This window comes from Schistocerca serialis, chromosome 3 (genome assembly GCF_023864345.2).
Source record: "Schistocerca serialis cubense isolate TAMUIC-IGC-003099 chromosome 3, iqSchSeri2.2, whole genome shotgun sequence".
Classification (NCBI taxonomy): Eukaryota; Metazoa; Arthropoda; class Insecta; order Orthoptera; family Acrididae; genus Schistocerca; species Schistocerca serialis.
The window spans coordinates 805,812,655-806,101,012 of NC_064640.1; the positions used below are offsets into that span (position 1 = coordinate 805,812,655).

Genomic DNA, 288,358 nt, shown 5'->3' on the forward strand with positions numbered 1-288,358 from the left:
TGGAACATCAAACTTTTTAATGCAGTTGTACTTAAATAAGCTGTATTCATACGAAATGTTGAATGAGACTCAGTACCAGAAAGTATGCAAATAAATACTATACATAAGTAAACTACTAACCAAAATGACTATGTGGCGTAGAATACTCATATTTGCTTCGGAATGATAAGTATTACATATAAACATGGTCGAAATAAACTTTCACGACTCGCGAATAATTGTGAAATTGGAAAGCAGGAAGGCTCTAACCTCTGCTAAGCGTTTTCACCTCCTAATCGTGAGTACATACATACATAAATACATGCAGGTGCGATGTTATACATCTAACTACATTACATACAAAACAAATATAATCTGCAGAAGGCCTACAATATGCATACAGTTATTTACCTGGGCGACCGATAACCAATCCAGTTTTCTTCCATATTTCTTCTTTAAACAAAATGTCGCTGTATTTTTTGCAGCTCATGTCATACAACTGCACATTTTGGCGAACAAGTTCGATTAACTTCTCGTCGTTCATGTTTATATAAAAACATTTTATAACTACAAACTCAGTAGATATTTTCGATGTGGAGAACACTGCTAGCAGAATCAAACTCGTGCCATGCGAGCAGCAGCAGAACAGAGAGAAAAGTAACAGCCAATCGTAAGCAGTTCGCCAACCACGTGACCCCCACCGTCAACGTCAAACTATTCTTTCGAAGTATACCGGCCGGCGGGCAAACTGACGTTGACGTGACGTTGCCCACCGTGTGAACCTCACCATTTGAAAGTATTGGACGAATATTTTGACGTCACGTGACCCGCGTTCACGTTGACGTGACGCTGCCACCGTGTGAATCGAGCCTTAGACAATTTAGAGATAACGGTGATGTAGCGAGACATCCAATACCTGGAAGACCAGGAGTCTATACAGGGAAACTAGATGAACAATTGGCCAAGGCGCCCTGAATGTTCCTTTGTCGCTCATCAAGGAACTAAGGAGAGCTTCACATTTCCTGGGCTCGTCGAGAACTGCTTGTAAAAGATTAAAGGATCATGGAATGAGGTGCCCTCGTGTGCTTATCAAAGAACCGTTGTCAAACGAACAAGCCATGGATAGCCTAGCAATTGCGAGTTCCTAGGAAGATGTCGATTGGAGGAAAGTCATTTTCTGCGACGAGTGCACAACTGAGTCGACGAGCAGAGGTCCTGCTCTTGTTTATCGCACAGATGGGCAACGATATGACTTCCGCTTCGTGGCCACAAGCTCCAGAAGCGGACACATGAGTATGAAATGTTGGGGCTGGATGTCTTACATGGGTGCAGGAGCTTTACAACATATCCAAGGCAAGTTCAATTCAGCATGCTATGAAAATTTCCTTGAAAATGTTATCATCCCTGCAGCTCGACTTTGGTACCCCTTGAAGACGTCTCACTTACCATCATAATCATCCATCACACACTAGCATTAGTATTCAGAACTGGCATCAAAGGAATGAGAACATTATTCAGTGCCCTCCGTGGCCACCAAAGTCACTTGATCGCAGTCCTATAGAACATTGTGAGCTCAACTTAAGAAGACTTTGAGGGACAATTGGCCAGACCCTCCTCCTGGAACTGTGAACGCCCCTTGCGATTTGGCTGATTCTTCATGGGAGAGAACTGCCATGAATCAGGACTTTTTCCATTGACTTGTCAATTCTATGCCTCGAAAGATCCAAGCTGATACTGGCACTGGGTTGGAGTTGACATCCGATATGCATGTTTTGTTGACAGCAGAGCTGGGAATCTTGGTGGTCATGGTAGTACCTCAACATCACACGCACAGTTAATAGAGACAGCTGCTACATGTGAATAAGCATTTTCCTGTTGAAAAGTGGCACCACAATAGATTCGCATGAGAGGTAACAAATGAGGATGCAGGACGTCCGTGACACAGTGTTGTTGCCATCAGCGTTCCCTCAGTTACTACCACCCATGAGCTGGAGTCATACCTGATGACTCCTTACACAATAACACTACGAGTAACACTGCTGTCTCCCCAAAACCCAAAGCACTGGAAGAATGCGACCCCTCCCCAGGTCACCGCCATACTTGCTGACGATGACAATCCAGATAGCGCACAACTGTGATTCATCGCTGAACACAATGCGATGCAAGTTACCAGCAGTCCATACTTCCCATTCACGATAGCATTCCCAATTCTGCCAATTGTGCTGTGGTGTTAACGACAGCCTATGCATGGATCTGGATGCTGTTAGTCTCTGACCAATGGTGTAGGATGGCACAGGATGCTGTAGGGTTTGTTCTCGGTTTACAGACGCTACTTTGAATGGGTTACAATGTGCTTGGTGCGCAGTACAGCGATCCTCCCTTGCGGAAGTCAGATGTGGCTGACGGAACCTTGACGGTGTGTGCCTGTCCTCACGTTCTACGCAGTCCAACACTGGGCCACTGTGGCATCCCAATATTGGCAGATACCGCAACTGGTAAGGATCTGTTTTCGGATGTATAATGAACACGTTAGACGCTCTACGCCTTTCAAAGATGTTCTTTAACGCTCTTCAAATGTAACAGCACTTATGTGGAAGTGAAGATGTAATTTTTTACAAAGAAATTCATTTAAATAACATGTAGAAGACAGATGTGAATAAAAGTATTTTAGAAAAAGTAGTTATTGAGTGTAAACCATCAGTAAGCTAATAAGGGAGAAGATTTTAACTCAAAGTAGTTCACATGTCTGTGAAATCTTAAGGGACTTAACTGCTAAGGTCATCAGTCTCTAAGCTTACACACTACTTAACCTAAATTATCCTAGGACAAACACACACACCCATGCCCGAGGGAGGACTCGAACCTCCGCCGGGACCAGCCGCACAGTCCATGACTGCAGCGCCTGAGACCGCTCGGCTAATCCCGCGCGGCCTCGAAGTAGTATTAGTACTGAGCATTTACGGACGTGTACGACATAGATTGGCAAAGAATGATGCTGAAAATTTGTTTAGATTTGTTGTTGCTATATGCTACTATTTCATATCCCATGTCGAATGGGCCAAGCGGGGTAGCCGCGTGGTCTCAGGCGTCCTGTCACAGTTCGCGCGGTTCCCCCCGTCGGAGGTTCGAGTCCTCCGTCGGGCATGGGTGTGTGTGTTGTCCTTAGCGTAAGTTAGATTAAGTACTAGTGTGTAAGCCTATGGCCGATGACCTCAGCAGTTTCATCCCAAAGGACCTTACCACAAATTCCAATTCTATGTCAAATGGGCCTAGTGATTTGACCGAAGTTTCTCGGATCAAACAATCTGCGTTCTTTAAGCTTTATGGCTTATTTACATAAATTTGAATTTTCTGATGATTAATTCTAAAACATATGCGTTTACCAGCAGCAATATAGTAGGCTAGTAATGCGCCATTATATATTTCCTAACTGATACGTTATTCGAATATACACACCCTGACGAAAAGGTGGAGTACCCAGAAGGGGAGGAGGAAAGAAATAGAACTTCGCGGGTTGAGAGGGTATCTGATGTTATTTCAGTGATTACAAAATCGTGTCACATATACAAATAACTTGGCAGTATGAGCGCACTTGTCAGCATGACATTGTACCCCTTCTGGCCTGGATGTATGCACTGATTCGATTGGGAAGGGTGTTATAAGCCCATTATGTACTCTCCTGAGGTAAGATGGCCAACAATTGTCCTAAATCGAGGACTAGGAGATTAGTGTTTAAGTCACTAAAGATGGAGCACAAGCTCGGATTAGGGAAGTATAGAGAAGGAACCATCCTGGAATTTGCCTTAAGCGATTTAGGGAAATCACGGAAAATCTAAATCAAGATGCCAGGACGTGGGTTTGAAGCGTCGTCCTCATGAATGCGAGTCCAGAGTGCTAACCTCTGCGCTACCCAGCTCGGTAACTGTCGTATATGGTCCTTGATATCCTGGATATTAGGACTGGAAGGGAGTTGACGTCCGAGCGGGTCTCTCACGTTTCATCAGGGACATATCTGGGGATGTTGTTGGCCACATGAGTACCTCAACATGATGCAGACAGTTCATAGAGAGACGTGCGACATGTGGACAGGCATTGTCCTTTTGAAAAATAGCATAACAGTATTATCGCATGAGAAGTAATACATGAGGACGCAGGATGTCTGTGACCTACCGTTGTGCCGCCAGAGAGCCCTCAATCAGTACCAGACGCGACCTGAAGTCATACCCAATTGTTCCCCACATGACGCCAGCAGCAACACCGCTACGTCTTTCCAAAGTATTTGAAGAAAGGGAACTTTCCCTAGGTCTCTGACACACTGACATATTCATCGACGATGGTCATCCAAGATAGTGCAATAACGCGATTCAGCGACGAACATAATGCATCGCCACTCGTCGAAAGTCTATGCTTCTCGGTTACGGCAGCACTCCAAAGGCAGCGGAGTGTGCTGTGGTAATGGCAGTCTACGCTAGGCCTAGTCAGATTGTTGCCAGTTTCTATCCGATGGTGAGAGCAGACACAGAATGTTGCAAGAAGTCCATTACTTGTTCTCGAATCGCAGGTGCAGATGTGAACGGATTACAACGTGAACGGCGATCCTTCCTTGTGGTGGTCAATCAGAACGTTTACGAGTATGCCTGCCTGCCCTCACGCCCCTATCTACTCCAGCACTGAGACACTGTCATGTCCGAATGCCTTACAAATCTGGGTATGGCATGCTTCCACCAGCTAGCCAACGACTGCGGGGCCCCATTCAAACTTTGTCAGGTGCTGATAAGACTGTATCACACGAGTATGCAGCAGCTTCGTGTCCTCCGCAGTTATCACTGAACATCTGGTGCTGTTCGCGCCTGTTGTATACCCTACCAGGTCTGGTAACAACATTAAACACGAACAGTACTAACATACTCTGGTGGCCTTTCTACCTGTCACAGACAATTGTAAATCTAATCATTCACATCCCTGCCGATGGTGTGTACGTGTACGAAGTTACACTAACATCCGACCATGTCTGCTTGGTACTTCAGTTTTTTGTCAAACAGTGTAACTGAAGCTTCATAACTTAGTAAGGTAGTTTAGGACGTCACTGGACATCGAAATAATGTGCAAAAATTGGTACTCGCAATTATTTCTGCGATCAACCAGACATCTTTTCTGTCAGTTTCCCGAAACCATTTCTGGGTATTATTCACCATAATATTTATGTCAGCCCTTTAGGTCTCTAGTTCTATGCACTACTCAAGCTGCCTTGTTGAAATCTATTGAAATCTATCTTTGGACAGGAAGTCTAACAAGGGGAAGGCCTCAGACACGGCCAACCGATTCGGCTCAAATTTGGCAGTTCGCTTGTGTCCAACCTAAAACGAAGGAATCTAAGGTATTTTGGGTCAATACCCCCGCGTTTTTGAGAAAATCGCCCCTAAACGTTATGACGAGCAATCGACTCAAAACCGGCGGGATCGATGGTTAATTGTAAATAGAGCGTTTTTCATCATCAGGTATTGGGTCCGAAAACGCATACTTTTCCAGAAATCGAGGTAAGAAACTTTTACAACTGCCGCTTCTGTACCCACATGGTAAAGGCTTTTCGCCGACAGCACCGATAGTCGCCGGCACGGTAGCTCAGCGTGTTCGGTCAGAGGGTTAGCTGCCCTCTGTAATAAAAAAACTGAGTCAACGGCTCAACACTGAACTTGAACGGGTGTCATGGGACATCTGCACAGAACAAATGAATCGAACAAAACGAGAACAATAAAAAAATACCGCAACGGCCAAGATAATAGTCTGGGATTCGGAGAACCCGGGTTTGAATCTCTTTTCGTTTATATTTTTCCATATCTCAATTGATAGGGATAGGAGGTTTAATAAGGTAAGTAAATCAATAAGGAATGATAATACTAAGGTAAGCAAATAAATTTCTCGAACGCCGAGAAACAGAACTGCCTGCTTCCGGTAGTGCATTGATACTGCATCTCTCTTGCAACCATCGTCGGTAACTTCTCGCTTTCAATCGTCTGTGACAGGCTCCCAACTATATATTACAGCGCTAGTCGAAGGGTGTACATCCTCCATTATTCAGATTATGCACCTGAAAGATATGACACAACAAACAATAACTAGTTACTACGGCATAAACAGACGAGCTAATTACTACAAAGAACATGCAGTACTCGTCATATGTTACTTACGGAAGAACACTGTATTCATTCACAAAACGTATTTCATTCGGCGCATTAACGATGGAAAAATCACTACCAGGTGCACAACTACGATATTACAAGAGGCGATCGGGACAACATAACTCTCGCCGCGTGCATTCTGTCCCGTGCCTCGCTGTAAACAAGCGTCGCGCGGTTGATTATCTGTGATCCCTCGTGAGGAATTCGCAGCACTCTTACTCGGAGTTGTCTTCATGTGACAAGGCTTAAAAGTTTAATACTTTACTAACTCACGGCGTTTGGGAAATTAGTTTGCCTACCTTATTATTATCATTCCGTATTGATTTACTTACGTTATTAAGCCTCCTGTTCCTATCAACTGAGATATGGAAAAATACACACGAAAAGAATAACATCCGCTAGGTTTCTTCGAGATTACAACCCGGGTTTTCGATTCCCAGCCAGTTACCTTGGCCGCTGCGCTATCGGCAGTATCGGCGGAAAACGCTTACCATGCGGGTACAGAAATGCCAGTTGTAAAAGTTTCTTTCCTCGATTTCTGGAAAAGTTTGCATTTGCAGGCCCCATACCTGATGATGTAAAATGCTCTATTTACAATTATCTATCCATCCCTTCAATTTTGGGTCGATTGCTCGTCATAAGTTTTAGGGGCGATTTTCTCAAAATTGCGGGGGTGTTGACCCAAAATAGCTTAGAGTCCTTCGTTTTAGGCTGTACACAAGCGACCTGCCAAATTTGAGCCGAATCGGTTGGCCGTGTCTGAGGCCATCCCCTTGTAAGACAGATTTGGCTCAAATGGTTCAAATGACTCTGAGCACTACGGAACTTAACATCTGAGGTCATCAGTCCCCTAGAACTTAGAACTACTTAAACCTAACTAACCTAAGGACATCACACACATCCATGCCCGAGGCAGGATTCGAACCTGCGACTGTAGCGGTCGCGTGGTTCAAGACTGAAGCGCCTAGAACCGCTGGGCCGCAACGGCCGGCCTAAGATAGATTTCTCGTGTGTTAGTCACTACACAGGCTGCTCAAAGGTTTCATTATAAAATACACAATTTCGCAAGAAAGTGAGTTTCAACTATTTTCAGTAAATGCAGGGGACTTCCAATACTTGTTCGACATCGTAAAATTATCACTCACTATCAGCATGTGACTCGAGTATTCCTCAGTATGGAGCCTAGAAAGTCTCTTTAAATGATTGTACGCCTGGAACTGTCCGTACAGTTGAAACTGCTGCTGTTAGTGAATTCAGGTCTATCTTAACCAGGTTCTGAGCGAACACTGCAAAGGCAACTGCATGCAGTGGACATTTGGAGTCGTATATCTTGCAAAAGGAATTCTCTCACCGTGGCACGTAAAGCTGCCATTTTCAGTAGGCCAAACAACACAAAATGAACGTTGTCTGAGTGAAGGGGTTTTGTTTAGTTCGACAAGTCACGTGTTTGCCCCTTATCAAAACATACAGGGTGTTACAAAAAGGTACGGCCGAACTTTCAGGAAACATTCCTCACACACAAAGAAAGAAAATATGTTATGTGGACATGTGTCCGGAAACGTTTACTTTCCATGTTAGGGCTCATTTTATTACTTCTCTTCAAATCACATTAATCATGGAACGGAAACACACAGCAACAGAACGTACCAGCGTGACTTCAAACACTTTGTTACAGGAAATGTTCAAAATGTCCTCCGTTAGCGAGGATACGTGCATCCACCCTCCGTCGCATGGAATCCCTGATGCGCTGATGCAGCCCTGGAGAATGGCTTATTGTATCACAGCCATCCACAATACGAGCACGAAGAGTCTCTACATTTGGTACCGGGGCTGCGTAGACAAGAGCTTTCAAATGCCCCCATAAATGAAAGTCAAGAGGGTTGAGGTCAGGAGAGCGTAGAGGCCATGGAATTGGTCCGCCTCTACCAATCCATCGGTCACCGAATCTGTTGTTGAGAAGCGTACGAACACTTCGACTGAAATTTGCAGTAGCTCCATTTTGCATGGACCACATGTTGTGTCGTACTTGTAAAGGCACATGTTCTAGCAGCACAGGTAGAGTATCCCGTATGAAATCATGATAACGTGCTCCATTGAGCGTAGGTGGAAGAACATGGGGCCCAATCAAGACATCACCAACAATGCCTGCCCAAACGTTCACAGAAAATCTGTGTTGATGACGTGATTGCGCAATTGCGTGCGGATTCTCGTCAGCCCACGCATGTTGGTTGTGAAAATTTACAATTTGATCACGTTGAAATGAAGCCTCATCCGTAAAGAGAACATTTGCACTGAAATGAGGACTGACACATTGTTGGATGAACCATTCGCAGAAGTGTACCCGTGGAGGCCAATCAGCTGCTGATAGTGCCTGCACACGCTGTACATGGTACGGGAACAAATGGTTCTCCCGTAGCACTCTTCTTACAGTGACGTGGTCAACGTTACCTTGTACAGCAGCAACTTCTCTGACGCTGACATTAGGGTTATCGTCAACTGCACGAAGAATTGCCTCGTCCATTGCAGGTGTCCTCGTCGTTCTAGGTCTTCCCCAGTCGCGAGTCATAGGCTGGAATGTTCCGTGCTCCCTAAGACGGCGATCAATTGCTTCGAACGTCTTCCTGTCGGGACACCTTAGTTCTGGAAATCTGTCTCGATATAAACGTACCGCGCCACGGCTATTGCCCCGTGCTAATCCATACATCAAAGGGGCATCTGCCAACTCCGCATTTGTAAACATTGCACTGACTGCAAAACCACGTTCGTGGTGAACACTAACCTGTTGATGCTACATACTGATGTGCTTGATGCTAGTACTGTAGAGCAATGAGTCGCATGTCAACACAAGCACCGAAGTCAACATTACCTTCCTTCAATTGGGCCAACTGGCGGTGAATCGAGGAAGTACAGTACATACTGACGAAACTAAAATAAGCTCTAACATGGAAATTAAGCGTTTCCGGACACATGTCCACATAACATCTTTTCTTTATTTGTGTGTGAGGAATGTTTCCTGAAAGTTTGGCCGTACCTTTTTGTAACACCCTGTATAAGGCGCCGAGTGCTCCCATTGCCCAATAAGGCGTTTAATCCACAGTGACTGGAAGGTATCGTTCGGTCCAGAGGTGGTTCTCCCGTTTCTGGTGGTGTTTTTCGTAATCATTCAACTTATCGTGAACACGAAAGAAGATTTTTATTTCTACAAGAAGCGTTCAACAAATAATACACCACCTTCTTTCTCTGCCAGTTTCGGTTGCAAAATGCGGAATCTGTTGTGGGACATCGTGGAATATTCCCACTTGAGCCCCAATAATTTCATTAAGTTCCGGTAAGTGGCGATGCTATACGTAGCCTTTAAAATAGCGTTTGTGACCGAGGTGCGTTCCAAGCAGAGAGCTGTCATTCACTTTCTTTTGGTGGAAAATCAGAGCGTCGCAAATATTCATAGGTGCTTGCAGAATGTCTACGGAGACCTTGCAGTGAACAAAAGCAGAGTGAGTCGTTGGGCAAGGCGCCTTTCATCATCGCAACAAGGTCTCGCAAATCTGTCCGATCACCCGTGTGCCGGCTGGCCACATACAGCTGTGACTACTGCAATGTTGGAACGTGCGGACACTCATTCGCAGGGATGGACGGATCACAAACATATTGCTGCACAACTGGACGTCTCTGTTGGTAGTGCTGACACACTCGTCCATCAGTTATGGTACTCAAAGGTGTGTACCCGCTTGGTTCCTCGCTGCCTAATAGAAAACCATGAACAGTAACGAAGGATTGTGGCAATTTTTTTGTCGAACATCATCACAGGCGATTAAACATGGGTTCATCACTTCGAACCGGAAACAAGACAGTAATCTGTGGAGTGGTCCCACGCCACGTTTATTCCGAAGAAAAAGCTCAAGGCTGCACCCTCAGCCGGTAAAGTCATGGCGGCGGTCTTCGGAGACTCTGAAGAGGTTAAGGTGTTTTATGTCCTCTCTCATGGTGCAACGATCAACTGTGAAGTGTATTGGGCTACCCTCAGAAAACTGAAGAAACGACTCCAGCGTGTTCGTAGCAACCGAAATGCAAAAGAACTTCTTCTCCATGACAACGCAAGGTCTCACACAAGTCTTCGCAGAAGAGAGAAGCTCACAACACTTCTTTGGACTGTTCTTCCTCATCCACCCTACAGCCCAGATCTCGCACCTACCGACTTTCATCGTTTTGGCCTAATCAAGTATGCACTTCACGTAAAGCAGCAGGTGGTTGATGGGAGGTTATTGATGGAGCAGAACGTTGGCTCCGACGGCGACGAGTAAACTGGTACCATGCGGACATGCAGGCCTTCCCAGTAAGGTGGCGTAAGGCCGTCGCATTGAACGGAGTTGATGTTGCAAAATAGTGTTTTGTAGCGAAAAGAATACAGAATGATACGGTGTACTGGAATCCAGAATAAAACCAACCAAGAACAATGTGTTGCATTACTTATTCAACGACTCTTGTACATTCTCGACGACAAAAATGTTTCCCTTTCTCCTACAAATTCATGATGTGTACACTGTGGAGATTCTCATCTTCCATGATGACAACTGCCTTGTTCACAGATCTGTACACATACGAGTACGTTCCTGGTTTGATAGACACTCAGGCACACAACTGCATCTCGACTGGCTCAGTAAATCACCCACTTTTAGTCCCATAGAGAGTGGCTGTTGCTACTTGGGCTGCGTGTGAATCGTAACAGTCAATTTCCCCGCAATTTCGCGGCTCTACGGGATCTGATCATCAGTTAGTGGCTTCAGCTGGATGTGGCATACCTGAAGAAACTTGTGGACTCTCGTCCTTGCGAACTGAGGCCTTTATAGGGACTAGAAGAGGTGTTACACGTCATTAGCGTAATGTCTTCTGGGAGTAATGTTTTTTTGCCCAGTGTGTCTAGTTATGATTGTGATTATACAAGGTTGAGAAGCATGTCCATAGTTGATAATGTGTCGAAGTAAGGGTCGGGTTCGGTATTTAGTACTGAAACGCAACAGCAAAGGCAGGCCGGAGTGGCCGTGCGGTTCTAGGCGCTACAGTCTGGAACCGAGCGTCCGCTACGGTCGCAGGTTCGAATCCTGCCTCGGGCATGGATGTGTGTGATGTCCTTAGGTTAGTTAGGTTTAATTAGTTCTAAGTTCTAGGCGACTGATGACCTCAGAAGTTAAGTCGCATAGTGCTCAGAGCCATTTGAACCATTTTTCGAGCAACAGCAAAGGAAATATTTATTGCTAGATTATCAAGAATTTTTTCCTCTTGTTTTCATACGGTGCAGATTGTGTCCTTGGTTCTGATCATCAGTGATGAAAATTGGAACCAAGTTTTGAGAATAATTAAGGAATAAGTCCGTTTTAAACTGCTGTATGAGAACAATAGCAGCGGTACCACAGCAGCAGAGTGAGTCATAGCTTCCCAGACCTTGGGCAAATATAACTTTTTATGTCTACTTCCCAAATAAAGCGGTTAGTTCAAACAGCTCAAACGTTACTACTCAGAACTAAAATTTATGATTATATAAAAATTATTTCAAGCATCATTTTGAGTCTTACAGCAACAGCTTTTTTCCTAGTACTTTCTTTCAGCTGTAAAGAGACATGTAAACGACATTGTACTATAATTAGACACGAAAGGAGCTTTTTCTGTGATTTCGTCAGTCCTACAGGATCATTCGTAGCTTGTCGTGATATAGTGGGTAGGATGCAGATCGTCGTTTGTCTATGAATTACATGACCATTCCTCCTTCAGGTTTACGGCGGTTTATTGTTGAGCATCACTGTCATCCCCTCGAATGTGTATGTAATACTACAAGAAGACAATAAGATGACAATTTTTTTCTAGTGAACATTTACGACGAAGCTGCAACTACGACTGCGAGCTGAAAAGTAGAGCCTCCGAATTCTTTATGTGAAAACTCTTAAAGCTTTTTAAATAAAACAAATGTCATTGACATGCTAGATCTTTATTCTTCATGTCTACATATCTGCAGTCCTCCGCCGCTAGAAACCTAATTTTAGCGTGTAACATGGCGGTGTGCAACGTAACTGCGTCGGCAGGTGAGAAATTGCGTGCTGTAATTGAGTTTCGAATTCAAAGAGCTCGTTCACAAATGGAATATCCTCTTCTTCAGCATGATAATGCCAAAACATACACGAGCGCTGCGACATCTGCAAGCCGACTCTTTGGATTCACTGTCATCGATCATCCTCCATACTTGGTTCCACCCGATTTTCATCTGTTTCCAGAGCTTAAAGAGCAGCTTAGAGAACTACACTTTGATAGTGACGAAGTGATGCAAGCAGATGTGAGGTGGTAGTTCCGTCAAAAAGTCAAACATTCTACAGTGATGCTATCAACAAACTCGTCTCTCGTTGGGAGAAATATGTTAGTCTCCAGGGTGAGTATGTTGAGAAATTGATATGAAGACACGAGGGAGAAAGATGCAGAATGTTAGTAACATTTTAGTTTTTCGCATAAAAACTCTGAGGAACAGCTTTCCAGTACGTCGCATATGTCTCCTAAATCTAGGAACACTTGATTATTCCAGACGGTTGAAGTAAACGTGTGGTATCTTCGGTTAATGCTAGTTTTTAACACAATATATGAAATAATCATAATTAAAATTTAAAGCTATCCTGAACATGAAGATTCGTGTATACGCTGCTGTGTTTTCAAATGCATGGTCCTGGCATGATGCGTGCAAGCCTCCCTGTGCCTGGGGAATGGATATACGTTGTCACGGACGTATATAAAGGGGGGGGGGGGTCCAGGGGGTCCGGACCCTCCCCCCTTTCCTTAGTTTACACAAAAAACGCCAATATTAGAAGAATACTCGCTTTTGAAACTCCGTGCCACAAAATAGTTGCGCACTGCGCTTGGTTGACGTAGTGACAAGCCATGGAGGAATGAGGCTGCAAAAAATAGCTGTGCCCTGTGGCGGGGTGTCTACCCCCACCCTCACTCTGTGTGCAACGGAAGTGAGTGCAGTCTTGCCAACCGTAGCGGAATTCCGCTACACGTATTGGAGTTTTTTGGCCTTCGTAGCGTAGCGGCGAAATTCAGGAATTGTTAAAAATGTGGCGGAATTCAACTTTCTTTGGTGAAATGTAAAATCCTCGTAAATTTTCACTGCCAAGTACAAAACATGTAATAAATGCACGGGAATGCAGATACCGAACAGTCTTTCTCCATGATGACAGACATTAAAACTAGAAGATTTATTAAGCTACTCGCAGAAACGTTAAGTGACTTGTTGAAAGTATGACTAGACATCCAAAACAAGAACCGTTATTGATCATTATTATATTTCGTACACGGTTACGGAGGAACATTTGGGTAAGTTTGAAAAACGTATCAATTATTATCTGAGAACTGAAGGTGATCAAAATATTGCTGCATCAACAAATTCATACATTTCACTGTGATTTTAATAAACATTGAAACGTTTCACACACACACAATGCTAAAAAAAAACCTTGTAAATTAATTTCTTACGCCTTAGCCAGTTCAGATTCCATATAAAGAGGAAAATTACCTGTCGCATTAAACTACAGTTACTATATTAACAGAAACTATTTGAATGAAGCACGATATTCAGGTCCATCACTAGACACTATCGTGCTAGCTGTCGCTGATCGCTAAATGCCCCAGCTGGAAAGATATGGAATATATTTGTTTATAGCTTATTTATTTAGCCTGTTTATCGTCAGGAATTTCAGTGATAAACTGACTAGCTTGGATTACTTGACCAAACTGTGCTATGAGATAAAATCGTTAAGACAAGAATGACAATGCAGAATAATTTGATTTCATTGTCGCCTGTTTCTCTATTCTCAATGAACGTTAACTTAAAATCCGACAGCATTCTGGCAATAATAACTTTTCAAAACTCAATTCCAGTGTGATAGTGTTGGACCCCCCCTCCCCCACTCCCCATGCAAAAGCTGTAGGTATGTTCATGTGCGTTGTTAACTTAGAATACAAGCTGCGGTGCAATTTGGCTTTATTCACATGCTAAAATTATAGTAGAGGTGAAAGTTTTGTTATCTGCCAGAAGGTATCCTTCTTCCGAAAGGTGTCGAGCTTCAAACCTTTGCATAAGCAGTCTGACATTTACTCACGCACTTTTCTTTATACAGTCAATTACAGAAGAAACTTTTTTAAAGAATACAGTTTTCTTGCGACAATGTAAAATGACACAACCTTGTTTCATTAATACTTGCATTACGTTGTTCAGTAACTAAAAACTTTGGAAGAGTTCTGCCTTTCCAACGCCAAGTTCTATGACTTTCATGTTAAGCTTATCTACTGTTACCACACAACGGAAGCTCTGCAGAGCTTAAGCGTATCCGATTATTGGCAACGCTATCAGTGATAAGAAAATACCTTGATAAAAATCTACACGGCAACTGACGCACTTCGCCGTCCTTAAACATGTGTTCAGTGATTCACTCCGACGCGATAAGCGTTCCACCGTCTTCTGCATCACCATATATAGAGAAGTAGTTTCCTCCTGCCGGTCTTTCAGTCCCACTTTACGTTCGTCAGAAAGCATTCTGCCTCTCCTACAGATTGGTGTCTCTGCTGGAATGATTTAAGCTATCCTGATTTTGGGTACCTCCGTGTCGCAGTTAGAGCAATTCCCATCCGGTTGTACTAATCCAGATATTCCATAGTTTCTCTAAATGACTTCGGACGGATTCAGGATGGTTGCTTCAACCACTTCAAAAGTAATGCCATCTGTGGTTGAGTTAGTGATGCGTCTCGATGCCCAAAGTGTGCCACACTTGGTTCAGTGCTATTCTAATAGGGTACTGCTCAGCTGGCAACAGAAGTGCTGACAGATGTATGTACCATCAGAAACATTTCTGTGGCCAGTTTACAGGGGATGTTCTCCCCTGGCTGACTACTTACAACTACACTTCTGGAAATGGAAAAAAGAACACATTGACACCGGTGTGTCAGACCCACCATACTTGCTCCGGACACTGCGAGAGGGCTGTACAAGCAATGATCACACGCACGGCACAGCGGACACACCAGGAACCGCGGTGTTGGCCGTCGAATGGCGCTAGCTGCGCAGCATTTGTGCACCGCCGCCGTCAGTGTCAGCCAGTGGTCGTATGCGTGTTTGGCGCCGTGCAGGTGAGCGCCACAATCAGGACTGCATACGACCGAGGCACACAGGGCCAACACCCGGCATCATGGTGTGGGGAGCGATCGTGGCATACGGAGCTCCATCGCAGTCTTTTAACACTGGTAGCATGCCGCGACAGCGTGGACGTGAACCGTATGTGCAGTTGACGGACTTTGAGCGAGGGCGTATAGTGGGCATGCGGGAGGCCGGGTGGACGTACCGCCGAATTGCTCAACACGTGGGGCGTGAGGTCTCCACAGTACATCGATGTTGTCGCCAGTGGTCGGCGGAAGGTGCACGTGCCCGTCGACCTGGGACCGGACCGCAGCGACGCACGGATGCACGCCAAGACCGTAGGATCCTACGCAGTGCCGTAGGGGACCGCACCGCCACTTCCCAGCAAATTAGGGACACTGTTGCTCCTGGGGTATCGGCGAGGACCATTCGCAACCGTCTCCATGAAGCTGGGCTACGGTCCCGCACACCGTTAGGCCGTCTTCCGCTCACGCCCCAACATCGTGCAGCCCGCCTCCAGTGGTGTCGCGACAGGCGTGAATGGAGGGACGAATGGAGACGTGTCGTCTTCAGCGATGAGAGTCGCTTCTGCCTTGGTGCCAATGATGGTCGTATGCGTGTTTGGCGCCGTGCAGGTGAGCGCCACAATCAGGACTGCATACGACCGAGGCACACAGGGCCAACACCCGGCATCATGGTGTGGGGAGCGATCTCCTACACTGGCCGTACACCACTGGTGATCGTCGAGGGGACACTGAATAGTGCACGGTACATCCAAACCGTCATCGAACCCATCGTTCTACCATTCCTAGACCGGCAAGGGAACTTGCTGTTCCAACAGGACAATGCACGTCCGCATGTATCCCGTGCCACCCAACGTGCTCTAGAAGGTGTAAGTCAACTACCCTGGCCAGCAAGATCTCCGGATCTGTCCCCCATTGAGCATGTTTGGGACTGGATGAAGCGTCGTCTCACGCGGTCTGCACGTCCAGCACGAACGCTGGTCCAACTGAGGCGCCAGGTGGAAATGGCATGGCAAGTCGTTCCACAGGACTACATCCAGCATCTCTACGATCGTCTCTATGGGAGAATAGCAGCCTGCATTGCTGCGAAAGGTGGATATACACTGTACTAGTGCCGAGATTGTGCATGCTCTGTTGCCTGTGTCTATGTGCCTGTGGTTCTGTCAGTGTGATCATGTGATGTATCTGACCCCAGGAATGTGTCAATAAAGTTTCCCCTTCCTGGGACAATGAATTCACGGTGTTCTTATTTCAATTTCCAGGATTGTATAAAGGCGAGAAACTCCCGTATTCACATAGAGACTCCATTATAATACGCTGGTGCATAAGTTCGTAGAGTTTTTCCATAAGTTTAATAGACACAACAGATACACATAACAGAGACTTTAGTCATCAATAATACGAGTATACCGGGTGATCAAAAAGTCAGTATAAATTTGAAAACTGAATAAATCACGGAATAATGTAGATAGAGAGGTACAAATTGACATACATGCTTGGAATTACATGGGGTTTTATTAGAACCAAAAAAATACAAAAGTTCAAAAAATGTCCGAAAGATGGGGCTTCATCTGATCAGAATAGCAATAATTGGCAAACAAAGTAAGACAAAGCAAAGATGATGTTCTTTACAGGAAATGCTCAATATGTCCACCATCATTTCTCAACAATAGCTGTAGTCGAGGAATAATGTCGTGAACAGCACTGTAAAGCATGTCCGGAGTTATGGTGAGGCATTGGCGTCGGATGTTCAAATGGTTCAAATGGCTCTGAGCACTATGGGACTTAACAGCTGTGGTCATCAGTCCCCTAGAACTTAGAACTACTTAAACCTAACTAACCTAAGGACATCACACACATCCATGCCCGAGGCAGGATTCGAACCTGCGACCGTAGCAGTCGCTCGGTTCCGGACTGCGGGCCTAAAACCACGAGACCACCGCGGCCGGCGTCGGGTGTAGTCTTCCAGCATCCCTAGAGATGTCGGTCGATCACAATACAGTTGCGACTTCAGGTAATCCCAAAGCCAATAATCGCACGGACTGAGGTCTGGGGACCTGGGAGGCCAAGCATGACGAAAGTGGCGGCTGAGCACACGATAATCACCAAACCACGCGCGCAGATCTTTCACGCGTCTAGCAATATAGCGTGGTTCTAATAAAACCCCATGTCATTCCAAGCTTGGGTGTCAATTTTTACCTCTCTATCTACATTATTCCGTGGTTTATTAAGTTTTCAAATTTATACTGACTTTTTGATCACCCGGTATTTTCCGTCACTAATTACACAGTATGCCAACGCTGTGGTAACATTTCGATTCCGCGACTGTAGAAATCACATGGTTTCGAGGCGAAGAACTCATCGAGCCATGTTCGGTGCACATTTTCATGCGAAAAGGAAGTTCCTTGAAGGTTGTTCGATAGAGAACGGAAAAGGTGAAAATCTGAGGGCGCAAGATCAGATGAATAAGATGGGTGCGTAATGACTTCCCAGCCCAACTCCTGTCTAGTGTTTCTTGCTGGCCTAGCAGAATGTAGACGGACGTTATCGCGGAGCAGCATCACTTCGCGCAGTCTTCCTGGTCTTTTTTCTTGGAGTGCATCTGCAACACGTCTCAGTTGTTGACAATAAATGTCAGCAGCGATATTTGCACCTTGGGGAAGCAGTTTGCAGTACACCACACAGTCGCTCGCTGTTCCACCAGATGTATAACATTATCTTTTGTGGATGCACACAGGGAATTGCTGCTTTGTTTGGGCTCAAACACTCCCTTTTTTTCCCCTTATGTTAGCTTAAAGACGTCATTTCCCGTCACCAACGACGATACAGGATAGGAACCGTCGAGGCCTTTCACTAGCCAACTGATGACGATCAAGCGGAGATGCACGCTGATTTCTGCGATTTTGATTTAGATCATGCGGTACCCATATAACTCATTTTTGAATCTCACCCTCTGCATGAAAATTTCACACGATGGGAGAATGATCACAGTTCATCACACTTGCCAGTTTACGATTACACTCACGTCGATTATTGTGAATTAATTAAACGATCTTCATCAAAGGTCGTCGGTCTTCCTGAATGTGGAGAGCCGCTAATGTCAAAACGATTCTCCTTGAAACGAGAAAACCATTTTCTTGCCTTGTTCCGTCCAATAGTATTATATCCATACACTGCTGGCTGCCTCTACTGCTGCCACCCCTCCACTGAATTCAAACAGAAGAATATGTGGCAAATATTCCGATTTCTCCCATTGGCACTCCATTTTCGAGCGTCCACAGGTCCACTCACTAACTCCAAATGACAAAATATAAACTGGAACAGCAACAGTGAACTACAAATAACAAATGACAATCGATAAATGCAACCAGAATACCAACATGTAAAACAAAAACGCTGAGAATTTATACCCCAACTTAACAGATGTACCGTCTGGCTGAGGCGAAACTGTCCGAAGATTCCGAAATTCCTTCAGCAACGTCGTGGAGCATCTTCTTTCCCATCCTTCTCCTTTAATTTGCACCCCTTCTGAAAAAAACCTCGATGTTGTGGAGATGGTAAACTCTAACCTTATTTTTCCGTATGTGTGTTCCAGCCGTTTATATTGAGCACTATGTGTAGATGGAACTGGATGCTAATATCCGAAACAGCTTGCCTTATTTATCAAAGTTTTCAGAAAGTGCGCTGCTATGTCAATTGTAGGTCGCTGTGAACGTGAAGATATAGCTCTGCGTGAATAACTTAGTATTCTTTGCAAGCTTTGGACGGACGAGGACGTCGAGCAACGGCAGGATATCGGCCTTTTACATCTCCGTCATGAAACTCAAGTTCTCTTGAACGTTGTTGAACCTTTTGCACTGCTTCCAGAGCATGACGCCAGATTGCGAACGATGATCTCGCTTTCTTTAGCACTCTCTTGTAGTCAAAATATTTTTACAGCTGTAGTAATAGTTACTGGCTGTGACTAATTGAAGTTGCTTTCTTTACGTCTCTTCTCTTCTTGATTTTAGATGAAATTTAAAACTTAATTGCAAAGCACGTAATCATAAAGAAATTGGTAGATCTTGTATTATCACTTTTTGGGACGTTTACCTTCGTTACGGTGCTTGAAGCTGTATTCAGCCAATACGAGTCGAGAGGCTGTTCTAACCACAAGTAAAGATCTATTGTTTTGGGCCTCGTGTTGTTAACATGTATGGCACAGGATACTGTATGAAATAGGGCCTCCAGTCGAATTTCCACGGGAAGTGCTACCAGACACTTTGAATTATAGTGGCTACAAGTAGTGCTTTGATGCACTTTCAAGCAATCGTTTCACAACTGAAATGGTCGAACTGCTAGCTTTTATTGCTGGTGGTCGTATACGGCAGCCTTCTAAGCTCTCACCGTCTTCCGTTTACCGAACACCGTCGATGACTCACTACGATTACTCACTACGAAGTCTCACTACGATGACTCACTACGAAGTCTGCCGCTAAGCACTGTGAGCTCGCGCGATGATAAAGATTACATCACATGGATACACATATGTGTTTAAAATGTGGAGCGGTGGACATAATGCAGTGGGAATTCAGCACACTGTTGACAAACAGACTTGGGCGTGCCCGACAGGGTGACCGGGGGTGGGTGTGGGGGACAGGGGGTTAGTATTGGAAGGGGCGTGGGGGCGTGTGAACAGCTGCCCTCCAGCCTCCCTCCCACCCTAGTGAAAGAAATGATCTTCACAAACCGAACTCAAACCTTCTTCTGCCACACAGACAGCAGAGAGACGTAACAGTTCAGTATCCGACCTCCCAGTTCAGACGATACGGTTGCTGATAGGTTCAAAGAAAACTTGAGTTTGATTTCAAACACGTACCCGACTCATACGATAATAGTTGGTGGTCACTTTAAATTACCCTCGATATGTTGGCGAAAATACATGTTTAATTCCGGTTCTAGGCGCTTCAGTCCGGAGCCGCGCTGTTGCTACGGTCGCAGGTTCGAATCCAGCCTCGGGCATGGGTGTATGTGATGTCCTTAGGTTAGTTAGGTTTAAATAGTTCTAAGTTCTATGGGACTGATGACCACAGCAGTTGAGTCCCATAGTGCTCAGAGCCATTTGAACCATTTTTTAATTCCGGAGGTACGCATAAAATATCATCAGAAATTGTGCTAAACGCATTCTCTGAAAATTATTTCGAGCAGTTAGTTCATGAGCCCACGCGAATAGTAAACGGTTGTGAAAACACACTTGACCTCTTGGCAACAAATAATCCTGAGTTAATAACGGACATCAAAACCGATTCAGGGATTAGTGAACACAAGGTTGTCGTAGCGAGATTGAATATTGTAATCCCCAAATCCTCGAAAAATAAGCGAAAAATATACCTATTCAAAAAATTAGATAAAAATTCACTTGACGCAAAATCCCCAAGATTGGCGATTTTTTACAGAAGCTAGAAATTTAGCGCGGACTTCAATGCGACCTGCCTGTAACAGATTCCACAACGAAACTTTGTCTCGAAACCTGGCAGAAAATTCAAAGAGATTCTGGTCATATGTGAAATATGTTAGCGCCAAGAAACAATCAATGCCTTTTCTGCACTATGTCAATGAATATACTATAGAAGACAATGCTGTCAAAGCAGGGTTACTAAACACAGCCTTGCGAAATGCCTTCACAAAAGAAGACGAAGTAAATATTCCAGAATTCGAATCGAGAACAGATACCAACATGAATAACGTAGAAATAAATATCCTCGGAGTAGTGAAGCAACTCAATTCACTTAATAAAAGCAAGTCTTCTGGTCCAGACTGTATACCAATTAGGTTCCTTTCGGAGTATGCTGATGCATTAGCTCCATACTTAACAATCATATACAACCGTTCGCTCGACGAAAGATCCGTACCCAAAGACTGGAAAGTTGCACAGGTCACACCAATATGCAAGAAAAGTAGTAGGTGTAATCCACTAAATTACAGGCCCACATCGTTAACGTCGATATGCAGCAGGATTTTAGAACATATATTGTGTTCGAACATTATGAATTACCTCGAAGAAAACGGTCTATTGACACACAGTCAACATGGGTTTAGAAAACATCGTTCCTGTGAAACACAACTAGCTCTTTATTCACATCAAGTGCTGAGTGCTACTGAAAGGGATTTCAGATCGATTTCCTATTTCTTGATTTCCGGAAGGCTTTTGACACTGTACCACACAAGCGGCTCGTAGTGAAATTGCGTGCTTATGGAATATCGTTTCAATTGTGTGACTGGATTTGTGATTTCCTGTCAGAGAGGTCACAGCTCGTTGTAACTGACGAAAAGTCATCGAGTAAAACAGAAGTGATTTCTGGCGTTCCCCAAGGTAGTGTTACAGGAAGACAATCTGAGCAGCCGTCTTCGATTGTTTGCAGATGACGCTGTCGTTTATCAACTAATAAAGTCATCAGAAGATCAAAACAAACTGCAAAACGATTTAGAAGAAATATCTGAATGGTGCGAAAAGCGACAGTGGACCCTAAATAACTAAAAGTGTAAGGTCATCCACATGAGTGCTAAAAGGAACTCTTTAAACTTCAGTTACACGATATATCAGTCTAATCTAAAAGCCGTAAATTCAACTAGATACCTAGGTATTACAATTACGAACAACTTAAATTGGAAGGAACACATAGAAAATGTTGCGGGGAAGGCTAACCAAAGACGGCGTTTTATTGGCAGGGCACTTAGAAAATGTAACAGACCTACTAAGGAGACTGCCTACACTACGCTTGACCGTCCTCTTTTAGAATACTGCTGCACGGTGTGGGATCCTTACCAGATAGGACTAGCGGAGTACATCGAAAAAGTTCAAAGAAAGGCAGCACGTTTTGTATTATGGCGATATGGGAGAAAGTGTCATAGAAATGATACAGGATTTGGGCTGGAAATCATGAAAAGAAAGGCGTTTTTCGTTGCGACGGAGTCTTCTCACGAAATTCCAATCACTAACTTTCTCCTACAAATGCGAAAATATTTTGTTGACACCGACCTACATAGGGAGGAACGATCACCACGATAAAATAAGGGAAATCAGAGCTCCTACGGAAAGATACAGGTGTTCATTCTTTCCGTGCGCTATACGATATTGCAGTAATAGAGAATTTTGAAGGTGGTTCGATGAACCCTCTGCCAGGCACTTAAATGCTATTTACAGAATATCCACCCAGCTGTAGATGTAGATGTATCAGACTGAAGAAATACAGTACATGTAATGCATACTGACTAGTAGCATGTGTATTCAGATTCATTTGTCGCGAAATCTCAAAACTACGAGAGTATACTGAAAAGCAATGCCTCCGAATTTGTATGCCAAAACTCTTAAGGCTTTTTCAATGAAACTAACGTTATTAAATTTCTGCATATTTCCCCTTCATGCCTTCATGTCCATTTCTCAACGTAATCACCCTGGAGACGAGCACATTTCTCCCAGTGAGAGACCAGTTTGTTGATATCGTCACTGTAGAATGTTTGACTTTGTTGAGGGAACCACTGCCTCACCTCTGCACGTATCGCTTCATAACTATCAAAGTGAAATCAGCGAAAGTGTCCTTTAATTTCTGGAAATAGACGGACATCAGATGGGGCCAAGTCAGGACTCTATGGAGGATGATCGATGATACTGAACCCAAGCCGTCGAATTGTTGCAGATGTCGCAGTGCTCGTCTGTGGTCTGGCATTGTCAGTTGAGGGAGAGGGTGATGGATGTGTGGACAAACTCTTCGAATTCATGCTTTCAGTTTTCTGAGAATCTCGCAGTACGTTGCAGAATTTATGATGGTGTGTTCAGGCATGAACTACAAATGCAACACACCTTGGAAATCCCTGAACGCATTGACCATGAGTTTACTTACTGATGGCATGGCCTTGAAGGTTTTGGCGTTGGCCATCCATTATTGCAGGTGCTCTCTTGTTTTCGGTATCAAAATGGTGAACCCAGCTTTCATATTCTGTCACAATGTTGTCAAGGAATCCATCACACTCGCGCTAAAAACGCAAAAGAAATTGTTGTCAGATATCTGTTTCACCTCAGGAATGAGTATTCTAGTCACCAACAGTGTACACTGTTTTCTGTACCACAGATCTGCAATGATGGCTTCTACACTCTCTCGTGATATGCCACTCTCATCTGAGAGCTGTGTCTGTGTTATCTGACGATTTTCTCTGACAAGAGTCCAACAATCCAATTCTGATGAGTCTCGTTGGTTGTCATACATGGTCGTCCACTCCCAGAGTAGTAGGGCAAAGTTAGAGTCACCGCACTCTGCATTGTTCCCAAATTTATTCAAGATGGCGGTGATAGATGTGGCAACGTTGCAACGACCTCATCGCGGGAAGTTCAAATGTTGACAGGAAAATAGGTTAGATGGGCTACCTAAAACCGCTCCCCTCCCTTCTCCCCTAATTCTCCCCTCTCCTCTTCTTCTCCCCTCCCCTTCTCTATCTGCCTATCTGGGAATTGGTGGGAAAAGGACTCAGTGTGTGCTGGGCTGCCAGACAGAATGTATATAAGATTTTATTTTGTGTGCATTGTTTATTTAAGCAATTTGAAGTGTCATAGACAGTAGCTCCATCCAGTGTGTTCACCATAAGGTCTGGAGTCCAACTGACCTAATTCACAGCACCACCACCAGAGTGCGCTGTCCTCCCTCCACTCTCCCCTCCCACGACATAATCCATGATGCTGTTCCTAAGTTTCTTCACTCCTTTATATTTCAGTTTCATCTTTCCTTCTTCAACTAATCGAAAATCCCAATTAGTAATTAGTTTAGAATATCTAACTGGTGTCCACATGCTTAGCTGGGTGGTAACATGCTTGCCTCCCATGCAAGCGGGCCTGTGTTCGATTCCCAGCCAGGTTGGAGATCTTTTCTGCTTGTCGTCCAGCATATCACAACTCGACAATTGGCTCTACAATTGTGGGTACAGTTGATGAGACTCTAAGTCTTGCCGTCAAAAGATAGCTATGCCTACAGGACAAGAGCTTTTACCAGCTGGGAATACATGTTCTTCCTCTATGTTGGCATTTGGCCATAGGACATGGTGGAGACTACATAGAAAAATAGAAAATGGGCAAGACAAGTTGAAATATATTGTCACCAAATTCTGAGTCTGTACAGTATGTTCTGAGAAAAAAATGTGAGACATTACTTATTGAACAACCCTCATATTATCTATGAAATGCATAACAACAGTGGAAATGAAAAATTGTACTGTAAAAGAATTAAAATATAAAGCAAAAGAACTAGGAATTAAAGAATATTATAAAATGGGAAAGAAAAAGGTATTGCATTTATGAATTATAATTTCGAACATTTACCTTTTACGAATTATGTAAACTGTATATGACAACGAAACTTCCTGACAGATTAAATCTGTGAGCTGGAACAAGAATCGAGGGACGTTTGCCTTTCACGGGAAAGTGCTCTACCATTTGAGCTAACCTAGCATGTCTCATGACCCATTATCACAGCTTCAATTCTGTCAGTACCTTGTCTCCTACCTTCCAAACTTCAGCTCAGATGGTAGAGAACTTGTCTGCGAAACACAAAAGCCCTGAGTTCTAGTCTCGGGCCGACATACAGTTTTAATTTGCCAGGAATTTTCATATCAGCACACACTCCAATTCTGTATTCGTCAACAACTGAAACATATAAAATTGAAAATGTTGAGTATATTAAAAATTATATCAATTTGGTGAATCTGGATGGAAATATATATCAGGACATTATGAATTATCTGTAGATTTTATGACAGTATTTCTAGATGAATTAGTATGGAAAACTATATTAATACTGGAATGGAGTTTGCCTGAAGATTTTATTATAGAATTTCGATATAACCTAGATTGGGATATTTTGTCAAGATACAAAACATCATCTGAAAATTATATGAGAGAATTTCAAGACAGCTTACATTGGATAGCAGTATATATAGTCAAAAGTTGCCTGATGATTTTATTAGTTAATTTCAAGATAAATTAAACTGGTATGAAATACCAAGTGAACAGATATTATCTGAAGATTTTATAATAGAATTCAAGATAAATTAAATTGAGAGTATATTTTAGCAAAATCTATCTGAATCATACATACAAAAAAAACTTAAGTGAATGAAATAACAGAACAGCCTGAGGATAATGATTTTTCTATATGTTTAGGTAATGAAAATCATCAACTTGTGAAAAGAAAGTGTAATCATATTTTCCATAAAGAGCGTATTTATGAATGGTTAAAAGAAAAAGTTATTTGCCCATTGTGTATGAAGTTATTAAAAATATAATTAGACGCAGTTAATTTTGATGAACAGTAATTGTACCATTATTCGATTGTTCTTGAGTGTCATCATTTAGAATATTGAAATAATTGTGTCAACAAATAATTCTTAGTGTGTCTTTCATTCCTTGATATAAATTTACTGAATTAGGATTGAAATTAAGTCATAACATTTCTTCACAGTTTGAATGTCTATCTTCAGTTCTATAGAATTGTTTTCAAAATTATTTTAGTTGTGTTCTAATTATATAATAAGTATATTCACAATAAGTATATTCACAATCATTAATAAATTTCATCAATTATTAATTACAAATGGAGGGTATATTATTTTGTCAGTAGTGAGTATGAAAAGGTGATGATATGAATTCACAATTAATAACTAACTGGTTAAAATTTTTATTGGAAGATTTACAGAAAATAGATCAGATATAGCAAAGATCAAGTCGTGACAAATTTACAAACATTACCATTAATTTAGGGATATCCAAAGTCAATAACTAGTACAGAATTATGTAAGAACTTTTTATTAAGTGGTGTAGACAACACAGGTTCAGGTAGACCATTTTCGTTCTTTAATGAACTTTTCTACATGGAATTAGATGACTGTAATTTTACGTATAAAAAACCAGGACTTAAAACTAGAGAATATCCAGAGTTAACTACCAGAATGAGTTCTTCATTCAGATACATTTATGGATTGTTGTAATTTTTCAAGGACAATACTTTTTCTGAGTATAATGGATTGACAAAAAAGTAGTTAGAGCTGGTACAGTTGATTTATCTTTATTTGGTATTAAATGTTCAATATTAGTGGTTGGGATACTAAATATATTAAAAGATACATTAGAAATATCAGGAAATCTTAGTTTTTCACAAATCTAATAAAATTTTTATACACTCCTGGAAATGGAAAAAAGAACACATTGACACCGGTGTGTCAGACCCACCATACTTGCTCCGGACACTGCGAGAGGGCTGTACAAGCAATGATCACACGCACGGCACAGCGGACACACCAGGAACCGCGGTGTTGGCCGTCGAATGGCGCTAGCTGCGCAGCATTTGTGCACCGCCGCCGTCAGTGTCAGCCAGTTTGCCGTGGCATACGGAGCTCCATCGCAGTCTTTAACACTGGTAGCATGCCGCGACAGCGTGGACGTGAACCGTATATGCAGTTGACGGACTTTGAGCGAGGGCGTATAGTGGGCATGCGGGAGGCTGGGTGGACGTACCGCCGAATTGCTCAACGCGTGGGGCGTGAGGTCTCCACAGTACATCGATGTTGTCGCCAGTGGTCGGCGGCAGGTGCACGTGCCCGTCGACCTGGGACCGGACCGCAGCGACGCACGGATGCACGCCAAGACCGTAGGATCCTACGCAGTGCCGTAGGGGACCGCACCGCCGCTTCCCAGCAAATTAGGGACACTGTTGCTCCTGGGGTATCGGCGAGGACCATTCGCAACCGTCTCCATGAAGCTGGGTTACGGTCCCGCACACCGTTAGGCCGTCTTCCGCTCACGCCCCAACATCGTGCAGCCCGCCTCCAGTGGTGTCGCGACAGGCGTGAATGGAGGGACGAATGGAGACGTGTCGTCTTCAGCGATGAGAGTCGCTTCTGCCTTGGTGCCAATGATGGTCGTATGCGTGTTTGGCGCCGTGCAGGTGAGCTCCACAATCAAGACTGCATACGACCGAGGCACACAGGGCCAACACCCGGCATCATGGTGTGGGGAGCGATCTCCTACACTGGCCGTACACCACTGGTGATCGTCGAGGGGACACTGAATAGTGCACGGTACATCCAAACCGTCATCGAACCCATCGTTCTACCATTCCTAGACCGGCAAGGGAACTTGCTGTTCCAACAGGACAATGCACGTCCGCATGTATCCCGTGCCACCCAACGTGCTCTAGAAGGTGTAAGTCAACTACCCTGGCCAGCAAGATCTCCGGATCTGTCCCCCATTGAGCATGTTTGGGACTGGATGAAGCGTCGTCTCACGCGGTCTGCACGTCCAGCACGAACGCTGGTCCAACTGAGGCGCCAGGTGGAAATGGCATGGCAAGTCGTTCCACAGGACTACATCCAGCATCTCTACGATCGTCTCTATGGGAGAATAGCAGCCTGCATTGCTGCGAAAGGTGGATATACACTGTACTAGTGCCGACATTGTGCATGCTCTGTTGCCTGTGTCTATGTGCCTGTGGTTCTGTCAGTGTGATCATGTGATGTATGTGACCCCAGGAATGTGTCAATAAAGTTTCCCCTTCCTGAGACAATGAATTCACGGTGTTCTTATTTCAATTTCCAGGAGTGTATATAAATGGAGCAGGTTCAACAACAACCAGAGCAGTCCTGCATCAAACCAAAATTTTTAATTACTGTAACACTGAGAAGTCAATTCATTATTTTACTTCACAGAAATATACAAAAAATGGATACAGAACAATGTGTATAGAATGTGTGAATGAATCTGTGTAAATAATTAGAACCGTAAACGAATTTCTTTTGCATGTGGAAAAAATGTACAATGAATTCAAAGTTAAGAACATTTGCAATTGTCATTATCGATGAATGATTATGAAAAACACAGAATCAATATAAAAAAATATACAGCTTGTCAAGAGATTAAAACGTTAGATTGTTTCTGCGTCAATCCATCACATAATGATACATGAAAAAATGTACTTTGGAATATATGAAAAATAAAACAGGAGAAATATTTCGCATTTAATATTTAAATATCTATTAAATAAGGATTCTTACTTATTCCGTCTCCCTTACTCCACCTCTCACTTCTTTGCTACTGGAGTTAATTTTATTTGGCTTGTGGTTTTATTTACTTAGATATGATTATATATGTGTAGCAGCAAGTAAGTTGGTACATGGTAACTAGTAACTTTGCTTTATGATATTAAAGTTAGGATTTGCAATGTTCAGACTGATATAAAAATGAAACTGAGAGCTGATGGGAGTACACAAAATTATATGTAACAAGCTGCTATGGTTCTGATTCAATGTTATTACACTGTCTTTACTTGGTAATTCTTTCTTCATAACAGCAAGTAACTTTGAGTAATGTTGAATAAATATTACACTCTGGCTGTATGAGTCACACTAGCACACATATATTAATTTCAGACTTGGAGTGGGAGAGGGAATAAACACTTTTATCATACATGTGGCACACCATGGATCAAATTATTGCTTTTCCACATCTGCTCTGGATAATCATGTAGGGAACATTCACTTGCTACTGTAACATAATCAAGAAAGAAAGAAAACTGTATCTGAACTCACTACCTTGCATCGTATTCCCAGAAGTCAGTAATGAAATTCAAATGATCGTTACAGCACTGAATGTTGTTTACGTTATGCAGTGGATTTTTGAATACTGTTAATTAGAACAGGAGCATGGCTAGCTGGCGTTCTCTTAATCTCAGGGAAAAAAGGTAAAATATTGCTTTAGTTTCACAGAGCAGACCTTGCCACAAAATGTGAAAGTGATAAAGTCATAACACAGTTGTTCGTTATATTTTTTGCGGCCACATAGAACATGTCGCACAGCACCTTTCTAAATCAAACTGAGAAATGCACTGAATAATATGGTATAGTCTGCCGGCATTGCTGGAAGCTGTAAGAAAATGTTAAATATTATTATGTTGCCTCGCTTTACTGGCGAGGCGACTGTAATGCCTGAAATAAATATTTTTTAAATGTGCTGTGTCTGCAGCCATTGCCCTCGCAGATTGGTACAGCGGTTTCCGCTAAATTAAATGCTGAAAATGCCTAAATTATTTTCGGGATGAATGGCTGGCAACTTTACAAATTATTTTAAAAACATATTTGCTTAAACTCTATATATTCAAACAAAAATGCATTAATTTTACACACCTTTTTACAACAACTCGCCTAATGGTGGATCTCAAGCTTCATGAACAAAAGACTCACGGCTAGCATACACATTTGCTTAACATGCAAGTGTTATGCATAACGAAACCCAAAGAGAACAGAGAGATTATTACAATACTTTTTACTATTTATACATATACTGAATTGTCCTTTTTGTCTAAGGCACAGATCATAATCACTAATTCATTTAACAAGATAATAATATGTCAAGGATTTAAATTTAAAAAATGCATAAAACGTCAAATAATTATGAATGTTCTCCATACACACATAATACATTCGTGAAATGTTTACACAGTCTTGCTTTATTGTTTCACTGGGTAATGTTTATTTGTGTTTAAATTATTTCTCTTTCACCATGTGCGTGGCACTATATCGATACATGTTAACTGGTCTTACACACACGGAAAAAATTCTGTCACACGGTTTTTATGACGACTGGCCAAGAGACACTACATAGTGTTCGAATTCTGAAAGTTACCTTTTACATATGTAATAAATTTGATTTTCTACAAATAAGAGGGCCAAATGCAGAAATTCACCATTGTTCAACCTCATGACTATTGGAAAATAAATAATTTACGAGGTAATTAAATAATTTTGTAAGTAAATAATGTTGATCTAATTAGATTTGTTAATGGACATCATCTACCTTGAGATGGAAGTGTTAGGAAACAGTTACCTTATTGCAAAATTGGAAGAGGTGATGAAATTTTTCAAAATAATGAAACTAAACCATTGAAAGAAATATTTCCATTTCCTAATGACATGTTTGTGCCATAAAAAGCTAGAACTAACGATGAAAAATTTAAAAAGCTAGAACTAACGATGAAAAATTATTTCCTTTCTTTATACTGATTTATTTGAGAAGCCAAGAGACAGAAGAACAGTTCATGATTATCTGGTTGATAATGCATTTGCAAACAGATTGCAAACTATAAATTTTGAAAATAATATATACTCAGTTAAACCTAATCATTGATTGACAGTAGTGAAACCGAAAATTATGATAATTGTAAAAGACAAGCAACTTTTAAACTTTTTTGTGAATACCAAATGCATACATTTAGAAATATTATGGACTTTAATTTCCATACAGAAAACCATATAATCGCATATGAGAAAGAGTTAATTTAAATATAAGAATTTTCAATGAAATATTTTACCAAGAATATCTCATTTTCAAGTACTAGGATCAGGATAGACATTCAAGAGAATTATTGGTTTACAGCTAGGAATTAAAAGATATGTTCCATTGAGAGATCATTTTACAGTGAATTATCCTACAAAATAAACAATAAAAAGGGTGTATTAATGTATAAAATAAAGTGCAAAAATGTTTTCTGTGGGCTATAAAATCTGCGTTATAACCTGTAGATAAAAATTGAGAAATAGATACAAAATATAAAAATGTTAGTTTTCATCTCGATCAGAAACTCGAAAATTTTGAATTTCCTTTAGTGGCTGATAATATTCCAAACATCAAGGGTAGAATTAATGTATCTATTAACTTTTATTCATTTGGTGAAAAATAGCAAGTGTATTCATTTAAAATAACCAAATGTATGAGAGAGAAACATGCAAATCTTCTTTAGCTTAACATGCAAATCTTCTTTAGCTCCTGGATGGAATTAATTCACATTACTGTTATATAAAAAAAATTATCTAGTTTAGAGTCAAAGTAGTAAACATGAAGAAGTAAAATTAATTTTTGGTTTATGGGTACTCAACCACTAGTAAAAAAATTAGATAATCCCAAATCAATCTGTTTAGTTAACATACCATTAAAAGTATAAATGCCAAAGAAAGGTCCATATTATCATTTTATAAATTGTCAATATACACAAAAGTTAAATTTGTTATTTATACTGATTCTGAATGTTTGTTATTAAAATGAAATATACATATACAATGAAATACCAAAACATGAAACAAGTGGATTCTGATATTATATTAAGTATATAAATGTTATTTATAGAGAGCCAAACAGTCATAAGAAATTTATTGACTGTATAAAGCAAGAAGTAGAATAAAGAGGAGGAATTTATACTGAAACTAAAGAAATGAGAGCAATCAGGATATTCAAGATCGGAAAAGTGTATGTTGTGTGAATGTTATTATTTACAGAAAAACAAAAAGGTTCATCCTCATGATCATTTCACTGGAAAATTTATAAATGCATGATGTAATAATCGTATGTACACTTAAAACAACCTAATTTTGTACGAATTTATTTCCATAATTTATGTGGATATTATTCACATCTATTAGTAAAAGAACTTGGTTTTTATAAAAAAGAAAAAGATTTATTTAGTAAATAATGACGGTAGATGCATTAGTCTGACAAAAAGTTCGACAGAAGGTTTGAAAATTAGGTATATTGATACATTGAAATTTATGTCTTTATTATTTGACAGACATTCATCAAATCTGAAAAAGGATCAAATGAAAAATATTAAAAATGTTTTTCTCAGTAGAGTTGTTCAATCTAGTGATCAGAAAAGGTGTATATCAATATGATTATATGGATTCTTGGAAAACATTTGAAGACACACACCTATCCAGCAAAGGAATAAATTTACAGTAAAGTGAATGCCTCCAAAACAAGTGTTGAAAATTATAAACATGCAGAATTAGCTTAGGAGAAATTTAATATTAAAAATCTTGGTGAATATCATGATCTATACCTTAAAAATGATATATTGTTATTGGCTGATGTATTTGAAAATTTTAGAAAAACTTCTATTAAACTTTATGATCTTGATCCTTCTTTGTATGTTACTGAACCTGGTTTACCTTAGGATTCTATGTTCAAAATGACTAAACAAGCACTTGATTTATTGCTTGATTATGATCTGATTTTCATGGTTGAGCAGGGGATAAGAGGAGGAATATCACAGAGTTGTAAAATATACAACAAAGCAAATAATAAATATATTAGAGATTATGATGTTAAAAAGACATCGAATTGTTTAGCATATTACGATGCAAATAATTTATATGGTTATGCTATGAGTCAATATTTACCATATGGTGGATGTGAGTGGGATGAACCGAATAATTTTGACTGTACAAAAATAAGTGAAATGTCAGATACTGCTAAAACAGAATATATTATTGTAGTAAATTTTGAGTATCCAAAAGAATTACATGATTTAAAGAAATAATAACCATTAGCTCCTGAAAATAAAATTGTACTAGGTACTAAAGTAAGCAAGTTGTTGACTACTCTGAATGTTCATTATAGAAATCATAAACAGTATCTGTCTCTGGGGGTGAAAACAACAAAAATATGTAGAATCCTAAAATTCAATCAATCAGATTGGTTGAAGAAGTATACAGATTTAAATATGGATGTGAGACATAAAGTCGAAAATGATTTTGAAAGAGATTTCTATAAATTAATGAATGATTCAGTGTTTGGAAAAAGTCAGCAAACATAAGAAACAGAGAGGATATAAAATTAGTGTCAATTAGAGAAAATGTGACAAACTTATAGCTAAATCAAACTTTAACTGAAGAACTATATTTAATGAAAATCTTGTTGCTGTTCATATGAATGAAACAAAAACTGCGTTCAATAAACCCATCTATCTTGGTATGAGTATACTTGATTCTTCTACAGAACTGATCTACGATTTCACAATAGAATAATGAAACCAAAATATGGATAAGATATTGAATTGTGTTGTAAAGATACAGACAGTTACATTCACCACATTAAACTGAAGATTTTTATAAAGATATGAAATACATGACTGATTACTTTGATACAAGTGATTGTCCAACGGATAATATTTGGGAAATCCACAATTAATGAGTAAGTTTCAGGATAAACGAAAGATGGATGTAATGGAAAAGAAATTTTTGCAGTTTAACAGCAAACCCATATGCTTATAAAGATGGTGAAAAAATAATTAAAATCTAAAGGATTTACGAACTGTATTATTAAAAACAGAATAAGCTTAAAAGATTATAAAGGTAGTTTGTTTGATAACAGAGAACAGTACTGAAAAATTAATGTGATTTGCAGCGACAGGCATGAAATCTATACAGCTGAAGTAAACAAGAAAGCATTGAGTCAACATGATGATAAAAAAAGTTTTGTAAAATGAAGTAGATACGTTACCATACAGACATTACAAATCACAAAAAAATTAATAAAAGCCTTTCTATTTAAATGGAGACTCTAATCAAGAAGCCCAACACTGTAAGTGCCCCAAAAGAAATAAAAAATGTGTGTGTTTGAGATAAATGTTTTATGTAATAATACTGGATGTGAATATTGAAATAATAGATTTGGAGAAAAAATTTGTAAGGATCTTCATAATGAGTTTCAGTTTACCAGAAAGAAATAAAATGAAATGAGCATATGGCATTGTTGGCCAACTATTGTGTGAATAACCAAATCCTAACCATTTAACTTATTCTTTATCTCCTTTCTTTCTCAAAACTTTTTCAACATGAGGTACATCAGGATATTTTGTTTTCTGTAATTCATACTCATAACAATCTCTTTTTACTTTATCACCATTAAATCATTTAATTTATATGTTAATGGATTTCAATAAATAACAGATGCAATTTAAAATATTTCTGTTGGCCAATTAGCTGTATATCGTTTTTCAAAAATTTCTTTCAGTTTACTGATTCTAAATTTATTCTCTTTTTAAGTTTAATTTTGCCTTTAGCTAGAACAATAGTAGGTTTATAATTCTTCTAATTAACCTCTATTGTTTTCTTTTTTATAGTTGAATGTTTTGTGTTATAGTACTCATCAACTAATTTCGAAACTAGATCAATCTATTTATAGTTTTCTTCGAAGTCAAATTTTTTCCACTTATTTTCTTTAAGTGTTCTAGTAAATATTTTAACAACAAATGCTTTTAATTCAGTGAAAGTTGAATAATGATTAATCATACTAATTATATTTCTGCATTAATTCTTCGAAATGTTTATTTTAAAATTATTTGCAATTAACAGTATATAAATTTTTTGGATTTCTATATCTAAATTTTCTTTCAACACTATCAACTACATTCTTATCTACTTTATCTTCAACTAAAATAGCCAAAGGAAATTTTCAAAAAAACATAAACAACAGTTAGTAAATATTTACATCCTTTATTTTTTTTAAATTCCTTTCAAATTCTCTGAATCCATTGGAACTACATGAGCTTGCTATAAATCATCTATACTGAGGTAAATTACATTTCTTCTTTTAAAATTTTTTCATTGGTTTATGTAGCTGATTTATAATTCCTTCATGAATATTTAGACATTCACCTACGAAATTTAACAAACTAGCTCTTTTTAGTTTTACATGCTGTGCAAAAACCTTCGATTCTTTGTCTTCCATTTTTAGATTTTACTTCATAAGGATTATGTGTCACAGTAAACACAAAACGAAAAATGAGCAAAGAAAATCTCTGCCTCCACAAAACTCTTTGGGGAAAACAACAGCCACACTCTTTCATTCGTTCATTTGTGTTATTCCAACTTTTACATTATAGTAATTTTTATTTCCAGTTATTTCTTCACAATGAATAACTGTCAATCTGCAATTAACTGTCCAATATTATTCATCCGAATATGTTCTATTGGTTTTTCTGTATATTTCTTTATTAAACTTTTACCTTTTCTTTCTGGTGAGCGTATTTATGAATAATCGAAAGAATCTATAGTTGTCCTTCTTAAGTTTGGTAAATTCTCATAAAAATCTTTCATCAGATATTTGTAGTTATTACTTTCACTCAATTTTATTTTATTTGGGTTATTATTAGAATATAATACTCCTGAATGACATAATAGATTTGAATAATTAGTTAAACAACAACATTTAATTTTTCACCCATATCATCCATATTAACTTGGTTTTCAGTTAAAATATTCATTAATCCATCAGTTCCTTCATGCGTCTTCTTGCCAATAATTGATTTATCTCCGTTGAACTGCACTGATAAATTACCAACATATAGCAATAGGTTTTAATCCAAAAACTTTGTCTGCACTGTGATTCACATACTTTAACATTATTTCACCAGCATTTATTCTCTTAACATCACTATCCATTATTTTAACACTACCTGTCTTCTTTTTACTTCTACTCTCTTCTTCATTTTTACTCCAAACATACTATCTTTCTGATTCACTTAATGTATAATCACATTTTCCACTTTCATAAGATATAATTTCTGGCATATCTCCAAAGTCTTCTGTATGATGATGCTAGGGAATCATTTGTTTTTCGACTTCTCAGTTTTCTTCAATAGCTTTCAGAATAATATTACCTAATCCTTCGATTCTTTGTTTTACTAGTTCAATATCATCAACAACTGGTTGGGATTGTTTTTTATGTTTTCATATTCTGTTCTCGGTGGTTTTTTCCAAAGCTTGTATTGTTCCTTCATTTCATCAACTTTCTTTCTATTTTGTTTAGCTTTTTTAACAACTTCTGGATCGTATTTTACAAACATTTGTTACAGATGATAAACATTAATTAAATATATTAATATTTAATGTTTACATTCAATGTTCTTCTTTTATGTATGTGTTATGTTATGTTTAAAGTTCTTGTTCACTGTTTAAGTTGTGCTTAACCTTCTTGTTTAACGTTTATGAAAGATATTCTATCTCTGAATGTACCTTCATTTAATTTTCTAGTCATGTTACCATAAAAAATCCAAATTCATTATTCCAACATATACGACACATTTCTTTAAAATTATCAAATTTTAAATCACCTCCAACAAGCACATTATAATATGATTTAAATTTGTATTATCTTGTCTCAAATTATTAAACAAATTAAGATTTAAATAAATTTTTATTAGTAAAAATGGTTTGTCTTTTTCAGTTAAGTGATAAATCATTAGTTCTTAAAAAGAGAGTAAACCTGGTGTGAAAATGTATATGGGTATAAAGGATAGTACTTTAAATATGCTTGGATTTAGTGAACAAACTGCTGAAGCCAATAAAAAGACTGTTAGTAACTATCTTCCTAAAATTATTACATTTAAATTAATTTACATAAATGTAAAGTTAGCTGATGAAATTTTTGTTAAACATACTGGTTATTTTCATCAAGAAACTAGTGTTATTGCTTCATTCAAGCCCAATGCAGGATTTGATAGACCAATCATTGATAAACCACATTATTCTAAAGATATTCCTGTTTTTGAGCCTATTAAAATTTAGAAATTACTTTAACTGAAAAAACGACAATCTGACTGATTTTAATGCAGCTTGTGTAACAGTTGTTTAAAAAATATCTTAATAGATTTTATCCTTAATAAATTGTGAACAAAATCGAGAGTTATTATTTCAGTTCATTCCCTTTGAATGAGAAAAGTATAAATAATTTAAGTGCACCCAACAAGGATACAGAGATTGAAATAAATATTGGTGATGGATGGCTTCACCCAAATCATGCACAATTATAGGTGAACTTTAGAATTGTTGTAGCTAATCGTGATAGATGAGAATCAGATTGTCCAACATATGATAGAAATCCCAATAAAAAATTAAGCGATAATTACGTGTTAAACTGTTTGGTTTTGTGATGATAAAGAAAGGAAATAATATTTTATTTAGAATCGAAGGTCCTTTTATTTCATCAATAGCTATTTTATATTTGACTTTAGGTATTACTGATAAAATAAGCTTGGAAGGACATAATGGAAAAATGTGGAGTAACAAAAACGAAGTACTTTATCCATTTAGACTACTTGGTGGACTTTTTAAGGATTATAACGAAATTGTGTGGGAAGGAGATTTAACTGTAATTTTTGCACATTCTCCTAGTTCTGGAGATGCAATTCTTAGAGTGTTAGATAAAAATAATGCTGGAGTTGAAATTAAAGATACACAACTTAAGGAAGGAAAAATTGTAGTAGAATCGATGGAAATGCGGTTACCAATTGTTAAATAAAAACCAAATTACGAGTCAGAACAAAAATCCAAAAATTCCGATATCTTTTTACGAACTACAAACTGTAGAACTTGCAGGATTGAGTGTTAAGAAAAGTTTTGAACTTGGTATCACAACTTGTTATAACTTTGGAGAATTTGATGTGACATATTTCGTTTTTGTTACATTTCAGCCAAATCGTAAAAGTGAACAGTTACTCGTCTGTTCATTATTCGACCATGTTAATCTAGAAATTATAGAATTAAAAATGGAAAAAACGAAATTTTTCCACATGAGATGTAGAATATTAATGCTTCAAACAGTTTTCTTAAAGAATACGATGCATTTCTCGATTTTAAACGAGTTGCACTACACAGATCAGACATTGGCATAACTCCACATAATTTCATGACGAACTATTCTATCTATGTGGTTAACATGACTCGTAGAAAGAATATAGTAACTCCACAGAAAATGACTATGAGACTTTGCGCAACTCCTAATCAAAAAAAATCCTTCAGATACTTTATCGAATGTAACAATGTATGGTAAGAAAAGCTTAACTTATGATGCGCAGCACAGAATACTTATTGAAAATTTGTAATTATTAAATGAATAAAAAATTAGAAAAAGTTACAGAAGTGTTAACTTCATGTTTACATTTCATTTTGAAATATTTTCTGGAAGGTGGAGGAAATAAAAACTGGAAAAATTTAGTATGTCAGTTAGAAGATGATATTTCGGATAGCTCTTGATATGTAAGTTATGTTAGCATTTGTATTTTCAAAATCGGTTAGTATTTTGGGTGAGAATGTTTTTTCCCACTCATGCATGCAAACAGCATAGGTCTTGCCTCCATAAGTCCTCGCAGGCAACTGACAAATCTGAAAATTGCAGCTTCTGTTCAGCCAGCAGCATTTAGCCTCTAGAGAAGATAATACCAACCTACAGCAACTGTTTCATCAGTGCTAGTACCAGAGGCAATGAGATAGCGCTGCCTGCTGCCAGTACATTGGTTTTTTGCTGTTTGATCTGTCTCACTTACACATTCTACCTGAGTCATTCATTAAGCAGTTCATAACTTCCTACAGACAGCGCGCTGGAGCAGTCTCCATTTACAACATTATGGGAATATACTTCGATTTTAACATATAATATTCTTTTTAAATCTTATTTTGATTGTTGTAAAGGAACATTACATATTATTTACATTTCATTTCTTGAAATAAAATATGTACATGTGAAAAAATTTATTTACATCGAAAATAAATTGATGAAAATAGCATTTTTAGAATTTACTTCGTCATTTAGATTCAGACTATATGTACAAACTGCAATCAAATACATTTGCTCCCAGAGTGTCCCATGCCAGGACTGGATTGACCACCCAAGCAATGGGGACCATCGATCATCAAGTCACTGCTGTCTGAGCTCTGTCCCTCAATTAAAGATGACGGGACCAGACACAAGAAGGAAAGCTACCTTGACTTTGAGTTGGACTTCAAAAAATCCCAGATGGTGAAATGAAACATAGAGAGTAACATCAAGAAAAAACCCTCCGGGTTTCCTTCAGATGGCGCTGAAGGTTTTTGTATTTAACGAATTTTTTATTTAAATTAATTCTAATTGCCCAGTTAAATATTAAATACACTGATTTGTGACATGAGTATAATTTTAATATGAATTATTCTTTGGAAGAATGAATTATTTTTTGTGAGAATGAATTAAATTTTTTATTACACAGACCTTTTATAAAAAAATATTAAATTTATTTTCTTACATTCACCTTTTGCGACAAAAAATAATTATTTTATAAATAGTGAATGTGATAAGAAGAAATATTCATTTTTCGTAATTTGCTAAGTAATTTAATATAAAACATAGTTTTTTTAATTAAAATGAGTGAGCTAAATCTGAAAAATTAAATTATAGTAGGATATTTGTGTAGGTTCTAGGTAACTTGGGTTGGTCCTCGCCTGAGACAGGACTGAGCCAAGTGAGCTAGAAACTACACTAATATCCTACTAAAAATGAAGATTTATGCCACATACTCCCTTCTCTGCCGCATCTTGGGCGTAAATCGGGCCTTCAGTTTCATGACTACAGTGATTCTAAGTTAGTGTCAGGTGTTTCTGAGGTACTGCAACCCCCTTGTATAGATCTGCTTGACAGATGTCCTGGGTATGGAGTTAGTGGCAACATGACTGCTGCTATGGGTTTGTCTGTTTCCTTATCAGAGGAATTATCCATTACTAATGATACTATCATTTTATAAGACTGATGTGAGCGTAGTAGAATTTCTGAACTGTGATCAGATGTGAAAAGTTGGTGCTATACACGTCTGGAAGGTTATATTGTGCATGTATTACAAACACTCTATGTTTTAAGGAAGTAGTTTGATCACTTTACGAATAGTCACCATAGTTTATCGTAGCGAAACTTGCAGGGGGAAATGTATGACATGCACTTGAAATGAAATACGGTTCTTACATCGGAATATTGACAATGTTGCATTCCACATCACTAATAGGTCGGAAACCACCTTGCTTTAACATCATAGCATGTTTTAGGTGCATTAACAGAGTGCATGTGCTTACATTCTACGATCATTTTCTCTCTCTTGGTACTGACCCCAAACGCGAGAACAGTTATTTAGGACTGATAGCGCAGTTGATTTACGTAAAATGCTTCAAACTCCATCTGCCTGGAGCTCCATCATGCACAAAACCACACGTTTTCTTCTTCTTAATGGTCTGTTATATCATCACAACACTTTCATATCTACTATACACCAATATGGGGTGCTAACCTCTCTGACATGCGCTCATCTGGAGAGATTTTGTGCAGTTGGATGGATGCTATGAGTAACAGTGATGCAGAACAGTAGTTGAAAACCTGGCTTGCTGTGTTCCTCCACCAGACGTGGAATGGTCGGCTGCAAATTTTAATCGGTGACAGTGTTGCAGGGAACTCTGGTCAAAGACAATGCAAAGAGATCTTTCAATCCCTAACAATATCCTAAGAAAGTGAAAATGCTCTGTGACTCCCATCCATATAGGAAAGATGGGCAATCGTAATCGTAAATTACGCACTATAATCGAAGTGCTAGAAATATGTAGATCGCTGTCTGCTATACTTAGTGTGTATTAATGAGAATTAAAAATGAATTGATGCACTGCACAGTCATCTATCTACATTCGCAATCTAGTATATGGTACTCGCAAAGTAGTGTAAGTGTGGTTTGGTGATGATACAGAAATTGGGAAGCAAGCTGGCGTGTCACTGGTAGGAGTTGAAATTACGGAAAAACTGCTAAAATTGATCGCACTATCAACTGTGATGCTTATTACAGTACATCGACTGTGTTTTATCCATCTCATCCGTCTACTGGTACGCTTCTCATTATCACATAATGATTGACTGACATGGCTTGCTTCAGATGGAGAAAGAGTCTTGGTTGAGGGGAAACACCTTGCAGGGGTGGCTAGCACCGAAACAGTGATAAAAAAATGGCTCTGAGCACTATGGGACTTAGCTTCTGAGGTCATCAGTCCCCTAGAACCTAGAAGTACTTAAACCTAACTAACCTAAGGACATCACACACATCTTTGCCCGAGGCAGGATTCGAACCTGCGGCTGTAGCCGTCGAGCGATTCCAGACTGCAGTGCCTAGAACCGCTCGGCCACCTCGGCCGGCGAAACAGTGATCGCGTACATGACTGTAATATCAGTAATCAATTGAAATGGAACACCTAGCCATCAGTTATCTCATCACTGTGAAATATGGGTTTAAATGTAGAGGCCATTAATCGCCTTCAAACAGGTGTTTGGAAATGCACCACAACGCCGCAGACTCTTCCAGTTTCCTTGTGTTGTGACTCTCTTTTACTTAAACTCACTCTCTGTGTGTAGTGGGGACAACAGCATAATTTGCTCCATGTTATATCCAGCTTTCAGTCAGAACCAATGGATCGAAATGTGTTAATGTCCGTTTAGAACGTGATGCAGACCTCGAAGTCGTTAAGGAAAAAACCAAATGTATGGCAAATGCTGCTTGGACGTGTTATAGCAGGAAAAAAAGACCATGTATCAAACAACAACACAGGGATCCTCTCGCTCTTGCGACTGATAGTCTGGCATATGGTCCTCCTACAGAACAGGCGATGACAGTTTACACTGGTCTGTGCAGCGACTGTGTGGATTTAATGGCGGCCAGCGCACATGCTCGATGCCAGCACACGGATGGTATTTGTTTTCGTATATATATTGGGAGACAGGGTCGCGGTAAAATCTTATCGAGTTCTCTGCCAGATGACGTTAGTAGGTTTTTTTTTTGTTTTTTGAGCTTTTTTGTTCTCTGCTGGATGGTACAAAATAACGATGGTAGAGAGAATGTTTCGGCAAAAGACGTGAATGCACCCTGAGGAACACAGATCTGCTTCAGACTGCAGTACCTGTATGCAGCTTGGAGACACACCACACTGCAGTAACATAATCCTCGTTATTCTCCCAGTCCTCGTACTGTCTTTTTCTACTACCTCATGCTACAGGAGAAAGCAACGTTTGGCGTTGGCCTTACACATTCTAAATAGCTACAACAACATGTTACCATTTCCACCAAGTGATCAAAATATGGTCCTGTCACATTAACTCAGCTGACCCTGTTTCTGCACAGGTTGCAGAAGGTGGGACATATAGTGCTCTCCGACATCTACCCAGTTCCGACTTAAATTGGATCAACCACATGCACAAAGATGCAGGGACTGAGGAACAGTTGCAAGATGCGTAGGGACTGTCTAAAAAAGCCACATTGGGGTTTTACTGTAGCAGATAGCTTCGAAAACGATGACTCACTTAGTGATACGAGAGTGCCACGAATATGATTCACTAGTGGGTGTAATCATTAAAAGACGTCTCCATAGGATCCAATGCCAGTATGTGGTTGAATGGAAAAACTTGATTGCAAATCGCAGACAGCATTTGTACCAGAAAGCGTAACACTATAGATCTGAAAAGCCAGTGTATTGGACATAGGATTTTGTACATTTATTACGACCATAACTTATCGTTGCATTTTTTAAAAAGTGATTCGTCGCATAGCACACCATCTAGTATATGTGATCAATCTCAATCATCATACTCCCTCGCCTATAACCAAGTGGATGTATTGCAGAACCTCTGACAGGGCATCGGTATACTGGAGGAATATATAGTGGTGGCATGAGGGAGTTGCAAATACAGGTTTCATACCACGTTCCTTAGCCGAATCACTTTCTAAATTCACCGATTTAGTTACGAGCTTACATCGCCGGCGACGTTCACTCCAGGCTTTCGGTCTGTTAATACACATTCTATATTCAACGTCGCGTTAAGTACAGTGATAAAATATATGTGGGTGGTTTCCTTGGACGATTCTGTGAGGGAGGCGGGAGCGTGCGTTGCGGCGGTAGCCTGTAACTGGAACGACTGAAATTTCGGGTTTACAGCGTATTCAGAAAAAATTGACAGCTTTGCATAAAACACTAAGATTAAAAATAAAACTATGACATCCACAGTGCCTGAATGATGATGTCAGCATTACTTTCCTGGGTGTTATTTATTACTTTGAGACAAACAACCCTGGCAACTGGACTTTACAGGAGTGCTTCAGTACATTTCATTACAACGAGTAAATCATTATGTTGGCACCAGCAACCGCTGCATGGAGTCCACGTAGCATCTGCAGAAAAATAGCACATGCTTGAGTGACGTTATTTAATGTCCCTGGCAGGGACCATGTAGAACTGAGCGAGACTGCTATTAACAGCGACTGTAACTGGTACACACTGTTTGAACTGGGAATAAAACTCTTGAGTGACTTCCACTAGAAGTCAAAGTGCACCTAACTGGCATTTAAGTTGTACTTTCAACCCAATTATGGCAGCAGTGTCTCATGGCATGGACGTGACAAACAAGGCACTGTAAATGTTGAGGTGTGATTCTGATCGATCACTACCTAACCCATTTCAAACAACATAACATCCTCAAAACAAGAATACGTCTACTACCTGCCTGACTGGTGCCCCGTTAGCAAATGTTTTTCGCCATACCCATATTTTTCTGTTATAATGTGCCATGATTTTGTCTGTCAAGGCAATCTTTTCCCATGCTTCAAGTTCCCAATGGTGCCTGTCATACAAGGCGTGCAGTGGTAACATTTTTGTCAGTACTTTCTTTACTACTCATCAAGGAGGTTGCTGCTTTGGATGGAATAGGTGTTCACTAGTAATTGTGGTCTAGCATTGAATTGGTGTGTAATTTGGGGCATTGTGGTCTGTATATCCGGTGTTAGGAGTAGGAACTGAAAGACATAGGACACTACATTGTTGCTATATCTCCCTCAAGGTCAATGTCAATTCCCCTCCTGCCTGCCCCATCTCCCCCATCCATATGCACTTCCCTTCCCTAACTACTCTAGGCCACTTGGCTTATTGGTGGGGAAATGGCATGGAATGTAAGAGCCATTGCGTTATTGGTGAAGCATGTTGGTATAGTCTGTATAGTTGCTATATTTCGCTCAAGATCAAAGATTCATGACATCGTAATCCAAGATGACGATCCAAGATGGCGGCCTCTCTAATGTTACAATCCACACTGATAGATACAAGATGGCAATTCAAGATTATGGCGTCTATCACATCACAATCCAAGATGGCGTACTTGGAATGTTTCTCAATTAATCAATTTCAGAATGTTATTCTTCATCAGTATGTGTCATGGGACCACCAGCAGGTCGACATACATCGATGTGGAAATGGCACCAAACCTATATTTTGAAGATATAGTGGATGTTCAAAATGTTCCCCGACCTATGAAGGTGGTGTTATCTGACAAGGAGTGGGAAGAACTATACAGCAATTTGAACCATGTCAAGGAGGAATGCGGCTGCACTGAACCACCTCAAAATATCGACTTCAGGACCATCACTGCACTCATGCCACATTGAAGTTATCATCTCAATACAAAGGGCAGTGTGTACATCTAAAATTTGTAGGTGTTGTGAACTACCAGTTTGTACGATGCCATAAGATCATGATGGATTTTCATCAGAATCCTGCATTACAATATTGCCAAGCATATGATACAAGATACAATTCTTGCAATTGAGGAGTTGGACACGTGTACAGGGGCCTCTATGTCTTTTAAACCTACATCTGCTAAATTTACTCCCAGCAGAAATTAGCCAAATTTATAGCTTACAAAATAGATTTTTTGATAAATATTGATGTATGACTATGTTTTAACAGTGTACAGAAATATATAATAAAATAATATTTCTTACAAGATCGTAATATGTTTCACTTCAACCCCTCATATCTATTTTTATTTAATAATTCTAAAAGTTTATAAAGATGAAATAATTGTAGTACAGTCAATAAGGTAACTGATTCTTAATCAGAGGTTTATATGAAAGAAGAGTGGTCTCATTACTATCTTCCCCTAGTTGTCTCAGCTATTATGACTGAGGATTATGATAAGGCTTTTATTTGTATGAAAAATATAAATCATGGGCAAAAATTATTTTATTTGTTCCTTTTTGCAACGCACACAGTGCAGTTTAATACAAGGAAGCCTATCAATTTGATACCCTGTAATGCTTATAAAAATGTTCATGCTTAGAAATAAGCACATCACTATGAAGCATTTAATGAAACTTGTAAAACCTGTATGAATATCACATTGAAAGGGTAGCAATTGTTTAGAAAGTAAATAATTTTCAGTTGCATTGAAATTATAACTCCTTTCAAGTTTTTTACATATTTCAAAAATTAGATTAGACATGTCCTTAGATTTAAGAGACTCAAATAAGTTATAAATATTAACATTCTCTTTCTTGTCACATCTATAGCCTTCCAGCTGCAGCATTTTGACCCATTCAGGGTAAATTTGTTCCAAAATAATGAGGATCATAGGGTATAGTAGATTTGTTGAAAACATCAATGTCTTGCAGTGATCGTTCTCCTGTTGCAGTGATTGAACAGATAAGTTTAGGACTTGTAGCATACATTATTTTCCACCATCTAAAATTATCAACTAATACTGTAAGTTCATCAGATGTGGTGTCAAGTATTATAACATATCTCATTTTCAGCAATGTCTTCTGGGACATCAGGAATGATAGTGGTGAAATGGCTGTAGATCCCACTGTATTCTTCTTTTACACCTGAAGCAGATATACGAGCAGCGATGATACAGCTGTATATTTTGTGCTTTAAAGTGAGATTCACTGTTGCATATGATATTTATTAAAATAGCTGGCAAAGCGTTTTCCCAGTTACATAATAACTCCAAAATAGTGAACATGTCGAAACGTATAGTAGCACTATTCCCATTCTTACCACAGCAGCAACAAAAAAACCTCTCATGTAGATATCAGTGATGATGACAGTAGGATGTGACATATCTGCATGTGTGACTCATCTTTGGCTGTTTTGTGCAGATGAGTCATACAAAGCTATCATACCCACCTGTGGTGAAGATAATTGTGTTTAATTCAACATACAGTTTAAATGTCAGTGACAGGAATAGTATTAGTGTGGGAATAATGTCAGTTGATGTGTTCTACCCAGTGGTGGCTCTCGAAAATTCTTGACATAGTGATGTGAAAGTGACATTATCATTGGATGAGTGGAATTGTCCATGTGATACTTCAATGCGAATTGCTACAACGTTCAGCTGAAGTATACAATTCACTCAGCAGTATTAGGATATCATACAACCCCTACAGGAGACTTCCCACTGAAGGTTAAACTTTAAATTGAAAAATTTAATGGATGCCATGTTACATACTGTAGACAAGTGCTCATTTGGCAGCCATATGTGTACAGCTTCTATGAGAAAATGTGGACCAACTTGATGGTGTTAATACACCACACTTTACGTTCTCCAGAAGAAACTGTCGCTCAGTATTATGACACATGGTGTCCATCCTGTCACAAGGGCGTTGCAGTAACTGACTGGTTATGCACTATTACTAATAACTAAAAGACGAAGAAGAATGGCAAACTTCTAGCGAAAATAAATGTCCATCATTTTGCAGCAAAATGAATTTTTTTATGGGACTGCTAAGACAAACATATGAAATTCGCTTTGGCCCGTATATGTATTTTCTAAAACATTATTTCAACCCAAATACTACATATTACAGGATATATCACTGCTTGGCGTTGATAGTGTAACATACACAACATTCAGCAAAAGGAGCAGTATCCTGTCGCCACAAAAAGCAAAGCCAAACACTATATTTATATTAGAAAATATTGCTGTGAAAAACCAGGATCAAATGAAGAAACATTTCTGTTTCGGTCGTCATATGGAGGTACAGGTCTTTCATTTGAGTCAAACATACTCTAGGATTCCAAAGCAATCGGTGAGGGATAACGCAAACATTATTATCGCTTTCAGACAAAGCAGTTCGAACTTAAAACATGCCAGGGGAGATCTTGACAGGTTAAGGAGGGAGAAGGGTAAAGAGAGGTGGGAAGTGGCAACAGGCAACAGGAGGAACTGGCCTAGAACTTTGTCTGACAGCTTCATGGTGAATGTGAAAAATAGATTTAACCTGTTGCTTCAGTTAGAAGGTGGTGAGCCTCAATCAGTTGCAGGTGTAGACAGGGCACAAGAAACTTTCAGCAGCAAATTGAAAAGTAAGAGTGTAAGGAAATCAGTAAAGAGAAAGAAAGTGTTGTTGTTAGGTAGTTCCCATGGAAGAGGTGTTGGCCAACTTTTGCAGGATGAACTAGGATCAGAATACCAGGTCACTAATTTTTTTAAACCTAGTGCTGGTCTGGAGCAGGTGACAGAGGATTTAGGATCACTTTGCAAAGATTTCACTAAGGAAGACACCATGGTTATAGTGGGTGGGGCAGGTAAGAGTATTGACAGAGATCCTGGGTACTGTATAGAGTGTGACCTGGCGAAGATTGCATCAGCATCGTAGCATACTAGTGTTGAGTTTGTATCTGTTCTTGGGCGTCATGACCGACCTCATTTGAATTCTTCTGTCAAGAGAGTTAATTTGGAGCTGGAACAGCTGCCTATGTCGGGTGCAGGGTCACACATTGGTGTGGTTCCTGTTGATTCTCTCAGTAGGTGGGATTATACTAGGCATGGCCTTCACCTCAACAGGAAGGGGAAGGGTAAATTGGCTGGGGCAATAGCAGGAAAGTTAAAGGGGGGAGTCACTGTCATGAGTGGTAAAATACCAGTGGTTATAAGGTTCAGAAAATACCCTTTTTTAGGGTAGGGAGAACAGAAAGACAGCAAATTTTAAGAGAGGTTAGAACTGAGACAAACCTTAAGTTTGAGAAAGAAATCAAAAAACATAATTCCAGCTTATTACATCAGCATAAACAGCTACTGGTTAAGAATTTTCAACAGTCAGCAGATATTATAACTCTACCAAATTTTAACTCAGTCAATGTGAAACGTCAGCTATCTTTATTGCATCAAAATATTCGAGGACTGAGAAATAAAATTAATGAATTAACTATCTGCATAGATGAATTAGAGTCTTCAAACCCAGCTGACATAATCTGCCTCTCTGCACATCATGTGACCACTGGTATAGAACTTTTAAGTGTTACAGGGTTTAGGTTAGCATCTCACTTTTGTAGATCAGAAATGGAGAAAGGAGGAGTTGCCACATTCATTAGGAACTGTCATAAATTTAAGAACATAGACATTCATAAATTTTGCCTAGAACAGCATATGGAAGCATGTGCAACAGAATTAGAATTTCACAAAAAATCCTTCATAATATCAAGTGTATATCGAGCACCTGCAGGTAACTTTAATCTGTTTGTAAACCACCTTGAAGCTGTACTGGCCCATTTAACAACCAAAAACAAAGAAATAGTGGTTGCTGGTGATTTCAATGTAGATTTCCTTAAAGACTCTCCCAATAAGAACTTATTTGAGTTAGTAACACTATCATTCAACTTAATTTCCACTGTAAAGTTCCCCACTAGGGTAGCCTCTTGCTCACAAACAGTCATTGATAATATCTTTATAGAAAAGTCCAATGAACAAAATTATATTACAAAACCAATAGTCAATGGGCTCTCAGACCATGACATGCAGTTCCTTCTGTTAAATGTTAATACTGAACAGGATATAAAATCTGTTAAATCTGAGCTCAAGAGGGTAATCAATAAGCCAAAATTTTGCAAAAACAGACATAATGTCTTATGGGATAACAGCAATCAGTGATTTTATAATGTTACTTTAAATCCGTCTTGATTGCAATTTTTTTTTATTATTCATATGACCGGTTTCGGTTCATTTAGAACCATCTTCAGATCTGATATTTAAGTTACAGGAGTAACCCGTCCAATTCAGCAACTTTCACATGCTACGTCACACATGCTATGTGACGTAGCATGTGAAAGTTGCTGAATTGGACGGGTTACTCCTGTAACTTAAATATCAGATCTGAAGATGGTTCTGAATGAACCGAAACCGGTCATATGAATGATAAAAAATTTGCAATCAAGACGGATTTAAAGTAATATAATAAGCCAAAAATTGATTATTTTAGGACACTCCTCAGAGACATTCACTGGACTGATGTTTACAGTTCCCATGGCATAAATGAAAAATATAACACTTTTGCTAATAAAGTGCTTACCTTATTCGAACACTTCTTTCCCCCAAAACTTACCAAGGTTAGAGCAAAGTCTACAAAAAAGCCATGGATTACTCGAGGAATAGGGGTATCTTGTAAAACAAAAAGAAAACTGTATCTATCAATCTGAAACAGTTCTGATGTTGATGCTATAGCACATTACAAGAAATACTGCAAAATATTAAAGAATGTAATACAGATGTCAAAGCAAATATATTACAAGGAAAAGATAGTCATATCAGATAACAAAATAAAGACAATATGGGATATAGTGAAGGAGGAAACCGGTAGAACCAGACATGAAGAGGAACGAATAGCATTAAGAGTAAATGATACATTGGTGACAGATGTGTATAGTGTTGCAGAACTTTTTAATAAACATTTTATAACTGTTACTGAAAAGATGGGGTTGTCAGGTTCGGTAGATGCTGCTATGGGATACCTCAGACCAGAAATTCCAAGCAACTTCCATAACATGAATTTGACCTTCACTACCCCAACAGAAATAATGTCCATCATAAAATCTTTAAAATCAAAAACATCTAGTGGGTATGATGAAATATCAACAAAGTTAATTATAGAATGTGATTCTGAGCTAAGTAACATATTAAGCTATCTGTGTAACCAGTCATTTATCCGTGGAATATTTCCTGAATGGCTGAAATATGCTGAAGTTAAGCCACTGTTTAAGAAGGGAGATAAAGAAATAGCATCAAATTTCCGTCCAGTTTCACTGTTGCCAGCATTCTCAAAAATTTTCGAAAAAGTAATGTACAGTCGGCTTTATAACCATCTTATCTCAAATAACATACTGTCAAAGTCACAGTTTGGATTTCTAAAAGGTTCTGATATTGAGAAGGCTATCTGCACTTACAGTGAAAATGTGCTTAATTCATTAGACAAAAAATTGCAGGCAACTGGTATATTTTGTGATCTGTCAAAGGCATTTGACTGTGTAAATCACAATATCCTTTTACGTAAATTAGAGTATTATAGTGTAACAGGAAATCCTGCAAAATGGTTCAAATCTTATATCTCTGGCAGGAAACAAAGGTTTTTATTAAGAAAGAGACATGTATCAAGCTATCAGGCATCATCCAACTGGGAACTAATTACATGTGGGGTCCCACAAGGTTCCATTTTGTGGCCCTTACTTCATCTTGTGTATATCAATGACCTTTCATCAGTAACATTACCAGATGCCAAGTTCATTTTGTTTGCCGATGATACAAGCATTGCAATAAATAGCAAATGAAGTGTAGTCTTAGAAAGATCAGCTAATAAAATATTTGTGGACATTAATCACTGGTTCCTAGCCAGTTCTTTGTCACTAAACTTTGAAACACTGCATGCAGTTCCGAACTTGTAAGGGGTGTCCCACAAGAATATGTCTAACAAACGATGAGAAGAAGATAGAAGAAGTGGACAGTGTTAAATTCTTGGGATTACAGCTTGATAATAAATTCAACTGGGAGGAGCACACCACAGAACTGCTGAAGCGTCTTAACATATCTCTGTTTGCAATGCGAATTTTGTCAGACATAGGGGATATAAAAATGAAAAAGCTTGCATACTATGCTTACTTTCATTCCATAATGTCATATAGGATTATTTTCTGGGGTAATTCATCAAGCCAAGCTAAAGTTTTCCAGCCACAAAAACGTGCAGTAAGAGTTATATGTGGTGTGAACTCAAGAACATCCTGCAGAAGCCTGTTTAGGGAACTAGGGATACTAACTACTGCTTCCCAATATATTTATTCCTTAATGAAATTGTCATTAAAAATATATCACTTTTTCAAACCAACAGCTCAATTCATGGAATCAGTACTAGAAATAAGAATAATCTTCGCAAGGATTTAAAGTCACTTAGTCTTGTACAAAAAGGTGTGCATTATTCAGTAACACACAGTTTCAATAACTTGCCAGCAGCCATAAAAAGCTTAACAACGAATGAAATTCAGTTTAAGAGAAGCCTAAGGGATTTATTGGTGGCCAACTCCTTCTACTCCATTGATGAATTTCTCTGTAAAACGAACTGATTTGTATATATATATATATATATATATATATATATATATATATATATATATATACAATATAACTTCTGCGCAATTGCAGTGCAGTAATGTGTTCATTGTAAATGTGTGTGCGTGTGTGTGTGTGTGTGTGTGTGTGTGTGTGTGTGTGTGTGTGTGTGTGTGGAGTACAATCTAACTTCTGCACCATTTCAGTGCAGTAATGTGTCCACTGTAAATAAGTATTATAGTAGTTGTATTACAAGTTTATTACCTCATAAATAAATAAAAAAACTTTTTTATTTTAAATTCAGTGCCTTAGTACTTGTAAAATGACTTTCATATAGTGTTCATTAAAAAATGGCGATCATTCCACTTGGGACCTGTGGAATGGTACATTAGCTTATTTGTTTTAGTTGTAAATATTTGTCATGTATTGTTTGTTTTCTGCCATGTTCCACATCCTGGAGGACCTCCTCACTACAGATCAATTGGTAAAAAGTAAATCTAATCTAATCTAATCTTCTGCATATATATCTTCATGGATACGCCGTAAGCCTCTGTACAGTGTATGGTGAAGGGTTTGCTGTACCAATACTACTCAATTCCCTGTCTCCATATGAGCCCTAATTTCTCTTATTTTATGTGCTTGTAACTTATGTCAAATGTACATTAGGTGCAGTAGGAACGTTCTACAGTCACCTTAAAATGCCAGTCTCTAAATTTTCTCATTAGCATTCCTCAGAAAGAACGTTACCATCCTTCCAGCGATTCCCATTTGAATTCTTGTACTATCTCTGCAAGAGTTGCATGTTGATCGAGCCTACAGATAACAAATCTAGCAGCTCGCCTCTCAATTGCTTCGATGTCTCCCTTTAATCTGACCTATTGGACGTCCCAAACACTCGATCAGTACTCAAGACGGTGGCGCTAGTGTTCCATATGCGGTTTCTTTCGCAGATGAACCATACTTTCCTAAAAATCTCCCAATAAACCGAAGTTGACCACCATATTCCCCAGTACAATCTTCACATGCATGTTCCATTTCACAGCACTCTTCAACGTTACAGCTAGATATTTAATTGGTCTGGCAGTGTCAAGTAGTACATTACTATTGCTATGTTCAAACATTATGGGATTGTTTTTCGTACTCATCTATTTTAACTAACTTTTTCTACATTTTGAGCTAGCTGCTGTTCATCACACTGAGTAGAATTTTTTTTGTAAGTCATCCTGTATCCTCCTACAGACTCTCAACTGTGACATCTTTCCCTAAACCACAGTATCATCAGCAAACAGCCACAGATTGCTGCTCACCCTGTCCATCAGATCATGTATGTACACAGAGAATAAGAGCGCTCCTATCAAAAATCCCTGAGGCACTCGCCATCGAGAATATCTTACTAGAACCTAATAAATAAGAAGTCTTCGAGTGAGTCACGTATTTGGGAACCTATTCCATCTGTTCGTACCTTCGTTAACAGTTTGCAGTGAGGCATTGAGTGAAATACTCTCCAGCGATCTAGGAATATGGGGTATGTCTGTTGCTCTTCATCCATGGTTTGCAATATAACATGTGAGAAAAGGGCAAGCTGAGTTTTGTACAAACGATGCTTTCTAAAATTGTGCTGAATTGGGCACAGGACTGTATCAAGGAAATGTATTGTATACTAACTGAGAATACAGCAAACTGATGTTAAGGATAATGGTCTGTAATTTCTCAGGCCACTTCTTTTATCCTTCTTATATACATGAGTCATCTGCACATTTTTTCATTCGTTTGGGACTTTGTGCTGGGCGAGAGATTCACGATAATGAAGCACATTAGGAACTGACATGACATTCAATGAATTTATAACCATATATTGAGATAACTGGAATCACACATAGTACAGGTTTTTTTGTTATTGATATAAAAATTTAATGACTGGAGCTATAAACGAAATTTTGAGGTTTTCCTTTTAAAAGATAATGCACCAGTATGTAACTGTGTCGGTTAACTCCATACCATGGGCAAATATGGTCATGTGGCGCCTTTTCAGAGGCAAATGTAAGTGAGCTTCAGAACTGAATTACTGAGTATTCTTGTAGATGTGTGCAAACCTATTCAGTATGTTGCTACACAACATGAAACGAGCATTAGTAAACTATGGAACACAACAGAAGAATTTCATATATTACTGTATTGGGTGATGGACCTTGAAACTACACTTGCATCTATTTAGAAAGATAAGGTTAAAAGGTAATTACATCATTGTTCATTACACTATGGAAAATTTTTGTATGCTTCTCATGCATTCATTCCTAGAACGTGATGCACAGACCAAACAGCCACTGACGCGAAAATGGATTCTATCAACGAAAGCGTTAAACGTCAAATTAGAAAAAGTGCAATGAAAACGTTAAAAACCGTTCTACAGAAATAGAAATACTTACTAGAAATGTTAAGACAAATCCTGAACGAGCTGATCAGCATATTAACACATATTATGATAAGTCTGAGCAACTGTTAAATGTAAGATCCGAGAGCACGTGGAAGACAATCAATATGCTAGCTGCAAGGATTGTTGTACTTGAAAAAGATACGAAAATACTCTGTGCTGAAGATGTCCACAAAGGTATCGAGGATGTAAATACCTGAGAAGAAAACATTGGTAAAAGTATCTGAGGTATAAATGATCAAGAAGAAAGCATCAGCAAAACCATCCAGGATATGAATCCTCTGGAAGAAAGAATGAGCAAAGGTATAAGTGATATAAATGTTTGATAAAAAGCTTTACTAAAAGTGTCAGGATATAAATGCTCAAGAAGCATCAGTAAAGTATCAAGGATATAACTGCTTGAGAAGAGAGCACTAACAAGTGTAATAGAAACATGAAAGCTGGGAATCAAGGCAATATAACAGACGTTTTAGGTTAATCGATAGGTTAACATTAAATGCTTGTGAAAATGTAAAAAATCTCCCATGCAGCAAATATGAGAGAATATAAGCTGAATACTATTTCAGATTCTGTTTAATATGAAACAGCACATCAACAAATTGCAAGGTTATCAAGGTGCAGAAGGCAATTCTACATAAATTTTGACTGTTAAGTTTACAACAGTTGGAGCGAGATGATTCTCTTCCAGAAACCCTTAAGCCTGTTGCTGATACTCTCAATTAACATTTTCAAATGAGCAAGAAGCCAGATGCAGGCAAAGGAAAAGTAGCTATTGCTGACATCATTAATCGTTACAACACTAAATTAATAAAATATATGGAGTCAACAGGGGAAAGCCAAACATGTTGTGTACACAACCTATAATTACAACTGAGCATGCAATACATTTGGGATAGAGAATCTGAAAGAGAAGCTGGTTTACTGAATCTAATATTCGTAAAAACATCAAACCTCAACAAGTATCAACCAGAAGATTTAGAAAATATACTCAGCGATTTTGTATCACTGATGTTTATTTCAAAGACAATCGGTTAAGAACAAAAACTCTAAGAGCATCATTTGTCTCTGCAATACACACACACACACACAGAGATATATATATATATATATATATATATATATATATATATATATATATATATATATATCAAACAGCTGCATTACTGAGTAATTATGAGACAGTAGCTCAAGAACTCCACAAAGCTGCATGCAAAAAACTTACCTCAAATACATGTTATAATAGAAGTGGGGCGGGGCAGGTTAGAAATTCTGCGTAATACGTTTGATCACTATTTGTCGTCATACTGTGCACTACACAAGATCCACCTGCTTCAGTACGGCGTCTGATCACCATTCCGTTTCTCTGCGTACAGAGATATTGTTCAGATAGCGTTAAAAGCAGCGTTGAACAAAAACACCATCAGTACCTACGTTTGCAAAGTCCGCATAAACTCTGATAGCAAACTAGCCAGTAAAATCTTATAACAATTTTCGGGTGGAGGGTAATTGCTTCATCTCTTTAGAAAGATGTCAAAATTCTGCAACAAGTTCTTTTATTTCTTTAGGTTCAAAATAAAACTAGCCATCAGTCCATATTTAATTAACGAATAATATCACTGTCTACAGCTCACAGTTTAGACAACCCAGTACACACAAAAGACAGCCAGGAATGTACTTAAGTCCAACCCGAATTATCATGCGATTTACAGTCATTACTCTGCTGCAATATACGAGTTTCACATTCGGACCTTTTCCAGTGGATATCTAACAAAGAAATTGCTCGCCAAATATTCCATAGACGAATATGAAGCATGCCACACGGAATTTTACAAAGGCCGGAAGTTCACAAGCGGTTCTCTTTCCAACAAAACAATCCATAAACTTCCAAACTTCACAAAACTGTCCGTAAATGCAACTACTATTACGGACACACAGTCTGGACGCAAGAAGCCAATTATTTCTTCATTTTACACATAATACAGACGGAAGCATTCAACATGACCTGCACGTCCAATATCTGACTAGCGACTGACTCACTGTCGATCCTTCCAGGACCTATAACTACTTGCAATGCGCGGGAAATGCTTAACTCTGATTCGTTGTTCAAAATGACCAACCAATCAAAGCAATCCTTCGAGATCATTTTCGCGCTAAAACTATTTTACGCCATTCAACATTCATAGATGCATTTATGTCGCTTCATCATGCAAATAATAATAAAATGTTTAACAAAACCACACAAAAAGAAAAATAATTTTGAAATAACTTTAGAAAACTATTACTCTGCAAATGGCTATTCTGGTTGCCTTCTTACAAAAGCACGTACCCTTGGGCATACGTCATTAGCACCGTGTGGAAAGTACATTTTTCATTGCAACTTGCGTAACACTTTCCCATGACATAGTTACATAATGTTTAACATGAGGTAATATTGAATTTTTTCGTATGTCCCACATACACACTCTCCCCCATTCTCATTTACTCATACAACAACACATTAAATAAATACTGATCTTTACTGAATTTTGTATTACAAAAATGAAAAATAGTTAACATTTTTAATTATGAAAATTCAAACAATTTGCCCTAACATTTTGGGAACTTCAGCAGTGATTCCAAATGATATTAAAGACAAACTGTTATGAATCCTAACTGATTTTAACCTTACAAATGTCGGTTTGGGATGTATTAGGTAATTTTCCCTAACTCTGAAAGTATGCCAGCTATAAAGTTGAGATTCTTACACAATCTTCTTTTTAATAACAAAGGGCAGTATATTGACTTTTAACTAAATTGGATGATATTTAATATAGTTTATTTAGATTCTTAGGGGCTTGAATATTCTGTCTCTCGAATTGATACAGGTACCGCTTCCCACGGCTAGGCTAACGACAGGTGTGAATGAGTCACACTAAGATACAAGTGGCTGTTTCTATCACTGCCAATGGCTCCAAAGCTGCGAGTTGTACTGCAAAGTAGTGCAATAAATGTTATTGCGTATTGACTCATGACATTACACACCTCATAAGAACCTAAAATTTCTCTTGAGAATGTTTTATGGTTATTATGGCCATAAATGTTATTTAAGAATGATTTCGATATCTACACCGACACTGTCAAATCTAAATTGTTCTTTCTAAAATCTATGTTAAAATGAAATCTTTCTCGAATAAAAAGCTTTGGCTTGATGTCATACAGTAAATTCTTATACAAATAATTTTCAATTCTTTTCTTCCACAATCCAATGCTACAACATTTTCTCTCAATTTAAATTTACAAAATGTTTGTATAAGAGAATTTTTACATAAGTTCTTGAAACAACAACCTCTTTTCTAATCAAACTTTTATATTTTCCACATAATATTTAACCAAAAACAAGAATTCTATTTCGTTGCTTAAGTAGCATCCAAAAACTTTACTGAAATATAATCCAGGCACGACAAATCGTGTCCTTTCCTAAACCATACATTGCAATGGGGGGTCGTCTCCAAATTTAGCACTGTCCTGACAGGAAATTGGGGTTTCGAATACTTTCACAGATGAAGCAAATAGGTACAGATCACAAACACTTACACCTGGAACACATAAGGGCTTGTCACTAGGGTACAGCATCTGGCTTTGTCTCAACATCAGATTCTCTCTCACTCCCATATGCGGTTCTGTCACCTTTTCCGTACCTGCAATATACAGCATGTCCAAGTGTCCATCCTTAGCATTTACATCCTAACATAACATACACATTACTTCCTAATAAATCATGTTTCTCAAAGCTTGACTTTCAGATTCAAAATTAAAAATTTCTTCAAAGAAATTTTTCAAAACTTTTTTAAAAATTTTCCAAACTTTACTGTAGTAACTTTTTCTTTATATTTAGTATTAATTAACTCAGTGAAAAATGAATTAACTATTTCCCTCAAAAAAAGTCAACAGTACCTAAAATTGGTACTACTACTGAAATCTTTTTTTCCAAACTCTGTTTTAATCATCACGCAAGTTACTGTTACAAATATTTCTGATTCAACAATTTGCACTTTCTTTGTTATCCTTCTTTCAGAAAATTTACTGCTTGACTTTACACAAGTAAGCTATTATATACTAGGAAAATATAAATCATTAAATATATTGAATATAAATTTCTGCCACCATCTGCAGCTCTGAAAAACATCATTATACATTATGTAAGGAAATACAAAACTATTGAACACTGCAAACTATTCAGGCAACTTTCTGTAGTTCTGCGACTCCTCCTATATACATTATATACAAAAAGTACAAAACCATTATATCAAATTACTGAAAATTACTCATGCCCACTTCAGTTGTTCTGTAACACATCTTGTACACAATATTCAAAGAAAATACACATTATTGAAACTACTAAATTCCACTTAAGTCATCCTCTCTGTGGACTTCAAAACACCTCATATACCATTTCATTTACTCATTATGCAGGCAATCTTCTCTTGCCTTGAACACATTTCTTACAACAATGTCTCTACATATCGCAGACTTCAGAAAATTAATCACATTTGTGTATGCTTTACCATCTCATTTTCATTTCTCTCTCATTCCAATTAATGTTTCAGTCATCTACTGGAACACTAGGTTTCTCCTGCCTCTCTATTCTTTGTATAGCACTATGTACACTATTTACTGATAGGAATGAAGGAAAGATGATAGCAGAAGTACTGAATGATGAAGAGGAAGGTTGACAACACGAAAAGAAAAGGAAACAGTAGCCCGCATCTCGTGGTCGTGCGGTAGAGTTCTCGCTTCCCACGCTTGGGTTCCCAGGTTCGATTCCCGGCGGGGTCAGGGATTTTCTCTGCCTCGTGATGGCTGGGTGTTGTGTGATGTCCTTAGGTTAGTTAGGTTTAAGTAGTTCTAAGTTCTAGGGGACTGATGACCATAGATGTTAAGTCCCATAGTGCTCAGAGCCAATTGAACCAAAGGAAACAGTACTGCCAAAAACTCTGAACGCCTGGTGTTCGTTAAACACATGACAACGCAAAGAATGTGTGTCCCCTGAGGTTTCTTAGTTCCTGCTGTTTAATTGCTGTTCCATTAAGTATCTTTTCCGGTCTGGTATGTTTTTTCTTCCCAACCACTTGAATGATTTTATATCAACATAATGACTCTCTCCTATCCCAGAAGGACCTGCCTCATTCGCTTCTACATTATCATCTATCTCTTCAGTGTTTACCATGGTCCTGCAATAACGTATAGGCAGATCTTTGACAATAACTCCTTTTTCTCCAACAAAGGGAATGGATACAATTTCCCCCCCGTACATTTATTATCGCCTTAATTTTTCCAAAGTCTAATATTCCCTTGTATTTATGTAAGAAATCGGCCCATACCAATATTTCAACACTAAGTCCATTAATAATCAAAAAATTTAATTCTATTTGTACTCCACTTACTATGATTGGTAACAATATTTCCTATTTAATCACCTTCCTGCTTTTCCCAGTGGCGACCACAATTTTCAGCCCACTCACGGACATCATCACTATTTGCTTATATTTAGGGAGAGCATTCACAAAATTCTGCGACACTGCACAAACTTGAGAATCAGTATCTATTAAACAAGGACATTTTTCTTTAAACACAGTGACTTCAATGATAGGTTGTCCAACATATTCCCTTCTGATTACACACTCAGGCTCCTCTAATAAATCATCCACTACTTCACGTATGTCAGACCCTACCCTTTCCATGGAAAGTACACTTAACTGGATCCCCTTTTGTTTCATTAATCGTGGCGGCCTTTACTGTCCTGTCCACTATAGATAAATCGAAATATCTCTCTAACTTTTCACCCTCTGTACTCAATTTTGTTTCTGCAACCCCATCCGAGGTATTGCCAGAATTATTTAAATCATCTCCTTCTTCTTACTCTTCCAACTCTTCTTCCTCATTCTCGATAATCGCTTGATTCAACCTATTCACATCCTCCTCCTGTATTTTCATAGTTTTCATTCCACCATCTATAGGTAGCCTGTTGTTTGTTTCACAGTGCTGATTCACCCTAAACTCCTGAACTTAGTCTTCACTTTCTGTATTTAATTCTTTCTTAATATGGTTCCTGCGATCATTATTTGAGCTTTACCTTTCACAAAAAACTACTGAATTTACTGAATAACCAAATTGTTTTACAGTGTCATTCTCCTCTACCCTTCTATTTTCTATTCTGCTACACCTATGCTGTTTAGTAGATTGCTTCTTTACAAAGGGCATCGCTAGCGGGTTTAATCTGTATGGTTTCAGTCTGCAAATTCTAGAGTCATTACAGACTGCTAACAGTTTTCCTCCTGTGTGACGTCATTACTTCTGACATTTCTATCACCTGTCAGGCCACACCTACCCGTTATGTCATCAGACTGCAGATGACGGCAATCAAAATATTGTACTCTGTCACTGAAACTATTTCCAGCAGAACCACCTCTCCCCCAATATCTGCCTCTATAACTGTTCACATGCTGTATGCCTATTCTGTTTACATTAACTTCGGCTCTGTTGTCGATTGGTCTAGTGGGAGGCCTTAAATCTCTCCTAGTATTTCTTCCTCTTTTAAAATATTTTCAGCTCTTTCCAAATAATGCACAAACTGGTCATTGTAGTCCCTGGGTGCAGAAATTATCTTATTTTGCCAATACAATGGCAATTTATTTTCAATTCCCATAATAATTTCCTCTGTTTCTACTTTGGCATTCAAATAGGACAATACAAATCTTTTTATGCTATCTCTCTTGGGATCGTCTTTTCCCCCTGCCCAGAATTTATTTAAAGTCTCCATTTGCTTTCTGTTTCCCCAACACTCATTGAAAAAGGCCTGTTTGAACTCCACTAATCTGTCGTATTTATCTGAGGCCAAGTTTCCCGAAATTCTTGCTTCTCCCATCAAATTTGAAGTAATGAATCCTATCTTCTGCTTATCACTCCATACTTTTAGCGAAACCACATCAAAATCACTCCAAATTTCCTTTGGATGAACAATTTTAGTAGGATCAAATCTCAAAAATTGGCGATGTGTTACATAAGCAATTTAGATGATTCTACTACACCATTAGTTACTACACAGCCACTATGGTTGTTAACATTTCGCTCCACTTGTGTTAGTCTACCCTCATGCTCTCAAAATTGCTCATTCACACTGGTACTGAATTGCTGGGTATGGCAGCTTGCATACCAAACTTTGCACACACACATCTTTTCCTTCTTTGATTTTGTTTGCTAGTACAGTGTGACTTTCCTCACAATGCTTTTGTACATTATGGACCTGTTCATTATCTTTGTCTAATTCCAAATGTAACGGTTGCTTTGACTGTTAGTTGCCCTCAGCAACTTGCTCAACCTGTGCAGTTAGTTCACTTTTCACTGTCACAATAGCAATATTACACTCTTGTCTGACCTGATTAATGTCACTTTTAACATTGTTACTGAACAAAGTCAGCTCATTTTTCCAAGAATCTCTCAAATTCAACATTTTATCCTCCATTTTAGCTTCCATTCCCACTGACAAGCTATTAGAAAACCTAATCAACTTCAGTGTGTAACTCATTTATTTCCAAACCAAATTTATTCATACTAGTATCAATGTTAGTACCCATTTTATTTATTTTATCATCAATATCATCACTTAATGACGTTTTAATGTCACTACCCATTTCCTTCATATTAACATTCATCTGATTCATATTATTTAGAATATTTACTAACATACCTGAAACACTACCTCTTGGTTCACAAGCCACTGATACTGGTTCCCATTTCGTTTTAGGAATAGCTACAGGCATATAGTTAACATCGGCTTCCACTGTACTTAGTCCATTATCTGCCCAATAGTTATACGACACTGGCACAGATAAACCACTGTCCACTGTCTGTGATACTTCAAAACTGAAATTACCTATCACTGACTCATCTTCATAATTTACATTACCTAAATCTACCTTCAGTTTCGTATCTGCTATTTCCTGATTGTTTTCAGCCATTCTGCAAAGTTTCTTGGCACACACACACACAAAACTTTAAATAAAACACTATTTATCTTTGGCCTCATCCAGTTGACTGCATGGCAAGATGAAACTGCAGGTCCGTCCACCAAGCTCTGCCTAGGTTGAACCAGTATACGGACCATCGCTTCCGCCATGACTACCAACAGCTCCAGATGCCAGAGCACTGCAGCAGAAATGCCGTCTCTTATAGTTGAGCGGTCACTGATGTAGTCTGCCACCTAGTTCCACTAACTGCCGATTCTTGATGAAAGTTCATTTACACACGTGTCTATTGTCCTATAGTTCCTTTTTACACACACATGTGATTACTTCCCAAGTTCACTTAACACTGTTGCTTTTATAAAGTTCCTACACATCAGAACTTTCCCAGCCGATAAAGCACCAATTGCACTGGGGTGGGTTAGAAATGCGTAGTAACACGGGGTGTGACAATAAAGTAATGAGACTGATTTTTTTGCAAGATGTGGCAACCCTGCAGGCTAGCGTAGGCACAATATCTTTGACCTTGGTCTATAAGCTGCTTCTAGTCCAAGCGGCATATCGATCCATCTGCTCAGTCGTATGTCGTGCTGTAATAAGTTAACATGTGCTTGTGTCTCTCGTCACGGAAATGGAACTGCATAACATTGCGCAACGGAATGCCATTTCTTTTGGCGTTAAATTGGGTGAAAACGCGACGACAATTTACTGTAAGCTTCAGAAGGCATTTGGAGAGGAGGCTATGTCAAGAGCTCAAGTTTTTCGTTGGCATAAAATGTTTAGTTAAGGCAGAACGAATGTTGAAGATGAAGACCGCAGTGGACGAAATGCATGCTTGTGTGCTTCTTTGATTCCAAGGGAATTGTTCATAAAGAGTGGGTGCCTCCTGGACAAACAGTTAACCAATATTACTACAAAGAAGTTTTAGAAATACTTCATAAAAGAGTTCTTCATGCCCGTGCCAACATTGCTGATAATTGGATTCTGCATCACGATAATGCGCCATCCCATACTGCTCTGTCAGTATAGCAATTTTTAACCTCAAAATAAATTTCAGTACTACCACAACCACCTCATTCACCAGATATCGCTCCATGTGACTTTTTCTATTTCCAAGAGTCAAAACGGCGGTCAAGGGACACCATTTTCAAAAACACAAGATGTCAAAAAAGCTGTGACCAGGGTCTTGGAGGATATTACGGAAGATGAGTTCCAGAAATGTTACCATCAATGGCAGAAGCCCTGGAAAAAGTGTGTGCAATCAGAAAGGAACTACTTTGAAGGAGATGACACTAAACTTGACTAAAGCGGTAAGCAACATTTTTGTTCACATCGGTCTTATTACTTTATTGTCCCACCTCGTATGTTTGATCACTCTCTCTCATCGTACTGTGCACTACACAAGTTCCACCTACGTCAGTACGGCGTCTGATCACCAGTCCATTTCTCTGGATACGGAGATATTGTTCCGATGGCGTTAAAAGGAGCATTGAAGAAAAACACCATCAGTACTTACGTTTGCAAAGTCCGCATAAACTCTGATAGCAAACTAGCCAGTAAAATCTTATAACAATTTTCGGGTGGAGGGTAATTGCTTCATCTCTTTAGAAAGATGTCAAAATTCTGCAACAAGTTCTTTTATTTCTTTAGGTTCAAAATAAAACTAGCCATCAGCCCACATTTAATTAACGAATAATATCACTGTCCTCAGCTCACAGTTTAGACAACCCAGTACACACATAAGGCAACCAGGAATGTACTTAAGTCCAACCCGAATTATCATGCGATTTACAGTCATTACTCTGCTGCAATATACGAGTTTCACATTCGGACCTTTTCCAGTGGATATCTAACAAAGAAATTGCTCGCCAAATATTCCATAGACGAATATGAAGCATGCCACACGGAATTTTACAAAGGCCGTAAGTTCACAAGCGGTTCTCTTTCCAACAAAACAATCCAAAAACTTCCAAACTTCACAAAACTGTCCGTAAATGCAACTACTATTACGGACACACAGTCTGGACGCAAGAAGCCAATTATTTCTTCATTTTACACATAATACAGACGGAAGCATTCAACATGACCTGCACGTTCAATAGCTGACTAGCGACTGACTCACTGTCGTTCCTTCCAGGACCTATAACTACTTGCAAAGAGCGGGAAATGCTTAACTCTGATTCGTTGTTCAAAATGACCAACCAATCAAAACAATCCTTCGAGATCATTTTCGTGCTAAAACTGTCTTACGCCAATCAACATTCATAGATGCATTTACGTCACTTTGTCATGCAAATAATAATAAAATGTTTAACAAAACCAAATGAAAAGAAAAATAATTTTGAAATAACTTTAGAAAACTGTTACTCTGCAAATGGCTATTCTGGTTGCCTTCTTACAAAAGCACGTACCCTTGGGCATACGTCATTAGCACCGTGCGGAAAGTACATTTTTCATTGCAACTTGCTTAACACTTTCCCATGACATAGTTACATAATGTTTAACATGAGGTAATATTGAATTTTTTCGTATGTCCCACATACACACTCTCCCCCATTCTCATTTACTCATACAACAACACATTAAATAAATACTGATCTTTACTGAATTTTGTATTACAAAAATGAAAAATAGTTAACATTTTTAATTATGAAAATTCAAACAATTTGCCCTAACATTTTGGGAACTTCAGCAGTGATTCCAAATGATATTAAAGACAAACTGTTATGAATCCTAACTGACTTTAACCTTACAAATGTCGGTTTGGGATGTATTAGGTAATTTTCCCTAACTCTGAAAGTATGCCAGCTATAAAGTTGAGATTCTTACACAATCTTCTTTTTAATAACAAAGGGCAGTATATTGACTTTTAACTAAATTGGATGATATTTAATATAGTTTATTTAGATTCTTAGGGGCTTGAATATTCTGTCTCTCGAATTGACACAGGTACCGCCTCCCATGGCTATGCTTGCGACAGGTGTGAATGAGTCACGCTAAAATACAAGTGGCTGTTTCTATCACTGCCAACAGCTCCAAAGCTATGAGCTGTACTGCAAAGTAGTGCAGTTAATGATATTGCATATTGACTCACGACGTTGCAGAAGGGTCGGACGATTTATATCAAGTAGATATTGTAGATATGCAGCAATATTCATCAGTAAATGAACACATCAAATAAATTTTATTAGTCGTTGATACCTTTTCCACAGATTCTTCCACTGTACCAGAGAAAACAAATATGTGGAAGGAAGTGGCACAGGTGATGGAGAACTTGATGCAGACAGGAACAAATCGATGTCTTGGAAAACTTCAAACTGTTCATGGTGGTGAGTTTTATATTAGATATTTCAAGATGACACTATAACAACACAGAATACATCACTAATCAACATTCACCCACAACATAGCAAGTATCATGAAACTTTTGAACAGAGTGATAAAAATCCAGATCTGGATGCATTTTAATTTTCATGGATCATGCAAACAGACAGATAGTCCTCCATAATTAACTTAGTTGTTTAATCTAATTATAAACTGAACAATAGAAATCCAATGGATTGATGTTCAGAATAATTAGCTTTTAAATACAGTAAATATTAGAACCATGCAAACAGAAATTTAATGTAGGTGATTTGTCATGTATTTCAGAGTAGAAGATTGCATATCAGAAATAACCTTAAGTAAATGTAATTCGTCCACAAAAGGAGTGGTTTAGAAGGAGCTTGTTCAACCGATACTTGAGCATTGCTCATCAGGCTGGGACCCTTATCGAATAGAGCTGATAAAATAGACAGAGAAGAGCCAACAAAGAGCGACACAGTTCGTCACAGGGTCGTTTAGTTGGCCTGAATACCTTGCTCAACAAACTCCAGTGGCAGCCACTACAAGAGAGACATAGTGCGTCATGGAAAGCTTTACTACTGGATTTTGAGAGAGTGCTTTCCAGGAAGAGTCAAACAACACTACTGCCTCCCACATACATCTTCCAAAATGATCACTTTTAGAAAATTCTAGAAATTAGAGGCTTACTGACAATCATTCTTCCTATGCGCCATTCGTAAGTGGAAGAGGGACAGAGTGATTAATTAGTAGTACCAGAAGTACCTTCTTCCACTCAACGTCAGGTGGCTTGTGGAGTATTGATGCAGGTGTAGCTGTAGAAATCATACCTACTGCACTGATCAGTGGAAGTATTTGCTGTTTCCAAAGTGTAACGAACAAATCCTAGATCTTAAATCATAAAGAATGGCAGTAGTAATCAAATAACTGGTAGCTTTTACACAGAGGAATTACAGAGAAATAGTGAATCAGACATGTTTCTCATAGTGCCTGTCGTAAGCCGATGGGAGAATAAGGTCTCGGTTCAGTGGCTTGGTTTACCTTCATCACAAAACAGCTGGATCAAAGTTAAAAATGTGATATATACTCGTAACAAGGTACGCAAACCTTCCAACCATGCCATACCATCTGGTAGGAAGTACATCACACATGGTAGCTGCGGTATTTTCGACAAGCTACCTGAAGAATAACATATTCCCTAATATAAATATTGCAGACGAGGAAACAAGTTGTAAAAGTGGTTAGCACATGGTGAAAAGGGAATTAATCAGTTGGAAAAAGCTTGCAAAGAATTCGATGTCGCGTATGCTGCAAATAAAGACTTTGTGGGCCTTCATGCTGTGTTCTGATAAATAGAAGCAAACACGTGCAAGAACGGACACGAGCAAGGCACAATGTATCGAGTTGTGCCTGTGTACTTCATAATTCGCTAGGGGATTTCATAAAGATGAAGAATTGGGGTTGTGTGCGTGTTCTGAGTGCGTAAGCATGGGCTTTATGTTTTGTGTGTGTTTTATTGGTCCCTAAAGTGGTGCGCAACGTTTAATTTTATTCGTTTGTGAGAAGCATCTGGTGGTTCTTGCCCTAAACTTTGTACGAGAATGTGAGACGAGGTTTGCGTTCCTTCATAAAATTTTGTAGTCTTATCCTGAATAAGTATGTAGATTTTGTGTTAGCCTAAAAGGTCTCTTGTATATATGTTTGGGATGTATCTGCCAGCACCTGAGCTGACTGGGAAAATTTTGTTTTGGAGCCACTCCAGTCTTGTTAGTGCTGTGTCTGACGCCACAGGATGACCAGCAGTATGAGCTGACGCCAGAAGAGGAGTTTGCACTGAACAGTAAGTCTGTTACCTTTCAGGGTGAGACACAATCTACAGAAAAGAGCAAGTCTTTGTTTGCTGGAATGGCGAGATGTTTCTTCCATATTAGCCGTCGATCACTCTCAAGGCCAAGATAAGAAATATAGTTTCTCCAAATCAATCCCTGCTGTAAATAATGAGTTGATGATCAGGGAGCTTGATTTTGGGGGTAAAATAGATGTCGCCATCTTGGCTTGCCCTTTGTGATTTGCAGAAGGTCAATTAATTCAGAGAGGTCTGCAGCAAGTGTGAGAGGTCTTATAGATTTATCTTGACAGGAGTGCTGGGTGCTTATATCGAATGGAAAGAACCACTCCAACATATATTTAACCTGACAAGTTTAACTGCCTAAAATTCCCAGCTACAGGGAAAATGTGTGGTCCTACACCCCAACACATATTTAACTGGGTAGGCTTAACTGCCTAAAATTCCCAGATACATGGAATGTGTGTGATCTTATGAATTTAACTTGACAGGGGTGTAAGGAATGTCTACTTGAAATTCTCAGATCACATGTCTGTAGGCAACACAATTAATTCCACTGTCAGCCTGTTATTCCCTGGTGTAAGAATTGTGTGTGATCTGGCGTGTTTAATGTGATATATATATATATTGGGGGATGTAAGGAATGTGGCCAAAGAGTCAAAGGGTGGCCACAAGAATGCTGGTGCAGGTAGACACAGGCACACTACTGGCCATGGTGCTAACGAGGAGCAGTGAGGGACGCTGCAAACCAGTTTGGTGGCATGGCAGTGTGATGTATCTAGTAGTGAGGGGCACATACTGCTACTGTCGTTTGTCCAAATGCGACTGTGAGGGGCATGCAGGCCAGTTTTGTGGTGAGTGTGCCATGTGTTTCAGCTGCCAACCATGTCTGTAAACTTTGGCAGCAGCCGTGCAATGTTTTTTGAAACACGCAAACATTCAAGCCCCTCTGGCAACTGTGGCTGTGTTTTGCATGTTTTTGAAGCACGCAAACGTAGGCTTAGTGGTATAAATGTTAAATAAAGCATCCCCAGTTGTTTCACACATCTCCTAGTCCTGATAATGTTACCCACGCACACATTGGCGTGACCATAAGCACTTGGTGGGTGACTGAGCACCTTACAACAGTTGTCAGCTATGTTTCGATCTAAATAAAAAGTTCCAACAAAATTCCTCCTTCATGTTTAATAATGCTTATTGTTACATTGTTTAAATAAATACATCAATGCAATAAAAAACGTCAGTAATTGTTTTAAAACACAGAACAAGGAAAATATGTTTTTTTAAATTTCCTGTCATTTTATAGACATCATAAGTGGACAATATTGAATTGTGACGTCAGTGAGTCCACCATATTGGACTGGTAGACCTATATGACACGGATTGGGCTCATTCTGGCATCTCTGATCACCATTTTGCATTTTTATGTTATGACCCTTTAACCTTGAGGGAAATCTGACAGCCATCCAAGGTGTCTCAGCATCCTCCACAAATACAACAGACTTGGAATTTTCTTCCAGTTTTCCACCAATAGAATAATGGGTTCAGAGGGCTGGGCAAAGAGGAATGGGCGAGGACCGAGGTGGATGGGCAGGGAGTGAATTTGATCTTGACTCTGGGAACGATGTGGCAGCAGTGGACTGTCCTAGCCCTCTCAATTCCACCTTATGGTTGTTACATGTCATGATAGCAATGCTAGTGCCTGTCATCAGAACGCTGTTGGCCACAGCTTCATTCTGGTGGAATTGGATTATGTCAAAATTAGGTACCCACATTATACCCCCAAGACAAGGTTACATAGAAAGCCCAGTGTTTACCCAACCTTGTGGATTGAACATCACATACGTTGAGCATCCACATTCTGCCCAGATTAAATGCAACGATGTTACACATCTTGTTCATACTTTGCTCGATTTCATTCTGATGATCAGTACTTTGCAAACTATCAGAAATATTAGCGGTCTTCTTTTAGAAAAGAATGCCCTCTTTGTCAGTACTAACCTGCTTTTTATTGTCTCTTTGCTTCTTCTATCATGTGTTAATGTGCTTATGATGTAGCAGAAATCTGTCAATTCATCTGTTTTATGGTCCTCAATTCTGAAGCTAATTGTGTTGTTAATCTCATTTCTGTTACTTCTCACTAGTCTTGTCTTTCTTCTGTTTACTCTAAATCCAAAGTGTGTGGTCAGCAAACTATGCACTCTATTCAACAGGTCCTGCAGTTCTTCTCATTTTCACTGAGGATACCAATTTCATTAGTAAATCTTATGACTGATATAATTTCATTCTGAATTTTAGTCCTACTCCAGGACGTTTCTTTAATTTCCTTCATTGCTTCTTTGCTGTAGATGTTGAACCACAGCTGGACAACTAGCAGCTTGTGGGCCTGATACGGCCCATGATTGGTTTCAGTCTGGCCTGTGGGAGAAATTTATGGGTGAGAGAGTGAGGTGATGTGGAATTCTGCAACAGAAGTTTTTAAGACAGTCAGTGTCAAACGTTGTAACTAAAGTAACAGTGCTGACGAAGCATAAATAAATATAATAAGCATCTGAAGTCAGTGTGGACACAAAATGAATGTACTGGCAAAAACGCTTGTTTTAGGGCATAATTTGTTGGTGTGATGCGTTGGTAAAGGGACGCAATTTATATTGGTGCGTTACGCCTTAAATATTAACATCACGGACACTATAGTTTTTACTTCATGTGCTAAGAGCGCTGCTGTTGTGCCACGTGTGGAGGTGGCCAGTGAGCTTAAGTGAGTATGACGATCAGAGCCACAGGTCACGACAGGTCGCCCATGCCTGTATTGAACAATAGTGGTGAAAGACTGCATCTCTTCTGTGCATCTTTTTAGTCTGGGTACTTCTTCCTCAGTTCTAAATTTTTATTGTTCCTTATTGATTTCGGTACATACTGTATGTTCCATGTCTTTTCCTACAGATTACACTTAGTTTTTCTCAGAATACTGAACATCTTGCAGAATCTTAGATTGCCAAACGTTTTTTTATGTCAACAGACACTATGAGTGTGTCTTTATTTATCTTAACTTACCGTCAAGCGCAAGAGCGAAACTGTATCTCAGATGGCTTTACCGTTGCTAAAGTCAAACTACTGCCAGCTAACAGCTCCTCAATTTTGTTTTCCATTCTTTTGTATATTATTCTTGTTACCAACTTTAATACATGAGTTATTAAGGGGGCTGTACGATAGTTTTCTCGCTTATCTGGTCTTGTTATCTCCAGGATTGCGTGAATGATATTTTTTTCCGAAAGTCTGACGGTATGTCTCCAAACTAGATTGATTACCACTTTCCTCAATGATTTTAAGAATTATGAAGAAATTCCCTCCACCTTATCTGATCACAAGTCTTCGAAACCTGTGTTAAACACTGAATCTAATAATAGATTCTCTGTGTCTTTCACATTAGCGTCCATTTCTTCTTATGTCACGTCATCAGTAAGTTCCTCTTTTTCATAGAGGCATGTACTGTGCCGTCTCCACATATCCATTCTCGCGTCTGCATTTACTTGTGAAATTTCTGTTTCATTCTTTGTGCACTTGCTTTTTATTCACCAGAAGCTGTATATGCTGAATTAGTCTTTCCAACGATCATTCATTTTTCGATACCTTCACGTTTTTCCCGTAGACATTTCACCTTAACCTTCCTGCATTTCTTATTTATTTCATTATAGAGTGACTTATATTCCTCTCTTTGCCTGAACATTTTTGTACCGCGTTCTTTCATCGATCAAGTGAAATGTTTCTTCTGTTACCCAAGCGATCTTCACAATTATCGTCATTGTACCTATATTTGCGTGTTCAACTGTTGCGATTACCCTTTATAGACGTGTCCACTCATCCTCTACTGAACTTCATGTGGCTGTATTCGTTATGGGAGCTTCTATAGCCTTAGAAAACTTCAAACACATCTTATCTTTCCTCAGTACTTCAGAAATCCACTTCTTTACAGATTGATTCTTTCAAACGATTATCTAACCTTAAATTCATTCTTCATTATTGCTAAATTATGGTCTGGATCTATATCTGCTCCTCTAAATGCCATAAATCCAATTTCTGATTTCAGAATCTCTGTCTTGCTATGATATTGTAGGATTCCTTTTTTGGTGGTATCCTAATTGCGATTGACGAAACGGTAAACAATAACATACAACCAGGATTGATCAGAAAATATACTTTGGAAGATACAAAGTAGCATAAGCAGATTACAAACACTCAAGACAAAAGACACAAGAGAAATAAAGATATCACTGCTTTGCACCAAACTGCACAATGCAGTTCGATCAATAGATCTTACAGCTGCCACAGTAGCTTCCCTCCCCTCCCCCCCCCCCTTAAAAAACTGTAGAGCCTAAAGCTAGAACAAATGGCACATTGTACTGCAGTCTTTTTCTGCTCTCCCCGAGGACTTTGGGGGAGGCAACCAACCAACATATGCCAGCAGCAGGTCGATGCAGCAAGACCATGTCGGGCCATTTCAAAATGGATCCGTGGCGGAAGAAGGGAGCAACCAACGGAGAGCTCAGAAATGTTGATAGGAATCTCGGCCTGCTGGGCAACTTGACCTGCCACTGTCTGTTTGCATAATAACCTGGCACACCGAGAACATCCAGGCACTTGTATATGATCTATCTGCTTATGTGAGTCATTACAGGAGAAATATGAGGGAGGGAGGGGACAGGAAAGGACAACAGACCCACTGCAGTAGGTGTCAAATGTAGAGTGATGGGTGGCGTAGCTACTGCATGTTGTTGTGATGTTGGTGTCAATGCTGGAGAATAGCTAAAGGCTCGTTTGTTGGAATGTCAAAGAAAACAGGTTTAAATCACTCAGTGAACATTGTTTCTTGCCCGCCATCTTTATGGATGGTGAAGGTGTTCATTCCACTCCATATTACTTCATATGGGTCGGATTATGGAGGAGTAAGAGGCGGACATACATCGTCATCACACAGCCAAACATGTAATGAGGTTTTCAAATCTTTGAAAATGAATGGATGACATTGTCCATTGCATTGCGAGCTATGTAGATGAAGTTCTTGTATTAGGAACACCAGTTTTTATGTAAGTCCAGTGTGGTCACAGGAGGGCTGAGCTGTAGGGAGTGCTGATGCAGTAAAGTCACCAGGAAAATGCAGCTGGTGAACAAGACAAACCATTTTTGCTGGCTGACTGTAGACCGAGCAGAGCCCTTGTCAATGAATTGCCCCAAGCAGCTGTGTGGCACATGAGAATAGATTTCAGGGCGTGGTGCATGCACTCCAACATGCAGTTACTGGTAGGGTAAAGGGTGTGGTATGAATGTGATGAATGCCTCAAAGAGTAAGGAGCTCGTCGAACAGAGAACTCTCAAACCAGTAACCACAGTCCATTGTAATTGAAAGATGAATTCTATGACGAGAGAACCAAGCGCCCACTAGTGCTTTGGCAATGAATTCAGCCATGATATTTGCAATTGATATAGTCTCTGACCACCTGATACAATGATCAACAGTAGTACGTAAGTAATGGTGACCATCTATACAAGGTGACGGGACATCGAGATCCAGATGTATGTATTGGGAGAGGTAAATCCTGAATCGTTAGGTACACATGCCATGAAATTTTGGTTATCTGGCACAAAGCGCAGGAGGATGCCCTCATACAGTTGCCTTTCTTAACATCTAGTCATACCACCTTGCTTGACACGAATTTCACTGTGGATTTGATGCCAGGGTGAGACAAGTTGTGGCGTTAAAGACCTTCCAGTGCTATGGCAGACAACGCCGTGCGCAATTCCCTATCGTCAGACAGTGCCTGTGCTGTATCACAAGAGTTGAACATCCTGTGTTCCACTGTACAGAACGTGCTTCGAACCATTCTCAAAAGGTTTTCCTACAAGATCCTTACTGTAAAGCAGCTTGCACCACAGGACGCACAACGACGAGTTGACTTCACTGTCCACTTTCTCACAAGTGTTGAAGTTGATGAGGGCTGGCCCTCGACCATCCTATGGACAAACGAAGCTCATTTTTCTCTGATGGATTTGGTGAGCATGCAGAATTGCCGAGTGGGGGATCTTCACCTTCAGTCACTGTGCATGAAGTTCCTCTGTATGGTGAACATGTCACCATATGGTGTGGTTTCACGACTACGTTCATCACTGCCTCATTCCCTTTTAAACAGGTTGGCGCTCAAGGACCAAAGTCGTGCAGTGTGAATGGCGAGCGTTAGTGCACTATGCTTCTCCAGCATGTCGTACCCCCCCCCCCCCCCACCCCACCCTTACAGCAGAAAGATTCATTGAACTCAACAGGTTTAATACAAGATGGGGCCCCACCACTCATCGGTTGTGAAGTTCAAGCGCTTCTACGAAACACATTTAGAAACCATCGAATTATCAGACAATCATTTACAAATGCTTGGCCGGCATGATCACCTGATCTCACTCCCTGTGATTTCTGGTTGCGGTTCTACCTGAAGGATAGGGTTTACCAGGGGAACAGTTACACATGTATTGATCTGAAGCATAGCATATCAAGTGAGGTAGTCATGATTCGTTCTGCTGTGCTGTGCTCCAGACTCTTTTGAACACTGATAGCGCAATATTGACCTGATTTTGTAGCAGTAATGGTACCAGTATGTAATGGTATTGCTGATTGCTAGCACCACATTAAAAGTGTTTCAGCTGAATTGATTCTGCGTTATTTCTCTTCCCCATGTCCTTGACATAAATGATACCAAGTTTCGTCCTCGTGTGGTAATTAGTTTCCATGTTATAACATTTTAAATAAGGAAAGTTTAATTATAACCACATGGTAGTTTGTCACATAAGCTGCAAGAAATGAACACAACACTTTCACAATCACACAGTTTCTCTGTGCTCTGTCGAAACATATGCTTTTAACGTTTTCGGAATTACGTTCCATGTTGGAAGTCTTGATCCTTGAATTCCCTTGTTGTAACATAGTTCACACCTACTTATTTGTTGTTTTCATTTCTATGAGACGTCTATGTGGCATCTCATCTGCTTGCACTATTTATCACATTTACTTGCGGCGGTAACGTATTCTTACCACATGACTCATATTCTATAACCAATGTATAGTATGACAACTGCCAAGAATGCAGAAAGAGAACTAATATTTCAATGACTGGACGGACAGTTCATAATGTTGCGAAGGAAAAAAAAAAAAGTGGAGCGAAGGCGTTTTGACTACGGCTCGCCCGCATGGTGCTCCAACCCTGGGACCACTTGCCCACAACGCCTGCTACTTTATGACACTTCTTGTTCTTGGACCATTCACTGTTTCCATTTTGCTTTTTTTACAGTTCAGTATACCTTCTTCCTGGTTTCGTGCTTGATCTGTGTTCAGTTTTTGACGGGCTGTCCACTGGGCCATCTTACCACTAAATCTGAGGGCTGTGCGATGGGGAGTTTCCCATGTGAGGATATCATTCGACCACAGATGTACTATCGATAAGTTTGCCGACTGTCAGTTGTGTGTTATCTTTGACAATTGTGTCACTTTAGTGTTTTGACGTATAATGTGAGCAATTGGTGGAGATAACAGTACATCGGGTGATGCGTTGTTTATAGTATCAGGTGGTGTTGTAGTTTGGCAATAAATAATACAAAATGTGGAGTCCAACTCACGTTTTAGTTACAGGTGCGTCTGTTATGTTTGATTTACGGAAGTGTGTATATTTCTTAATGTTTGGATGCATTAATTTCCGTTGTCGTTTGTAATGTTACGGTATGAACCTTTAGGATTCCATAACCGTCAGCAATGCTTTGTTGTGTCTGTAGTGTAGTTGTAATGGCATGCATTACCAGGTTGGAATGTCCTGTAAAAACACAGTTGTGTCGTGTGCTGATATTCAACTTTAGAACGTATATACCGAATCTATGTATTTGGGTTGGGTAGGTTTGTTGGTTCATTATGCATTTGGAGGCTATGAAAGCATTAATTATGGATATATAATTACAGACCCTTGCTAAGAATTTTGTAGATCTACATTGGGGACGTATAACTGCTCATCGATAGTTATTACTTCCGTTACGCGTGTTTCATTGCAACATCGTGTATTACTTGTGTTATGGAAAGCAGTATGTGAAACAAATGTTGCCGGATAACTTTTGTGCTTCACTATGTGTTTTCACTTTGCATAAAAGTATCCATAGTATAGCTGATTGCGTTTGTTATCTTTGTCATATATTGCAACGAGACTAAAGTGTTTTTGTTATGAAACTGTTGTCAAAAATATTACTACTTGCTTAACAAAGTCGGTCGTGGAAAAGAAACTGCAGTTAATTTATTTCCAAATTTGCTAGACATTATTGAGAAAGTGAGATTCTTTTCGGCTTTATGTACGTTTTTTGCCATTCTTTCTGGAACTGCTGGCAGTGAAGTTATATGGAGAGGGTACACTAGTTCATTTTTACGAGAAAGATATGTAATCAGATGTGACAGTCAGAGAATCATTATAGTATTCCCTATAATGACTTAGAAAAGTCTAAATGATCATATTAGGAGGTTTTACATCATTTCGCGTGTTCTGGACTTTTTTAATTCTATAATTTTTGATGAGCACCCAAAAAATCAAGTGTACCACAGTGTTTCTACTAATAGATTTCCATTTAGTGTAGTGATTTAGGGCGCTAAACGGCGAGGTCGTCAGCGCAGCAAGTTCTCCACTGATCTAGCAATGACACTGTGTGTTAATATGAAGCCTTTGTGTTGTGTTGAAGTACTTCATCTTCACACTTCAGGATTTAGGAGTGGATAAACAAGACCAATCACCTTCTGACCTAACCTAGATCTCAAGATAGGATCAGTGTGTCACAGCAACCCACATTCCGAAAACTGATATAGATGCAAAAATAGTAGTGTTATTGTTCTGTTCTTTTTCTGTTCATGTGCATTTACGTTTATATGCCACATCATCACATTATGAAGACATCAAGCATTGATAGGCTCATTTTGCCTGAATGGCTGGCTGTGACCTTAATTCATTGTTGCGGATGAGAAATACTTAATTACTTTATATGTCTTGTGAGTTGAATGTGGTGTGGATTGTGTTGTCAGTTTACATCAAGCCACTATTTGTCTTACATTGTTCTGAAAATGTTATATCACACATCATGGTCTACTCTTCTGTCTTTGGATAGAGCCAACTCGTGTTAGTGATTTCATGCCTGTCTTAACAGCAAAATGAGATCTCACGACACTCTGATATAACTCAGAATAGGGAAACAAGGTCTAAGGCTGCACCCATACAGCCAGAAATAGTGAAACATCCAAGTTCAGCTAGGGGGGAAATGAATGTTGTATTACAAGAATATGTGGAAAGGTAGTAGATTGCCAGTTTGATGTGAAGTAGAACATCATTATAATTGTTGAGATAAGATAAAAATAAACTTAGCTCAGCTGGAAATGGAACAGGTGGTTCCATCGTCATTGGTGGAACAGTTGCATTGTGTTTTTCAAAACTCAAAAGCTAATATAACAAAAAAAAGATAAATAGAAATAAATTAATAATGCATTGATGATCATGTGCATAGTTGCTTTACCTTCTCATTAAAACTGAATATCAGAACTTTGCGAAATGAGCTGTTAATCCTCTTTAAAACCTTGACACTATGGGCGCACGGAGGCTTTCAGACAGTCGTTCTTCCCGCGAACCATACGCGACTGGAACAGGAAAGGGAGGTAATGACAGTGGCACGTAAAGTGCCCTCCGCCACACACCGTTGGGTGGCTTGCGGAGTATCAATGTAGATGTAGACATAGCATTGAATGCCCAGCAGCATTTCACAGAAACTGTGTGAAATGTGTCCATATTGTCTTTTGAAGACATTGATTTCACATAATTACAACAATTCCTTACATGGTGAAATATCAATGAATGTAACGCTATTAATATTTAGGCTACTTACAAAAATTACAATCAAAGACTGTCACAGGCAGAAAGGAATTGTCACAGGTGGGACAGTGTGAAGTAGAATCTGTTTTCATAAGTGAAAATTAATTTGGTATGCTAATATGTAGATGAATCGGTAGTTAAAGTTTTAAGATCACTTCCTCTTTTAAATAACCTTGTAGTGTGTTGTTACCTATGAGTAAGATAAATTTCTGAACAGTATTACTTTAAAGTCTGAGTACCTGATTATTTGATTTAAAAAGCTATCAAATGCAGATTACTACTCGCTGAAATTTGAAAAAGTCTAAATTTCTGGAAAATTTGTGTTTCTAACGTGCTTGGTGCCCAGACTTGGGACAATAGCAAGAACTTATTCAAGCTTGATGTAGGATACATCCTTCTCATCAACTTTGAACACCTACAATGAGCCCCTTGATCTCATACATATAATCTGTATTCGTGTTTTTTTCAAGAGCTCTCCGGGGAATTGCAGCATACCCTTATTTGTCTGTTATCTTTCTTGCAATCTGAAACTCCAACAAAGTTAATGTTCTTGGCATGATCTCTTTGACAGCTGGTTCTAACTCTGTAACTTCTTTGAGAAATGTGTCTGCAGCCCTTCATCAGTTATCTCAGAAAGTGCATAGATGAGAGAGTGTATATTGGATGTAAGTTGAGAAACTCAGTTTCAGTATGTAGATGCCCTTGCTTAAAGCAAAAAAAAAAGCAAGCTTCCTTTATTGTCATATTCATGTAATGTTTCTGAAAACTAACTCTTCTTCTCAGTTGCTGGGTCTTCAGTATTCACATCCTCCATACTGATTATATCAGTTGTGAAAAAGTTTTCTGTTGTGAGCAGATTATTACCTATAAGTTGACCTCAGTCAAAACAAGGCCCCGGGAGTAGACAACATTCCATTAGAACTACTGATAGCCTTGGGAGAGCCCATCCTGACAAAACTCTACCATCTGGTGAGCAAAATGTATGAGACAGGCGAAATACCCTCAGACTTCAAGAAGATTATAATAATTCCAATCCCAAAGATAGCAGGTGTTGACAGATGTGTCAATTACCGAACTATCAGTTTAATAAGTCACAGCTGCAAAACACTAATGTAAATTCTTTACAGACGAATGGAAAAACTGGTAGAGGCAGACCTTGGGGAAGATCAGTTTGGATTCCGTAGAAATGTTGGAACACATGAGGCAATACTTACCCTACGACTTATCTTAGGAGAAAGATTAAGGAAAGGCAAACCTATGTTTCTAGCATTTGCAGACTTACAGAAAGCTTTTGACAATGTTGACTGGAATACTCTCTTTCAAATTCTGAAGGTGGCAGGGGTAAAATACAGGGAGCGAAAGGCTATTTACAATTTTTACAGTAAGCAGATGGCAGTTATAAGAGTCGAGGGACATGAAAGGGAAGCAGTGGTTGGGAAGGGAGTGAGACAGGGTTGTAGCCTCTCGCCGATGCTATTCAATCTGTATATTGAGCAAGCAGTAAAGGAAACAAAAGAAAAATTCGGAGTAGGTATTAAAATCCATGGAGAAGAAATGAAACCTTTGAGGTTCGCCGATGACATTGTAATTCTGTCAGAGACAGCAAAGGACTTAGAAGAGCAGTTGGACGGAATGGGCAGTGTCTTGAAAGGAGGATATAAGATGAACATCAGCAACAGCAAAACGAGGATAATGGAATGCTCCCTTCTTCTGTGTCTCTATGCCAAGAATGATCTACCAGATTTTTCGCATAGAACTTTGGCCTAAGGCATGCATACAATTAAACTGGTTCTTTGTTTCCAATGATGCAGAGATTTTATTCTCAGATCTGAAGTTTTAAACTGCTTTTGGGGGGGGGGGGGGGGGGGGGGAGTAGGAGGAATTTGGCAATGGGATGCTTCTCACAGCATGCTGGACCTGGGGATCCCTCCTCCTCTCCCAGCCAGTCAGATCGTCCACCTTTTACTTTGTTTTTAATTACTGTTATTTACGGGTAGCCTCTGTAGCTGCGGTATCCAATTTTACTTTTTCAGGATTGTCCATTCATATAAAAGCATTGATGAATGAAAGACCTTTCTTCTCCTTGCTACTAAGTGATACAAAGGAACAGTTCAACATATTTTATTACTAGCTCCAGATGGCCTACCTCATGAACAAGGGACTAAAGACTTCACTGTCTCATATTCTCCTTCCTCTATATGAAAAACTGGATCACAATTCCTCAACGTATAGTGTGCACTAGTTAACAGCTTTCACCACCTATTTAAACATGTTGATTTTAGTTATCTCTCTTATTTCCATGGGCAGTCTGTTGTCAGGTCATGGCTGGTGCTTGGACAGCTCAATAGTAGATCACTTGCCTGTGAACGAAGAAATCCCAGGTTTGAGTCCCAGTCCAGCAGAGAGTTTTAATCTACCAGCAAGTTTCAGTCTGTTGTGGGGTTTGGGTCCCTGGTAGAAAATACTGCCTTTAATTTGTTGCTTAATTCTTTCAATGCATGCTCTCTCTTCCTTGATCATCAATAGTAATAATTACTTGAGTTGTTATTAATGTGCATAATGGATTAGGAGATGTAAACAGATGGTGCAGTTATAATCCTCAGTTCCTCAAGCAGCTTTCTTATAATGAACCCAACTTTTGTCTTTAGTTGAGTCCTTTTCTGTAGTTTGAATAATGTCCATTTTTAGTGCATTTGACTTGCAAAAGATGATACTGTGCCTATGGATTAAGTGTGCATAGGAGTAGTATGTAATTGTAGGGCATGAGGCATTACACACTTACGACAGGACCCTACAGGTGAACCTCTGCGTCCTGAAACACTTATTGCAGGCACATGTTTCTATAAATCCTCTCGGTTTGGATTCATTCGGGCTGGTCTTGTTTTCAGAAATGTTACATTTTCTGGTGCGACTTCAAGAACATAATCTGCTGAATTAAGTTAGGTTAATTTCCACAGCCAGAATTTTTGGAAAAGGTGCCTAACCACTAATGGACAATTTCAGCATTTAGCTATTTGCAGTATGGTATCAGTTTTTGGTTGAAATGCTTTTAAAGCTCGTATCAGAAAAATTCAGTGCACAATAACAACATAAAATTTGAGAGTCCCAAATTTGTAGGAATGATATTCAGACTGTGTGCTGCAGGATTTGCATTGTTAGTAGTGTTAGTGGCATGACTTGCCATTAGGCACCAGTACATGTACAACAATGTAGGGTGGAAACACAAGCATCAGACAACAGTGTGAATTACAATTGCAGACAGTCAACATGGATATGGACGAGGTGAGCAGGGCTTTAATCATAAAGCTGTTTTCTCAGAACAACAAAAATAGTGGTGCTGCCCTTTGTGAGAATCTACACATGAAGGGAATATGGGAACACTGTCACATTTGGGGATCATGACCGGAAAAAAAATATTCATTAAGTTCCCCTGCATAGTGAACGCATCACCAAGTGGTGTGGCTTTATGGCACAGTTCATAATTGGTCCATTTTTCATTGAGGAACTCTGACCTTAAGGACCAAGGACATGCAGCATGAACAGGACATGTTACTGTGACCTGCTTTGCAAACATATGGTCCCTGTTCTATGGGAGGAGATGCTTTGGACTCAACTGTTTTGATGGATGATAGAGCTCTGCCTCACATTGCTTGTGAGGTCACTCGGTTACTCTGTAACACATTTGGAGAAAACCGAATCATTGATCCATCACTGCAAACTGCGTGGCCACCCACACCACTGGATTTGAACCCGTATAGTTTCTGGCCCCCGAGGTTTCCTGAAGGACGTGGCTTATCAATGAGACACTAACATACATTAGAGGTTGAAGATAGGGATAGTGGGGGAGATAACCAATATCCCATCTGAGGTGTTATGGGCAGCAGTAGAGCAAACTCTAGTGCAGTTCCAGGCTATCATGGATGCAGATGGTCGTGACAAAGAATGTAAACATGGTACAGAGTTAATGAATGTTAATCTCTCATGTGGAAATTAAAATTTCTTTCTTTCAATGCTTTATTCATTATTTCTCTTGTGCATGTCCTTATAAATGTTTTCACGAAGTTTCATTGTCCTACTACCACCGGTAAGTAGTGAAGTTTAATTATAACCACACTATTCATTGTAAATAGGAGTGTCACATGCTTTGTACTGTTCTGTGTCATCAATTACACTGTACAGTGGGATGTTCAATGTAATAATTTCTTCTTTTCTTTTCTTTGCAGTCCATAGAGCCAGAGGATTGCTGACTAAAGGCAGGAATGGTAATGCTTGTTACAGTATTCAGCTTTTTGTATTTCTATAGGCAATCAGTTTTGCATGTGTTTGCAAACAGATAATTTTATATATGATGTACAATTTTATTACAAGAACCAAGTACACATAACATAACAACAGCATTGACTTAGCATCAGAATTACACCTGCACATGAACATTGAAACAGAGGAAGGAACAGTCCAGGCAGAGTCCAGTAATAAGCAAAGTTAGTTATAGCAAAATCATGGAACAGTTCTAGATGGTAAGGAGAACCTTCACTAAGCACCATTTATGCTAGACAGCCTGAGTTGTGCTGCTGATGTATGGCTGTCTCCATGTGGTCGGCAAAGGTGCTGGCAGCCAAGCGAAACATGTGCTCTTATTTAGGTCTCTCTCTGGTGGCACAAGAAATGAGCTCTGTGGTTGTGGTGACTGCATATGTGTGCACACTGCCACATCCTTCTCCCCCCCCCCCCCCCAAAAAAAAATCCCTTTCAGGGAGGTGGCACTCCAGGTGTTGATGGAAGAAGGCAGAGAGCCAAAGTGGCATGGCTGTTGGCTACAAACTGATCTGGCCAAAGAGTCCACATGGTTCGCAAGGTGACTCTGTGCCAGCAGCATGGCTGCAGGTGCGTATTGATGACTTCACCTCCATTGCCTCATCAGTCTCCGATGAGGCATCACTGTAGCAGGGTTGGGCCGTCAGCTGTCTCTGCCCCAGTTGTGCATATGGCCAGAGGGACCTGTATGATGGTCAACTGAGCATAGCAGTGCATATGGGTAACAGGGGAAACACACTATTTGGGACAGGGGCTATAAATACGATGGGGGGGGGGGGGGGGGGGCAAGGCTCGACGTGTGCTCATGTGGGAGGGCCACATCCTCGTGGCCTCCATCAAACATCTTGACGTTGTTGGTGCCAATCAGCTCCTCAAGTGGCAGCACCTCAGGCCTCAGGAGCTGTGCTTGCAGGTGGGGTGTCTTAGCTCCCCACTGTGGATGCAACTGATTCTGATGGTGGGAGAGCGACGCCTCACCAGTATCCACGGTGAACATTTGCTGAGTGTGCACCATTGCCAGTGCCCGTCCAGGTCCCCAACCGAAAATACATGCCCAGACGGGTGACCAGAATGTATCGTAATGGGTGCATTTACACTTCAGGCTGTGGCACAGCAGGTGCAGCAGAGTCAGGAGCTGCCAGCCATAGAGTACCTCCACCTGGCTTCTGCCATGCAGTGGTGTGGTCCTAGATACTGAAAAACAGAGCCAACACTAAGTCTTCTGAGAGTCAGTCAAGCACTTTTTAACTGTGCTGTATGCTTCATGCTTACACAAAGTGGGTAATAAGATAGCGGGAGCAGATATCGTGAAACAACACCAATAAAAAGCTGGAATTAAGCTCAGCAGAAATTTTTTCTAACGATCTAACAGTGTTCAGAAAGGGTAGATTAAATCCAATTGGCAGTGGAGTATTTATTGCTGTCAGAAGTAGTTTGCCTTGTAGTGAAATCGAAGTAGATAGTTCCTGCAAAATAGTATGGGTAGAGGTTATACTTGACAATCGGACTAAACTATTAATTGGGTCATTTTACCGACCCCCCGACTCAGAAAATATAGTTGCTGAACAGTTCAAAGAAAACTTGAGTTGCATTTCAAATAGGTACCCCACTCATACAATTTTAGTCGGTGGTGACTTTAATCTACACTTGATATGCTGGAAAAATTATACGTTTAAAGCTGGCGGCAGGCATAAAACATCATTCGAAATTGTACTGAATGCTTTCTCAGAAACTTATTTTGAACAATTAGTTCATGAGCCCACTCAAAGTGTAAATGGTTGCAAAAAGCATACTCTACCTCTTAGCAACAAATAATCCTGGACAAATAGTGAGTATCGTGATGAATACAGGGATTAGTGACCACAAGGCAATAGCTGCTAGGCTGAATAGCGTAACTCCTACAACCGTCAAAAAGTATATCTATTTAAAAAGCTGATAAAAATGCTCTTAACTCCTTCCAATCTGATATGTAAGCATAGAAAAGTTGTGGAATGATTTCAAAGAGATAGTATAGACAGCAATTGAGAGATATATACCACATAAATTAATAAGTGATGGTACTGATCCCCCATGGTACACAGAATGGGTCGGATCACTGTTGCAGGAGCAGTGGAAAAAGCATGCCAAATTTAAAAGAACACAAAATCCCTAAGATTGGCAGAGTTTTGCAGACGTTCAAAATATAGTGCGTACTTCAATGTGAGATGCTTTCAATAATTTCCACAATGAAACTCTGTCTCGAAATCTGGCAGAAAACCCAAAGAGATTCTGGTCATACATAAAGCACACTAGTGGCAAGACACAATCAATACCTTCACTGCGCGATAACAACGGTGAAGTCACTGATTACAGTGCCACTAAAGCAGAGTTATTAGACACGATTTTCCAAAACTCCTTCACCAAAGAAGACAAAGTAAATATTCCTGAATTCCAGTCAAGAACAACTGCCAAGATGAGAAACATAGAAATAGATATCCTCAGTGTCACAAAGCAGCTTAAATCATTTAATAAAAGCAAGGCTTCTGGGACAAATTGCATACCAGTCAGGTTCCTCTCAGAGTATGCTGATACAATAGCTCCATATTTAGCAATTATATACAACTGCTTGCTCACAGAAAGATCCATACCTAAAGACTGGAAAAGTCACACCAATAACCAAAAAGGGAAGTAGGAGTAATCTGTGGAATTACAGGCCTATATCACTAATGTCGATGTGCAGTAGGGTTTTGGAACATATACTGTATTCAAACACTATGAAGTGCCTCGAAGAAAACGATTCAGAAAATATCATTCTTGTGGAACACAATTAGTTTTTTATACTCATGAAGTAATGAGTGCTATCGACAGGGGATGTCAAATTGATTCCATATTTTTAGATTTCCAGAAGGCTTTCGACACTGTTCATCAAAAGCGTCTTCTAACCAAACTGTGTGCCTATGGAATATCTCCTCAGTCGTGCGACCGGATTCATGATTTCCTGTTAGAAAGGTCACAGTTCGTAGTAATAGATGGAAAGTAATCGAGTAAGACAGAAATAATATCCATTGTTCCCCAAGGAAGTGTTATAGGCCCTCTATTGTTCCTGATCTATGTTAAGGACATAGGAGACAATCTCGGTAGCAGTCTTTGGTTTTTGCAGATGATGCTGCCATTTACCATCTTCTAAAGTCATCAGATGACCAAAACGAATTGCAAAATGATTTAGATAAGATATCTGTATGGTGTGAAAAGTTGCAGTTGACACTGAATAAAGAAAAGTATGAAGTTATTCACATGAGCACTAAAAGAAATCTGCTAGATTTCGATTATGCAATAAGTCACACAAATATAAAGGCTGTAAATTCAACTAAATACTTAGGGAATACAACTACAAATACCCTAAGTTGGAACGATCACATAGATAGTGTTGTGGGTAGAGCCAACCAAAGACTGTGATTCATTGGCAGAACACTTAGAAGCTGCAACAGGTCTACTAAAGAGACTACTTACACCACGCTTGTCCGCCCTATTCTGGAGTATTGCTGTGCAGTGTGGGACCCGCATCAGATGGGACTGATGGATGACATCGAAAAAGTACAAAGGTGGGCAGCTTGTTTTGTATTATTGCGAAGTAAGGGAGATAGTACCACAGACATGATACATGATGTGGAGTGGCAATCATTAAAACAAAGGCCGTTTTCGTTGTGACGGGATCTTCTCATGAAATTTCAATCACCAGTTTTCTCCTCCAATTGCAAAAACATTCTGTTGGCACCCACCTACGTAGGGAGAAATGATCATCACGATAAAATAAGAGAAATCAGGTCTCGCACAGCAAAATTTAAGTGCTCATTTTTCTTGCATGCCATTCGAGAGTGGAATGGTAGAGGGACAGCTTGAAGGTGATTCATTGAACCCTCTGCCAGGCACTTTATTGTGAATAGCAGAGTAATCATTTAGATGTAGATATGAACTGTGGGTCATTATTGTAGACAATCATCTCGAACAGCCCGTAAATCCCAAAGACCTTGTTGAGAGCCTACACAGTAGCTTCTGCGGTGATGCAGCGCATATGGAGGACATATGAGTAATTGGACAGTGCGTCAGCCATCACCAACCACATAGAATTATAGAAAGGGCCCGTAAAGTCAAGGTGGAAGCAGCCCCATGGCTCATGGCTGACTTGGTGTTGGCCACCTGCTGTTTGGCACGTGGACATTCTTCTCAATCGTCAAAACGATGTCAGGCTAGTAGACAAAATGTCATGGAAGACCTTCATGCAGTTCATACCCCAGTGGCCACAGTGTAAGAGGAGGAGGATACAAGCCCACAGGACCAGAGGGACGATGAGCCAGGGGTCACTTGAATCAGTGCTAAGGAGGAGAGTGCCATCAATTGCCTCCAGCTGATGGTGGAGGAGGAAATAATTGCAAAGTGGAGCAGACTCCTTGGTGGGCAGTCACTTGCGCCAACCATTGTACAAAAAATCAACCATCTGTCGGAGTATGGGATGTTTCCAAGTGGTCTGTACTTCGTGATGGACCTTTACAGGCTGTCTAACCACCATGTGCTGGAAGTGATAATCAATCGGGGGGTGGGGGGACAAGTTCTTTGGCTTTCGTCAAAATCTGGGTTGCGTCCCTTCAAGTGTAACAACAGGTCTGCATTAGCATGCTATGCCGCAGATGTATAATGAATCTCATAGTGATACTCACTCAGAAACAAAGTTCAGTGATGGAATCCTTCTGCAGTCCTGCTCAGAAGTTGCGAACAGGAGCCAAAGGATGCCACGAGTGGCTTATGGTCAGTGATGAGGTGGAATTTGATGCTGTAGAGGAAAACATGGAACTTCTGGACTGTGTACATAAAGGCTGAGCCTTTCTTTTCTATAAGAAAATATTTGCACTGAGTGGCTGTCAGTGTTTTGGGGGCAAATGTGATAGGCTGTTTGGAAGTGTCAGCATTCCTCTGAACTGCACAAACACCATGTTGGGAAGCATCTGTTGCAAGCACAAGCAGTTTGCCCAATGTCAAGTTAATGAGGCAGGGCATGATGTCTTCAGCAGTGATTTTATGTGGGCAAATACTGTCGCAGTCTACAGACCAAACAAAAGGAGCACCCTCCTTTACACAACTTGTGCAACGGATGAATGATGTCCACTTTGATAGATAGAAGTTTCAAATAATAACTGACTTTGGACATAAACAATTGGAGTTCCTTCAGGTTCTGCTGTTTAGGTAGGTTATTGATTGCTGCTATGTGGCATGTCATAGGTTTGATGCCATCCTTCGAAAGGAGGTGGTCCAAATATTTGATTTCTACCTGAGAAACCTTTAACTCGATTGTAATGTAGGCCCACCTCTTGCAATTTAATGAACAGAATCCATAGGTTAGCAATATGGTCCAACTGTAAGGAAACCATAACAATAATGTCAAAAAGATAGTTTGCACAGATAGCAATACCTTGCATTAAGTATTCAAAAAATCTGTGGAAAATGGTGGGAGCACTCATGATGCTGAATGGCAGGTGTTTATAACAGTCCAACCCAAACGGAGTGTTGGTAACTGGGATCTGTTGAAAGGAAGAATTTAGCTGAAGCTGCAGGTATGCCTCCACCGAGTCAGTCTTTGAAAAACACTCACCACCATGCAGTTTCACAAGTATTTCTGCAGGTCAGGAAAACTGATTGCGCATCAACAGCAGATTTAAAATCTCCCCACAAACAAAATGCTCTCATAGCCTTTTGGATAACAAGCAGAGGCATAGCCCACTGGCTGGAAGGAATGGGTTCAATGATGCCCTGGCTGTGCAACCTATCCAGTTCTTCCTTGAAACCCTGCTACAGGGCAAATAGAATAGGCTGAACATGACAGAACTTGCAACGGCTGTCAACTTCAGGGTTATGTGGGCTTTGTAGTCTTTGGCAGCATCCAATCCCAGCAGAAACAAGAGACCCTAACTCATGGCATAGGTCATCCAGTGATCCAATGCTTGGAATAGGGTGGAGTCAGAAATAAGATGCACAGCATACTGAATTTGAAACCCAAAAACTGTGACTGCATCAAAACCAGAAATGTTTTCAGATATTGTGATGGCGACAGCCAAAAACGTTACTGCTTTCATGACATGTTCATTCTCAGTGTTGATCGGGCCTGGCTTCGAACAGGGATTGGCCAATCGCTGTAACTGACTGAACGACAATTGGTGGAGGGCAGAGAAGGGCAACATAAGCAATGATAGGTTTCAAGATTCACTGGAGACACAAAGGACCCTGCTATCAACCGGGAAATGGAATAGCAGCTTAACATAAATCTTGCAGGGAAACGTGAAGGTCCCAGCTGTGCAGTGGTGCGACGCTGTGACACTCCAGAAACTCCGTGTCCACATCTGGGGCACAGAATAGAGAGTAGATGGAAAGGAAAGTTGAGGGTGACACCTTTGATTTGCATGAAGCCATACTGAAACCAAGTAAACGCGAAATGATAGCTGCTTACTACTATGGCTCGAAATAGACATTCTTACAGAACAGAAATAAGCTAACTGAGTAAATGAATACTTTTACGAAAAGAAATGCTAATGAAACAAATTGTGATAAATCTTTACTTAAAAACTTATTGCATGAGCTTTTAAATTAATTACTATTTGCATTTACATACAGTGAACTGCCAGTGCTTTTAGCTTCAGGTGACAGTGAAGCTGCTTTGTTTTGTAAATATCAGTTCTTGCTTTGCAGCAGTTTTATTTTACTCCTTAGTTTTTCCTCTCTTGGACTGTGAACTAATAAATACACTTCACTCCCAGCAGAAACAATTGTTGTTGAACACTCTTCAGAGGTTTCAGGGTGCACCTCAGTGCTGGAGTTTTCATTTGTGTTTTTAACCGGAAAATAACGCATAGGCATTACTTTAAATTAAGAGAGTAGGCCGATTAAAATTTAATTTTTCACAAATGTTTTGAATTATGCCCAGACCTGTAAGTTCGTTCTAACATTTTATTTAATATAAATCATGTTTGTGTAATAAATGACGATTGATAAGCGTTGTAAAGAAACTTCTGTCAACTTTGTCCAAAATATGAGATGTGTTCAGCTTTTCCATTATGTAATTGTTGGTGTAGGATGTCTTCTTTTTCTTCATTTTCTTCCAGCCATAAGTACTACAATAACTTGTGGTTACTAGTTTGAGAAACATGCATTTACTTCCATGAACTGTTCATGACTTATTTTTATGATAAATATGACCCCGCTAAGTGTAAATCGTCAACTGTAAAGTAATTAAAGCTTCTAATTTTATATTTGACATTCTCATGTACAGCTTCCTGTAAAATTATACACAAACCCAAATTTTTGTTTGCCTTTCCTTTTCATGCCTTTTGTGAAAGTATTAATAAATACAATATAGTAAACATTATTTCCGTTTATTTAGCAGTGTAAGTAACATAAAAATTGGAAACAGAAAAGATAAAATAGCTTCCATGGACAGAATCGAATCTGTGACCCATGCCTTACTATTCCACATTCTTGGTACTACGCCACACACTGCTTACAACTTGTGCTACCATAAATGGCTCATCCCTCACCCAAGCCACACCAAAATTGCTGTTTTCTTTTAAATGCCTGGCCATGTGAAACTCTCGCTTCTGTCTCTTGTACTTCAGGCCAAGCGCTGCACATACTGTAAATTTGGATAAAACCGGTAATCTGTTTGTGAGCTGCAGGCAACTTGTGTGTGGTGTGCTCAGGCAGTGCCCTAAAATAAAATATTTTAACTTCCAGTTTCTCTGTACAGGGTGAGATTGGCTTTCCTTCCAATTTCAAAAACAGTTATGATATGTTAGCTACATTTAGTATACAGCAATGTGCACCTAAAATGAACCAAACGTAAAGTAGCCAGTGACCACACTTTAGTGCAAACCATTCAAATTTTGCACTGCAGGGTGCTTGGAAATTAAGTATTACAGTAACTATGACACACAAAGAACAATTAAACACTTCTTCATCAAGCTGTGGTATGAAACCGTAAGACACAAAAGAAATCAATTTTGTATGTCAATTATTTTCCTCAGGATCGAATGAGAGATGATATATACAGTATTGAAGGAGATGTGCAAATGTGAAAATTTGTTTTTAATTTTGGAAAGAAATGGAGAGTTTGATGAGCTTTTACTGTTTACAGCAAGAAAATCAGGAAACTTGTTTTTCTCATGTACTGCTATCAGCTTCTTCTAGCTGTTTACTTTCCTGTGGGGCCTTTTCTCGTACTACTGCTCATTTAATGTTTTTAACTTTTCCAGTACATCAAACAACTGTTTACTTGTGGGTAAGCCCAGTAGCTAAAATGCGCAATTAATAGAGTAAACAAAACGTGTCTGTCTGCCTTTGACTTCAGACACAGCTGTTTACTTGGTTTCAGTGTATAGTCTCTGTTCTGTGTCCGAGGTGTAACCACATGGGCAGCTATGACAAATGGCTGCCACATGGCTATGTCTGTAGCGAGCCACACATCGCGCCTGCTGGTAGGGGCAGCGGCTATGGCCCATGCATGGAAATAGTTAGGTCACGAGGGAAACCTGTCTGGAAGAGTTGTAGTCCAGTTGTGAATCAGATGAAAATGACAAGAGTGTCAGTGAATGATGTCTTTGCTGTAGAACCAAACACATTGCTGATGTGTACATTACATCCTAAAACTGTTAAATCCCAGCCTGTGTGACTTTGAATACCTGAGCTACAGCTAAGACCACCTTGATTGTAAGACCTATTAAAAGTATCGCACCCCTATGTGCCCCTCTGCCTGGAGCAGAATGGACTGTGGTGTCACATATCTGGAAGCCGGCATATGATTGGTTACATGAGCACAAATAAACCAGCACTTCCAACTTAAACCCCAGAGATCAGCTATTCACACTTGATAGGACTGGCCTGGCTTCTTTTGTGCTGGTGAAACTTCGTATGGGAAACCACAATATGGATTTGTTTAAAATAATAAGCACTGAGCAACTCAAATACCCGAGAAAACAACAATGCTGCAGGGTCCATTAACAGAGCAAGTTTCTGAAGCAAATCAAATGTTTCAGGACAAGAAATAGGATTTTCACAAAATTGGGTTCACTACGTAAAATGTCACAGAATACTGTTCGTATGAGTCCCAATCTTCCTTTACCTCTTGGAATGGTGGAAAGCTGGGGTGAAGGTGGCATGCCAAGGGCAATTGTGGAAGGACTGTGGCACCTTGCAAAGTCGTAACCAACTGATAAAGAAAATCTAACTGGTGCTGTTGTAAAAACAGAACCAGCATTGGAGCCATTGTGCTCATGGAACACGTGCAGATGCAGAAAGAACCTTGTCACCAAAACTGTAGTATCTACAGTTTTATTACAACAACCAAGTGTACAGAACATACAACAGTAGTGGCTGAACACCAGAATTACTTCTTTACGTGAAGATTGAAACAGAGGAAAAAACAGTCCAGGCTGAGTCTGGTAACAGGCAAAATTCATTATAGCAAAAGTACTGAACAACCCTAGTCGCCAGTGATGTCTCTCACTGAGCACTACTGATGCAAGTGAGAGTGGGCTGCACTGTTGACATGCACCTGTCTCTATGCGACCAATGGAGATGCTGGCAGCAACCGAAGCACACCCTCTCATTTTGGTCTGGTACTGGCAGCACCATGTATGAGCTCTGTAGCTGGTGTATCGGCATACATGGGCGTGTTGCCACACATCAGGAAATGTGTGTTGAATTTGCCCTTTTTGTCATCGTAATGTTAAGTTCTACAATGTCCTTACAGTGCAACACTGTATTATCAGAGGTAAATTGGTGGCTGCTGGTGTAGTTTAAAATTCAGCACTTCCACATTATTTGTCAAATAAAGTCAGTCCAAGGCTTGGAGGCGTATTGCAGCAAACTTCAGTGGAATTGTGATATAGTTTACCTCATGATAAGTAAAATCAAGCAAATGCCATGATGACACAAGTGAGTACTATGTTAATTATGATGTCACTATCAGCATGTTGCGATGTGCTGAAAAGAGTTAGTGAAATTTAGTGAAAAAAATGGGATAAATCTGTTTCACCAGATACATATTAATAAACACCTTTGTTGGGCAACTGTAGTGAACTGTATTAGAAGCAATGGGAACAGGTGTGGACACCAGTTATGTATCATAAGCGTTCTGTAAATTATATACTTTTTTGTGTACTCACAGAGCTTAAATAGAACAGATGAAACAATTGTGTAGGGAAAATAGCACCCAATAACTGGGAATGGTTTGTGACAGATGATTACACACACACACACACACACACACACACACACACACACACACACACACACACACACACACGGGGTACTAAAAGGAATTGCCACTAAGACCACATAGAGTGAACATTCCAGAGACAGTGAGCCAAGTACTGTCAGTGAAGGACGTCAGGGCTAGTTTCAGTAGAGTTTATAGTGACAGCTGTGAACAGTGTGCAGTGGTGAAATTCTGTATTTTGCTTGGAAAAAGTGGAATAGGAACGCTTTAATAGTTAAAAATGGCGTACAAGGACCTGCAGCCCAAACACATGAAAATGTTGAAAACATTCGTGCAGTCATCAACGAAGATTGTCAACAGACCATTGAAGAATGACAGATTTGGGAATGAAAATGGCTCACAGATTCGTGCCATAACTGATATTGGCTGAACGAAAATGAGATTGCATGAGAGCATAATGTGCTTTGACTGAAGAGTCCCAAAATGATCCAAACTTTTTTTCAAAAATTATCTCAGCTGACAAAAATTGGTGCTGTGCTTACGATCCTGAGTAAAAGCAACAATCAAGCGAGTGGAAGACTGCAAGTTCGCCTTGCCTCAAGAAAGCTCGTCAGGTGAAATCAAACATTAAGACAGTGCTGGTTTTTTGTTGTTGTTTTTTATGTGAAAGTGGTTGTCCATTCAGAAGCATCAGGCTTTCTACTTGGTAGTTTTGAAAATAATGCGCAACAGTGTGCGATGGAAGTGGCCTGATTTGTGCCAGTCGGATGACTGGTTTTTCAATCATGATAATGCCCCTGCTCATACAGCCCTGTCTGTACAATTCTGGACCCCATATTCACCAGACCTTGCCACATGAGATTTATTTTGTTTCCTAGAATAAAAAGAGACATGAAAGGAAAGTGTTTTGCTAATGTTGCTGAGGTGAAGAAAAAATGAGAGAGGCACTGTCAAGGACCACAAAATATTAATTTCAACCATGTTTTCAAAAATGGAATAAAAATTAGACAAGTGTATTACTGCAAGTGGAGAGTACTTTAAAAGCATGAGAAGGTTTGTGCTTTAAATGTGAATAAATAAGTTGAAAAAAGATGATTCAGTTTCTTTTGGGTTCCCGCTCATGTACAAAAATATCAGAAAGCAACTGAAGACAGAATTATTTTCATAAAGGGGCAGAGGGTGGGTGAGAGAGGGCAGGGGGGGGGGGGAGGGGGGGGGAGGAGAGAGAGAGAGAGAGAGAGAGAGAGAGAGAGAGAGAGAGAGAGAGAGAGAGAGAGACATGAAATGGTTCACTGTGCAGGTAAGAGACACAGCACTTTAGAGAGGGAGGGGCTAATTAGTTAGTGAGTTAAGGACTTGTTTGATATACCATATGACTTATAAAAACCATGATATGAAACATCTTAACTGTGCATAAATTTAACATAGTACATTGGACATTATGCAGTGATCAACCATAACATTATAACTGCCTCCTTAAGAGTGTCCACGTTAGACATATAAAGCAGCTGCAAATGCTCATGAAGGAAACTTCCCATCGCACTCCCCTCAGATTTAGTGGTAAGAGGACCCATTGGACAGCCTGTCAAAAACTGAATACAGATCATGAATGAAAACAGGAAGAAGATGTACTGGACTGTGGGGAGGGGGGGTGGGCGAAGAAGCAGCAAAATAGAAACAGTGAATGGTCCAAGGACAAGAAGGGTTATATAATGCAGCTGGTTAGAGAAATGGCATTGTGGATAAGTGGTTATGATGTTTGAGTGACAATGGGGTGAGCTGTGTTCAAATGTTCCTTCAGCCAATTTCTGTTTTTTTTCTTCGCTGTTTGCTTTATTCAAATTTGTGTCTTTGTCATGATATAACATCCATTTGCAACAGCAAGGTGTAAGGTAGGGACCCATAGAGACAGTTGATTCTGACGACTACTTTGTTAGCAACTGAAAGGAAGTGTATTTCAAATGGGAACTGCAAACGTTTGATGACCAGGTGACAAGTCAGCCGAATCCCCCACTGGGAAACATGTCTGGTATGCAGTACATGGCATTAGTGGCAGTACATGTGTTATGTAACAGGAATCTCGTATAGACACATCTAATTTGTATGGCGGGTGCTACTGTGTCAGATATAGGTGTTTGTATGAATGTGGATGTGATCACTTCCAGGTAAATGATGAAAACATAACATTTTGCCAAATAAGGTGCAACAAAAGTGTAAAACAGTTTCACAATCACACAGTTTCTCTGTGCTCTGTCAAAACATACGTTTTTAACGTTTTTGGAGTTGTGCTCTGCTTTGGAAGCCTTGACTCTTGAATTCCTTTTTTTGTAACATAGTTCACACATGTTTATTTGTTGTTTTCATTTCTGTAAGATATTTATGTCGTATCTCGCCTGCTCTCACTATTCATCACATTTACATGTGACAGTAATATATTTGTACCACATGACTCATATTCTATAACCAATGTATAGTATGACAACTGCCAAGGCTACAGAAAGAGAACAAATATTTCAGTGACCAGATGGGCAGTTCATAATGTTATGAAGGAAAAAACATATGGAACAAGAGTGTTTTGAACATGGCTCACCCGTATGGACTCCAACATTGTGACCACTTACCCACGACGCTGACCATTCACTGTTTCTATTTTGCTTTTTCTCGCAGTTCAGTACACCTTCCTGGTTTCGTGCTTGATCTGTGTTCAATTTTTGATGGGCTACTCACTGGGCCATCTAACACTAAATCTGAGGGGGACGCCGTGAGGAGTTTCCCTTGTCAGTACGCACCAAGCAAGGTGGTGCAATCGTAAGACACATTTCATGTATTTGGAAGGATTGCAGTTAAAGACCCTGTCTATGCATCCAGATTAAATTTTCCATTATATCCCTAAGTTGCTCAAAGTGAATTTGAGGATAGTACTTGTGAAAGGACATGCTTGATTTCCTTCCCCCTCCTTCCACAATCAGAGCTTGTGCTCAGTCTTGAACGATATTGATATCAACAGTGTTAAATTCATCCTAGTCGTCAAATATGAGGTGTCTAGGAAAGTTGCTTTCTCGGATCGCTAGACAGCATACAAACAAATTGTATTAATGAGTTTTATTACAAATGGTAAAGATTACTTTGTTCATTACACAGATGTGTTGCAAGCAAAGGGTGACCTACAAAATAAATAAGCTTCTTCAGTATAAACGACTCCTAAGTCACTGCTATACAAGTGCCTAATCTTGAAACTACTCTTCTACAGGGCTGTGACCAGCCGAACATGGCACTTATGTCCTCTTCACCTAGGGGCACTGCTGTTGCGTGGTCGTTCTGGAGAGGGGTCGCTCAGCATGCTATTGGCTGACCTCTTCTCACAGTCATCTCTTCTCCATCGTTCCCAACTGGCGTGCTGGTGGTTGACCTAATGCCGTAACAAAGAGGATGTTAAACCATAACCTTCTGTCCTTTGTTGCTTAGTAGTGGCTATTGACAGGAGACACCATTTGTCCATGTATGAGTATATTATGAGGAGGTAGTATGTGAACTCTGAGCGTACACTTGGTTGCTTTCCAAATAGACCAACGTGCTTTTCAGACAACTGTAGCATTATAGAAGCCTTGTCATATGAGGAGTTTGTCCTTCAGGAAAATTCCATGCCCACTGAAGCAGCCATCATTCATTAAAGGATGCCATTAGTCTCTGACAAGAGTGATGTGATCTGATTTCAGAGTGCCTTTTGTAATAGTTATATGCATCCTATATACTGCGAAATGGCCTCATTATGTAATAATGCCACTTTTCACCTTGAGGTGTCCAGAATGCACTTGTTATGCATGGGTTTGCTGGAAGATGACTTACCATGTCATAACCATCCATAGTGAGAGAAGCATTACTACTGTGATGAGACTGCATGTTGAGATTGTTCCATGGCACCATCACAATCTGCTGATGTAAATAATAGACTCGTTTAGACAAAGAGAATGCACATATTGCTCATTTTCAACAGAGATGACCCTTTGTGGCAGTGTGTGGTAAATGATGAGCTCCACGTAGTTGTGCCTTCCCAAGAATTGTTCTCCACTAACAGGTCCATCACAAAAGAAACTAGTGAAACTTTTGTTGTGTAATATTAGTATGCACTGGTTTTTTTGACTTTGAACCATGTTCTTATGCTCTGATGGGTTTCATCAAAATCAGTCAACTTTCAACTGCTTCTGTATACATGTTCCACAAGCAACCATATGGTGCATGGCAAAGGATACCCTGTACCACTACTAGTCATTGCTCTTCTGTTCACTTGCAAATAGAGCAAGGGAAAACTGTGTACATACTTCTGTATGAGCTCTAATCTCTCTAGTCTTATTTTCATGGTCCTTATGGGAAATGTACATTGGTGACAGTAAAAGAATTCTGCAGCCAGCCTCAAATGCTAGTTCTGTAAATTTTCTCAATAGTGCTCCACAAAAAAGAGCATCATCTTCACTCCAGTGATTCCCATTTGAGTTCCTGAAACATCCCCTTAATAATTGTGCATTGTTTGAACCTACCAGTAACAAATATAGCAGCCCATCTCGAAATTGCTTTGATGTTGTCCTTTAATCTGACCTGGTGCTGATGGGAAACACTCAAACAGTCCTCAATAGTGGTTTCTCACTAGTGTTCTGTATGCTGTCTCCTGTACAGAAGAACCACACTTTCCTATGATTTTCCCAGTATACCGAACTCAGTCAGTCATTTGCTTTCCCTTGTAAAGTCCTTACATAACCATTCCATTTCATGTCACTTTGCAACATTACGCCCAGGTATTTAATCGACATGGCTGTCGTGCAGCACAAAACTGATGCTGTACTCAAACATTATGGGTTTGTTTTTCCTACTCATCTGCATTAATTTAAATTTTTCTACATTTAGAGCTAGCTGCCATTCATCACACTAGCTAGAAACTATGTTTAAGTCACCTTGTATCCTCCTAGAGTCACTCAACAATGATACCTTCCCATACACCACAGCGTCACCAGCAAACAGCCACATACTGCTACATACCCTGTCCAGTCAGATCATTTATGTCTATAGAAAATAACAGTTGTCCTATTACACTTCTCTGTGGCACTCCTGATGTTACCCTTGTCTCTGATGAACACTCGCTGTCGAGGACAACGTACTGGGTTCTTTTACTTAAGAAGTCTTCAAGCCACTCACATACCTGGGAACTCATTCTGTATGCTTGTACCTTTGTTAACAGTCAGCAGTGTGGCACCATGTCAAATGCCTTATGAAAATCTAGGAATATGGAATCTGCCTTTTGCCCTTCATCCGTGGTTCACTGGATCTTGTGCGAGAAAAGAGAAAGCTGAGTTTTACATGAGCGATGCTTTCTAAGATCTTACTGACTTGTGTGTGGAAACTTTTCCCTCTCAAGAAAATTTATTATATTTGAAATGAGAATGTGTTCAAGGATTCTGCAGTAAAACGATATTAAATATATTGTTTCTTTATTGTGGGACCTGCAGCATATATTATGTCAGAGTAGGACATTATGTAGAGAATTTAAAACAGTGTGCCGCTTAATTTTTTATTTTGGTATGTAAACTTCTTTCAGCTTTATTGCCTTCATGAGTACAGCTGCAAACAATTGCGTTTATGTATAATTTACGTAATATATAATTTATAAAAGTTTTTTTTACATGTCCTGACGTAGATGGACATTTGTCAACTTAGAGTAAATGATTATTGATGTCTGTAGTTCATGGTTGTAATATTACTTTCTGTGATGTTTTAAAGCTGTTTGATAATTTGCTGTGGCACATGGTATTATAATACTTTTTTACTGTGTGACAGTCATAGAAATTCAAGGTTGACAGCTTGTTATTTACTCAAAGATATTTGTGTTGTTGTGATAATTACTGTGTTGTCATTAATAAATTAAATCATGATTTCATTGTTTACCTGTAATCTATCTATTTGTACTTCTGTTATGATTTTATTTAATTTGTTTGCCAAAGATTTTAGTGTTTTCATATATGATACAGTTAGTCAGGGAAGCTCATGTGTGCCAGTTTTTACTTCTTCTGTCATTAATTATAACCCAGAAAATTTTTTCTTTAGTCTTGAGTTTTGGTTTTTGTAAAAGGTCCAGCTCTCTCTCTTTATTGATGACACACTTAATAGTTACTTTTGACATTTATATCTGTACACACTAAACCATGATAACGTGTGGCAAGAAGTAAATAGTTCTCCATTATCACTGTTGCTCCTTCCTAATACCAGTAGTATTTCCCATCTTGCTGTCTCATTCAAGAATGAATGAAGTGACTGCTGTCACACTTTGATATAAAACTGATTTTACCTCATTTTAATCCCTCTTGGAATTTACAGAGTAAGTGTTTCCATGGTAGTGAAAGTCTTCCTAATAGTGTCTCCCACTGCAGTTTGTTGAATATATCTGAGACGCTCTTGTTATATTTCCTAAACAAGCCTGTGATGAGTAACACTGTTGTTCTCTCTCTCTCTCTCTCTCTCTCTCTCTCTCTCTCTCCCTCTCTCCCTCTCTCCCTCCTGTTAGCTGAACATGATAAGAGTCCCAAAGCGATGAACACCTGTCAAAAATAATCAAATGAGAGTTTTCTAAATGATTTCCATTGGTGAATTACACTACTTTAGGATTCTATCTATGAATTTCAGTCCCTCTGCCTTCCCACAGCTAAATTTTTGTGATCGTTCCATATTAAATTACTCTGGATAGATACCTCAAAGTATTTGACTTGTTCTGACTTATTCCATTGATTGATCAGTCTGACATAATCAAACTATATCGAGTCCTGTGGCCTATTGGCAGACATTGTTTTACATATACTTTATGTTTGGGATCAGTTGCTTTTTTTTTTTTTTTTTTTGGCCAAGCACGGATGCTTTTCATGTTTTTGTGCATTTTCCAATAATTTTGTAATGATACAACCCTCATAATATACAACTGTGCCAATCTCAAGGAGTGTGAGAGACGTTCCTTTATTATCAGGTAACTTCCACATATATCATGTTACTTGATTGAGGAGTAGCAGCTTCGGTCTCGTAAACTGACATACGGCCAGGAGAGTGGTGTGCTGACCACATGCACCTCCATATCTGCATCTAGTGACGCCTGTAGGCTGAGGATGACATGGCAGCCAGTTGGTACCGTTGAGCCTTCATGGCCTGCTCAGGCAGAGGTTAGTTTAGTTCCACATATATCATGAATAGTAAGCTGTATCACACTTTTTTTGAGTTAAGTGTGATACAATGTCCACTTCTGTTAGTCTCTCTTCCAGGGAGGCAATTCTTCTCGAAAACCTGGAGTTCTCAGGGAATTACATATAACCTGGAAAACTCAGGGAATTTCAAGAATTTCACAAAATCTCTGGGAATTTTGCATTGTTAACCTAGTGTTGAAATTGAATTTTATTGAGTTTTATAAATCACAAAATTTAAAATACTTAATATCTCAAAGTGAGTTAATTATATTGTCACGTATAGGAAGGTGTAAGTAGATGAATGACGAACACTAACTTCACTTAACGAAGGTTTGTTTAGCACTTGCACATACAAGAGCGCGGAGCGAACTGCCTCTGACCAGAACACATACGGTATATATACAGCTACAGAACATTCCAATACAATGATTCTTGCCATTTGTGGATACTTCTAGAATGTACTCAAACTGGATATAGAAATTAAAATCTTATAGTTCAGGTGAGTTTTGAACTCATGGCCCTCCATGCAACAGTCTAGTATCATATCCACTACACTACAACAATTGAGCTACTCTGCTTCTTCTGCGACATTCCTCCCTCCTTAAGAGAACAGCGTCTTGGTGTTACGTCCTCTTAGTCCGGGAACGAGTCATCGGTCCTGCATACTCCAATTCCCGATGATTGATATTCTCCCTGGCAGTGATCCTCTTAGAACTTCCTTTGCCGCTACGTTCTTCGTCACCTTTCCGCTTGTTGCCTGTCGCTGGAGCTTCAAATTTATCCTGGGTTGCAGGATCCTTATAGGGATTCATTCAAAGGACATCGATCGTATCTCTTATATTTTGTCATCTTGTGTTGGGATCGAGATCTTCAACTTCATAAGTAACATCATATAACTGTCTTACAACCTTATAAGGTCCAAAGTAGTGCCTGAGGAGCTTCTCGGAGAGACCAACCTTCCGAACAGGAGTGAAGATCCAGACGAGGGCACCAGGCTGGTAGACAACAGGGCAGTGGCTCACATCATACCTTCGGCGATAGTTTTCTTGAGCTTGCAGCGTGCGGAGTTGAGCTAACTGCCGAGCTTCCTCAGTTCTGGTTAACACCTGGCCGATGTAGTCGTCATCCATGTCATCAGGATGTAATGGAAACACAGTGTCCATCGTTGTCGTCGCCTCATGCCCATGCACCAGGAAAAATGGCGTAAATCCTGTGGTGTCTTGTTTCGCAGTGTTGTAGGCAAATATAACGAGCGGTAGCACCTCATCCCAGTTGCTCTGCTCAACATTGACGAACATTGATAGCATGTCGGCCAAGGTCTTCTTAAGGCATTCAGCAAGCCTGTTAGTTTGCAGATGGTAGGGAGTTGTCATGTGATGTGTAATGTTGTACTAACAGTTTATCTCTGCCACAAGATTCGATTGAAAAACTTTCCCTTGATCTGTAATTAATGACCTTGGGGCACTGTGTTTTATTACAATGTCTTCCACGATGAATTTGGCTACCTTGAATGCTTCGGCTGTTTTCACGGCTTTTGTAATGGCATAGCATGTCAGATAATCATTGCTAACCATAATCCATCTATTGCCACTAGCAGACATTGGAAATTGCCTGAGGAGATCAATCTCAACAGGCTGGAAAGGCGTTTCAGCTGGTGGAATTGGTATGAGTCGGTCAGGTGGTTTCTGAGGAACTGCGTTTATCCTCTGGCACTCTCAACAATGTGATACATAGTGAAGGACACTCCTAAAGAAATCTGGCCAGAAAAATCTCTTGCATATCCTATCGTATGTCTTAATAAATCGTAAATGTCCGGCCACAGGTGTGTCATGGAATTTCTGTAGAACATCTAAGTGCATGTGTTTAGGAATCACTGGTAGCCACCTCTTTCCAAACGGATCAAAGTTTTTCTTGCAAAGTACCTTAAATTGTCCTTTCACATCCTCTGACCAATTTAAGGCAAGCATAATTTGAGGTATCTGGGCATCCTTCTGCTCAGCAGAGAGATCCTGGAGTGCAGCGAGACAGTCACTATCTTCATCAAAGTCTTGATGGTCTTGCACAGGGTTTCTTGAGAGACCGTCGGCATCTTGGTGTTTTCTTCCACTTTTGTACAGTATGGTAGTCATACGCTTGAAGATGCAGTGCCCAACTGGCGAGTTGTCCTGTTGGATCCTTAAGACCTGTCAACCAACAAAGTGAATGATGATCTGTAACAACTGTGAATGGCCTTCCATAGGGATACTGTCGAAATTTCAACATGGCCCAGATCAGAGCAAGACATTCTCTTTCTGTAGCTGAGTACTTTCTCTCGGCTTTTCTAAGTGTCCTAGAAGCATAGACTATAACCTTTTTTTTTCCCCCCCCATCTGAAATCAGCACCAGAACAGCACCGATCCCATACCCACTGGCATCTGTGTGTAATTCTGTAGGTGATCTCTCATCATACAGACCAAGTACAGTGTCAGTCGTCAGAGCTTTTTGCAGCACATGGAAAGAATCTTGTTGAGCATCACCCCAGATAAACTTAGCATCGGCTTTTAACAACTCTTGGAGTGGTCTGGCTTTGATACAAAAGTCTTTGATAAAACGATGGTAATAAGAACACAATCCGAGGAAGCTTCTCACATCTCTAATACTTCTGGAATAGGAAATTCCGTTATAGCTCTCACCTTTTCTGGGTCTGGGTCTTTTCTGGGTCGTTTGACACAAGGTGCCCAAGTATTTTGATTTCTTTTCCTCCAAAGAGACACTTTCTTGGAATAAGTTTCAGTCTGGCTTGTTGGAGACACTTATGAACAGCCCTCAGTCTTTTTATGTGTATATCAAATGTCTCTGAGAACACTATAATGTCATCTAAATAGCAAAGACACATTGTCCACTTCAGGTGCCTTAGAAGATGATCCATCATTTGTTCAGAAGTTGCTGGTGCATTACACAAACCAAACGGCATTACCTTAAACTCATACAGGCCTACAGGGATGATGATTGCAGTTTTCTCACGATCAGCCTCATCTACTTCGATTTGCCAGTATCCTGAGTACATGTCCAGGACTGAGAAAAACTAAGCCCCCTTCAGACAATCTAGTGTATCATCAATTTGTGGAAGATGGTAAACGTCTACATCTACATTTATACTCCGCAAGCCACCCAACGGTGTGTGGCAGAGGGCACTTTACATGCCACTGTCATTACCTCCCTTTCCTGTTCCAGTCGTGTATGGTTTGCGGACTGCCGGAAAGCCTCCGAGCGCACTCGAATCTCTCTAATTTTACATTCGTGATCTCCTCGGGAGGTATAAGTAGGGGGAAGCAATATATTTGATACCTCATCCAGAAACGCACCCTCTTGAAACCTGTACAGCAAGCTACACTGCGATGCAGAGTGCCTCTCTTGCAGAGGCTGCCACTTGAGTTTGCTAAACATCTCCGTAACACTATCATGCTTACCAAATAACCCTGTGACGAAACACGCCACTCTTCTTTGGATCTTCTCTATCTCCTCTGTCAACCCGACCTGGTACGGATCCCACACTGATGAGCAATACTCAAGTATAGGTCGAACGAGTGTTTTGTAAGCCACCTCCTTTGTTGATGGACTACATTTTCTAAGGACTATCCCAATGATTCTCAACCTGGCACCCGCCTTACCAACAATTAATTTTATATGATCATTCCACTTCAAATCATTCCGTACGCATACTCCCAGATATTTTACAGAAGTAACTACTACCAGTGTTTGTTCCGCTATCATATAATCATACAATAAAGGATCCTTCTTTCTATGTATTCGCAATATGTTGCATTTGTTTATGTTAAGGGTCAGCTGCCACTCCCTGCACCAAGTGCCTATCCGCTGCATATCTTCCTGCTTTTCGCTGTAATTTTCTAATGCTGCAACTTCTCTGTATACGACAACATCATCAGCGAAAAGCCGCATGGAACTTCCGACACCATCTACTAGGTCATTTATATATATTGTGAAAAGAAATGGTCCCATAACACTCCCCTGTGGCACGCCAGAGGTTACTTTAACATCTGGAGACGTCTCTCCATTGAGAACAACATGCTGTGTTCTGTTTGCTAAAAACTCTTCAATCCAGCCACACAGCAGGTCTGATATTCCGTAGGCTCTTACTTTGTTTATCAGGTGACAGTGTGGAACTGTATCGAACACCTTCTGGAAGTCAAGGAAAATGGCATCTACCTGGGAGCCTGTACCTAATATTTTCTGGGTCTCATGAACAAATAAAGCGAATTGGGTCTCACACGACCGCTGTTTCCCAAATCCATGTTGATTCCTACAGAGTAGATTCTGGGTTTCCAGAAATGACATGATACTCGAGCAAAAAACATGTTCTAAAATTCTACAACAGATCGATGTCAGAGATATAGGCCTATAGTTTTGCGCATCTGCTCGACGACCCTTCTTGAAAACTGGGACTACCTGTGCTCTTTTCCAATCATTTGGAACCTTCCGTTCCTCTAGAGACTTGCGGTACACGGCTGTTAGAAGGGGGGCAAGTTCTTTTGCGTACTCTGTGTAGAATCGAATTGGTATCCCGTCAGGTCCAGTGGACTTTCCTCTGTTGAGTGATTTCAGTTGCTTTTCTATTCCTTGGACACTTATTTCGATGTCAGCCATTTTCTCGTTTGTGCGAGGATTTAGAGAAGGAACTGCAGTGTGGTCTTCCTCTGTGAAACAGCTTTGGAAAAAGGTGTTTAGTATTTCAGCTGTACGCGTGTCATCCTCTGTTTCAGTGCCATCGTCATCCCAGAGTGTCTGGATATGCTGTCTTGATCCACTTACTGATTTAACGTAAGACCAGAACTTCCTAGGATTTTCTGTCAAGTCGGTACATAGAATTTTACTTTCGAATTCACTGAACGCTTCACGCATAGCCCTCCTTACTGCTAACTTTGACATCATTTAGCTTCTGTTTGTCTGAGAGGTTTTGGCTGCATTTAAACTTGCAGTGAAGCTCTCTTTGCTTTTGCAATAGTTTCCTAACTTTGTTGTTGAACCACGGTGGGTTTTTCCCATCCCTCACAGTTTTACTCATCACGTACCTGTCTAAAACGCATTTTAGGATTGCCAACTTTTTCCATAAACACTCAACATTGTCAGTGTCGGAACAGAAATTTTCGTTTTGATCTGTTCAGTAGTCTGAAATCTGCCTCCTATTACTCTAGCTAAACAGATAAACCTTCCTCCTTTTTTTTATATTCCTATTTACTTACATATTCAGGGATACTGCAACGGCCTTATGATCACTGATTCCCTGTTCTGCACTTACAGAGTCGAAAAGTTCGGGTCTGTTTGTTATCAGTAGGTCCAAGATGTTATCTCCACGAGTCGGTTCTCTCTTTAATTGCTCGAGGTAATTTTCGGATAGTGCACTCAGTATAATGTCACTCGATGCTCTGTCCCTACCACCCGTCCTAAACATCTGAATGTCCCATTCTATATCTGGTAAATTGAAAACTCCACCTAAGACTATAACATGCTGAGGAAATTTATGTGAAATGTATTCCAGATTTTCTCTCAGTTGTTCTGCCACTAATGTTGCTGAGTCGTGAGGTCAGTAAAAGGAGCCAATTATTAACCTAGCTAGGTTGTTGAGTATAACCTCCACCCATAATAATTCACAGGAACTATCCACTTCTATTTCACTACAGGATAAACTACTACTAACAGCGACAAACACGCCACCACTGGTTACATGCAATCTATCCTTTCTAAACGCCGTCTGTGCCTTTGTAAACATTTTGGCAGAATTTATCTCTGGCTTCAGCCAGCTTTCCGTACCTATAACGATTTCAGCTTTGGTGCTTTCTATCAGCACTTGAAGTTCTGGTACTTTACCAACTCAGCTTCGACAATTTACAATTACAATACCGATTGCTGCTTGGTCCCTGCATGTCCTGACTCTGCCCCCGCACCCTTTGAGGCTGTTGCCCTTTCTGTATTTGCCCGAGGCCATCTAACCTAAAAAAACCATCCAGTCCACGCCACACAACCCCTGTTATCCGTGTAGCCGCCTGCTGGGTGTAGTGGACTCCTGACCTATCCAGTGGAGCCCGAAACCCCACCACCCTGTGGCGCAAGTCGAGGATCTGCAGCCCACATGGTCGCAGAACCGTTTCCGCCTCTGATTCAGACCCTCCACTCGGCTCTGTACCAAAGGTCCACAGTCAGTCCTGTCGACAATGCTGCGGATGGTGAGCTCTGCTTTCATCTCGCTAGCGAGACTGGCAGTCTTCACCAAATTAGACAGCCGCCTGAAGCCAGAGAGGATTTCCTCTGATCCATAGCAACACACATCATTGGTGCTGACATGAGCGACCACGTGCAGTTGGGTGCACCCTGTACCCTTCATGGCATCCGGAAGGACCCTTTCCACATCTGGAATGACTCCTCCCGGTATGCACACAGAGTGCACATTGGTTTTTTTCCCCTCCCTTGCAGCCATATCCCTAAGGGGCCCCATCATGTGCCTGACGTTGGAGCTCCCAACTACCAGTAAGTCCACCCTCTGCGACCACCCGGATCTTGCAGACTGAGGAGCAACCTCTGCAACAGGACAAGCAGCCATGTCTGGCCGAAGATCAGTATCAGCCCAAGACAGAGCCTGAAACCAGTTCATCAGACAAACTGGAGAGGCCTTCCGTCCTGCCCTCCAAAATGTCTTTCGCCCCCTGCCACACCTCGAGACGACCTCCCACTCTACCATGGGTGAGGGGTCAGCCTCAATGTGGGCAGTATCCTGGGCAACCACAGCCGTAGTCCGATCGGGGGATGCGTGGGATGAGTTGGCCATCCCCAACAAACCCCCGTCCGGACCCCCACAGTGATGCCCATTGGCAACAGCCTCAAGCTGTGTGACCGAAGCCAACACTTCCTGAAGCTGGAAGCGAAGGGGTGCCAACTCAGCCCGCATCCGAACACAGCAGTTGCAGTCCCTATCCATGCGAAATACTGTTGTGCAAAGAACGTCTGAACTAATCTATGGAGAGCACAAACAATTCGACACAAAATTTAAATGGTTATTAAAATACAAGATTGCCTAGTAAATGCAGTAATGCTGCTACTTGCGCACTGCTGACACGCTGCTCGGCGGCAGAACGAGACTACGCGAATTTACACTATTCAGGTACTAAAACACCATGCTACAACTCTCAAATAGTATAATACACATGAAATTTGTGGATTAAACAATGCAAGTACCCAAAGACACGCAAAGAAATTAAGAATTAAACTATGTAACAAATAAGTGAGCTAAGAGTATACGACTTGCTGGTGGCAGCTGTTTATCCAATGGCGACAGGGAGCACACTCCTTTTTAGTTATCTTATTAAGCTTCCTGTAATCAACATAAAAACGCCATCTGCCATCCTTGTTCCTGAAGGGAACCACTGGTGATGACCATGGGCTCTGCGAAGGCTGAATGATGTCATTCTTCATTATTTTCTCTAACTCATCACGAATTATTTGATGTTACATTGCTGACACATGGTATGTTCTCTGGCTTATTGGTTGATGGTCTCCAGTGCTAATCCGGCGGTTCACTGTCGATTTGCCGAATTTTCTCTTCACCTGTGGATTGAAGCATTCAGAGAACTCTTGGAGAATGGCAATCTTGTCTCGTAGTGGTAGCGCTACTTTCACCCGCAGACTTGGCATGAGAAGTTTGTATGACGCTCAACTGTTCTGCAGTTAACAGCTCAGCGTTTGCTACCCACATGCACCCTGGAAGGATCTTTGGTTCTCAGCGACAGTTAACTATCCACAATACACTGAATCCGTTCGTAAACGAGATGACAGAGGCTAGGATGACCAAGTTATTCTTCAGTGGTATGCTTCTCTTACATTCCACTACAAGATCCATGGGTTGATGCATGACATGACACATGACAGCTACCTTTCTAGTGTTGACTGCAGGAATGACCACTTTATCCAGCACATATAGTCTCCACACACTCAGATGTGCATCTTCCTGTCCACAGTACCTCATCTCGTCTAGCATAATCTTCGAACAACCACAACCTATAATTGCCTGAGAAGCTTTCAAAAAGTCCCATCCGAGAATGATGTCGTGACTACACTCTTGTAAGATAATGAATTTTAAGGGCTGTGTATGGCCTGTGTATGGCCACATCTTCCTGTAGGTTTTACACATTTCCCATTAGCCACCTTCAGCAGAGATGATTTGTTGTCGATGAATAATGTTTTCTGTAACTGGCATCGGTACTTCTCCGACATGACTGAATATGATGCTCCAGAGTCCACAAGAGCTTGGGCTGGTCGGCCATCCATCAGAATATTGATGAAGTTTCCTATCATTTTTGTAGTGATCAACGGCAGAGGATTTTTCTCTTCTGCGGCCTCACCTCCAAGAAAGGCCACACCCTTTAGTTTTCAGGTTGCGGCAGCTAGGTGATTGGCTGGAGCTTCTAAACGGCATTGGAGACCTTGATCGGTCTGTTGGGGAGCGGCCTCTCCAGTGGTTAGCTTGTGGCAATGGTGACCTACGTCGTCCTGCACGCACATCTTCTTGTTCATCTTCGTCATTCCGGAGTTGGTGTCGGCTAAAATCAGTCTTCTGGCACAGGCGTAATCAAATACCCACTGCCTTTCTCGACAATAGTGCACCACATGTCCACGTTGTCCACAGTGGAAACACACTTTGGGTCCTCCAGACGTCAGTCTTCCTTGGTGCCCGAACAGGTTCCTCATGCGGCATTGTAGAAATGTAATTTCGCCTGGGTCTCAACTTTTTCACCGTTTTAATGGGAAATGAAAGAAGGGAGATTGGGTTCAATGTCTGTCCCACTTCCTTCCTTATGATTTCTTGAAGAGTCTCGGTTTTTTGCTCGCCGTGCAATCCAAGTGCTTTCTGAACTTCCTCCCACACTATCTGACGTGTGAAATCAATTTCTTCTTCCTTCACAGACATTGATATGATGTTTGGAAGCCGTTCAAACTTCTTGCGTGTAATTCTTTTTTGATGCATTGTCTTGATATACTGGCACCATTTCATGAAGTCCGTCTGCTGTCGAAACCTCCTTCAGGAGTAGGGCTTGATACATGTCCTCAGCAGCACCCTTCGTGAATGTGCAGCCTTATCTTTCTCCTTCATTCTACAATCCACTACTTTACACAGCTCCAAGACGTCTTGAATGTAGGGTACTGTCATTTCTCCCGGGCGCTGTGCCCTGCACTTTAATTTATCTTCAGCCTTGCACTTCTGTCGTTGTGTGTTGCCGAAATACTTGCACAGTTTCACCTGAAATACTTCCCAGCTTGTGAACTTCTCCTCGTTGTTCTCATACCATTGCTTTGCAGTGCCCTCCAAGTAGAAAAATACATTAGCCAAACACACAGTGTCATCCCATTTGTTAAATTTGCCTATACGCTCATATACCTTCAGCCACTTGTTTGGATCTTGGCCATCATCACCAGAGAACCCGGAAGGATGTCTCATGTGGTGGCACACAGTTGCTGCCATCGTAATGTTCTCTTCTTCTTCTGTCTCCAATAGATTGCGATCTGTTGAATATGGCTTGAACTCGGATTTCTCGCCACGTAAATGGCGACTCTGTTGTGGCCTGATGGGAGCCACTGTGTCGTCGATAATGTGCGGTATCACAAGTTCCAATACCCAGCATCTCCACCAGAATAATGTCACATAGAGGAATGTGTAAGTAGATGAATGACGAACACTAACTTGACTTAACGAAGGTTTATTTAGCACTTGCACGTGTAAGAGCACGGAGCGAACTGCCTCCAGCCAGAACACATACGGTATATATACAGCTACAGAACATTCCAGTACAATTATTCTTGCCATTTGTGGATACTTCCAGAATGTACTCGAACCGAATATATAAATTAAAATCTTACAGTTCAGGTGAGTTTTGAACTCACAACCCTCCATGCAACAGTCTAGTATCATATCCACTACACTACGGCGACTGAGCTACTCAGCTTCTTCTGCGACAATATGAATACTGTTGCATATAAATTATTGATGTTCAAAAACTTTAGTTTAACTACTGCTTATGGCTGGTATGTAGCTCAGCTGAGATAAAGAAAAGTCATTATTGTGGTATGCGGCCACTCCACCGCCCTCCCCCCCGCCCCCCCACCCCCCTCACCCCACCCCCTCCAATCACAGTTAATTTATCAGGAGCATCTTGGCACCATATTATTCCAGGAATTTGAGTAGCCACTTGTCTTTACTGAAAACTATCTGCTAACTGTGTACTCTTCAATGCAATCACATACCTGCTCTGATATTCCACAAGCACGTATTTATTGTATACATGGTATTTGTGTTGTGGGTCGTGTACTGTCTGTTACAATAAAATGATTTAAAAGTGGAAAAAGATATGGCAGTAATAACAAAGTTCATAGTTAATCTGTTTTTAGAAGAATGAATGTAGAAGATCTCCTCAGTAATGATTGTTATGTAGATGTTCACTGCAGTCTCCTAATGAAGTTGTAGATAAATGTGGCCTTTATTTTTAAGTAATGCATACTCATTTGGTAGTATGTGACTTCATTTAAAGATGAATATGTTTTGGCATAAAATATGTATATATTTTTACTTGGTTGTAGGAACCAATGATGCCTTTGTTACTATTGCACTTGGTAAGGAGAAGTATCAGACGTCAGTCAAGGAGAAGGCAGACAAAGATGTCGAATGGCATGAAGAATGTGAACTGTAAGGCATCACTTTTTCTGCAATCCACAATTGTTGAAATTGTAATTAAATTATAAGTGTTTGTACTCATATGTAAGCATTAATATTTCAACACATCTATATTTCAGGCCAATACCTAAACAAGGAAATACAGCTGAAATTGTCTTGACAGCATTACACCGCAATTTTATGGGTGTAGATGAATTCCTAGGAGTAATTAACATTCCTCTGGCAGACTTTGATGTGTATGAAAGGCCAAGATGCAAGTAAGTTTTTCTGCATATAATTTATCCAGTCTCTCATTGTGTAAATAAATTGATGATTATGGCAGTTCCTTCATGTTCAACTGCTTTTTGATTTGATGGAACTTTACATTGTAGCTTTAAGTTACGTATGCTTTGCTTAGTTTTGTGTGAATACAGTGATAAGTTAACTCACCATTCATAAAAGGGAGTGCATTATTGCTGAAGTTTCTAAATGATGCCGTAGTAATGAGATGGAGAGAGAAGCAATTCTCATACTGCAGTGCAATTAGTGGTTGTAGAATGCATGTGGCAGACACGTGGTGTTACACAGGAAGAAGCTGTACTCTATGTGCAACAAATGCACCTTAAATTATTGGTCATCTGTATATGAAAAGTGCTGCAGCTGTCATGAAATGGACAACCTTCATGTTGTTGGTGCCAAATATACCTCAAACCTCATTTGTCTAAAAAGATTGAGTAGTTTTCACATTAAAAAATTGGAGACATTACTTTTCAGCACATCTTTATAAGTATGATATTCCTCAGAGAATGATGCTTATTATGGGGGTTCCTTATGATTTACTGTCTCTTAGGTTCAAGGTTTAAGGAACCATTAAAGCATACATAATTAAATATCTGGAGAACAGTAACAAGCCCTTCAACTGTAAAAACTGATATAAAAAAAACTTATCAGTGAAAAATTTGGCATCAGCACGTCCATCCTATATAAAGGCCTTAGTTGAACTTTGTCCTTATGAGAGTCTTAAAGGATTATTTGTTTGAATTGAGGGGCCCAGTGGAAAAGGGGCACATACCACCTGCGCAGTGATTTTGTGATTTTGGTACAGGAAGACAGCCAATGCCATCTAGCATCGGAGGTGGGAACTTCTAGCACAGTGGCATGTGCCCATTCCTTTAAAGAGAGAGTATTATATTTGCTGTTATTCGGGACTGACACATTCCCAGTGAAAAACAGGCCCATGCCAATTGTATCTGTGTCTCATGAGTCAATTCGTCTCATTGGCTGACTTGTTTCGGAAAGCCAATGAGAAAGTTTTTCTCAGATGTTGTTCATGTGTTTCCAAGAGGGTGGCAGTAGGTGTTGCTATTAATGTTAATCATGAAGAAAATGCAATAGTAATGTAAAAAAAAAAAAAATTGTAAAGAAAATGAGTGGAAAGATAATGAAATGAAGAGGTTAAGAAACAATGGAAAACAATATATCCTGAAAAAATAAGATTGTGCCCGAGAAAGTGTTTTGTAGTGCCAGTGATCCATGCTGAAAACTAGTTTCTGCAAATACTCAACATTGAATGAAGAACAGAAGGAGGCAATATTTATTGAGTTTTATCAGTTGGGACATTATAACAAGCAAAATACTTATTTATTTGGATTAGTGTGACCTAATAAGTGCAAAAAAGTGTATCCAAAGAAGAGGAAGGTTCCAACAGTTAGCCAGAGGAATGTTTCTTTCAGGTATTTTATTTGTGACACTTCATTTACTGAGGTTGAAGTGTGTAGGACTGCATTTTTAGCTTTTCATGCCATTTCTGCTACACGTTTGAGGACTGTCCATAGCAATGAAGAATGTGACACTGAGAGTCATGAATCTACAACACATGTATCTGTACATACACCTAGAAAGGATAGAAGAGGCAGGCATTCTAACAGACCTCATGGCATTGATAACAAGAGAAAAAAATAAATTTAGAAATCACATTGAAATGTTTCCAAGGTACACATCACATTATAGTCGAACACAGAATCTGAACAAGTCCTACATAACCTCTGTTACAGAATCTGAACAAGTCCTACATAACCTCTGTTCAGTCGATTGCTGGAATGTATCCTTTGGACTGTGAAGGTCTTAAAAATACAGATGAAGTCCCAGTGCAACAACATGTGTATGAAACCATTTTCAACGAGGAATATAATACTGGTTTTAAATTGCTGTTGAGTGATATATGTCATATTTGTGATTCTGCTAAGGCACGTAATAACACTGAATCCACAGACATCAAACTACACCTTGAGAAAGCTGAAGCTGCATATAGTGCCCTGAAAAGTGATTCAAATGAATCAAAACAGGATGGTAGTGATGCACTTGTTTTGTGCATGGACAACAAGCATTGCCAACACCATATATTTTGATGGAAACAGTTTTCTATAACGGACAACTTTGGACATATAATTTCTGTATTCACCATTGTAGTGATAAGAAGACCGTGATATGTGTCTGGTAAGGCAGTGATGTGTGTCTGGTCCGAGAATGTTGCATCTAGAGGGGCCAATGAAGAAGTAGGTAACTGCGTTTTAAAGGCTTTAGACATGGTGAAGGAAGAACATCATTGAACGCTCATCATTTATTCTGATTTATGTGTTGGACAAAATAAAAACTATATTATGCTATGTCTGCAGTTGTACCTCCTTGATAAAAAATGTTTTGATGTCGAGCACAAGTTTCTCCTCCCTGGTCACATGTTCCTGCCATGTGTCTGGGATTTTATAGTTACTGAGAAGCTGAAAAGAAAGACACAGGCTGTGTACAGTCCGGCAAAATGGGTTGAAGAGCAAGTAAAAGAACCCATTCATTGTGGTTGAAATGAAGAAAGACAGACTTTGTGTCTGTGTCGTCTATAATGAACAGTTATCATCAAACATAACGTTACTGTTGACAAAAAGCCTGCAGACATCACAAACGCAATGGTGTTTAGATTAGTGAGTGGTGAACGTTCTGTATATATCAAATATTCACACACTCAAACTGACAAAACCTGTGCGACTTAGTGTATAGAAGTGTCATGGACGATTTATGAAGCTTGCAGACTGCCAGTTAGTTCCTAAGTATCCAAATGGATGCCAAATTAAGGCAACAAAATACAAGGACCTTCAAAGCTTACTGCAATTTCTACCTCCAATATATTCAAGTTTTTATCAGTCATTGATAAGTGATGGTGATGGTAGTGACGATACAATGGAACTGGAAAACATTGATGAGGAATTTGACTATTAATGACATGCTATGTAACGTGTCTACATATCCAGGATTTCATTTTCTGTACTTTAAATTGTAATAAAGTGGCTTAATATTTAATAGTATTAGCAAAACACCATCTAGTTACTGTAACAACTGTTGGTATCACAGCAGGAGTTCACATTACTATTCAAAATCATATTTCCTTAATTCCCATTTCCTGACACAACGTACTCTGGTGGCATGTGCTCCTTTTCCATTGAGCCCTTCAATTGTTAAAGACCATTAAAAAGCCAAGATAACACAAAAGATTTTTTATTCAAGACAATCAGTTTCAACAGTCTTAGTTGTCATTTTCAGGTCTGGGGGGGGGGGGGGGGGGAGGGATAGTATGGTGGGAGTGGCGGACAGTCAACTGTGTTGCAGTTTAGACGGAGGGCAGGAGAGAAGATGCGGAAGGGGAGGGGGTAAGTAGCGGAAAGGAGAGAAATAAAAGAAATTAAAAGACTGGGTGTGGCGGTGCAGTGACAACTGTGTAGTCCTGGAATGGGAACAGGGAGGGGGTTGGATGGGTGAGGACAGTGACTAACAAAGGTTGAGGCCAGGAGGGTTACGGGAACGTAGGATGTATTGCAGGGAAAGTTCCCACCTGCACAGTTCAGAAAAGCTGGTGTTGGTGGGAAGAATCCATATGGCACAGCCTGTGAAGCGGTCCTTAAGATGAGAGATATCATATTTGGCAACATGTTCAGCAACAGGGTGGTCCACTTGTTTCTTGGCCACAGTTTGTCGGTGGCTGTTCGTACGGACAGACAGCTTGTTGGTTGTCATGCCTACATAGAATGCAGCACAGAGGTTGCAGCTTAGCTTGTAAATCACATGATTGGATGCAAGACCTGTCCCATACATCCTCCTATTGCCACCTACTCCAGTCCGCTCACTAACATCACCTATCCCATCAAAGGCAGGGCTACCTGTGAAACCAGTCATGTGATTTACTAGCTAAGCTGCAACCTCTGTGCTGCATTCTATGTAGGCATGACAACCAACAAGCTGTCTGTCCGCATGAACGGCCACTGACAAACTGTGGCCAAGAAACAAGTGGACCAGCCTGTTGCTGAACACGCTGCCAAACATGATATCCCTCATCTTAATGACTGCTTCACAACCTGTGCCATATGGATCCTTCCCACCAAAACCAGCTTTTCTGAACTGCGCAGGTGGGAACTTTCCCTGCAATACATCCTTTGTTCCCATAACCCTCCTGGCCTCAACCTTCGTTAGTCACTGTCCTCACCCATCCAGCCCCCTCCCTGTTTCCATCCCAGCACTACACAGCCGTCATTTCACCGGCACACCCAGTCTTTTAATTTCTTTTATTTATCTCCTTTCCACTACTTACCCCCTCCCCCTCCACACCTTCTCTCCTGTCCTCAGTCTAAACTGCAACAGTTGACTGTCCGCCATTCCCACCATACTATCCCTCCCCCTCCCCGCCCCACCCTCCTCCTTACCCCCACCCAGTCGCCACTCCCATCATGCACTGGTGCTGCTGTTTGCAGTGTGGTCTCAGGTCTCTGAGACTGCTGATGTGTGTGCAAGCTGCGTTTGTGTGTGTGTGTGTGTGTGTGTGTGTGTGTGTGTGTGTGTGTGTGTGTGTGTGTGTGTTTACTGCTGACAAAGGCCTTAATGGCCGAAAGCTTTAATTGTGTGAATCTTTTTATTGTGCCTATCGTGACTCAGCATCTCCGCTATATGGTGAGTAGCACTTTCCTTCTCTGGTATCAGCACGTTATAAATGTTTGTCATCGCTAAAATATTTAAAAACACACAGCACCTTTTCCAAAAGGCCATGTCCATATACATATTGCTCACAGATGCTTGTTACATGATACAAATACGGTGCACAATAGTACATCTGTTAACATATGCTGACACATACCAAACAGCATCTACATATTGCTCACAGGTGCTTGTTATATGATACAAACATAGTATACTTGATATGTGTCAGCATATGTAAACAGATGTCTACTGTATTTGTATCATGTAACAAGCATCTGTGAGCAACATGTTAATGGACATGGCCTTTTGGACAAGGTGCTGTTAGTTATTAAATATTTTAGCAGTGACAGATGTTTATAATGTGCTGACTTTTATCCACTTGACATGTTGTGCATGAGGTTCAGTGTAAAATGAACACGTTTTACTGCTACAAAAAGAAAAAAAAATATGTTTAAGACTGAAGATGACAGCTAAGACTGTTGAAACCAGTTGTTTTGGGAAAAAAAAATTGTTCGATATTGGATTTTGAATGGTTTTTAAAAGATAAAGACCTTGGACTCCACTCACCATGTGGGCATTAGATGGCTGCAAGAGTCTTCAGAACAACCCTGTTCCCAACCTCTGTGCTGAGGTTTGGTCACCATTTTTAACCACCCTGTGGAAGTTCCTCTTTGTGTGACATGCATATAAGATCCCGTCGCTCGTACAGTTTCCAGCTTCTGATCCTCTTGTTTGACCAGCAGCACAACTTGTGTATGTAAATCGAATAAGGGCAACGAGACTGTTTGTGATTAAAGTGAAGGAGTAACTTATGAACCTCAGTGTGGTGGACCTAAATGTTTTAACACAGAATTGAAGCAAGTATGCTCCCAGATTAATAGATGAATTTAGTCTTCAATGCAGAGCCCTTTGCCGTCGTAAAGGCACAGGAGCACATGTGCAGTCGATGGAATACTTTTTGTGTTTGTTCCATGTGCCCTACAGACCATTCAGCAGGTGTATCCAACAGTTGAAGTAAATACAAGTCATACAAGACACCCATCATGTACTACAATGGCAAGGGAAGTAAGTGGCATTCTGCTGGGTATTGAGCCATACAAGAATCTAGTGAAATGAGCAGGCTACTTGGCAGCAAGGGATACATGCTAGGAAAATAATGTACTACCTATTGGGTACTATTATTTCACTTTTGAGGAGGAGAGTTACATGCCAGTGATGTAACTCAGTGGCTGGAGGTAGAAAACAACAAACTAAGACTAATGTTGGCAACAGTTTTGCTGTCACAATCATCCCTCCAGACACAAAGACAGAAGAAAGCGACTTTAATCTGTTTGACAATATAATGGTATCCTCAGACACGGGCACCTCCTTTGGTGTGAGGACCTATCAGTTTGCACTACTTTGGCATATTCATGTACCAAATTGCATTTTATATTTTGACAAGAGGACACTAGTTTTTCTTGATAACAATTTGTCCACTGTTTTAAGTAACAATGAGATGAATGTGGAAAAGGTTTTAAAGTTTTGTGTCTTGACAGGACTCCTGCTCAGTTTACTCAATAGGGTATTTTAAGGGGTCTCAGAGTGGTTGGTGCATCAGTTTTCAGTCAGTGATCAAACCAGTCACAATTATTGGAACCAAAACTTTGTAATTTTCACTGTGTGTTCATTTATTTTGTTTAATGCTTATAAAGTTTCTTTTAATGTGCATGTATAGAACTGTTAACCAAGTTTTACTTGTTCTGAGAGTGGCTTGCTCTTTCCTTTTATTAGTGGCCACCCAGATGCATGTACCTGGGGAAAAATTTAACTACATTTTTCAACTAATTGTTGTTTTCTGTCAGTATTTTTTGTTATTACTGTGTTATAGTTTTATTAAAGTGTGAAACAAACACACACACACACACACACACACACACACACACACACACACACACACACACACACACACACCCACACACACACACACACCCTATTCGTCCTTTTTACTATCCATTTTAATTAATTGATAAGCAACTGATTGTTATTGTCAGACAATCTGTTAAATCTCTAATATATGCTAGTGGGCAATTGTCTCAAGAGAGATGGGCATCCTGAAACCATCATAACCATCATCATCATCATCAGTTTAATTCACCACATTTTTTGCTAATTCCTCCCTCCCCTCCACCTGCTCTCTCTCTCTCTCTCTCTCTCTCTCTCTCTCTCTCTCTCTCTCTCTCTCTCTCTCTCTCTCTCATATTGTGTCTCTGAAAGGGATCTTCTGTTGTGAGCTGAGTGTGATGTGCATTTTAAATTTACATCATATGGCAAATATCTTAGTCAAGCAACAGGAAAGGAAACAAAATTCAATTTCCATTGGTTACAAAGTTGCAAAATGATTTTTTCACTTTCAAGTAGTGTGTATGCTGTTTTGAAACTGTGATAGATCACAACTATGTGCTGGACTATGACCCAAACCAGGAACTATGCTTGGAATCAATCTTCAAACTGTGGCCCATTTTCTCACATGCTTCTGGGAGTGATAGTCCAGCAAGGAGTGTTTCTGTGAAGTTTGAAAAGTAAAGCTGCACTGATACAATTAGTTCCTTGGTTGTTGGTTATGCATCATACCTCTATAGCACAGTGGTTAATAACATTGTGTGCAAGAAACGAGGTTCCAGGTTTGTGTCAGTTCCTTGATTGTTGGTTATGCATCATACCTCTATAGCACAGTGGTTAATAACATTGTGTGCAAGAAACGAGGTTCCAGGTTTGTGTCCCAGTCTGGCAAACAGTTTAAATGTATCAAGAAGTTTCAATGACACGATTACAGAGACCGAGCACTTTAGACAAGGGTGATGCAGAAAATTAGTTGTGGCCTATTCTGACAAACCATAATAGCAGGTTTAGGGAAACTGATGAAAATCGTCATCTCTTGGGTGAACAATGTTTCTTTAGTTAAGAGTCTCCAGATAACAAGTTGGTGTGGCCATTTTTATTTGTCTAGGCACTCTGTACTACTATTTCATAATGCAACCTTGAGTTCTGGACTGTTTTGTTTCTTCTTTGATTAGGAACTTTATTATTACATGTTGTGACCATAATTATTATGTATATGTCATTGTTCATGTAATCTGTTTTGGGTGACAGCTTCTGAGTGTTGAAATTTTAATATATGAGGGTAAGTCAATTATTATCTGCAAAGTAGTTATAAAATTTTATTGTAATCAAATAGGAAACTCACAAAAACATCATTTTTCGACATGGTCTCCTTGCGTTTCAATGCACTTGGTCCATCATTGTACAAGCTTCCTGATGCCCTCTTAAAAGAAGGTTCTCAGTTGAACTGCGAGCCAGGAATGCACCGCTTCATTCACTGCTTTGTCTGAGGCAAATCAGCGACCCCTTAATGCCTGTTTGAGTGGACCGAACAAGTGATAGTCAGAAGGGACAAGATCGGAACTATATGGAGGATGATCCAGTACTTCAAATTTGAGTTTCTGGAGCGTTTCAGCAGTTTGGGCAGCAGTATGCGGATGGGCATTGTCATGCAACAACACAACACCTTTTGACAACAGTCCTTGGCGTTTGCTTCGAATTGCAGGCTTTAGCCTGGCAGTAAGCATCTCACTGTAAATTACACTGTTTATTGTTGTGCCTCTTTCCCCATAATGTTAGAGTACTAGACCTTGTGTGTCACAAAAAACTGTAAGCATTAGTTTTCCTGTGGATGGTTGCGTCTTGAACTTTTTCTTGCATGGTGAATTTGGATGTGTCCATTCCATACTCTGCCGTTTACTCTCCGGCTCTTAATGATTGATCCATGTTTCATCACCAGTAATGATCTTGTCTAAGAAGTTGTCCCCTTTGTTACCATAGCGATCCAAATGTTTTTTGCAGATGTCCAAGAGCATTTGTTTATGCAACTGTGAGAGTTGTTTTGGGACCCATCTTGCACAAACTTTATGAAACCTAAGTCTGTTGTGGATGATTTCGTAGGCAGAACCGTGACTAATTTGCAGATGATGTGCCACTTCATCAGTAGCTAATTTTCTGGTTAAGAGAATCATTTTACATGCATGCTCAATAGTTTCTTCATTTGTGACGGTAAATGGCCGTCCGGCTCCTTCATTGTGTGTAACATTTGTGTGACCATTTCAGAATTTTTCATTCCATTTGTAGACCCTACATTGTGACAAAACACTGTTCCTGTACTGTACCGAAAGTCTTCAATGAATTTCGGCCCCTGATATGACTTCCAACCACAAAAAAACGGATCACTGAGTGTTGCTCTTCTTTGGTGCAAATAGATAGCAGAGCAGCCATAATTAACAGCATGGCAGCAATAAGAAACTAACTTAGTAGCTTGAAAATTGCGAAGATATAACAGCAAATAAACAAAGCATGTGTCAACAATGTAAAATGACAGTACTACCAAAATAAACAAAAATACAACTAAATTGTGGATAATAATTGACTTACCCTCGTATATTAAATGTAGGTATGCAGTTTGATTTTTGGGGATGTTTGTCCATCCCTGGTACAAATGTGAAAGTGTTGTGTTTATACATCAGTCATATGTACCAATGTTTGATTAAGCATCAGAATTAGTAAATTTTAAGAAATTATTAATTATACCATAAGATGAAACAGTATCCATGCCATGTAACTGTTTTTAACAAATGAAGGTAACCTGAAAGATGTTAAAGAGAGGATGCACAAAAATGGCAACAAAGCATATAAAAATCTTTAAATGAGTGTTGTTTGTTTGTAGGTGTAATATGGTGCATGTGCTGTACTATTAGTAGAAGTTAAGTTTTCTTTCCCTTTATTTCATTTTGTATACAAAATTTCTGCATGTGTTAAACAGAAGAAATTTCATGGTTATGTGCAGTGACGGAACATATTACTTTTCATGCTTTTCAGATGGTATGAGCTAAAAAGTAAGCCTGGTAAGGAGAAACAGAAACACAGGGGAGAACTTGAAGTGAAAGTAACATTTATAGTGAAAGCTGGAAGCCTCACCGATCTAAGTAAAAAAGAAAAACACAAGTCCCTTGGACAGTTGTCTCACATGGCACAATCTGTCGGTATGTTTGTTGTTTTGCCTATTTATTTTTTGTAATCTCTTATCATGGTATACTGCTACAGTGAATCAAATATAAACCAGATTTTGTAATAAATTTATTAATATTTAATCTTGAGAAAAAGTTATACACAAGAACTCATTTTTATTTATAGTCTCCTGAAGAGGAAACACATTTTTCACAGTAGATAGCCAGTTTCTTGATCCCGTTTGCACATGAGCACCTCGATAGCGCCCTCATCGTTAAATCTGTCTCTTCTTGACTGCTTGCTTTAGTGGGCCAGAGAAATGAAAATTGCAGGGCAGTAAGTTGTACTATCAGAAGATGTTCTCGTGTGGTCCAGAACAGTTTCTGAATTTTTTTTGTTGAGTTCAGGCAGGTATGTGGGGTCAAGATTGCCATGAAGCATGATCACATCCCAGATTGAAAGTACACTTTATTTCTGATGATAAGTGTGCACGGTATGATGCTCTGGGAGAAAATCAATGAGAAGAACTCGTTTAAAATGAAAAAAAGTCTGTTCTAAGAACCTTTCCCTCAGAGAGATGGTTTCTGGCTGTGATGGGTGCAGATATGTCCACTGTTTTTTGATTCTGGGGTGTAGTGATGCACCCACATTGCATCACAGGTCACAGTCCAGTGCAAAAAATGTTCCCCTTTAGTTTGGTAGCATGTCAGTAGCCGTTTGCACACCTTGAGATAGTGAAAGTTGTGCTCTGCAATGAGAACATGAGGCACCCACCTTGCAAACACTTTCTGAAATCCAAGGTTGTCAGTAGTAATTGCCTGAGCACTACCGTAATTGATGCCAACCTCAGTAGCAATTTCGGCAACTGTTATTCGGCAGTCATCTTCAGTAAACTGGCTAATAATGTGAATATTTTTTCCAGCCTTGCTGGTCCTTTGGTGATGTTGGTAAGCTGTGTTCTCAACTGTTTGTTGCCCATGAGAAAACTGTTTGTGCCATATGTACACATGAGTCTTTCTCAGCTCTGAACTGTGCTGCAAGTCTCATCAAAATTTTTGTACAGTTTTACACTCTCTGTTGTGAGAAACTTTGTAATAATGCATTGCACAACAGATGATGGTACCTCTTGCTCTGACATTGCAATTCTGACTAAAGAAATGGCACGACAACATTCTAACTGGGCAGAATAATCAGTGGAAACAAAAGCAACAATTAGCAGTTAGCAAGATCGTGCTGCTCTCTGTTCAGTAAACAACACGTAAAACAAAATTTCCAGTTTGTATTTAATTCACCTTAACATCATGATGTTATCTGCGTTGTAGATCTTACACCAAATTTATATTATTGTTACACTGATTAAATGACTGTACCATCAAATTTTCATAAACTTTGTGTACCGGAGGAAAGAGAATGGATATTGATTTTTGGCATTCTAGAACTAAAGCTATCTAATTTTGAAACTAGATGAAATAGAGTGAAAAAGTGCATTGAACTTGATAGATCTGGAAAAGGAAAAGTTGGAAATAATATCGGATGAGGAGAGAGGAAGAGAAGGGACTTACAGAAGAAAAATGGGTTTAAGACTGTGGTCCGCAAAGCAGCAAGATTAAATTTCAGGTTGCATCAGTCACTTTTGTGGAAGAGTAAAGAGTAAAGGAATTAGGCAAATGATAAACAGTGGATTACGATATGAACTGGAGAGATTTTATAACTTCAAGAGCTAGTGGTGATTGCAGTGATGAAAAAAGATGAAGAGAGTAAGAGCAGGGCAGGAAAAAATGTAATGGTAATTAAACGCAGGTGTATGATTTGATTATTGTATATTTAGTTGTCTCTTACCATCTGCAGAGTGTGAAACATTGAACCTGAAGAAGGAAAATCATATGACATTCATGATGACATACGCACTGAGCTCCCTGGTATTTATTTTTATGTGGGACAGCAGAGAATGATTTTCTGCTATTGCGAGTGGGCAACTAAACACATTGAATTAGGATTTCCATGTATAACAGAATACTACAAAAATAATGACAGTTCAAAAATTTGTGTTTTCTGCAGCTGAACTCTTTGACGGGTTTGTGCTTGCCTACCACGGGGCCGCAGCCTTTGCAGCATAGTTTCCCTTCTCTACTGCTTGTCTATACACTTGCTTTTCCATTCCCCCTCCCTTAGGGAACATGTCTGGGATGTTTTTGGAAATGTGTTCTGCATTTTCAGTGGCCAATGTTTGAAGAGTCTCTCCACTGTTTTTTGTTCCTTTTTTTCTTTTTTCGTACCGCTTCTCTTATCCTTCCTCCACTTTGATGTTTGAGGTCCCTCTTTTTTCTTCTTCCTCCCTGTGCGCTCCTGAAAGCAAGCTCATGGTTCTGACCCATAACAGGTAACTGGGTAATGCATAATTCCTAACCCTGGGTTGACAGGTAGCGTCTGCAGGTACCCCCTGGTACAGTCCATGCCCAGGGAGGGGTGATTTCCTGAGCTGCTACTTTCCCAAATTTCCAATTGGCCCCCCACTCAGATGTTCGGGAGGTGTGAACAATCAGGTGCACTCCATTCTGGAGGGGCCCCCAGTCAGAATGAGTACACCATCAGAGACGCTGGCAATCATTGGGGGACTTTCTCACAATGGGCCAATCATCTTCAGAATCAACATCTACGAAACGGAAACTGAATGAGGCCAACGATTCAAAGACCCTCCCAGCTTCTCCATGGTTCCTCATGGTTTCACGTACTGAAGACGGTCAGTCCTTCGCTATGGTAAATCCGCTTATTATTCAGAAAGGTGTAGATGCAATTGCTGGGCCTGTGAAATCCTGCACTCATTTACGCAATGGCACTTTGCTTTTGGAGACTACTTCTGATTCTCAAGCACAACAACTGCTTGCAGCTTCACTCCTCCATGGCTGTCCTGTTTGTGTCAAGTCTCATGAAATGCTGAATCCTTGCCGTGGTGTTATTTACACTAGGCTGCTCAATGGTCTGAAGCAGAAGTCTTAACATACTTCTCTGATCAGTTTGTCATCGCAGTCTGTCAGGTGATGAAAAGGGTAGATACCTCCTTAGTGCTCACATGCACTCTCTTTCTCACTTTTGATGGAGTGGTTCTTCCGTAAAATATCAAAGCTCAAAGCAGGTTATGAAGTTATCACAGTCAGACTGTATATTCCAAACCCAGTGCCTTGCTACCAGTGTCGTCGTTACAACCACACTCAAGAGATCTTGTCGACACCCTTAATTTTAAAAATGTGTCACCTGTCATAGGGATACACACAAGGGCGATTGTCCACTCCTCCCCACTACATCATCTGCAATGGTGACCATGCCGCCACCTCCTGCGATTGTCCCGTATGTCTTGATAAGCAGGCTGTCGAGGAGATCCGAGTGAAGGAAACGTGCCTTACCTGGCCGGTCGCAAGTTGTTGACTAGTTGGGAACCCTGCGTTCTACCATTAGGCACTGTCCTTGCTACATCTCGCTCCACGAAGGACATGGCCATGCAGACATGTGTCCTCAAATTTAGCACTGTCATTGTGAAATCGCCCAGCATCATGGTAGTATCCATGTCTCCTCCTCCAGCTGTGCAACACACCACCAAACATTTGCGTCCTGGGGTGAAGTCACCTGCTACAACTGGCAGGCCGGAAAGGATAGAAAGAATACTCCTGTGAAGATTTCCTATGTTCTTCCAGCCAGCCAACATCTAAGTCTTCCTCAGTCAACCGGAAATGCTCCAAGAAGTCAAACAAAGGCAAATGGTCTTCTCCTTCACCAACTCAACGATCCTCTATGACGGTGTCGCCATGTGATATCCTCTCCCGGTCGACCAACAATCGTTTTTCTGCCCTGGACTCTGCAGGCTGACAGAAGGAGAATGCTGATGCTTCTTTAGACCTCATGGAGGAGGATCTTCCTTCCTCTGTGCCCTGTAGCAGCGAGTCTTCGAAGACCGGCTCTCAGCAGCTGCTGAGGTGACACCCATTCGTTTTTTTCTCATCATGATTCTCCTCCAGTGGAACGTTTGTGGTCTTCGACCCAACAAAGAGGATTTATGGCTTATCTTAGAATTGCAGCATCTGCTTGTTCACTGCCTCAAGGAAACAAAATTGCATCCACTTTGAGCTCTTGCATTTCTTTCCGGTCTATTTTGATGTCCACCCTGAGGACAGCATCCCATCTCATGGGGAGTCATGCTGCTCATTCAGGATGACGTACATAGTCAACCAATCTCCCTGACTACCTGCCTTCAAGCTGTTGCAGTTCGCCTTTCCCTTCTTCACTTGACCTTTTCCTTCTGCACTGTTTACATCACTCAATCATTTGGTTACCAGGGCAGACTTCCTCCAGCTTATTGGGCAAGTACTTCACCCCTTTCTGCTGCTCGGTGACTTTAATGCACACCATCCCCTTTGGGGTTCTCCCAGAACCTGTCCAAGAGGTGCCCTTGTAGGTGACGTTCCGAATAAGTTTACGCTCCTCTGCCTTAACACAGGAGCACCCATGTTCCTTTCAGACTCCACGTACGCCTATTCCCATTTGGACCTACCGTTTTTTCACTGCCCACCTTGCCCATCATCTCAAGTGGTCTGTTCTCTCTGACACATACTCGAGTGAACATTTCGTGTGTGCTATCCGTTTGCTGACTCCTACCCCACCTACGTGCACACCCAAATGGCAGCTTACTACGGGCAATGGGGGACTTTACTCCTCCCTGGAGACCTTTGATGTACAATATTTCCCCAGTTGTGATGACCAGGTAGAATATCTTACAAATGTTACCCTTACCGCCACACAACGTTCCATTTCTTGCACTTCCTCTGTGCCACGCTGTGCCCAGGTCCCCTGGTGGACTGAGGCACGGCGTGGCGCAATTCACACGCAGAGATGTGCTGTCCACTTTTTTAGCCATTATCCTACGATGGCAAATTGCATTCATTATAAACAGTTGCTTGCACAGTGTCGTCGCATTCTTCGGGATAGCAAAAGAGCCAGCTTGATTTAATTCACTAGTTCTTTTAACAGTTCCACTCCCTATTTCGTCGTGTGGGCCAACCTCTGACGACTCTCTGGGACGAAGATCCATTCCCCAATTTCCAGCCTGGCAGTAGCAGATGACATCATAGTGGATCCTATTGCTATCTCCAACACCTTGGGCCGCAAATTTGGAGAGATTTTGAGCTCCTCCCACTATCACCCAGCCTTCCTCCACTGGAAACGAGCGGAGGAGGCTCGGGCTATACCCTTCTCTTCTCAGAATCGTGAGTGTTACAATGCTGCTTTTACTATGAGTGAGCTAGATCTTGCTCTCACTTCATCCTGATCCTCCACCCCATGGCCAGACAATGTTCACAGTCAGATGTTGCAGCACCTTTCTCTTGTGGGCAAGCACTTTCTGCTTCATACATACAACCGCATCTGGGCAGAGGGCATGTTTCCCAGATGCTGGCATGAAGCCACTGTCATACCCATACCTAAGAACGTTAAGGCTCCCCCTCCCCTCATTTCTCTCACCAGCTGTGTTTGCAAGGTGATGGGAGATATGATTCATACACGGCTGGTACGGTGGCTCGAGTCTCGCAATTTACTAACCGTGTGCCCGACCGAGACTCGAACTCGGGACCTTTGCCTTTCGCGGGCAAGTGCTCTACCATCTGAGCTACCGAAGCACGACTCACGCCCGGTACTCACAGCTTTACATCTGCCAGTATCTCGTCTCCTACCTTCCAAACTTTACAGAAGGAGAGCTTCTGTAAAGTTTGGAAGGTAGGAGACGAGATACTGGCAGATGTAAAGCTGTGAGTACCGGGCGTGAGTCGTGCTTCAGTAGCTCACATGGTAGAGCACTTGCCCGCGAAAGGCAAAGGTCCCGAGTTCGAGTCTCGGTCGGGCACACAGTTTTAATCTGCCAGGAAGTTTCATATCAGCACACACTCCGCTGCAGAGTGAAAATTTCATTCTGGAAATTTACTAACCACTGCACATGGTGGATTTCCAGCGTGCTGTTCTGCAGTTGATCATCTCGTCACTTTGTCCACCCATGTCATGAATGGTTTTCTGCAGAAATCTCAGACTGTGGCCATGTTTTTCAAATTGGAGAAAGCCTACGACACCTGCCGGAGGACTGGTGTTCTCCATACTATCTACAGTGGGGCTTCCGTGGCTGCACGCCCCATTTACTTCAGGAATTTTTAAAAGAGAGAGTTTTCAAAGTACGTGTGGGTTCTGCTTTGTCGGACAGCTTTCTCCAGGAAAATGGTGTGCCTCAGTGCTTGTCCTAAGTGTTGTCGTCTTTGCTATCGCCATTAACTTAGCCTGTCTCCCGCTGGGCATCTCTGGCTCCCTTTTCGATGATGATTTCGTCATCTATTGCAGTTCTCCATGGACTTGTCTCCTTGAGTGGCGTCTTCAGTGATGTCTCGATTGTCTTTACTTATGAAGCATCGACAATAGCTTTCATTTTTCCACTGTGAAAACCGTTTTTATGAATTTCTGGCTGCACAGTTGGTTTCTTCCACAGTATTTACATCTTGGACCTGTTGCTCTTCCGTTCGTTGAAACTACTTAATTCCTGGAGCTCATGCTCAACAGGAAACTTCCTTGGTCCTCCCATGTGTCTTACCTGGCAGCCCACTGTATACAGTCCCTCAGTGTCCTACATGTACTCAGTGGTACTTCCTGGGGAGCAGATTGAACCACCCTCCTTCGTTTGTACTAGTCCCTTGTCTGTTCGAAACTGGACTCTGGGGGGTTTCGCATCTTCTCATCTACCACTCTTACACGGTCTCAATACTATCCACCATTGTTGAATCCGTGTGGCCACTGGTGCCTTTTACTCTAGCCCAGTTGAGAGTCTGTATGCAGAAGCTGCCAAAGTACCATTGTCTTACCGCCGTGACGTTCTCCTCGGTAGATATGCATGCCGTTTGTCTGTCATGCATGGCCATCCATCTTATGCTTCCTCCTTCAGTGATACCTACGATCACCAGTATAGGGCGCACCCCTCTTCTACATTACCTCCTGGAGTTTGCTTTCGGCTCTTGCTCCGGTAGCTTAACTTCATGCTACCTGCAACTTTCCCAGTGGGTGTGAACCATTCACCACCTTGGCTTCATATGGTGGCCCATGTTCACCTTGGCCTTCATTCACCTTCTAACGACACTACTCCAGCCTCGCTCTGTCACCTTCAGTTCCACTACCTTCAAATGGGACTTTGTGATAGTACACTTGTGCATATTGATGGCTCTCGGACTGACCGTGGTGTCGGGTGTGCCTTCGTCATTGGCACCAGTATTTTTTGTTATTGGCTTCTGGAAGACTGCACAGTTTTTACAGCATAGTTCTTTGTCCTATATTAGGCCACGCAGTACATCCAGCGACACAGGCTTTTGAATTACGTCATTTGCTCCGTCTCTCTCTGTGCCCTTCAAAGCGTCTGTGTGCTGTACACCATCCATGCCTTAGTGCAACGGGTTCAGGAAAGCTGTCACTTGCTCACTCTACATGCAGCCACTATGATGTTTATGTGAGTTCCTGGTCAAGTCAGTCTGACAGGAAACAAGGCCACTGACACTGCTGCCAAGGCTGCAGTTCTTGTACCTCATCCCGCTAGTTCTTACATTCCCCCTGATGATCTGTGTGTTGCCCTCTGTCAACAGGTAGTGTCACTTTGGCATTACCACTAGTCCTCCCTTCATGCGAACAAGGTCCTAAGCCTGTTCCAGTGGCTTGGACCACCTCCTCTCAGCCCTCTCACCATGAGGAGATCATTTTAGCTAGGTTGAATATCGGACACTGTCTTTTTAGCCATCACAATTTGTTAAGTGGTTCTCCCTCATCACTTTGTCCTCATTGTGCTCAGCCTTTGACGGCCTGCCATTTGCTGATGAAATGCCCTTTTTCTTTTAACCATTTATGTTTGCCGTCTGAGTTATTGGCTATTTTTAGCAAACAACGTGCGGGCTGTTGACTGCGTTTTACTTTTTATCCATTGAAGCAATATGGCGAAGGACATTTAATTTTTAGTTCAGGACCTCAGTTTCTCTGTGGCGTATCTTATAGACCTTTTTCTACCTCCCTGTTTTTAGCTGTCTTCTTGTCCATTGGTTAGGATTAACATGTAGCCGTTTTTAACTCCTCTCTTTGTCTTAATGTCCTACAGTTCTGAAATGGGTGCATATGACCTTAGTTTATTTGCACCCTAAAACAAAATAAATCAATCAAAACAATGCTCTATGCAATTGTGTTGTAAAGGTTCTTGCAAATGTGGGTATACATAAAGTATATGAAATACAAGGAAATGAAAATAATTTTTAATATTGACACTATCCTCTTAAATACAATGTAGTTTTATTGTGAAAATTCACAGGTATAGATGGTGTCCCTAAGATTAGTCTGGTGTTTTGGCAGATATTTGTAATTTAATTTTTGCAATGTGTGGCTGAGTCAGCCCAAACAAATACCGCATTTACTCGTATCTAAGCCGCACTTTTTTTCCGGTTTTTGTAATCCAAAAAACCGCCTGCGGCTTAAAATCGAGTGCAAAGCAAGCGGAAGTTCTGAAAAATGTTGGTAGGTCCCACCACAACTAACTTCTGCCGTCAAATATATGTAGCGCTACACAGGCATGCTTTGTAGGCACAAAGATAAATACTGGCACCAAAACCTCTGCATCAGTAAATAAATTTAAAAGAAAAGGTAGAAGACGAGCTTTTTTTTCTCCGCCCCGAGTTTCGACCACTGCATTTTCATACATTATCCAACGAAGTAAATACAAATTCCGTATTGTTCATCTTAGAGTGTAGCAGAATTTCAATGTACTACGAAAATCCGACTGGCAAGATTTTTTGGGATGTTTGTCAATATGGCCAACTCTACGTTCTGAATTTTTTCCTACCAGTGAGAAGAGATGGTTGCTAATAGGAACCTGATGAAATGTGAATCACATGCAGTATTCTCTTCACCATAAGAATAATACGAATATAAACATTTTGCCATGTATTCTTGCGTGTTTGCTGCTATCTCATTTAAATCCTGTCTGCCTAATAAACTACGAAACTAGAGTGAGACAACAGCAAACGTGGAAGAATATATGTATCGTGTCATGTTTATATTCGCATTATTCTTATGCGTAATAGTGATACAGTCAGAAATGAAGCACAGCAACAGACTAGATTTTTAAATCTAAGATGACTCTAATTTCTATGCAGAATTTGATGTACTAAAGAAGCGGCCGCAAAGATTTTCAAACGGTGAAAAATTTTCGCCTAACTCTCATTCAGAACATGTTCTATCATACGCAGTCTGTTATTTGGTTCTTGTTGATCATTATCAAAGAAAGCAGCAGTGTAAGTAACAACAAATAGCAGTCTCTTGCCATTGTTTCGCTAATGAGACGATTCCACTCTCTTTTTTTTTTAAAAATTGTAAGCGGCGGTAGCGCGCACAAAAGCAAGCCATCCCGCGAGCGCCGACAGGCCGTAAACACGCACTATCAGAATGCGACAAACAATGCGTGACACAGTATAGTAATGCATTTTCAGCTTAGAGTGACGTAAACACCTATAACAAAGAAGACGGCACTTATCAGATCAAAGGGAAATAAGCAATCGATTCAAACCAGACGAAGCACGTGAAAAAGGAAGGGTACCCGTATAAATACAGACGGAGCGCCTGACGCATAGCAATGGCTACCTGGTAAAGCTTAACTGCTAAGCTTATGACTCGAACCAAACTACTGTAGCTGTATCGTCATTCATTCGACCTAAATTGTGTCTCATATTACAATGGACCAACTTTGTTTCGATTTGGAGGTGCGGCCAAAAACTTTTCTCTTCCCTTGAATTTTGAGTCTCAAATTTCAGGTGCGGCTTAGATTCGGGATTTTTTTTTTCTTTTATTTCGAGTCTCATTTTTCAGGTGCGGCTTAGATTCGAGTGCGGCTTAGATTCGAGTAAATACGGTACTGCTCATTACGTGTCTCATCTGACAACCAGCATTGGTGGAAAGCACCAGTTTGTTTCCCATTGCAAATAGAATTGTTTTTAAAATGGAATTTTGTGTGTCCATTCAGTAGAGTGTTCTCAAATTAGTCAAGTGCAGTATCCATTTTATCAATATTTATTAACAGGAGTATTACAACACAACGAGTAGACAGTACGCCAGCAGCGACTGAGCATCGCTGCTGCAGGGCAGTAGCAATCAGCGTGGGCTAGGGCAGCATGATTTAATGTTGCTTTTAATACATACTGATAAAACAGGTATTGTAGTAGGTTAATTTCAGACCACTCTATCGAATGGGCACGCAAAATTCCACTTTAAAAATAATTTTGTTCACAATAGGAAACGAACTGATGCTTTCCATCAACACTGGACATTACAAGAAAGATCTGATGAGCAGTATGTGTTTGGGCTGACTCCCACTATGCACTGTGAAAACAAAATTTGCAATTTTCTTCCAAAATGCTGATGAAAATTTGCATGAAGACTCTTAGGAGGTAAACCCGGTATTTGCCCACACCTGTACAGGTTTTTACCCAATATTTACTACAGCATATGTCTGCACCCACACAGACCTCTATACATTGGAGCTAATTCTGATTGTCTTCCAAAGCTGCTTTCAGAATGGCAGAGATCTGTCTAGGTTCAATCTGTGCAGCAGTAGGTCCCTTTAGAGCAATCTCAATATGCCTTATGGGCTCAACGTTAGTTGATCTAGCTGCCCAATAATGCTGTGAACTGTGTGCTGTCATCAAGCGTGGTCTGGTTCCATAAGGGCAGTGCCACTGTGAGGGACCTTATATTCTTATATATACAAGCAGCCATTTATTTTCTATAATAGTTACATCATTTTAAAAGTTGAAGAATGTTTCATTTTTCTGCAATTGCCCTTCTCAGTTTTTTGAGTGTATCATTGTGCCTTTCAGTGTTTATTGTTACCCCTAGTGGACAGAAATTCAGCCAGCAGTGTCCCCTTCTGGTCCCAAAACACAGCTGCCATGCATTTCCCAGCAGAATGTGTTTGTTTGAATTTTTGTGGCTTGGACAAATAGGGGTGCCACCACCCAAGTTACTTGTTTCATCTCATGTGTAATATGAAATCCCAGGTTTCATCACCCATGACAATCACACCCAAGAAGTTGTCCTTTTTGTCTGCATAGCGGTGAAGAAATTTGCAGGAAGAATCAGCTTGTTGCTGTTTCTGGTCTTCAGCCAGCATATGCGGTACCCATCTGGCACACACCTTCTAACATTTTATTTATAAAGTTTAGTCTTTCATCCATTGACCATTTAGTACAATAGTGTTGGACATGTCAGATACATTACAGAAAAAATATATACATATATAAAACATTAACACGGTAGGATAGGATTATGTGACCTAATCAAAGGAACTATTCCAGCATTCACTGTAGTAAGTTGGAAAACAATGGAAAGCCTAAATCAGTCTGGCTGGATGGAGAATAGCCCTTGTCTACCTGTATGCAAGTCTGGTACATTAAGACTGGTGCAGCCATCTCACTCGGTACATGATTGGAAGGGGAATCACAAATACATAGTGTACATTGAGAGTACAACTTGCACAAGAACGAAATCAATGTACAAGAAATTTTGAAAATAAAAACTGCTGAAAAAGTATAAACATTTGAAAACATTATATGACACTACTGAAAAGTGCAATATGCACAATAAGTGTATCATTGATGCAGTGAAATAAGGAAACTTCGATATAAAACTCCACTGAAATAATAAAAATACATGAACTCATTATGTAGCACTGCAGAGAAGTATAACACATGAATACTTGAAAACTTGCCGACACTGTACCCATCACAACTATGCTAGAATGAAATCCTTCCTCAGAGGATGTGTGTTGCACTGCATCTAAAAGAGAGGAAACAGAAAACAAACAGCAGCAGAAACATTCTTTGCAAAGACAGCATACATGGTGTATCGGTTAAGAGAATCAAAAGAACTCAACAATAAATGATGGTCTAGTAAACCTGTAAGCTAACATAATCATTAAAATTGTAGGAACACCTCTCAACAATAAATGATTTTAACTCTGCTCTAAAAGCTGTTTGTGACTGCAACCTCATTATGTGTGTTGGCAGTGCATTATAAAGAGTGACACCAAATTGGCTCACATGTCTTTGACTACAAGTTGTTGTAAGTTGTTCCATATGGAGGGACCCACAGTTGCGAGCATTATAGCTGTGATAACTGGAGTTGGTTTGCAGGTTACCAAGTGCAGCTCTTGGTATCAACACACATTTATATATGTAGAAGGAGGGTATAGTAAGCAAACACAACTTCTTAAATAGGGACTTGCAGTGAGCCCTAGTAGAGCTGTGTGACATGATTCGAATAGCCGATTTCTGTAATGCAAAAATTTCATTTAATTGACCATTAATTTTACCTCAGAAAATTATTCCATGAGCTACAAGGGACTGGAAGCAACCAAAATAAGCCATTCTAGCTCCATCTGAGTAGCAAACTTTAGAAATTATTATCAGAGCAAAGCATGCAGAACTGACACTCTGGAAGAGTTTAGTTATGTGGTCTTTCCAGCTTAAGTCTTGGTCAACATATTTTCTTCAAAGTTTTTTGCATATACCCTCCCTAACTAACTTCCACCCTGTAACAGGCGGAGATCTTGGTTTTGATTCATCTTCCCAAATTCTACATAGATTGTTTTCTTCATCTACATCTACATCTACATGACTACTCTGCAATTCACATTTAAGTGCTTGGCAGAGGGTTCATCGAACCACAATCATACCATCTCTCTACCATTCCACTCCCGAACAGCGCGCGGGAAAAACGAACACCTAAACCTTTCTGTTCGAGCTCTGATTTCTCTTATTTATTTTGATGATCATTCCTACCTATGTAGGTTGGGCTCAACAAAATATTTTCGCATTCGGAAGAGAAAGTTGGTGACTGAAATTTCGTAAATAGAGCTCGCTGCGACGAAAAACGTCTTTGCTTTAATGACTTCCATCCCAACTCGTGTACCATATCTGCCACACTCTCTCCCCTATTACGTGATAATACAAAACGAGCTGCCCTTTTTTGCACCCTTTCGATGTCCTCCGTCAATCCCAACTGGTAAGGATCCCACACCGCGCAGCAATATTCTAACAGAGGACGAACGAGTGTAGTGTAAGCTGTCTCTTTAGTGGACTTGTTGCATCTTCTAAGTGTCCTGCCAATGAAACGCAACCTTTGGCTCACCTTCCCCACAATATTATCTATGTGGTCTTTCCAACTGAAGTTGTTCGTAATTTTAACACCCAGGTACTTAGTTGAATTGACAGCCATGAGAATTGTACTATTTATCGAGTAATCGAATTCCAACAGATTTCTTTTGGAACTCATGTAGATCACCTCACACTTTTCGTTATTTAGCGTCAACTGCCACCTACCACATCATACAGCAATCTTTCCTAAATCACTTTGCAACTGATACTGGTCTTCGGATGACCTTACTAGACGGTAAATTACAGCATTATCTGCGAACAACCTAAGAGAACTGCTCAGATTGCCACCCAGGTCATTTATATAGATCAGGAACAGCAGAGGTCCCAGGATGCTTCCCTGGGGAACACCTGATATCACTTCAGTTTTACTCGATGATTTGCCATCTGTTACTATGAACTGCGACCTTCCTGACAGGAAATCCAGTCACACAGCTGAGACGATACCCCATAGGCCCGCAGCTTGATTAGAAGTCGCTTGTGAGGAATGGTGTCAAAAGCTTTCCGGAAATCCGGAAATATGGAATCAACCTGAGATCCCCTGTCGATAGCGGCCATTACTTCGTGCGAATAAAGAGCTAGCTGCGTTGCACAAGAACGATGTTTTCTGAAACCATGCTGATTACGTATCAATAGATCGTTCACTTCGAGGTGATTCATAATGTTTGAATACAGTATATGCTCCAAAACCCTGATGTCAATGATGTAGGTCTGTAGTTCGATGGATTACTCCTACTACCCTTCTTAAACACTAGTGCGACCTGTGCAATTTTCCAATCTGTAGGTACAGATCTATCGGTGAGCGAGCAGTTGTATATGATTGCTAAGTGGGGAGCTATTGTATCAGCGTAATCTGAAAGGAACCTAATCGGTATACAATCTGGACCTGAAGACTTGCCTGTATCAAGCGATTTGAGTTGCTTCACAACCCCTAAGGTATCTACTTCTAAGAAACTCATGCTAGCAGCTGTTCGTGTTTCAAATTCTGGAATATTCCATTCGTCTTCCCTGGTGAAGGAATTTCGGAAAACTGCGTTCAATAACTCTGCTTTAGCGGCACAGTCGTCGGTAACAGTACCATCGGCACTGTGCAGTGAAGGTATTGACTGCGTCTTGCTACTTGTGTACTTTACATACGACCAGAATTTCTTCGGATTTTCTACCAAATTTCGAGACAATGTTTCGTTGTGGAACCTATTAAAGGCATCTCGCATTGAAGTCTATGCCGAATTTCGCGCGTCTGTAAATTTTAGCCAATCTTCAGGATTTCGCGTTCTTCTGAACTTCGCATGCTTTTTCCGTTGCCTCTGCAACAGCGTTCGGACCTGTTTTGTGTACCGTGGGGGATCAGTTCCATCTCTTACCAATTTATGAGGTATGAATCTCTCAATTGCTGTTGCTACTATATCTTTGAATTTGAGCCACACCTCGTCTACATTTGCATAGTCAGTTCGGAAGGAAGGCTACTAGTGACACTTTATCTGCTTTTTTAAATAAAATTATTTTGCGTTTGTTTCTGGTGGATTTGGAAGAAATGGTATTGAGCCTAGCTACAACGACTTTGTGATCACTAATCCCTGTATCAGTCATGATGCTCTCTATTAGCTCTGGATTGTTTGTGGCTAAGAGGTCACATCCGATACTAATCTGATTTTATGATTAGCATGAACTGATATGAACTCCACAACCTGTGATCATATTTTGCAAGTGTGATTGAACCCACTTGTTTTCTATTCCTTTCACATTAAGGGTCTATTGGTATTGAATCATGAATGCAAGGACTTGAGGACTTGATCAGTTGTAGTGGACAGAGATTCCTTAATGTAACTATCACACTAGTGTCATCTGCAAACAACATGATGTTGGCTGAAGTTTCTGAGGCATGTCATTTATATAAATAAGGAACATAAGGGGGCATAACGCACTACCCTGGGGTACACCTTTTTTTTACTTTCCTTACATCCAATACTAATCTGATTTTATGATTAGCATGAGCTGATATGAACTCCACAACCTGTGATCAAATTTTGCAAGTGTGATTGAACCCACTTGTTTTCTATTCCTTTTACCACCATTTCTTCTAGCTTATCTAAAATAATTTCATTACTAACCATGTTGAAAGCTTAGGAAGGTTTAAATTAACTCCTACAACACTGTCGTTATCCAGATTTCTGTTTCATCAGTTTAATCATTTATCACTATTTCTGTTCTTGTACCTGTTCAGAAGCCATGCTGATTATTATTCAGAAGGCTGGGGTTGTCCAAGTACTTGACAATTCGTTGTTTCATTAATCTCTTTGTTACTTTAGAGAATGCTGAGAGGAGTGAAATTTGTTGGTAATTTTCAACTTTATGTACTGTTCCCACATTTTTAATCTTTGAGGAACAGTCCCTCAGTGAATGATAAATTAGCAAAGTGAGTAGTATGGATTATAGGTGACACTGGTACATCATCTACACCATCTGACATTTTACTACCTGATGCTCACTAGTTGGAACGAATCTCATGCTATGTCCATTATAATTATCCGGGCTGTTATGCCGTGGTCGGTTGATGAATTCTGTGGAGATTCCCAACGTTTCGTCTCCGACTGCGGGAGACATCTTCAAGGGGGTCCGTAGCTTGATGGAAGGTCCAACACACACACACTGGCTCGCTACTGACTGCCGCTAAATTCCGTGTCTGCGCGCCCCCGCGCCGTGGCGTGACTGTCACATGTTTTGAAAACGTCAGTGCAATTGGCCGCTGTCCGTCGCCATCGATCGCCGTTGCCATCACCCAGTAGTGGGCAAGTGGTACACATCTTCTTTAACACCGGCATCCATATACCGTTTAATTTGACGCCCTCCTCCTTTCGGTTGAAATTATTTGGGTGTTTAGCGATTTCAATTGCCTCCCTGTAGAGCCTTTCGTAGTATCCGCTCGTGGCCGCTAGTACTTGCGTCTCCTCGAAACGGATATTGTGGTTCCCTGGCTGGAAAGCATGCTCCGCAACAGCTGATCGTTCCGTTTCTCCTTTTCTACAATTTCCCTTGTGCTCTTCCAAACGTTTAGAAACAGTTCTTTTGGTGGTACCCACATAAACATCACCACAGCTGCATGGGATCCTATACACTCCAGATTTTTCCAATGGTTTGCGAGCGTCCTTGGCAGGCCTAAGGTATTCCTGTATCTTCCTGGTGGGCTTGTAAATTACGGTAATATTCCGCTTCGTCAAGATCCTCCCTATTCTTTCCGTTACATTTTTAACAAACGGCAGGAAAACCTTAGATTTTGCAGTAGCCTGTACGTCAGTATGATTTCTGCGTGGCTGCCTCAACGCACGTTTTATTTCGGCAGACGAATATCCGTTCTTCGTTAGTGCATTGTGGAGATGTTCCATCTCAGCGTCGAGCAACTCAGGTTCACAAATATTTCTAGCTCTGTCCGCTAACGTCTTGATAACACCCCGCTTCTGTTGTGGGTGGTGGTTCGAATCCCGGTGCAAATAACGGTCCGTGTGCGTGGGTTTGCGGTACACTGAGTGGCCCAAACTACCATTTTCGTTTCTAAACACAAGCACATCGAGGAAATGTAGTTTTCCGTCTACCTCCTCCTCCATTGTAAACTGAATTCTTGAGTTTATACTGTTCAGATGTTCGTGGAACCGGCTTAGTTCCTCCCTACCATGTCTCCACAACATGGCCTGCCAAGGACGCTCGCAAACCATTGGAAAAATCTGAAGTGTATAGGATCCCATGCAGCTGTGGTGATGTTTATGTGGGTACCACCAAAAGAACTGTTTCTAAACGTTTGGAAGAGCACAAGGGAAATTGTAGAAGAGGAGAAACGGAACGATCAGCTGTTGCGGAGCATGCTTTCCAGCCAGGGAACCACAATATTCGTTTCGAGGAGACGCAAGTACTAGCGGCCACGAGCGGATACAACGAAAGGCTCTACAGGAAGGCAATCAAAATCGCTAAACACCCAAATAATTTCAACCGAAAGGAGGAGGGCGTCAAATTAAACGATATATGGATGCCGGTGTTAAAGAAGATGTGTACCACTCGCCCACTACTGGGTGATGGCAACGGCGATCGACGGCGACGGACAGCGGCCAATTGCACTGACGTTTTCAAAACACGTGACGTCACGCCGCGGCGCGGGGGCGCGCGGACACGGAATTTAGCGGCAGTCAGTAGCAAGCCAGTGTGTGTGTGTTGGACCTTCCATCAAGCTACGGACCCCCTTGAAGATGTCTCCCGCAGTCGGAGATGAAATGTTGGGAATCTCCACAGAATTCATCAACCGACCACGGCATAACAGCCCGGATAATTATAATGGATGTGATATATCCGGCCGTGAAAGTTTACATTTTAGAATCTCATGCTGTATGCTTCTGTGCAAAACCTTAGTTTATCTTGATTTTTGATATTTAAGCTAAGTTTTTGGGAAGCATTTTTGGCGGGCCTTTTTTGCACTGTTGATAACAACAACCTTTTTAAGCGTAACTCCCTGCTCTTCATGTATCTTCCATCTTCCCGTTTTTACAGTATTTCATACAGATTTTGATTAGTTGCCTGACATTCTTATTATATCATTTCTAAGAAGCTTTGCCTTTACACTTACCTGTCAGTATATTTTCTTATAAATCTTTCCATATTCCATAAATTGGGAATCTGTGGGCCTTTTCATTTGAGAAATGAGCATATTTAAAGTCATACAGGAAATCTTAATGCATGAAATAATCGAGGAACTAGATTTAGTTATTTGACATAAACGGGCTCCAGTTAGTTTCTTAGGAAAACACATTTCAAAATTTGACATGAATATTCAACAGAAAGCATCATAAGCATTGTTAGCAATTGACTGTGAAATCAGTTCTAACCATGATCCATTGTTTAGACAACCAACAAAACTAGCACAAATTTCAGCAGAAATTCTTCTGTATGAAATACGTACATTCCATTTGTTTCACAGGTATAACTAGAATTAACTTGCAACTTTTCTGTTAAAATCCTGTGGATGATGCTATGATAAAGCTAGGGAATGAAATTTGGTGAGTATTCAGAGTGATCCTCTGATCTTAACACATGGTTTCCTCAGCATTCATGACTGTCTTGTCAGGAACTGGCAGCCTGCTGCTCCTTTCTCCATCATGAATTTAAGTACAACCGATTGTAAACTCTCTACACCCCTAGCAAATGTTTTTGACATCCATTCATGACTGTCAATTCACTTCAGTCAATTGGGGATGAATTTAACTGGTTTAATGCCTTTGTGTTCAAAAATTTAATAACTGTGCAAGCTTTGTACTTCATAGTACTGTTGAATGGGAACTCTATATTGAATGGCTGCCAAACTCAATCAAAGTGCGCACATTCTTGTTTGGAAGCAGAAGCAGTGCAGTCACAGCATAGTGGCCAACAACCATATTTCTCTATGCCCCTAAAAAAATATGAGATTTTTTTAAAATAACTCTTATAGGATGAAATCATTGGCTTATGTGCCACCCTCAGGAGACAGACAAGCATGAATTATCTCATCTCCATGGAGATATGTCACTACATTTGCATGTGAAACGGCTTTGTTATTTGTGCAATATGTAAAAAAAGTGCTCTTTTAACCCTCGAGTGGTCGTGTCATTTTTTGCAACAGCAGTGGTCGCATGGTTGACTCTTATCACCTAGCCATTGTGTTCTTTAGAGGCACAAAAAATACTGGCTTAATAAGATTGGCATTGAAAAAAATTAACTTTATTTTGTTTTTTACGTACATAAGCATATATTTTAATTTTTGAACTTAATTTCCTCATAGTAGGTAGTTAGAGAATCTAATAAAATTATCCTATTCTTTTAGTTAACATCAAATTTCTAACACACACAATAATCTAAAATCACAATCAGCCTACATTTGTTTCACAGTGCATATTACTTATGTAACACTTACTGTATCATATTTGTGTTATTTAACAAAGAAAACAATCATTTTTGTTGTTATGTTGTAATAGGATAGATAAAAATATCTACTCACAAGCAGTGGCAGAACACATACATAAAAGAAGGTAATAATTAGGCAAACTGTCGGAGCCAGTGGCTCATTCTTCAGGTGGAAGGGGTGAAGGAAAAGGACTGGACAGTATAGGAAAAGGAATAGATTTTGGAAAAGTCACCCAGAACTTGCAGGTCATGGGAGACTTACCGGACAGGATGAGAAGAAAAGACTGATTGTTGGGGCCAACGGATGGAATGAGAAGGAAAGACTGACTGTTGGGGACTGAGTCTCATCCCATCTGGCATGTCTCCCCCTGACCTGCAGTTCTGGGTGACGTTTCCAAAATCTACCCCATTTTCTAGACCTCTTCAGTCCTTTTCCTTCATCCCTATTCCTTCCCCTTCAACCCTTCTGGCTGAAGAAGGAGCCACTGGCTCTGAAAGCTTGCCCAATTACAACCTTCTTTTATGTGTGCTGCTGCCACTTGATGAGTAGATTTTATATCTATCCTATTACATTATATTTTGGTTATTTGTTAAATATGTTATTGTTATTATGTATAAACAAATGTTACTCATTCTGTTCCTCCACTTCATCCAGTGTTACATGCACACTTTTCAGAGACAATGGAAGAATGCTCTTTGCACACAGACATCTTACACTGATAACAACGAATTGCGCTAACAACATTGTTTTTCCTTTCACACATAATGCAGCAACTCTTCTTTTTGTTTGGAGTTTCTCTCAGTTGTTGAGGCTCTTCCAGTTTATAAGGTGCCAAAAATATTTTGATGCCATTAGGAAGTGCAGGTATGTGAGATCTTGTAACTAAATGAGCTTTAATAAGGCGTTGAAGCCGCTGTTACAGAAATATTGTCCTTGGTTTTCTTGGGGTTTCTGCGTTAGACTGAAACAATATTTGGGCATTGATGCCAGCATTAGTAAATCAAACCATACAGCCATTGTCCATCTTCTAATTGCACAAGCCACAGAGTATTTACTACACATCTGGTCGACTGCAATGACCCCTCCCTTTGTCATGTTGTAGTCCATGGTAATGTGTGGTTTATTGGTTTCTTCATCAATTGTGCCTTAACTGTGTGTGATGCTAAGCAAAACAACACAGTTATTTTTTTTTGGGCACATATGACACCATTGTGACATCTGTCAGGCATCCAAACAGTAAAGAACCAATATTCCTGGCTTTCAGTAGTAGGAATTCCAGGGGGATTTTCCTTCTATTTATTTATTTGTTTGTTTATTTTTTTCCCAAGAGTTCTAGTGCAACTGATGTGTTCCTGCAAAAGTGAGATTATCAATGGGTAATTAATATAACAGTTATCAAAAGTAATATTCCAATTGGACTCGTTCAAAGTCTCTGCTAGTTGATGCACAATATCATATAGTTTATTTGACACCTTGTAAAAGGCCATTTGATTGTGTTCTACAGTATAACTCAACTGATGCCATGTAGAATGTTTTGACATTGCAAATAGAAAAGAATTTCGAGCCATACTTGGCTGGTTTGTTTGGTACGTATTGAAGGAACGAACAAACGAGCAAACTCTCCCAAACTATAGCTTTCCTTACAATTTGTAACAAATTTATCCAAACATGACAGGATCGGTGCAAATTTATCTTTCTCATGTCTCCAAGTTCTTGTCACTCCATCATCAAATCTAACACTTCTGAAGAGAAATGAGAACTGTTTGCATGGCATACAAACTCATGAGAATCATCATACCAGTGCCATAAATACTCCATAGCTGTTCATCATTTGCTTTATTTCCACTGTTCAAGCCAGTCAAAATAAGGGTTCTAATAAGAGCACAGACTCTTCTGTTGATGTCTCCTTTACTTCTCTTTCTCTCTCTCTCTCTCTCTCTATCTCTCTCTCTCTCTCAAATGTACTTGTTTTGTGATATCATGTTTCTAATATGCAAGTTGGTGTATTCCACAATGAAGCAATCATTTCCTCACTAATAATCTTTGTGAAAGGCGTCACTTCCTTTGTTATATCCTCAGCAGACCTCTTTGGACCAAGAAGGATTTTTGTTGCATTTTTGCAGGTTTGGCCATAATACTTTCCTTGGATCATTTAGTTTTACCATCTTTACCAACAAAAGACTCACAAATAAAATCAAAATCATTGTCACTAACATCATCATTTTCATGACATTTCTTTGTCTTTAAGATGTATACGTTCATTTCCCTCTAACGAACCAGCTTCTATTTCTCATTCACTGTTGTGATTATTAACTGGTTCTGTCTTCTCGCCAAATTGAAATCTTTTGCTGTCACTTTGCAAACGTAATTGTAACTTTTCTGTCAAGAGAACAAGTGTTAAATGATGTGCACTCCATTGTACATGTCAGTGTACCTATTGCAAATGCTCCCTCCTGTGATGGGTTTAAACTCTACAAACATACATGTTACATTCATGAAGGTTTTGCTTCCAGAAGGTGGGTTCAAATCCCCCACCAGTTACCCAGATTTAGGTTTCCCATGGTTTGGGATAATTTTGCAGAAGGTAAATGCTGGGCTGGTTTTGTTGAAAAGACACAGCAGCTTTTCATCGTCATTCTTCTCCAATCAGAGATAGTGCTCTATCTGTAATGATCAGGCCATTGATGGGACATTAAACCCTTATCTTTTTGTCCTCCATCTTAACATTATGAAGCCTTCTCTGCTTAGCATCATAGTTCATGTCACTCTACAAGTGGCTGCAACAAACGTTCACTAAATTTTGGATGGCTTAGGATCTTACACTTTCAATTATGTAACATATATATTGATCATTGTTTGTCATACCATGATTGTCACTAATTAAACCTTGTCTGTACTGAACCTGTGATACAGTTGTTTACAAAGTCAGTGAGAGATGAACAATTCACTGCATGCCTCTATTTAACCTACTTTCACAATCTTCCTGTGGCCATTCATTACAGTATGCCTGCTAACTAATGGCGTGATACCATTCAACCAGCTTTTCCATCTTACCTAACCAGCTTTTCCATCTTACCTGTTCTCTTCACTTGCACAGCTCCTATTACCATCCTGCTTTTAAACTTAGAATTGTCTGCTACATTCATCATATCGGTCAGTTAGCTGTTAGTGCCTCTGCTTTGCATGTGATGTTTACTGTGATAATCACATAAGTATTTGTGTCTGTTAGTTTACGGTTTTTGCAAATTGTTATAGTTCTCATGGTTATTCCCAAATTTATGGAAACCAGGTTCTTTTAGCCTGTTCTTTTCTTTTAAGCTAGTCTGTATACAAACAAAACTAAGGAAAGGGCAATAAAGAGTATGGCGGTATATGATTAGCATCCAGCTGGACATCAAATAGGGGAAGAAGAAACAAAATTATCTCGTTGTTGGGATTCAAGATGACGTACTATGTCCAAACCAAAGCAGACTGTTTGTTGTAGGGAGCTTTATTTAACAAAGTAGATCAGCTCTCTCTCTCTCTCTCTCTCTCTCTCTGTGTGTGTGTGTGTGTGTGTGTGTGTGTGTGTGTGTGTGTGTGTGTGTGTGATAATTTGAGGAATATGTTGTAGTTTGGAAAGAAAGTAATGCTAACCATGAAGTGATTTATTATTTGAGGAAACGAAAAGCTCCTATGTGACATCATTTTCCTGCCTTTCCTATAATAAATATTTTAAATTATTAGTTTCCCCTTATTTGGAGAGAACTGCTGGTGTGCAACAGTATACTGAATTAATGAATAGCTGCCCCAGGTGCTGCAATGTTCTTTATAGTAGTCCACAATCAGTTTCAGCTTTTATATTGAAGCCATTTTCAGATCCACTAATAAATGGCTTCAGTGTAAAAGCCAAAACTGTGGAGGGGAAGAAAGTTAGCAGCTTGAGTGACTATTCATTAACCATTTTGAAACTGTAATCGAATAATGCAAGTTTCATATATCTTGCTCCTTTCTGTCTGTCTGCTGAAGGTTTTAAGATGCAATTTTTGTTTCTGTTTATTGCATCTATTTTTCATATTTTACTTATTATTTATTTGAACTGATAAATTTGGTTTTCCTTCCATTCCTCAATTCTGTGTTTTGTTTTTCTCCATCACAGTCTTCCTGCATGTTACGGTCATGTTGTCTTTTCAATATTCATTCACATTTTGCTAATACCTCATTTTTCCTGCATATTACCTGTAATATTTACCTTTATCTCTTGTTTCCTCTGCCGTCCAATAACTACCACACTGTGGACTTTGTGTCTTCCACACATTTTCATTCTCTTTTTACCTATCTTTGTATTTTGCATATGATCATTGAAAAGTATGGTGCTGTAGATAGCAGAATTGTATTAACACGATTCATGTTGTCCGTCACACTTCACATAGTGTAGACCGGGAACTGTCTGCTAGGCATGCCCGATATAAAACGGACTGGGCACAGCCCGTGGTGCCTGAGTTGTTGTTGTTCCACCGGCAGAGGGTGCGGCCGAATTCTCGCGTGCCCTCTGGTGGACGGGACTTTACTTGTGGCAACTACAGTCTGTGACGTGCCATGCCGATATGCGCCTCCCGCAATCTTTCTGGTGGCTACTGCAACAGTATTCAGCAACATTTCTGCAAATACTTTCAGTCACTGTTCTAAACTTAAAAAAAAAAGGGTCGAATTTAATTTCAAAGATTAAATCATCTTTGGCAGTTAACAACATGTACTATTTATCTCTTGTGATGTCACGTATAAAATCATCTTAGTGAGTCGGACTTACCTCACACCACATTGTAGGAAAGTCTAAAGTTCCATGAAAAATTTAAATTTTTTGCAGTGTATTATTTGTGTCAGTAATTCACACAGCACAAACATGTCAATAGTCCCAGAATAATATCAATATTTTTTGTATTAATCATACCCTGAAGTCTCTTTTCCAATTGAGACATATCTTAAGAAACATCAAGAGTATTGTATCTGGACTGTTGACTTTTGTTGGGGAAAATAATAACCTTTCACTAGTAGTTCAATGATAATTAAATTATATGGAGTGTATATCTAATATATGAGAAACACAAGTGCAATAGTGCAAACGACATAGTGAGTACAGTTTGCAGCGTAGTCTAGCAGTCTGCATATGAGGCTTCAGAAACATACTCCAGTTTGTCCATGCAAACTGTATAGTTTCCAAATTTTGCCTTGTAGTCTAACAAGTCCTTTTGTGTCATAAAAAATCATTAAAGTATTTTAAAATGCAATGAGTTCTGTGTGATGCTGTCAGTATAAATACTTTTGTTGACTGTTGCCTTAAATTACGTAATGGAGATTTCATGATAATTTATTGCTTTTATTTGAGCTTTTTGGCTAAAGCCAGTAATTATTTTTGTAGCTGCCAGAGAATCACCAGGTTTGCATGGTTGTGTCTGTTTCATGTATCATGACCATACAACATGGAAAATTCATCAGCAGCAAAGATGATGAGCAGTGAAAACCTTCATTGTATTGTTCTTTTTGTATTTTGCAGGTGGCAGTCTACTCAGTATTGGAAGTTTGGAAAAGAGGAAGAGCTTGAAGAAAATAGCCAAAAGTATAGGTTAGTAATTGTACTAATCAACATTTACGTGTGCTGATGAGTGATGGAAACAATAGTGGCCATGACAATGCCAGGACTGTTGTGGGATCTAGTGATATTTCAATGTCTGAAGCAACAGGTGGCAGCACGGGAGGCAGTAATGAAATCAATCTGTCTACAGACTGTGGGGCGTTGCTCGGGTCAGCCTCTGACAGCTTGGGTTTTGGGAGTTGCACGAGTGGCGGAAGGAGCTCTGTCTTGATGGCTTCCATCTCTGCTCTGTATAAACCTTAGAAAACTATTGGTGTGATCTCAAGTCATAATGCTGCTGTGGTGTGTGAGTAGTACAGCTGGGGTTGGTCTGTAGCAACAGCTGTGACTGGGAACAGGCCACCAGCATCAGACATTACGTCAAAAGAATTATCCTCAATTGCAGAAATTGTGGTCAGGGCATGGTTCCTAGTGCTCAGTGAGGTGGTAGACCTCTGTGCCTCACAAGGAAATTTTAGACCGCATGTACCACAAGTAGCTACATTGCTCCCTGGAATAGTCCCAGCAGAATTAACATATATACACTCCCAGGATTGCTTGGGTTTTTCCAGGGAACAAAACGCTTTGTCAGGACTTCACCGATGTGTAGGTCTGATGTTCCCAGCATATTTACTCTTACATTTTTATGAGGCACTAATCTAATCACTATATCGTGAATAAGAGACTGTGTAAGACACATTACACTTTTTTGTAGGTCTTCAAAATTAAATTGGTTCACAGCAGCTTCCCATACATTACTGTCTTCAGCCTCCCTCTTGAGAGTGGTATAGGTGGTGGAGCTGTTACAGGGTTGTCAGGGGTTCTGGAAATCAGGGAATTTCAAACATGTCAGGGAAATATCAGGGAAATTTGAAAAAAAGAAACTGGAATAATCTTTTTTTGTCTCAGTAGACAAAATGGTTTGTTAACTGAGGTGTCTTGCATCGTCACTGGCTGTACTTCCTCATTACTACTGCTTCTTCCCTACCTACCACTCTCCTCAGCTTGCAGTCAGTGCTGCCACCACTTCTTGCCACCTGACGAGAGGCAGGGAGGCATGAGGAGTGTTTTGTTTGGATCTGATTCTGAGACTGTAGATGGCCGTCATGTGTATCTGAGTTGTGTGTGGGTGATTGTGTGAATGTGTGTGTGCTCTCATTTTCTGACAAAAATTATGATTGAAAATTTACTTGTGAGGGTGTGATTTTCTTTTATACGTGCCTATGTGTGGCTTAGCAATCGTCTTTACGGTGAGTTGCTACCTATCCTCATTATTATTGATTCTCAGAGTATTTGAACAAGTTATCTGTTGCATGGATCGATCACCGTGGTCTCATTTCATCGACATGCTGACTGTGGCTCGTGAATAGCTGGCCACACGAGTGGATTTCCACGATGGGCCAAAACCACAGGCCTTTCCTGCGGGTATGTGTCACGATTTGAGCTTGCCAATCTAAAGCCATTCAGTTCCCACTAATGAGCAGGCCCTGCCCATCGGATCTAGTCTGACTGATCTGTCCGCAGGCCAGATCAGTTTGTGTAGTGTAATGTAGGGGAGATTCATGGTTTATCCATGGACCCAGGACTGTGGTGCTCCTCAGTAGGTCTGAGGTCACAGGCGATGGATTTCAGGGATTGTGACTGTCTCACTGCAAGTACATTGTACAGTGTGGCATTTTATAGACATTTTATTTGTTCTAGTACATTTTGGCACTTAAAAAGTGGTTTATGTGTTAGAAAGTATGGACAATAAGAAGAAGAAGATCGTCAGTCACTGGGGGTTTGTACACTGTATACTGATATATTTTTCAAAAGAAAAGTCAAAAAATACCTGTAAAGTAATAGGTATGACACAGTGGGTAGTAACGATAATAACGAACATATTAGAACCAAATTTTATTGTCAGTCACCTACACATTTCTTCCTCAACTTGTACACTTCTTTCAAGAGACCTACTTTATTTTCTGAGGTTATTTCTGAAATCAGTGAAGATATTTCAAATCTGTCTTGCGACTCCAAGCAAATACATATTTTTGTCACCCAATATGTTTCGTTTTATTGGAATAAAATAACATTGGCGGTCTTAATGAAACACACATACCATTTGGCTTGCTGTCTCCACCTAAAAACAGTTCATTACAAAAGACATTGTTATTAGTACTTAAGCTTTTTGTTCACACCAGGAAACACCATCTGCTTGAAGTTTTTTTAGATATTTCCTTGTTTACTGTAGCTGCAAAGACAGATTGTCAACTTACATTTGAACTTAACCTTGAGATCTCAAAATTCGTCAGGGAAAAATGCAAGACTTGTCTGTAAATCAGGGAAATATCAAGCAATTTCGCTTGGGGAAACTTGTGGCAACCCTTTGGTATCTTCCATGATCTGGTTGATGTGCTCTAGTCTCGGTCTGCCTCTTTTTTTTCTTTGCTTCTATTATGCCTTCAGTGATACTTTTAATGATACCATCATGTCTCTGAAGGTGGCCAACCCACGTGTCCCTTCTGTGTTTGATAAGCTTCAGGAGACAAGGCTTCCCTTCCTCCACTCTGTTGAGCACCTCTTCATTCAGCATTCTGTGGTAACACCACATCCTGAAGTCTGTTATTTTGTGATTTATGCTTGTCCCAGTGTCCATGTTTCACTTCCGTACAGCACCACACTCCAAATGTCTTTATGAGGTCTTTCCTGAGGTGTTCTTGTTAAAATCAGCTTTTGCCTGGTGGTTTCACCATGCAGTATCCTCCCTGGATCTTCTGTCTGATGTAATTTTACTCTTTAGTCAGGCAAAGAATTTGATGGTCTTCAGTCGCTCATTAATAAATGAGCATTGGGCAACAATGTTTTGTCTACTCACCGCTAAGATTTTTGTTTCACCTTTATTAATTTTCAATTATAGGAAGAATTGATGGTGATTTCCATCTGGACCAGCATTGCTTCTAATTGTGTTGCAACTTCAGTTGACACTGTGATACAGGCAGAAACTCTCAACATGTCTATTTTCTTACCATGAATTTTAACTCCTTCTACAGTCTCTTGTTTGTCCCTAACATCATCATCTGCCCTTGCAATGTATCCATTGAACAAGACAGGAGAGTGTGAGTTGCTCTTTCATATACCCTATTTTACAGTAGCTTCTTCTTGATGTTCTCAATGCCTTACCACAGCCACCTCTTCTCTGTATAGTTTCTGCACTACTCGTCTGTTTGTGTGTATTTTATGCCACTCTCTCTCTCTCAGCATCTTAAAAGTATTCGCCAGTCTACCCTGTCAGATGCTTTTCTAAATCAGTGAAGACAATATATTGAGCCTTATATAGTGTTTCCTCAATAGTATTGTTTCTCATGTGCCTGCACTCCTTCTAAAGACACATTGTGCATCTGTGATGATTGCATTCATTCTGCCTTCTAACTGCTATGAAATGAAAGAGGTCAATATCTTGAGGCCCCTGTATTGTTCAAATCTGTTTTGCAGATGGTTTCTGTGACAAATTTTTATAGTCTTTTGGGAGCTCCCCAGTTTCTTATATAACTTGTACGAGATGGAACAGTTCTTCACGTAGCTCTTCTCCAGCAGCCTCAATGAGTTCTGCTGCTATATCATCAACTCCTGGGGCTTTCCCAGATTGCAAGAAGGAACTCATCGCTCACAATGTAGTCTCCCTCTTCTTCCAGATAAACTTCCTATTCATACAAAAAATTGCACTGTGTGTATAGACCTTGAAGTTCAGTGGCCTATAAAACACAAGACTGAACCTGTTGTTTGGCGCTGTGGTCAAATTTTAGCCTTGTAGCTATGATGTTAATTTGCTTACTATAAGGACTAGTTTTCATATCATAAATTTCAGAAAATACTAAGTTAATAGGATGAACTAATAGCTGTGACTTTTGAAGGGAAGGAAGGAAGATGGAGGTTTTACAACCATAAATATGGTTCACATGGTGCAAGCCAGTGCTACTCTACCTCTGACATGCTGGCCTATGCGGCACGAGTGGGCTCAGTGTGATATGGGTCACCGGGCAGCACCGAACCACGTCTCACTCGCTGAGCTGTGCTTTTACCAGGCTGGGGCACTGGGCTGTCAACACCTCATGTATCACGGCACAGGCTGAGGACGCTGATTGAATCGTGAGCCTGGAGAGCCAATGTCACCCCATCATCTTGAAATGAGATGATCTCTAATGTGTACATTATCTCATAATGTCACTTATTTGGATGAAATTTAGTAGTAGTACAAATAATTGATTGTCTAAAACTGTTTTCTTAATTTCTTTTACGATAAACTGTTATCATTCACTTTTTTGCAGTTCCTTAGAAGTTGTGGCAATACAATGAATATTTCATTTTGTGGAGCATTAGCAGCTAACACAATATGCTATTGTGTGGTAAATATGGTTGTTAAGGGCATTTAAATTGACTGAAAAATAAACTAATAATCATTGTAAACATGTTTTGCCTGGTGTGAGAGTAAGTGCAGTTTTGGTGGCAGAAATAACAAGAACGTCATCTTGGACTTGTGAGATGAAACTGCAACTTGGTCCAGTCCTTGAATGATAGGTCTAGGAAGTTGGTGGAAATGCTCTGCTCTGAGACAAAGACAAAACAGCACATCCATAGAGTTTTAGCCTTGTCAGATGAAGAATCTGGTTGATAAACAAAAGGATAACTACCAATTTAGTTGTGTATGTAGTCTCAATGAATGTTGGTTTAGTATCGCTACTAGCGGACGTCATGATGGGGAGCGCAGTCGGATAGTACAATAACCTGCCATGGAGGATGCACGGGATGTGTACGATGGGCAGACCCACTGGCGGTAGTGTTTACATGTGGGTGGCACTTGGCCAGCTGGGTCAGTGCTTACTTGGAGTTCGACCACTGCGAATCTCACCTAGCATATCGTGCTGTGTGTTGTACTGAATGCTTAGCTGATAGCCGTGTGCGCAAGTCCATGCTCGTCTCTATGTAGGTTCGAACTCTGTGCTTCCCATAGATCGAATCACACATATAGTGCAGCAACATTGTCATGTCTATGTAGCTACTAAAGAAGGCATTATTGTAGTTGCTACTATTTTAAGTTGGTTTGATTTCATGTGCGTTCATAATCTAGTGAGAGCTACTGTAACCACAAAGTGGTAATGTATGGACACTGTGAACACACTTCTATTTCAAATAAAATTATGGGGAGCTACTGAGTTCATCTTTGTGTGTTAACTTGTGAACTTTAGATAGTGGAAGAAAAATAATACTCGGAGGAAACAGATCAGGAGGGAGAGGTATTTGTGGGTAAAATTTTGTCTGTTAATTTTCCGCTCAAGGTTAGAATAAAGTCTCAAACTTTGATGTTTCAATTATTATAACATCATTTGACAGTGATTCTTTTTTTAGATGTACAAAATGAAATTACACCAGATAAGAAATGCTCGTCATTCAAGAGGAACAGATTTGGAAACTGGGCTTCTGAGAATGACAGACTTGAGAATGTCAGTATGTTTAGAAGGCAAGACTGTACTTAATGACAAAAAAGCCAGGCAGTGAAGACCCAAATATGTTGTAGGTTGTGGCATCAGTACTACCTTTGTAGACTGGAATGCAAGATTTTAGCTGTTCCAGTTACTAATTTATTTTGAGAAATTAGTTCTATAGCTCACACGAAGTGTAAGTGGTTGTGATAACATACTAGACGTCTTAGTGACTAACAATCCTGAGCAGAGAGCATCTAGATGGATACAGGAATTAGTGACCACAAGGTGGTTCTAGCGAGATGGAATGCCGTACCATCCAAATCCACCAGAAATAAATATGAAAGATATCTATTTAAAAAAGCAGATAAAACTCTCTTGCTGGCTTTCTAAGAGACAGTCTCCATTCCTTCCATACTAAGTATGTAAGTTTTAACCAGATGTGGTGTAAATTCAGAGAAATAGTGTTGACAGCTATTGAAAATTTTGTACCAAGTAAATTAATAAGATACAGAACAAATCCCCCATTGTACACAAAACTGATCAAATGATTGTTGCAGAAGCAACAAAAAGATGATGCTAGATTTAAAATAATGTAAGATCTCAAAGATTGGCAATGGTTTTCAGATGCTCGAAACTTAGTGCAGACTTCAGTGTGAGATGCTTTTGATAGTTTCCAAGATGAAACTCTCTTCCAAATGTGGCAGAAAATCGAAATTGATTCTGGTTGTATGGAAAGCATACTAGCAGAAAGACACAATCAATATCTTCATTATGTGATGGCAGTGGTAGTATTACTGATGACAGTGCAACTAAAGTTGAGTTACTGAACACAGTTCTGTGAAATTCTTCAACGAAGAAGAAGCAGTAAGTATTCCAGAAGTCAAACAAAGAACAGCTGCCAACATGAGTAAGTTGGAAGTAGGTACCCTTCGTAAAGAAAAGTAACTTAGGCCACTTAATAAAGACAAATCTTACAGTCCAGATTATGTACCAAATTGATTCCTTTCATAGTATGCTGATTAAATAACTTAATTTGTACCTATCACATACAACTGCTTGCTCGATGAAAGGTTCATATGTAAATACTGATAGGCTGCACGTATTATACCAATAAACAAGAAAGGAGGCAGAAGTAATCTGCTGAGTTATAGACCCATATCATTGAAATCGATTTGTAGCAGGACCTTAGAACTTATACTGAGTTCCACCACTATAAAATACCTCAAAGAAAGTGATCTATTGATGCATCTATCACATAGAAAATCTTATGGGAAAGTGAAGTAAAGGCTATGTTTTATTGGAAGAGCACTTGGAAGATGTAACAACTGTACTCGAGAGACTATGTACACTACACTTGTCTGCCCTCTTCTGGAGTATTGCCATGTTGTATGGGATCTTTACTTGATTGTGTTGATGGAGGATATAGAAAAAGTTCAAAGAAAAGCAATTGGTGTTGTGTTATCAAAAAACAGGAGAGAATGGCCATGGATGTAATAAGTGTGTTAGAGTGGCTGTCATTAAACCAAAGGTGTTTTTTCTTGCAATGAAATCTTTTGAAAAAATTTCAATCACCAACTTTCTTCTCTGAATGCAAAAATATTTTGTTGACTTTCACCTATAAAGAGAGAAATTTGAGAAATCAAAGTTCTCCCAGAAAGATTTCGGTATTCATTTCTTCCGCATGCTGTATAGAGAGGAACAATCAAGAGAGAGTCTGAAATTGGTTGTATGAAACCTCAGCCAAACAGTCAAGTAGATGCAGATTTAGTGCTTAAGCAGGATGTAATTTCAGTTGCGCAGGACTTGTCATTTCACAGAAAAAGGGTACAATAAGTGCTCAGAATTAGAATTGCGCTCTACTTGTACACAGTGGTTTGGTAAGGTTCTCATCAAAATTATTTACTGAAAAATTGCAGACTTTTCTTTCATGGAGTTACAGAAAGAATAAGTAATTCTCCATTTTTATTTTTATCTTGAACCTGATGCAGAGAGCTCACAAGATACAAAAGCTTCCTGCTTCTTGAGATTGTTACCTAAATGAGAGCTTTTTTGGTAGCTATGTTTGTAATTGCAGTATTTTTTTCTCATATGGAAATGTAAAAATACATGCAACTGCATATGCTGTGATAACATAGTTCTTGCAGCTTTAATTTGTACCACACACTTGGTTGATTACATGACTTTTCATAAAGTAGATGAAATGAGATGAGATGAGCACTGCAGTGAAGCTACAAATTTGGCGCTTGGGGTTAGCGTTACAGCCTGGACCTGGACCTGCTGTGGATCCTGAACTATGGGTTGGCTGAGCTGGATGCACTGGCCAGACTAACAGACTAGTCTGTTGTGGAAGCGAGACTGAGGTCAGTTGGCCGACCAGTGAGTGGCCAGCTCACCCAAGACAGGTCAGCCCACCGTGGAGAACTCAAGCGGGCTAGATGTATGCAGCATATGGCTCTGTTTACATCCCATCAGTGATGAGGTCATTAGAGGGGGAACACAAGTATGTGGAATGAAATTGACTATGTCCATTTCAAAAGAACTAATCTGGTGTCTGACTTCAGCAGTTTAGGGAAACAATGAAAACCCTAAAGCAAGATGGCCATATGGGAATGTGAACCATGGTCCTCCTGAAGGAAAGTGCAGTGTCTTATCACTATACGAACTTGCTCAGTTATGACTTGTGAAATAATTCATATTGTTTACTAGTTTAAGAAAGTAAAGTAGGAATCTGATGAGTAATATCAGAAATACCACTTGCAATGTAACAAAGGCTGAATTAACAACATTTATGCCACTTCATCGGGTGGATCCATTGTCCTTGTTGACACTTTCCTGTTATACCTGAGAGAAACAAAGTTCTGAACACTGTAAAGGCAGCAGAGCTTTAATGTTTGTTAATGCTGAAGTAGTTGTGGAACTGCAGAAGTTTGGTTAGGAGTTGCAGAACTGCTGCTAAGAGACTACCATCTGGGACAGTTGTTGATGATTACATGTTTACAAGGAAGATGTGACAGACAATGACATATTCAAGAATCTTGTTAAGTAGAGTTGAGAATCCAAAATCAAAGTCCATGCTATAAGCAAAGAAGAGCTCAATCGTATACAGGTATCTGAATGTTGATTAATGATGGCTTCATACACAAATGCCACAGTGTGTACCAGTCTGTCATAGGCACAGGCTATTGTACTCATTTCGCACTTGAATACCCAATATGACTATACAAGTAGTAGTGTCTCTGCTGTCCTGTCAGAATTGGTATTGCCATTCTAGGATATCAAATAAGCCATATGACACACTGTCTCTGAGGTTGTGCAACCACCGATTTCTTCCCCTGCCCAATGACAAAATTGCCCCATGAGTACCACACTTTGAAGAAAACTAGTGCTACCAGGATAAGCTACTGGGGACGATAGTGTGTTAATGACTGGTTTCGTTTTAGACTGTCACAGATTGTAAGAGCAAGAAAAAAATATCAGTTTAATTGGCAGGTTATCAGTCATTGGAAACCATATGAGGTGGTGCATCCTGCTTGGCAATATATCATAGTCCATGCAAGTGGTGGAGGGTATAGTTTTTTAGGGTTTAATGTGGGACCAAGCTCTCAGCAATGCTGCTGTTTGTGGTTTTGTGTGTGTGTGAAAATGGTGAGGAAAACCCTAAAGATGAGCTGGTGAGACAAGTGAAATATTAATTGTCCACGTTTGTGTACCCATCTAATGTTTGATTGTCAACCTGCAATCTAGAGAAAATAATGAATATCAAGTTTCAGAACATGTTAGTGTACAGCTAGACTGCAGGAGTTTGTTGAGGGGATGTAAATGGCATGAAAAATTACACTAAAAATAGAAAAAGCACCAGCATTAGAGATGACAGGACAGTTTTGTGTACGTTGAGCTCTTACATTTGCGAGGACCAAGATGCAAGGTACCTTTGGCAACCTGCTGGAATCATTCCCGGAAGGTGAGCCAACATAATCTGCTTCTCAACAGTTAAATATTGTGGTGGCAGTTTGTTCATTTTCCTTTAGAGTTATGTTACTGTAATCAGCATTATAATGATGTATGATCTATGTGTATGTTATTTCAAGTTTTGAGAGATGGAAATTATCTGGCTATTGAGATAAGATATTCATGTCATATTTCATAGTCAGAGGTCTTAATCAGTTCTGGGCATTATATAGTGTGTGGATAAGTTAACAGTATCATCAAAAGGGGAATAAGAAACCAGTTTTATTGCTGACATTATATCAGTGCTCAGAGGAAATCTCACTAGTTATTCAGGCCTGAGAATGCTTTCCTTTCACCTTCATCTAATTCCTTGGTCATTAAAGGGATTGGTACTACACTACAGAAACAAACAGAGCGAAACCACTGTTTATTACATCACTGAAAGGAAGAATATTAATGCCTTTCTCCACCTGCAGTCCTCACAATCTTCGATTATGATATGCTTCATGCCAGAGAAGTTTACAACACATTGTGTTGCAAATAAATGTTAAAAAAATTTGAAAGCAGCTTATCTCACTATGTGAACAACATTGTTGTAGGTGACAAACCTAGTTTCACTATTAAAAAATTATAACAAATCAAATGCGAGTTTTTAAATTGAGGGCACAACCATTGCTGTCAGAACATTTGTCTGCCACGAAGAAAATGGAGACTGTTTTCATCGCCATAAGGGATACGAGATGTAAGAACATATTCTTGACTCGCACACTGGTAGGTGGTATGGGGATCTATGGCTGCCTCAAGTTTCAGCACATCTTTTAAAATCATCCACTAAGCAGTCCAAGATCAATGATTGACAGTTTGTTCTTTTATCATGACAAGGATCAAATACATGTGTACAAAATACACTGAAGAGCCAAGGAAACTGGTACGCCTGCCTAATATTGTGTAGGGCTCCTGTGAACATACAGAAGTGCCGCAACATGACTTGGCATGGACTCAACTAATGTCTGAAGTAGTACTGGAGGGAACTTACACCATGAATCCTGCAGGGCTGCAGACAAATACGTAAGAGTATGAGGGGGTGGAGATCTCTTCTGAACAGCACTTTGCAAGGCATCCCAGCTGTGCCCAGTAATGTTAATGTTTAGGGAGTTTGGTGGCCAGCGGAAGTGTTTAAACTCAGAAGAGTGTTCCTGGAGCCACTCTATAGCAATTCTGGATGTGTGGGGTGTCACATTGTCCTGCTGAAATTGCCCAAGTCCATCGGATTGCACAATGGACATGAATGGATGCAGGTGATCAGACAGGATACTTATGTACGTGTCACGTGTCAGAGTCCTATATAGACATATCAGTGGTCCCATATCACTCCAACTGCACATGCCGCACACCATTACAGAGCCTCCACCAGTTTGAACAGTCCCCTGCTGACATGCAGGGTCGATGGATTCGCTTAGTTGTCTCCATTCCCGTACACGTTCATACACTTGATACAATTTCAAACCAGACAGTCACCATGCTTCCAGTCATCAACAGTCCAATATCAGTGTTGATGGGCCCAGGTGAGGTGTAAAGCTTTGTGTAGTGCAGTCATCAAAGGTATACGAGTGGGCGTTCAGCTCCAAAAGCCCATATCGATGATGTTTCATTGAATGGTTTGCACGCTGACGCTTGTTGATGGTCCAGCATTGAAATGTGCAGCGATTTGTGGAAGGGTTGCACTTCTGTCACTCTGAACAATTCCCTTCAGTCTTCATTGGTCCCGTTCTTGCAGGATATTTTTCTGGCCGCTGCTATGTCAGAGATTTGATGTTTTAGCAGATTCCTGACATTCACGGTACACTCGTTAAATGATCGTACAGGAAAATTCCCACTTCAGCGCTACATTGGAGGTGCTGTGTCCCACTGCTCATGCGCTGATTATTAACACCACATTCACACTTACTAAAATGTTGATAACCTGCCATTGTAGCAGCAGTAACCAATCTAACTACTGGACCAGACATCTGTTATCTTATATAGGCATTGCCGACCACAGCGCTGTATTCTGCCTGTTTACATATCTCTGTACTGCTTCCCTAGGGCAGCATAATAGATCCGCTGCTTTTCACGATTTACATGAACGATCTGGTTGATGGTATTGAGAGTGGCATTAGACTGTTTGCTGATGATGGAAAGTAGTATCACACGAAAGTTGTGAAGAAATCAATCAGGATTTGCAGAAAATAAATGCGTGGTGTAATGACTGGCAGTTATCTCTCAATATTAGTAAGTGTAACCTACTGCATATAACAAAGTGAAAATTCCCATTAATGTATGAGTACAAAACAAATGCCCAGTCTTTGGAAGCGGTAACATCCGTCAAGGATCTGGGCGTGACTATTCAAAATGATCTCAAATGGAACAATCAGATTACACAAGTAATGGCTAAGGCGAACTCTAGATTGCAGTTTATTGGTAGAATCCTGAAGCGATGCAGTCCTTCAACAAAGGAATACTTTAGTTCATCCAGCCTTAGAGTATTGTTTGTCTGTATAGGACTCTTACCAGTTGGGTTTGATTCAAGAGATTGAGAAGGTCCAAAGAAGAGTGGCAAGATTCGTGACTGGTACATGTAGCCATTGTGAGAGCGTTACAAAACTCATAGAAAGTTTGAAGTGAGACACACTTGCAGGTAGATGACACGCTAAACTGAAGGGGCTGTTCACTAAATTCCAAAATCCAATCTTCGCCGAGGATGTAGAGGATATATTATTACCAACAACCTTCAAATTGCGCAATGGTCACCATTCAAAGATAAGGGAAATTAGAGCTTGTACTGAAATGGTCAGACAGTTGTTTTTCCCTCGTGCGACCTGCGAGTGGAATGGGGGGGAAATACGACTTTGGCATGAATAGTGCCCTCTGCCACACACTGCCTGGTGGCTAGCGGAGTAAATATGTAGATGTAGATGTATTTGAATACGCGTGCCTATACCAGTTTTTTTGGTGCTTCTGTGTATAACTACTATTTGGTTGCAGTGAACTCTAAAGTTTTTATAGATATTTTTTACAGCTCAGATCTTACCCTTGTATTATTTTGCCTTGTCTCCATCAGTGAAAACATAGTTGGAAAGGTTCAAACTTTTCTGTGGATGAAGAGCTCCATCAGATATGGAAAAAAGGTTGTGAGTAACTGCCAGAAAGCAATTGGAAATAATAGTATGATGATTTGTTTTGGAAGATGAAGCAATGTATTGTCTGTATTGGAGATTATTAAGAAAAAGCATTATAAATTGAGTTGTATTGCAAAACAATCCTAATGTGAGGTTCCCATGGCAATAGGAGTGCCTCGCTGTGGTTGTTGGGTGGCAGTTTGATGTGGAGTGTGATGTCTGAGTGAAGGAAATACTCATGTCTAAAGCTTCTGCTTATTAACGTGTTTAATTGCAACCATGGTCTGTACTGTACCATACTGTAATGTCCATTCAGTTCACTGTTGGGCTGCCCATGTGACTAGTGTTGCTACCTTCTGCGAAATTTGTGTCCAAAATAAATTCCACATTTCTATCCATTACCTGGATCCCCTTGACACGATCTATTTCTGTTTTTTCAGTCTTCTCAGCTGTGATCGTGACTACAAATTCACATACACTCCAGTAATTCTCATCTATAGCTCTTTCACTCCACAATCAATGAAGATTCTGATCACACTGTGTTGCAAGTCCTATTGCCATTACCATTCCCCCTGGATTTGTCATACTTCTCCTCAGAAGATGCTACCAGTTTCCATCATTTATCTACTGGTAATGTTGTTGGATTCTAGTATTGTCACCCTCTTTCACAATCAGAAGTATGTAGTTTCTGTAGTAATGTGAGTCTATCACATTGGTTGGAGATAAGAAATCTGTTGAGGATTAAGCTGTTTCAGTTTGTCAAACCCTCAACTCTAAAACATCCATTTTGTAGCAGAACATGTATTTGTGATAATGGTCAACAAGCATAGACTCAAAACTACCAAACCACCAAGATAGGGTGAAAGTAAACCGTACTACTCTGTTATATCAGTTTATCAAACATATTTACTTTGGCACACAGTTCTGTAGCTACCAGTACTTTTCAAAGGAAACCACTGCATGTCAGTGTTGTAACTCTGTTAGTGGCAGCCAGCCTTTCCTGCAGTCACTGACTATCTTTGACTAGGTTCCAATGGTTTCTACAGCATTGTTCGCTACCTCTATGCTGTTATCTTACACTATTACCTATTCTAATGCATCTGACCATCAATGTAAATGTTTTAAAGCTTTCCAACAAATATTTGAAAATATTCCAGCATAGAAATTTTGTATGAAGGAGAAAATCAGATGCCAGTTTTGGAATATTAATGACGAGAAAAGGTGGTTGTGCTTCAGTCACTGGTTGCGAAATTAACGTTCTACTTTTATTTTTGATTGTTCGATGCAGTAGGGAAGCTTTTGTTGTTGAGTTTTGTGTGCAGTAGATAAAAATAATAGCACTGTTGCTGTGTTTATAGGAACAAATCAAGTGTGGTTTCAAAAATACGTACATACATACAAACTGATAGAAACAGTAATTCATCATCAGAATAAGTAATTTGGTGCCTAATATGGCTCATTTTACTTGCTGTCCTCATGATTTAATAACTGTGAACAAGTCTTCAATTAAAGTAAGAGGGTGGAGGGGAAAAATGCAATTACTGTTATCAGACATAAAGAAACTGGCATTGTCTAATTTTATCTGCAGTACTTGTTGATTCATTTTTTGCAGCAGAGTGTGTGAATGGGTGTAAATAATTTAGAAGCTAAATGCTTAGTAGATATTGAAGAACACAAGTAATGGAGAGTTCGATTTTCAGATGGACACTTTATTTTTCAGGAAAGAAAGTGGGGAAAGGCTCAAATAGCAAGTTGAAGGAAGAGTCATTTGATGGAAATCTTGGTCCCAGCCACCGAAGAATTGGCCAGATCGCTGGAGAAGCTGACCCTGGTGTAATCAGTGAAGATGAGGATGAATTCACTGTAAATATTATATTATGTATCAAATTTCAATTAATTGACTAATGGAAATAGGAATCACGTACTAAAATGTTTTCAATTCATATAGTGTTCATAATCTCTACATGTTTCATAGCTGTTTGTTCCTTCAGTCTTGTATTGGGACTAGAGGCAACTGAGTAATAGATATCAAACAATGGAAAATCCGCGATGGAATAATGGCAATATAAGAAAGGGATATACAGGGTGTCCCACCCAAACCTCCCTGATTTCAAAGACCCAGGAGAGAAAAATCACAGTAGATACGACAATGAAAAATGCACCACATTGTAGAGCATCTCAACACACACACACACACACACACACACACACACACACACACAAACACACACGACGGGCACGACCATTGCCTCTGGCTGCCGAAGCCGTACATATCTTCTATTTTGGCTAACAATAAACGTCTTTGGCCCCTTAAATACATTCAGTGAACATAAATTGCAGTTTGAAAATATCTGGCTTTAACTTGGGTGTTTCACTTGTTATCATAAAGTATTTGACAGCTCTGGCTCAAGCTATGTCTTATGTTTACAATGGAAGTAAGCAACAAAAACAGCCACCACCAGTTTGAAATATATAAAAAAACCTACTACCAAAGACATCATCATAAATAAAAATTCTTATTGCCCAAGTCTGAAGATCTACACATGTTTCAAATCAGTGATTAACAGAATTTTAAAGTTACATCTTGCTAATAATGTGATACAATATGAAATAAAAACTCTACAGTATGTAGCACAACAAAAAACTCCAAAATAGTACTAAAATTATATTAACAGCATACAAAACCAAAAACATAGCATAGAGAAAGAAATAACATTAAAATGAGAAGAAAAACCACAAATAAACCTACGTATGTTGCAGCACCATACATAGGCCCAATACCGAATAAGATGAACAACATGGTCAAGAAAACAAAAGTAAAATTAGCACTTTGTACAAATAACAACTTGAAGGCTGAAATACAGTCACCAAAAAATATATCTCCACTTTTTCAAATCCAAGCATCTACAAACTTTCTTGTGACAATTGCAAATAATTTTATATCAAACAAACAGGTAGGAATTTCAGAATGATATTTAATGAATATATACAAAACTGCGACAGAAAGCAATCCACATTTTACTGACATTATACAGAAAAATACCCAACAGATTTTAAACATAAAAATACCTGAAAAATTTTATTGACAGTATAAAAGAAAAAAAGGGTAAATTGTCCTGACAAACAATAGGACATTATGCATGTAAAACCAAAAAAATACAATCAGTGAAATTAAACATTCTCACTGACTTACCCCAAAACATGATTTTCTTTGTAAAAATACAGCATCCCTGGAGCTGTCAAAAAATAAATAAATAAAACTAAAAAATTACTGAAATTGCCAAATAAAAGTATATAGAAATAATGTGCTCATAACATAAAAGAAAGACAACTGATACACTCCAAGATGCAATATGGACCATGTTGTACCAGCTAATACATAAGCATTATTTACCATACATATTCATAATACATAACACAGACATAAGAAACAATATTATGCACACTATACTATCTGCACAGGTATGCTTGATAATGGCAAAATGCCTAAACTAGTTCATTGTGTAACTTTCTAATCACTATGAGTAAATAATTCAATGTGCGGTAGCAACCTGTGCCAAAAATAAAATATCATAAAGTTGTTTTAACATACATGGGTGACAATGGGGTTCATAAGTAATCAAATATAAATATTTATTACCACCACCATCACAGTTAAACTTTGGGCCGATGGGATGAGACATGTAGGAGTGTGGCAGCTTATCATACTAAATTTGCCCCTTAGTAATAGACTCTGATGGGCTACTTCTATTCTAATCTCTGTTACATTTTGATCTGGTATTTAATCATGTGCATGACAATACTTAGTAAATTTACTTCCATGATGTACAAAGTTTATGTAAATACAATGATTATGCTGTGGTAATGGAAAATCCTGGATACATGTCAAGAAATAGGTGTATAATGACAACAACCCACTGTTTGGTGGTGGTGTTGAACAGTACACTGACAGAATTGAGTTTTTCTTTGTGCAGTTATCAACTTACTTTGACACTTCCGTTGTGTGGTAAGCAGTTGTCTATATTGTTTGAATGTATTGTGGAATATATATTCTGATGAGAAATACTGTGATTAGATTCTCAGTAGTGGGGTATCCGCCGCAGCTGAAATAATTATTTTCATAAGTCAAAGAGTGGGTAAACAGACTGTTAAATAAATGGTGTTCTTACATGACTGGTCAGTCAGCTGTCATTTTTCTTTACAAGGTTAAACTTTTGGTAGTTGTTTTTAAAGATGGTCTCTCAGAACTTTTCTTATTGATCATGTTAAAAATTTCAAAAAGTCATGTTTGGGTTTGAGCTCTCATCTACAATTGCAGAAATAGTCTGCAAGCCACTATACGGTGCATGGTGAAGTGTATCTTGCACTACTATTTGTCATTCCCTTTACTGTTCCACTCGCAAATAGACTGTTTGTATACCTCCATATTATCCATAATTTCTCTTATGGTCATTGTTCATACACAAAAGTACGTTGCCGTCAGTCTCATTAGCAAATATTGTATTTGAAAAATCCATACGTTTCTCTGAGTGAGAAGATCTTAACATATGAAGCTGATTGCTGCATTAGAATGTTTCTTTGCACTCTATCTGGTTACTTCCTAGTATAGGTATAAACTTACAGAATCATGTGCCCCATTTCATATATTTGCTCAAATTCTTAAGTAATGTCAGTTGCTACATACAGGAAGTATTGAACAGTAGATTGGCACACAAATTGGTTTACACTAGAAGACAGACCCGCTCTGTACTGTTCACCATGTCATTAATGAGCATATCTGTCACTCAAGGCTCCCTCTGTATTGCAGATTGTTCTATTCCGTCCATGATTTACCATTCAAATTAAAAAATAATATTAATCTTACCATGTGCCTGTGATTCACTCTTCTTTTGCTTAATTAACATCTTAAAAACAAAACCACCACCACAAACCACCTCATGCTTACCTTTTCTCATGTCCCTTCTTTCTCCTCACACACCTACCCTGTATTTGTTGTCGAGTAAAATGTTACTGGTTTTCTAGTCTACAGTATCTTAACATTTTCTTTCTAGTTTGATGACCTGTCTCACAAAAGTTCCCTGAGTTCTCTGAGTACAAGTCAGCAAACGGCAGCAACTCCACCTGCTGGATCCCTTGAAAATTTGGCAGGAGGAGAATTTTTGCGAAGAACAAACATGACTGGTACAGCTTCTGTTCCACCTAAGCCACCAAGAAGTGTTTCACAGGATAAGACTGTTGATGAATGGGAACAGAAATTATATGGAAAGCAGGGGAAAGGTAATTCTAAAATAGCTGTAGTACTTATACTTGTAGTTCGGTTTACTTCTTAATCTAAGTAGAGACTTTTTAATTATGTCGAGCAACTACCTGAATAAGCAGTGTCTTATGACTTATTATTAGCAACATTTGTGATGTTTATAGAAGTAGAGCCCATAAAATACTGATATTCTGGTGTTACAGCAGGCATGGCTCATAGTTAAATGCTCTGAGGTAGAGCCACCCCTAAATGAAGATACATTTCTCATTAATGGATTACAGAAGTTAAATTTCAGAATGCATATCCAAGGTTGCCACAAGTTCTGGAAATAAGTGAAGATCAGGGACATTTGAAAAATAAATAAATAAATAAATAAATCTCTTTTTGTCTCAGTAGATGAAATGGTTTGTTTACTGGGATGTTATGAATCATCACTGGCTGGGCGCAGCTGAGAACATTTGCCACTTCCCTATTCCCTCATTCTTACTGCTTCTACCCTTCCTACCACATCTCAGCTTGAAATCAATGCTGCCACCACTTTTTGCCACTAGCCTAGTAACTACCAACGAGAGGCAGGGAAGCACGAGGAGTGGTTTGTTTGAATCTGATTCTCAGAGATTGTTGATGCAGTGGCTGGTGATGGCAGTCATGTGTGCATGAGTTGCGTCTGAGTGATTGTGGGAATGTGTGTATATTCTCATTTTCTGACAAAGGCTGTGGCCAAAAATTTAGTTATGAGAGTGTGATTGTCTTTCCTACATGCCCGTCTGCAGCTCAGAAATCATTATTATGGTGAATTGCTACCCATCCTATTAGTATTGATTCTCAGAGTATTTGCGCAAGTTATCTGTTGCATGGATTGATCACTGGAATCTCACTTCATCACATGTGACAAGTGAATAGCTGGCCACACAAGTGGATTCCTGTGATGGACCAAAACTGCAGGCCATTTCTGTGGGAGTCTGTAACGGATCGCCTGCCAGTCTGAAGCCCATCGTTTCCCTCTAATGTGCAGGCCATGCCTGTCAGATGTAGTCTCACAGATATGCTTGCAGGTCAGGTCTGTCTGTGTTTGGCATAATGTTGTGGATTTGTGTGGTTTCTCCATGGACCAAGACCAAGGTGCTCCTCAGCATGCCAGAGGCCATGGGCGATGGATTTCAGGAATTGTGATTGTCTCACTGCAAGTGTATTGTACAGTGTGGCATTTTATAGACATTTTATTAATTGTAGCACATTTTGGCTCTTTGAAAGTAGTTTATATATTAGAAAGTATGAACAATAAGAAGAAGGAAATTGTGACCGTCGCTGGTGGTTTGTACACTATGTATTCGTATATTTCTTTAAAGAAAAATCACACGGTACCTGTAAAATAATAGACATAACACAGTGGATAATAGCCGACAATAATGAACATAGTAGAACTAACATTTTATTGGTGGTAACCTATAATGTTGGTGTACATAACTCTTCCCTGCCTTATGCACTTCTTTCAAGAGGCCTACTTTTTCTGAGGTTATTTCTGAAATCAGTGAAGGTATTTTAAATCTCTCTTGCAACTCCAAGGAAATGCGTATTTTTGTCACCGGATGTGTTTCGTTGTATTGAAATAAAATAACAACAGTGGTCTTACTGAAATATACATACCATATGGCTTGCTTTATCCATCTAAAAGCAGTTCACTACAAAAGATGTTGATGTTAGTACTTAAGATTTTTTACTCACATGAGGGAGAAGTACAGAAGTCATATTTTTTGTCAACTTATGTCTTTCCTTACCCTTGAGATCTCAAAATTTGTCAGGGAAAAATGCTAAAACTTGTTTGGAAATTAGAAAAATATTGGAGAATTTCACTTGGGGAAACTTGTGGCAACCCTGATATCAAATATTTGTGCCATGAATTTACAGAATGACAGTCAACATTTTTGGCATCTGATGTCAAATGATGTTTGCGAACAGGCAGTAATTAGTCTTAAAGCTGTTCCTTGAAATTCCACTTAGCTCTATGCAGCAGAGGTTTGGGAGTGTGGCTTTTACAGAGTACGGCTCTTATGGGCCTCCTGTTGGCTCAGTCCTTACAGCCTAGCCATCTTGTGTCACAAGCAGAATGTAGATGGTGACATATTGCGTTTCGCCCTAATAAGTCTGTATATTGTGGAGTTTATATTATAATGCATATCCTTTGAATATATGCTAGTTTAAAGCACCAGTGCATTAAGGATCTCTCAAAAATGCATCATTATTTGCATGATTTGTTGTTAGAAAATGATGGGAAACATCATATCGGTGGTGAAAGAATGTTGGTATTTCATTGTTTTTGAATTGCAACATGTGTGTTGGGAAGTATGCCATTTCAAAGTAATGGCACATTGAAGGTGTATCAAAAATGCATTGTTTTTGGTATGATATGTTCTACTTAAGTGTCAGTTAACAACATAACGGTGGTTAATGCTTTCTAGGGATCATGTAATATAAGATACATAAGTGCGGAAATGTAAAGGAGAGATTGTTCGTATCCTCCTTTCTCCAAAATTTTTGTGCACTTCTGTGTTTTCTTAAAGTCGCTGGGACTTGCTTATTAATGTTGTGTAATATTACAAGAGAATGCTGAAAAGTACTGCTTCTGATTTTTTTTGTGTGAGAACTCTTAAAGCTTTTTAAATAAAACTAACATTATTAACATTCTGCATCTTTATTCTTCATTTGCAGCCCTTTACCGCTAGAGAGCTCCGAAATTGTAGGCTGACATGTTCGTTTTATTTAAAGAATGTTTAAGAGTTTTCACATTTATCCCCCCCCCCCCCCCCCCCCTCTCTCTCTCTCTCTCTCTCTCTCTCTCTCTCTCTCTCTCTCTCTCTCTTCTATCAGGAGTGAGTTTGTCCCATTATGTAAATACACATACAAGGGAATATCTACCAACAAATGGGAACATCACTGTTTTGTTGCACAAACTCATAAATGCTGCAGATTGTATACACACAAATCATTAAATCTCTCAAGTTTAGAATTGAAAACACAAAAAATGTTAAGCATGAATCAAAGCTAACATACACAGCATTAAAGATCTCTCCAGAATGCATCTTGTAGTACAATTAATTGTGGTATTGTGTCAAGAAATGTGATGTCAGCAGATAAATATGCTACCACTAGGTCTTCCCTTGGTGTTGCCTTTTGGTGTTATTTGGTAGTTGATTATGAAATGGAAAAATGTTGTTGTTGTTGTTCTGGTGGTGGTGGTGGTGGTGGTGGTGGTGGTGGTGGTGGTCTTCTTCTTCTTCTTCTTCTTCTTCTTCTTCTTCAATTCAAAGACAGGTTTGATGCAACTCACTGTGCTACTCTCTCCTGTGCAAGCCTCTTCAACTCTGAATACGAACTGCTTATTGTACTCGTCTCTTGGTCTCGCACTGCAAATTTTATCCCCAACACTTCCCTCCTATTCTAAAACAGCTGTCTCAAAATGTGTTATGCCACTGATTCCTTTTCTCCTCAATTCTATTCAGTACATCCTCTGTAGTTAATTGATCTGTCCATCTAATCTTCAGAATTCTTCGGTAGCACATTTCAGAAGTTTTTATTCTCTTCTTGTCTGAACTGCTTATTGGCCATGTTTCACTTTTCGTACAAGGCCAACTATAGACAAATGCTTTCAGAAAAGACTTACTAACACTTCAATTTATGTTTGATGTTAAAAAATTTCTCTTCTTCTGAAACTATTTTCTTGTCATTGTTATTCTACATTTGTGTCCTCTATACTTCGGTCATCATAAGTTGTTTTACTGCCCAAATATCAAAACAAATCTACTACTTTTAGTGTCTTATTTCCTAATCTAATTCCTTCAGCATCATCTGTTTTAATTTGACTATATCCCATTACCCTTATTTGGCTTTTGATACTGTTTATCCTATATCCTCCTTTCAAGACACTGTACGTTCTGTTCATCCACACTTTTAAGCCCTCTGTTGTCTCTGACAGAATTACAGTGTCATCAGAAAACCCCAAAGTTTTTGTTTCTTCTCCCTAAAGTTTAATTCCCTTTTCAAATTTCTCCTAGCTGTCCCTCACAGCTTGCTTGAATAACACTGGGGATAGGCTACATCCCTGTCTCATTCCCTTCTCAGCTACCACTTTCTCTACAGGCCCTCCAACTTTTAAAACTGCAGTTGAGTTACTGTACAAGTTGTAAATGACCTTTTGCTCCCTGTGTTGATGCCAGTGTTTGCTCATAGATGCAGGTCAGATGGTGCTAGGTATTGCTATCCCACAGGTTGATGATGATGGTTCAGCAGCTCACCAGGTACAATCAGCTAGACATCAAGCAGGCGTGGTGGTAGGAAGCACCCAAGTCATCTCATCAGCAAAGGCAAAGATGAGATGGCAACAGCCCTTGGCAGCTAAGTACTTCAGATGGGCCTGGCTGTTGTATTGTAGACTGAAGTCAACTTGTTGGACAACAGACGGCGTGTCACAGGTCCCCCTCTGAATTGGTTAGATGCAAACTGAGAACTGGCCTTTGGAAGTCAACAGTGTTTATACTGGTCAGCTTATGCCAATGATGTTATTGTGTGGCAAGAATGACCAGTTGTGGCCTAGTTTTCTGGACCCGACGGTGCTCTGCAAAGCACCGCAGTGTCAGAACTCTTCTCTTTGGACTTTCAGTTTAGTTATTTCTGCAGCATGTGTGTGCTGAAAGTCAGTTTCGCATACAACTTACACATTGTTACTTCACTGTGTGTGATCAGTAGAATAACAGTACACTCTCTTCTCTCTGAGGTCACTCTGCTGCATCGGTGCTTCGATCATCCAGCTCGGATGATGTGCAGCAGTTAATTTGTTGGTACGTCCGTTTTACCCATTCTGCATGCAATATTGCCCATTCTTCCTTGTCGGCATTCCAATCTTGATATTACGTACTAGACTGCCTTGGCTTTAATTCTGGCACTGGCTCCAGTGAGGGGAAACCAAAAATGTTTCACATCTGCCCAGAGTATCATTCTGGGGCATAACACTGATACATTTTTGGGACAGTATTCTGACAACCAATGTGGTCTTCCCCTTCAGGTGCTGCAAATAGTGGTATTATTTGTGCTCACTGCCTTTCATGTATTGTGTCCATATGTACAACAGAGGTTAATTGTCAGTGCTCACTATACTCCTTGCTGCAGTTTTTTCCCCCATGGAAAAATGTCCTTTCAGATGAGATTGCTGGGAAGATCTCAACAAATTAAGTTGGGGATACCATAAATTAGTGAATCTGAGACCTCAGTCCCTCTCTATATGATGTTTGCCATTAATTATTTCAGGAGGCTACTTGCCAATCTTCTGTGGGAAACTTTTCAAGAGTTCTTGCCACAATACTGGCCTTGTTTCTCATTTCCTAATTATATCCCAGGCAACACTCATTAACAGCTGATGTGCCTTGCTGCTTCTGTTGGCTTAAGAGAAGAGTGGATATACCTGTGGCCTGTTGTACATATAGAAAATACACACATTCAAAATTTAAGGAAGGCTTAGGATCTCACCTGCCACACAGTTCATCAGAGTCCTTAAAACAGTGAGCAAGGCTTAATGATATGATAACAGAAAAACAAATGTGGAGGACAATTATAATTAAACTTCCACTACTTCTGAGAGCCCCCATGAAAAACAAATGATGTAGGACAATGAAACTTCGTGGAAACACTTGTAGGAACATGTGGAAGAGAAATAACAAATAAACCACTGAAAGAAATGCATTTTAACTGCCACATGAGAGGCAGTTGCATACTATGTTTATGTTCCAGATTACACACATAGCCCAATGTGACAACCACTTGTATCTACAAGAGCCTGAAATGGCACTAGAGGTACTATTTCCCAGTTTACTGCACTTTTCGAAAGGTGGACCGTTTAATGTTCAGCTGTCATGGCACAGCTTGTACACTGCTTGAAGCTCACATATTGCGCCCATCATTCTCAGCCATGGCAACAGTAATTTTTTCAACAATTTTTGGCCGAAGGAATTCGCAAATTGCCAATTAATTCAAACTTCCAAATAGAGTCTTCAATCTCGGTGCAGAAAGAGAACTTCTCCATATTCCTTTAATGCATTAATACAAAGAGCAGCTACACTATTCTTGGTGTTTTCGTAAAACAGCTTTACAGGTAAAGCCCTGCTCGCATTGTCCAGACCTGTGTTGACTGCCTGCAACTGTAATGAACACTGATGTTTGTGTTTCAACCCTATGTTGCTATACCAGTGCCAGTGCATCACAGCAAGTCATGACACTAACACTGACAACAATGAGAATCCTACCGCTGGCTGTCTGAACATCATTCCTCTAAAGTTGTGAACTCATACGGTAAATAGTTTTCTGTCTACCCTGGCTCAAATAGGAAAAAATTAGTTTTAATCATTCTGTATATTAAAGGACATGCTGGACATTAGAATTGGAACTCTGCTATAAAAAGGTGTGGGACAATGACAGTATCTCAAAGTCTAGTTGGAGGCCAATCAACAAGAACATGTAAGATGAAAGGCCACCATGTGGTGCAGCCTAAGGTGATGGTTAGGTCACAAAAAAATGCTTTTGTCAAATTGGTTGGAAATCCAAAAACATGCAGTCTGCTTGTTGTGATAGTTTTACAGGAACAAACATTGTGAAGATGATGATAGACATTATTGTTAATGTGATCTCATTTTTATGCAGAGCTTAAATGGATTGTGGACCAAAGTAAACAAACTTTCATCTGTTTTCATCAGACCCATTCTAAATCATGTGGCGACCAGTGGATCTGAATACTGCTACCCACATGTTGTAACATATAAGTGGCTGTAAAAGATATAGTCCTCCTGTCTTTCACTACATGACTCTGGTAACACAATGTCTGTCAATGTCCCTATTGCTGAACCCTATCATCGTCTTTCTTCTTGAAAAATTACTGTATGTGATTGCTGTGGAGCTCCCTCTGCAATCACCTGGAGCCAAAGTTTTTGAGTGTCATAAAATTAAACAAGACTACTCAGTGTTGGACATAACACACTGTAACACTAATGAAGAGTCTTTTAAGTTATATGTAAACCTGCCACTGTCTTGTCGTAATCTCTCAAATTGTGCAAAAGGAGAAGCTGATGACAGTCCCTGACCACTTTTCTATGTGGTGGAATCTGCTGGATAGCAATCACAAAAATGAAGTTGGGAAAATGGATACTTAGAAGGGCAAACAACACACTTTACTGGCAGATGACCATCCAAATAACTGGAATAATATGCAGTAGTTGCTAAATCATGTCACCATATCAATACACTGTCTCACTAAGTCATGTATATCAGTCCTGTGCTGCATCTGATTGTCCTCCTGTAATCAGATATAGATGGCCAGCATTGGTAATACTCAAGTGAAATCTAATTTCTGAGAATCTTACAGAATTTTGGGTTGTAAGGAATGTAATTAGTGTAATGCCCAGTGTTTTTGGGCTTAATCTAGATTACATCTACTTCCATAAAAGCATCAGAATCAGCAGATGGACTGGAGTGTACATAAAAGTTTACTTACTCTTCTTCTTGGGGAATATTCCATAATTTCAGAAATAATGTGAAAATTTCAGTAGTGATTTCAACCTACAGTGTTTTGTTATTTAACATCCATTGCTTCCACTTCATCACTAAAGTTGTTCATCAGTCTACCATCCTATAGTTAGAGCTGTCATATCCTCAGGTTTTATTGTTACAAGTTGTTTCAAGCTCAGAAGGTACTCAGTTGATGTGAGATTCATAATAATTACAATCATTATCTGTGTGTACTGGTAATTCATGTTCGAAATTATACATATTGTTGTTATATTAATGAAGCTGATGTGCTTTTTTCTATTAACAGATTCAGTTATTAATAATTCAGATACACTAAAGAGAAGGTCTTGGGATACATCGAAGTCATTTACTATGAGTCAGTGTGAAGATAAAGAATTTGATAACATCACTCATGCAAGCACACCAGCAATTGTCCGCGCAAATACAATAGACACTCCAGTGGCAGCACTACGAAAGATTAATGAAGATATTCCAAGAAATGTTACTGAAACCATCACACAGGATGATAAAGAAAAGGAAAAAACAAAAGAAAAAGAAAAAGATATCTCAAAACTTGCAAGACGCTTTAATAAACATTTTCGTAAAGGTGAGTTTTCTGCACAGATAAAGTGTGTTTCTTACATTTCTTTCCAGTATCTACTAAACTTTGTTTATATGGTGCTGTTTAGTAGTAGCTGCTTTATCTGTCTTATGAATATAGTGCTGTCTTGTGGTGTTCACACAGCTGGGTAAGAAGCCAGTGAAGGGAATAGAAGTGTGTGGAAAAATATGTAACAGTTATCTGATCCCATTGATGATAACAGGGTAAGATGTTTGGTGATTCAAGAAGTTATGGCACTGATGACTGGCTGGACTGGTGTAGATGTTTATGCTGTTTGACAAGCAGTACATTGATGGAAAAATTAACTTAGAGCAGGTGAAATGAAAAGACAACAGTTGGTGTTGGTAAAGAGAAATATGAAACATGTATTTGATTTCCAAGTGCATGCTTCTAGTTACAAAGTATTCAGTGCCATTCATTATATAATATTGAGGTACCTATTAACCAAATATTTGGTACTAATTAGCTGAATGGATGCTCCATAACACATTATTCCTGGACAGTAGTTTAGGGAAAAGACATGAAGGAAAATTAGTGGGAAGAAGGAAGGGGAGGGGAAGCCATCTGGTGGAATTGTGCACAGAGCACAATTTAATCATTGCAAAGAATCATGAAAGGAGGTTATATAAGTGGGGAAGACTTGGACACACCAGAATGTTTCAGATACAGTGTATAATTGTTAGATAGTTGTTCCAAAACCAGATTTTAAACTGCAAAATGCTTTCAGCAGAACATGTGGACTCCAACTATAATTTGTTGCTAATGAACTGCAGACTGAAACTGAAGAAATTTTGGAAAGATAGGAAGTTAGACTTGGATAATTTAAAAGAACCATGGGTTCTTCAGAGTGTCAAAGGGAGTATTGGGCAGCACTTGACTGAAACAGAGGAAAGGAATATGATAGAATGAAAGTGGGTTACTTTTAAAGATAAAACAACGATGGCAACAGAAGATCAACTAGGCAGAAACACAGTGTACAATAGAATCCGAGGATAACACACAAAATATTGATGTAATCGATAAGAGGAGAAATAATAAAAATGCTTCAGATGAAATAGTCAAAAGGGAGTGTGGAAATCTAAACAATTAACTTGACAAAGTTCAAAGTGGCAACAGATGAATGGCTAGAGAACAAATGCAAGTATGTAGAAATATGCATGACTGGAGAGATTGATGCCATCTATAGCTTACCCTCAGGAGAAAAGAGAAGCAGCTGTATGAATGTCTAAAGCTCAGATGGCAAACCAGTACTAAGCAAAGAAAGGAAAGCAGCGAGGTGGAAAGAACATAGAGAAGGGCCATATAAGGGAAAGAAACATGAAGTCAGTGTTACGGAACGGGAGGAAGACATGGATAAAGATGAAATTGTAACACTTTAGGTTATTACTGTATGAGCAAGTCAGTTATAATGTTACTTTTTTGACGGGATTTGAAATTTGACGTGTGTTAATGGAAAGTAACTGGACAGCATTTCATCACCTGAAAGGCTGTGTATTGAAAGGAGGCAACAATTATTCTGGGGGGAATCGAACCTACATTATTACATTTGGAAAGTAAACCTGTGATCATACAAATGAATATGGCCATCAGCCTAATTAGAGAAAGTAATTCCAAGTAAATATACTGCTAACAAAGTAAACTAACTGCTATACACGAATATGAAATCTGTTTGATAACACCAGCACATCATAGTATGTGTTGGCATATAAACTATTCATAAGTGAGACAGATAAATGATTAAAATGTAATGAAATAGATAAGTGTTTAAAGTGTGATGGCAACAAATTGTTTCACACTAACGCACACTGTCTACTTTACAATGTGATTGGTAATGCTCATCACAATGTGCCAACCAACAGGTGGAACAATTCAGATATAAGGTGGTTCTAACACTTTACCGCTGAAAGACAGTAATTTTGCAAAAGTTACCAAGCTGTTATTTTAACTGACATGAGCACTCTTTGTTTTTATGGACCCTTAATCTGTTACAGTTTTAATCAGTTAGTGCCAGTTATTTTATCAAGTGCACAAATATTTGCAGAATAATTACTAAACCTCATATAAATTTTTACTGTAGGTTTATTAAATCACAGATTTGATGCAGGGGAACCTAGAAGCTGTTGTTTTTACTGATTGGGTTTTATGCGAACACTTCTAATAATACACAGTAATAATACACACAGTCATAAATTCACAAACAAAAACGTTATTGCAAACCTGTAAAGTAAATCAGAAAGGTCTGGGACTTTGAAATGTTGCAGCCTACATTTGTTTTATGTACTCAACTATTTTACTTTGCAAAATTTAAATTCCTTGCAATGATTTGAATAGTAATTGAAATTTCAGACTTCAGTTTAGTATTTGTTAACAATTATTGTTTTACTGTGCTTTCCCTAAGGTACTTTGATAACAATGTTGAACACTTCATAGAAAAGGTTCATTAATCAATTAACAAAGTTATTCTTCCCCAAAGTTAGCAAAAACTTTTAACAATATTGATTATATAGTTCATCAACTTTGAGAAAAACCTGGAATATCTCAGTAACAGGAAATAGACCCTCTAAAGATAAATGATTAAGGATAAACAAATATTCGTGACATATTTAAAACAGGAAAACTTTTTATTGGTAAATTCGGCATACTTCTGGTCCAAGCGTGTAAATACAACGTTAACGCCTACTTTGACTGAATGTTGTGGCATTGGCACTTTTCTGTGGCATCAGAGCAAAGTCATATTGTACAATCATGGCTCTTGATGTAAAATGCTCTTTGAAATATCTTCTTGGTGTCAGAATGTCCTGTTTCAGAGCAAATCAATAAATACCATCATATAACAACAAATAATAATCTGCATCTCAGGCATATTTCTTCCACTTTCAATGCAGTCCCTGCCTCACTAAGCACTCAGGATGTTAGTTCATTGGCTGTTGGCCACAGACTATATATTCCACAAAGATATCTCACACTACTCCGTGCCAAAACCACCTCTCACGCTTCACCTAAGCCTTTTTGTTGTGGAGACACTTACTCCAGCTTTTATATTTCATTATACTATGAAAGAACATAGTTTTTAAAAATTACAAATTAATTCTGTTTACATAATGCTACAGAATTTCCATATGTTTAAAATCAAAGAACATATATAACATAGATGTTACAGTACCCACAGGGAACATGGAGGTTGCTAAAAATTGTCATAATCAATAACAGGCATAAGTGTTACAAAATGAGAGATATAATACTCTGAGAACAATTTGATGGTGCAGTGCAATGCCTAAGTGAAAACAAGACATATGGAGTAGAAGACATTCCTTCAGAATTATTGAGATTTTGGGAGAATCGAGCATGACGAAACTATTCCACCCGTTATGCAGTGTATATGGGAGAGATGGGAGAGGAGAAATATCCTCAGGCTTAAAGAAGAATGCAGTAATTTCAATTCCAAAAACAAGTCCCAACATGTGCATACTAGCAGACAATCAGTTCAGTATCACATGACAGCAAAATATTAACGCAAATTATTTACAGATGAATCGGAAGACTTTAAGAAACTGATTCTGGATAAATCACTTTGGGTTCTGAAAAAATAAAAGAACATGCTGAGCATTGCAATTTATTTTAGAAGATAGGTTTTAAAAGGCAAAACTAAATTTAATGCAGTTATAGATTTTGAGAAAGCTTTTGACAAAGGTTACTGGAATACACATTATGAAATTCTGAAGATAGTATGGATAAAATACAAGGAGGAAAAGGCTATTGACAGAAACCATTCAGTGGCATAAAGAGTCAAAGGGCATTAAAGGAAGTAGTTGAGAGGGGAATGAGACAGTGTTGTAGCCCATTTTACTATCTGTACGTTGGGCAGGTAGTAAAGGAAAGCAAAGAGAAATTTGAAAAATGTGGATTTAAGTTCAGGGAGAAGGAATAATAATTTAAGGTTTTGCCAAAGATTCTGTAATTTTATCAGGGAGACTAAAGAACTTGGAAGATCAGCTGAACAGAACGTCTAGTGTCTACAGTGGTAGCAGAGAAGTTTCGCTATTTGAGTTGCAGACAAGGAATGCTGACAATTAGGAAATGGAAGCTTTTTAAATCTGGAGCTACAGAAAAATCTCACAATTAGAAGAGTACATGGGATAACTAAAGAAGAGGTACTGAATCGAACTGTGGAGAAAAAAAAATTGTGACGCAACTTGACTAAAAGAAGAGGCGGGTTGATAGGACACATTCTTAAGTATGAATATAGGTGTGACCACAGGAAGCAGGTTAAAATGGATGTAGATTGCAACAATTGTGCAAAGTGAAGGTACTTGCACAGGATAGACTTGCATAGAGATCTGGGTCGAACTAGCCGTTGGAGTGAAGACAGTAAGAACAACTGTTTTCAACTGAAGTGAAGTGTACTCGTGTGCGATTCTGGCAGGCTTTTAATGGGAGAGGGTAGATTTTTATTTTTGGACAAGTTATGAACGAAAGGTGCCCAGTTGCATGTGGCTGACAAAATAAGACAGTAACTACCCTCAGTGTATTAATATTTGGTTTAGAAGACTACCATCAAACATTCTGAATTCAAAAACCTTGGCTATGATTTGGCTATGTCGTACTTTTGCTCTAAATGTTTTGGAAAAAAACCGTAATGTTGACACAATATTTTTCTAAGGGGAGACATATCCTCTTTGAGAGTAACAGCAACTGTCAATGAGTTAAAACTGATTTTTCATTCACAACTGCTAAATTTTGTAGCTGATAATTACCATTTCCTTCTGCTATAGAGGCCAACTTCATATATATTCAAGAAAAACGTGAAGATTAAAAATATATAAAACAGTCATTGTATCTTACTTAATTAGTAGAGCTATACAGTTGTTAGAAATATTTGCATAACACTTGAAGGCTGCTCCACAACCTTAGTTGTATGTGAAAAGGGGACTGGAGGTGGTGGGGGGTGTATGTTCACAGTTTCTCATTGTGTATTACTTGTGAGAACACTTTTTACATAAAACTGTCATGTTCTAGCTTATGCTAATTTAATTTCAATTGATGATCCATCTTGTCCTTGATAAGCTGTAGTTGTCCAACATAGTTCAGAGTACTGTGAGTCAGGCAACGTTTTTGGGGGGGGGGGGGGGGGATGTAACCTTTTGTGTTAAATGCAGGCCAGTAATATTGATCTCCCAAGCAACTTATTAAAATTCCTGAAGTACTTGCGCCAGTTAATCCAGCCATAATAAGGTGGATGGTGCAGCTTACAAGGGTTGTAAGAAAGGGAGCCAGGCAGAATGGGATATAGTGGTGACAACAGAGAAATCACTGTGAAGCAAGAAGGTAAAACTAGATCAAAAGAATGGCAGAAGTCAGTGCTTGCATTTTACCAAAGTAAATAAATATAATAATATGGAGGATGTGATACATAGGCATCAACAGAACTGTTAGAAATATAAAAGTTTAAAAACAAAAACAGTGTGCTGCAGTAAGCCAGAGCTGCAGTCGTGAGGTGGCTCTCTGCATCAAGTCTTTCTCTTACTTTGTTTGACTTCTTTGGTTAGTTCCAACACCAGTAATTTGTGTGGATTCTGTAATGCTCGTTAGCATGTTGCTATAAAACAAATGTTGATAGTGATGCCTTTAAATTATTTATGTGTACTGCTTGTAAGCCCTCTTCGTATAAACTGCCACTTATCTCATTATAATTACTGATTATAAATTATCGTATTTAACTTCTTTGTATCATAGGTGATCCGAAGAATGAGGAAGCTATACCAGAGGTGAAAACTCCTACTGCAGAAGAGCGAATAATTATAGGTGGTGAAAATGATGATAAAAAAGTCCGTACTTGTGGGAATAAAACACCAGATTCTGTTATCCAAAAATATGAAAATAATACCAAAGAAGTAAGTAATTCTTAATGTATCATTATACTGTGCTGTCAGTAGGGGTCTAGAATGAGATTTTCACTCTGCAGCGGAGTGTGCGCTGATATGAAACTTCCTGGCAGATTAAAACTGTGTGCCGGACCGAGACTTGAGTTCGGGAACTTTGCCGTTTGTGGGCAAGTGCTCTACCATCTGAGCTACCCAAGCACGACTCATGACCCGTCCTCATGGCTTCAATTTTGCCAGTACCTTGTGCTTGGGTAGCTCAGATGGTAAAGCACTTGCCCGCGAAAGGCAAAGGTCCCAAATTTGAGTCTCAGTTCGGCACACAGTTTTAATCTGCCAGAACTGCATGTTATCTGTCATTGTCTCTTTGCCCTTTGCACAGATGAGTAGAGTAGCTTCTTTATACGTGACTGCTTCACTCAGAAAAGTCCACAAACTGTTAACCATTTGTTTACTAAGATGTGGAGAAAAAATGTGCAAGATGCAGTATCTGTCTAGGTCAACCTAAACTTTTGACTTTTTTTGCTGTGCTTGTGCAAAATAATGTTACTGTTGTTTGTCTTATGCCGTATTTTTTCAGATTCTTTTATTGTATTTCCAGAACTTTTTCTGGTTGTAAAAACTTAAAATTCTGTGCGTAAAACTTGAATTTTAGTGTCTTGTGTAATTTTCCATAAGATGATATTTCCCTGCTTCTTAATAAGACAATTAATTAATTTGTTTCATATTTGAAATGATGTTCTACTTCAGTTTGTCATGAATACTGTTTTTCATGTGTTAATCATTGTTTCAGGAATTGATTTCAATAATATATAACCTTCAGCTCACTGTTGAAGACCAAAACAAGAAAGTGAAAGATCTTGAAGACTATCTGGATAATTTACTGCTGCGAGTAATGGAAACAACTCCTCGTATCCTCCAGAATCCGTATGTGAGTGTCAAAACAGAAATAGACTCTAGGTAGGCAAATAAATCAGTTGACGTGATAATTTTTACACCAAAACATATTTTTTGAGCAAGTGTTAAATGGCATGTATAAACATCAATATGTTTTAGTCATTGGCCAGTGGCAAACAGTTTTAATCAGGTTTTATAAGATACAGCTTATTAGATTTTTATCTAGCCTGCTACTGAAAAGACTGACTCTTATGAAGCAATGTCTGTCCCTTCAGCCTGCTTCATGGGAATCAGTCATCTCAGCAACAATCTTCCATTGAAGTACTTCATACAAATACTTCAGCTACCTGTAAACTTGTAGTGGAACATTGAATGACAAATTGTTGCTATCCCACTATTGCTGTTCAGGAGAACAGTGATTATCCTGAAAGTTCAAATGAAAACCTTTATATGCTGTTTTAAATTGTGTTGTAGTGATTTTATTTTTGTGTGTGGAAAAGCAGTATTTCCTCATGCTGTAGTACTTTTTAGATTATAATTCATGACCATATGTAAACCTGAATGTTACATAGGATCTGACAGAAAACTGTTGTTAGATACTTGTCTGTGAAACAGTAGAAAAGTAGATACCAGCTTTGTTTTTTTGTGCTGTGGTATGCAGTGAGGCTTTTTTATGAGTGCTTTTATGGCTTAAGACTGTGACTATCATTGTGTAAACAAGAAATCTTAAAATGTATTAATTGTATGACCACTTTTGCCAGATTATCTGTTTTTCATGTGTTAGTTTATCTGACATTGCATTTTAGCCTGTGACACTTCATTGTGTCATATTTTTACATGCTTTGTTTTGACAGAAAAAAAATGGCGAGTGGTTAGAGAAATAAATAGAGTAACAATTGAAGATAGTTACAAAGAACAAGTCTCCCTCTTGAAGAAAGGGCATATACTTTTCTTCTTGCCATGACAACTATGTATCTTCATCCCCAGTCACAATAGTGTGCCGCTTCCTGCTAACTTCATGTAGATACACAGGAAGTTAAATTCTCATAACTGAAACCAAAAGTTCATTTATTATAGCGTAACTTGTTAAGTAATTTGGTGGTCAATCTGTTTCTTAGGAGTGACCTAGTTATACCACCACAGATTTCTCTAATTTTTCTATAATATTGATTGCCCCTGTCCCTGTACCTGCATTGCTATATGCCGTCCAGCAATTGGATTTTCTTTTTTTTCATAGAATAACTTCATTGTAGTACATAATTTATTAGAACCATTTCCATCACTATAACAAAAACTTTATTTTTTAATTTCTTTATTCAGCTCTTATTCAATTTGAACAATATTTTTTTATGTATAGCAGTCTGCTATTTAACTGATTAGTTCACAAAATAAATGTGATATTGTCTATGTAAATGAATTTATCCTATCATAGAGCTTTAATCTTTTTCCACTGTAAAGTTTTCAGAAACCTTGAGCTTCTACTTTTCCCTATTAAAACTGATTCAGTTTAGAGTAAATTAATGAACTGTACTACTTAAAAAGGATTTCAGTGAAAACTCTCATCAAATTCTTGGCATATGCTTTATCTACACTTTGATTTGATGCTATGCCATATAGGTCTTGAACTCCATTTTAAATTAAATTCCAATTTGTTAGTGAAAACTGTCCATCTGGTAATGCATTTGGCAACCAGAAAAACAAAGCCATGATGTTACAGTAATCTACAGCACCATAAATGGATAAAATGTTGTTCCGTATGTGTATCTACCTTATTTTTTAAAACTATAGGTTGTGCGCTTACCATGTCCACCACTTTGGAACATTTACCTAATGTGGAAAAATTCCTTCTTTTGGGTTACAGGAACATGGTTTCTGTGAGAGAGCAAAGTATTTATTAAGAAACTACTGAGAATCCAGAAATACACTTACGTTAGTGTCAGTTTCTTAAACATGATGATAGCTGCCAGCATCTGGTGAAGAAAATCTTAGCTTCTAGTATTTTAATGATTTAAATCTGTGATTTTAATGTATTGATACAGTGAAAAGTTCTTCCTGTTACTTTATGCTAACATTTTTATTGTTGTTATTTTTGCTATTGTTGTTATTTCTGTTGTTTTGTTATTGTTTTTGTTATTGTTACTGCTATTCTTCCTTTGTTACCATTCTTATATATTTTTTGTGATTCATTCACTATCTCTTCCTGGAAAACATAAGTGTTTATAAATCTTCCAAACTGGCATTATTAATAGATATTTCATGCCTCTTTGTGTATGAGGTTGCATGAAGTGAACATGTGTTAAGAACAGTCATTAATCTGATTTATTTTGTAACAAAAATACCACAGAAAATTATTTTACTGTAATTTGTTATTCAGTTCTTTTCATGAATTTTCCACCGGCATAATTTTCGCGATATATTATTTCCTTTACTTTGTAAATAGAAATGTTTTTCTCAGAGTGAAAAAAAAAAAAAAAAAAAAAAAAAAAAAAAAAAAAAAAAAAAAAAAATTGGAATTCTTAAGATTTGAGCCGCTTTGTTGTATTACTAGGTGTCTGTTATGTAATGGACCGAAGTTTATGTTGACAATAAATAATCACGTAGAGACTGTTTCCTTTTGCCCAGGAAGGAATGCAAATATTTCTCGGGACACACGTAATAGGTTTGCTCAGTTTTTATTCCAAAAATTATTACATAATAATCTTAAAGTTTGTGTATCTTAGGCTGATTAATTGTCAGCTGCAATTATTAGCAATGTCACTCATAATGGAAGATTTCTTGTTTGTTCTATGCTTTTTAAAAGATAAGGGTTGCAAAAATCTGTCCATACTCAATGTGATGTTAGTAGAAAAATTTTCTGTCAGTTTTAGACAGTAACCACAAGCTGTAAATATTTGCTACTTTTTAGTGGTTTATGTAAACCTGTGTTTTAAGATGCTGTGTGAGAAAGCTTTTGAAGGTTTGAATGATGGTAAGAAATGTTTTTTCAGGCTTATTATGCCCTTCCGTATATAGCTTATATTTTTGCTAGAAATGTATTAGATTGATAAGCAATGCTCCTGCCAATAAGACTGAACATCAGAACTGGAATTATAATTAAATGAGAGAAAAATGTAACAGTAGTGCATAACTATACAGGTCATCTGTATACTTACTTGGTGGTATATCATATGGGCATACACACTATACGGAATAGAATCTTTTCCATTAGCCAAGAGTGCAGCACAGCTAACACTGGAAATTATTAGTGTGTGTGTGTGTGTGTGTGTGTGTGTGTGTGTGTGTGTGTGTGTGTGTGTGTGAGAGAGAGAGAGAGAGAGAGAGAGAGAGAGAGAGAGAGCATATTTGGTAATGTAGCTTTAATTTCCAAAACATAGGTGAATTTTAAGACTTTAGATAGACTTCACTGCCTTTAAGTTTATCAGTACTAGATCTTCATTTTGTGTCACCATTTTTCATTATTCACTTATGGGAAATTTTCTAAATCTCTCTCTCTCTCTCTCTCTCTCTCTCTCTCTCTCTCTCTCATAAAAAATATTACCTACAGGGAGACCATCAACACTGTTTGTCACTTTGATGATGGTATTGGAACTTACATATTAGTATTCCTGGTACGAGAACAAAATTTTAGAACTACTGGCATAAGCCAATAAGTAAGATACAGGTGGACATAAATCAGAAAATTAAGAATACTGAGGTAAACAATAGTTACAATTCGCACTATAATCTCCCTGTACATTGAGGTGTATACCTGTTTGTCCAGTAACCTTTTAGACTACCAGAGTAAGAAATATACAGGTATGAACAAATGAAAGTAGCTTAGAGTTAGATCATACTACCTTAGAAGATTCTTGGGGAGTTAAAACTTGAAATTTTGCAGCAGCTTGCTTGACTTATTGGTGGTGGTGTGACACACCAGCATGCCCTGGCGTGGAGTGTTTGACAGTTTCGTTAAATGTCTTTTCAAAGCTTCCTGATGATATTACATTTACAGTTTTGTCTTGATGCTGGGATCTGGTGAGTAAATGCTATTATAATCCTGAACACTGCATATAATTTTCTTAACAGATGTATCCTTAGATTTATTCACAGCCAGAACAAGATGTGTTTACTACATTGTGGATACTGTCCTATGCTGGTAATGGTGAATCAAGGGCTTATTGTCATCTATTTTAATCATCATAGTGATTGGGATACTGTAATACCATTCTTTTGCTTCTGTGTGCTTAGTTCAATGCTCTCAACCAGTCTTGTGTTATAAGGTGTGCAATGCCATATGAATAACTGATGGAGCTGATACATTGTCTGTACACTTCTGTTTGTTTGGGTTAATTCTTCAGTCTGTTATCTCTGTTAATCTCTACTTGTCATCCAGTGTGATGTTCTTTTTTTATAAGTGTGTACCAAAAAACTGCTACACGCATTGTAAACAGTGCTACATGACAGGCAACCCTCACCTCACATAGGAAGCTCCTCTTTATGGATATTCTTTGATTACGTATTCTTTACCAGCAAGAAATGCATAAAAGAATGCTGCTTAAGAATTGTACACTTTCTCAGAGGAACTGTACATTTTTAAACTGCTGTTATGCTTTCGTAAGCACTCTTTTTGTGTCAAATATCACTTGGCACTGTCCTAGTTAATATATCCATATCCTGTGGTGCCTAATTCAGACATTCAGCACCCCATATCAATTTGTTACTTACTTAATGACTTACTCTTGTATTCCAAAAATATATGAACACAGATAGAACATTAGCATTTACTTCATATTGGTAGTTCATGCTTATGGCATTAAAGATGAATGAATATGCATGTATGATACACTTGGTGATTGAAATATGTGTATTGGAAACTACCCAATTCTGGAACCCAATTCTAGGCCATGTATAGTGTTAGTGTTTTGTTGCCTTTGTTCATTAGTAGACACCTAGGTAACGTTTAATAGACTTCTTAGATCCTGAATGTCTCAAAATGGGGTATGGGATAGTGCCAGTGTGGTACTGTTAGCTTGTATGTGGTTGGTGAGACATAAAATAACATGTGTATTGTAAACTCCTTCATGGTTCAGATAATCTCAGAACTGCTTGTAAGATGCAGATTTTAAATCTACTCTCCACAAAGATGGTAGCTTAAGGAGATGCATGTCTTACCTGAATCCACAGGATTTGTAGAATGATTTTAGTTAGTGGATGGCATTCAGCTGGGAGGTAGATGAGATGACTGGCCCGGATGAAATGACTGGCCTCGATGAAAATGTTGAAAGAAAAGAACAGAATTAACGACTTTGGGGGAGGGAGGGGAAGGTCAGGAATCTAAAAAGAAATAGGGCAAAAAATAAATGAAAAGCAGAAGCAAAAACAGAAAAGAAAGAGAGATACATAATGAGTTGATAAGAAAGTAATCATATGGAACAAATAAAAAAAAAATGAAACGATGTTAAATATATGGTGACCAATATTCACAAAATGTCCAACTGCTGGAACTGATAATCCTTTTGCTGAATACTGAAGGAGACAAAGAGTTGTAGAAAAATGTGGCAGTGTGATATTGTTTTGTTCTAATTTTAATTCATTTTTGGATCTTTTTTTATCAGTATCTTCATGTTCTGTCACCTGTACTGTTTTGCCTTTGCCATTCTTTTATTCCCACCCCACCCCCCTCCCCAGATCCTTTCTTAAGTTTCTGACTGAAGACTGTTAGAAACATGGTTTGATAGGGTTTCTGTGGCTGTCTTTTATGCATACATCAACTTTTCTTTATTAGCATGACTTTTTACCAGATGGAGTGTTAGCAGAGGAGGGTGAAATAGATAAACCCAAAGTAAATAATTTAGGAATAAAGGAGACAACTCACATAATATAGCAGAAGTGTTGAGTTGACAACAGGCACACAAAAAAATGGAAAAACTTGGGTATTACTGCCAATAGAGATTTTTTACAAAGACAGAATGAGGTGAAGTAAAGGTAATATTGTTAATAAAATATTGCAGTACAGATTACAATCAAATGTGTGTCATAACAGTATAGAACCAAAAATAAATCAACTTCAACACACTACATGAGTTTTTCCTTTTATAATAGGCATTTTCACAGTCATGTATGAGTCTCACATCTCTTCTTGAAAATGGAGAGTAATGTTATTAAGAAGCAAAGAAAATAATCTTGTTGTTTAGAAAGTTATTCTGAAAATAAATGACACTGCAGTTAAAGACAAAAATGAGTGCAAAATTTAAAAATATTCGCCTGGCCAATTTTAATTTATTTGAAGGTGTAAGTCATTAAACTGGAATGTCAGTTACTATTCAGTGAGTTGTCTCCTTTATCCATAGATCATTCTGCCAGAACTTTCCTTGCCATGTTTATAAACCTAAATTAAGTTACCAATTTGTACTGCAGTTCTTTCTTCTTGTAATACTATATGTGGACCAAATGCATACAACAGCATTTGGTGACTCAGTTTGCATTTGCGAGACCAATTCACTGATTATTGGTATGGGGTAAACTCTATAGAGAATCTGAATTGTTTTTCGGTTTTGGTTTGGCATATGTCTCATGTTTGAAAAGAGAACTTGAATAGACAGAGGTGGCATTTGTATTTTGTACAATTCTTTATTAAAAAAGTATTTTTTTGAGTCATTGTTTAAAATCTGCATTGTGGTTGTGGTTTGAAAGCTTCATATTGCATTTTTGCAGGTTGTTTGTAGGATGAAATTCAAATTTTTGTTGCTTGGATTACTGTTGCCAAACTGTAATTGCAAATACCTCTTTTTTGCATCTGTTGATGATTTGCCAGATTTTCTGTACCTAGATACTGGATGTAGGAATTTGTTCATCTTCCAATAAATTGTGAGGCAAATATATATCCATTGTTGTCATCTTACGTTAATTTTGTTGTGAAACAAGCAGTGCAACACCTATAATGTAGTTTTCCCTATTTACCAACTTGCCTACACTGTCTACATATGAGCTAATTTTCAGTCTATAGACTTTTCATTGTTACATATATCATGGAGCAGCATCTTTGTCACACTAAGGCCCTTTGTAGTGTACCTTTTAAAAATCTACCAATCACAGTAAAATATGTTAGATAAAAGTTTTATGTTAGGTGTACAGCTGAAAACAAATCTACATTTCAAATAAACTGCTTATATTGTGTCCTCCCCTGTGCCACAATGATTTGGCAAAAGATGGCACTCTTGATGATTCAGATCTCAGGTTTGAAACACGAATTTAACTATCAACTATGGAAGTGGATAAGTCTGTGATATAGGATCAGAACCAAAGATATCTAAATATAATTTGTCATAAAATAAAAAGCATGCTAAGAAAGCACTCTAGGCAGCTTTAATATATACTTTACAGTAACATAAATTTAATACAGCCCATTTAAATATCATTGTCTCAAAGTTATCACACCCATTTTCTTCATCTTCTGTCCAGTTATAGCCTCCTCACATCATTTGGTGTCTCTCTTTGCTTGTTTTACAGATTTACTTATGCAGTTTGTTGATACTATGTTCAACTGTAGTTCTCTCATTTTGCATCAGTTATCTATTAAAATCTCTCTTCATTTTCATATACACTGTATTTTGACAATGATTTGTATGCTGGACTTGGGGCATATGAAGTTTCTGGCACAAGTGACTGAGTTGTCTTATGTTATTTCCTAATAGAACCTAATTTCATCTCTGTTTTACAGCAAAACACCTTGTTTTTGTCGTTTGCTCAAACAAATATGTATTTTTGTGTGGAACAAGCTGCTGCATTTATATTCATTACAGATGATTGTGATGGAGATCGCTTATGTTAGAAATTCAATATCGCCAGCAGCAGCAACACATGGGACATTCCCATCCACATCCTCCTTTTCTTGTATACAGAAATTATTGCAGAATACACTGGCTAATTCATGAATTATCTTCTGTGATATGTAAAAAAGTGTTAAATGGAAAAAAAAATATTTTGCTATTGTTTTTTTCCCCTGACACATTACATAGCATCCTCATCCTTTTAGGACTCATATGATTAACTTTATAGGATGATTCATTTGGCCACAACCTTATTCTTTGGAAATATTAATACCCTTCACAACAATTGTGATTATCTGCAAAACATATGTATGATACAAAGGTCAGATTATCCAAGAGGATAAATGAGTTGGGATAGTCGGGACTGATGACCTTTGCTGTCTAGTCCTTTCAACCCCACAAACCAACCAACCAGTTGGGATAGTCCTAGGAATATGTAGTATATCAGTAGTGTGTGTGACCAGTTGTGGTGGAAGTTTTGTAGAACTCTGATAATACAGAGGATATGATTGGGGGGTTTGAATCAGGTCCTACTCTATGGATGGAAATATGGATGCAGTTGCAATCTCTGTGTATGCCTCTGAGCAAAAGGAAGATAAATTATTGATTTGAACAATGAAGTTCAATTGCCACTTTGACTAGCATTAAATGATTTATACCAGACCAAACAAACTGACGATATACAATTATGACATATGCAATTATAGATGCTCGAGGGCTAGATGATAATGACAGGCAGCTTCCAGTTTATATTTAGGGTAAGGTAATAAAACTGGATTCTGTTAGATGTGCAGTGAGCTGTAGAGAAAATAAATGAAATAGCACTGAAAAGTATATTTATATAGAGAGAAGCACTATTTAAAAAACCCAAAAAATATTAAGGAATAACATAGTTACTGTGGTGTCACTGAATAATATTCTTGTTGCGTTATGAACTTGTGGGTGTTTTATGTTTTGTTTTTAGTTAACCGATGAAAGTATACTCCAGTGTAGAAAAAAAGTGTTGAAATCGATCTGGAGGTTTGTAGTGTTATAAAAAGTTATTAGCTACTGATTATTGTCTGAGTCACTACATTAGCAGAGATTTCTTTACTCACATAACCCCCCCCCCCCCCCCCCCTCCGTCCCTCCCTCCCATCACAGATAGAGGAGCAATGTGTGGTTGTGTATATTAAAATAAAGGTATATATTTTTAAAATGTTAGAATATCAGTATACAAGTGCTTAGTGTATTGTCCCAATTACTGTTATCCTTTATACTTGGTGTTCTTCTTAAAAACATCCTTATCTGTTAATGACCTTGTGATGGATAGGATGTTTGTAATCTTTTCTTCAGAAAGATTCTTTTTTTCATAAACAGTAGCCATACTGTCTCACTCAGTATTATTTGATAGCTGCTGTTTATTAGTTAGAATTAGACTGTGAACAATAATGGTATCAGCAGTTACATTTGTTCTGTCTACTTATTGTTATATAATGCATTTTGGATACTGAGCCATGGAGAATTTTTGCCCTTTTAATTCTCTTGTCTCACTGGGCAGTTTAGGTTGCAGAACAATTAACAATTGCCTTTATCTTAAAATGTATTCTTATCTTTCTAATTTTCTTACTTATGCCCGTATAGTATAGAGGAAACAACTTCTGCTGCTTATGTTGAGGTATACTGAAATATGTTGCTTGCCTCTCATTGTAAATATATTTGAAAATATATAAACTTAAACTGTTACGTCAAAGTTTTGGAAGACCAAAACAATATATTCAGTCTCAAAACTTAATTTTAGAATTTACACATTGCATTGAAGAAGCCTGAATGAATGGCTTACATCCATATATATATATATATATATATAAAGCTGACTACTGATTGTGCCATTGTTTACAGTCTATCTCAGTATTATTTCTGCTTTAGCAAAATACTTTAATTTATTTGTTAGAGATTTTCATGTTTCACAATCATACCTATTGTAAACAGCATATTAAACTATTTATAAAGGATACAAAAAATACAGAGTCTAATAAATCAGTGCATTGAGGCCCACTTTAATGAGCAAGTTGCATTTTATGATGATTGTGTAATCAGATTGTGCCAGTAAATCGCAAAGTACACGTTCTCGCCGAAGATTCTCTACAGGATAATCTTGGTGAATTAATGTGTCATAAGCATTATTCAGGGAATGCCTTATAACTGGCTTTGAAGTATGTCAGGAATAAAACCCATTTAAATAACTGTAATTTAGCTCATTAAATATGTCCGCTTGTAAAGTTTTGTAATAAATTTGCATTGTTTGCTATGCTATTAAATTTTGGTAAGGATAAATGTTTCAAAAAGAAACAGTATAAAGATAAAAACGGAAGTCATTAAGGTGGGCATCAAAAGATTTGCACATGAAACAGTGATGGTTCTCCATTTTCGGTTTTGGTACAGTAAGAAATTCCTGATTGAATATTCTTGGCTTATCAGCTGAGTAACAGTATTGACTTAAGCAGTTTTCAACAAATTTCCTGCTCATTGGGTGTTTAGACACCTTCTTCGTCTAAAGATGATGAGCAAGAAACTTGTCAAAAAGTTGCCTCAAGAAGACACTGTTTCTTGGACAATAACCAGAGAAGATTTCATCAGTGGAGTTTGCTGGTAACACCTTCATTCTCATTAATAAACTCCTGCTTTAGATGTCTCTCTATTTTGTTAAGTATGTCACAGCTTCTCCCAGTGATTTAAATGGTTTTTATCTATCAGTCCTAGGTTTTAGAGATTGTGAAAATTATTTTTTTAAATAGCTGCAATCATTTTGTGAAAACTGAATACATGTGCAAATGTATTAATATCCATATTTTTAATGAACTGAGATGTGAAAAGGAACAGTAGAACTGTGAGTGTCTTTTCCACGTGCTTCCCTTTGCCACATACTAGTTAATCACATACAAAACCTTAGTTTTTAACGAAGTATGAACTTCTTTATAGCATATGACTCAACACTTTCTTAATGTTGTTTCTAGACAGTTTTTGCAAACTGTGTTAACGGGAGTAAAGTTGCAAGAAAAACTAGTTTTCAGTTGTATTGTGAGGAAGTATAGTAGCTCTCCAGGAACATGAAGCACATTTATCACAGTTCTAGTTCTTTTGATCAATCAGACTGGTGTGTGATTCCACTGGCTAGATAAACCTCATGGAATTGTGTCCCATTTTTTTAGTAAAAGAATGTTATATTATCTTGACAGCATATTCAGTGCTATAAGAAGAGTTTGAGACAGTTGGGTTCCTATTTACATACCTTTTGCTTCCATTTCTGTTTTCTTTTCTCTTAATGTACAATGTTGGAGGTAGTGTGCACAGTTTTCAAGACTCACATGATGACACAAATTTAAAACAAGATAAATGTGTGTGACATGAACAAGGAGTTGGACAAAAATTAAAGCACGAGGCAACTAACTCATTATATCAGCTTCTTGCCATATGATATTTAACCATAACTGTGGCATTAATAGTGCCTTACAATGTTGAATTGCTCTGCTGACTATTAAGAGTTACATAACATTTTATGCTAATCAAAATGCCATAAATTGAAAAATTCATGGTGATAACTTGGTTGAGGTAATATCTGACTGTTACTAATTTGTATAAGAATTTGTGTATGCTCTGACCAACATGTATGTTCATTAGATTTAAGTGCCGCATTTCTTACAAAGACATTAAATAACAATGTAAAATAGTATTGTCTTCCATGAATGTAAAAAATTTAAAAAAAGTTTTTATTTGGTGAAGAATATGTTTTGATGCAATGTATATTTTTATAGGAAATAAAACTGTTACTAGCAAATTTGAGTGAAATTTTTGCAAGATATTTTCCTCAGAAACATTAGTATTCACCTTCAGTTGCACTATTTACTTGTGATTGAGAGTCTTCAGATAATTTGTCCCACCATGATTTAGCATTTGAATAGCTGTTGTCAATAACTTAGAGTGAATCCTAGTGTGTCTCCTTCTCCCAAGTCGCAGCTGATAGTCATTATTATTATTATTATTATTATTATTATTATTATTATTTGTCCAGATATGCTAGTACTATATTAAAATAAAGAGTCAACAAAACCTTAAACTGTAACCTTCCTTTCCATAGTTAGTTAGTTTCTTCCTTTCATGTTCCATGAATCATTTTGCATGATAAATTGTCATGATGTGGAATGAGTCATTTTACATTCATATTGCAAATTAATTTGTACATTATTTGTACTCTAAACATCACCCTATTTTTTCCCCTGAAATGAAAATAACATATACAGACTGAGTTAGCAATTCCTACCCACCACCTTTTACACATTACAAACATAGAAATTCTTCTACGGAATAGGAGGAGTTGTCAAGGAGCAACTTTTTCAATTTACTTTGAAATTTTACCTTGCTGTCTGTTACGAATTTTATATCGCTGGGTAAGTGGTCAAAAATTTTTGTTGCAGTGTTGTGCACCCCTTTCTGTGCTAAAGACAACCTTAATGTTAAGTAATGAATGTGATTTTTTCTTCTAGTATTGTAATTATGTACCTCATTGTTCCTTTTGAACTGTTGTGGATTATTTACAACAAACTTCATGAGGGAATAAATATACTGAGAAGCATTAGTCAGAATGCCCAACTCCTTAAACAGATGTCTACAACATGACCACAGGTGAGCACCATGTATTATTCTTATAGCATGTTTTTGGGCAATGAAGACCTTCTTTCTTAAAGATGAGTTACTCCAGAACATTATTCAATATGATGTTACTGAATGAAAATAAGCAAAATTGTCAACTTACTGATTTCTCTCTCCCCAAAATTTGCTATGATTCTAAGTGCAAATGTGGCTGAACTAAGTTGTTTTAGGAGTTCCAAATGTGTTTTTTCCAGTTTAAATTCTCATCAATATGGACACCTAAGAGTTTTGAAGTTTCCGCCCTATGTATTATTTCATCACTATGTGTTACACTTATCACTGGTGCAGTATCCCTAGAGGTCCAGAACTGAATATGATGCATCTTTGTGAAATTCAGGGTCAGACCATTCACAGAAAACCAGTAAATAATACATTTGAGAACTTTGTTCATCATTTCTTCCATTTATGTATATATACTGGGAGTGATTACAATACTGGTATCATCTGCAAAAAGAACTAATTGTGCTTGTTGTACATTAGACGGTAGGTCATTTACATATATGAGAAACAGTAGTGAACCTAAGATTGAGCCTTGGGGAACCCCATACATGATTTCTTCCCAGTCAGAATTATGTCCCTGGATTCTGTTGCTTGGATTACTACTAAGTACGAGGGTAAGTCAATTATTGTCTGCAAAGTAGTTACAAAATTTTATTGTAATCAAATACGAAATTTACAAGAACATCATATTTCTACGTAGTGTCCTTGTGTTTCAATGCACTTGGTCTATCGTTGTACAAGCTTCCTGCTGCCCTTATAAAAGAAGGTTCTCGGTCGAGCCGCGAGCCAGGAATGCACTGCTTCTTTCACTGCTTCGCCTTAGGCAAATCAACGGCCCCTTAATGCCGGTTTGAGTGGACTGAACAAGTGATAGTCGGAAGGGGCAAGATCGGGACTATACGGAGGATGATCCAGTACTTCAAAACTGAGTCTCCAGAGCGTTTTAGCAGTGTGGGCAGCAGTATGCGGACGGGCATTGTCATGCAACAAAACACAAAACCTTCTGACAGCAATCCTCGGCGTTTGCTTCGAATTGCAGGTTTTAGCCTGGCAGTAAGCGTCTCACTGTAACATACACTGTTCATTGTTGTGCCTCTTTCCCCATAATGTTCCAGTACTGGACCTTGTATGTCCCAAAAACCCATAAGCATCAGTTTTCTTGGGTGGGTCTGGAACTTTTTCTTGCACAGTGAATTTTTCTATATTTCCTTTTCCATACTGTGCCGTTTACTCTCCGGCTCATAATGATGGATCCATGTTTTGTCACCAGTAATGATCCTGTCTAAGAAGTTGTCCCTTTCATTACCATAGTGATCCAAATGTTTTTTGCAGATGTCCAAGTGCTTTTGTTTATGCAACTGTGTGAGTTGTTTTGGGACCCATCTTGCAGAAACTTTATGAAACCCAAGTCTGTTGTGGATGATTCTATTGGCAGAATCGTGACTAATTTGCAGATGATGTGCCACTTCGTCAATAGTTAATCATCTGTCTAAGAGAATCAATTCACGTGAACGCTCAAAGGTTTCTTCATTTGTGGTGGTAAACGGTGGTTTGGCTCCTTCATCGTGCATAACACTTGTGCGACCATTTCAGAATTTTTCTTTCCATTCATAGACACTCTGTTGTGACAAAACACTATTCTTGTACTGTACCAAAAGTCTTCGATGAATTGTGGCCCCTGTTACACCTCTGACCACAAAAAAACGGATCACTGAACGTTGCTTTTCTTTGGTGCAAATAGAAAGCGAAGCAGCCATGATTAACAGTATGGCAGTGATGATGAAACTAACCTAGCAGCTTGAAAATTGCCAAGGTTTAACAATAAATAATCAAAGCATGCGTTATCAATGTAAAATGACAGTACTACCAAAATAAACAAAAATATAACTAAATTGTGGATAATAATTGACTTACCCTCGTACAACTTTCTCCATTCTTTTAGTTAGATATGACATGATCCATTGGTTGGCTATACCATCAATCCCATAAAACTTCAATTTATCTAGGAGTATATATCAGATGTAGGAGTGTATATCAGAAAGATGTGGTGGCTTAAAAGAACTACTACAGTAGTATTTGATGGAGTATGGATGTTATGCCAAATATGAATAATGATGATATGAGTAAGAACATGAAGTATTAGGTTAATATAGTTGACTTCAAAAAGCAAATTTTGTGCCATTACCCTGAAAATTACTTTGCACAAAGGAAACAAATTGGAGCACTACTGATTAGTATTAACTTTGCCAGTATTGACTTTATCCCAAATTTATTTAACAAATATTATAACAACTTTCAAGTTAGACCAGAGAGAAGTAATTTGTAAAATGCTTAAAGGGGCCATCTTATACTGTGCCATATTGCTTGGTAAAATCAAGAATAAAGCTGGCGTAAAGGGATTTCATATGAAGTATCTTTCAGTCTTCACCAATCGAGGGCACATGCTACGATATCAACAGAAAGGTGTATTGAAAAGGATACAAGGACAGAAAACAGACAGAGAAATAGTTCTTGAAATGAGCCAGAAGGCTGAGTTAGTGGTCTTTGGACGTAGAGGCAGAGGAATGTTAGAAAATTATAATTTCAGATAGGAGTAGGTTTCCAAGCAGCGTCATGTGGGACAGACAGGAAGGGCGGTAGAAATAAACTGAAGATTAACTCGGAATCATTTCTTGGGTAATGCTCAACAACAGAGGGTTCCCTCAATGCACTAAATTTTAAGAAACAGAATTGTTTTCACAATTTATTAACAAGAGTCTACAGAGATACTGTAACGTGGCAATGTATATTGGAGAGAGAAATTGCAAAAAAAATTGGTTAAAGTCCAGGACTTTAAAACAGAACCTTGTATTTCATGGGCCATTCTGTTGTCAGTTAAGTTATCCAGGCTTGACTCTCAACCCACACTTACAGTTTCAGTTCTGCCAGTCCCTCTCCTCCTTTCCAAACCCTATGTAGGCTCTCCTCCATATCTTGCTGGACTAGCACTAGTGGAAGAAAAGCTATCATGGACAAATGGCATAGCCACAACCTGTGTGTTGCACCCGCAATGAATCTTTCACACTACTGCAGAGTCTGCATGGATTGTAAATTTTCTCACAGATTAAAAAGTGTTTGGTGGATCAGGACTTTAACCCAGAACCTTGCTGCCTTTTACAGGTAATGCTCTACCAACAGAGATATTGGATAAATGTTTCTTGGATCTTTTCGCTTAGTGAGATTTGTTTGTGTATTCAAGCTTTCAATGACTTTCTCTGTTGTCATTTGTCAGGATTCATTTGTCTTACTAATAGGCTGTTTGGCACTTTCATATGTAGTTGGCCAAATTAAGTCATGAAGACATCACACAGTCATGAAACTGCCATATGCTATCAAAGATTATATCAATGTCTACGGTGGAGGATCGAACGCTGATAACTCAGCTTACATCTCTGTGAACTTTCAACATTGAGCCCCCATCTCCAAGCACCATTAAAAATATAACTGTTGTCCCAGTTGAAGTTTTGCTCATTCTGAACTCAAGAGCTCCTTGATGACTGAATCCCTGCAGACCAGGGCTTCCCAACCTTTTCAGCTGGCGGACCCCTTCTTCAGTCAAAAATCCGTGGCAGATCCCTAGTCAGTCAAGAGCACAGTAACTTTAAATTTAAATTTCAGAGTGAAACCCATGGGAACTGAAAGCTTCTTAGTGCAAGTGCCATGTTCCCAGCCCCCCCCCCTCCCCCTCCAAGTATCAGTAGTCTTTGGTTTAGAGATGAATGAAAACAACTTGAAATGAATGATCCAATTTGAATTCCGGCTGTATCCAGACACTTACTAGTGGATTTACTCCCTTTGTTCAACACACTATAGCCTGATTAAAATTACTTGGTAATTGACATTTCACATGTTGGAGCTGCGTTCCTCCAAGAGCAATCAATGTCACGTCCAAACTGTTCACTGTTGACAAGCAACCGCTTGTGGTCTGTTCACTTCCACTGTTTGGCTACTGTTGTGTAAGGAGCATGCATATTTTGTAACAGTCTTGTGTGTGTTGTGTGTGTATGTGAGTGTGTGGGTGGGTGGATGGTTTTTCGTGAAATCTGAAGAAAAATGTTCAAATGTATGTAAAGTCTATGAGACTTAACACAGCTGAGGTCATCAGTCCCTAGTCTTACACACTATTAACCTAAGTTTAACTTCCGCTAAGGACAAAACAAAAACACACACACACACACACACACACACACACACACACACACACACACACACACACACACGAGGGAGGACTCGAACCTCTGGCGGGAGCAGCTGCGCAATCCATGATGACTTGGTGCCTTAGACTGCGCGGCCATTCCGCACGGCTTTGAAGAAAATAGGCAGACCCATGATTCGGGATACAAATACATCACGAAAGAAAAGAGGCCAAGGAATTGCCTTTAAAGGACTATTGTGACATGTTGTGCAATGTGTGGGAATACATCCACCCAGTTTACATGTGTTTCCAAAACCAGATTTCGTAAGCCGATGTCCCAATTCTGCTTTTGGTTGGTCAGGTAAACACTTCAAAATCGATTCTGGAAATCTGCTTTTGTAAAGCCATTTGCCAGTTCCAAAATCGATTTTCGTGCCCATGTAAATAGCTCGGAAAGTCTAGTTATTTTTATGTCTTTGTGTCCATAGCCAGCAGCTAGCAGGCAGCATTGCAACAGTGTACTGTCGGTTGGTAGCTGGCAACTGGCAGGTGGTGTGGCAACAGTTTAGCCACAGCTGACAACTTCAACTACTACTTGGACACTATATCATGGCAGTCAGCCTCGACTGTAAACAAATTAGGAAAACAAACAAACAGAAGACAAAGCATTCCACAGAACGTAAGACTTTTTTTCTCAAAGGAAACTATTCTGGCAGAGGTGGTTTACATTTTACAAGGTGGCACATGAAAAGTCCTAATTTGTTTACGCTCGCAGCCGCCAGTTGCCACAATATAGTGTCAGAGTAATAGCAAGTAATTGTAATTGAAGTATAGGCAGGCCATATTTTTAACTGAGAGGGCGGAATATAGTATAAAGAAAAGAAATTAACTTATAGATCATTTTAATTTTTGTAACAAAAATATCAATTCCAACAGAATTCAATTAATAATTATTTTGTAAATGATAGAAGATAGAAACAAAATTCCTACAGAGTTATAGTTCAGGTACATTCACAGAGCATCTACGAAGAAAAATGCTTTCTTCTTTCTTATAGATGAGTCTGTAGGAATAATAATTGAATCCTAATGTGATGGTTGAGGGTGCTTCTGCTGACACAATTTTGAAAAGTTGCGTTCAATTCTTGACAACTGGAGATGGACATCTGGTTCCACATCTAGACAGCTTCGGTACTTAGTTTTGTGGGCAGCATAGATCGAGAATTCAGATTCACACATGTATGTTGTGGCAAACAAAAGAACTACACATTTTGCCTTTTCAACAAGGGGGTAGTATTTCTTGTTATCCAAACGGATCCAAAAGTGTGAGTAACTGTCAATGTCAAAACTTGATTTCAAGGAAGGGTCTGTGGCAATTTATATCAACAACTCATATTCGTTTGATGATAGAATGTTCGGCCTTTTGGATACAGTGAATGGGTTGACCACCCATTCGTATTTCTGCAGCTTCTCATCTTCATCTGTTGGGAAATAATGCTCCAACAATGACATCAAGCTTCGGAGATGTTCCAGGATTTGATGAACAAATTCTTCCCAAGCGCCAATGTTTTGTTTTTCAAAAACTCCTTGAGAAGAGGAAAACACTCGACCTCCCCCTCCTCAAAACTCTCTGCCCAAAAACTGATTTTCCTCTTGAATGCTCAAACTTTGTCGACAGCAGTGACCTTTTTTGTTTCACTTTGCCCTTGGAGTGAAATATTCATTTCGTTCATTTTGGAGAAAATATCTGACAAATAGGCAAGTATACACTGCCAATTTTCGTCATTAATAAGGTCTACTAATTTGGTGTTATGCTCCAAAAGGAAAGCTAAGACTTCCAATCTTAATTCGTACAACCTAGAGAGTGCATTCCCACGTGAGAGCCACCTCATTTCTGTGTGGAGAAGCAGGGAACAATGCCCATATCTTCACACATTATTGTGAAAAGTCTTGTCTTCAACGGCCTTGATTTTATGTAGTTAATGATTTAAATGGATTCATCTAAAACTTTCTTGAACGAAACAGGCATTTGTTTCGTAGTAATTCTTGGTGTTTTCTTTTATTTTCGTTATTGCTCCGACTGTAGGGCCCGTCATAGCTTTTGCACCATCTGTGCACACATCTATGCTGTTAGACCATGAAACTTCGTTAGTCCTTAAAAAGTCATCCAATAGACGGAATATTTCAGCCTCCTCAAAACATCCAGAATATTCATAACGTACAAAAGCCAATAAAGTCACTAATCCTGCAACATCAGTGGATTCATCTATCTTCAGAGAAAATGAATTGTGTTGGATGCGAGAAACAAGAGTGTCTTTCACATCATTTGACATGTCAACAATGCATCTCTTGACAGTATTGTTTGATAATGGCACCAAAGATACAAGCTTTACTGTCTTTTCGTCTAGCATGCAAGAAACAGTATCATTAACACAGGGCTTTATGAGATTTTCTGCAATGGTATGAGCTTTGCCTCTTTTTGCCACTCGATAACTGACCAAGAAAGAAGCTTTTAATGAATTTTCATTAACTGTTTTTGAATTTTCATGCAATGCTGAAAAGCAGCTAGTTCAGCACTCTTCCTTTTGAAAAAATCGGTGTCTTTAGCCTGGAAATCTGGGTGAGTACCTTCAAAATGACGGCGCAATTTAACTGGAACCATTGAACTGTTCGGAAGGACTCGCGCACAAATTACACACTGAGCTTTACCCTCCTTTGTCTCCATGAAGCCCACTTCTAAACAGCTTTCGTTGTACTTAAGCTTCTTGGTTATTCCACTTCCACAGGGTATTGCAACCAACGGAGTACTTGTAGCGTCTTCACATAATAAATCCAGCTATGGAGCTTCTTGTGATTGTTCTTCCTTTGGTCGTCCTCCCTCCTCATTCATTTTAGCTGGAAACTTCCCTTGTTGTGAAGGCGATGAAGAAACTGCACCCTTCTTCAATGATCCTGACTTCAACCACTGATCCATATTAGAAGTAATAAACTGGTCAAAAATTGACTTATGAAATAGGTAGTGCTCTGACAAAGCAAGTTTAACATTTAATGATGCCTGGGGCCTGATACGTGCCAGGCAGCGCTGTGATTGGTCAACAAAGCTTGCTCCGTGCATGCATAAAAGGTTTCAGCGCATCTAGTGCCATGAGCCGGTGCACAAACGACCTCCGTATTGTTGCGAAACAGTCGATCAGAGAAGCCGCATTCTCCGGTGCTAAATTGTGTATGCGTTCTCACTTCGGAACTGCAAAGGCTGCTTGGGAATACGACCTGAAGTAAAAGTACACATGTTTTTCACAAAAAAAAGTGATGAATTTGATTTTCACATTTTTATTCGCCAATTTTACTCATTATTTTACACGATTTGGTGAAAGGTGGTCACGGACCCCCGGGAAAAGATTTTATTTCATCAAACATAATTGTCTGTTTGTGAGACTGTTTTCAGCAACAGCAGACTTGTCCATATGTACAATTCAGAATACTGTACAGAGGACCAATGCCACATTAAATTTTGTGATTTTTCACAGATCTTCTGTTGTTGAACACTGCCTTACAAACATTTATTGAATAACCCAGTTGGTAAGAGCAGTGCTGCGAAGGCAGTAAGGTTCTACATACAAGAGCTGGTGCACCATACACACATTAATCTGCCCCTAAGTTTCAGCGCAGTGAACACTCTGCTACTGAGTGAAAGATTCAATCTGGAAGCAATCCATTGGCTGTGACTGAGCCCTTTCTTCATGATATCCTTCCTTTCAGAAGTGCAGGTCCAGCAAAGTGTGCAGGATAATTTCTGAGATGTTAGAAAGTTAGGCTAGAGGTACTGACGGAATTAAAGTAGAGAATTAGGATCACAGCTTGTGCCTGGAGAATTCAGTTGGTAAGAGCACTGACTGCAAAAACACAAGGATCTGGGTTTATATCCTGGTCTGGAACACAGCTTTAAGCATAAGAAAGTGTCAAAATAACATTCTGCTGCACAGTGAGAGAATCATTTTAAAATGAGTTACAATTGACAGTAGGAGATAATGAATAAAGAAAAGACATTTGGCTGCTTTACATATCTACACAGAAATGTGACAAATACTAACTGAACAAATTATTGTACCTTATGGAATTGCTAAAACATTGTCCTGTTCGATGCAGAGAACTTAATGCTTGACACTAGTAGTTGTGGTAATACTGAGGAAAGATACATACATAATGAGATTTTGTATAAGAGTATATTTGCTCAATTGACAGTAGGAGATAACAAAAGTATTCATAAATGAATAAAGAAAAGACATTTGGCTGCTTTACATATCTACACAGAAATGTGACAAATACTAACTGAACAAATTATTGTACCTTATGGAATTGCTAAAACGTTGTCCTGTTCGATGCAGAGAACTTAATGCTTGACACTAGTAGTTGTGGTAATACTGAAAAAAGATACATACATAATGAGATTTTGTATAAGAGTATATTTGCTCAATTCCTTAATGATTGCTCAAGAAAAGTGGTAGTGCGATTGACCAAACCAGTGTTGAGTCACAGACCTTGGTTTTTCGGTAATAAAATTTAACTAAAGTGATTTGATGAAAGACATTGATGACAAAATCTGTAGTTACCAAATACATAGCAATAGAGATGCAGTTTCCTGTGATAACGATACGGACACACACATTTGACATATGTGATCATCATAATAAAAACTATTTGGGGATGTTGGTTGTGGCAGAACTTTGTACATCTTTAAATGCTACTTTAATGTCCAGGAAGATTGTTAAAAAGCATCTGAAACATGTCAAGACTTTGACAATTCAGGTGTACAAAACAGACAAATGAAAACATACATTGAGGTGAGAAAAATCTTGGAATTCCTCCTAATATCATATTGGACCTACTTTTGCCCAATGTAGTGCAGCAACTCGACATGGCATGGATTCAACAAGTTGTTGGAAGTCCTCTGCAGAAATATTGAGCCATGCTACCTCTATAATAGTCCATAATTGTGAAAGTGTTGCCAGTTCAGGATGGTGTGCACAGACTGATGTCTTGATTATGTCCCATAAATGTCTGATGGGATTCATGTCACATGATCTGGATGCCCAAATCATTCACTTGAATTGCCCAGAATGTTCAAACCAAATGCAAACAGTTGTGGCCCGGTGACATTGCGCATTGTCACCCATAAAAATTCCATCATTGCTTGGGAAAATGAAATCCAGGAATGGCTGCAAATGGTCTCCAAGTAGCCAAACTTAACCATTTCCAGTCAGTGAGCAGCTCAGGTGGACTAGTGGGCCTCAGTCTGTTCCATGTAAACAGAGCTCACACCATTATGGAACCAGCAGCAGCTTGCACAGTGCCTTGCTGACAACTTGGGTCCATGGCTTCATGCAGTCTGCACCACACGTGAACCCTACCATCAGCTCTTACTAATTGAAATTGGGATTCATCCGACCATGCCACAGTTTTCCAGCCATCTAGGGTCCAACCAATATGGCTATGAACCCAGGAGAGGTGCTGCAGGCGATGTGTTGCCAGCAATGGCACACTAGTCAGTCATTGGCTGCCATAGCCCATTAGTGCCAAATTTTGCTGCACTGTCCTAACAGATATGTTTGTTGTACATCCCACATTGATATATAAGGTTATTTCACATGACGCTGCTTGTCTGTTAGCACTGACAACTACACGTATGCCACTGCTCTCGATCGTTAAATAGAGACCTTCCCTCTGCATTGTCCCTTGTGAAAGGTAATGCCTCAAATTTGGTATTCTTGGTACACTCTTGACACTATGGATCTTGAAATGTTGAATTCCCTAAGAAATTTTTTAAATGTAATCTCCTGTGCATTTACCTCCAACCACCATTCCCCTCATGTGGCCATAATCATATCGGTAACCTTTTCATGTAAATCACCTGAGTACAAATGACAGCTCTGCCAGTGCACTGGCTTTTCATACCTCATGTATGCGATTCTACTGTCATTTATATATGTGCATCTCACTATCCAATGCCTTTTGTCACCTCAGTGTACAATGTCTGACAAAAAAAGTGGAACAACTCGAAGACATGGTCAGATGGCAATGTAACTTCATACATGTACACACAATCAGTAGATATGTAAGTGATTAGAGTTGCAATTCTCTTTGACAAGTAGAATGGCCATCAAAATGCTTTGGTTAGTGTTGTTATCGGGTCTGGTAGTGTATGTAAGGGGTGTCAACGGTATCAGATATATCTTGATCACTGTGAAGGTCGCAGAGATGTTGTCTAGTTGTCTATCAGTAGGTGATAGTTTGAAAGGGGTCTCACTGTGGGTTGCCATTCACCTGGCAGGCTGAATGGTGCAATATCCAGATTTGTGGGGCATTTCAGTATGACAGTGGCCTGATGTCAAGCTGCAAGAGACATGAGCCCTCAGGGGCTCATCATTCATTTTCTGGGTATGAGCATGGCAATCCTGGGGATCCTGAGCTGGGGAAAGGTAAGCTCTGTCAGTTAGGTCTCCATAAGCTCTGGGCATACTTCAGTGACTACTGTACGGCACAGTGGGGGCACATTGTGTGCCTTGGAGAATGGAGAGCTTGGCTTTACCGCCTGGATCACAAGAGTAGTAGAAACGTCAAACCATTCAGTCCTAAGGTGTGATGTGTGCTTATGAGATCCATGGCTGTTAAGCCTGAACAGTTGCTAGCTGGCAACATCTGGGGAACCTGCCATTCCTTAGTTGTATAGAACTTAACCAGGCAAGTGGAACTCACTCTGAGTTGACACTTAATTTTGTAACTGTTCGTGGGACTTCCATGGAGCCTAATTCTGTTTTTTTCTACTCCCAATGGTTTGGGTCATCAGTTGGGCAGCATTAACACCCAAAGCTCAAAGAGACCTTGAGTGGCTAGTCCACCTTGTAGTAACCAAATCCAACTGCGGGAACGCCTTGGGCTGTGGATTGGAGCCACCAGGCGGGGAAGCCGCCGGTGGTGGAGCACGCACCACTGGGTAAACACAGGACGAGTCGGACGACAGACCAACGACAACTGACAACAGCCAACCATGACCGACTATGAGCGACACAACAAGGAAGAGAGAAACAATGGAGGCTTGTGGAAACCACAACACCAAACGTAAATCCACTCGGAACCAGAGCCAGGCAAATGTCAACAACGAGCAACGACCAGAATGCAGTACCGCCGAGATAGAAACGAAATCCAGAGTGAGTACCAGACTGACTGGACTAGGGCAGAGCGGGCCCCTATATTCGAAACCAGAGGGAGCAGCTATTGGCCGCTGTCTGCACGTGGCATAGCGGTGGCGCCCTCGCTGCACGAGAGCCGCTGTGCGGAATAGCCACCGTGGAGGCGGAGCCCTCTATGGGCTGACCACGTCCATTTGTTCTGGCGCGTGTTTGACTTCCGCGGCGGAAGGTACTAGACACCTGACATGCCTCTGAATGCATCCAATTATAGTGATAGACATCATGAGGTTAATAATGTATTTGTTGCTGTAAAGCGTGTAGAAGGTTCATTTGAAAATTTCTCACCTTTCTACATCCATAAAGTGCTAGAGAGACTTGTGGTGCAACTTAAATCAATCAAAAGGTTTTGTTATGGCACATTCCTGATTTAGACACAGTAGGCTAATCAAGTAAACAAGTTATTGAATGCTGAATTACTTGGAGAATATCCTGTCAGCAGTGAGCTCTACACTGGGCTCAATTGTTGTAAAGGAGTTGTAATGCACTGGGACTTCATGGATATGGATACCAAAGAACTGAAACAGGAATGGGCAAGTGCAAGGGTCATTGAAGTGCAGCATGTTACAAAAAGGGGCAATGGTGAGCTCCAGAAGTCAGCATCTTTTATTCTGACTTTCTGTTTACCATAGCTGCCTGAATATACTGCAGCCAGTGTTGTCTGCCTTAAATTTAGGCCCTATGCACCTAAGTCAAAGGTTTGCTTTAATTGTGAACTCTTTGGTTGTACCACTATTGGTTGCAACTGTCAGGCAACATGTGGAAGATTCGGCTCCAGTGTCCATGAACCCAGCATTCATTACTGCCCCACCCATATGTGTCAATTACTCCCAGGCCCATCCCATTTGGAGCAAAGAATATCCTGTGTTCGCAAAAGAGGAGAAAAAACAGGGGATTAAAATGGCACAATGCCACTCATACTCTGATGCAAAAAAGATATTTAAGGCCTTACAGATGCCCACTTTTGTGCAGTAGTTTGACTCATTGCTGAAGTGGCCTGTGCTGAAAACCAGTGTTGGCACCCAAACCCTGACAGTTGATCAGGGCATCTCCACTGCAACTGTAAATGCAGCTGTAAACCTGTATCGGTGGTCCAACAACCCAGCCCACCCACTACAGTAATAGTGGTGGCTGCAGAGCCTAGTATTGAAAAGGATAACAGACCCTCATGGCAGACAGCAGACGAGACCTAGCAAACTGTTTCCATTAAAACGGCCTTCCCACTGTCCCCAGAATCTGAGCTGGAGACAAAAACCATCAAGGCAAAACATTCAGGTCCAAAGCCATCAGATGATGTGACTTAGATGATGCAGTCTCTCCACCACGGAGGAGCGCCAAGGGGAAAGACCGGGAAAAACCTCACCATTAAAACAGCTTCCATGCTGCAGTGGAACATGAACAGTTTCAGGATGCATGTAGAGGAACTGTGTCTCGGAGTAGACCAGTGTGTGTCTTCAAGAGACACATTTTAAATTCTCTGATGTCCCTGAGCTAAGCTATGTGGCTACATTCTTCACAAAAGGGTTGACCTTAGTTGAGAGAGAGAGAGAGAGAGAGAGAGAGAGAGAGAGAGAGAGAGAGGGGGGGGAGGATTGGCTGTTTTCATTAACATCATCTACCACCCTCATTTCTCTCCCTCTCAAACGGCCTGCAAGCAGTTGCTGTATCGGTAGGTGTGCATCATCAGTTGACAATGTGTTCACTTATGTGCCTCCACATCTTTAGACAAAGAGGCTCTCCATGAACTCCTTACCCTGTTCCCCCACCCCTTCATCCTGTGTTGTGTTTTTGGGCTCTGCAACCACCTGCCCCAATGGTAGATCAATTGAGAACCTCCTCTTGTCCTCATGTGAGTGTTTGCTGGACATGGGGTGGAACACACACTTCAGCACTGCTTCAGTCTCATTCTCCTCCATTGATCTCTTGGTATACTCCCCTCCCTCACACACACCACTCAATGGGAAGTGGTTGATGACTTCCATTCAAGTAACCACTCCCCAGTCTGAAACCATCTGCCAGAGAGAGTGGTGCCAGAATGACATTTGCCACGATTGCTGCTTTGTAGGGTAGACGTGATGCTTTACAGCCAATGTGCTGTGTTTGGTCACCATGACAGCATCCAGGAATGGGTGGATTATATTATGCAAATGATCCACCATGCTGCTGAAGTATGCATTCTGTAGTCTTCAGGCCAACTGAAAAGGTAACGTGCCCTTGGTGGAGTGACGAATGCCACACTGTAATCAGGTCAGGCCAGTGGCTCTGTGTAGGTTCAAGTGCTGGCCAACTGGAGAGAACCTTGCAGTCTTTTGGATAATGAGGGCAAAATGCTGCTGAATTATCAGGGAGAGCAAAAAGAGATTATGGTGGTCGGTGTCCACCATAAACTGTTCCATTAAAAGTACAGTTGTATGGGAGGCCATCAGGAGGATTTGTGGGCAAGGGGGAAGGTGCTCAGTGGCTGCTGTAATGGGGAATGGAAGTCTCCAGATCATTCAGAGAAACAATTCCCAGACTATGATGGCCTGTTTTGCCACAGTTATCACCACTGCCAGTTAGGGTTCAGTTTTCCGGTGCTACAGAGTGGCTGCTGAGAGGGGCAGTTGGGACTTCAGTTCCACCACTGATGAGGAATATGACTGTTCCATCTTCCATGTGGGAGTTTGACTCCACATGAGATGCAGCTCATGATGTGTCACCTGGCCATGGTGATCCACTATAGTATTTTACAGCACCTCACAGGGTTTAGGAAAGAAATGGTCCTCACCCTTTTTCACCTCATTTAGGTATCAGGTCACTTTACTGACTCATGGCAAAAGAACATTTTAATCCCAGTTTTAAAACTTGGGAAGGACCTAACATACCTGAATAGTTATTGTAGTGCTGCTATCACTATTTGCTTGGGAGAAACTTTGGAGTAGATGGTCAACCACTGCCTTGTCTGGCTCACAGAATCCAGACAGCTCCTTAATCGCTTTCAGTGTGGGTTCAGCAGGTATTGATCCACCTTTAATAACCTTGTCCTCCTTGAAGTGGCTGTACCACAGGCTTTCCTGCACTGGCATCACCTCCTGAGTACATTTTCTAACATTCTGAAGGCCTATGGGACTATTTAGTGGCATATTATCTTTGGGCAGCTCTGTGAATGGGGCTTCTGAGGATGTCTTCCCAACTATATGTGGTCCTTCCTCTCATCCCACTATTTTAGATAACAAGTCAGTGATGGTCTCTCTGACCGCTTTGAACAGGAGAATTGTTTCCTTTGAGGTAGTGTCTTAAGTGTGGCTGTCTTTGCCATAGGTATTAATAGTATGATGTCAATTGTTAGATGTCCTATCCAGTGCTCTTTGTTTGTTGACAATTCCTCTGTCTTTCATTCCTCTGCAAGCCTTGCAACAACAACTCGTCAGTTGCAACGGACCCTTCATTGGGTGGATGAATGGGCGGAGAAGAGGTTTAAATTCTAAACCAAGAAGTCTGTGTGTATCCTTTTCAACAATTCCCATTCAGTTTTAAATGTTCCTGAGTTGCAGATGAGGAACACTGTTCTTAATTTTAAAAGCATGGTTAGATTTGTGGCCATACCTTTGACTGAAAACATACATGGTTTTCACATCTGAGGGACCTGGAAAGAGGCTCCCTGAAAGCACTCAGCAAAATGTCTTAGCCACAATTCATGGGGAGCAGAAAGAGCAAACTGGACTTGTCTGCTGTGGTTTACAGGGCCTTCACGTGATTTCAGCTTGATTATGGATGCACAGTATATGGGTCTGCACAAATGTCTTTTTTAAAATTGTTGGAGGCAGTGCTCTGTGAAGGATTTTGGCTGGCCACTGGAGCCTTTTGCACCGGTCCCATACCTGGCTGGCCACTGGAGCCTTTTGCACCAGTCCCATACCGACACATTCAGCACTCCTCATGGTGCAACAGACCTGTAAAACACTGTCCATGCCATACACACCTGCATACCGTACTGTTACTTGGCCATCAATGGAAGGGCTTTTCCATTCTTGACACAGAGCAACTAGGCTCTTTGGGATTTGCATGAATGATTGCCTTTTAGAGATGGGTGTGGCTGGTTTTAATGTTTTACACAAAGGTTGGAGCAGATCTCCACCTTGGCCCGTACAGAGGCTTGTAATTAATTTAAATCTGATGAATTTTAAAAAAGATTGCACTCCCAATTTTATGTTTCAATCTCAATTTTTTAACATTTTAGGTAGGCATGACAGTTTTACAGTTGTGTATACAAATGGATCCCAACAAGGGATCTCCCCTGGCTATTCAGTTGTCTTTCCCGATTGTGTCTTAAGGATTTGCCTTCCCCATAGCTGTTCTGTATTTTCACTAGAGCTCTATGCAATCCTGAAGGCATTTGAGCACATGAGGCATCTTCAGGATACACACTTAATCATCTGCTCTGATTTCCTTATTGCCCTACAGTCATTGCAGCACATGTACCCAGTGGATAAATAGGTGCAGCTCATACACTATCAATTGTACTTCTTGCAGTTGTGGGGGAGGAAGGCATCATTTTGCTGGGTACCAGGCACATGAGAATATGAGGAAACGAACAGGCCAACAAAGCTACCAAGGAGGCCTCTGGGGAACATACATTACAGAATACGCCATTCCCTTGCAGTTATTTCATTGGGGGGGGGGGTCACACATCCATGCAATTTATGGAGGAGAAATGGCTGGCAGTGATGGACAGTAAGTTGCAGTTAGTGAAGTGAAATATCCAGCCATGGCAATCCTCATGCTGGTCACTGCCCTGACCCGCCTCCACATTGGGCACTGTCCCGTCACACATGGCTATTTACTCCTGAGAGAGGAACACCCTGCCTGTGATACCTGTGGCATGCAAGTCAGTGTACACCACATTTTAACTGAGAGCATTTTATTTTTTGGCAAGTGGGAAGAAGCAAATTTAGCTTGGTATCTGCCTCTATTTTATCAGATGACGAGATGAATGTGGTCAAACTTTTAAAATTTTGTGATGGCTGCTCTCATGCCTAAGCTTTTAGGCAGGAGATTTTAGTGTATTTTAGAGAATCTGGTTCAAACCCTTTTCTTCTGACAATCAGCCATCCTCAGGTGTCTGCTGACTTCTTTTAATTCTTTCCACTGCTTTTTCCGTTTTCTACCATTTGTGAGATTTGACATGATTTTCATTTGTGTGTGCAAGTTTTCAAGACTTGCTTCGTGTTTTTGTTCACAGTTCTCATTTCAGTAATTTAATGATATTCCTCCACACTCATTTGATTATGTTTTTGTATGTGTGCTACAGACCTTCCTCTCATGTGCCCACAAAACCATATCATCATCATCATCATCATCATCATCATCATGCATGGGATGTGGCGGCATGCATACTCATCAAGGTTCTGGTTGGCTACGTCTGACCACCATGAGCACTGATCTCCGTATTATGCTCCAAGCACATCAAACCCCTTCATATCTGTGCCTGCCAGCTGAGAACAACTAATGGACTTCCTGCAAAATTATGTGTCCTCATGCAGTATTGGATAAAGACTAGGAGCAGCCAGACTGGGGAACTACTGTCCCATGCATGAGCTTCCTTTAACAGTGCAACACAAACAGCTGCATTTGAAGTGTTGCCATGACTGGGAAGCATGGACTGTTGATGAATGGCATTGCACTGTGTTCAATGATGAATCACGGTTCTATAATACCCTGGACGGCCATCATTGGCAACTTTGGCGATAACCCTGGGGAGAGTTGCAGATCCTCCAATGTTTTATAGAGGCTCGGCATGTTACTCCTCGTGTTATAGTATGAGGAGCCATTAAGCATGACGTCAGGTGATGGCTGGTAATGACAGAGGACATTACGATTGTAGAAATGTAGGTCACAAACAGCCTGCCTTTGTCATGTATTACCTCTCATGTGTCAGTATTGTGGTGTCATTTTTCAACAGGACAATGCTTGCCCACACAAACATGTGTTTATGAACTGTGTGCATTATGAGGTACTCCCTTGGCCAGCAAAATCCAAAGTTCTGTCCACAATAGAACATGTGTGGGACCAGCTCAGTTGTGAACTCCATCCCAGTGCCAATACCCAGGATATCAAGGGCCAGTTAACACTGCAGTGGGCAAAGTTGCCTCAAGAGAGGATACAACAGCTTTATGAGACCCTTCCCGACCGAAACAGTGCATGTATCCAGACCACAAGGGGTGCATAATCATATTTATATGTGGACTCATACTGCCAAGTTCTTTGTAAATTGGACTCAGTTTTGTAATCAATGAATCAACATCACATACCTTCTCTATGTGTGAAGTTTCATTTAATTTCCGTATCCTGTTCTGGGTGCTTCAGTTTTTTTTTTTTTTTTTTTTTTTATCAGGCAGTGTATTTTGGAAAGTGTTTCTGCTATTGCGCAAAAAATAAATTACAATTATTGGCAAGTCAAGATGTAAAAACAAGTGATTCAGAAAACAGTTGACTGTGGAATATACTTGAATCACATAGTAAACATATTTTGAAATACAATCAGATATATAATACTCAAGTAAAAAGAAAAAAGGTGAGGCAGGGGTGAACATTACCTTAATATTTTTTATGTATATAGACTGAAGTGACGAGTGAAAATTTGTACCAAGGCCGGGAATTGAATCTGGGTCTCCTGCTTACTAGGCAGGTGCATTAGCCACTAAGCCAGTTCACACAACTGCATGGATCACCCTGGGAAGCCACCCTCCTTCATCCAAATTCTCACTGCCATCCCAGTCTACTTTAAATTCCCCCTTACACACGAACAGAATTGCCAAGGCTCTCTATTCTCTGGAACAGCACCTCAGCATCAAACGTTAATGGGGGATCCAGCCTGAAACCCAGGTGCTGGTACTTATACAATACATATACATATACATAAAATCATATCTGTATGAGACCAGTACAGTCTCTGAAGTTGTGTCATTTCAATTGCATGCTTTTTTTATTCATTGAATGCGTACAATTAGATAGGACAGAAATACTGATCCTTCAAAATTTTATTTATTCTGTTTGTCAAAGTGTACCAATATTTTATTAATACTTGAAAAAAAAATCTTCATGATGACTACATAACCATTTATGTACTACTTCCACTTCATCATTCCCCTGTAACTTCTTGTAACCTAATGTATCTTTGAAGGGTTCATACATTTGATAGTCGTTTGATGTAAGATTAGGCAAATACCTGGTCTGTTCAGAACATTCCAGGACTTTGTCCACAAAAGTTTTCTACACTTAGCTTTTACTTATTGTGCATGGTCTCCCCCAAAATGCTCTCCTCCACAACTGATACACTGCTCCCAATGCCATTTTCACTTCCGGAAGCAATCTTGGTACGCCTCTTGCTGGATCACGCAAAGGGCCATCTGTGAATTTTCTTTTATCTCATCTATTGTTGCAAGTCTTCATCCTTTCAATGGTGTTTTTAACTTTGGAAATAAAAAGAAGTCCACAGGGGCCAGGTCTGGAGAGTACAGAGAATGAGGCAGCATAGTGATTTTGTTCTTTGTGCAATAGTCATGCACCAACAGGGATGAATGTGCAGGTGCTTTATTGAATACAAGAGTCATGAATTGTCTCGCCACATTTCATGCCGTTTCCTTTATCATATTTTTTTGCAGGCATTGCAACATGTCCTTATAGTACCATCGATTAACAGTTTGTCCCTGTGGCACAAATTCCTGATGAACTAATCCTTCAAAGTCAAAGAAAACTATCAGCATGGCTTCGACATTTGACCTGACCTGCCAAGCATTTTTTGGTCTTGGAGAGCCTTTCCAGACCCATATGGAGATTGAACCTTGGTCTCAATATCGTAACTATAGACGCATGTCGCATCACCAGTTATAATTCTCTTAAGGAACATCTCGTTCTCATTTGTGCAATCCAAAAGCTATTCACAGATTGTGAGGAGAAGGTTTTTTTGGTCTTGACTCATGAGCCATGGGATGAACTGGGCAGTAACACGAAGCTTTCCAAGATGCTGTGTCAGGATGATCCAACTGAAATGTTACATTCTTCTGCAATCTCTTGGACAGCCATTTTTCAATTGGCAAGCATGATTTCCTTAATGTTTGTGGCATGAGCATCATCTGTAGACGTCATAGGGCATCCTGAATGAGGGTCACTTGTAACTTCCATCTGGCCATTTTTAAACCGTGTGAACCATTTGCAACACCAAGTATGGCCTAAATACTCATCACCATAGGCTTCATACATCATTTTGTGTGTCTCTGTAAAGGTTTTCTTGAGTTTCACGCAAAATTTAATGCAGACTCATTGCTCCTCTAACTCTGCGATTTCGAAATTCATAAACCGTGCAACACAATGTTGTTTTCAATACAGCACTGAACAATCACTAACAGACATACAACAATGAAACTTCCAGCAGTTACACATTAAGTACAGGCTTATGCAGGTCTATCAACTGCATTTTGCTCCAATGAACCATTGGCACGAAATTAAGACTGTTCCGGAATTTTTTGCTCATATGCAGTCTGTGGTAGAGACTATCAATGAAGATCTTGTGTTCATTGTGCCATTAATTGAGCTCTGTGTGTCCTTCAGTATCATGCTGCAACAGTATGCCTATGCTTAGCAAACTGACATTCTGATCAGATCCTAGTCTCAGATTACTACAACATGACTAATGTTAACTGTGCATATTCTGTCAGTAGTGGGTTACATGGTTTCATTTTTAAATGCTAAACAGAGCAGAAGCTTCACTTTTTTAACAGAAAGAGCTGAATAGAATATCAAGGTTTTGGCAAATTCATAACTTACTATTTGATTCTTTGCTTTGGTTGATACAAGTTTACTGAAAAGTCTTCACAGGTAACTGCAAGAAATAATGTTATTCAGTCTTACAAAGTTGTAGAAGAGTTTCATAGAGATTCACATGGTATTCTGTAATTCTGGTATAAATTGTTTCATAACCCAACTGTCAGGAACTTTGTACTATTTTAGAATTTCACCACCACTTTCCTGTCAAGGATTAGGCTGTTGTCTGATCCAAACTCACAAACAGAATCATTCCCACCTTTTTCAAGGTCTTCCAGTATCTCTTTTCCCATTTAGCTTGTAATTCAGAATGTGACCTGGAACTGTCATGATGTATGGTCTCCAATCTTAATGATACCACAGACAGCTTGGAATTTGTGTGTTTTATTTTCAGTATCGGAGTCAAAATCAGAACTTATAGCACAAGCTAAATAAGAGATTTGAGAGACATGTTCTGAAACTGAGTTACCCAAAATAGTTTTTGATCTGGCAGGATATTTCCCTTTATTACTAAAAATTTTAAAGTTGTTTTTATTGCATATTTTATTCAGCTAGTATACTGATCTTTGGAGGTCATCTTCATTGTTTTGAGAAATAACAATACCATCCACTAACAAAAGCATATTCAGGTATTCTTCATGGTAATTCCTTTGTTTACTTAACATTTTACTTTCTGAAGAATGAAGTCAATGTTAATATTAAAAAGGGTAGGTGATACTCCACACCCTTGTCCCACACCTTGGTTAATAATTATTTCTTCTAATTGATTCCTACCTGTGTTCATTACAATGCATGTATTCTTGCAAAGACTTCTCACTACCTCTATTAGGTAGTAAGGGTATACACATTCACACATAATCTTCCATAATCTATCACAGCTCACATGGTTGAAAGCCGTCTACAGGCCAATAAAGGCCATATGATTTTCTGTATTAAATTGTCTGTGTTTTTCTATGTTTTTAATTACAAACACATCGTCTGTAGATGAACAACCTGATCTAAATCCATTTTCTTCTTCAGAAATAATGGCTTCTGTGATATTTCAGCATATTGTGAACTAGATTTTAATTCCATTCTTAACTGTTGAATCTGTTACATCATTCAGTCTTTGAAATGACATACATTGCAGTCACAACATTGTAGAGGCCAGAGCATATTGGCACATACGTTGTTGGCACACCACTTTCAAACTTTCTGTGCCACTTGTACACCAGCTGCAGCAAAATTCATAAATCCCTGTGGTTCATCTTCATCTTCTGATGAATATCTGCTGATTTTGCACCCTTACAATTAAAAAATCAGATTACAATATGCTCATCCTCTTTCTATCATGTCTCCAAAGGAGCCTTTATGCTGTTACAACTGATAACATTACAGTTCCCATCCTTCTTCACTTAAGGCAGATGTTGGGGCCAAACAGGTCTGTCTTTCTTCCCCAACTATCCTTATCAAACTGATCTAGTGCTCTGCATCTAATAATCAGAGTTTTCATGAGAAATTAAACTCTAATCTGACTTAATTTCATTATTGTGAGGGAAGCATGGCAGGTATATAGGCTGGTGCAATCGTATAAACTGGTGGGAAGTGGCACATGCTAAAGGCAACATGGGACATGAATTTGTAGTGGATGACAGGACAGAGGAAGGAGAAATGGTTGGATGTAGTGTGGAGGGTCAATGGGTTACCTGAGATTGAGGCCAGGATGATTATGAGAGTGGAGGATGTGTTGTAACAATAACTCCCATCTGTACAGCACAGAGAATCTGGTAGTGGAGGGAAGGATCCAGATGGCTCAGGTTATGAAGCAACCATTGAGCATGTTGTGCTCAGCTGCATGATGTGCCGCTAGGTGGTGAACTTTGTTCTTGACAACAGTTTGGCCTTCATCCAGGTGGACAGCTGGTTGGTAGTCATACCAACTTATAAAGCTGTGCAGTGTTTGTGGCAGGGTTGGTATATGACATGGCTACTTTCACAGGTGACGCAACCTCTGCTGGGGTAGGATAGGCCTGTGACAGGGCTGGAGTAGGAGGTGCTGGGTGGGTGGATTGTGCAGGTCTTGCACCTTGGTGTGTGTGTGTGTGTTTTTTACTCTAACTTGTCAATGGATAACTCTGAAATCTAGCTCATTTTCTTTCTATTATGTGTGTCTATTGACAACTCAATGCTTCTGTTTTTCAGTTAGAGGTCTCCTTTATCTCAAAAGTAATTATGTTCTACAAGAGCTTCCCTACTGCATTTATTTATACTAGAGGTGTGCTACATAACCTAGTGGGCTATGGCCCCAACAAATTATATACCTTACTGTTTGCTGCTGCTGTCCACTGCAGGACCTTGGTCTACCAACTGACTGCTGATTCATCATCTGCCTGAGGCATCAGTTGATGGAAGAACTGGGGTGACATGTGGTCTGTACATCAATCTCTCAGTTGTTAATCGTGCCATATAGAACCAGATTCATTTGTTCTCATTGAAGTAACTCCTCAGTTTCTTTGTGAGGCTAAGTAGAACTTGTTTCAATTCTCCCAGATGCAAAAGAAAATGCTTTGTGCTTCAGGGAATGGAACCTCAGCCTTCCGTGTGACAGTCATACATTCTGACAAGTCATCCATGGAAGTGGACAGAATTTTTACCTGATTTTTTTAAAATAAGTAGGTATGTAATGATTGTTAGCATTGCACTGGATCAAACTTGTAGAAATGGGCCACATCACCTATGACGATAGTTTTCATCTTGGTCACACGTGTCACAGAAATGGACCAGAATTTGTTGCAGTTGCTTCGTATTGCCTGATATTGTGTGTAATGAATGATCAACACATATCGAAGTATCGACAGTTTCTGACCAAAAAGTGTTCGAAACAGTCATACATATTATGTTTTGCTCATGATATCTGTGGTATCACCCCACAGGCATCAATAGCAATGGAATTGCAAGTTTCTTTCAGATGCCAATAGCGGTTGTGCGGGATCCGGCAGGCCCAATGGAGCCCATTCACTGAGCCATAGCTCTAGTAGCTCAGTACCATGAGCACCCTTTGCCATCATGATATAGGATGGCTGGCAGTGGTGTCTCAGCCCATTCTCGCTTGGAGCTTCCTCATTTCAACAACAATGTTGGTGATGTAGTGCAGGGATTCTTCTCCTTGTGGCATCAATAGCTGGGCTCTATTTATTGTTGCATAATTTTAATGAGTCTTTGCATGTTTGGATAAATACAAGTTAGATAAACCTTTTGCTCCTGTCCAGCTGTCCTATGACATTCACACTCTAGCAGGAGTAGTCTCTGGATCACCAGCACATAAAAAAATACAGCAATAAAGCAAATAAACCAGTTTTTATGGAGTCTTAATTCATTAATTTAATTTCTTGCTTTCTCTTTTGTGCTAATGTTTGCATTTCATTGTAAGGACAGATCTCAGCAGTCATTTCAGCTTGTCGAGGCCAGGGGGTATTAACAAATCACTTCAGGTTCACCATATGTTCTTAACCTGTACTCAGAACTCAACGATGGATCTCACGACCAAAGATTCTAGCGATCCCTCAAAGAACTCACCCCTACTGCACTTACTGATGGATACTCTTCGTGGTGTATTTGACCACAGACATTTTTGAGATTTTTCAGTAATCTTATTAATTAACTCAGATATTTCATTGTTTCTTGTTGGTCCTTCTGACTGTCTGTCACCCATGATTTGGTACAATCTTCAGAAAAACACTACAGGACATGATTTGGTGCAGGTGGCGCTCTTTCCTCATTTGCCTACGAGACACTGTCACATTTTATATGCGATCTGTAGTCTTGAGCCCCTCACTCAACTACATTAAAATTCTACTTAGGCTAATATTTCACTGCCCCATTTCTGGTCTGCAGATCTGTTGGAAATATAGATGGAAAGAAAGATCAGATACAGCGAGACAGTATTTTCCACCAGTTTGCTAGTCGTAGTTGATGAATCGAATGCAGGAATGAAATTCAAGCAGAATCACAAATTTAATATCACAGTGGAATTCATTTTGTGAAAGTGTAATCTGTGTTTATGTTTTATGTGAATATCTGTCATCATCTTAGAGTTTTCAGTGTTCATCTAAACCTACCTAACGAAAATATCTATAGTGACAAAGTCACTAAATGACAACTCCCCTAAATTTCAATGATGGATCTCTATTCAAACTGCCTTTGGGGGAGCCACATACTGGAATGACGTTGTACATAGAGTTTCAGAGGTGGCGGAAGAGTAGCAATTTGTGTCAGGTGAACATTGCCCTAGAAGATTAATTTTGCCAAAAATTTTTTAAACTGTGGAATATGTCCAATGGAAGACCCTGAGTCCCCACAGAGCACTACTCAATGCAAAATACTCCATAACATATTCATTTTTAATTTCCTAAATATCAGATGCTCCAAGTTTCAGTATGAGCCTTACCATTAACTCTAGATTCTTAGACCTCACAGCTAGGTGAAAAATTGCTTTGATCTAGTTTTAGTAAGTACACAACCAATCCTGTTTGGTGAGATGTCTGAATGATGAACTCTCCATCTCTAAGTTATCTGTTGTTCTTATTGACACTATCAATATTTTTCTTCAGCTAACAGAATAGGAAACATTCCATGGGCAGATGGATTATTACCTGGCTTGACAGTTTTTAGAAACTCAGTAAGTTATTTTGTTGTGTGTAAAATGTATTGTTACACACAGTGTCTTTTCTTTAATTGTTAGATGTCGAATGACACTTCCATGAATTGACTGGTATAATACAAGAAAACTCCTAAACTTTAAAACCATTTTGTTAATTTACATCGCAAAGTTCTTCTGAGCCTTCTGCAGAACTCTTGCTCTGAAGTTGATATTCAGGTACATTAGATTTACCATTCAGCAAGATACTGAAATTACATGTTTTGCGGTGGTTTTTCTCATGTTCTCTTCAGATAGTAAAGTAATCTGTGACACTCCCATGTACTGAGTGATCTAAAGAAACTACAGAGCAGAAGCATTTTTCAGTTAAGTAGATCTCAACAATACTTCTTCCTGAGAGGGGAAGGAGGTGGATTCAGACTCAGTTTTGTCCCTCTCGTCTTAAGATTTCTGTCCCTCACGACCTCGCCTTTGATGCCACATTTAAGTTTAATCTCTCTTGCTCCTTTTAAATTCTTCACAATTTATACATAACACTGTGGGAGAAAGCTAGTGTGTTGTGATCAGCAGGACTATAGCCAAAATCTTCTCCTCTTCTGTGCACAGCTGCAGTGTTCTGCACCTAATTATGCAGCTATCATTCCAAACGAAAATAAAACTACAACAAGAAGAGAGAAAACAGAGAATAAGTAACACAACATAATATAACAACAGAGATCGCTATTTAAAATGTGACATTGGTGCCACACGCAATTCGAACTTGGTTTTTTCCACTTTCTGCAAGTGCTCGCCTTCATTAAGGCCACCTAAGCATGCTTCCCAGACTGGTTCACATTCTCAATGTCACATTTTCATGGCTTGTATTTCTCCGAACGAGTAACTAGAACTTGTCCAGTAACTAGGAATAGCATAGCAGAGGGGACGGAATCATGAACGACTGATTGGACAACACAGCTGTATGATCCCACAATGAACTCTGCTATTGTAATTGAATACTTCTGTTCTTTAATGCCGAATGTACAGTCGGAGAAAATTTGAGGCTAACACATGTGACATTAAGTGTATGAATCTGTCGGTACGATGTTCAGCTTTCCGTAGGTAAAAGAAACTGCTCACGAAAAGTGGGCAACTGGATCTGAAAAAACGTTTTCGACGGTCACTTTGTAATACTGCAGATATTCAGCTCTGTAACTATGAGAGACAGTAAGTTCTCATAAATGCTGAAGAAAAATCACAGTTTTCGTTCACATTACAGGTTCTTCATGGAAACCATTGGAATGTTACAAGTGTTACTGAATACTGTGTGGAGTAATTCACAGTTCGTCCATGTACCTGGGGCTAGTTAGAGGACATTTTTCCACAGAAGCGATTTTTCATTTGGCTCCCTCCCCCCTGCCATTTTCTGTCATATATGAGGGTTGCCCAGAAAGTGATGCACTGCATTTTCTTTTCTCTGCTGAAAACAATGCTACAAATGCAAAATGTTACATATGTATTATTTGAAGTCTCCTGAGTGAGTGCGCCAAGTTTCCGTCAGTTCCAACAGATAACATAGAGCAGTTTCAAAATAGTGTCTGTAGGTGACGTATGTTACAAGCAACGTGTCATCATTGAATTTCTCACTGCAGAGAAAGAAACTGTGGGGAATATTCACAAATGCATGTGCAAAGTCTATTGAGCATCAGCTGTTGACAGAAGTAGAGTTAGTCACTGGGCACAGAGGGTGAGGTCATCAGAGGGTGGTTTGGCAGAGCTCCAAGATTTGCATCAGTCGGGGAGACCATCCATGGCTGTCACACCTGACACATTGCAGGAAGCTGATATTGTCACTTTGAGGACAGATGCATTACAAATCAGCAATTGGTGCTGCATCTGTCAATGAGCAAAGGAAGTGTGGCTGCAATTATCCACACCATCAGATATTCAAAAGTGTGTGCAAGATGGTTCCCTTGGTGTCTAACAGTGGATCACAAATTGTACAGAAAAAACATTTGTCTTCATTTGTTGCAACATTTTGAAACTGAGGGGGAGGCCTTCTTGTCCTGGATTGTGACAGGTGATGGAACCTGGGTTCACCATTTTGAGTGTGAAACAAAATGACAATTGATGAACTGGGGCCATTCCCACTCCCCAAAGAAGAAAAAATTCAAAGCAACTACTTCTGCTGGTTAAGGTGATGATCAACATGTTCTGGGACTGTGAAGGTGTGATTCTCATTGGTATGATGCCAAGAGGCAATACGATTAATTCAGAAGCATATGTCAACACATTAACAAAACTCAAGACATGCTTCCGGTGACTTCGGTGCCACAGCAACCCAGGGGTGTTTTGCTGCAACACAGTAACTTTCGGCCCCACACAATTCTGAGGACTGCTGAACACTTTGCAAAACATGGGTGGACATTGTTACCCCATCCAACCTACAGACCTGACGTAGAACTCTCGGACTTCCACTTGCTTGGGCCATTAAAGGATGTCATTTGTAAAAGACATTTTGAGGATGATGATGAGGTGACTCACACAACGAAGCACTGGTGCTGCCATCGGAAGAAGGATTGGTAAAGACAGGGCATATATGCTCATGTTTCACACAGGAGGTAGGTCATAGAATGGGATGGAGATTACATGGAAAAATGAGGTGCGTAGATAAAATATGTAATTCTCAGTATATTCAACAAAGAATTGTTGAAGAAAAAAAAGCGGTGCATTTCTTTTTGAGCAACCCATGTTCTTTCAACTGTGTCAGTTTCCTGTACAAACTGTGACACACACTGTATACAAATCTTGCACATTGGTACCCCTGTCAGACTGGCACCCCAAGCTGCTACTGTCATATGTCCTGTTCAAAAATCTTACAATTGGGGTGCATCGGGCACCGCTCTCAGCTCGACACCCTAAGCGGGAACTTGTGTCACTTGGGCCTTAAACTTGCCCTGCACATCCCTTCCAACTTGTTTGCACCACTTGTCATCCATTTTTTAATTTATTGAAACAAGTAAAGAGCCTTTTTGTTAGCCTTTTGGGATACATTTGGATGTCACCATAGAAATCTGTTCTTTTCCTAATCATGCCCATAATATTTTCGAGCTGTGTATGAAGTTCACTATTATGGTGTCTTATGAATTGTGGGTACTCTTTAACTGGCCCAAAATTTTCTGTAGTATTTTTCTTTCTGTGATTTCCAATGCTGCCATCATCGTATTGTTGTTTAAACATTCTGCTGCATAAAGTACTTCTCGGTGAATTCCTGTACAGCATTCTTTAAAAGCCGGCCGGTGTGGCCATGCGGTTAAAGGCGCTTCAGTCTGGAACTGCGTGACCGCTACGGTCGCAGGTTCGAATCCTGCCTCGGGCATGGATGTGTGTGATGTCCTTAGGTTAGTTAGGTTTCATTAGTTCTAAGTTCTAGGCGACTGATGACCTCAGAAGTTAAGTCGCATAGTGCTCAGAGCCATTTGAACCATTTTGAACCATTGTTTAAATATAGCATTGGGGGATAGTTAATTCTTGTTTTTTATATTCTTGGTGGGGTAGTACACTGTTTGCATGTTACTAACGCTTGTTTTGTGGCTTCTCTCGCCAAAATGTCTTGTTCAGTTGCTTCTCCTAGGTGCCTGGACTCGTTAGTTCTCTCAATGTTTCCATATTTAGTTTTCATTATCTCGGTAACTGCCTTAATGTTGGTCATAAATTTTGTTTCTTCAAAGGAGATTAGTAAGCCTGCTTTTTCAGCTTGTTCTTTCAGTAATTCTATCTGTCTAATGGCTGTTTACATTGAGTCTGAGAAAACAACTATGTTGTCTGCAGACACTATACAGTCTATCTGTAGGTTGTTCCTTTTATAACCTAATATAACTCCCTCATTGATCTGGCTTTTGCCTAATGATAGTCTCAATTCTCTTTTGACTTTTCCTAGAACACAATTAAAGAGGAGCTGAAGGAACGAGGGAAGGAAGGAAGGAAGAGTAGAGTTTAATGTCCCATTCACAGTGCCATCTTTAGAGATGGAGTGCAGTGGGTAGAGATGATTTCCTTGTCTGACTCCAGTTTTGATTTCATAACATCCAGAAATTTCCCTTCTAAATTTCACTTTAGAATGGGTGTTGGTTAGTGTTTGCTTGATTAGAGCTGTGGTTTTACTATCTAAGACCATTTCAATGAAAAATAAACATTAAAGAGACAGTCATAGCCAGATGCCCTACATACTGCAAAGCAGTATCCCGGAACCTGATCTATGATTTGATCATCATGAGAGGACTTAACAGTTCTCCAAAATGGCAACAATTGTTAGAATTCCCCGAAAATTTGAACATCTCCTTACTCTTCAAACAGGCACCTTTTTGATAAAGGTGTAATATCCACCCTTGCCTTGGTTGGTGCCAAGGCAAGCTGGGAAACTAGGGAGGAATGAAAGCATTATCTGTTTTCTGAGTCCCAGGAGATAGCACTTGGTGACTGCCTTTCTCAGCAGTTGACAGGAGGCCTATTTTTTGATGTCGGAAGCTTAGTTAGGAGTGGTATTCCAGACTTCATAAAACTCTGGAATACGACTGTCTCAGCTCCATTCTTCTTGTTTCGATATCAGCGGTTGCAGTTAGATAGCATGCCTCGAAGAGACCAATGGCCATTACATTTAGTTCCATGCACTTGCTGCCTTGAGTCTTTTTACGGGGTGCTGTTCATGACAGTGGACAGCGACATGTAATGATGCAAGTGATAAAGTGCCGCCATTTTAATGCAATGTGAGGAATAGTTTTTGGCAGGAGTGTGGTAATATTTTGGTGGCTGCTGCAAACTTCTTTCAATATTGCCATGTAGTAAGAAGACATTACAACCATTGCTGCCTTTGTCACATTGTTCAATCACTCATGACTGTAATGATCTCTCTGGTTTAACTTGAATATTTCCCCCAACAGTATCTGCAGTGGCCACTAAGACAGTAGAGCGACAAAGGGTTCATTGTTCTCCTTAACTGAAAAAAACCAGCCATTTGCCTTAGCATTATTATGTAAACAAACCACTCTCTAGGGCTCTTGTTTTGTTTATTTACAATGTAATTAACTGGCTATAACTGTCATTGCAATTAGCATTAATGGTCAATAACTGTTATTAAAATTACCATAAGTTACAGGCATGATGGCAGTCGATCCGTGAACTTGTTTCATGTTTACCCATGTGTTAGTTAATAGCCAAATGCCTTTATCCTAAAGTGATAACTGTCATCACAAAGATGGTAATGTATGACCCAAAATGGCGTCTCTGCTCTCCCGACTGGTGCAGTGTGCTCCTATTGGTCCTTTCCCCACCACCCCTGTTAGTGTATCCAGCACCCTGAGAGGTGACTTGGCATTCTTAGTCTGTGCTTTGCTTTAGTAAAATCGTGAATAGTCTGCAATTTCCAGTACAATAATGCACCCCAAAGGTATTTATTGATTTCTTAAAAAGAATTCAGATATATATATGGAACTTATCATTGTGCCTCGATAATACATTCTTGATTTGACACTCGAATATTATAGTAAAAATGTTCCTGCACAGGAATATGGGATCTAGCAGCTAATGCCATGGTGCATAATCCACAATCATGTGTAAAAATGTTTAGCAAACTAATGTCATACTGGACCAGAAATACACTATTGCCACTTTGACACTATAATGTTATAGTAAACAACACTGGGATAGGTTAACTATGCATTTTATCAGCTAGTGGAGTGAGCTCTACACAGGCAGTGCAGACTACCACCAGTCACCCTACGTGCTCCGTTCCTCCTCTTCAGGCACCTGCGTAAACACACAAACACATTGGCCACTCTCTTAGCAGCAAGCTAAGTCTCTCTCTCTCTCTCTCTCTCTCTCTCTCTCTCTCTCTCTCTCTCTTTCTCTCTCTCTCTCTGCATGATGTATATCTAACTCATAGTGCTGAAACACATGTTTCTGGTTTAGCACAGTCATAATGGTATTTCCAAATAGAAAAAGGAATGCCCCCTTGAAAATGTTGAATCATACATTCTCAATGCCTGCATGCTGCAGATGGCAGATAAGTATTAGCGCTGGTGGAGATGGTAGAAGAATGTGACCATATATGTGTTTCTAAAACATTTCTTCTTCATCCCATAGGTGAGGCAGAGCGATCACAACAGCTACCAGATGTTGGGATTATGTAGGATAACACCATCTACAGTTTAAACATCAGTGACAGAAAATGTGTTAGTGTGGAGTAGATCTTGGGTCATGAGTTCTATCCAGTGCTGGTTTCTGAAAATCCTCACTATAATGATACCAAAGTCATATTATCCGTGGATGAATGGATTCGCTTATGTGAACCTTTGATGCAGTTACCATCATGTTCAATGGAATTGGTCAAGCTCTCAGTGACTCTAGGTAACCATACAGTTGCCTCAGGAGGTTTCCCGGGCAAGATCAAAATTTATAACCAGAAGTGAGTGCTCTCATCTACAAGAGCAGGTGTGTGTGTTAAAAAAGAAGAAGAAGAAGAAGAAGAAGAAGAAGAAGATCGGTGTATGTCAGTTATGCAATTCAGCATGCTCTAAGCTTGCAACCATATACGTACAGATTATACAAGAAAATGTGCACCAATTTGATGGAGTTGGGGTGCCAAACTTCTAATCTGTCAGAAGAAATTGTTACTGAACTTTATGATGCACACTGTGTGTTGATACGCGGAATTTTGTATGAACCAGCCATGCCTGATATGGGTACCAAACTATGAGCAAATTTAAACATTCATATTTATCCTCGCATATATAAGAATTTATAAAAAAATAAAAGTCCAAGAGCAATATGTGTTTTCTTTCTCTACAAAATTCTTTACATGCTAATGTAAACCTTTAGTCATCACCATGGCTGAATGGATGAAACACCCCATCACAAGGACTTTGCAATAATGGATTTGTCCTGCAGTGACACTGATACCAAGAAGAAGAAAAAGAAATGAACCACATCCTTTAATTATTGAACCACCTGATTGTGGGAAGACTAATGTTGCTCTGTCACTGTTAATACGTTGGGGGGGGGGGGGGGGAGGGGGGGAAGGAAGGAGGTCTGCTTCGGACATGTGTACAGGGTTATTACAAATGATTGAAGCGATTTCACAGCTCTACAATAACTTTATTATTTGAGATATTTTCACAATGCTTTGCACACACATACAAAAACTCAAAAAGTTTTTTTAGGCATTCACAAATGTTCAATATGTGCCCCTTTAGTGATTCGGCAGACATCAAGCCGATAATCAAGTTCCTCCCACACTCAGCGCAGCATGTCCCCATCAATGAGTTCGAAAGCATCGTTGATGCGAGCTCGCAGTTCTGGCACGTTTCTTGGTAGAGGAGGTTTAAACACTGAATCTTTCACATAACCCCACAGAAAGAAATCGCATGGGATTAAGTCAGGAGAGCGTGGAGGCCATGACATGAATTGCTGATCATGATCTCCACTATGACTGATCCATCGGTTTTCCAATCTCCTGTTTAAGAAATGCCGAACATCATGATGGAAGTGCGGTGGAGCACCATCCTGTTGAAAGATGAAGTCGGCACTGTTGGTCTCCAGTTGTGGCATGAGCCAATTTTCCAGCATGTCCAGATACACGTGTCCTGTAACGTTTTTTTCGCAGAAGAAAAAGGGGCCGTAAACTTTAAACCGTGAGATTGCACAAAACACGTTAACTTTTGGTGAATTGCGAATTTGCTGCACGAATGCGTGAGGATTCTCTACCGCCCAGATTCGCACATTGTGTCTGTTCACTTCACCATTAAGAAAAAATGTTGCTTCATCACTGAAAACAAGTTTCGCACTCAATGCATCCTCTTCCATGAGCTGTTGCAACCGCGCCGAAAATTCAAAGCATTTGACTTTGTCATCGGGTGTCAGGGCTTGTAGCAATTGTAAACGGTAAGGCTTCTGCTTTAGCCTTTTCCATAAGATTTTCCAAACTGTCGGCTGTGGTATGTTTAGCTCCCTGCTTGCTTTATTCGTCGACTTCCGCGGGCTACACGTGAAACTTGCCCATACGCATTCAACCGTTTCTTCGCTCACTGCAGGCCGACCCGTTGATTTCCCCTTACAGAGGCATCCAGAAGCTTTAAGCTGTGCATACCATCGCCAAATGGAGTTAGCAGTTGGTGGATCTTTGGTGAACTTCGTCCTGAAGTGTCGTTGCACTGTTATGACTGACTGATATGAGTGCATTTCAAGCACGACATACGCTTTCTCGGCTCCTGTCGCCATTTTGTCTCACTGCGCTCTCGAGCGCTCTGGCGGCAGAAACCTGAAGTGCGGCTTCAGCCGAACAAAACTTTAAGAGTTTTTCTATGTATCTGTAGTGTGTCGTGACCATATGTCAATGAATGGAGCTACAGTGAATTTATGAAATCGCTTCAATCATTTGTAATAGCCCTGTATATTTTTGAAAACATTATTTCAGCCCAAGTATCAGCTATTGCAGGAGGTTCTGCATTGATGGAGTAGCGCACTATATGTTCAGCCAAAGCAGCCATGTTCCATCATCAAACATTGTAATTATATTTGACAGCATTGTAGCAGAAAACTAGGCTGAGATCTGGAAATATTTGTGCTCTGGCCATCAAATGAAAGTCAGTATGTTTTATTTGAGCTGAACATTCTCAAGGATCTGAAGCAGTTGTTCAGGGATAATGCAGATCATCTTATTGTTTTCTAACAGGACACTTTGAATATGAAACTCATTTATCATGTATATGATGGAGTGGTCAGACACCATGCAGAATCAGCAGCTGTGAAACATTATATGTAAATTAAAGGGAGATCACTGCTGTCAGCTGCAGCAGTACATTATGCAGAATCAGTGGTGATGAGTGATAATGCGTCCCAGACTGGGATTCGATCCCAGGATCTCCTGCTTGTTGGGCTGGCATGTTAACCTGTGCGCCATCTGGGACCCAGCATTATTGCAACTTGGCGGGCTATTGTGGCAAGCCTCACAGCCAATCCACATTCCCACCGAGCGCCACCTATGCACAGTCACTGTCCATTGACTCCACATTTGCTACTCTGAGATTCCCACAGGAGATAAGATGTATTTGAGCGTCTGCACTGAAAAAGGTGGATCCATTGCCCAGCTAGATGTATCAATAATATGACTGCACCATGTCTGTTCTTTTTGACATGTCTAAAAGAACAGACACAATGAAATCATATTATTGATACGCCTAGCTGGGGAATGGATCCACCTTCTTCAGTGCGGATGCACAAATACATCCCATCTCCTGTGAGGATCTCACAGTAGCAAACGTGGAGTCAACGGACAGTGACTGCGCATAGGTGGTGCTCGTTGGGAATGTGGATTAGCAGTGAGATGTACCACGACAGTCCGCACACTTGCGATAACACTGTGTCCTGGATGGTGCTGTGGTTAATGCACCTGCGTAGTAAGCAGGAGATTCTGGGTTCCAATCCAGGTCTGGTACACATTTTCACTCATTGATGCTGATTCCGTGTAATGTCCTGCTGCAACTGACAGGAGTGATCCCCCTTTAATTTAGATATAATGTTTCACAGCTGCAGATTCTGCATGGTGTCTGTTCTTTCAGACATGCTTGAAAGAACAGACACCATGCCATCAAATAATTGATATGTATAGCTGGGCAATGGATCCATCTTCTTCAGTATGGATACACAAATACATCTGATCTCCTGTGGAATCTCAGAGTAGTAAACACGGAGTCAATGGACAAGGACTGCATCTAGGTGGCACTTGGTGGGAATGTGGATCAGCCATGAGGTGTGCAATCATAGTCAGTGTAGTTGCAATAATGTTGTGTTCCAGATGGTACAGTGGTTAATACAGCTGCCTATTAAGCAGGAGATCCTTGTTTCAAATCTCAGTCTGGTACGCATTTTCACTTGTCACCGCTGATTCCACGTAATGTCCCGCCGCAGCTGACAGTGGGGATCTCCCTTTAATTTACATTTGTTAAGTGCTTGTAGCAGCTGAAATGGCAATCAATGAATTTATAGTGGTGTGTAGGGACTGCTGAAATCAGTCTAGTGTAGGTTTCTCATAACTGACAAAACGAGAAAACTGAATGATGATCAATAACAGATGAGACTTCCACAAGCTTCTGTTTAAAAGATGGTATACCAACACAAAGCAGCATTGGTATATTGTTTGCTATTGTAGGGGCTGGCTGGCTGAGGGAGGGACTCAGTGGCGGGCTGGTGGGGCACAGTGACAGACTGGTGGTTGAAAAGACACTTTATTGCTTTTAATTATAACATTTCTCCATTGCCAGTGAGAAGCAGTTGCGCTCCATTCCAATGCAGCTGGCTGGCCCCTGCCCCAGGTGGATGGTACTGGTGTCCACACCCAGAAATGCTGACATCAGAACTGGGAAGCGAGCCGGCGGCCCACCAGTAGGCCAAGGCTCTGACATCAGCAGTGCTTTCCTCCTTGTTGCTGAGTCCACCCTCAGACTGTGAACACCCATGCCTGGCATCTGGTCAGATCTCTAATAACATAGTTCCAGCCCTTCTGTGGTGACACAGTCCTGCCCACTATGGCTATGACAACTGTCCAGTGCAAGTTTTGTAGAACATGGCTAGCCCATCTTGCAATCTTTTTGCATATATGTTGCTATAATCTACATGTTGCTACAATGCACTTAGAAGCCAGTGATAGCTAACACATCACTCCACAACAGCTTACAAATTTCACCTAAAACTAGGTAGTGGTGCTGCACTATGGACAAGATTTACAAGGATTTCATGCAGTCATTCTGATGGTGTGATGTGCAGGCCATACATCCATTTATCTGTTGATACAAAAATTGAAGCAGTAAACAGAAGTCTTAAAAGCTCTTTTGGAAATATCACCAAAACTCTTAAACATCATACCCCAGAAATGCAAGTATTGGCAGAGGCCCACAAAATGATAACTGTAAAGACCCATGAAATTGGAAAAACAGCATTCGAAGACAGAAAAAGAACTTTCTCCTGTCAATGTATAGGAAAGAAATGCACAGGAGGAAAGTGCTAGAACCATTCTGAGATTAATCAATACAGCGAATGCAAATGATGACGCGATTGAACGAGTTTTAGACATAATAAAAGAAAACACCATATATATATATATATATATGAGTTGTTAAAAGTCAGTTTAGTACATAGCACAATGTCCAACAAAATTCAAAGTCATCGAGGCATGTAATGAATGCTATGTGTTGTAAATTCTGACTACCAGAATTAAGACAATTGGAGCAAGACCATATTCTCACAGAGGCATTCAGACCAGTAACCAAAAGTCTTAAATGGCTCTCATGTAAGAGGGATGCTGGTAGACGAGGAGGAGAAGAGATAGAAGAAGAAGAGGGATATAGTGTTAATTATTTCATTAACCACCTATGTGCTTGCAAAATAGATAGGACTTCCACAGTCACCAGGAATAAACTGTACATGTTGGGAAGGCATCCTATACACTTAACCAGGAATTAAGTACACGGTGGAGAGGAGTGTAACTCAACACTTGGTTTAGTGGATTTGATATTCTTAAAAATCTTCAAAATCTAGATATATTTCCCAAAATATATACAAAGGAATACTGAAACATTACATGTGACCAACAGATCTAGGCTAAATAACTTCTCATATGGACGAAGAAAAAACCCAACCAGCAAAAAATACATGAATATTATTAGACCTACATTAGAAGCTGTACATGATGGGGGTGAAGGCATCGAAATTCAGCATGAGAGAATGAAAAATCAACAATTGGCCTCTGGAGTACATACACAACGACGTTACCAAAATCATATGATGGGTAAGGCTGCTCACAGTGTTGTCCATCACAAGAAATACTGCTCACATGAATGAAATCATTTCAGTCATTTCAGAGCTTCAAGAAAGTCATATATTATATAATTGTGGAGATGGTAGTCCGAGACCTCTATAAACCAGGGCAAAAAAAATTCACATATAGGTGTGTTATGAAATATGGTTTGGATGATTTATGGCAGACAGATCTTGCAAATATGGAACAATATTCCTGAGTGAATAAAGGTTTCAAATTTATTTTAATGGTTATAGATACATACTTCAAATTCACCTACGTCCTACCTATGATGGTGAAGCTGCAGATGTATTTGAAGAATTGTTGTAGACAGGGACAAATCGCTGCCCAGATGACCTTCAGATTGATCATGGCGTTAAATTCTACATTCACTACTTCAGGGCAGTAATGGACTGGTACAGAATACGCCACTACTTGACATTCTCCCAAGTGTTAGTGAGTACTGTGGAACATTTGAGTACAATGATAAAGTACCATATGTGGATACAGTTTAATCTTTGAGTGTCATACCAATGGCTCAAAATTCTCCCACAAATAATTTGCACAGTATAGCTACTCTCAGCATAATATTATAAAAATGAGGCCTATACGCCTCCATGATAATGGGCTTCTAAATACAGTTTACAATCACATTAAAAAGCTGGATCCACACTAACAGAAATTTAATGTAGGTGTTTCAGTTCATATTTCAAAATACAAGACTGTGTTTGAGAGATCTTGCCTACTGAGAGAGATTTACAGTTTCTGAAATGTGACTAACAAACCCGAGAACTTATATATTAAAGAACAGTGAAAGTGAAGAAACAGAGGAACTACAGAGAAGGTCTATAACTGGTGTGTTTCCCATTTAGAACGTCATAAGACATTCAAGGAGCGAAAGTCTAGTCAAATGGCTTGGGTTTACATTGCCTCACAAGAGCTGGGTGAATGCCAAGAATGTGGTACCTATATAATAATGTGTGCAAACTGTCCAAGAATGAAGTTTCATAATGTGTGTCATAGGATGCACATCATGTATGGTGAACACAGTAGTCTCGACAGTTTACAAATTGAATCACAGATACCTGGATATAATTATTGTGGATCAGGAACAAAACTGTAAAAACGTATGATGTGTGCTGAAGAGGGGATTAATCTGCTGGACAAAGTGTGTAAGGAACATGATTTTGTATACTCCACATATAAAGGTTTAGAAGATTGTTGAGTTGCAAATCAAATTTTAGCGATACAGCCAAGCAGATACACGGAAGTAGCAATGTAGGTATAAGCGCATTACTGTATTCACAGTTGATAAAGGAATGCTTGTCAAACTTAAATTGGGTGCTGGCATAATTTTTAAATAGGTTATGAACACCACTTGTCAACCACTCAAGAACCTGAAGAAGAAACCTGTAGGATGTTTAAAAAAATTGGATCCAGTCATCATTGTTGGTGGCCAAAAGTGTTCTGATGTGGAAAGGAGTAAGAACAAGAAGATGGGTCAAAACGCCTAATACTAAGGCACTGGGTGAAATTATCCCATTTTTAATTCCAGTTCTGGTCAGGTTGTAGGCTGTTGGTCCTTTGACATTAGGCACTGAGGCCATATAATGGACTCTGAAGTATGCACAGAGTGCAGAACAACAACTTCAGGAAGCAAACAGACATAACAAGATTATGGAATCTGTTACTATTGTGAAAGGACCCTGTTTAAAACCATATAGGAAAGAGCACGGACTGTTTATGAGCAAAAAAAGCTCACAGCAGTACTACCCAACAGACCACTTTCAAATACAGATCTTCTTAAATTCGTCAAAAAATTCTGCATCCCAAGATTCCGTGGAGTGTTTATGAGGGATACTCTCTCGAACCACAATGTGGTACTGTAAATAATATGGCATTATGAACCTAGAGGTTGCAGGAGGATGTGGGATACTGGGTTGCATATTTTAAGAAGAACAGGAATAATGTGTACTACTTCAACTCCTATGGTGATTTAAATCCTCCAAAAGAATTGGGCCATTACTTCACCAACAACCACATGGTCTACAATTTTTGACGCTAGTAAGACTTCAATTCATGTCTCTGTGGGCATTTCTGTCTAATGTCTCACCTTCTGGACGCATAAAAACAGACTTTATGTTCTTCAGTGCATCAGTTGATGTATAGATATGATGTCATACATTTTTACTCTGAAAGAACTATCGTTGGTATCCAACGCGAATTACTTCTCATCAGTTGATCTAAGCAATGGGGAATGCAATATTGCATTGCTAAGGCTTGAAATGTACAACAGCACTTTGAATATCACTGATACAGACTATCGTGCGTAAACAGTTTTTCAGGTATAAACACCATGGTTCATTATATTGGTGCTTCAGACCAAGAGGAAAGGAAACTTGAAGAAAGATTTTAGCGTATTCGACAACTGTAAACTAAAAAATGTTGGGGTGTTTTTAAATGGTGAATTCTGCTCATTTGGTAACTTACAGCTGAACAGGAGTAATACAGCGTACTTTTACACTACTGGCCATTAAAATTGCTATTCCACGAAGATGACGTGCTAGAGACGCGAAATTTAACCGACAGGAAGAAGATGTTTTTCAGGGCATTCACACAAGGTGGCGACACCTACAACGTGCTGACATGAGGAAAGTTTCCAACCGATTTCTCATACACAAACAGCACTTGACCGGCGTTTGCCTGGTCAAACGTTGTTGTGATGCCTCGTGTAAGGAGGAGAAATGCGTACCATCACGTTTCTAATTTTGATAAAGGTCGGATTGTAGCCTATCGCGATTGCGGTTTATCGTATCGCGACATTGCTGCTCGCGTTGGTCGAGATCCAATGACTGTTAGCAGAATATGGAATCGGTGGGTTCAGGAGGGTAATACGTAACGCCCTGCTGGATCCCAACGGCCTCGTAACACTACCAGTCGAGATGACAAGCATCTTATCCGCATGGCTGTAACGGATCGTGCAGCCACGTCTCGATACCTGAGTCAACAGATGGGGATGTTTGCAAGACAACAACGAACAGTTCGACGACGTTTGCAGCAGGATGGACTGTAAGCTCGGAGACGATGGCTGCGGTTACCCTCAATGCTGCATCACAGACAGGAGCGCCTGCGATGGTGTACTCAATGACGAACCTGGGTGCACGAATGGCAAAACGTTAGTTTTTCGGATGAATCCAGGTTCCATTTACAGCATCATGATGGTCGCATCCGTGTTTGGCGACATCGCGGTGAACGCACATTGGAAGCGTGTATTCGTCATCACCATACTGGCGTATCACACAGCGTGATGGTATGGGGTGCCATTGGTTACACGTCTCAGTCACCTCTTGTTCGCATTGACGGCACTTTGAACAGTGGACGTTACATTTCAGATGTGTTACGACCCGTGGCTCTACCCTTCATTCGATCCCTGCAAAACCCTTTATTTCAGCAGGATAATGCACGACCGCATGTTGCATGTCCTGTACGGGCCTTTCTGGATACAGAAAATGTTCGACTGCTGTCCTGGCCAGCACATTCTCCAGATCTCTCACCAATTGAAAACGTCTGGTCAATGGTGGCCGAGCAACTGGCTCGTCACAATACGCGTCACTACTCTTGATGAACTGCGGTATCGTGTTGAAACTGCATGGGCAGGTGTACCTGTACACGCCATCCAAGCTCTGTTTGACTCATTGCCCAGGCGTATCAAGGCCGTTCTTACGGCCAGAGGTGGTTTTTCTGGGTACTGATTTCTCAAGGTCTATGCACCCAAATTGCGTGAAAATGTAATCACATGTCAGTTCTAGTATAATATATTTGTCCAATGAATACCCGTTTATCATCTGCATTTCTTCTTATTGTAGCAATTTTAATGGCCAGTAGTGTATTATACGATATGTATTCGAAGTTTCGTTCCCTCTACTATGAGGGTGATGATTGATCCAGATGCATACTGAATCCAAATAGGTTTAAAGAATTAGCGTCTATTATCATGACAGAGCCCTCGAAGCAGAACGAGCTCATTAAGGGTACACCAGTTGATGTCTGTATAGAATTTGAGTCTTCAGACAATTTTCCTAAACAAACTGCTGCGTGCACATCGTTGTTGCATGATAGGGTGGTGAATTATTGTCCACTGAACAGAATAGTACATCGAGCAGTTTAAAGTAACGAGTGGTGCATCACATCCGTGGCATTTCAGATTGCGAACATTATTGCTGATGCACTAGGTTTTTTTTTTTTTTTTTTTTTTTTACGACGAATACAAGCAGTTCGTGCTTAAGGACCTGGCATTTCTTGCAGTGAAACGTGAAAGACCTACAGCGAGCAGGGGTCAGTGTGCTCCTTGCAGCCCCCCTCGCAGTCTGTGCATCTCTATAAAGAAATCCACTGTTGCAAACATACTTGCTTTTGCGAACACTGGACGTGTAACAGCGACATTCTCTACGAAAGCTGAAGCTCCTAAACCGTTCAAATCCATTGCCCCCCTTCTTGCAGCGGTGTACCGTAGGTCTCTAGAAGAGCGTAGCGTTCCAAAGGATTGGAAAAGGGCACAGGTCATCCCCGTTTTCAAGAAGGGACGTCGAACAGATGTGCAGAACTATAGGCCTATATCTCTAACGTCTATCAGTTGTATAATTTTGGAACACGTGTTATGTTCGAGTATAATGACTTTTCTGGAGACTAGAAATCTACTCTGTAGGAGTCAGCATGGGTTTCGAAAAAGACGATCGTGTGAAACCCAGCTCGCACTATTCGTCCACGAACCATAGACGCGGGTTCCCAGGTAGATGCTGTGTTTCTTGACTTCCGCAAGGCGTTCGATACAGTTCCCCACAGTCGTTTAATGAACAAAGTAAGAGCATATGGACTATCAGACCAATTGTGTGATTGGATTGAAGAGTTCCTAGATAACAGAACGCAGCATGTCATTCTCAATGGAGAGAAGTCTTCCGAAGTAAGAGTGATTTCAGGTGTGCCGCAGGGGAGTGTCGTAGGACCGTTGCTATTCACAATATACATAAATGACCTTGTGGATGACATCGGAAGTCCACTGAGGTCTTTTGCGGATGATGCTGTGGTATATCGAGACGTTGTAACAATGGCAAATTGTACTGAAATGCAGGAGGATCTGCAGCGAATTGACGCATGGTGCAGGGAATGGCAATTGAATCTCAATGTAGAAAAGTGTAATGTGCTGCGAATTCATAGAAAGAAAGATACCTTATTTAGCTACAATATAGCAGGTCAGCAACTGGAAGCAGTTAATTCCATAAATTATCTGGGAGTACGCAATAGGAGTGATTTAAAATGGAATGATCATATAAAGTTGATCGTTGATAAAGCAGATGCCAGACTGAGATTCATTGGAAGAATCCTAAGGAAATGCAATACCAAAACAAAGGAAGTAGGTTACAGCACGCGTGTTCGCCCACTGCTTGAATACTGCTCAGCAGTGTGGCATCCGTACCAGATAGGGTTGATAGAAGAGATGGAGAAGATCCAACGTAGAGCAGCGCGCTTCGTTACAGGATCATTTAGTAATCGCGAAAGCGTTACGGAGATGATAGATAAACTCCAGTGGAAGACTCTGCAGGAGAGACGCTCAGTAGCTCGGTACAGGCTTTTGTCAAAGTTTCGAGAACATACCTTCACCGAAGAGTCAAGCAGTATATTGCTCCCTCCTACGTATATCTCGCGAAGAGACCATGAGGATAAAATCAGAGAGATTAGAGCCCACACAGAAGCATACCGACAATCCATCTTTCCACGAACAATACGAGACTGGAATAGAAGGGAGAACCGATGGAGGTACTCAAGGTACCCTCCGCCACACACCGTCAGGTGGCTTGCGGAGTATCGATGTAGATGAAGATGTAGAAATGTGCTAAAGCTAAGAGGACTGTATTATGGTTAACGCTAGATCACTAATTAAAGAACTGGGATGAACCTGACCTGTCTCTGGAACATGCACTGACGACGTTTCGGAATTTCGATCACAACGATAGCGTTGTTTATATCAAAGGCAGTGAGACGGTGTGTTGGATGGGGGAAATATTCAAATGTGCTTCAATACGCGATCTCGGGTTGGATGAGTGCCCAGGAATCCTCCAACTCGAGAAGATGTATGGAGAAGAAGAGGAAGGAAAAACCAATGCTTTTATTTCCACTTCAAATAATGTGAAATTACTATTAAGTCGGGTGACCAAAAAATAAGTTTTTTAAACAAAATTTTGCATTTTACTTATTCTCTTCCCCTTACACCAACAGAATTTCAATGGTGAGTATGTAACTACCACCACATGTGCTGCCTGTGGTTTGGTTCTAGAATTCGAGACAGAATTTCAGACAGTTCTCTAATACATTTTCCGAACCACAGTCAGTCACGTGCTTGTATTTCTCACATTCTGACATGAGCTGACCAGGTAATGTATGACCAAGCAATCATTTCTTGAATTATCTTACATTTGTCTGCAAATCCACCATGTGCATTATCTGCGTTCATTGCAGTGACCATGTGGCCAGCGGTCGCTCTTTTTACGGTGCAGTGCGCTGCATCGGGGCAGACATGTCTCGCCGCTAGAGCATCTTCTTCAGGGTGCACCCTCTTCCCCTGGTTAGTCGGAGTTTTTGCAGGATACCCCTGCATTGCCTCCATGTCTTCTCTTCGACGATTTGTAGTTGTTCTTCTCTTTTTTGTAGTTGTCATCTCATTGCCCTTCTCAGGATTAGTTGTCTTCTGTGTTGCTCGCGTGTGCAGACAACGGTGGTGGCCCATGGCGGGCCGACTGCATACCTCCCGGCGCGGACGGCGCAGGGAGCGCCTCACTGCGGCTGCTGCTTGGCGGCCGCTTGTGTGGCCGTCATCAATGCCTCTGCAACGCGCTGCAGCGTGTCGGCAAGGTTTGCAACCTTGTCGATCGCCACAGACAGTACAGAGACGGCTGCGACCAGGATTTCTTCACGCGCTGCCGTTGCAGCGTCTTGCCTTGGCGCAGCAGGCTGTTGTTGTGGCATCTTCTTTATTCATTTTCCCCGTGGTGGGGGGGGGGGGGGGGGGGGAAACGCGCTCGGCTTCAGGTGTGCCCTCTCGAGCACGTTTACTGGCGCGAATGCGCCTTCCTCTGGGGGCGTCGCTAGCGCCTGCGGCTGCCTTCTGCGTCCTCGCTGTTGCCCGCCGCCTCGCCGGTTTTGCGCCTGGGCGCGGACGGCCGAGGGAGCGGCTGGCAGACTTCTGTGCTGGCTTCCCGCGCTGGCGAGCAGACATGTCTGTATGTTTAGAACAGTGGGTTGCTTCATAGAGATGCACAGACTGCGAGGGGGCTGCAAGGAGCACACTGACCGCTGCTCTCTGTACGTCTTTCACGTTTCACAGCATTTGCTTTTCGTTAAGGAGAGATGCATCCTGCTGACGTAATCGTACCGAATAACAGCAGTACATGCACTGCATTTATCACTTCTCCCATAGCCAAGTGTAGATAAGACTAGTGCATTCGTTAAGATCACATACACAGCGAAGCATTAAGGAAGGCCCACGCGCGTGTAAATGATCAACAGCATCCGCCTTAAGAACTTATCGTGTCAAACAGTGCCAAGATGCACACCAGCATAAATATAAGAGAGATCCAGTTAGTGTGCTGTATGGAGCACTGTTTGCTCTGGCATATGGAGTTTGTGTATGTCTAGTACTAAAATTTGCTGGAGGACTGTACTCTTCCTGTATCATTGTACTCTGGTGGAGGTTGTGTGTCTCAAAATTTACAAGGAGCGATCAAAGGGTTTCCATTTGAGGATGTTATTGCAGTGTATATGCAATCTAGCACGTCTCTGATATGGTTATATAAGCACAGACACGCGTGCAGTAAACGCGGAAATGTGAACTATGGTGACATTACTACGTAATGTGTCCAAACACGACCGGTGTGCCGTTATGCTTTTCTTGCCTGCTGAAGGACAAAGAAATATAGACATCCACCGGAGAATGAAGAATGTGTGTGGGGCAGCTTGTCTGTCAAAACCCACCACTGTGGAATGGCGTACCAGGGGGTACTGCTCCTTCATGATAATACACGTCCCCATATCGCAAATGTCGTAATGCAGATGTTACGCCAAATCAAGTGGGAGACACTTGATCACCCGCCCTTTAGTGCTGACCTCTCCCCATGTGATTATCACGCCTTCAGTCCCTTAAAAGAGAACTTGAAGGGTCGACGATTCCTGTCATATGAGTATGTTCAGCAGCCAATTATGGACTTCTTCACGCAGTATGTCACACTGTTTTACCAAATGGGTATTTTCAAGATGGTGTGTTGGTGGAATGATTGCCCCCATGCTTACGACGATTTTGTCTGATTGGCATTCCGATTTTGTACTGTACGGGCTTCAAAAGGAAACTTTTTTATCCCCACCCCCCCTATTTATACAGCACACGACTTGGCTGTGGTGCAGTATCTGCTCTGGCAGACGTTATGTGGTACAAATGTTTCTCATATAGTGCACAGTACCCTACTGTGCGTGCATCAGTGCCAGTCATGTCTTCTGCCAGCAGATAGTATTTGCCTGGTACAAAAATTTATTATATAGCGGATAGGACTTTACTGTGGAGCACTGTCTGCTCTGGTGGACGTTGTCTTCCATAAAATTTATTATATATCACACACAATGCTTGCTGTATCAGCACTATATGTGTCTGCTCCCACAGACAGTCTGTCTGATAATAAGTTTAATGTGCAGGGCGGTCAGAAGCAGTCTGAAAAGCTTTTAAGGGTGTTATCAGGTATGTTACGCTGAGAAATAATTATTAAGAAAAAAATTATGTACTTTGCGCCGTTTACAAGCTATTTAGCACTGAAGTTAACCAATTGGGCCATTGTGCATGCAAATTCAAGTGGCCCATCGGATACAATTAGTGTTAGTTGTTCTCATACACCAAAGAGCCAAAGAAAGTGGTTCACCTGCCTAATATCGTGTAGGGGCCCCGCAAGCATGCAGAAGTGAAGGAACACGACGTGGCACTGACTCGACTAATGTCTGAAGTAGTGCTGGAGGGAACTGAAACCGTGAATCCTGTCCATAAAGCCGTAAGAGTACGATGGGATGGAGATCTTTTCTGAACATCACGTTGCAAGGCATCCCAGGTATGCTCAATAATGTTCACGTCTGAGGTGTTTGGTGGGCAATGGAAGTGTTCAAACTCAGGAGAGTGTCCCTGGAGCCACTCTGTAGCAATTGTGGGTGTGTGGGATGTCACATTGTCATGCTGGAATTGCCCAAGTCCAACGGAATGCACAATGGACATGAATGGATACAGGCAATCAGACAGGATGCTTACGTATGTGTCACCCTTCAGAGTCGTATGTAGACGTATCAAGGGCCCATATCACTCCAACTGCACTCTCCCCACACCAGTACAGAGCCTCCACCAGCTTGAACAGTCCCCTGCTGACATGCAAGGTCCATGGTTTAATGAGGTTTTCTCCATACCTGTAAACGTCCAGCTGCTTGATACAATTTGAAATGAGACTCGTCTGACCAGGAAACATCGTCATCAGTCCAATGTCGGTGTTGACGAGGCATAAAGCTTTGTTTCGTGCAGTCATCAAGGGTATACGAGTGGGCCTTCAGTTCCGAAAGCCCATATCGATGATGTTTCGTTGAATGGTTCACACGCTGATTCTTACTGATGGATGGCCCAGCATGGAAATCTGCAGCAATTTGTGGAAGCCTTGCACTTCTGTCACGTTGAACGATTCTCTTCAGTCGTCGTTGATCTCGTTCTTGCAGGATCTTTTTCTGGCCTCAGCGATGTCAGAGATTTGATGTTTCACCGGAATCCTGATATTCACGGTACACTCGTAAAATGGTCGTACGGGAAAATCCCCACTTCATCGCTACCTTGTAGGTGCTGTGTTCCATCGCTCATGCGCCGACTGTAACACCACGTTCAAACTCACTTAAATCTTGATAACCTGCCATCGTAGCAGCAGTAACCGACCTAACAACTGCGCCAAACACTTGTTGTCCTATATAGGCGTTGCTGACGGCAGCGCCGTATTCTACCTGTTTACATATCTCTTTATTTGAATACGCATTCCTATACGAGATTCTTTGGTGCTTCAGCGTAGCATAGATGATAGTGCACAAGACTGTTCAGCCTTAGGCTTGGGTTCTATCCTGTCTAATGTTCAGTTTTTGTATCGCCCTTTTGTTCAGTGTAAGGAAACCAAAGAAAGAACACGTTTGGTGACACCATCTCTCGTGGGCTACTTGAATCTGCACATGCAATGGCATGACTCATTAATTTCGATACTAATTAATTCGAAAATGGCACAACTTACCGAAGTTTTTCTTAACAATTATTTCTCAGCACAATCTACCCTGCAACACCCTTACAAGCTTTTCAGATTGTTTTTGACCAGAATGTGTCGTGCAGAACCTGCACTATACCTACAGATTATGCCCATGTCTGGGCTATACTATGACATAATAATCATACAGTACCAGATATAAAAAGCGAAAATTACTGTTTCAGTCTGCAACTACATCATTGTTCTCTGTTCTAACTGGCAAAGACATTTGATGTCAACATCCGCCCCAATAGCTGAATGGTCAGCGCGTTGGATTGTCGCGCACGGGGGCCCGAGTTCGATTCCCGGCTGTTGAAGGAGATTTTCTCCCCTCAGGGACTGGGTGTTGTGCTGTCCTCATCATCATTCCATCCCCACTGTCGACACGCAAGCGCCCAATGTGGCATCGCACTGAATAAGACTTGCACTTGGCAGCTGAACGTCACGCCTGGGAACTCCCGGCCACTGACGCCATACGATCATTTCAATTTTCCATTGATGTCAGCATTCTTTGCTCCGATTGGCTGAAATTATGGTAATGGGGGAGCTCTATTGGTCAGATCTGACCCCACCACAGACGCTAGGTGACCCCAGCAGTGTACTATTAATAGGTCTTACTGTGGGACCACACTTCTATCTTGATCAAACAGCCACCAGAACCACTTGAAGCGATGAAGTGTCAGCAGTCTATTTGACTCACCTCCGATTCAGAGACCGGCAAGAGAGGTTGCATTGATGGTGGTATGTATCGAGAGCTTCATGTGTGTCTGTTTACTCGATCATTGCTGGTTTGGACCTGTAGTTCAAGAACCGCTAATGGGAGACTTCTGTAATTCTTAGTGCACATCTTTATACAGGCTGATTGTTTTAACTTGAGATAACTAAATATCTCAAAAAGGAAGCATCTTACGAAAAAATGTTCTAGGTGAAAAGTAAATATTTCTAAAGGAGACATCTGTCTGTACTACTGTTGGCTACCTCCTAACCACCCTTCGTATTTTTAAATGAGATCATTGTTTTCCATTGCATATTCGGATTCGGATTCTATGCCAAAAGATAAGAATGGTTTACTAAAATAAATTGTTTCCCATTCATGGTAGATGGCGCTGTAATCGATAAATATCAAGTGTGCCTGTCTTTCCAATTCATTTACGATGTAAAAGTAAACTTTCATGTTCTAACGTTTGATACTGATGTTCAAACTGTTGCTTGAGTGTTGCAAATGTGACTGAACAGTGTAAATAATATGGCTAGACATTGAAATTTCTGGCAAATAAGCTATCTGTATGATAACGTGGTTTTCTGATCCCTACAGGTTGATTGTGGTGAATTCCCAAACCATCGGTATGCTTGATTTCAGTGGACACACTCAAAACCCGCCATCAGAGTGACCTCCATAACCCTGTCACTGGCCACTATGCAGCTACTGGTAGGATACAAACCACAACCATTATAATAAGGCAACACGTCCATTAAGTGATAGTGGCAGGCGCATCTGCCATGGATACTCGCCGAAAACAAGCCCCCAATGGTGAGAGGCAAGAGGACTCACCGAAATCAGGAATCCCAAAGATGAGAGGAAAGGGGCTCACTGATATCAAGCATCCTGATGGAAACAGAAAGCTGTTGTACGTCCACGTTGTTGTTCTAGGATGATGGTAAATTTAGTTTCTAACCAGACCTTGAAATGGCTAAACATATTGTACTATACAATCAAATTTGCAACACTAAAGAAAAATTTCGAACATTAATATCAACTGTTAGATTAAAAAGGTTTATATTTACATCATAAATGGAATGTATAATTCAATGTGTTGATACTTAATTGCAAAAATAGACACACATGAGATTTGTCGGTAATAGTACCATCTACCACTAATGAAAAACAATGGTTTGAGTAAACCAAATGTATTTTTTTGTCGTAAAATGCGAATATGTAATAAAATTGGGTGGTTCCCATTTGAAAATGTAAAGTTGACCCAGCTCACACAGGAGGGGTGGTTAGGAGGTGGCCAGTTGTAGCACAGACAGATGTCTTCTTTACTAATGTTAACTTTTCATCTAGAACATTGTTTTGTACAATGCATTGTTCTCCAGATTTTTAGTTGTCTCAAGTTAAAAAAACACCCTGCATATATGTGTGTGGATATTACTACGATTTTCTAACGTATGTCTTCTTCTTTTTCTTCGCAGATTTCTTTCAGTGAAGTTGCAGAGGTGAATATTGCCCAGGACGAGCCAGCCCTCCTATGTCTGAGTGCCTCAAGAGCATGGTCACCTGGCAAGTTGACACGTTGGGAGCAGGCAGTCCACTGGCTCCACAACATGTTGCATCCTAATGCGATTTCTCCTCCTCTTCTGAGTTTGAGTTTTTTTTAGGTATGGTACTTACACAATATCATGTTTTCTTTTTTGTAGAAATACCTCATGTAATCTGAGTAATGTTTCTTCCGCTGGCTGCAGTAACTTTCCATACTTAAATGAAATGCTTAAAACATGTTCCTATGTTTCAGTATGATAAGGGTGTGAGGGTTATGGTTGTGATTATGATCTGGCGACGCTACTCTGAGATGGCCTACAAACAGATCCAGAGGCAGACTGGAGTCAGCAACAACACTGCCCCCTAACCCATTGGTAATGCCTCCTGTGCCGCCAACACGTTCAGGCCCCTTACCGATGCATCCTCTGCATATATATCCATCATGGATGCAGCACTCCTGTCTATGGTGCTGTCACTTCCCCTGGGACCATCAAGGATGCACTACCCGCATATGAGACCAACACAGTTGCAGTCCCTGTGTGCAGGGTCCTAATGGATGCAAACTCTGTGACATCACCATGGCGTCGCTCCCCATCTGCGGCGCCATCTCCTCGCCAGCGGTCATCTAATTATGGTCACCAGCCGGCCAGCCGTAGCTCTTTCGCCCATTCTATTGGACTGGGACTGGGCCAGGTCAGTCACATGCCAGCATTACAGAACGGATCTCATATGCCCACATAAATATATCTATTATGGACTACATAGACCTTGACCTTTTCCTTAACATGTGTATACCCGCTCTGGAAAGGGATTTCTCTAAAATATTATAAGATCCACATTATCCTGCCACTAAGTGCAGTGCAATACTATGCTGCAAACTATTGTATTCCCCCCCCTCCCTCCCCAAAAAAAATGAGAATTTCCCTAAAATAGTGACACAACGAACTGTTAGAAATCGGTTACTTCAAGGAGAGCTCCGTGCCACATGTGCTGTAGCGCGCATTCCATTGACGCCGAACCACCGCCCTTTGTGGTCCGCCCTCGTTAGCTAAGTGGTCACCGCGACAGAATGTCAGTCCTAAGGGCCCGGGTTCGATTCCCGGCCGGGTCGGAGATTTTCTCCACTCAGGGACTGAGCGTTGTGTTGTCCTAATCGTCACCATTTCATCCCTGTCGACGCGCAAGTAGCTGAAGTGGTGTCAAATCGAAAGACTTGCATCCGGCGAACGGTCTACCAGACGGGAGGCCTTAATCACATGATCGCCATTTATGACTTCAGTGGTGTCAAGCGAGAGCTCATTGGATTGCAGGTTGGATGTCTGTTGTGTTTTTTGTTGAAATCTGATTCTACCTTGGTACCAGTGATGGCCGTATGTCAGTTAGAAGGCCAGTTGAGGGCCTGCAACCAATTGTCTACGTGGTAGACACTCTGGACCTATAACTGCAGTTGTGATCTTGGATGCAATTCCGTATGACAGCAGGAGTACTCTCGTAGTTATCCCATGCACTCTGACTACAAATATTTACATGAGTTTCGTGATTAGACCTGTTATGCTGCTGTTACGTCTGCCACAGACGGCCCCTGCCAGGCAGACTACACTTAAGACACCCCTGTGTACCATATAACATACACAAGCACTTTCAGGCGCAACCAAGAGGAAAACAATTCCTCAAAACAAACAGAACTTGCTAGAGACCAATGCGAACCTTTATCTGCAGAGGTCACCTCACAGATATAGGGAAAGTTGGAGTACTCCGCCAGCTTTATAAGGCCAGCACAGTAGCAGTACAGCCAGTTCCTCGCCGAGCTAGGACCAGCTCCGACGGACCTCACCGACGCTCTTGATGAATGATCGTCTATAAGTTATTTGTTTTTGTGTGTATATAGTGATTGTTCGAGAAGTGTAGTTCAGTTTCAATAAACGACATTGTACTGAGTGTTCTGCAATACTGAGTATTCTTCAGCTGCCACTCATGAACAACATTCCAGGAGGTGTTTTCTACCAAAACAACACTCGGCAACGTACCGTAGTTGTAACCAAACATGCTCTACAGTGTCGACATGTTGCCTCGGCCCGCTCGATCACGATCTGTCTCCAATCGTGCAGATGTGGGACATCATTGGACAACAACTCCACCGTCATCCTGAACCAGTATTAACCGTCCCTGTACTGATTGACCAAGTGCAACAGGCATGGAACACCATCCCACAAACTGACATCCAGCACATGTACAACACATTTACAAGCTAACATTCAACATCTGGTGGTTACATCGGTTATTAATGTACCAGCATTCCACATTTGAAGTTGCTTATCTCGCGCTTATCTTGCAATGTTAATCAAATGGTTCAAATGGCTCTGAGCACTATGCGACTTAACTTCTGAGGTCATCAGTCCCCTAGAACTTAGGACTAATTAAACCTACCTAACCTAAGGACATCACACACATCCATGCCCTAGGCAGGATTCGAACCTGCGACCGTAGCGGTGGCTCGGCTCCAGACTATAGCGCCTAGAACCGCACGGCCACTCCGGCTGGCGCAATGTTAATCACTTACACATGTTACCTAGACAAATGTATCCCCGAAATTTCATTATTCTAAATTACACTACTTGCCATCAAAATTGCTACACCAAGAAGAAATGCAGATGATAAACGAGTATTCATTGGCAACTATATTATACTAGAAATGACATGTGGTTACATTTTCACGCAATTTGGGTGCATAGATCCTGAGAAATCAGTACCCAGAACAACCACCTCTGGCCGTAATAACGGCCGTGATACGCCTGGGCAGTGAGTCAAACAGAGCTTGGCTGGCGTGTACAGGTACACCTGCCCATGCAGTTTCAATACGATACCACAGTTCATCAAGAGTAGTGACTAGCGTATTGTGACGAGCCAGTTGCTCGGCCACCATTGACCAGACGTTTTCAATTGGTGAGAGATCTGGAGAATGTGCTGGCCGGGGCAGCAGTCGAACATTTTCTGTATCCAGAAAGGCCCGTACAGGACATGCAACATGCGGTCGTGCATTATCCTGCTGAAATGTAGGGTTTCGCAGGGATCGAATGAAGGGTAGAGCCACTGGTCGTAACACATCTGAAATGTAACGTCCACTGTTCAAAGTGCCGTCATGCGAACAAGAGGTGACCGAGACGTGTAACGAATGGCACCCCATATCATCACGCTGGGTGATACACCTGTATGGCGATGACGAATAACACTCCAATGTGCGTTCACCGCGATGTCGCCAAACACGGATGCGACCATCATGATTCTGTAAACGGAACCTGGATTCATCCTTAAAAAATAACGTTTTGCCATTCGTGCACCCAGGTTCGTCGTTGAGTACACCGTCGCAGGCGCTCCTGTCTGTGATGCAGCGTCAAGGGTAACCGCAGCCATGGTCTCCGAGCTCATAGTCCATGCTGCTTCAAACGTCGTCGAACTGTTCGTGCAGATGGTTGTTGTCTTGCAAACGTCCCCATCTATTGACTCAGGGATCGAGACGTGGCTGCACGATCCGTTACAGCCATGCAGATAAGATGCTTGTCATCTCGACTGGTAGTGATACGAGGCCGTTGGGATCCAGCAGGGCGTTACGTATTACCCTCCTGAAGCCACCGATTCCATATTCTGCTAACAGTCATTGGATCTCGACCAACACGATCAGCAGTGTCGCGATACGATAAACCGGAATCGCGATGGGCTACAATCCGACTTTGATCAAAGTCGGAAACGTGATGGTACGTATTTCTTCTCCTTACACGAGGCATCACAACAACGTTTAACCAGGCAACGCTGGTCAACTGCTGTTTGTGTATGAGAAATCGGTTGTAAACTTTCCTCATGTCAGCACGTTGTAGGTTTTGCCTCCGGCGCCAACCTTGTGTGAATGCTCTGAAAAAATAATCATTTGCATACCACAGCATCTTTTTCCTGTCGGTGGTGTAGCAATTTTTATGGACAGTAGTGTAATTATTTTTTAGTGTTGCGATTTTTTTCTGTGATTGTATAACAACTGTGTATGATACTCATGTCATCTTTGTTGGAGTATCATTAACAATCTCCACATAGCTTATGTGCAATTAATTAAAATTATAATCAGACATAACATAGTTTACAATCTTCTCTCGTTCCTGACTATGTGGAAGATTTACTTGCACACCAGTTAACTTCTGTGTGTTCTTTTTGCTGCCAGTAGACAAATTGCAGAACGCTGTTAAATACAGTGTCGCAGCTGTTTTATAAGCTATCTGATAATTTACACCACATTGAAATGGATGGCACAGAGCGCAGCATAGCGTGTTAAAAACAATGCTGTTTGTTGGCATTTAGACAGTCAAACATGCACATTCCATTTCACAGTTATAAATCATAGCGTGTGCTCTGATAATACAATGCTATTTATCCAGGGAAGATGTAAAAGCTTTTTCTACAGCGCCCATCATGAAAGTAGTCACCTCAATCTCATCTCACAGTCCTACAGCATTGCCAGTTAGTGATAATTTCAGATGTCAGTAAAAATTCCTGTAAGACATATTAGAAATCTCTATGTTGAGTCTAGTGTATTATGGAGTAGTTTCCAAAAGAAAATTAATGCCAGGTGCAACGATAAAAATAAAAATTAAAGTTAAAAGAAGTTTTGAAGAAATCTTTTTTACTTCAACCTGTGGAAAAAACGGAATCACTGACATATTTTGACTAAAAATAATATATAAACATCTCAATGCTTATAGATGCATGTGATACATATTTTATCATGAAAACATAAAAGTATTCCGAGGTAAAAAATAAAATACCGTAAGAGATGTGAACTGTTCTGCCTGTATAACGGAAAATGTCACCTTTGATGAATTTGCGTTCTGCCGGACCCTGTATAAACGTCCAGAGAGAAAGTTGTTAAGAAAACTGTGAGTTTAATTTTGGTAACATCTGAGACACCATTATTGTGTCGTGTTCTGTATGAACGCATTTTATTTACGAGAGACTTCGTGCGCGGCTGTGCGTGGGTCCTTACATGCCACTGCCAGGATTTTAGTTCCGAAGACTCGCCTAATACGACTGAGAGTATTCCGCACGTCCCAAAAAATTTTTAATTGCAGCTCTTAATGACCTTTTGCCACTGTGCCTATCACCCTTATCGCCGATAAGCACTATACAAAAGTAAGTGCAGGTACTTCCAGGACAACGTTTCTGTTGAAAAGGAGCAAAATATATACTTGGTTTTGGTTTTGTAAAACTCAATTTTATCGAAGCATCCGAAGAGACTATTATCTTCAGATTGGAACCTAGCGCGCAAAGCAGACAAAAAACGGAGATATCTGAGCCAGAGTAATTAATGTTTTCATGGAGATAACTCTCTATTTTACCAGCCGTCGAATACTCTCCTCTGTCGTATTTCTATGCACTAGCTTTTTGCCAAAATCGTCAAATGGTTCAAATGCTCTGAGCACTATGGGACTTAAAATCTGAGGTCATCAGTCCCCTAGAACTTAGAACTACTTAAACCTAACTAACCTAGGGGCATCACACACATCCATGCCCGAGGCAGGATTCGAACCTGCGACCGTAGTGGTCGCGAGGTTCCAGACTGAAGCGCTTAGAACCGCTCAGTCACACTGGCCGGCCCAAAAACGTCAAATTCCATACTTTCCGTTTTGATTTATGTTCCTTTCTTGGATAATCAAAACATTTGCTCACGTCTAGAGATTCTGCTGATGTTACTGCACTGTTAATGAGGAATACAGTCGATTCGGAAATACCACAAAGTTTTGTTGCCATTTTATGAACTTATGCAAAATTTATATTATTGTTGGTTTCTTCACTGTTGGCCGGATCAGTAAAAAAAAGTCTTCAGTATGTTCGATACGAGAATTCTGTTTTTTTTTTTTTTCTTTCGAACTGCTTTCTTCCCTTTACGCACACCGACTAGAACAACACGATCTGCAGGCCCTTGCTCCTGCATTTCCCTCACTATCAAACACACGTTAATGCACTGTTCCATGGAAGATTGAAACCGTGGTATCAAACAGAAACACACAACATTCAGTTGGCACTGACCCACTGAACTATTACAGTGTACCTAACGACAAAAAGCTATGGGGCGGGCGATTCACAGTACTTACAAGGGAACCTCCCCATCGCACCCCCCTCAGATTTAGTTATTACTTGGCACAGTGGATAGGCCTTGATAAACTGAACACAGATCAATTGAGAAAACAGGAAGAAGTTGTGTGGAACTGTGAAAAAATAAGCAAAATATACAAACTGAGTAGTCCATGGTCCACATAAGCAACATCAAGGAGAATGTGAGCTCAAGAGCGCCGTGGTCCCGTGGTAGCGTGAGCAGCTGCAGAAGGAGAGGTCCTTGGTTCAAGTCTTCCCACAAGTGAAAATTTTACTTTCTTTATTTTTGCATAGTTATTATCTGTCCGTTCGTTCATTGACGTCTCTGTTCAGTGTAATAAGTTTAGTGTCTGTGTTTTGCGACCGCATCGCAAAACCGTGCGATTAGTAGACGAAAGGACGTGCCTCTCCAATCGGAACCGAAAACATTTGATCGCAAGATCATAGGTCAACCGATTCCTCCACAGGAAAACACATCTGATATATTCTATACGACACTAGTGACGGCATGTGCGTCACATGACAGGAATATGTTGTCGACCCACCTAACTTGTACACTTGGCGAATGGGTAAAAAGATTCTTCTACCTTGCCCGATTTAGGTTTTCTTGTGGATGTGATAATCACTCCCAAAAAAAGTGATGAAAACATATGAGTTTGTCACATAAACTGAAAATAAAAAATTAAAGTTTTCACTCGATGGAAGATTTGAACCAAGGATGTTTCGTTCCGCAGCTGCTCACGTTACCACGAGACCACGGCGCTCCTGCGGTCCCAGTCTCCCTGATGTTACCTATCTTGCCCTGAACTACTCAGTTTGTATATTTTGCTTATTTTTTCACAGTTCCATACAACTTCTTCCTGTTTTCTCAATTGATCTGTGTTCAGTTTTTCAAGGCCTATCCACTGTGCCAACTTATAACTAAATCTGAGGGGGGTGCGATGGGGAGGTTCCCTTGTTAGCACTAGCGGACTGCAGGGAGCGGGTGTGACCTTGAGGCATCTAATTTCGTGGCGGCCTCTACAGCCGAGTTTCAGGTTACTTTATAAACACTGGTAAAACAGCTACTGACAACTTCTCTCACTGCTGTGCTGGTGATTTGACATGTAAGTTTTGTATGTATCTTTACTCTATTTCTGGAGCTTGTCCGCATTGGACAATCGGGTCAACAGAAGCGTCCGATCTTACCCGTCGGCTTTGACCCGTGACGTAAGCGTGTTGTGGTGTGTGACGTCATTACGGCGCGGAGTTTGATTTGCGATTGTGGCGTGTTTGTAGATGTCTTGTTTTTGTTTGTCGTGCTCTCTGGTGGTGTGTTCATGGTTTTCGTTTGTTTCGTGTGGTGGGGTCAGTTTTCTGTTGCTCAGGTGTTGGATTTGAAGCGGAATTTCTATTAGTGAGTTAATGGTTAATTTAATGCTCATTGCTGTACGTCGGGTGAGTTTGTTATTGAGTGTATTTGGTTGTGGTTTTTTGTTCAGGAATGGATATGAAAGACCGCCTTAACAGTGTTCGGTTGAGGGCGATGATGGGGGAGACAGCTTTAGAGCTGATTAAATTTCTTCAGCTATTTGGCTTAATTGCCGAGGTCGTGAAGTGCGGTGTGTGCCGTGAACCTATGAAATTGGTTAAAGTTCCGGACTCTCGGACCAGGGACGGATACATGTGGTGTTGCCGGAAAGATGGCGTATGGCGTTCTGTAAGGCGTGGTACCTGGTTCGAGAAGTCTAGATTGGCCATGCGTGAGATTGTGCTTATTACGTATTATTTTTGTTATAGTTGCGGGCAGAGTTTTTGCGCGTTTGAGACTGGTGTGAGTGAGAGGACTGTTTTAGACTGGTATTCCTTTTGTCGTGAGGTGTGTTCCGAATTTATTAAGTACAGGGGTAAGTTGGGTGGGCATGGGGTGCTTGTGGAGGTGGATGAGTCGCAGTTTGGTAAAAGGAAGTATGGGAGGGGGAAGTCTGTGGCTGGTCTTTGGGTGTGGGGGGCTGTTGTTCAGGGGGGTGGGGGTACTGAATGTGTTTTTAGGGTTGTGGAGGGGAGGTCGAAGCCTGAATTAGTGGGGTTAATTGAGGAGTATGTAGAGCCGGGGTCCACAGTAGTTTCAGATGCGTTTTCTTCATATAGGGGGTTGGGTGAGAGGGGATTTAATCATTTAGTAGTGAACCACAGTCTAGAGTTTAAGAATTATGATACTGGGGCTTGCACTAACACAATTGAGGGGATGTGGGGAGCGGTTAAGTCAGTTCTTGGGAGGGGGAAGAGGCGCTCTTCGAACCTTCAGTCTCATTTAGATGAGTACTGTTGGCAGAAGAGTGTCCCAGAGGGCTATTGCATTCTTCGGGTTTTTTTAAGGGCTGTGGGTAAAATGTATAGACCGAAAGTGGTTAGTTAGGGTGGGCTGGGTAGGTGGGTGGGTGGTTTATTTTGTTGTATAGTGTTTGTGTGTTGTATTTTGGAGTTGTGGGGGAGGGGGTTGACGTTTGGGTGGGTTGGGTTTTTATTTTAGTTCAGTATTTTTTCGTTGGTGTGTGTGTGTGTGTTTTTGTATGTGTGTGTGTGTGTGTGTGTGTGTGTGCGTGCGTGCGTGTGTGCATTTGTGTGTGATTGTGGTGGCCAATCTAGTTTGTGGAGCTGGAACTTTTTTGAGGTAAGTTCCGTTTTTTTTTTGGTTATTTATGTATGTTTTGTGTATTGGGTATAGGTTGGAAACATCCGATCTCACGCGTCGGCTTTGACCCGTGACGTAAGGGACCTACACATTGATCTGTAGCGTAGCCCTGAATACGAGGTTAGGTTGGGAGTTTTTTTTTGGAATGCGGCCGCGGCAGCGGCCGCCTATGATTCGAAAATATTGATTTGACACTAATGAACATGTATACGTAATATGAAGCAATTTGATGAACATATTGATCTGTAGCGTAGCCCACTTGAGGTTAGGTTGGGAGTTTTTTTTTTTGGAATGCGGCCGCGGCAGCGGCCGTCTATGATTCGAAAATATTGATTTGACACTAATGAACATGTATACGTAATATGAAGCAATTTGATGAACATATTGATCTGTAGCGTAGCCCACTTGAGGTTAGGTTGGGAGTTTTTTTTTGGAATGCGGCCGCGGCAGCGGCCGCCTATGATTCGAAAATATTGATTTGACACTAATGAAGCCTGTGGGGGGATGGGGGGGCACTGCAGACTCCCCCCACCGCATAACGACACATGATGATCAAATTTTGAAAAAAAATGAAAAATTTTTTCCGTACCTGCTAAACTGCATAAGTGCCGATGTATGTAGGTGTAAGGGAAGCTTTCGTTTCTTAGTTTTCTATTGGGGGATGTGATCGGTAGGTTCTGTTGAGCTATATAGGTTAAGGGAAGTGTCCGATTATGGATAGGAATGTGTTTTTTGGTATTTGGTCAGTTTTGTGATGTTGATTTATTTCGTTGTTTTGCGTGGTTTTGAATGGCGGTCGGTGGCTACATTTCTGTATATTTAGTTTCTCCGCACCCAAAAACCACTAATTTCCCACGCTTGTCCCGTTACAGTCATTAGGCTTTTTGTGAAACTTGTGTATTTCAGTGTTTACAATACGTATGCGATGTTTTTATATCCGCCATATTGGAATTGTTTATAGTCGTTTCCGCGGTATTTGTGACGTCATGGGTCAAAGCCGACGGGTAAGATCGGACGCTTCTGTATTTCCGGACAATCTTATCGTTGTCGAAATATCCACCTCCAGATGCTATCCCAGACGTAAAGCTGGTGGATTCACCTCTGGATGCTACCTTGGACACAATGCATATTGTTCCAACTCGAAACAATATTCCAGACCTATCCTGTATCCTAGGAGACCCTGTGACACACCAGCACATTCACAAAATAGTACATTTGGGCTGGGTGTTTACAGTTGGTATGCATCTACAGGCAATTGTAAAAGGAGGAACCAGTAACTAGAAGTAACATCATGATCATGTGACCAGAAGTGTCATCATCTGGGATCTTTAGTATATATAAGAAGCTCTGAAAGGAAGTCTCTCTAACATAGTGGATGTAAACCTGTGAAACTAAGTCTGTGATGAGTCAAATGTTATATCTTGAACTGTTTTATGTATGATACCCATAGCCTGTACAGAATGCATTCATCTCTTGAAGCAAAGGCATTGTGCAGTTCTCATGTGTGAGACACTGGGTTTGTTCGCCTTTTATACTAGTATCGGTGAGCGAACTGTGTGTTTATAATGTGGCAGAGGTTTGGAAGCTTATGAAGGAAAGCACATTTATGGGTCGAACGTGCTGGGTAGTTTCCCAAATGTTTGTTTGTCGATCTTGGGACAGGTAAAGATTTTGTAGAAAATATTTTTCAACACAAAGACGCAATAACTACTGCAAAGAGTGTAACTGATGTTAAACATCCATCAGAACAGCATGTAATTGTGAGAGCTTTTGACAATGCTCGCTTACATTTGCTCCCAGAAAGAGATGGAAGTGCTATTCCTTCCATACAGACATATTGTTGCTTGCATTAAATGTGCTCTCACCTTTTCCTATGTGCTGTGTATTGGAATTCTGTTTCGATCACAGTGAGATAATCTTTGATGTACTAAATCCAATATCAATGAATTAACAGTCTTAAATTGCTTTGTGTGGGTCGTAAAATGAGGTCAATAAAATTATTTGTTATTTATTATGTGAGTTTCTATTTCTTATAAAAATTTTCATTCATTATAGCTTAGCCAGTTAGAGGTAGTATAGTATTAGGACTACTCTATTTCCTATAAACCCCTGCAGTTACCTCACTGACTGACATACAATGGCTGTATATTTATATACATTTTTAAATCACATTAGAATTTAAAAAGAGACAGGAAGGGGTGGGGGGCAATTAATTGTTTTGTCAAAAGAGATTGTTATTTTACAATGAATATTTTTATACATCATTAATATACATTGTGGTAAATAAAGCACCATCATTAAAATACTACCTTTCATTTTTTCCCACAGAACAACTCTTAGGTCAACTCTTAATATGATAGCTCTGATTACATCGTGATCTTAACACTTCTTTCGAAAAAACTGACCAACATGAAGGAACCACGAATTTACTCTCCAAACGTAGAACTTTCAGACAAGAGTCTGTACACTGCCACCGTTTGTTGATGTAGACAGTCTTCCACAGCAGTAAAAAACAACGTTTTATCCCATGCAGAGTACTGTTGTTAGGACATTTAGGTCTGCGCAATGCAGTTCTCTATAATCTGTTAACAAGCGATCTGGAACGTGAGAATAGTACACCATTCAACTCCAATTAAAGCAAATTGGAAGATCCAGCCCACACTTAGAACATGCAGTATATAAAGGATGTCAACAGAATTTGCAGCGGAAGCTGAGGGCAGAAGATACAAAAAAGCGATGACAACACATCATCTGTAGTTTAACAGAGGAAAGACTGTATATTCTGGAGACATGCTGTCGACACTAAACTATCATTTCTTTTACACAGGAGCAATACTGCGGCAACAACAGGCATATTGGAAAAAATATCGCAAGGAAGCAGTGCAAACAATTTCGAAGAAATATAAAAATCGTGTGACTGTACCACATAAAGTTAAATTGGCTGACATTAAAGATGATATTCCGATGGGCCAGCTGCCTGGAATATTGCAAGAGATTTGTGTAGATGAGTATTAACTTATGGATGTGGATACAACACAAGACTTTGCTAGGGTTTTTAACAGAATGGAGATATGTGACTACATGACATCGAAACACGACTTATAAATAATAATGTTGTCCTAAGCAACGATAATATTGTTTCACGTGCTTGAGCTCCAATTGTAGGGTCAAAACATATAACAAATTTATATGCAAATCACAAGCTCTGAAGTGAGCAAAGCTGTCAGAAACTATTTTATCAATTTTTGTAAAGTGCCTTGATGCGCAACTACTAGAAACTTTTTAATCTTCTATAAATAAAGAACTTCGCATTTTCAGACTGCAAGTGACGATTTACAGCTGTGGAATTGATTCTGCACATTTGGACTGTAGATGAGTGCCTAAATGCTGGCAAATAATTTTTTTTAATGTGCAACGCTCCACTCTGTGCCAATCTCTTCCATGCAGAGTAAATTATCAGACAGTTTACAAAACAGCTGCTGCACTGTACTTAACAGAATTCTGGAATTTATATAGCGGGGTCAAGAAATAAACATCGAAGCTGATGGGTGTGCAAGTAAATCTTCCACACAATCAAGAACGAAAAATGATTATAAACTATATTTGCAGCCTATAGTTTTAATTAATTGCATACAAATTATGTGGCGATTGTTAATGCAGACTCCAACAAAGATGCACTAGTATTATCCAGTATTGTTATATTAAACCTGAAGAAACATATTTTATTTTCTCAGTCCAGGACAATGTTCACCACACCACAGTACTGTCAAGCATAGATACTATCAAATTATGATTGATTCCTTCAAACGTTATTTCACAGGTCTGCAGTAACAGAACGAATGTGTTGAACTGACTTAAACCATTCACTATTAAAGATTTCGAGTATAAGACACATATGCAGCACTACTGTTAAAACTTAATTGTTCTATAGCAGCGGAAAAATACGCATATTGACACTAGTGGTATAACTTACAGGTTAAACAGCACTTGTCGTCAAGCTCAGTTAGATCTATGTACGATATATCACCCATTGTTAATACTGAAAACAGCCGTTCTCTAGCTTTAAATCAGAACACTGTAATGCACCTCATGTTATAACATAAGGGGCGATCAAAAAGTCCCCATTCGAAGGCTGTACAGCCCAGAATCATTAAGCCAGATGGAAAAAACTTGCCATGACCATTGATCAACCATCCCACCGACACGTCAGGTTGAAGATATCTGACTGTTAAAACAGCATGACAAGTCCGTAACTGCCTGGTGCATGTCCTCGTCCAAGAGGAATCGTCGACCGTTCTAGGCCTATTTTATGGGAACAAAGACGCAATAATCACATTGGGAGATATTAAAATTGTAGCGCAATTGCTCGAGTGTCTCCCACTTGAGTTGGGGCAACTTCTGTGTTACGACATTTGCGATATGGGGACATATGTTACGATATAGCAGCCTTGTGTAGTTCTTCCACCTCCATTAATTACTTACATACAGTAGTGAAAATGCTTTCTAGTATCCCTATGGGAATACAGGCCTTTGATTTTTCTTACTTTACAGATATGCTAAAAGATAGCTTTCTTCGCAGAGAATTCTTACTATTTGGGGGTGTGGTGGAGGGGTGGTGACCAGTGTAAATTCAGTCGCCACATCTTGTTTTTCTTTAATAGTAATGATGGTTTCTTACCATCACTTACCAGATGGTAATACATTGAAGGCAATGGTGGAACTGAATCCAACCATTCTTTCCTTTCTTTTTTCTTACCTATTAGAACAGCTGGGGTGTATAGCCAGGAATACAGGTAAAGATTGTTCAGTATTTGCTCAAATACTCCCAACAATTCTACCCATTTAGTATCTTTACTAGCTGCATATATTCTCATAAACCTATTTAATTCATGTAAATTTGTTACTTTGGGATTGGTTTGTGCATTAAATTTCGAGATAGCATATGTTCGATCTTGTAAAAATTCTTTCCATTTTCTGCAAGTAAAATTTGATGTGTTGTCCAACAGTGTTGTTGTAGGCTTACCCACCATGGTAAAATAGTCATTCACTATGTGTTTAATTATTTGGGTAGCAGTGGTGGACTTCACTGTGTTTAACATACTTACAAAAGATATCATAGATGCCTACTATGAAGTTGACTTCTCCATGAATAGAGGCCAAAAGCCATGCATGGGCAGCACAGACAATATTTAAAAGTTTTGTATGAATGATTAGGTGTAGTTCCATCTTACAACACTGACTGAGAGTTTAGCTTTTTGGCAAATCATACAAATTTTTAGTATTTGCTGAGCATATTGTAACATGCTTGGAAAGTAACAGTACTGGTTGAGCATCTTGCAACACTTCTATGCACCATACTGTCCCCATGCCTAGTGGGTATGCCAGATCAGAGAGCATCCTGACATGCAGCAGGTATACAACACACCTCATATCAGTGAGAAAATTTCTTATAGAAATCAACACATCTTCATGAAATTTATAGTGTTGCCATTATTTATTATTGTTTCTCTGGGTGAGGTGTAACTTTACCTTTGTCCATGTGGAATCACTATCTTGAAATTCTTTCATATTTTGACACATATCCAAAAAATATTGACTGTAGTTAGTGTCCTTCATTATCACGATCTTAAATTCGGAAATTGTTCCACAAGGTCCTCGACAGACATGCTGCCCCATATACATTTTTTCATTCTCTGGTGAATGTCCACCGGAGTTTGCCCTTCAGTAGGCAGGAGATCAGTAACAGCAGATTGGTCCTGTTTGGACGCCATTGGTAGTAATGGCGCCATTGTACACATTTCTGCATTTATTGCACACACTTCAGAAAGACATGAATGCCACACTAATCCCTTGCCAACATGTCAGTGCTTATATGCCCACACCATACTCATGTTATATTGCATATACACAGTAGCAACACCCTCAAGCGGAAACTTTTTGATTGGCCCTTATAATAATGTGGAGTTTTGCCTCATATATAAAAGTAATACATGTATATATATATTAATATGCGTCACTGGAAGTTAAATTTGTTATTGACATATATACCAACTTACAAGTACATGGTTATTCTTCCTCTTTCATCTCAACCATTCGCCATATGGCAATATTTAGCAAATAATGCATGTATGTGATCATACTCAGATGTAAATATGTAGTCATCCATTTCGATGACCACACAAACTTCATGTTGCTTTATACAGTCTACTACATTTTTCAATGCTTCTAGCCGACCGCGGTGGCCACGCGGTTCTAAGCGCTACAGTCCGGAATCGCGTGAATGCTACGGTCGCAGGTTTGAATCCTGCCTTGGGCATGGATGTGTGTGATGTCCTTAAGTTAGTTAGGTTTAAGTAGTTCTAAGTTCTAGGGGACTGATGACCTCAGATGTTAAGTCCCATAGTGCTCAGAGCCATTTGAACCATTTTTTCAATGCTTCTTTTACTCTGTGAGTTAACTGAAATATTCTGTCTGTGGCAAAATACACAGCATCACATACACTTCAAATCTTTGAAACACCTTGGTTTTTTAAACATATCCTCTGTGCAATCTCACAACCCAGTGGTTTCATTGTCGTATCACTGAACACTGTAACTATTTAAGTGGTAACATGACCACTGCTGGTGTTGATGCCCCTGCTGGGGGAAACATTAATGTTTACCTTGTGTGGATTGTATTCTGTAGTGACATAACTTTCGATGATTGGCAAATTTTCACACGAGTACCTCCACTTTATTTGATCATAATAAACATTTCTAAGTTGTTGTACACTCTCTTATCCAACTATGATGGCAAACTCGAGGTCTGACATAATTCCAACACTGATACATTTCGATATGCAAGCAGTCAAATGAAATTTACTTGTCAATACCAACATCACTTTGACAATTAACTAGATGAGTGAACAACCCTCCCACACACACCAGCTGCTGTCTACCAATCCTGATAGCCCATATCAATCTGGAGTGGTGGAGATGGCTATCAAGTTGATACCAGAGGCACAGGGAGGATAAATTGGAGCAAGCTCAAACCTGTCAGTCAAGGGTGATGGAATTGGGATGTCAAGTTGAAACCAATCAGTCCAGGGTGGACAAATTGGATGGAGTGTTGGGGGAGGTTGCTATTTTGAATTTCATGGATGTAGGTTCTGTCGCAGGATAATGTATCACCCATTCATAGGAGAAGAAATCTATTGGTGGAAACAGTAACAGCTATACACTATCTGAGAGCAACCACCCAGAGTGATCTATGGTGGAATGATTACATAAAGCAAGGGCATATGCTGCAGGACCCCTGGTTTGACAGATATTTGAGTGTTGCTCATCATTCTGGAACCCACACCAGGTTTGGATTAATAAAGATACAATGAGGAACAGCATGTGGGCAATTGTTTACTCAGTGCGACTCCTGTAGTAAATGTTACAAAAGAGGTGTTGTGCATCATGGAATGGTTTTAATGTTGCAAATCTGAGAGAGTATATTGTGGAAATAAATTACTTCCGTCCACATGTGCCTCGTAAAATGATAATGACAAGGGACCTTTCTACATAAAAATGATCATAAATGATGGTTAAATGTTGGATGTACTTTCCACCACATACTGTAAGTTGTTACGTATCTGATTTTCGGTATAGACAGTGCGATCATCTTGGGAAGCTGTTGTCTTTTTTCTGTGGAATCTCATTTAAGTTCCAACAATATGCATGTAGGTTGCTTATTGTGATACACTTATGTGATTACAAATCTCCAATCACTGCAGCAATGTTAGCATTTTGTAACTTAATTGAGGGAAAGCCTGTCAGTTTATCAGAGGTCCTTGACCTTGGTGTTGGAATGGGAGCTACTATCAAGCATAGACCAACTTTTGTAAAATATACCAGTTCTTTTCTGTGATGCAGAAGTTATAGCAACCTGCCAGTTTAATAGTTGTGGAAGGACTTTACTACTATAGAGAAAAAGCTGATGGATTAGTTCATTGTTGGACGATTGCCAAACTGTGATGTAACAATTACAGAAAGGGAAGTGCTGATGACAGTAAGCAACCTGCATTTCAAAAACAAGAAGACGAGAGTTGCATATGCTGTATATTATGAAGGCTGTAGTTTTAATGGTATTGTGAAATACCTATGTGGATCTGCTTAAAAAAGGGGATGGTTACATTGTATCAGCAGTGCACATCTTGCTATTCTATAGGTCTCAAGAAAAAACAAGCAGGCTGTCTTACTACTTCCACAAATGCTGTTATTCCATTGGTCTTAAGAACACGAAGTGATCTATCGAATAAATTTAATCATGTCCCTATTAAAGAAATTACTTCTCGGTTCCTGCAACAGATGGATGAGGTATATGCTACCATACCTTAAATTTGATATCAAAGCCATTCGACTCTTGAATATCAACTGGGAAAATGAGCAATGTATGTATTAAACCCATTAATTTTTACATATGCCATTGTTCTATGTGTAATATTGCTAAGCGATGTAGATCTTGAAGTAGTAAATTCACTTTTCACCTCATCTACTTCCGCATATATACCTCAGATCACTGTACATGGCACAGGGTGCTTGTTACAGATTTTAGCGGTTTTTCTGCCCAATACGCAGAATTGTGATTGTATGCACACATTCTAGTCTTTCTTATCTTAGTTCTAAACTCCTATGTGGGGTATAGTATTGTCCCACAATCCACCTCAAATACCCATTCCCTAAAGTTAACCAACAGAGTTACAAGAGAACTAATTTGTTGTTCTTTCGTGGTATCCAGTTTACTGTGGAGATGAGAAACTTGCCTAGGGATAGCAAATTCATATGTCCAAATAACTCTCAGATTGGCCCATGTAAGAGGCAAATGGTCACAAATCCTGCATAAATAAGTAATGAGTTTGTTTACAAATTAACATATTTTTCCACCCCCAGTAATGATTTTATTATTTTAAATATGGTGTACGATTCAACTGGTAGGCACGCCCCATATTAATTTCTGCTAGTAGGAGTGTGGATACTTTTGATCATATATTGTATACCAAATGTAGACTACAAATCACTAAGATAGAAGCAACTTCTCGAATAAGTTTTGTTGAGCTTTATATGGCATTCTATGAGTATTAGAACTTATTTTATATGCTGTCTTGGGCTGGTCCCTAAGGTGGCGTGCATGATGGACTGGAACAAAGACATACCTCTTCCTGCTGCTGGTGGGTGGGGCTACCTGTTCATGCAGTAGCCCCTCGTCCATTCCCTTGCCCTCCCACAATGCTTCTGGTCTCGCTATTAAAATCAATCCAGACTCCATATCTGAATTGGGAAGATGTGATTGCATTTGGTGGCTGCTGGCTGTCATAGCAGGTGCAGCAGGTGCAATGGCAATGACTATTCAAAGTGTGGCAGTGTCAGCAAGGTGTGGACAGAGCATACCATAGAAGATACTTTACCATACTTTGCTTGTTTGCAATAAGGATGTTGTTATAATTGCTGTCCTAGACCAGTAAAGGTGGTAGTAGCACAAGTGTGTGAAATGGAGAAAACATGGGATTTAGTGTAACTTAGTGATATGTGTGTGTGTTTGTGTGTGTGTGTGTGTGTGTGTGTGTGTGTGTGTGTGCATACTTGTCTGTAGAACTGTTCTTAGCAGGTGCAGTTCTAAGTATTTTAACACACTATTGATGCAATAATAAGTTCATTACCAATATTTACATTCAAATATGAAAGTCAGTTTCACCATACCTAGAGGAGTGGTGGGGGAAACGTCTTAGGCGGCCATGGCATCATAAATTGTAGTAATTCAGCCCACTCTCATCAGCCAATTGGTCTACACGAATGGGGAAGTGGAGTAGACGGTGTCTTAGGTCATAAACTATGACCGTTCAGATAAAGCTAAAAGCATCTGATCATAAATTAAATATACATACTGTGCGGCTGGTCTCGGCGGATGTTCGAGTCCTCCCTCGGGCATGGGTGTGCGTGTTTGTCCTTAGGATAATTTAGGTTAAGTAGCGTGTAAGGTTAGGGACTGATGACCTCGGCAGTTGAGTCCCATAAGATTTCACACACATTTGAACATTTTTTTAAAACTTACATAAACGTAATTGACGAGCACAAGTGTGCGATTTGTTTAAACAAGGATCCTTGGCAAAGCGGCTTGTTCGTCTGCACAATAAGAAAAATGGGCGCATTACACTCAAACTGGTATAACGCCAATACTGGTGGCTATAAAAAATTGCATTAAATCAGCGGAACTAATCACTTGTGAGATCCAGATTACTCCCAGCATACCAGCTAGTGTAATGACTATGGATTGAGAGTGAAAAAGAATGGGGTACAATGGTCGAGCAGCTTATCGTTACTGTCCGCAGATGGTGGTCTAGTGGGTAGCGTTGCTGCTTTTGGATCACGGGGTCCCGGGTTCGATTCCCGGCCGGGTTGGGGATTTTCTCTGCCCGGGGACTGGGTGTTTGTGTTGTCCTCGTCATTTCCTCCTCCTCCTCCTCCTCCTCATCATCATCATTATCATTCGTGACAGTTGCTAGACTGGACTGAGTTAAAAATTGGACTGTGTAAAAATTGGGACTTTGTACGGGTGCTGACGACGTCACAGTTGAGCGCTCCACAAACCAAACATCATCAACTCCTCGTTACCCACATAATCCAGTAGTCAAGCTAAGCAATGATTGAGGTGGTGTGAGGAGCCATGTCACTGGACAGTAGATGAATGGATCGAGTGATTTGGCATGATGAATAACACTAATCCAGTGGCAAATCAATGGAAGAGTAATGGAGAACGTTACACGTTACATGAAAGCATGTGTGGTGCCAACAGTGAAGTACAGAGGAAGTGGTGTTATGGTATGGGGGTGATTTTCGTCGTTAGGGTGTGGTCTCCTTATTGTGCTTAAGAAAACGCTAAGTTCCAGAGGCTATGGAAATGTTGGAAATTTGTAGTAAGGTCCTACGGGACCAAACTACTGAGTTCATCGGTCCCTAGGTTTACACACACTGCTTAATCTAACTTAAACTAACTTACTATAAGGACAAGACACACACACCCATGCCCGAGGGAGGACTCGAACCTCCGACAGGGGAAGCCGCGCGAACTGTGGCAAGGCGTCCAAGACAACGCGGATATGAACAGATTTTAGCGCATTTTGTACTGAATCCAGTGGAGAAACAATTCGGAGAAGATGATTGTTTCTCTGATAGCGGTACGTGTGACACAGTGGTCTGTGGACAATAACAATCCTAAAACGACTGGCCTGTTCAGAGTTCAGGCTTGGAAAGAGTTAAAACGTCGACTTCGCTCCAAACGCCAGAATGCAACACGATGTCTAAGTGTGAAAAGGTTCACCCACTACTAAGAGATTCAACTATGCACACATTACAACAACTAACTGAACCGCCTAAAACGGCAAGAGAACCCAGTTTCTGCATATCAGGGTACCTAAAATCTCAGGAAATGTCATTAACGGAACACTTCTACATGGCTCCAACGAAAAGTGGTTCGTATGAAAATCTGCGAACAGACAGAGGACAGGAATAGGCAAGTCAAAAGCCAGCCTAGCGAGAAGGGACTACAATGATCCAAAAATGATGGTTGATGAATGTACTACGAAACAGTGTTCAGCCCTCTATTCTTCCTCCTCGGGAAACGTGTCAGACGTAGCAGTATGGACTAGATGTTGTAAACTGTTCGGCTCGTCCCGGCGTAGGTTAGAGTCCTCCCTCGGGCATGGGTGTGTGTGTTCGTCCTTAGGATAATTTAGTTTAAGTAGTGTGTAAGCTTAGGGACTGATGACCTTAGCAGTTGAGTCCCATGAGATTTCACACACATTTGAACATTTTTTTTGTAAACTGTTGGTCAAAAGAAGTATTATATAATTTTTATGTTTATTGTGGCATTTAACTTTGTACAAAGTGCTTCCGAAGTGAGAATAATAATAATAATAATAATAGTATTAGGCTTGCGCAAAAGATCTTGTTTACTTAGCGTCTGATGGGCAGCGCTCTTTCTCAGGAGGTTCGTCTCTTGATTTCTGATGTCTTATTTGTTGACACAAATCCGGGTGATATGCTCTGGGTTTCTAATTTCTCGGCGATCATAGATGCCTATGTACTTTCCCGGATTCCTCGGGGATGCATCAAATAATGGATCATTTCTTTAAATGCCATCAAGTAACTCATTTTCATCCTTTCTTTTACATTAGGGGAGAGTTGATAATTTCTGTTCCTTTTTCTGTTGGATTGCTTGACAATCAGTCTTAACGCACTTCTCGATTTCTTTGTTGGATGTTGTTCTAGCAACATGCATTTCTTCTAATGTCGCAGCCATTTTAAGCCAACACTGTGCACATCACTCCATCATTGTAAATTCTAGCAGATATACCGTTAATAGCGCTTCAGTAGTTGTAGTGCTGTACTATTCCCGACAAATCTAGATCCAAAACATGTTACTGTTCCGATCTGTTGGTGTTATAACAGTATTACCTCGTACATCATCTTGCAAACGCGTCCAGACCGAGGAGGCGCTGTGGTTTGCCCCCTGGACTCACATTTAAGAGAAAAATTGAGTGGGGGAGGTTCAAATCCTTGTCCAAATATCCTCATTTAGGTTTTAGGTTTCTGGATGCTTCCCTTGGAAAAGAGGGTACGAGCAATTCCTTCTCCATCCTTGCCTAAAGGAGACTGTGATCCGTCTCAAATGCCCCTCCGTCGATGAGGCAAACGTGATAGATAATTTCGATAGACTAACGTTGCCAAAACAGTCAGCATACATTGCAGCAAAAAGTATTTAGCCACTAGCGCCGGATCTCCATTAACTATGCTAAAGGTCAACAGAAAATACTCATCTTTAATATTCTCGTCTGACAGATTCTAACCAGTTTATGGCATGTCAGTTCAGCTTACGAAGCCTCTAGGTTTTAGTGTGGGTTGCTGCACGTGCAGTAGAGGACAGCGAGGCGCCTCTGCACATATTACAGCAGTGGGCCCGAAGCCTACGCGTCCACTGCCTGCCGCAAGCAATTTTGTCATTACGTCTAATCGCGACCAAGCTTTTTCGAGCCACAGCGCTCAGGTCAAAAGCGGGACTCTGACAATGAAAATTCTCTCCAAATTTGCTGCACCTGTGATAAGAAAGAGTGAGACACTTCTGAGCATGGCTGTTAAGTTCGCAGAATATCTCGTGTGGCTTACGTCTTCTTTTCCTGACAAACTGGAACATGGAAAAGTCAGACATTGCTTGGGTTATATACTATGGGTAAGTTTAAACAAATCTCTGTTGTGAGACTGCGTAGCTATACGAGAAGTTATGGGCTCGATTAACATGTAGAAGCAGCTCTCTATTTTTAGCTTGATTTCATGCAGGTGAGGTTCATTTTATAATTATTGTGACTTATAAGTTTGGCCCGTGTGTCGTACAGGTTACACTATCATCATGGCACCTTCTCTGGCCTATATTGCTTCTGACGGTAGACGAGTACCTGGTTACTATTGAACTTTCAGGTAGGGGCCATACCTATTTCCCACCTTAAAGAGACCACAACTGATTTGTCACTCATTTACCAAAGTTATATCATTGGTATGTGTACCGACGTTAATACAGATCAGGCGGAATCACCTAAAAGCGCAGTGGTACAACTGGCAGGCATACATATTCAGTTTCTCGTTGCATGAACTCCACAAGTACGTGGCACGTCATCAGGTAGAGAGAGTATCAGATTCTCACTCACAGGTTACGGAAGTCCTGTATATTACGAGCAGACGGATATTGAACTCTGAGTTAGCGCTAGATGACGTGAAAGACATGATTGTGATGGCTGATACGCAGTTAATTTTTTGGAGGGGGGGGGGGGCGGGGAAAATCACCCACAATTAATCGCTATATCCCTCAAATTACTCTAGTACAATTCTGGCGTTCTGACAAGTAAAGTTGTCTTGGAAAAAAAAGACACTTGTGGGAAAGACAACAGGACAGGCTGCAGCTTGCCAGCAAAAATATTGACGTACGCACACATATTCTGCGAAATCCTGATTTCTCTGGGGATATTGGTCGATGTTTCAATCACGATGTTCCTGCGCTTACTGCAGTTGTATCTGATGATATGTGCTGAGAAAGACCGTATATAACATTAACAAGTACGCAGCTCCATTTGCATCAATAGGCAACAGGCAGTTTTCACTGTCAGTTCCGTCATAGGCTTTCACTTTTTATGCACTATAGAGTGAAAACTTCTGCAATGTCCGAGTTTTTGGATGAGCTATGGAAGTCCAAACCCTTGTAATCAATTAAAAGTTTCGCCGACATTCATCTAGTTTCACCAAATGCTAATGGCGACACCACGTAAAAGTCCGACGCGGCTCGCCGCTCCAGAGGCATTCGTAATCAGTCTGCCTTTTCCGATACTCATTTAAATCCGAATCTCTCCCCATTCTCCACACGCAGACTCAAACGAATTCCTTCTTTGCACCCTTGACATCTGTTATACAGGGTGTCCCAGCTATCTTGTCCACCCAAAATATCTCTGGAACAACAGCTATTGGAAAACGACTTTCACCGGTATCAATGTAGGGCTGGGACTCATGAATGTACATATTTGGAAACATTCTAAAACGAAAGCACATGTGTTTTTTAACACAAACTTATGTTTTTTTTTAAATGGACCTCCTATATTTTTTCTTCAGCAATCCGTAGCATGACAAAGCACATACACAATGGGGTTGATTGCATCGCAATATTCCCATTACATCCCGAGATATTAAGACGCGAAGTTGACGCTTGAAACACCCGACATGCGCTGCTAGCGCATGTCCTGAGGCTCAGGCGTGAACCCCATGCTGCCCGTAATCGAGGCGTGAACCCGTAATCGCGATGTGATTGACATGCGTAATCACACTTCCATACTTACCAAGAGGTCCGAAACGAACAATACGGTCTGCTGCCATCCTGCATTAACGTCGTACAAAAAAAAAAAAATGATAAAATAACACGGGTTTCAGTTCGGTGTTTCGATTAAAAGATAATACCTAGAAACACAGGCAGTAAACAAAGTTCGGAGTAAGGACTGACTATGGAATCGGTAGTAGTGTTGACAGCAGCTATGCCAGGAACACCGTAGCGCAAACAAAGCTCCGGTACGACCAAGATCGCATCGTTCACAGTGAACTTCGAACTTTGGTACTGTTTGTTAGCGGAAGGACTGGACTGGCAACTTTATAATGAGAAGTCAGTTGAGACATGCGTGCATCGGACTTAATCTACGTCGAGGAAGAAACAATACTAGAAATGCAGTGCATGTTACGTGGTCAACTTCTACAGTATTCTATATTTCACACACCAGAGATGGTAAGGATATGTTGCTCTTTACAAACAATTATCGAAACACGTGGGGTTCACGCCTGAGCTAGAACTTAGAATTACTTAAACCTAACTAACCTAAGGACATCACACACATCCATGCCCGAGGCAGGATTCGAACCTGCGCCTCACAAGAACATGAACCGTGATCTGCGGTAACCAAGCGGTTCTAGGTGCTCAGTCCGGAACCGCGCGACCGCTATCTTGTCCACCGCTAGCAGCGCATGTCGGGTGTTTGAAGCGTCAACTTCGCGTCTTAATATCTCGGGATGTAATGGGAATATTGCGATGCAATCAACCCCATTGTGTATGTGCTTTGTCATGCTACGGATTGCTGAAGAAAAAATATAGTTTTACCGTTGTTTAGATAAAAATGTTTTGATTTGGCAAGTTCAGGTAGGACATAGAAGATGAATGTAAACATGTTTAACCAATTAGTTTTATTATCACATAATTATCAATGTTATGTTTACCTAATGCGTTAAATGACAAATTGTTGCAAACAAATGTTTCTTAACATCACTGGGTAAAGTGGCCCTTTGTGGAAACTTCCACTGTGATACCAGCACTACGTACTAAACATAGCGTTCACATCTCATGCTCAAAGTGATGCCCATTGGCTTGCATACATAGGGTCACTCTGCGGATGAAGGATGCCCTATTTCGTGCTACTGTTTCCTCTTTGATGGCTGTACAAGCATCAATAATACGTTGCTTCATGTTGGTAAATAGCATCCTTCACTGCTCCCCAAAGAAAATAATCCAGCAGTGTAAGGTCCGGAGATCGGGCAGGCCACCTAACTGGGCCACCTCGTCCAATCCACCTACCAGGGAACTTACGGTTCAGAAGTCGTCGTACTCGTAAGGCGTTATGTGCGGGGCATCCGTCATGCTGATACCACATGACCATTCTCCGGTTCAGAGGTACGGTGTCCAAGAGAACAGGAAGATTGTGTCGTATAAATTTGGAGTATTGTCTGCCATTTTGGATGCCATTTATAAAGAAAGGTCCGATAATGGTATCTCCAATAATCCCACACCAAATATTAACTTTCCACGGACGTTGATGCTCTACCTGACAGAGCCATTTTGGATTGTCTGCGGACCAATAATGCATATTCCTCATATTGACAATTCCTTTGTTGGAGAATGATGCCTCGTCGGTAAAGAGAACATCTGCAAAAAAATTTGGATTAGTCAGAAGTTTGTGCTGAGCCCACCGACAAAATGTTACCCTATTGCGGAAGTCATTTCCTGGTGTAAATGAACATGGTAAGGATGAAATTTATGACGTTTAGGAATACGCTGTGCACTTGATTTCGACACACCAACTTCACGTTCAATTTGACTTGTGCTGATTTGAGGATTCACAGCTATGGTAGCGAACACAGAAACACAGAAACGATCTGTGCGTGTTCTAGGACGATGTCGATGTCTTGGATTTAAGCTTCCCGTTTCACGTAGACGAGATGTGAGACGACCAAACACCCGGCGCGAAGGCGATGACTTCTCAGGGAATCGTCTTCTGTACAGTCGTTCTGCCTGAACAGCATTTCGTCCACCTACAACAGGGTACAGTACAGGTATGTAGAGTAGGGTAGAAAACAGTTATATTAATTTAATAATCATAACGTTCGCTAACAGTACTATCAACAAACAAGCAATCTCATAACGTACATTCTCCATAGATCAGCAGCATTTCTACCATATCTTCATGTGTGTACATTATACTGTACAGTATAAGTTCCACAACACAACGTTTATTCACAATGTGTACTACCTCCGTGCCGTCACTAGATTACTCTGATGCACGACTACACTGGCAAGCGGTGTACTGCACGCCAAAGCAACAACAAATGGGATGCTCGGAGGGTGGTGGAGTACAAGAGTTTGCATGGGTCGCAAATCATAAACAAGGCGAAGTGGTAACTGTGGCAGTAGTGGGAACTACGTTGGACACTTGACTAGGTAGAGCCAGGCCCTGCGCGACAAGCTCAATGGGTCATATAAAGCATTAGATAAACCTTATTTTAGGTGTGCAGGATAAATAAGACAACCTGACGGGTGTACACCGATCGGTAGTGGTTCATATTGTGTACGTAGATACGTAAAACGTGCAAGAGGGACACCATTATGTGCTTATGAGAGTTGATGGCAGCAGACCGCATTATTCGTTTCGGACTTCTTGATAAGTATGGAGGTGTGATTGCACATGTCAATCACATCGCGATTACGGACAGCGTGGGGTTCACACCTGTGCCTCAGGACGTGCGCTAGCAGCGCATGTCGGGTGTTTCAAGCGTCAACTTCGCGTCTCAATATCTCGGGATGTAATGGGAATATTGCGATGCAATCAACGCCATTGTGTATGTGCTTTGTCATGCTATGGATTGCTGAAGAAAAAATACAGGAGGTCCATTTAAAAAACATAAGTTTGTGTTAAAAAACACATATGCTTTCGTTTTAGAATGTTTCCAAATATGTACATTCGTGGGCCCCAGCCCTACACTGACACCGGTGAAAGTCGTTTTCCAATAGCTGTTACTGTTCCAGAGATATTTTGGGTGGACAGGATAGCTGGGACACCCTGTATACTCTGCATATCGCTTTACAGGGCCTCCTTGACATCTACCCATGCTCATTTACGCTGCATAAGGGCGGCCGTAATATTCTGGCTCTCAAAATAAATATCATCATTGTGAGCAATATTCTTCATCCCCTTCTCGATAAAAAGACTCCTCCCAGATTTCTCTACAAGTTGCGACCCTCTCCGACTCTGATGACCTAGTCATCGACGGGCCGCGAAATTATGATCGTCCTTCGTTTTACTACGATTCTCAACTTCACACATCAATTACACTCTAATTGTTTCCTGATACCGTCCCTTCACCTTCCATTAGATCGTTGTCTATGTGTTGTACACTGCAGACAAATGGCAGAGACAGTTTCGAAATGAACATCTATCATTTATTCAGATTTAACATGCACTCAAGATAGTTTAAGTGTTGTTTAATATTACAAGTTAATTTAAAGAAAGGATTAAAGGAAAATGATAAAATAACACGGGTTTCAGTTCGGTGTTTCGATTAAAAGATAATACCTAGAAACACAGGCAGTAAACAAAGTTCGGAGTAAGGACTGACTATGGAATCGGTAGTAGTGTTGACAGCAGCTATGCCAGGAACACCGTAGCGCAAACAAAGCTCCGGTACGACCAAGATCGCATCGTTCACAGTGAACTTCGAACTTTGGTACTGTTTGTTAGCGGAAGGACTGGACTGGCAACTTTATAATGAGAAGTCAGTTGAGACATGCGTGCATCGGACTTAATCTACGTCGAGGAAGAAACAGTACTAGAAATGCAGTGCATGTTACGTGGTCAACTTCTACAGTATTCTATATTTTACACACCAGAGATGGTAAGGATATGTTGCTCCTTACAAACAATTATCGAAACACGTGGTGGTGAACAAAATAAAAAGTGACTGAAGCAGTGTACAATGAGCACCATCGATGTCCAAAGGTTCATAACCCTGGTGATTCTGACTATAAAGTGGCAGTAGATCCCAGCGTATTCATCTTTTACACGGAAACCAAAGACAAGATTTTTTAAAAGTTGCTTACACTTCACCAAATAATGTATATTAACAGCGATCGGCCGCGGGGATTAGCCGAGCGGTCTCAGGCGCTGCAGTCATGGACTGTGCGGCTGGTCCCAGCGGAGGTTCGAGTCCTCCCTCGGGCATGGGTGTGTTTGCTTATCCTTAGGATAATTTAGGTTAAGTAGTGTGTAAGCTTAGGGACTGATGACCTTAGCAGTTAAGTTCTATAAGATTTCACACACATTTGAACTTTTTTTTTTTGAACAGCGATCGATAAATAGTCCACTTAAGTCGTGAGAGAACCGGCAAAAGATGAAAATATCGGGTGCGTAACAGGTTAGGTGAAGTCGCTGGAACCACTTGACGCGGTAATTATGTTGTGTAATGTTAGTTACGATGTAAATAACATCGGCTGCAAACGTGTCAGTGTGGGCACGATATCGAACCGGGAGTTCTATCTGGTGGCTGTGTTCGGAAATCCGTGATTTAGCCAAAGTGATATTACCCAAAAATGAACGGGTTCGTGGGTTCGACCATGTGGTACGTCAATGCAGATTTCTGCTTTGCCCCACCGAAACTTTCACTCTCCGCCAGTAATGCTGGTAGATCATACAGCCACAGCTGGTGACTTCCCTTAAACAATTAAAATATTTAACAGTAGAGAGTGCTCACATCTACATGAGCGGACGTTTAAGAACCTAATGTGCAGCAGTTCTGCAATACGGTGTGCTGCAGTGTCGGCTAAGTTGGCAATCGTCCCTATTCTGTGAGGCATTGAGGAGTGATCTGTTGGAGTTAGCTCACCAGACTCTTCACTCATTGGAAGAAACCATAGCTCAGCTCTATTATTCATGCTGTACGTCCGTAGAGGTAGAAATTTATGATCCCGGTGTGCCAGATGTAGATACAGAACTGCGACTTTATTTAAGTCTGTTCACATATGCAATATGTAAGGTTCTTTGGCCGAAGTTTGTTTGACGATTTTTCTGACTTTTGGCTGCACAAGTGACTGACATTGTCAAAGCTTCATTCTCCATTGCTGGCGGTGTATTGGAGTCGAGCTCGCGGCCACAGGTTATATGTACCACCTTGAGTTTTTCTTTTTTCTTGTCGAAGCTATTGTCACGTTTGTGTTTAACAGTTACATGTGTGTTGTCTATAAAATTCCCTGTGTGTCAATGTGAGCATGTAATCGTTGTCTTGACGGAGTAAACGAAATTTCACTGTCACAAGGATCTTACAGTAACCGATCCGTCCTGCAATGAAACTGGAAACTGCAAGAAGAATAAAAAGAGTGGATAATTACTTTTCGATGAGATATGTGCTTTAATTGTTGGACATTCATACTACACGAAGACTAATCTTATTCTATCACTGTTTACACATCCTGAGTGGATCCGCTTCACTTTTTCAAAAACATCGTTTCAGCCAAAATATCAGCTGCTGGACGAGATTATGCATGACAGCAACAGAGTAATTTACCAGACGTTCGGTAAAAGCTCAGATATACCACTATCAGAAAAAGTAAAGCCCAACAGTGTGTTCATACTTGACTACAGCACGGTGGAAAACAGGAATGAGATCTCCAGAATGAGATTTTTCACTCTGCAGCGGAGTGTGCGCTTATATGAAACTTCCCGGCAGATTAAAACTGTGTGCCCGACCGAGACTCGAACTCGGGACCTTTGCCTTTCGCGGGCAAGTGCTCTACCAACTGAGCTACCGAAGCACGACTCACGGCCGGTACTCACAGCTTTACTTCTTAGGAATGAGATCTGTTTTGGTTGCCATATAAAATCCGATGGCTTCTGCTTGAGCCACACGTACTCAATGGTCACGAAGTAATTGGTTAATGATAATGTGAACCTCATTATCGCTTTCAAAAAGGACAATATGAACTTAAAGCATATTTACCAAGTGCGTGTAGGAACCATCGTATTATTCAATATATTTGTTACTGTGTGCAGGGACTGATGGAGTAACTCGCAGTATGGCTTTCCGGTTATTGATAAAATGAGGAATTTGAATGGTAGTCGATATAGACGAAACTTCCAGGAAATTATGCATAAAGGGTAGCGTATCAACGTGTCGCTGTGTCAGTACTTCGTAGGCTATGGATAAATTTACACATATGCAGTGTGCTCATCTGATGGGATGAAGCACAAACCAAACATACATTTATACATTGACAGAAAAATCAAGACAATCAATGCAAGATTAACGGAATCGGGTAGTGGTGTCAAGACAGCAACTGTGAAACGTGAATCACAGGTGGAACAGCCGAATGACAGAATCCAGTGAAATGAGCAAGCAATCAACTCTAGGTTAACGGATTTGGATAGCATTATCAAGGCAGCAGCTACGAAAGATGAATTTCAGGTGCAGCAGTTGAATGACAAAATACAGTCGTAAATCGAGGCGACAATCGCAAAGAACAGTGATGTTCTTACAGAAATGCAGGTGGTAACTAAAGGTTAATGAAATCTCCTCCTGTGAGTATCGCGGAAAGAAAGCTTAGGCAGAAAGCAATGAAACCCTTCTGAAGCTACTAAATGTAACAGATGAAATGATTGACGATACTAAGAAAACTGTGTATTAGACTTTATGTATACTTTCTTGAAGAGTGATCAATATGTGACATCATGTCGACAAAACGCAAAGTCGCAGCAGAGGCACAGAAAGCTATTCATAACAAACAACGACTCTTAAAACCAGGAAAGCTGGAGTGTGAACAGTCTCTCTCAAGTTCTTAGGCCCATACCAGAAAGTAAAAACAGCTCTCGCACACTGCAGTGGATAGTAGTACACACATCAAAAAAGTTTTGCATCACCTCAGTTCCGAGAGTTCCGGAACCTGTACAGAAAACTGGAATAGAGATCAACATAAACACCATTTCCGCCTTTTTTATTGCTCATGAAAACCACACATTGCATGTTGTACCACCATACCGTGAGACCTTCAGAAGTGGTGGTCCAGATTGCTGTACACACCGGTACCTCTTAATACCCAGTAGAATGTCCTGTTGCACTAATGCATGCCTGTATTCGTCGTGGCATACTATCCACAAGTTCATCAAGGCACTGTTGGTCCAGATTGTCCCACTAACCAGCGGCGATTCGGCGTAGATCCCTCAGAGCGGTTGGTGGGTCATGTCTTCCATAAACAGCCTTTTTAAATCTATCCCAGGCATGTTCGATAGGGTTCATTTCTGGAGAACATGCTGGCCACTCTAGTCAAGCGACGTCATTATCCTGAAGGAAGTCACTCACAAGATGTGCACGATGTGGGCGCGAATTGTCGTCCATGAAGACGAATGCCTCGCCAATATGCTGCTGATATGGTTGCACTATCGGTCGGAGGATGGCAGTCACGTATCGTACAGCCGTTACGGCGCCTTCCATGACCACCAGCGGCGTACGTAGGCCCCACATAATGCCACACCAAAACATCAGGGCAACTCGACCGTGCTGCAATCGCTGAACAGTATGTCTAAGGCGTTCATCCTGACCGGGTTTCCTCAAAACACGTCTCCGACGATTTTCCGATTGAAGGGATATACGACACTCATCGGTGAAGAGAGCGTGACGCCAATCCTGAGCGGTCCATACGGCAGGTCGTTGGGCCCTTCTGTACCACGCTGCATGGTGTCGTGGTTGTAAAGATGGACCTCGTCATGAACGTCGCTAGTGAAGTTGCAGCCTATTGCGCACAGATTGAGTCGTAACACGACGTCCTGTGGCTGCACGAAAAACATTATTCAACATGGTGTCGTTGTTGCTAAGGTTCCTCCGAGCTATAATCTGTAGGTAGCGGTCATCCACTGCAGTAGTAGCCCTTGGTCGGCTTGAGCGAGGCATGTCATCGACAGTTCCTGTCTCTCTGTATCTCAACAACATCACTTTGGTTCACTCCGAGACGCCTGGACACTTCCCTTGTTGAGAGCCCTTCCTGGCACAAAGTAACAATGCGGACGGTATCGAACCGCGGTATTGACCATCTAGGCATGGTTGAACTACAGACAACACGAGCCGTGCACCTCCATCCTGGTGGAATGACTGGAACTGATCGGCTGTCGGACCCACTCCGTCTAATACGCGCTGCTCTTGCATGGCTGTTTACATCTTTGGGCGGGTTTCAAATGGTTCAAATGGCTCTGAGCACTATGAGACTTAACTGCTGTGGTCATCAGTCCCCTAGAACTTAGAACTACTTAAACCTAACTAACCTAAGGACATCACACACATCCATGACCGAGGCAGGATTCGAACCTGCGACCGTAGCAGTCGCGCGGTTCCAGACTGTAGAGCCTAGAACCGCTCGGCCACTCTGGCCGGCTTGGGCGGGTTTAGTGACATCTATGAACAGTCAAAGGGACTGTGTCTTTGATACGATATTCACAGTCAACGTCTATATTCAGGAGTTTTGGGAACTGGGGTGATGCAAAACTTTTTTTGATGTGAGTAGGTTAAGAATATAAGAAGAAGAAGTATGTAATATCACCAATTTCATCAACCATGACAGTGCTAGTGAATTAGATACAACATACGGAGTCGGTCAGAATGAACTGTATATGGTGGGAAAGCTATCAATATGCTTAATTCTGGGCACCATACAGGCTGGAGACTTGGAGTTTGAGCAAACATCTGATTTAGTGGTACTAATATTCGTAAAAACGTCGAAACCCAGAAAGTATTTGCTGAAAGAGAAGCAATCATATGCTGAAGTATTACATATGATTAACTCACATAGGCAAGACTGTGCTCCAAAAGGACTATTAAAAAGCACAAACAGTAGGAAAAATGTTAACATTATTAGACCAGCAATAAACAGTGTGCATAGTAAAGACACTGACATTCAGCATAAAATACGGGACACATTACCTCTGGAGTACATGTATTATGATGACCCCAACGAAATCATGGATTGATTATGACTACTCGCGACATCAGCTAGTGCAGGAGATACAGTTCACACGAACAAAATAACGTCTGTCATTTCAGAGCTTTAAGAAAGACACATTATTGAATAATAATTATGGAAACGTTGGTCCGTGAACTCCACAGGCCTCCTCACAAAACATTCTCATGCAGACGTATCATAATACGAGGTTAGGATAGTTTATGGCAGGCCAGTATTGTGGATATGAGAGAATATTCAAATCGAATAAAGGTTTCAAGCCGACCTGGGTGGCCGAGCGGTTCTAGGCGCTTCAGTCTGGAACCGCGCGACCGCTACAGTCGCAGGCTCGAATCTTGCATCGGGCTTGAATGTGTGTGATGTCCTTCGGTTAGTTAGGTTTAAGTAGTTCTAAGTTCTCGGGGACTGATGACCTTAGATGTTAAGTCCCATAGTGCTCAGAGCCATTTGAACCATTTGAAAGGTTTCAAACATATGATTTATTTATTTAATGATTTACTTATTTAATGATATAATTATTTAATGATATAATTATATAATGATTTAACTATTTTAATGATCATAGACATGTAATGTAATTTGGCTGGGCCCTTCCTGTGAAGGCAAAGAGTGAGAAGGATGTTATGCATGTCTTTGAACAACTGCTGCAGACTGGGACGAATCGGAGTCCTAAAAACCTACAAACCGACCAAGGAGGTGAATTTTACGGCGTTTCAAGTCAGGAATGGAATGGTACGGAATTACTCAACATTCTTCCATATGAAAGTGAATATTGTGGAGCGTCTGAACAGAACTATAGAAAATGTATGAGGATGCAGTTTAATCTTCATGCCTCATACACGTGATTAGACATTCTTCCAAATTATTGGGAATTACAATCGAGCTCAACATCACAAAATTAAAATGGGAACTAACGATGTTCATGACAATGAGCTTCTAAATACAATTTACAGTCATATTAAGACGGTGAATCCATGAAGAAGAAATCCATTGGAGGTGATCTGGTACGTATTTTGAAATAAAAAACTGTGTTCGAGAAATCATACCTGTCAAACTGGTCGATGGAGATATTTACAGTGTCTAGTAGGGGTTCACTGAATGTGACCTACTATGACAGTTCAGGACAGTTGGGTGAAGAGATGGTGGTGAGGACCAGTGTCATTCCCGAGGCATCAATGAGAGAACATTAAATTAACATACCCTCCTCAGCTTGGCCTGGTAGCAGCCATTATGTGTCTATGTCACAAGAACATGCTGAGTGGTGCATTAGTATCCATTGTGTAATATGCAGTTGTAGCTCCTGGTGTTGCTTGCAGTCAGTTCTGTGGCCTCGTGCAGGGTGGAATGGTGGCCAGCATCGCCTCACAGGCTGGCATTACTGCGAACATCTGCCGTAGTCTCAGCACTCTCACTGAACATAGCTATGCTTAGGGTTACTCTAGAAATCAGCATACCCATGATGACGGTTGTCATGATGGTGAGTAAGTGGAAGTTCCAGCAGTGACGCAGAGGACAGACTGAGCACCACGCGCGGTGCTTCCAACTCAAACAGCCTGCAGTCAGACAGATTAGTTCTTCATCCATAGAACATCTGCCTGGCCCTCATCTTCAGTCAGTCACTGTTGTGACTGGCAGGGAGCCAGATGGTTGGGGCCTCATAGAAGCAGACTCCAATCTGGTAGCAGCTGGCATCATTTCATCACATGTCAACAGGTGATCCTGCAAATAATGGAGATGGTCTTTCATCGGTATCAGTGATGCAGGCTATAATCATGAGTGGAAGGAAGGGGACGGTTATATAGTGATCGATGACATGATTCCCCACATGGGTGACCAAATGTGCTCCAGTTTTTTGAGACTATCAGCGTTGTCTGTTAGACTAATATTTAGTTTCAGAGCTTCAGAACTTTCTTTCATGCAAGGTTTTCAGTCTGAAAGGCGTTATTGCACAGTCTTTAGGCGTAGTTACTACACTGAACTCTTAAGGGGAGCCTGAACGATGAAAATGACAAAATTAACGTTTTTTTGTTTTTTTCCATTAAAAAATTATTTGGAGTTTTCTAAATGAAACAAATCAAGTTTCACCCTTCTAAGTGAGTTCTAAGTGTGTTTTTTATTTCTGGAAAGTTGACGCGGTTGTAGAGACTTGGTGTGTCACTTCTGACGGCGCCGCTCTCTGGCTGCAAGCAGGATATCTTTGCGGAATTAGACAGTGTTTTGTTTTCCAACCTTGTATGGCTCTATCTCTGTGACAAGTGACTGTTCATATCGGTAAACATAAACGCTATACCGTGTGTGTGGACTTGTGGAGTTTGCTTTATGTTCTTTAGCTGTTCAATTTTGTGTATTTGACGAATTTTGCTCGTACCTGTTTTACATATTCTGTTTGTGGATACCAATATGCCCTGTTTCAGGAATCGAGTGTTTAAGAAAAGGCACAATGAGTGGAAGAAGAAATCTTTTGTTGTTTTGAAGGGAAATACTGCTCAGACTGCCTCACCGACTACCCGAAATGAATGTGATAGAACTTCTTCCAGCAATAAACTTTGTGAGAGCAAAGAAAAATTTGAAAACTATGAAAGTGACAGTAATGATGTGAATGAAATAATTAACATTTCCCTGCTCTCTAATAGTTTTCTAATTCTAACAGTATTCATCGTAGTGGTAATAGTGGAAAGAAGGTGTATGATATAAATGTTAGGCTAGTGTATAGCTTGCGTTGCATTGGCAAGGGCAGTGCTGCAGGGACAATGTTATGAGGAATTATGAACTTGCCAAAACCACCAACCAAGTTAGGATTTTATAATGAATTGGTGGGATCTTCTGCTGAAGATATTGCTCAAGCAACAATGAAGAAAACAGTTGAAGAAGCTGTGACAGATAATGGGAATTGTAGAGATTTAACTGTTGCTTTAGATGGATAATGGCAACGTAGAAGTCATTAATCTCTAAATGGAGTTGTGACAGCTACCAGTTGAGACAGTTGCAAAGTAACTGATGTTGCTATTCTCTCAAAACATTGTAGATGTAAGGGCAATACCAAGGACGAACATAGTGAAAGCTGTGAAGCAAATTTTCGCGGCACGAGTGGAGCAATGAAAGTAGAGGGAGTGAAAGCAATTTTATCCAGGTCACAGGAATGGTGTAATGTACGATACACTAACTATCTAGGAGATGGTGATTCTAAGGGATATAAAGCTGTAGAGGAACTCAAACCTTATGGCAATGAAATTCACATTAAAAAACAGGAGTGCATTGGCCAAGTGCAGAAGCGCATATGGGCTTGCTTGCACAAACTAAAGCAGACATTAGGATCCCAGAAGCTTAGTGAAGGTAAGACCCTTGGAGGAAGAGGAAGACTGACAGATGAAGCAATTGATAGATTGCACAGGTATTATGGGTGTGCAATTAGGCAAAATACAAGAAGCATTGAGCATATGAGGAGAGCAGTGTGGGCATTATTTTTTCATACTGCATCAACAAATGAGCACCCACAACATGCACTGTGCCCCACAGGTGATGACTCATGGTGCAAGTATCAATCAGGAAAAGAATATGCCCATAAAAAAAGTTTGCCAAATGCTGTAATTGATGAAATGAAGCCCATATTCAGAGATTTATCACAGCCAAGATTATTGGAAAAGTGTTTATATGGGAAAACACTAAATCCAAATGAAAGTGTAAATAATTTAATTTGGATTAGGATTCCCAAAAGAGTGTTTGTACAGATAAAAATATTGCATTTTTGAGTGTATGATGCAGTGGCAACATACAATGAATGAAACATTATCAAATGTGATGTGTTGAAATGTTTAGGTTTCCAACCAGGACACAACACCATTTCCACAATGTGCCTAATTGATGAAGAAAGACTAAGAGGTGCGGGAAGAAGAGACAAACGCCTACAACATGCAGCAAAAGGGAAGAAAAGGCCAGTGAAAACGAAACTAACACTGGAAACAGAAGAGGTTGCTGATAATCCAATATATGGGGCAGGAATGTATTAAAAAACTTTGGAAGCCATTTCCCGTAACTTTAAAATTTTCATCTTTGTGGAACATTTTCTCAAAAACTGCTAACAGTATATCAATGAAATTTACACGCAATATTGTTTATTTCTTTTCCTTCATTTTTATAAGATATTGTAAAAAATATTGTATAATTCAAGACTTATAGAAGAAAAAGTGCAAAATTTTAGAGAAAAAAATTGGCATCTGTTTAAAAAAATTGTAAAACAAAGACCAATAAATGTTTCTTAACATGACATTATAACTTTGTAGAGAAATATTCACTGAACATGTAGTCCAAATTTCAGAGCAATATGTTTAATGGTTTTAGAAAAAATGTTCCTTCTATTTGCTAAAATTAACATGGAGGAGATGGATTGTTCCGGCTCCCCTTAACAGAATATCGTTAAGTCACCTTTGCGGTGGCGTTATGGTGCTGAAACATATGTTCCCTACACTCTCTCTTGCACAATTGTAGCATTGTGCTCCTTTCTTGTTTGTGTTCCAGTGCGTCCTACTGTTTATACACATTATTCAAACGTTGCATACCAGGGAGGAGCGCTGTGCATGGGTGTTGTTCCTTTCAGATTAAAAGGGGATTAGGTTGATTTGGGGGAGGAGACCAAACTACTAGGTCATCGGTCGCATCGGATTAGGAAAGGATGGGGAAGGTAGTCGGCGGTACCCTTTCGAAGGAACCATCCCGACATTTGCCTGAAGTGGTTTAGGGAAATCACGGAAAACCTAAATTAGGATGGCCGGACGCGAGATTGAACCGTCGTCCTCCCGAATGCGAGTCCAGTGTACAGATCACAAATTTTATTCTTCGCTCTAATAGTATTTCTCTATGCAACAGTTCAAAGTACAGGTAACAAACCAGAGAACTTCCATATTGCAGGACAGCGAAGGTGAAGAAATTGCAGGGAGATTTTTACACAGAGGAATTAGAGAAAATTTCTGTACCAGACATGTTTAGTGAAATGGCTTGGCTTACCATCATCGCAAAACAGTTTGGTGAATGCTAGAGAGCTGGTATATAACAGAGTGCGCAAACCTCTGCCAGTGCAGTAGCATGAGTGCTAGGAAGTGCATCGGAAGAGATACCAGCTGAATTGCATATCCCTGGATGCAACTTTTGTGGATATGAAATTAAACTAAAAAGTGTCTAAATTGTGGTGATAAGGGATTAATCTGCTTGATGAGGCCTGCAAGAAGCATGATTTTGCGTATGCTGCAAATCAAGGTTTGGCAGAATGTCATGCTGAAAATCGAATTTTAGCCAATAAAGCCAAACAAATAGGTTGATGAAGGGACGTGGGCATAGGACAACGTATTATGGCAATGTCAGTTGATAATACATACCAAACTTAAATTTTTGCTGGAATAAATTTCAAACAAATTATGAACACAGCTCATCGTGCGCTAGAGAAGCATAAGAAGAAACCTGTAGGATGTTTAAAAAATTGCATCCAATCAGTAGTAGTATCGGAAAAAAGCGTCTTGAAGAAACAGAACGAAAAAAGTAGAAGAAGAAGACATACTGAAACGCCTAGGGTTCTGAGAATAGTTAGAGACATTTGGTGGAATTATCCTGTTTCTAATCCCAGATTGGCTGGATTGTCAGAAACTGGGTATTAGCAGGAGATGCTGCTGCCATACCCCGAACAGTAAAGCACTAAAGCACTGGCTCTACCCCCCCCCCCCCCCCCAATAATATCGCTGCCCTATAGCAGCAAGAACAACTGTAACTTTGCCAGATCAGTTCATTGTAGTACGCGCTCTATGCTACACGCATTGTGTATAGGCTCTGAAAATAAAAGTATTCATGGTAAGTGACGGGAGTGCAAGTGATTATTTACCGCCGTAATTACCATGCCCGCTCCCCACACTACCTACAACGGCATAACAGGATAACAGAGGCAGTTACTTTCAGTAAATTGACTATATTTAAAACAACACAAGAAAAGACTTGGACTACTCATTAAAAAAGAAAGGCTCCTAAGTATACTATTGGATAGACGTCTCATCAATACAGATCTGCTTAAATTCATCAAGAAACTCAAAATCCCAAGATTTCATGGCATGTTTATGCGGAATATGTTACCAAAGCAAATGCAAGAATTGTGAGACCGTAAATTTAGACGTTGCATGAGTATCAGGAATTCACTGTGTTGCGTATTTAAAAAAAAAGAATATCATGTTCTACTTTAGACTGGTATGGGACCTTGCGCCTGACAAGAGTTGCGTCATTGTTTCATCAACAACAATGTGTTGCACAAGTTTCAATCCTATCAGGACTTCGATTCGTACCTCTGTGGTAAATGGAAATGTCGTGTGGCTAGGGCCTCCCGTCGGGTAGACCGTTCGCCTGGTGCAGGTCTTTCGATTTGACGCCACTTCGGCGACCTGCGTGTCGATGGGGATGAAATGATGATGATTAGGACAACACAACACCCAGTCCCTGAGCGGAGAAAATTTCCGACCCAGCCGGGAATCGAACCCGGGCCCTTAGGATTGACAGTCTGTCACGCTGACCACTCAGCTACGAACCCGGGCCCTTAGGATTGACAGTCTGTCACGCTGACCACTCAGCTACCGGGGCGGACTACCTCTGTGGTAATTTCTGTTAAATGTTTCAGCTGATAATTGCCTAAAACAAGCAGCATCAATAAGTTAGCTAAGGTTTAGATGCGACTTGAAAAGAGTTCTCATCTCTATTAAGTGCGGATTAGTTTCCTCCCAATAGATCTAAGCAAGAGTGAATAGTGTGTTACATTGATCAATCTGGAAACTAACAACAGTATTCCACAGATCACTGAGGCGAACAATGAACTTCATCTAGGAGGTGGAAAAACAATAGACTTTAGCCAGGAAGGCTCAATGCGGTCCATATTTGGTTTCTCGAGGAGTCAAGTTTTGGTTAATAATACCGAAAAAATTTATGAATTGAATCAACCAGAGGATATTTTACCTGTTAACACGATCCGTGTCGAGTGTAATTTCGCAAAGAACCCAAACCTCAACGACCGATTAACATAGGGTGACAATTATTGAACTACACTCCTGGAAATGGAAAAAAGAACACATTGACACCGGTGTGTCAGACCCACCATACTTGCTCCGGACACTGCGAGAGGGCTGTACAAGCAATGATCACACGCACGGCACAGCGGACACACCAGGAACCGCGGTGTTGGCCGTCGAATGGCGCTAGCTGCGCAGCATTTGTGCCCCGCCGCCGTCAGCGTCAGCCAGTTTGCCGTGGCATACGGAGCTCCATCGCAGTCTTTAACACTGGTAGCATGCCGCGACAGCGTGGACGTGAACCGTATGTGCAGTTGACGGACTTTGAGCGAGGGCGTATAGTGGGCATGCGGGAGGCCGGGTGGACGTACCGCCGAATTGCTCAACACGTGGGGCGTGAGGTCTCCACAGTACATCGATGTTGTCGCCAGTGGTCGGCGGAAGGTGCACGTGCCCGTCGACCTGAGACCGAACCGCAGCGACGCACGGATGCACGCCAAGACCGTAGGATCCTACGCAGTGCCGTAGGGGACCGCACCGCCACTTCCCAGCAAATTAGGGACACTGTTGCTCCTGGGGTATCGGCGAGGACCATTCGCAACCGTCTCCATGAAGCTGGGCTACGGTCCCGCACACCGTTAGGCCGTCCTCCGCTCACGCCCCAACATCGTGCAGCCCGCCTCCAGTGGTGTCGCGACAGGCGTGAATGGAGGGACGAATGGAGACGTGTCGTCTTCAGCGATGAGAGTCGCTTCTGCCTTGGTGCCAATGATGGTCGTATGCGTGTTTGGCGCCGTGCAGGTGAGCGCCACAATCAGGACTGCATACGACCGAGGCACACAGGGCCAACACCCGGCATCATGGTGTGGGGAGCGATCTCCTACACTGGCCGTACACCACTGGTGATCGTCGAGGGGACACTGAATAGTGCACGGTACATCCAAACCGTCATCGAACCCATCGTTCTACCATTCCTAGACCGGCAAGGGAACGTGCTGTTCCAACAGGACAATGCACGTCCGCATGTATCCCGTGCCACCCAACGTGCTCTAGAAGGTGTAAGTCAACTACCCTGGCCAGCAAGATCTCCGGATCTGTCCCCCATTGAGCATGTTTGGGACTGGATGAAGCGTCGTCTCACGCGGTCTGCACGTCCAGCACGAACGCTGGTCCAACTGAGGCGCCAGGTGGAAATGGCATGGCAAGCCGTTCCACAGGACTACATCCAGCATCTCTACGATCGTCTCCATGGGAGAATAGCAGCCTGCATTGCTGCGAAAGGTGGATATACACTGTACTAGTGCCGACATTGTGCATGCTCTGTTGCCTGTGTCTATGTGCCTGTGGTTCTGTCAGTGTGATCATGTGATGTATCTGACCCCAGGAATGTGTCAATAAAGTTTCCCCTTCCTGGGACAATGAATTCACGGTGTTCTTATTTCAATTTCCAGGAGTGTATATGAAATAAGATCGTCATCACTTCTGAACGGTTTGCATTAGGATGTTCAAACTGCACGGTTGGACGCGGGGCAATATGGGAATTACTATGCGCATGCATGGTTTGGTTTAGCGACGAAGCCCGCTTTCATTTGGATGGATTCGTCAATAAGCAAAATTGGCGCATTTAGGAGACTGAGAATCTGCATTTCGCGATCGAGAAGTGTCTTCACCCTGGACGGGTGTATGTGTGACGTGCAATGTCCAGTCACGGATTAATCAGTGCGGTATTCTTGATGGTATGGCGACTACTGAACGGTACGTGAAGGTTTTGGAAGATGATTTAATCCCCATTATCCAAAGTGGCCCTGACTTCGACTTGATGTGGTTCATGCAAGACGGAGCTCGAGTCCATCGAAGCAGGAGAGTGTTTGATGTCCTTGAGGTGCATTTTGGGGACCACATTCCGGCTCTGGAGTACTCAGTGGGCACTGCCACAGGCCTCGATTGGCCGCCATGTTCTCCGTATCTGAACACATGCAACTCCTTTTTTTGGGGCAATATTAAAGATAAGATGCACAACAATAACCCCAAAACCATTGCTGAGCTGAGAAAAGCCAGCCAGGTGGTCATCGACAGCACCGATATTCCGACACTTCAGCGGGTCATGCAGAATTTCGATATTCGTCTGCGATACATCATCACCAATTATGGGAGGCATATAAAACATGTCATAACCTAAATCCGAATATCTGTAGTGACGTTTGAACGTTGACTAAACTGTGTGCACGCCGTAGTTTGTAACTAATTTACGTATTTTCATATAGTTCAATAATTGTCACTCTGTACATGCTATCTACGGTTTTTCCCTAAATTGGGGCAATCTCATTGAGGTACCAAGCAGCCCAACATACCTCCCAGTCACTAACCGGACATTAAACCATCTCAAGCTGAACATTGTCGGCAGAACGGGAATATAGTTAATTTTTGAGGAGAGGAAATCGTGGTACATCTTCATTCAGAGCACCACTATGATCGTAAAATATAAAACCAACCCTCACACCAGTCAGTACCCCAATCTGCAGTGGAAGGACAACGTGGTAACACACCAGAATTACGGCTTGTTCAAGTCAGTATGAAACTTCACACAATGAGGCCGCTTGGTGTAACAAATTCGGTTCAAAATGACTAACGAATCACTCGTCAGGAATATATCTCCCACAAATCTTTTTTTTCAGCAGTGTTCAATGATAGCAATGAGATAAGAATTCTGATTCAACATCAAGACGATTTAGCAATTTCAAGCGGCAGTCTCCTGTACTTGGAAGGCACAGTTATGAAGAATAATCGAAATGCTCCAGCAGAAACATCGTGCGTCATACACAATGCGTTACCTTTCTGTTTCAAGAAATACGATGCCAACTTACTGGTGGCAAAGTCGGCCACACAAGAAACATTGGAATCATCTCAACACTGAAAACATATCCATTTCTGACCTGAACGCTCTACAAGACGCATTACGGTTCTTAGACAGATCGACAAGTAATTGCTTTACTATGTATTTCCTCCTGAAAATGTTTATGGAGGGCTTTGGAGATAATAAATGCGTTATTACGAACACCAAACAGGGTGTTCAAAGTGCTACAGATAATAATGTGTACATCACACGCAAGGAGCAGAAAATAAAATAGATTTGCGGAAGTTGGTGCGGAAAGTACTGCACATATCTCTGTCAGATGAGGACTGTATGAAACTTTTACGTGTGCTAAATCCTGGAATTCAGCTACCATTATGTTTCTGTTCATGGTAACTATGAGTATCTAGCTCTGCCGACAATATCAAGACAAAGTTGAGTGATGAAGACAGCTGTTCAACTAGAAACGCCTCGATTCATAGTTCTGGCACTGCTGACAGACGGAAGATAGAATGTGAATAAGGATTCCAGTGTATTCGACAACTTTAAACTAACCAATGCAAAAGTGTTCCTGGTTTCTGTATATTACCGATACAATAATTTATTTCATTTATTTACACGTCAAGTTCCGATGGACCAAATTGAGGAGCAAATCTCCAAGGTCATGGAACGTGTCAGTAAATGAAATTACAAAATAAAGTAATAACAGATAAAAATAAATGTTTATGAACCCGAAAAAAGTCAATGCATAAGGTTCAGTAAACGCAATCAACAATACAACAAGAATCAGTTTAATTTCTCAGGGAACTCCTCGACAGAATAGAAGGAGTGACCCATGAGGAAACTCTTCAGTTTCGATTTGGAAGCGCATGGATTTCTGCTAAGATTTTTGAATTCGAGTGGTAGCTTATTGAAAATGGATGCAGCAGTATACTGCACACCTTTCTGCACAAGACTTAAGGAAGTCCGATCCAAATGCAGGTTTGATTTATGTCGAGTATTAACTGAGTGTAAGATGCTTATTCTTTGGAATAAGCTAGTATTATTAACAAGAAATTTCAGTAAGGAGTATATATATTGAGAAGCCAATGTCAAAATACCCAGACTCGTGAACAGGCGTCGACAAGAGGTTCGTGAACTTACACAACTTACTGCCCAAACCGCCAGTTTCTGTGCCAAAAATATTCTTTTAGAATAGGATGAGTTACCCCAAAATATAGTACCATACGTCATAAGCGAATGAAAATAAGCAAAGTAGACTAATTTTCGTGTCGAACGATCACTCACTCCAGATACCATTCGAACAGTAAAAATAGCAGCATTAAGTCTTTGAACAAGATCCTGAACGTGGGCGTTCCACGACAGCTTATTATCTATCTGAACACCTATAAATTTGATCTGTTCAGTTTCACTAATCATATGCCCATTCTGTGAAACTAAAACATCAGTTTTTGTTGAATTGTGTGTTTGAAACTGTAAAAACTGAATCTTACTGTGATTTAGCGTTATTTTATTTTCTACAAGCCATGAACTTATGTCATGAAATGCACTATTTGCAACCGAGCTAGTGTTGCACACAACATCCTTTACTACCAAGCTAGTGTCATCAGCAAACAGAAATATTTTAGAGTTACCCGTAATACTAAAGGGCATATCATTTATGTAAATAAGAAACAGGAGTGGCGGCAACACTGATCCCTGGGACACCCTCCCAATTGACCATCCCCCACTCAGGTTTCACATCACAACCACTCTCAGCACTGTGAATAATGACCTTTTTCTGTCTGTTGCTAAAGTAAGAGGTGAACCAATGGTGAGCTGCTCCCCGTATTCCGTAATGGTCCAACTTCTGGAGCAATATATTGTGATCAACACAATCAAATGCCTTAGTTAAATCAAAAATATGCCAAACGTTCGAAGCCTTTTACAATAATCTACAACCTAACTGAAACAATGAAAATATCGGGCTACTATACGATATATTCTCGAGGTTTCGCTTTTCTTGATACGAGGACAATGAATTTAGATGAATGCCCATCCCATAGAAATTTAAAGAATTAGCGCCAGTTGTCATGATTGACTGTTCAGAGCAAAACGAGAGTATTAAGGCAGGCCCTACAGACATCCGTACTGAACTTGTATCGCCAAACAGTTTTCCTCCAGGCACCATGGCATATGGATTATTGTTGCGTGAGTGTGTTATTAATTACTCGCCTCTCATACAAATAGTACACCAATTAGCATAAGTGTAGCACTGCTACACACCCAAGGCATTCTATGGTGGTCCATTGAAGTGCAAACATTCCTGTAGATGTGCACGGCAGCTTGTGTTTAAAGATGTTGCATTCGTTGCATTGACCAAAACTAGATGAGTACTGATGATGTTCTCCACTACTGTCGCTTCACCAAGACCAGTTAACCCTTTCAGGTACATAAGAAAACTAAAGTGCTAGTGATTAAAATTTTTGTGTCTCTGTGGTAACTGGAGGTTTTTTAAACAAAATATGTTATTATTTGAAACATTTTTATTTGTGCTGCTAAAAAAAAGCTGGGACGTATTTGTTCCTGTGGTCCTTAAAGGACAGTTACAGAACACATTACACTTAATACATCGAAAAATTACAGAGGCTGTGTATATGTTGTTTATTTGATGTGAAATTCTGCAAAACAGTTCCTGCTTGAAGTAAAGCATAAATTAACACCACACTATTCACAAATATTGTAAGTGCGATTTTCAACACACTTTGAAGCACAATGAATACATCTCTTCCTTACGTCTGATTTTATCATTCGGTTCTCTGGACTCTTTGGATTGCAACAGGTCTGCAACCTTCTTGATGTTTTCACTACTGTTGATATATTCCTTTGTCGACTTGAGTAATTTCCAATTAGATTTCTCGCAGTGCATTGTATGAACTCTAGAGATGATAGTGTTGATTTGAATCCTGATTCTTCTGCCAATGTTGAATATATTACATACGCTTTGCTTACACCATTGTCAAGAAGATCAAAGAAAATTCCCAGGTAATACTTAATCTTTGCCTTCCTGTCGATCTTTCTTCTGGTCCATAAGGTCCACCCCTCCCGTCCACCTGTTGTACTTTCTTATCATAAGAGGACACTGAACATTGATCTTTTCAGAAGAACCAGACTGACGCCTTTTAACTGTCGTACATGGTATTGGAGAAATAAAATTAGTTATTAGAAAAACTGGCTTGTTATCCATCCATTTGAGGATTGTCAGACCATTGCTACTGAGACTGTATGAATCACCTCTTTTCATTTCCTTCTCTGGAGGTAATGTCTTTGGGATGTTTTCACGATTGGTGCGCACTCTTCCACATGATCTGATATTTTGTAAGCCACGGTAATACTGCAAGGCTGGAGAGCTAAAAAAGTTATCTATGTAAATTTCACATCCCAGTCCGGATAGTGATTTTGTCAGTTGCAGAACTACTGACTCACCAAGCCCTACTTTAGGACCTGAGTTTTTTTTTTTTTTTTGCCAGTGTATAAATCACACTGAAATAGCTAGCCAGTTTCCGAATCACATCTGCATCACGTTTTGAAACCCCATTTGACTGGCTTATTTTTGACATACTGTCGCATAATGTTATGTCCTTTGAATCTGATCACATGCTCATTTACAGATTGAGCTCTAGTTGCACTAAGAGATTTCTGGAAGGTTTTGTTCAAATGGGTAATTACAGGTCTCACTTTGTATGTGCGGTCTTTCTTTATTGACTGATCTGCATTGTTGAAAAAATGTAAGTACTTTCGAATCTCTTCAAACTGATGTAGTAGCATAATCTGAGCTATATAAGGAACACCTAAATCGGGTTGAGTTGCCCAGTAGCTTCTAAATGTAGGCGAAATATAGTACCCCATTACCAGGTTCATGCCAAGAAATGCCTTGATTTCATCTTCATTTGTGCTGAATGCGTTACCTGATTGTTCTGCATACCGAATACTTTCAGGAATTAATATATCATGCACCAAATCTTTTAGGCCAATAGTGGAAGAAAAAATTTCAAATGGCTGTGGCATTTCACGATTTTCACTGACGCTAAACAAAAGCACTTTCCCAAATTCATGATTCATGTTATCACTGAACTGTCTTGGTTGGTAAGTTCTGGACCATTTAAATTCTGGTAAATCTGGAAGGGAATCAGGTACCTCAGCATTTGGTTCTGATATTTCGTCTGTATGCCTTCTTTTGCTAGGTGGGCTACGTATTTATTTTTCAGGATCTTCTATAATAACATGTTCTCTTTCATCTTCCATATTTCCTTCAAGAAAAATTTTATCTTCTTCATCCAGTAACAGATTATCTTCGTCATCACTACTGCAAGCCTCCAAAATCTGCATAACACTTTCAGCAGTGATGAAAAATTCTCTTTCTGGAGCACATGACCTAAAATCAGATTTGAAATTATACCAGTAAAAATTTTTTCCGCTTATGTAACGCAATGAAAGGCAATATATTTTCAACCGAATTTTAAATACCATTCTGCTCTTTTTTTACGCAATATTAACGATTTCATGACATTCAAAAACAAGTACATAAATTACCATTGTGGTACATTGGGACAACTATGTCCCAAAGAATGAAAATAAAGATTTCCACTGATGAAATACAGTTATTTTCTAAATGAATGGTCTAAAGTAAAAGAGAAACTTACTTGAATATACTTTCAAGCTTTGACAGTAAGGCAGAGAACACAATACGCACACAATAAGTGAATAAATTTGTGTGTCTGCTCGAAGTGAGAACACCAACAATAACCGACGACTAATGGTAGTTATAGTAATTGTTGGCACCAGAGATGTACAATATTAAAGAAAACAAATATCTCTGCTTCACGTAGAGCATCTGCAGCACATCAACTCTGATTACAGTCCAATTAGTAAGGTGATTTATATGTGGGACAAATGTGTCCCATGTACGTGAAAGGGTTAAAACAGTACAGAGCGCCAAGATTCGGCAGATAGCAGCTTCGTTGACTCACTTTCACCACGGAAAGTGGTGGAATGATGATACGTTGTAGTAAGAAGAAATGGCGACATCGCTCAGAATATACAATCATAAAAGCAGCACAGTTTACGTCAAAGCCTATGTTGTGACGGTATGACATATCAAAAAATGCATCAATGAGGAACCTTTAAGCTTATGACTGGCCTGGTATTTGGAGACTCAGGAAAAAGAGTTCCGGATACATAAGTGATTATACACTTAAGCGCCATAGAAATTGGTAAAGGCATGCGTTTTCAAATACAGAAATATGTAAACAGGCGGAATACGACGCTGCGGTCGGCCACACATATATAAGACAAGTGTCTGGTGCAGTTGTTAGATCGGTTACTGCTGCTACAATGGCAGGTTATCAAGATTAAAGCGAGTTTGAACGTAGCGCTGTAGTCGGCGTACGAGCGATGGGACACAGCATCTCCGAGGTAGCGATGAAGCGGAGATTCTCCTGTATGACCATCTGACGAGTGTACCGTGAATATCATGACTCTGGTAAAACATCAAATCTCCGACATCGCTGCGGTCGGGAAAAGATCCTGCTAGAACGGGACCAACGCCGACTGAAGACAATCTTTCAACGTGACAGAAGTGCAACCCTTTCGCAAATTGCTGCAAATTTCAATGCTGGGCCATCAGTAAGAGACAGCATGTAAATCATTCGATGAATTGTCATCGATGTGGGCTTTTGGAGCCAAAGGTCTACTCGCGTACCCTTGACGACTGCACGACACAAGGCTTTATGGCTTGCCTGGGCCCATCAACACAGACACTGGACTGTTGATGACTGGAAACATGTTGCCTGGTCAGACGAGTCTCGTTTCAAATTGTATGAACCGGATGGACGTGTATGGGTATGGAGACGACCTCTGGAATCCATGGACCCTGCATGTCAGCAGAGCACTCTTCAAGCTGGTGGAGGCTCTGTAAGGGTGTGGGGCGTGTGAAGTTGGAGTGATACGGGTCCCCTGATACGTCTAGATACGACTCTGACAGGTGACACATATGTAAGCATCCTGTCTGATCACCTTCCTCCATTTATGTGTATTGTGTATTCTGGAGGACTTGGGCAATTCCAACAAGACAATGCGACACACCACACGTCCAGAATTGCTACAGAGTGGCTCCAGGAACATTCTTGTGAGTTTAAACACTTCCACTGGTCACCAAACGCCCCAGTCATGAATTTTTGAGCATATTTGGGATGTCTTGCAACGTGCTGTTCGGAAGAGATCTCCACCCCTTCGTACTCTTATGGATTTATGGATAGCCCTGCAAGTTTTATGGTGTCAGTTCCCTCCAACACTACTTTATATGATAGTAGAGTCCATGCCACGTCGTGTTGCGGCACTTCTGCGTGCTCGCGGGTGCCCTTCATGATATTAGGCAGATGTACCAGTTTCTTTGGTTCTTCAGTGTATATATGTTTCAGGAAATGTACAAATACTTTGAAGCTGGTTATCAATAAATGACGTTGTCTTTTTTAAAACTATGTAGTTCTTTATTTGTTCACATCCTCCTCTTATAGGGTGAAGGTAAATATTCATTATACACGGCCTGTGGAGTTCGCTGAGGATGGGGATTATAATGCTAGAGGCCTCCTCAATATGTTTCTGAAAGTGCTACCTATTCATAGCTGCCTGTATTCAAAGGCCCTTTTGGGCCTCTCTGTACACAGTCAGTCATTTAATACATGAACAGAGATACACACTTTATCTAGAAGGTGAATTTTCTTCGTCACCACTGAGACGTCTGTATCACAATCCTTTTCAAATACAGACACATTTAACTGCACAACATTGCGCCACAGCAAAAGCCTGCGCTGAGCTGCTATGCTCCTCACCAAGACGGAGTGACTATGACAGTGGTATGGCACCACCACTTCCTGCAGCCATGGTCCTGTCTGTCCAGGCGGTCGTGGTGACTGATATTGCCCAGCAGTGAGTGTGGCATGGGGAAGTTCTGCAGATAACAGCCGCTTCGCGGCAGATGGCTGCCACCATCTCTCTCTCTTATGTGGAATGATCTTCTGCCACTAACGGGGAGCCCTGCAGCTAGTCACAAAGCTTTGGAAGCTTATTTTTCTCTCGTTCACCAACAGATGCGCTGCAGACCCTGTGTGAGCTCTAAAATGATATAGCGCATGCCTGCATTGAAATATAAGAACATTGATGTGATAGCGCTGCCGTTAACTGGGACCCACGAAGCGTCAGA

At 40.2% G+C, this 288,358-nt stretch overlaps 1 protein-coding gene across 3 annotated transcripts; it reads left to right on the plus strand.

Moving 5' to 3' along the window:
- Positions 1 to 74,318: 74,318 nt before the first annotated feature.
- On the plus strand, positions 74,319 to 179,279 carry LOC126470653 (rab11 family-interacting protein 1). Of its 3 annotated transcripts, none has more exons than XM_050098638.1 (12): positions 74,319 to 74,456; positions 80,937 to 80,975; positions 109,099 to 109,204; positions 109,312 to 109,449; positions 119,096 to 119,259; positions 143,931 to 143,999; positions 158,297 to 158,439; positions 161,628 to 161,853; positions 169,689 to 169,988; positions 175,737 to 175,894; positions 176,676 to 176,842; positions 178,641 to 179,279. In XM_050098638.1, the coding sequence occupies exons 1-12, from the start codon at positions 74,426 to 74,428 to the stop codon at positions 178,675 to 178,677; spliced, it is 1,578 nt and encodes a 525-aa protein (XP_049954595.1). In that variant the 5' UTR covers positions 74,319 to 74,425; the 3' UTR covers positions 178,678 to 179,279. The 3 variants fall into 3 exon arrangements, with proteins under 3 accessions (XP_049954595.1, XP_049954596.1, XP_049954594.1); XM_050098639.1 differs by having other exon boundaries at positions 176,676 to 176,813; positions 178,641 to 179,277; XM_050098637.1 differs by lacking the exon at positions 178,641 to 179,279 and adding an exon at positions 177,055 to 178,094.
- The last annotated feature ends 109,079 nt before the right edge of the window (positions 179,280 to 288,358 follow it).

Excerpts from the sequence above, each read along its gene's own strand:
- LOC126470653 (XM_050098637.1), top strand. The coding sequence starts at position 74,426 with ATGTGGAGTCCAACTCACGTTTTAGTTACAG. Across the intron at positions 74,457-80,936 it reads AACTCACGTTTTAGTTACAG|TCCATAGAGCCAGAGGATTG; the intron begins GTGCGTCTGTTA and ends TTTTCTTTGCAG. Across the intron at positions 158,440-161,627 it reads AAGATGAGGATGAATTCACT|TTTGATGACCTGTCTCACAA; the intron begins GTAAATATTATA and ends TTTTCTTTCTAG.